Genomic DNA, 231,711 nt, shown 5'->3' with positions numbered 1-231,711 from the left:
TTTAGTGTAGCCTGAGAGCAGGAGAGTGTATTAGCCCATGTACTTAGCAGGGCAGAGGGGAATGGCAGGAAATAAAACAACAAGCATAATTACACTGACTTTGTTCTCAAGCAACAATGGAAAGGGACCAGTGAAAATGCACTTTAATTCTGAGTTGCTCGTGGGAGTGGGGAATAAAACAACTGCACAGCTGTTAAGGGAAGTTCCACTCATTTTCATGGTTATTTGGGGGACCTATAATGTTATCAGGCCAAGGCTTTGTGAAGACTTTGTAATCAGCAGTAATGTAACGTGAAGCCAAGCAGGTCAGCATTCCAGAGTTTATGGAAAGCACCACTCCAGGTGTCATATATAGCTCCTAACTGACCATACAACTGGGCTATTTATTTTCATTTCAATTTTTAAAAATGATCTGAGGGAGAATTAGAATGACAAGTTTATTTGAAGTCAATATGATTTATTTTAAAATTAAGGATTACAATGTGCCACTCATGTTAATTGGATTTCATAGGGCCTTAGTGTGGAACTGGGCCCTAAAGTCCGCAATATAATACTGTCACAGCTTTAACTTTGGCAGAACCAAGCAGCTATAAATCTATAATGGCCATTTTGCAACTGGCTGCATCTCCTTCTCTTCCAGGGGTAAGTGCTCCTTAGCTCCTGTTGTGTGTTTCTTTTCTTAATCCTAAGGAGATGGGACAATATCATAGTCATAAATTAATGCAAAAAACTATGTCAATGTGATATTACTTTTGCACACTTTGGCACCCAACATAAGAAAATACAGAGTGAAAGCTGAGCATCCAACTTTCCCTCTGCCCTTTCATATGTAGGCACTGCAACATGGGCTTTAAATACACAGTCATATGGTATTGTTCAAATAATACACTATATATCACTTCTTTTCTATTAAAAGTGAAAGATACTGAATGCTTAAACCAGAGCCACTGTTCTCAGACATCTAGCCCAGCACTGTGTGGTCTTCTTCACAGCCTATGCCCATGTCCGTAACCAGGAGAAAGGTTGTTTTAGCAGAATAAGTCAGGAACAAGTCTATAAAAATACACGGTGTCTCTATGTACACACTCTGTCATAAATATAAAGGGAAGGGTAAACCCCTTTGAAATCCCTCCTGGCCAGGGGAAAGCTCCTCTCACCTGTAAAGGGTTAAGAAGCTAAAGGTAACCTCGCTGGCACCTGACCAAAATGACCAATGAGGAGACAAGATACTTTCAAAAGCTGGGAGGAGGGAGAGAAACAAAGGGTCTGTGTCTGTCTGTAGTCGTCTTGGCCGGGGATAGACCAGGAATGGAGTCTTAGAACTTTTAGTAAGTAATCTAGCTAGGTATGTGTTAGATTATGATTTCTTTAAATGGCTGAGAAAAGAATTGTGCTGAATAGAATAACTATTTCTGTCTGTGCATCTTTTTTGTAACTTAAGGTTTTGCCTAGAGGGGTTCTCTATGTTTTTGAATCTAATTACCCTGTAAGATATCTACCATCCTGATTTTACAGGGGGGATTTCTTTATTTCTATTTACTTCTATTTTTTATTAAAAGTCTTCTTGTAAAAACTGAATGCTTTTTCATTGTTCTTAAGATCCAAGGGTCTGGGTCTGTAGTCACCTAGGCAAATTGGTGAGGCTTTTTACCAAACCTTGTCCAGGAAGTGGGGTGCAGGGTTTTGGGAAGTATTTTGGGGGGAAAGATGCGTCCAAACAGCTCTTCCCCAGTAACCAGTATTAGTTTGGTGGTGGTAGCGGCCAGTCCAAGGACAACGGGGGGAATATTTTGTACCTTGGGGAAGTTTTGACCTAAGCTGGTAAAGATAAGCTTAGGAGGTTTTTTCATGCAGGTCCCCACATCTGTACCCTAGAGTTCAGAGTGGGGGAGGAACCTTGACACACTCATACCAAGTCCTTTTTATCTCATAGAGTTTTAAAGTATATTCAGTGCAAGTGGAAGAGGAGGAGGTTTGGGACCACTGGTTTTGTTCAGTACCATCACTGTTTGTTTGGTTCTTTTTAGAATGGTGTCTAGGGCTAAATCTATGATGTTCTACATCTATATGCGGATTGATTCTTCAGTGGCACTGGGCAGAGGAGATGTAGCCGCATGCCGTTCATATACAGATTTGATTAACAAAACATATACAGATTTGGTTAACAAAATCCTCTTATGATTTTAATTTTTTTAGTTATTTCACTTTTTTTCATCTGAATTTTCATACAGGTTAGTATCCTACAGAAGTGGGATCAAAGTTGGGGAATACAAAATGAATCAATGCATGAAGTATTAATGTAAAAGTCTGAAGTAGTTAGCAAAGCCAGGAGACTAAAGTAATGCACTTGGATTGTCGTGTAATCAAATGACATATGTGTAGGGTCCTACCAAATTAATGTGCTGGTTTGGTCAATTTCATGGTCATAGGATTTTAATAATTGTAAATTTCATGATTTCAGCTATTTAAATCTGAAATGTCAGGGTGTTGTAGCTGTAGGGGTCCTGACCCAAAAAGGAGTTGTGGGAGGGTCGCAAGGTTATTGTAGGGGGGATTTGTGGTGTTGCCCCCTTACTTCTGTGCTGCTGCTGGCAGCGCTGCTGCCTTCAGAGCTGGGCAGCTGGAGCATGGCAGCTGCTGGCTGGAGCCCAGCTCTGAAGGCAGCGCCACAGTCAGCAGCAGCGCAGAAGTAAGGATGGCCTGGCCACCCTTATTTCTGCGCTGTTGCTGGCAGAGCTGGGCCCTCAGTCAGCAGCCACCACGCTCTGGCCGCCCAGCTCTGTAGGCAGCAGCACAGAAGCAAGAGTGGAATGGGATGGTATTGCCACGCTTACTTCTGTGCTGCTGCTGGCAGGGCGCTGCCTTCAGATCCGGGTGCCCGGCCAACAGCTGCCACTCTCTGGCCCCCCAGCTCTGAAGGCAGTGCAGAAGTAAGGCTGGCTATACCATGACACCCACCCTAAAATAACCTTGCGAACCCCTCGCAACTCCCTTTTGGGTCAGAACCCCCAGTCTGAGAAACACTGCTCTTCCCCATGAAATCTGTATAGTATAGAGTAAAAGCACACAAAAGTCCAGATTTCATGGTCCATGACATGTTTTTCATGGCCGTGAATTTGGTAAGGCCCTACATATGTGTGTTCAGATTGCTTGTGCTGGCTAAATCTTATCATAACCTGAAAACAATGTGCCACTCATGCTTGTTATTTGTTATAGAGATAGAAACTTGTATCAAATGTGTCCAGATGATACTTCAGAACAATGGTAGTTGTGCACATTTTTCTTTTCTTAAGATGACAAACTGCAATTAGCGTATATTACACCTAGCCCAAACCTTTGAAATATATGAAAAAAATGAAAGAAATAATATGCATTGTTTATTCTTTTAACTTTTGTGTTCAGGAGTTATGGCTTTGATGGTAGAATGGATGAAATGCAACCTCTGCTCAATGTATCTGTCAGAATTCTCAGTTTATTCCTTCAGTATATTAAGATGGTAACTTACGTGCTACCATTTGAGTTTGTGAAATAGGCGCACAATGTAATCTACATATAATGCACAGGAATTTTTACAACAAATATTTTGGGTACAGCTGGGCAAAAAATTTCGAAAGCACAAATTTTCTGTCAGAAAATACCGATCTGACTAAATTGAAACACTCCATGGGAATGTATTGGTTTTGTCAAAAATTTTCAACAGGAACTTATAAACGTTTTACATTATTGTTTCAATTATAATAATATTTATTATATTATTGAAATGATAAAGTCAAAACAAAACATTTTGATAAGGTTCAAACAAAATATTTTTGGAGCAGTTTATTTCACAGAAAATTTCAAAATCTTGGAATATCCTGTGGGATGGAAATTCCAGTTTTAGACCAGCTCTTATTTGGGGCTAGATTCTGTGTTAGGTCTCCTGAAAGATGCAGCACAGAAGTCACAGGCCAAAAGGAACAGACCCCCTATGTGTCTGTAAGCACCTTCTTTCACTTATGGCAGCCTCCCCATAGTTGTTTATGGGTTTAAGTGCTACAGCTATTCCCCCTCATACCTGTTACACACTGTCATGCCCCCTATACTGGGGGCTGTGAGGATGATCACCAAGCATACATTGGTCTTATGGAGCTACCGTAGTGGAGGAATTCTCCTCTGGCCTATTATAGACCCCATATACCAGTGGTGGGCCCATCAGGGTAATCTGCTGGCGGGCCACCAGACAGTTTGTTTACATTTCCACAGCCACCTGCAGCTCCCAGTGGCCGCGGTTTGTCATTCCCAGCCAATGGGAGCTGCAGAAAGCGGCAGCCAGCATGTCCCTGTGGCCCGCACCGCTTCCTGCAGCTCCCATTAGCCGGGAACAGCAAACTGCACCCACTGGGAGCTGCGGGTGACCGTGCAAATGTAAACAAACTGTTTGGCGGCCCACCAGCAGATTACCCTGATGGGCCGCAGGTTGCCCACCACTGCCATATTATGTGGGAGTGGCATAATGGGGCCACAGTGGTGACCAGAGTCTGGCTAACTATATAGTTTATTATTTTGTATTATGATAGCTCCTAAAGAACCTAATAATCAGCACTGGGGCCCCACTGTTCTAGGCAGTGCACAAATACATGGTAAGAGGCAGTCCCTTCCCTGAAGAGTTTACAATCTAATTGACAAGAAAGACACACCAAGATGCAAATAAAACAGTACAACAGTACAAAACCTGAATGGAAATATTTCTTAAGACTCACTCCTCTCCTCCCCCACCCACAGTCTATGTAATGGACACACACACACACACATATTTACATATATATATAAAAACTGGCTGATAAGGATATAAAAATGAGTTTATCATGCACCTTTGACCACCTCAACTGCCCACTTATCTATCTCCCTGAGACTAATTTGACCATTTCACACCGTGAGCAGATTCAAACAGCAGCCAATTTTTAAAAACAACCTGCCAGAAAACCTCCTTTTCCTCAAACTGTGGATTTCCATCCTCCACCCCTCAATATTACTCCTGGCTGAGGCCCAGGGTAGGCAAGATAAAGCCCTGGACCAGTGACAGCTTTTTCTACACACATTACAGCTTTAATGTTGAATAGCTTGTAGCGATCTAGTGCTAGGAACAGAAGTTTACAAAACTGGAAAAGGGCAATTCCCAGCTTCCCATTAGGAACTAGCATGTGCTTCTAACACTGGAAGGGCCTAAACTAATGGATTTTAAAGTCATGAGATTAGTAAATGTGGAAGAGCTATTTTATGTTGTTAGGGATGGGGTTACGGCTGCCTCTGAATCCTGTACAATTGGACTAGTGACAACTAAGGCCTCTGACTTTACAAGTTGAGGGATAAGGGAAAAGCCCCAATAAACTTTTTAAGACTCGCTAGAACATTTGTGAAAGAGATTTTCTGTTAAATACATGGTATATTACACACCAAAAACAACCTTATACAGGTTTCAGAGTAACAGCTGTGTTAGTCTGTATTCGCCAAAAGAAAAGGAGTACTTGTGGCACCTTAGAGACTAACCAATTTATTTGAGCATAAGCTTTCGTGAGCTACAGCTCACTTCATCGGATAAAGTGAGCTGTAGCTCACAAAAGCTTATGCTCAAATAAATTGGTTAGTCTCTAAAGTGCCACAAGTCCTCCTTTTCTTTTTACCTTATACAGAACATTATTAAGGTTGCAAAATCAAGCACTCAGACGCCTATGCAACCTTGATTTGCCCCTTTGTGTGTATACATTATGATATGGGCTGTAATTACACAATCACATGCTATATTTTCCACAGGACCCCTGCCTTGTTCATTGCACTGGATGAACAGTGCTCTACACTGCAGCTAGGAGGGAGCCTCCCCGATGGGTAGACAGACGCATACAGGCAAAGCACAGCTCCCATTGATTTCAATTGCAGCTGTGAGTGCTCAGCACTTTTGCAAATCAGCCACCTGGGTCTGAAGTCAGGCACCAGAAAATGAGGAACACACAATTAGCGTGAAAAGTTTGGTTAAAGTGACTCAACTAGCATCCCATAGGAACTCTGTAGAAGAGGCAGGGATGGACTCCAGTTCTCCAGGGCAGCATTCAACTGACTGAACTTTGAGAACATCATCTCTCTTCTTATAACCCGCTGCCTCATTCACATAAAAACATAAGAATGGCCATACTAGGTCAGACCAATGGTCCACCTTGCTCAGTATCCTGTCTCCGATGGTGGCTAGTGCTAGATGCTTCTTGCAGTGAGAGGCTTAAGGACAGTAAGAACATGGGGTTGTGTCCCTGACCATCTTGGCTAATAGCCATTGATGGACCTATCCTCTGTGAACTTATGTAATTCTCTTTTGAACCTATTTTTGGCTTTCATAGCATCCCATGGCAATGAGTTCCACAGGTTGACTATGTATTGAGTGAAGAAGTACTTCCTTTCATTTGTTTTAAACGTGCTGCCTATTAATGTCATCAGGTGACCCCTGGTTAGTGTCTTATGTGAAGGTGGTAAATAACGCTGCAGGGAGGGATAGCTTAGTGGTTTGAGCATTGGCCTGTTAAACCCAGGGTTGTGAGCTCAATCCTTGAAGGGGCCATTTAGGGATCTGGGCCAAAAATTGGGGATTGGTCCTGCTTTGAGCAGGGGGGTGGACTAGATGACCTCCTGCAGTCCCTTCCAACCCTATGATTCTATGAACACTTCCTTATTCACTTTCTCCACACCATTCATGATTTTATAGACCTCTATCAGATCCCCACTTAGTCATCTCTTTTCTAAGTTGATCAGTCCCAGTTTTTTAATCTCTCTTCATATAGAAGCTGTGCCATACCCCTAATCATTTTCTTCGCCCTTCTCTGCACCTTTTCCAATTCTAATATACCTTTTTCTGAGCTGGAGTGACTAGAACTACACTCAGTATTCAAGGCGTGGGCATGCCATGGATTATATCATGTCATTATATTTTCTGTTTTATTTTATATCCCTTTCCTAATAGTGCCTAGCATTCTGTTAGCCTTTTGTCTGCTGCTGCACATTGAGCAGATGTTTTCAGAGAACTATCTATGATGACTCTCTTTCTTGGGCGGTAACAGCTCATTTAGAATCCATTAGTTTATATGTGTAGTTGTGATTACTTTTTCCAATGTGCGTGACTTTGTACTTATCAACATTGAATTTCATCTGCCATTTTGTCACCCAGTTTAGTGAGATTCCTTTGTAACTCTTTGCACTTTCACACCCTCATTAACAACCCTGCTACATCCCCAAAGCAAGTGTATCCTGTACACTGAACGAGACTGGGGTGTTGGGTAAAAAGAAATATCTGATCTTGTCATGATAGACTTTATTACAATGCATACACACAAGGGAACTAAATTAAGATTGCACTGGCTTTTGAGTGTTTGACGCAACTTTAATAATGTACTTTTAACACAATTGTGTGTTTGTGTGTAATTTCATAGGTTTTTAAACAAACAAATTGAAATTGCATCATATTGACATGCACATGGTTCATCAGCAGGGTTGGGACCTTTAACACGACCACACAGACCTCTGTCGCTTGAGATTATGGAGTAACTGACAGCAATAGTAGGTTGCCATCCTCTATGAGGACCAGCACTAGAGGGGGATGAGGAAGACACTTTGTCAGTGGGTTTCACAGATATTTGCTGACAGCAGAGGAATGGTGAGACTCAGGAATCTTGGGGTCCATTACATACTCTAGAAGGGAGTTTGCTTTAGTGGGCATAGACTCTTCTACCCATTCTCCCCAAGCACAACCCCTTCTGCCCCTACACTCCAATCTGTCCCACTTGTGTGTCTGCCTCAGCCCTGGCTCCTCATTCCAGTATCAGTCTCCTCACCTACCCAGTCCCAGTCTCCAGTCCTCAGCTTCTCATCCTAGCTCCAGTCTTCTTGTCCATCAAGTTCTAGACTCAGCCCTCCCAAATCCCAGTCCCATTCTACTTCTCCAACCATTCCTAGTTCACTCCAAGCTCCTTGTCCCCTCGTCCTCTCCTCTTAGCTCCTCCTGTAACCTGCTTCTTTCCTCCACCCTGGCCTCCAGTGACCACCCATGTGCCTCATCCCCACTGGTTCCCAGTGTCAATCTCCCTCCCCCAGACTTACTGAATCTCAGAGAACCCTTCTGCCAGCTCCTTGTCCCAATCTTTTTGATGAGACAATCCCAGTTCCCTTCTTTCCCCACCCCAGACTGGTTCTAAGTCTCAGTCTCCTTGCCCAGACAGTCCCACTCACCCCCAACTCCCAGTTTCCCTCTCCCCACCCCCATCAACTTTGAGTCCCAGGTTCCCCTCCCTCCCCCAAGCTCCTTGTCGCAATCTATAGCCCTCCATACCTCCCCCTGACCTTGCTCTTGTGTCCTTTGAATTTGGATCAGAAAGCTTCTTGCTCCTCCATGCTGCTAGGCCCAGAAGGGGAAGAAGTATTGAGAGTACAGGAGAGACAGGAACCCTGATCTCATTTAAGGTACCCAAATACAGTCTCAACACCGTCTACAGCAGCCCAGAGCTGCAGGAAAAGTCCTGCTCAGCCTCAGACTGAAGCATGCTTGGTGTAGATACAATCTTCAGGGAATTTAGCTTCTAAAATTGGAGAAGTCTCCACTCAGCATACGCAAACTGCAATTTTTCAAAGGCTTGTAACTTGGCAAGGTTTGGGCATAGTTCTATGGGGATGGCAAAAGTCACATTCCTGACTCAAAGCCCTCTGCCAGGATTATGTTTAGGACATAGGTGGTGGGGCCTAATGGTCAGAGCCACGGAGGTGGCCAGGCCTGGAGGTTAGCACCAAGCCAAGCTGGAGTCAAGAATTAGGGCCGCGGGGCATAGCTGAGAGCAGAGCTGAGCGGGGCAGGCAGCAGGATCAAGCACAATTGTAGCATGGACCACGTTGAGCAGCCAGCAAGTTCTGGCTGCTGCTGGGTCAAGCAGTAGCTTAGCGCTGCACCCTCACCGATCAGACCGTGCAGTCAATCAGGCAGCCCCTGCCAGAGTCAGCTATGAGTATTGTGTTGCTAGGAGACTGACCCTGCTGCAACTGCAACTGATACTGCTCCCCCTCCTGCCAAATTTCAAGTCCTTGCTCTGAATCATGAGTAGCGGGAGGGTCAAAGAAAAAAAATGGCTGACTTTTTTAATTACAGGTAAAATAATGTATTTTTCCCTCGCCTCATTCTTGGAAATGTCTATTTTGGCAGAAATTTCCCCCTGAACAAGTCAGCCTGAGGCAGACACCCAGCATGGCAAATTTTAGCCCACTGGGGAAAATTGCTGTTAACCTTGCCATTGAACTTGACCCCATTTCACTCTGTGACAAGATCTATGCACTATATGCAGCATAGGCAAAAGCGGTAACGCAAAAGGCCTAGAGGCCTGCATCCTGTAAGACTTAGCTTAAGCTAAGAGCATTTGCGTATGCTGGGCCGTGGTATTTTGACCCAGATAACAAACTAGGCCAACCTCTAGCCTAGCTCAAGTCCCATTATATGCAACGCCCCCGCCCACCAACCTGCAAAAGCCCTTGACAAAACACTGCCACAAGCAAACCGCAGATTTTAATAATAACGCAGTGCATCAGCACAGTGCTAATTATAAAACTGTTTACTTTGGCTCCTTCTAAGGCTTTATTAACAATGCTTAAGTAATAATTTTTTTTTAAAAATGTATCATTTAACTTAAATGTAAAAAAATATATAAAACTGGTATTATAGGGGCAGGACAAAGAGAGACCAGGGTGGCACCTGTGTATGGCCATCTCTGCATCCTTCTCCCTGCATGCTTGTATTCAAATAAAAGGACCTCAGACTGTTTAAACCAAACAAATGGTGTGACTCGTTTTCCACAACAGTTTGGGGGCTCATCCAGGATTCACCATATACCATCCATAACTAAAGAACCACAGGCCGTTTCCCTCCAAACCCATGGCGCCATGTACAAGGCAAAAGACCTTTTAAATCTCTACATTGGGTTTTCGGTAAAAAAACTAACTGTAGGCTCTAAAACTGGGTAAGTTGCGTGTTAAATCTAAACTTTATGTTCAAACCGTTCTAACGCCTTCGGGTAGGCCAAAAAAGTCACAAAGGTGGTTGTCAGGAACTTAGTCTCTGTGTGTGTGTGTGTGTGTGTGTTTGTGAGTGTAAAAGTAAGGGTCACAGAAAGACACCCAGAGCCCTCTGCAAAGCTTTGCTTATAACCAAAGGTGTCTCTAAAGCAAGCTCTGTGGCCCCAACAAAAAAGGGCGGTAAAAGCCCTGGCCAAAATGGGCCGTTTCTGCATGGCTCAACCGGTAAAACAGACCCCGTCTAAGGCAAAAAAAAAAGCGTGCGTGTCCCTATGCTCCGTCTTTAAATGACCCTAATTCTTTGGCCATTAACTAATCCTACACCTCACCTAAAACAACGAAGTACACGGCTCTAGCCAACGCTCTTCATGAAAGGGGGCTGTGAAAAAGGGCACAGGCTAAAACCACTGACTGGTCTTACACCTCGCCTGATGCGACAGAGCATGTGGCACTAGCCGACGCTCTTTGCCAAAAGGGAGCTGTAAAAGGGTCGTAAACATCTTCTGTAAATTTTCCTTGTACAAGTGTGTTTCCTTCAACTTCTTTCCTCTGGTTTCCCCTTTATCGCCTAGAAAGGGGTCTAATAAGCCACTGACAGAGCCGATCACCTTGCCTAAAGCAACAAAGTATGTGGCGCTGTTCTCTCTAAAACTAGCCGACGCTCTTTGCTAAAAGGGGGCTGTAAAAAGGTCATAAATACCCTAAAAAAGTCCACCCTCTGAATAGGACCCAAAAGGAAAAAAAATGTGGGCCGGTGGGTCCAGACGGATAATCGTGTCGCCAAAAGGCCTAGTCCTTTCACTTGCAAGTTTCTAAAAAAAATAAAATTGGTATACCAAGAATAATTCAAAATTACGGTCTCCCCTGAAAAAAAGTTTTGCCCTTAACAAGATTGTGCACCTCAAATGCGCACTTCTGGCAAATGTTTAGTGCATATTTCAATTGGTATAAAAAAAGACAAAAAAAAACCGGTGCTGTAAATCTCAAAAAAGAAGTCTCAAAAACTGCCCCCCAAAAACTTAAAACACAATTAAAAAAAAACAAAAAAAAAATTGGGTTCTCCAAGCCCCTGCTGGCCAACAAATATCTCTCTACCCTTTAAGGCCTCTTCGGGGTACCCCCTCAGCTCCATCTAAAAATCCTATAAACTTATATTTAAACTGCAGTAGGGGTGGGCAGTATTCCTAATCCCCACCCCGTCTCTTTACCTCTAACCGTTTCTATCGGTCCTCTGTCTAACCATCATGCCTTCCTCCTCAGCCCTTGCTCACGGGTTAACCTTTTAAATAAAGGCTTACTATGTAAACTAAAATGTACATGAAAGCTCCAAGAGGGAGACCAACCCCAGCCCTTCCTCGTTGCAACAGAAACTGCTGGTTAAGGTTCCCCCCGCCCTTGTGGGCTAATCATGCTAACCAGGTTGGGTACATTGGGTCTGCCCAACAGGTTAAAATTCCACCTGAACCCAGCAAAACCTCTTCCTAAAATTCGCCTAAATCCTCTCTCAAAATAGGCCAAAAAAAATTTAACCAGTAATCACCTCCTTAATTCAGCAAAAAGTCATTATTCCTACGGTCAGTAAGCGTAACTCCCCATTTCACCGTGCTGTTAATGCTACTGTTCTCCCTACCTTTCACGTTGTCCCTAGCCCCCTGCTACTATCCTTTCCGGCAAAGCACCGGTGCTAAGGGGTTGTTACCGCCTCAAATAGAAAAAAGGTTGTATTAAGTCCAAACATACAAAATTAAGGTTATTGTTAAATAAAATGCATCTAAATATAAAAAATAAATGTGTGTGTGTATGTAAATAGGTATGTATAACTAAATAAAAGGGGGGTTAGTCAAAAAGCCCACCCTCCTTGCTAAATTGGTAGTAAAACCATACCTGTGCCTATAAAAAAAAAAGAATGTAACAAAAACCAAACCAAAACAAAACAAAAGGATCGGGCCCAGACAAGCAGGCAACCGCAGTAAAGGAAGTTAAAAGAAAAAAAGTGAAAGGTTAACTATGTAGTTACTGGAGGAAATTAAGCAGTAAAACTAAATAGTTCACCAAAACGTTTAAAAACTTAAACTACCTGGTATACCCCACCGATTTGTAGTCGGTGCTCCTAAAATAACGCCCACCCCTCCAATAATAAAGAACCACAAATGGGGGTGTGTGATTTTAAAGGTTTTATTGTAGTTATTTAGGATGAGTCATATCATTCAATCTGGCTTCAGTAATATACCCATCTAAAACTCATACGGATAAAACCTTGAAAAGTTGCAAAAGCCATGCACAGAGGGAATGCACATCTTTCCTTGGCTTACAAGCAGTAGCATAGAGGCTAAACTGAGTTTGCCCACTTCTCTCTGGCAAATACAAGCATTTAGTTTAGATTAATTTACTTCTATTTTTAACCACTGCTTACAAGCTGCTAGAATCCCCTGTACAACCACTGACTAACTTGCATGTTTGTTTCATGCAGAACGAAGGATGCAGAGTAAAGTTAGGCATTACAACCATTTTTATAAGTGCAGGATTCATTCCCACATTTGAAGATACTTTGCATACAAGTTTCTTTTCATGTGTGTGTTTCTCCATAGTGTCTTTCTACACCTTCTTTAGCCAATGATAGTAGTAGATATATGGGGCCTAAGCCCCTCATTGGCAGCTAATATTTAGGGCAGACTTTAAACTTTTTTCTCTCTTATGAACTGTTTTCCAAGTTTTTGGAAGAGGGGATCTTTCCAGACACTCTCCCTCTCCATTTTCATCTCCACCAATTAACTGTTTCAAGTAACAGTTTGAAATTTTGTCAGGTTTCTAACACGTTGCCAGTGTTTGGTCATTTTGGCCCAGTAGTTTGAAAGCCCATGTGCAATGCCCAAAGGGTGAAATTCATGCCTGTGCAGGGGGGTATACACCACAAAGTCCAACTTCCACTTTGGTCAGTGGAAAAATAGTACACAAATGACCAAACTATTGATCAACCTGTTCTCAAAGTATGTGCAATGGCCTGTTGTCGAGATGCCATTTAGTTCCGTCACAGAGCACTAGGGAAGCCTATCAGACATATTTTAGGTTGTAAAGGAAACAGCTGCATTGGAATCCCATGCTTCAGAAGCACTGTTCAATTACAGTGCATGTTTAAAACAAAATACATTTATGCAAGTCAAAAGGACATCTGGCTGTCCCCTTTATCTCTCTCCCTCTGGGTTGTTTTTCCTCTTTCTCTAGCCTTTGTTTCTCTTCTTTCCCTCTGTTTCTTCATCTAGGCCCTTGCTCTCTCCTCCACTTGCCATCCTCTATTCTCTGTCCTCCCCCTATAATTTCCTTTCTCTCGCCTCCCCGCTCCCTAGTGCGTGCCCCATGTGCATTCCTCCTCCCCCACTGGATGTCCCCTGCACTCTCCTCCCTTCCCCATTGCATGTCCTCTGCACTCTTTTCTCCATCTTTACAGAGTCTCCTAGGAGCTACTCCTACAGTTCCAGTGTGAATGCATAGTCCAATCTGACTGATCCACTGATTGTAAGCACTGTAGGTGTGTGTAGGTAGCAGTATATTTGCTTTCGCTGTTAGTAGTCACATATCTTTGCATTCAGAAGTGCCTAAACCTTCTCAAAGTAGTTCAGCCTAAATCTGCACTTCAGAGGCCTTTCTTTAAAAAGAAAAGGTCAAAAAGAAGAGAGAAAAAGTCAATCCTGTGTGACATCTAAACATGGCTGTAAGACAGACTGATAGGACAAGCTGTCTCTGCTTTACCCTAGAGACAAACACAACTGTTGAAAACTGTGCACACTGTACTGTCCTTGGAAGCTATGTGTCATCACCTACATTTAACAGTGGTATCAGCAAAGCAAGCTCGATAAAGCATGTGTTGAAGGCATGTGAAGGAATAACTTTTCAGCTGCTTTTCTTTATGCCAGATGATTCCATTGTTCAGATCATCTGTCCTGGTGATTTTGTAAACAAGGAGTCACATGGGAGAGAAGTCTCCTTCCCTTCCATCTATGCTGAGGAAAGACAAAGAGATGAGACTGTAGAGATGGGCCTGAGCCAAAATCTTCCTTCCCTTGAAAACTAGAATTAGAATCTGGATTTCACAACTGATCTCCATCTCTATGATAATCTGAACCAAAACCTCTGACTTGAATACCACAGACTTGAAAGGGCATGTTCCCCATCTATAACCATTAGTGAACTTTAGTACTGATAAATATGAAATGCAGAATACCCACAAACGCTAACCCTAGCCATCACCCTAATCTTAATCATTAACTCTAACCACCTCCATTACTCTAACACTAAGCTTAAATGCTAGCTTAGCCCTAAACCCTGCTTTTGCCTTAACTCTAAAGATCACCATATGACCTAAAGGTTACCTATAACTGAAAATCTAATTGTAGCCAAAACTCTAAACAAAGCTCAAGCCTAGCCCAAATGTAAGCCCTAAGACCAATCAAATTATGGTGCTTATTCCTTAAATGAAATAGGATGTGATGGAGTGTCTATCCTCCACTTACATGAAAAGGGTTAACTGGAACTGGAGAGCTCTATTAAAGTACCTGGCTGCACCTGGAGCATGGGCCAGCCCCAACTACTGATAAATCCCAGCCTGGGGAGGAGCTGGGAGGTAGAATAAAGAGGAAGTATGTAGTTGTACCAGAGGTGGTCACAGGGAGAGAAAAGGAGCTCTGCAGTCTCTCCCTAGGCATGGGAAGAGCCCTGCAAGGTGTTCAGTTGAGGATCAAGAGGGGGATAAAAGGTCAAGCCTGAAGAGGGCAAAGCGGGGTTTATGTTTCTACTTTTATGCTGGGATTTATTGGGGACTTCTACAGGAAGTAGAAGAGCGAATCCGAGCCACTGCAAGAAAGGCAAGCTTGGAGAGACTGTGGAGGGACCTGCTAATGGGCTCACATCAGAAGAAGCACAGAGGAGAGTGGGGGCTGAGGTTCCCCTACCAGCCAAGGATGTCATTTTTTATGGGGCAGGGTGGCAGTTGCGCCCCCTGCCCCAATTTCTCATAGGTCTATAGGCTCTATTTTTTTTTTTTTTTTGGCCACCCTCTCCCCGCCCCCTCCAACTTTGCAGGATATAATAGAATTACATGTTCTATATGTTGACACAACTTTGTTGTCCCCTGCCCCCAATTTTTCTGAAATGATGCCCCTGTTGCCAGCCACTGGGGAAGGTAGTGGGAAACTGCCCCTGAGAGAAGGAGATAAGAGATGACCAAACCCTGAGAGAAAAAGGTGAAGATCACAGGGCTCAAGGTCAGGGCCAACAATCCTGATGTAAAGACATTGGACTTTTTGTTGTATTGGATTTTCTCTCACCCCAGAAGGAGTGGACTTAAATGAGACCTGGCCAGAGGGCTGAGTCACGGGAAGAGACTGACCAATGTGGAACAGGAGCAGCTGTCAGCGGGGGCATTACACAGAACAGAACTGTTAGGCCATGCTTAGCCATGAGGAGGTGTTCCAGTGGTGAGTCCACTCTTCTACAGCATAGTATTACCGTTAAACTTGTTTTCTCACTGAAATTTAACATTGTGTGTCATACTGAAAGATACTTGTCTCCAAACCTGACAGTTTTAAACGGATGTGGACATTGGTGGTGTCCTAGAGCAAGGAACATTCATTGGTTATTTTCCAAAAGAGAGATAATGGGGACCAGGCTGCTTTGACCCAAATGAGAGGGTCTCCTCATGAAGAATTCTAGGTGAGCTTTCCCATTACAGAAGGATGCTATGTGGCATAGATAGGCTTCTGGAGATCTGGGTCCTGCAGTAAGAAGGGAAATGGTGCAGCATTGACTTCCACAGAGCAGCAGGTAACAGTGCATGAGGCCAGTCAGCTGGATGGCTGAGATTGATTGGGCTGCCTCTCTTGGCAAGAAGATGGAGAACTCATGAGTAGTAGAAACATGAGTCAGTTCTTTGGGGGAGCTGGCAAGAAGAGAGTGAGAATCTGTCTTGTCTGGGAGGGCTGCTCAGGGATGGGCACTGGGAGGAAAAGTTTTTTTTGGAGAAGGCAGAGGGGATCATGGAAAGTTTGGAGTGATCCAAGAACCAGTCCACCTTGATTCAGAGAAGCAAAGCTCATTGCTTGGTGCCCCCTTGCCTCAACTTCCAGTGACCCAGATACTGATGGTCTGTTTAATTATACAGCAAAGCCTGAGTCACAGGATACAGCAGACTTTCAGTACTGTCTGTTCATGAAACAGGCACTGTGCTAATAAAGTAAACCACCCCTTGTACTTCTACTTCGCCTGGCTGAATAAAAATAAAATGGAGAATCCAATAGAAGCAAACAAAAGTTAAGTGTACAAAGGTTTCTTCTCTACTCTTCTTTTCTCCCCATACAGTTAACACCTCCTTATCGCTCTGTGTTAGTAAAATAAGAATCATGTCCTGTAACGGGAGATGAGCCTGTTACGTTGGATAGCACAAACGATTTCTATCTGGCTTCTGCTCAAAGCAAGTACTTCTCCACATCTCTGCTGACCATACGCTTCCTCAATATCAGTTACTACCGTGCAAAAGAAAGATAAAATAGCGTACATGACGATGATGATCTTATTTTCATATAGCTCCTTTTATCCCTCAGGAGGGTTCTCAACATGCCTTACAGGCGTTACCAGTAGATTTATAAACTATATATAGAAACCACTTCACTCACTGCTGAAGTACAGCTACCCTTAGGGTGAAACACAGCAGCTGTTTTGAAACTGCACAGCTATACTGCACAACATTTTAGGATAGGAAGAGGAGAGTACAGTCTGTGTCCCACTGAAAATGCAAGAGGCAATATTTTAGGTAAATGGAACATAATTATTAAAAGCGCAACGCAAAGAGAACACTGTAATTAGCTCCTCCTTTCCTAATAAGTGCCACGGGATATCTAATCTCAGTGACTACGGCAAGCAAAACATACTCCTCTGGACGTCTGGAAAAATCTGATCATTTGAATGTTCAATTGAGAGCTGGTATTTATTAAATTATTATGTAATTACCAAAAAAAAAAAAAAAAAAAGAGGATTGGCTCAATCCTGTACTGAATTCTTCAGAGGTGGGTAAGCTACAGAAAAGTCAGCCACTATTCCCTGACCCTGGGGAAAGCTGTTGGCCTAACAGGCCATAGTTTACATTTCAGAGCACAAGGGTGCTCTATTTTCTATAGCAATAGCAGCACTACATCTGTATTATTGACCTGATACACCTATCATCTCCTTTGCTCACCCAGCGCCTAAGCGATTAAAACACACTGCGCTTTTGCTTTTAAGAATGACTAGAAAACAAATCTAAAAACACTTGTAAATGAAGATTGTAATACATGGGGACCTAACCAACTTCGGAGGGAGGGATAGCTCAGTGGTTTAAGCATTGGCCTGCTAAACCCAGGGTTATGAGCTCAAACCTTGAGGGGCCATTTAGGCATCTGGGGCAAAAATTGGGGATTGGTCCTGCTTTGAGCAGGGGGTTGGACTAGATGACCTCCTGAGGTCCCTTCCAACCCTGATATTCTATGAATAAATGTACAATGTAAGGGCAAAATTCTCCTCTCTGTTGCCTTGTCCTGTAAGTAGCGCTCATATTGATATTAATGGGAGTTCTGTCCACCATGGAATATGCTATGACATTCTCAGTGCAGACGAGAAAATAATTTTGCCCTTCGGCTGTATCATATTCAGGGGTTTTAGGTGAAAATATCAAAAAATTATGTATCAACTATGAAAGCAAAATGAATGCTTTGTACATGTCACTAAAGCTCCACTTTATACAACCAGCCTTAGGAGTAGTAACAGTTTGTGTATGTTTTATTATAACATATTATGATAACCATGAGAAAGATGCCTGCAGCACTATTCTTTCCCTGATTTATGTGCACAGCTTCCATTAATGCTAGTGAGATTTCTATGGCTATTTCGAAGGGAGAATGCCCCCAAGCCCCAGACAAACGCTTTAAAATATTTATTCAACAATTTTGGTTCACTTACTCGATGTACTTCTGTGACAAATGCAGGAATTTTGGCAACATTTTTATGAAGTTAATACATGCCTCGGTTTCCCTCTGCTTTTGGTATTGCTGTGCATGCAGTGTACAAAGCAGGAAACATGAGGTCTTTTGTCATGTAATTGTCCAGAAAAGGTTGTTAAGGACTGGCTGGGAACTAGCACATATCAGTGGAAGACACTAAAGACACAGTGGAAACCCTAAGGACTGAACACTTGACACCTGTCAGTGGGAGGCTCCCAGACTGGCTGGGTGGAGCACACATGAACTCAAGACGAAGGCAATGGGGGGAGGTGACAGGAGGTAATAAGAACTGGGCTCAGAGAAAGAGAGAGAGACCCAGGGTACAGATCTGTCTCTTGGAACTAAGGTTTAAAGGCTTTGTCTACACTGCCAATTGAATGACAAAGCTTTTGTCATTCACAGGTGCTTAAAAAAGCTTCCCCCTCTGGCCCCCCCAAAAGACAAAAGTTTTGTAAAGGCAAGTGGCAGTGTAAATGGCTCCTTGTTGGCAGGAGCGCTCTCCTGTTGACAATGCAAACCCCACTCGTAGGGGGTGGAAGTATTTTGTCTGCAAAAGTGCTGACAAACAGCGTTTACACTGCCCGACTTTGCTGTGTGTAGTGTAGACAAAGCCTAAGATAAAGGGACAGAGAGAGAGTAAGGAAACTCCCAAGATGGTTCCTACAGCAGCATTGTTCAAGGGTGCTCTGGCGTTGGCCAATATAGACTGTGTCTTAAGCTTTGCTTCTCTCTGCTAAGCTAAGGACTCCCTGATGTTGCACACCAGTTGATTAATAAACCCGACTGTGTTTTGAAAATCTGCCTGGTGTCATTGCAAAATACTTACTGAGATGCATTGATCCCTGAAGCAGGAATAGTCTCTGAACGGGCATCTAGCTCAGTTGGACTCGGTGGGCAGACCTCATGGGATGAAACAGGAGTGCTGGAGCCGGAGGCTGTCTCAGAGGCAGTGGAAGAGAAGGACCCTGTGGAGGTCTGATACACTCAAAGCATACCTCCCAACGACTGTTCATATGTCGGGGCATAGCACAGGTCATGTGGATCTGTGGCAACTTCTATTTGCTTTATCTACTATTTGTCCTGGTAAAGTAGTCTGGATTCTTTAAAAGAGCTTTCCGTGCAAGAGGAAAGAGAGAAATCATTTTTTATTTTTATTAATTATAGTGCAGAAAGTATGCTAGGTGCTTTCAAATATGTAAAATGACATGGTTCCTGACTCAATTAGTGCAGCCTAAAAAACTGCAGATGAGGAAAGGAAACAGGGAAGCAAGTGACGGAATCACTATGATTGGAACGTGTCTTGGTCAGGTCCACTTTTTCGGATACAATTTTCTTGAAAGGAAGTATTTTTAGGGTTCATGGAAGAAGTGTATGTGAAGGCGTGGCTTGGAAGAGATGGTGGAAGCATAGCAAGCAAGATCGGAGAGTTCCAGCTGTAGGGGGCTGCATGAAAGAAGGAGCAGAAATGAGAGAAGGAAACCAAAGGGGGTATAATAAAATGTACCGCATGGATGGAGTGATGGTGGAGAGAAAAGAGATGAGAGATCTTCTGTAATCAGTTGTAACATTGTCTTTACATCATCACATAGCAAACAAAAGACACCTGTAAAATCTATATTCCAGAAGATTTTTATTTGATTCCATATTATTGGACAACTATAATAAGGTCCAAAATAATTCCTGCAAATTGGCACACCCCAGCAATAGTTTGTGACCACATTCTGCCCTCCCACTCTTGTTGCCCAAGTAGATTGCTGCTGCTGCAATTGCTGTAATAATCTGAGCAAGGAAGGACAAATCTGAATGATGTGAACTAGAATATATGAATCATGTCCCCTAATTGTAAACTCCCACCCAGAGACCCCTTCACAGCTCAGCACAAGGGCCTGCAGTGTCAGGCCTCTAGGTTTCGGGGTAGCCAGTATCAGAGTGCAAGAGTTGCTCCCCCCTCATAAATATAACTATTCTGATCCACAACTCAGAGGTAGAATTTGGTCCTTTGAACCAAGCTGTGAATGAGACAATAACCAGGATCTCACCAATAACTAAAGGTGGCATCGAAAAGCAGAAGCTAAATGTATGGCTTCTTCTGGAGCTCATGTGCCTGATGCAGCTGTTTGTCTCACCTGGATAATGGGTCAGATTCTATGAGAAACAGAGACCTAATTATACAGAAATACTTCCTCATGTTGCCTTCCAACCCCCCCTCCCCCCATATCACTGATAAAAATGCCAGGCCTGGAGCATGCCTCAGTCAATATCAGTGCCGCTCAATGGGTGGGACACATGACATGGCACTGGGTTGTGATAAGTCACGCCCCATGGGATCCAGTGGAAGCTCAGACAGGGGATAAAGGAGCAGACTATTTGCTCTTTCCTCTTGCTACTGTGGTTGCTGCCTCCACCCCGTCCGAGATCAGCTGCTCCCCATCTCTCCACCAACACAGTATTCAGGTCCTCTGGCATGTGGTCTAGTGGAGAAGGCAGTCAGAAGACCTGGCTTCTATTTCTGGTTGTACCACTGGTCTGTTGTATGACCTCGGGCAAGTCACTTACTTCCTGTATTTCTCCCCCACTAGTTGTCTTGTCTATTTAGATTGTAAGCTCTTTGGACCAGGAACTCTGTCACTATGTGTTTGTACAGCGGCTAGCACAATGGGGTCACAATATAAGTTGAGGCCTGGGGCGGCTGAACTACAAAGAACAAATAATCACAAGGCAGGGGAATTGGTGTTTTAAAGGCCTAGCAGTATAACTACCCCAGAACTGTCAACTCTCATAATTTATCAGGAATTTCTTATTTGGTGTCTTAAATCTTCAGCTCCTGGAGAAAAAGTGATGACACAGACTCAGGTTTCTTTTCTACTAGGGCTGTCAAGCAATTAAAAAAATTAATTGTGCAATTAATCAAGATATTAAACAACAATAGAATGCCACTTTAAATATTTTTGGATGTTTACTACATTTTCAAATATATTAATTTCAATTGCAACACAGACTACAAAGTGTACAGTGTTCACTTTATATTTATTTTTATTGCAAATATTTGTACTGTAAAAAAAAAGTTGTATTTTTCAATTCACCTCATATAAGTACTGTAGTGCACTCTCCTTATCATGACAGGTTTCAGAGTAACAGCCGTGTTAGTCTGTATTCGCAAAAAGAAAAGGAGTACTTGTGGCACCTTAGCGACTAACCAATTTATTTGAGCAAAAGCTCATGCTCAAATAAATTGGTTAGTCTCTAAGGCGCCACAAGTACTCCTTTTCTTTCTCCTTATCATGAAAGTTGATCTTACAAATGTAGAATTATGTACAAAAACAACTGCATTCAAAAATAAAACAAGTCCATTCAGTTCTACTTCTTGTTCAGCCAATCGCTCAGACAAACAAGGTTGGTTACAACTTGCAGGAAATAATGCTGCCTGCTTCTTGTTTACAATGTCACCTGAAATCAGAACAGGCATTTGCATGGCACTGTTGTAGCTGGTGTTGCAAGATATTTACGTGCCAGATATGCTAAAGATTCATATGTCCCTTCATGCTTCAACCACCGTTCCAGAGGACATGCTTCCATGCTGATGAGGAGTTCTGCTTGATAATGATGCAAAGCAGTGCGGACTGACCCATGTTCATTTTCATCATCTGAGTCAGATGTCACCAGCAGAAGGTTGATTTTCTTTTTTGGTGGTTTGGGTTCTGTAGTTTCCGCATCAGCATGTTGCTCTTTTAAGAATTCTAAGAGCATGCTCCACACCTCGTCCCTCTCAGATTTTGGTCGGCACTTCAGATTCTTAAACCTTGGGTTGAGTGGTGTAGCTATTTTTAGAAATCTCACATTGGTACCCTCTTTGTGTTTGGTCAAATCTGCTGTGAAAGCGTTCTTAAAATGAATAACATTGCTGGGTGGGGGAGAGCAAGTGACAGAGGAAGGGGGGATAGAGTGAGTGGGGCAGGGCCTTGTAGAAGGGGCAGGACAGGGCAAGGGCATTTGGGTTTGTGTGATTAGACAGCTGGCAACTCTACCCCAAGCCCCCACCCCATCCCGCCTCTTCCCGCCCCAGCTCCTCCCCAGGCCCCGACTCCACCCCTTCTCCCAAGCCCCCACTCCTGCCCCACCTCTTCCTGCCCCTGCTCCACTGCTTCCCACCCAGTTCTGCCCCATCCCCGCTTCTCTCCCTCCCCCCCACCGCTCCTGTATGCCATGGAACAGCTGATCATAGTGAGCAGAAGGTGCTGGGAGGTAGGGTGAGGAGCCATTGAGAGGGAGGGAGGAACCTGGCTGCCAGTGGGTGCTAAAAATCCACTAATTTTTTTCCATGGGTGCTCCAGCCCTGGAGCACCCATGGAGTCAGTGCCTATGTCTCATGATTTTACATTTTATTTCAAGTTGTTCTGGGCCCTAACCCATGATTTTTGAGCATTTGGGGCAATACTACTGCCCCGGAGCAGAATGCCTTGCAAGTGGGGAAGAAGTGCTCCTGTTCCTTCCCTGCAGCACGAGGCTCTTCCACAAAATGGCTGAAAAATTATCCCATGCCCCAGACTGCATAATTCTTTGTGGCTCAAAGGACAGTAAGACATTGTGGAACACTGGATGATATTTCAACTGTTTTGTGGGGTCACGGGCCAAAATAGGTTGAGAACATCTGATTTAAACACTGTTAATGGAAGGCACAGGTTTTGCACAGGTTAAAAAATGACAAACAAGGAAATGCCAAGGGTAAGTTTTTTTTATAGTGGCAGTATCTTGTCTACATAGCACAGGTATTCTCTTTCTGTTTTCCTGTGAAATAATATGGCATGCTAGATGTCTGCTTTTGTAGTGAAATGTACACCAGAACATATTAACACTACAGTCATGCCAGCAACGTGCCCTGGAGAATATATTCAAAACACTAAAATCAGTGCTTTGTATTAGGCAAAATAAATCTATAGCGCAAGACTATAAATCAGACGGCCCACAGGCCTGAGTCATTCTACTTGATGTGTTTTTGACCACATGACATTCAGATTGTGCAGGATCTAAGTTTTATTTACAAGTTTCCCTCATGGTTGCAAAATGAACTTTCCAAAGGTGAAGAATGTAATGTAAACGGATGCAATCATATCTTATTGAGTCTGCAGACAGCCTGAAACAATGAAACTGAGAGATGTGAATTCTCCTGTCTTCCTTTAATCGCCTTGCATTGTTCTACTGCATAATACAATGAAAACACTTTAACACAAGTATATAAGTGATCATTTTAGCAGTTGGAATGGGATAGGAGAGAAGCCCATGGTTGCTGGGGATTGGGAGTGCAAGGCAGGAAACAAAGGGAGGAAATGAGAAGACACACACAGCAGGGCAGAGGAAGAACAGAAAAAGGAGGATGGGAAAGGAAGAGAAACAAAGGGCAGGAACTGTGGTGGTTCTAAAAGTGAGTCTGTTGCCTTGCTGATGCTGAGTGCCACAATATGGTACTGAGTAAATCATCAATGCTGATTATGAAGTATTGGCTATAGTCTACCCTTCATCTTCATGCAAACCTCTCATTGCCAACAGTGAGAGTTTCACTGAGGAGAGCATGAATTCCTAAATGTAAACCCTGGTCCATGGACCATAATTACAAGTGAATTTGGCTCTATGCCCAGAATGAATTTGAAACCTCTGATCTAAAGACTTGATTGTTTCCTTTGCTGGTTGAGGTATACTGAGATAAATATGTGGCTATGTGCATTCTTGTATCATGAGCTCCAGTTAAGTTATATTTGCAGTAGAGCTGTGCAGAGAAAGGTAATTCCACTTTGTGGAAGACTTTGATATTTTGAAATTTAGTTTTGTTCTGATATGGAACAAAACCCAAAAGTTTCAAAATTCTTGGCAAAAGGAAAAGCACCAGGGTCCCCAACACAGGAGCAGGCCACCTGCCTGTCTGCCCCATAGCTATGGACCTGGAAACAGTAGGGTTCTTTATCTGAGATAGTCCACCAGCTGGCTGTCCTAAAGCTGCGGTCCCTGGAAGCCCTAGGAATCATAGAATATCAGGGTTGGAAGGGACCTCAGGAGGTCATCTAGTCCAACCCCCTACTCAAAGCAGGACCAATCCCCAAGTAAATCATCCCAGCCAGGGCTTTGTCAAGCCTGACCTTAAAAACTTCTAAGGAAGGAGATTCTACCACCTCCCTAGGTAACGCATTCCAGTGTTTCACCACCCTCCTAGTGAAAAAGTTTTTCCTAATATCCAACCTAAACCTCCCCCGCTGCAACTTGAGACCATTACTCCTTGTCCTGTCCTCTTCTACCACTGAGAATAGTCTAGAACCATCCTCTCTGGAACCACCTCTCAGGTAGTTGAAAGCAGCTATCAAATCCCCCCTCATTCTTCTCTTCTGCAGACTAAACAATCCCAGTTCCCTCAGCCTCTCCTCATAAGTCATGTGTTCCAGACCCCTAATCATTTTTGTTGCCCTTCGCTGGACTCTCTCCAATTTATCCACATCCTTCTTGTAGTGTGGGGCCCAAAACTAGACACAGTAGTCCAGATGAGGCCTCACCAATGTCGAATAGAGGGGGGCGATCACGTCCCTCGATCTGCTCGCTATGCCCCTACTTATACATCCCAAAATGCCATTGGCCTTCTTGGCAACAAGGGCACACTGCTGACTCATATCCAGCTTCTCGTCCACTGTCACCCCTAGGTCCTTTTCCGCAGAACTGCTGCCTAGCCATTCGGTCCCTAGTCTGTAGCTGTGCATTGGGTTCTTCTGTCCTAAGTGCAGGACCCTGCACTTATCCTTATTGAACCTCATCAGATTTCTTTTGGCCCAATCCTCTAATTTGTCTAGGTCCCTCTGTATCCTATCCCTGCCCTCCAGTGTATCTACCACTCCTCCCAGTTTAGTATCATCCGCAAATTTGCTGAGAGTGCAATCCACACCATCCTCCAGATCATTTATGAAGATATTGAACAAAACCGGCCCGAGGACCGACCCCTGGGGCACTCCACTTGACACCAGCTGCCAACTACACATGGAGCCATTGATCACTACCCGTTGAGCCCGACAATCTAGCCAACTTTCTACCCACCTTATAGTGCATTCATCCAGCCCATACTTCTTTAACTTGCTGACAAGAATACTGTGGGAATCCAGGGTGCTAAGGCACCACGAGCCTGGGAACTTGGGAGTTGGTGCTCCCCGTGTTTCCACTTTCTCGGCTCCTTGTCAGCCAGGAGGGTCGGGACGTGTGACATTCCCCAGGGTACAAGACGGACTATAGAATAGAGGTGTTCCCTTAACTCTATAGCCTGGGGTGCTGCTTTGCTGCCAGAACAGCCGCACCTGGCCTGCTCACATACAGCCACTAGCATGTAAAATCACTCCCAGCCACATTACCATGCATGATCTCTCAACCATTCAAGAATTACACACAGGGAAACACCTGCATCTTCTTCAGTCCCAGCCTTGTTCCCTAGAGAAGAAGGAGGAGAGGTGATGTGGAAGTCACTGTCTCTTATTTTTATACCCTCCTCTTTTCTTTGAGAATTACCCCCCACCAGGGATTAGACAAACAGTCTGCTGTGTATGTGCCGTTTGAAACATTCATGCAATGTAATTTAAATTTCTTGTTTACACTGCCCCTCCCCCCCTGCTGGTGAATGGACAGTTAAGTAGGTAATGGCCTTTTAGCACCTCGCTGGCATGCTAGTGTACCTTTGTCTCTGAGGAAATGGTTTGTGCGCATTACACAGAACTACAACATATTTGAGTATCAATCATATATCAAAACCTCATAAGTTTACATGCAGTAATGTTACACACATTTCAATGGGATAATGACATTCAGCAAAGTATGAGTTTTTTCTAATGATACCTCACAAGGCATACTTCATACAAAATATACCATAACCTTATAAAAGTGGTGAACATGGGGTATAGAGTGTCATGGGGGGAACTAGGAGCCTGGAAGCCCTGGTTGAGCAAGGAGATTGGGACCTGGCACTTCCAGGCTCTCTTTCAGCTCTGCAGAGGAGCCTAGAAGTTTCGGAGCTTGGGTGCCAACAATTCATAGATTATAAAACCAGAAGGAACTACTGTGATTATCTAGTCTGACCTCCTACAGAACACAGGCCATAGAACTTCCCTGACTTCATTGCTGTTTGAACGACAGTACCTCTTTCAGAAAAAAAGTTCAACCTTATTTAAAAATTGTCAGTGTTGAAGAATCTACTATAATCCTTGGGAAGATGTTCCAATGGTTTTGTTATACTTGGACCCAGCAGAGAAGGATATAGCTAGAGGGAACTAATGGAAACACAGCTGTCTGCTGTGGAAAGATTATTGTTCTTCTGGCTGTAAAACTGAAACCAATATGACAATGAGGCTTTGTACTGAGGAAGGATGAGTGCTGAAACATTTAAAAGGATAGGACATCACATTCCTCCACCCTACTTTAAAAAAGCATTCCAAATACATATACATTGTCATTTACGTGGCTAACAAAAACTATATAACCTAACTAAAGTCGTGGGTGGTCTACTGCAGACTCTCAAGTTGCAAGGGATTATTCTGCCCTGGAATAGCAACTCACTAACTGAACAATGTATAAATTCAGGCACACAACTGGTTTTCTCACTCTCTTGGGATAACATGGTGATGGTGGTATGGCAGTTCCCTGAACAACAGGAACAACTGAGGTAAGAAATCAATTGGATCTGATTCCAAAGTTTCTTTCACCAAGTCATCAAAATTAGGAGTTCTAACAGAAGGAAGTTTGATCTGAGGAACAGAAAGTCCTACTGGAACATCCCTGGACTCTGGTACTTGTCAAGATTACAAGTGCTCCATATGTTATTTCCATAAAATACCATCAGATAGTTTTACCACGAACAAAAGAGGTCCTGTGCAAAAGAGGTCATTTTACAAGATCTCCAAGTACCCATTTCACTTCACAGTCATAATTGCGAATCTACTTTAAATATCCTACTTGAAAAGAGCAATGATGAGTCTCACATCATCAATCAATTTGTATAGCTTGGGATTTGGCTATATGTGAGACAACATCAGGATGGAGCAGGTCCCAACAGGTATGCAAAGCCTGCTTCAAGAATAGAGTTGCAGGTGACTCCTGGGTTGTAACATGTGTTGTGTTCCTGCAGAAAAGCAAAACAAATGTCTGTTTCTGTCCAGTTTCTGTTGATAACTCAAAATAGATTAGTAACTAGTTGGCTCTTAAGGCATGCTTAAGTGTTCTGCTAGTCCATTTGTAGCTGAGTGGTATGGAATGGAATGTTTATGCTGAATTTCATTTGAAGCAAGGAACCTCTGAAATTTTTCAGAACAGAAATGAGGTCCATTATTACTCACCAACTGTAACAGTAAACCAAATTAGCTAAACAAGATATGAATATGTCTAATGGTCTTGATAACGGTAGCAGAAGACATTCTGAAAATTTCTGGGCATTTCAAATAGGTGTTGACTACAACCAAAACCATATAACCTTCCAAAGGTCTGGCAAAGTCCACGTGAATACATATGTCTAAGGAGTCTGAGGCCACGACCAAGGGTGTAGATAAGCTGGGCCAGGATCATGTTGAATTTGTTGACACATAGTACAGAATTTTGTCTTTCTCTCAATATCTTTGTCAATCCCTGGCCACAGACATGACTCCGGGCTATGGCCTTCATCCACAGAATGCCAAAATGTTCTTTGTGAAGAACTTCCAAAACCTGAGATTGGAGTGATCTTGGAATGATCACTTGTATTCTTGAGTATATGCAACCATGATTCACAGACAATTCACACTGATGTAACATGAATTGTGTACACTGGGAATTTTTCTGATCCAACACTACCTTGTAGTACCATTTCCTTCATAAGAGAAGGCACATCATCCTTAGTGGTTTCTTTGTTGATGTCTGTGCTAATGATGGGTAACCTATCCATCAAATTGAGATAAAACACTTTGGCTGAAGTTTCTTTGGGTTGACGGCAGTGCAGGCATGGCATGGCAGTCATCACAGCCCATCAGCATTGCCATGCTGAGTTCCTTTACTGAATTGACAAGTATAAGAATGAGCTGAAAGTAGCAATGCCCATTGTTGCATATGAGCAGCAGCTAATGACAGAATTCCATTTTTCCATCCAAAAATGGAAAGTAACAGCCATTGATCCATCAGCAAGGTAAAAGGTCTATCATACAGATAGGTATGGAACTTCTGAATTCTAAAGATAATACTGAGAAATTCTCGCTCTATTTACACATATTTCTTCTCAGATGTAATGAGTTGTTTGTGAAGTGAAGGCAATTGGTTTCTCCATGCCATCAGGAAGAAAGTGGGAAAGAATTGCACCCACTTCATACTGTGAAACATCACAAGCCAGTAGCAATGGCAACAAAACTTCAAAGTCCATAAGAACTTTTGCTGACATCAACAATTTCTTTGCTTATTTAAATGCATGCTCACACTCTTCAGTCCATTTCCATTTTTTCTTTGCTTGTAACAGATCATGTAAGGCCAATATTGTTGCCAGATTAGTCAGAAATTTACCATAAGAGTTAAGGAGTCCTAAGAATGAATGTAACTGTGACACATTCTCTGGCAGGGGCGCTTGAAGAACTGCCTTCTCTTTCTCTGGCAATTTCCTTAAGCCTTTGACATCAATTACATGTCCAGGGTATCCAACTGAAGGTGTGAAAAACTCACAGTTGTCTCCATGTATTCTCAGTCCATGGTCTTCCAAACCTTAAAAGAGCATCCAAATTCTGATGATGATCCTCTCGATCCTTTCCTGTAACAAGGATGTCATCCAAATAGCACTTTGAACTCCATTCAGTCCCTTCACAATCTCATCCATGGCTTTCTGGAACAGGGCAGGTGCCGATGTGATTCCAAAAGGCAACCTGTTGTAACAAAATAAGCCTTTTTGCATGTTGATCGTGAGATATTTATGAGATATCAGATCAATCTCTTTTTGTATGTATGCACTGAGCAAATCCAATTGATTGAAACACTATCCACCACTAAGATTAGCAAACAAATCTTCAATACAAGGTAGTGGTCAAACTGGTCTGCACATAAAACTGAATTCAATGTTACTTTTAAATCGCCACAAATTCAGACTGAGCCATCCTTCTTGGTCATTGGCACAATGGGTGTAGCCCACTCACTGTGTGAAACTGGTGACAAGACTCCAGTGTTCACTAAACAGTCCAAATAAGTTTCTACCAGAGGCTTTTGAGCAAAAGGCACAACTCTGGGCTTGCAATATTTTGGGTGGCTGTCCGACTTAACAGTGAACTTCACTGACATGCACAATTGTTGCCAAAGAATACCAAAGTCATAGAAGGCTAAGCCATAATATCTTTCTCCTAAAGCTTTACAGTATGAATAAAAAGGATGATTGCTGTGTTTGACTTCTTTAGATCTAAATAAAAAAGAGAACTGTTTTATTATTTTTGGAGCACTTAACAGTAGGACCACGATTTAAAATGTACAATATTATATTTTCAAGCCAAATACATGAAAGGTGGTTTGAGTCAAGAGTTATCATACAAATGAAACAGGGAACATTTTTGTTTTCATCATACATCTAATTTCCATATATATGCTTTTTAAAATAAATCAGCATTTTAAACATGATCTCTTTTATCTTCTTCAAGAGAGAACCCACTAAGAAAACTCTGCTCGTAGTAGACATCAAAAACACTTTTTTACCAGGTTGAACTGTACATATTACTCACCTAAAATCCAATCCAGGAGGTTCTGGGTTGCACAATGACTATCATCTCCTTCTTCATGCTCTTAGAATATCAAGACACAATGTTAAGTAAAAACAGAAAAAAAACATTGAGTTTTACAGACCACATTTTTTTAAAAAAGGGTTCCCATAAAAGGCCTATTTACAGCAAATATCAAATGTTTTGAGTACATATAACAATACTACATAATTCTCAATCTAGCCAAAAAGTCTAAAGAATTAATGTACAAGTTTTAAATGACTGTTTTAAATTTAGGCTAAATTTAGCCCCTTTCCATAAAGATCATATTCTTTATATAGGATATAGTCCTTTAGAACTGGTGGAAGAGGAAGCTTCGCCATTGATGCTTGTCTCCATAGTCTCCTTAGTCCCATCAGTTTACGTATTTTGAGGCGGCACAAATGTTTTAATGGACGAGGATTCTCTGAAAAATAGTGAGGGAAACACATCAGGGGAAAAAAACAGGCGATTAATTTGGCAGTTGTGTCTCAGACTTAGAATCTCAAAACATGTGCTCTAATGAAATTCACTTCAGAAGTCTACCAGCTGAGGACTCTCCTGTTCCTGTTACTTTTAATAAAATACAGTTTTAATTTACTCCCAAATAAATGCACCACCAATAAAATTTAACTGGAGCAACAGTGACATCCAGTGGCCAGTTTTAGTGTACTTCTGTGTTATTTTCATATTGGATGCTCATTAAGTGTTTTTTCCCCCTGTTTTTAATTGACAAGCCTGTTTATGCTAGCTAAATTCTAAATGGTGATTTTATGTGCTACTAACATCTTATAATCGGCACTTTTCCTTTAAAATGATGGTAACACCATGGTCTCAATTTCTCAAATGTGGGCATCTGAATAGCATATCCAAACCCTTCATTTGGATGCTTAGATCAACACACCAATTAGCACAATAAATGGTGACTAAATACATGATCTGTGTACTCAATCCTGAAAGGTGCTAAGCACCTTCAATTCCCACTGACTCAGGGTATGTCTACACTGGAAACTTCAAAGCGCTGCCACGGGTACGCTCCCGCAGCAGCGCTTTGAAGTGCATGTGTGGTTGCACACCGCGTGCGCCTGGTAATCCACCTCCATGAGAGGATTAGCTCCGAGCGCTGGGCGTGCAGCTTCCAGCACTTTGAGCCTGTCTACATAGCGCTTTAAAGCGCTCAGACTTGCTGTGCTCGGGGGGGGGGGGGGGGTGATTTTTCAAAAATCCAAGAAAGTAATTATTTTGCTCACCAATATAAAATACAAAAGCAAAAATAAAGACAGCATCAGCTTTAGTTCTGAAAAAATTGCCCTTTATCCCTTGATATTACAATCTCCACATTATTCAGACAGAATTTTGTATTTATTACCCTAATAGAAAGAGAACTGCTTTGGTGAAGGTTTATAAAAGCATAAACATAGACAAACATATTTTCCATAGTTCAATAAATTAAAATGTATTAAACAGATCTTCATTTCAAACAATGCCAGTTTGTGTGGACATACATATAGATATATTTTTAAAATAAATGTAGATGTGCAATAGACTAAGAGCTCTACTGCAATATAGCATATAAATATATATTTAGGCATGGTACACATACCCTTAGGAAATTGTTATAAGACATCTTCCTATACATATCTAATGGAAACTTTTCAGAATTTAATTGCAGCTGCTTTAAAGTGGCACTGAGATAAATATAATAAATTAATTCCTTGCCTGTGTTACTAATAAACTAATGAAACTGCGCAATTTTTTAAAATGTAGGACTAAAATGTCCCTTACACATAAGCATATACCCTACATAGCCTATGTAAGGGACAGGAAACGTTGTGAATTCATAGTTATGAGGTGAAATCCTACGTACGTTTATGCTTCAGCTGGGAGGCGTGATTCCCAGCTCAGGCAGACAGACTTATGCTAGCTAGAGCACAGCTAGCACAAGTCTATCCCTGCTACCAGCTGCAATACAGACATACCCACTGAAGTCAATGACAAAACTCCCATTGACTTCAATAGGGCCAGGATGTCACTCATGGTGTTTCTGCCAGATCGATCTATCAGGAGGGTGGGATTTCCAAAGGGTCGGGGTTCCTTCCACCCAGAACTAGAAAGGGCTTCCTGAGGATTCTTTCCTAAGATCTTGGCAGATCTTGAATGATGGACCCAGAGCAATCTGCATGAAGTTCCAGTGCCCCCTCACTGCCTTTAGGCCCCTCCCAGTCTCCAGGATTCCCAAATTGCTGCTGCTCCTGAACCCTCTCGGTCCTGGGGTTAATATTGTGGTGGAATGTCCCATCTAGTTTGTAAGCCTTTTAAAACACAGATATACACAGCAACCTGTGAGAGGTTCAACTAAAATGCTAAAAATGACACCCCAATAATGCACATCGTGTAAATCAAATTTAGGACATTATGGCATACTAAAGGCCAATATTTTACAGTGGACGTGCTCCACACTCTTTCTCATGTTGCTCTCTGAAGAGCTGTTAGGTGAGGGAGGGAGTAGAACAATGAAAGCGTGGGCAAATGCCCCTCAGTAAAGGGTCAGCATGTCAGAGGATTGCACAGTGATGGGTGCGTTAGAAATACATATGTCAGTGTAGGGTGAGATTCTGCCACCACTACTTGCCTGGGGTACCTTACTCTCCAATTGAAATAAATGGGGCTTCCCACAGAACAAGTTACTACTCAGTGGAGCAGATCCTTAGCTAGTATAAATTATCTTACTGCAATTATGTCAATGGAACTCTGATGACTGATTCTACATGAGGATCTGCCCCAATCTGAGACAGGGTGTCAGGAACTGGCCCTTAGACCAGGTGATTCAAACAGAACATATCAGAATTAAATATAGTCTGGTAATTATAGTAATTTTTTACAAAACGTTAGTACCAGATCAAATAATTAAACAAATGTTAGACATTTACCTAATATCTGACGTACCTCTGGCCATTCTTCCTGTGCTTCTAGGACACACTTTAGTTTTGAGCACAAAGGCACATAATCCATATAGTCTATCAAAATGCGAATCACATGTCCAACTAAATGTTTCAACCAAGGAACTGTAAGAAAGGCACAGAACTGAAAGGAAAAACACAGATTACTTTTAAAATTCACCCAGGGAAATACCAAAATGATGCAATTTTAAAGAATTTATTTACAGAAATATGGTGTAAGAAATAGTCTTGTACTTAAACCCCATGGGGATATATTGGATCACCAAAAAGTTATCTCCAGCCATCGCTAACTTCTGATTCTTTGGTTGGTTGGTCTGATTCTTTGGTTGGTTGGTCTGATGGTTTGAACAGAAACCTGAAGGCCACTTTTCATTATGCCAAAGATGACAATATCTTGATAACTTCCTCTATTGTTTTATTCCACTTTGGTTTTAGGAATAGGGTTAAACAGCTTTCTCTAAAAAGTACAGTTTCATTACATGTATGCTGAGCATTATTGCTCAAACAATAATCTCAAACTCAGGGGAAAACCTGGAGAACAGTAACTCTTAGGCCTTTATCATTTTTATCTACTACTAATTCTACATTTTTTCATCTATACTTTGAACTAAAATTTGCTTGAATATATCCCTGAAAAATGAGTTTGGGGGGAGACTCAAAAGAGCCTATGAAATTACTGGCACCCTTCGAAATCTTTGATCGTAAAGCATCCAAAGTATAAAATCCTCAAACCGTATCTTGTGTTACCTGTGTTACTAATAACAACTTGTCAGTATCTTGTGCAGGCTAATTGTGTGGGAATGCCTGCTGCTAACAGAATGCTAAAAGGCATCCTGCTCCCATTGAAGAAAATGGGAGTTTCATCATTGACTTCAGTGGAAGAGGGATTGGAATCAAATACAATTATATTTTTTCTTTTAAACCCACCATTTTATACAAAAGATATACATTTTCCAAGAATTGTATCTCATAAGTACTGTGTTTAATTGTACAGACGCTCTCCGACGTATGCAATCGTTCCATTCCGGAACGCCTTGCTAACTCGAATTTTGCGTAAATCAGAAACGTATACCCGACCATTACACAACCCTCCCACCCCCAAAAACCCCTCCTATTTCTAGCTTACGGAACTTTTTCCATAAGTGCAGATTTCTGTAAGTTAGGTCTTGTGTAACCCGGGGAGCGTCTGTACTGACACTGCTTTATAGTAATGCTTTGCTCTTACATAACTACAGGAACTTTAATCTGAGGATTAAAAAGCACTATCCAAGCATTAATAAAGCCTCACAGCCCCCTTGTGACAGGCAGATATTATTATTCCCTCTATCTATAGGGGGAAACTGAAGTACAGACAGGTTAATTCCTAAATTTTGATTTTCCCCCCTAACTTTGTGTTCCTTAGTTATTGGGATACCCAGGTCCTGATTTTTAGAAGTGCTGAGCATCCACAGCTCTCATTTGATTTCAATCAAAGTTTGGGATTGTCACTGGCTCTGAACATCTGGACATCTCAAGCTGGGCACCAAAAATATGGACATTTCATAAATTTGGTCCAACATCTCAATCCTGCAAACACTTACACATACGTATAACTTTATTTGTCTGAGTAAATTTGTTGATTTAGATAGGTTTACCATACAAGTAGATATCACGTGCTTAAGAGTTTGCAGGATCATGTCCTAAGTGATTTAACCCAAAATGTATGGGCAAATAATTGGCTGAGTTGGGAATAGAACCCACTTTCCTGCCTTCCAGCTCCCTCCTTTAATTGCTAGTCAATATTTCCTTCCTACAACCTCTAACTCAGTTTCAGAATTAAAACTATTCTATATGTATCATTTTCTCTATCCCAGAATAAAACTGAACAAAGATTATTTGGTGAGGGGGTGTAAATAAGTATGTTGAGATCGAGAAATCTTAATTCTGCATTAAAATATGAAATAAATTTAAAGCAAGGTTACACTGAAGAGAAAAATGAAGAGACGAAAATGAGGAATATGCTTACTGGAGTATCTTTTACTACACAAGATGTCCATCCTGGTAACACCTCCTCTTCTGGAAGTGACCACACAAAAGAACTTCCAAAGATGTTGCCATGCATACAATCAAAACACCTCTCTGCATTATATCCATGATTCAGCAACAGCCTTAGCATTACCTCATCATTCAAAGCATACTGAATGGCACTGGGGAAATGGGTGTCATTCACGAGCATGAAGTAGCAATTGACATTTGCTCCATAGGATAGAAGCAACCGTACGATTTCATGGTTACCAGCTCTCACTGCTACCAGAAGACAATTTAGAGGATCCTCGTTTGGGTCTGCACCAGCTTTGAGTAACACTTCTGTGCAGAGAATGTCATTGTTAGAAACAGCAAAATAGAGTGCCGTTTTCCTTTCATCATCGTAGTTTTCAGAAATGTGTTCAGCCAGAAGAGTATTGACATCAAAATCGTTTTCAATTAGGAGTTCTAGACACTGCACATTCTGACCATCTGCTGCTGAGTGAATGGGGCTTAACCCACTTCTCTGGATTGCAATCTTGGATGTAACTGGAATTAGATATTTCAGTGACCTAAAAAGATAATGAAGAAAATTTTCATCTGGCTCAAATCCACCCAGGCATCAACTCCTTCCCCACCCTGCAGCTAAAATCCACCCGGGCATAAACCCCTTCCCCAACCTCATGAAAACACATCCAGTTGTGACTTTCTACTACCCAATTAAACATTTCACCCGAGAAGCCAGATTCTGCCCTCGTTTACTCTTGAACAACCCCAACAGATAAATTTCTGTCCTGACTTATACCACATGGAACCTTTTTGAATTAAATGGAGTTGTACAAAATGTAAATTAGCACCTAATGTCTCAATTACTTTCTTTTAGTTCTGCTAAGTTTTGTTTTTTGTTTTGTATTTCCTATAGTATATGCTGAAGCCACATTTAAGATTTAATTAAAACTAATTTAATGTACGTACTTGTCAAATATGAATGATCTTTAAATTTGGATTTTTCAGTTCAGTCCTTTAATGTGACATAATACTAGTTGCAGTATTATAAGGGAGAATTTGAAGCCTACAGTTATACTCACAGATAATGTCCTTCATAAGCAGCTTTGTGTATAGGGAGCTGTCCTGCCCTATTAGGCACGTTACCACTTCCTCCATATTCCAGAAGAAGAGCAATACAGTCTGGATTACCTCCTCCAGCTGCTTCAAACAGTACTGATGCACCATCATCGGCTAAAGCATGAACATCACCACCTGGTGGAAGGATATAAAGGTAATAGGTTTCAGAGTAACAGCCGTGTTAGTCTGTATTCGCTAAAAGAAAAGGAGTACTTGTGGCACCTTAGAGACTAACCAATTTATTTGAGCATAAGCTTTCGTGAGCCATAGCTCACTTCATCGGATGTATACTGTGGAAAGTTTAGAAGATCTTATTATATACACACAAAGCATGAAAAAAATACCTCCTCCCACCCCACTCTCCTGCTGGTAATAGCTTATCTAAAGTGATCACTCTCCTTACAATGTGTATGATAATCAAGTTGGGCCATTTCCAGCACAAATCCAGGTTTTCTCACACCCCCCCCCCCCCCCACCACACACACAAACTCACTCTCCTGCTGGTAATAGCTTATCTAAAGTGACCACTCTCCTTACAGTGTGTATGATAATCAAGGTGGGCCATTTACAACACAAATCCAGGTTTTCTCACACACACCCACCCCCCCGCCCCACAAACTCACTCTCCTGCTGTAATAGCTTATCCAAAGTGACCACTCTCCTTACATTGTGTATGTTAATCAAGGTGGGCCATTTCCAGCACAAATCCAGGGTTTAACAAGAACGTCTGGGGGGGGGTGGGGGTAGGAAAAAACAAGGGGAAATAGGCTACCTTGCATAATGACTAAGCCACTCCCAGTCTCTATTCAAGCCTAAGTTAATTGTATCCAATTTGCAAATGAATTCCAATTCAGCAGTTTCTCGCTGGAGTCTGGATTTGAAGTTTTTTTGTTGTAAAATAGTGACTTTCATGTCTGTAATCGCGTGACCAGAGAGATTGAAGTGTTCTCCGACTGGTTTATGAATGTTATAATTCTTGACATCTGATTTGTGTCCATTTACTCTTTTACGTAGAGACTGTCCAGTTTGACCAATGTACATGGCAGAGGGGCATTGCTGGCACATGATCGCATATATCACATTGGTGGATGTGCAGGTGAACGAGCCTCTGATAGTTTGGCCGATGTTGTTAGGCCCTGTGATGGTGTCCCCTGAATAGATATGTGGGCACAGTTGGCAACGGGCTTTGTTGCAAGGATAGGTTCCTGGGTTAGTGGTTCTGTTGTGTGGTATGTGGTTGCTGGTGAGTATTTGCTTCAGGTTGGGGGACTGTCTGTAGGCAAGGACTGGCCTGTCTCCCAAGATTTGTGAGAGTGTTGTGTCATCCTTCAGGATAGGTTGTAGAATTCCACCATGATTTCAACAATTTCTATCCCACCATCAACCTCAGCCTGGTCCAGTCCACACAAGAGATCCACTTCCTGGACGCTACAGTGCTAATAAACGATGGTCACATAAACACCACCCTATACCAGAAACCTACTGACCGCTATTCCTACCTACATGCCTCCAGCTTTCACCCTGACCACACCACACGATCCATCGTCTACAGCCAAGCTCTGCGATACAACCGCATTTGCTCCAACCCCTCAGACAGAGACAGACACCTACAAGATCTCTATCAAGCATTCTTACAACTACAATACCCACCTGCGGAAGTGAAGAAACAGATTGATAGAGCCAGAAGAGTTCCCAGAAGTCACCTACTACAGGACAGGCCTAACAAAGAAAATAATAGAACGCCACTAGCCGTCACTTTCAGCCCCCAACTAAAACCCCTCCAACACATTATTAAGGATCTACAACCTATCCTGAAGGATGACCCAACACTCTCACAAATCTTGGGAGACAGGCCAGTCCTTGCCTACAGACAGCCCCCCAACCTGAAGCAAATACTCACCAGCAACCACATACCACACAACAGAACCACTAACCCAGGAACCTATCCTTGCAACAAAGCCCGTTGCCAACTGTGCCCACATATCTATTCAGGGGACACCATCATAGGGCCTAATAACATCAGCCACACTATCAGAGGCTCGTTCACCTGCACATCCACCAATGTGATATATGCCATCATGTGCCAGCAATGCCCCTCTGCCATGTACATTGGTCAAACTGGACAGTCTCTACGTAAAAGAGTAAATGGACACAAATCAGATGTCAAGAATTATAACATTCATAAACCAGTCGGAGAACACTTCAATCTCTCTGGTCACGCGATTACAGACATGAAAGTCGCTATTTTACAACAAAAAACTTCAAATCCAGACTCCAGCGAGAAACTGCTGAATTGAAATTCATTTGCAAATTGGATACAATTAACTTAGGCTTGAATAGAGACTGGGAGTGGCTTAGTCATTATGCAAGGTAGCCTATTTCCCCTTGTTTTTTCCTACCCCCCCCCCCCCAGACGTTCTTGTTAAACCCTGGATTTGTGCTGGAAATGGCCCACCTTGATTATCATACACAATGTAAGGAGAGTGGTCACTTTGGATAAGCTATTACAGCAGGAGAGTGAGTTTGTGTGTGTGTGTGGGGAGGGGGGGGGTTGAGAAAACCTGGATTTGTGTTGGAAATGTCCCACCTTGATTATCATACACATTGTAAGGAGAGTGGTCACTTTAGATAAGCTATTACCAGCAGGAGAGTGGGGTGGGAGGAGGTATTTTTTTCATGCTTTGTGTGTATATAATAAGATCTTCTAAACTTTCCACAGTATACATCCGATGAAGTGAGCTGTAGCTCACGAAAGCTTATGCTCAAATAAATTGGTTAGTCTCTAAGGTGCCACAAGTACTCCTTTTCATAAAGGTAATAGTTAAGTCCAAAGGAACTTGGAAGATATATCTTGTCTTTAAAATATCCTGAATTTCTTTTCTCTTCATGTTCAGTTATTAAAATTGTACCTCTAAGAAAAGAACAGAAAAGTTTATAGTAACCAGTTTAAAAATTAAATGTAAAATTCAGCCATCATAGATACAAACAGATATATATTGGGAAAATGGAGAGAAATCACTTGAGTGACATTTGCTTTGAGTTGAGATTCTTAATTGAGGATTTGCAGTATTCTGAAATCCTTTCAAACATGCTTAATCTCAGATCTGCATGTTGCTACTTTAAAAAAAAATTGGTGTAGGAGGAGTAGTCCAATCTTGTCACTTCTAACATATATATATTACATCATTGTAAACCTTTTGTTTTCTTCCAGTGGAACAAAAACATTCCCATGTGACATTCCCTTCCTCCACAAAAAATCCAATCTTGGGAAAAAAACATGTTCAGTTACAGTAAAACCTCAGAGTTACAAACACCTTGCGAATGGAGGTTGTTTGTAACTCTGAAATGTTCGTAACGCTGAACAAAATGTTATAGTGGTTCTTTCAAAAGTTTACAGATGAACATTGACTTAATACAGCTTTGAAACTTTACTATGCAAAATGGTGTTTTCCCTTTATTTTTTTAGTGGTTTATGTTTAACACAGTACAGTACAGTGTGTTTGTTTTGTTTTGTTTTTGTCTCTGCTGTGCCTGATTGTGTGTTTCCAGTTCTAAATGAGGTGTGTGGTTGACTGGTCAGTTTGTAACTCGTAACTCTACGGTAAATATTGTAACTCTGAGGTTCTACAGTAAATATTCCCTTCTGAGACTTGGAAGCAGGGCCCAGCAAGGTAGCTGGAAATAATTTTTTTTTCTTTTTTGCAGTTACATCTTCTGAGGTAAAGATTTCAATGTTAACTTTAGCTTTTAAGAGTCTTATATGAATTGAGATAATCCCTAAAGTGCTTTGGTTCCATAAACCAAAGAGTGAGGGTCATGTTTTCCCATTCTCTGTCTGTTCAGTCATAAACCTTGTAATCTGAGTTAAAAGCTTGAGATTTGGCATAGTTATAGGCAGGCTACTTTGCAATATGGAACAATTGCGGCAGCGCATCCTAGTGGCTATGGATGGAATTAAAAATATAAGTATATACTACACAGTTTTCTCTTATTTGCTTATCCAGTATTAATCTACCTATTGAGTCACTGGTATAGGGTATTTGTGCTGGACCAAATAAACTAACTCTGATGGCTCTCATTCTACACTCGCTACATGTGTTCCTTACACACAGAATCCCCCCAGTGATGTATCAACTATTCTGCTTTGGAGTTTGTTGGACATTAGACAAAGCACACCAGCATGTTAATGCTTTGATTAATACAAATACAGTGGGATTCACTGAGAATCCTGGTGGTATTTAGGTGCTGGATATTTACAAGGCCTGAAATATGTCAAAAAAGACTCATTCAATAGTTTGAAAAGGCAACCTTCTGCACTAAGGGAAAAAGCACATTAATGTGAATAAGCAAAAAGTATGCAATTAATTTTCTTTTACAAAAGAAGGTCAGGCACTGGTATTTGCTTGAATATGTGGAAAGACATTTAAACAGGACAGTGATCGGCAATGGTAGTGTAGAAGGACTGAAGCACAGGGTCAGCAGTAAAGGAGGAAGGTTGTGGGTAAATATATTGATAGAACGCAACTTAAGACATGTACATCTGACATTTTCCTTACTTTCTGTTTGCCTAGTTTATTTAGTTTGTTAGTTTTACATGTCTATATATGTGTTTGTATAGCATTTCCCTCAATGGTGCTATACAAACATGTAGCAAAGATTATTTCAAAGCACACCTTACAGTACTAAAAAATGACTACATTATTCTCATACTTGTCCACAGCATACAACTCTTAGCTTAAAAAAATGAGAGCCTGCCATGGCTTTAACTGTCAGTTTGCTGAAATAAGAGAGCACAAAATCAGACCACCTTTAGTACTAAGAGTTCCAAAAGACAAAAGAACTGTATGATGCTGCCATAGTTTAAATTCTGTTGCCAGGATAAGCAAAGGCATTTCAAGATTTTAACATAATCTCAGGGCAGCTGGAGACAATGGAAAGGCTGTATGTTGTCTGAGATGTCTGTTGATCAAGTCTGCTGAAAAAAATTGCATGGGAGAAGAGATGCGAGCCTGTAATTGGCAATCTTCCTGGGAACAGGAAAGTCTACCAGGATGTAGATCAGAATAAAACAACTGTTTCTTCTAATAGAGCAGAGGAGCCAAGTGAAGAGTTGTGCTGTATATTTGGGGAACAGGTGCTTGGCTCACCAGGGGGAAGGGCACAAGCCACACATAGCAGTGCAGCCAGAGAACACTGATATGTAAATTGCTGCACACGATAAGCATGAAGATACCACTCAGCATGGCTTTCATGGAATCAAGGGGAGCACAACAGGCATGGATGATATGGATCTAACAACTAGAAAATATTCAAACAATGGAAATATGGTTGAATATTGGGAAATACTTTGGGTGGTCTGCAGTACATGAAATTGCAAATAATAATAATAATAACAATTAATAGTTAATAACAAGGTGCACTGACTACAAAGGCCTTACCCATTTTCTGTGCCTTTCCCATCTCGTTTTGGCTACAAGATGTAAGCAAATGGCATCGAAACATACATTCCCAATGGTAAGAGATGTATCTGCCGTGTTGGCCTCAACATCAGACTATATTCCTGATTGTCCGTGTCATGGGTCCTGGTAAACTGCCTTGCTAAGACCCTCTACCAGTCCCCTGAGTACACTCTTCTCAAGTGACAGGCCTGTGCCTCCACATCTCTTTTGGAAAAGTGCCTGTGGACCAACCGTTCCCTGACTGGGTCTCTGAGTTACATGTTGGGGGTGCAGCTGGCTCCCAGCCTGGTCACTAGGCAACCCAGCAAGCTCAGCTAGGCCCAAGGAGCCCCCTCCTAATGGTTGTGCGTCCTGATTGGGCAGGGGAGCCAGCAGCTTGCTACTTGAGCCTTGCAGCAGCACCAGTACAGCAGCTGTTCAATGTGAACCATGCCTGTAGCAGTGCTTACACTGAGCTCACTTTGGCTTCTTGCCCCAGCCCCAGCTTCCCTTCTCCATTCTGGTTTCTGACTCCTAGCTCCAACTCCTGGTGACGCCACTGCCTATGACTCTGGCTTACCCACTGGCTTAGACTTTGACTTCTGACTTCAGTTCTGACCTTCAGCTTGGCCCCTGATTCCTGCTTCACCCTGGATTCAGTGCCTGATCCCTGGATGCTTATCATTACTTGAACTGCCACCACAGCCACCAGGCCAGGTCCTGATCCACCCACGAGGTAGGCCTCCCAGACCCTGGGAGCTTATGTTACACCCGTCTGGTTACCAACCATATAACTTAGGAGGCCAAGTTGGCTTGGCACCTGCACAAGTTTCCCTCAGGGAGACTTCAGTCAGTGGCAGTGTGCAGTGACACATCAGGAGCTTCTCCAGAACAAATTTATTATTTATTTTATCCCTCTTCATAGCTATAAACCTGGCTATTGTGTTTGAGAGGAAGCTCCTTATCCTTATCCATTGTTTTATCCTTCCCACCTAGTTTTGTAACCAATCCCTTTTCATCTAACTCTGTGTATTCAGGGAGGGCAATATCACCCAGGTACACTGAAGGGCATATGATATTTATAGAAAATACAAATATTTCCTAGTTCTCCACAGTTTGTATGGCTCAATCCTTTAAAGACAAAGTTTAATTCCTTCTGACCAAAACAGCTGAAGTCTGTGAATGAACCCAAGCAACAGCCAATTTTGTAGAGCAGTGTGATTTAGTGGACTGATTTTAGGGATGGAAGCAAGCAGCTCCTGAGTTCTAATCTATATTCTGCTATTGTCTCACCCTTGTGTCTATTACCACACCTATAAAATGAGGTCATATTTACCTACTTACCTCACAGGCATGTGATAAGGATGTCTGTTCAGTGCTTCGATACTATAAAGCAGTGTTTCCCAACCCTTGAGACAAGTCACTGGTGGCCCAGGCTGGTTTGTTTACCTGCCACGTCTGCAGGTTCAGCCAATCGCGGCTCCCACTGACTGCGGTTCGCTGTGCCCGGTCAATGGGGGCTGCGGGAAATGGTGGCCAGTATGTCCCTCGGCCCGCGCCACTTCCTGCAGCCCCCCCATTGGCCGGGCACAGCGAACCGCAGCCAGTGGGAGCCATGATCGGCTGAACCTGCGGACACGGCAGGTAAACAAAGCGGCCCGGCCTGCCAGGGGCTTTCCCTGAACAAGCGGCATCCCAAGTTTGAGAAACACTGCTATAAAGCACTATATAAGTGTAAAATAAATAGTCAAGCACTTTGGAGAATAATTCCAATACTGCACTAATACACTACATTATGCATGCTGCCTGCCAAAGTGGACATATTTCAGGACCATATGGAAGGGTTGACACTACCCATTCAGATGATAGGGACTCTGAAAAGAGAGAGAAGAAGTCAGGATGAAAGGCACTGTGGAGTGCCAAGTTTGGGATATATTTGTACAGTGCTTTGAAAATATAAAGTGCTATATAATTTCTAAGTACAGCTAGGAATTAATGTGTGCTACAAATTGATACACTCTACGCATGAAACAGCTTGCAGAGAGCAGTGTAAATAACATAAAGCCAATGCTAAATGTACTGAACTGTAACTGAACTGTAAAGCCCTGATGGAAGCTGCTATGTAGATCAGTAATTTAATTGCATGCCAGAGCAATAACTGTAAAAGACTGTTCTTTAAGTCTGCAACTAACAAACTTCAATCATTGCTATAAACATGGAATTCTGACAATGATATGAACTCTAACAGAAACCTTAAACACATTACAACAGCACTCTGTTATGTTGGTATTGGGAAACTAGATAGTATGAAGCTTAAAATATTAAATATAGCTTAATATAAGTAATAAATGAACACCTGAGTATGCAAGTATATTGCTGCTGTGCACAGGTGAAAATTGCTCGGTGTTGGTAGAAAAGTACCTCTATAAAACACTCATGGATGTCATATAATTCTTTTTTGTTTCTGGGATACACTTTCAACTGTTATCTCTCCTAGCATTTACAGCATATTTATCTGTGATCGAACTATGCCTATGTGTAAAGGAGGATATATGTAGATGCGTTTGAATACTATATTCTAGACACTCCTAATATGCTCGGTTTTTTAAAAGAAAATAAGTGACATTAGAAATATACAAGTATAAAAAAGATGGATTTTAGACTGACATTATGGACAGTGAAGATTAGTTCCTTTTGTTGCCAGCAGGAACGTTCTATTAGGGATTTCCTATTGGAAAAGAGATCAGCATGTACCATTGTATTACCACATTACGTTTCATGCTTTTAACCCAAAGTCCAAGGGTGATTTGAAAAAGTCACTGATTTACACTGATTTACACATTTACATTTAAAGTCACTGATTTACAGCTCAATATAAAGGGATAGCGGAGGTGGAAATTGGGAAAAATTAGGTTATGTCTACACTTAAACCACTACAGTGGTGCAGCTACAGCATTATAGCGCTTCAGTGTAGAGCAGACACTCACTACAGTGACAGGAGTGGTTCTCCCTTTCCTGTAGTTAATTCACCTCCCCGAGAGGCAGAGGTGAAAGAATTCTTCCACTGACCTAATATCATTTACACTGGCTTACGTCAGTTTAATTACCTCACTCAGGATTTTTCATACCCCTGAGTAACGTTGCTGAATTGACCTCGCTCAGTGGTGCTCAACCTTATTACACAGGAGGGCCACTATAAACCTAAGCACAACCTCGTGTGGGCCAAGCAGATTCTACATGTTTTAATAAGATTTAATGTCACCTGTATTGATTTATATTTTAAGTTCAGCTTGTTCCACAGGTATTTAGATAGGTTGTTTCTATGTTCAGTATTGTCTATTTACACACGTGTAAACTAAAATGATGTCAACATGATGACAAAACGCTAACGAATTGGCCATTAGTATATTGTGTTGAAGCAGGCATCGGGCCTTATTAAATACTCTAGTAGGCCATGTACGGCCCGCGGGCCGTAGGTTCGGCACCCCTGACATAACATTTTAGTGTAGACCTGTCCTTTAGTCTTTCTTGTGTGTTAACTGGCCAGGTGACTGAACAGAAAACGTGACACATTTTTCAAACTATTCAAACAAAAATTGTGGAACTAACGATGTGCCTGTTCAATTTCATTGTACAAGCACACCTCTTTTAGTCACATCCCTGATCTTTCACTGGAAAGCTATCCATTTAGATTGTGAGTGCTTCAGGGTAAGTATGTTGTCTTCACACCTGTCTGTAAAACATTTCCCATACTATGGCACTAGAATACAAATTAACAATAGTGTTTAGCACTTTTATAGCACTTTCACCCATAGATCTTAAAGGAACATTGTCCCTGTTTAAAAGATAGGGAAACAAATACAGAGATCTTAAATGATGTGACAGAAAGAGGAGGGAGAGATTGCGGCTTCAGAAAGAGGGGCGAAGCAACACACTTGAAAGACTCACAGTTTACTGAGGCTAGAAATTAATGCTATCTACCCATTGAAATCCAGCATTCCTGACTTTCTATGGTGTCAAGCATTGGTTTCCACTCATGGAAAGTCATGGAATAGCTTTAAAATCATTTTCTGGTTATCAGTTGCCTCTTGGGGTATGTCTACACTGCAATAAGAAATCTGCAGCAGTGAGCCTCAGAGCCTGGGTCAACTGTCTTGGGCTTGCGCTCCAGGGCTAAAAATAGCAGTGTAGACATTTGGGCTCTGAGACCCTCGCCTTTTGCTGGGTTTCAGAGCTGGGCTCCAGCCCAAGCCCAAACATTTACACTGCTATTTTTAGCCCTGTAGTGTAAGCCCGAGTAAGATGACCCAGGCTCTGAGACTCGCTGCCGTGGGATTTTTATTGCAGTGTGGACATGCCCTTCCTGTCTCCCCCGTGATCACACAATAAATAACCCCAGCAATGAGTTATGCTTGGAACCAAGACGAAAAAAGAGAAAATCAAATGGAGCACCCCAAACAAGCTAAAATTAAAATAGATTATTTTAGACCAAAGTTGCTCTCTAGCTCACTGTGATCTTCAATATTTATTTATTTAAATACAGTGTAAGATCAGTGACACTTACCTTCCTTTTAATGTGATCAAATATATGTGATCTCATATATGCCCTGGTAACTAGACAATATGTATGCAGTTGCTGAAGCACAAATCTTTACCTGCCTACATACCTTTATGAATAAGATGCTCCAGCACATCACAGTGTCCATATTCAGCAGCAACTCCTAATGGTGTTACCCCATAACCATCTTTCAGGTGCACATTTCCTCCATTCTTCAGAAGCAGAGAAACAATCTCCTTGCAGCCTTGTTTTGCAGCTTCATGCATTGCTGACCAACGTTTTACACATGGCTGGTGGATACGACAGTTGTATTTAATCAGAGTCAATACCATTTCATAAGAGCCCTGTCTCACAGCTTGAAAATATGGAAACAGAAGAAAAAAAGACGCCAAAAGGGATCTCGTTACACATGCTGAAAGATGAATTGTGAGGCTTACATTTTTTTCAGTGTTTGGAGAAAATAAAGCAGGTCATCCATGTGGGCCAAATTCAGACCTCTGTCCTGGGAGTCTGTGGACCAAATACACTGGCAAGTAAAGGGTAGTATAAGTTACATGCTGGGTGTAAGCTGGTCAGGCAATCATTGTACTTGGATGCAAATGGTAAAATAGTGCAACCAGCACAGATTGACATTCAGTGTGTATGCAAAATTTATGTTCTGAGGCTACAGAAGCAGGAGTATTGCAAGAAAAGCAACAAACAAAAGGGTAAAAGCAAAAACAGAAGGGTACTACTTTATTTCACTCCATCCAGTTAGTTGCTGTTGCAGCCATACCACTTTTCCTTCCCTCTTGGCAAGTAAGGTACATTCTCAGGGCTTTGTTCTTCATGTGTGGCTCTCCCAAAGATTTCTATCAGTGTTCCACATATGCCAGGCTTGTAAGATTGGCCTTCCACTGAACACTATGTTGATATAAATTTGCTACTTAACATGAACACCCATTCTTATTTCCAACTTGGATCCAATGTATAACCTGCACCACCTTTTGTCATGAATACAGCCCTTTACTTTTCATGCTACAGCAAACTCTTCAATGTTCTCCCCGTGTTCCAGCTGTATCGCACTTATTAAGTCAGCTTCTAATTCTAATGCCTAAACTGATGTTCACTCGTTGTTGCTAGCCAAGATATCACTGACATATGTTACACTTAAAGGCCAAATTCTGCCCTTTTGAGGATCCAACTGTGAAATTTTCATGGATAACTATGCAGCTCAAGACTACAACAAGTTACCTGTCCAGGGGATAGTTTTCTGTTCATGAACATTTTTCTACCCAGATCAACCCAGGTCAGATTTTAACATTCAACGGTAATATTTCTACCTTTATTTTCATCTGGTTCTATAGTCTTTTGTGCCTTGTTTTGACTTACACATTCTGTATGAGTTTGGTAGTATATCTTTAACCTATAATGGCACTTCCATTGATTTCAATGAGATTTTTTCTTTCAATGGATAGCATGATCTGACCCAGAATTTTTGGACAAATATTCAATATTCTGTGAAACTTCAAGGCTTCAGCAGTAATAACCCATCATAAATGTTTGAATAAATATACAAGCTTCCCCCTCAAAAAACATTCTTTTTGATTACTTAGTTTCAGCTGATCTCTGTTGTGTGATAATGCTATTCATAGTTACTTTGACTTCAATGGAGTTTTATGTACCCAACTAAAGAGTCCTCTAATCTACAGCTCGCCTGTAGAGTTAATGCAGGAGTAATTAAGTTAAATTAAAAGCATTTGTCAATTGCAATTTATATTGAGTGGTATGTGCTTGATGATGCTCTCACTAATTTCAGTGTGACTAGGATTGAACTGTAAGGTGCAGAGCACCCTCCACTCCCACTGGCTCAATTCCAAATGACAACAGCCTCTTAGTAAGAAAACTACATGGGCAAAAAACTCGACTTATCAGGAAATCATAAACAGAAATATCCAGGAGAGAAAATTTAGTGGGGAAGAAAAAAAATCCTTTTCCTTCAATTCTAGTAGGAGTTTACTCTTCCTGGTATTCATCAGACAGCAATGGCTAATAATCTTATCTTAACAGTTCTATGGATTTGCAATTACTGGAAAGAACTGGAGAAATATAAAGCAATAAATCTAAAGAAACTTTTACAGATCCCTTTGTGGCTCAGGCCTTAAAATTTTAATACATTAATTGCTTCATTGGGTATTCTTTGTGATTAAAATTGATAAAAGTTAGTACCCATCAAAGGTAATGTTTTAATAAGTCTGATCATTGTATTTTGGTATGTATGATGTGGGAACTGTATTAATTTTACAGATTGATTTTCTTCCTAAGACCTTGAGTACTTTCATTTTCAACAAGAGCTGGAAGCTGGTGCATTTAAATTACTAATATAGGGTAAAGCTCATTTAAATATATCAGCAGAAAACTTTCCAAAAGAATAATCCTGCTTTGAACTGAGTTATTACTTAGTAATTTAGTTGCATGCCATTTTCCACAAATTCTTTCTGAAAGTGAAAATACCCAATTACTACTGACAAAGTCAGCCGGTAACAATAATAAAATTCCATTATCTATATATTCTCCAGTAGGCCACACACAGTCATAAACAATTATTTGTAAAACATCCAAGATTTCATTAAAAGTTGTGTAGCCTTTAGTTAAACCTTCACTTGAACTACTGACCATTACTTGTGCCTTGAGTGGTCACATGAGGCCAGATTTTTAAAGGTAATTAGGCACCTCTGATGGGGTATACTCCCCCATATTAGTTCTGAAGGGGTCAATTTAGGCCACATGGGCCAATTAACTTATAAGACTGCAAACTGGGGAATATTTAGGCAATATGAGAGGCAAGCCCTAATTAAGGGAAGTTCACCTGTGCAGGAACAGGTGGGGTTTCTATAAAACCAGGGAGCTGGTAGCAAAAAGAGGGCGGGGGGGGGGGGGGGGAGAGGGCTGCAGGCTCTCTCCTTGGGATAAGGGAGAGACACTGATTTAGACCCCCCAGAGGAAAGATTTGTCTAGTAGTCCCAGAGGAAAAGATTTGGCTAGAGGGGTGGAGAAGATGAGGTAGGAAGCCTTCCAAGTGACAGGACAATGTGGTTGTCTGGATCTTTGCTGCTGGAGATAGGGCCCTGGACTGGAATCCAGAGTAGAGGGTGGACCTAGGTTCCCCTCCCAGCTACTGAGTGAGTGGCACAATTTGGGCAGTGAACTTGGAGGCTTTCTGAGGCCACGTGTTTGATTCACTGAGTGAGTGGCCCATCCAGGGCAGTGGATTTAAGGATTGCCTGGGATGGTGAGCAAGGTATTGATATTCCAATATTCCTGGAAGGGGAAACACTATAGTGACCTGGCTGGAGGGCAGAGTCACAAAGAGGAAGCTGCTACTCCTGGAGCAAGAGAGGGTTTGCAGACTGAGAGAGACAAGGAGCTAAGGAACCGCAAGGACATTGGGCTGGAAGAGCTAATCCCCAGAGTGGCCACCAGGAGGCCTCACATGTGGTGAGCGGAGATCCCCATAATAGCATTTTAATGTGTAGATTGTCACACAGAATGACATCAGGTGCTTTTGAAAATCCCATTAGGTGCCTATCTGCATCTCTAGGCACCTAAATACCTTTAAAAATCTTGCTCCTGAGGCCTGATCTAAAGCCCAGTGAAGTCAATGGGAGTCTTTCCGTTGACTTCAAAGGACTTTGGGTAACTAAACACATACAGAAAATGAACTCTCTGCTTCCACCTACAGATGTTTGTCCCTCTGTTTCAGGGATAAGGCACATTGGCAAGGCAGTGTAGGAAAAAAAAACTTCAGCTGCTACTGCCTGTGCGGTGTCTAGTCTGTACATAAGGAGAGGAACTTAGTTTCCAGGAACATCAACCCTGCATCTTTCATATGCACTAAATTCCTATAAAAAATTTAAAAAGAAAAGTTCTATGTAATCACATGTAACAACAAAAATAAAACGTGGTTTAAAATATTTCTCCAGAAAAACAAAGCAGTAGAACTTCCAGGTGTAACTTTTTTTTAAATGTGGGACAACCTCTGTGTTCTGTTAAACAACATACTAGTTGCAGAAAGCAAATCCATCTTTTGGTCAAGTCCTTGCAATCAGTATAAGAATGTTCTCCTAGGTGCATTAGAATTTGTGATGTCTGCCCCAAATCTTCAAGGCAACTTGGGATGCACATTACAGAAATCATTTGATCAGAGTCTGATTGCATCTCAGATTCACTCTGGAGCTGTAAGCCAGCGAGCCCACCCAACTGAGTGTGTGTTGTGACTCATAGGTGGGAGTTTGGTGCTAGAATCAGTCTGACAAAATGCTCTGATTTGCTGAAGCAGTAGCAGGAGAGAAAGAGAAAAGATGGAATATTGGAATACCATCTATTCAAAGTTTGGGGTCCATACCTAGTTTTCTCTCAGGAGAATAGATGGAAAAACTATAAAGGTTACTTTTGTAATTCTTGTGAAACAAAGAATAGAAAATACTTTATGCAGGGAGACAAATGTTGCCTCTCTGAGATATAAATCTCTCATCTCTATTATAGAAAGGTGCTTTTAAAATGTTCAGCACAAACTCAGTGTTAGTAAATTTAACCCCTCAGTTGCTCATACAGCATGAGTAGAAATTCCCCAAGATGCCTTGGCAGTCTCTTGGTGAAAGGTAAGAATATATTTTTCATTTATTTTCACCTACCTTTTGTCTGATGTTTAACTCTAAGGACATAGGTTTCTTCCCACAGTAATTAATTTAACATGACCACTTCTGAAACATGCCCCTATAACATCATGCAGGGTCTCCTCCTGCACCCACTTCAGTCAACAGCAAAGCTCTCACAGATTTCAAGAGTGAGGGATCAGACTCCTATGTCTACACTGCAGGATTAGTAGAATTTGAGTTAGCAAATCCGGATTTGTTAACCTAAGGCTTGAGTGCCTGTAGTCATTTGTAATCCCAGGTTAGGAATTGAACCCTGGGTCCCAATCTGGGGCTTCAGTTTCTACACTACATTATGCAGGGCTAAATCCTACCATCCATACCCCAGACTTCCAAGCACCCTCTCAAAATGTGGCCCCTGTAACCCTTTGTTCGTGGTCCAAGCATGGGAAAACTTGACTGTTCATCAAACTTGTCTGTCTAGAGGACAAAGAAAGTTGGCTTGTGGGATTGTGAAATACTTTTTGCAGACTCCCAGAGCATGAATCCAGTGGGGCAACATCTACATTGCAAAGCAACAGGGAATCCCAGCTTGACTCAGGCTCAGACCCTCCACCCCTGTGGGGTCCTGGGACCCTGAGTCTGAGCCCTGTATTAGCACAATTTGTGTGTAGATGGAAGGGGCGTTAGACTTGAACTTGAGTTCAAATGCTGGGATTACACTGCAGTGTAGACATACCCATAGGGACCAGAAAGTCAACAATTAACCTGAAAACTTACTCAAGCAAAATTAACGTTATTTGGTGGCAGTATAATCCACTTTTATTTTCCTTCTAAAAACTGAACAGCAACTAAGAATTTTAGCCAATTGGGATAGTCAAGTGAGTAAGGACTAGTCACATGAACAAGCGTTTGCAGGAGCAGGCCCCAGATCCCCTTGTTATGGTTGGCTTTGGGGAATGCAGGAACTGGATAGAATAGTTTAGAACACTGAAAACTCTGCTATTCACGTTGGCTTAATTCATAGAAAGGAAGCAATTACCAATGAGAAGAGGAGTTTCTCCTTTATTGTTTGTGGTATTAGGCCAAACACCCTTTTCCAATAACGTTCTTACATTTTCCACAAAACCAGCTTTTGCTGCCAAAGTTAACGGTGTTTCTCCATCACATGTTTTGTATTCCCACATTGATTTATAAGATGCTAGAGGTCAGAAAGTAGAAAACAAAACACAAAATTAAAATGACAGGCATCTAGGACATAACATAAATGCCATGTTGATAAATATCTGCATGAAAATGAATTTACAACTATTTTCAACTTTGACTTACTAGTTAGTCCTGCCACAATGGTTGACTATTGTAGCCAGTGATTAGATCATGCAGCTCTTCTCTGAATAACTGTAGTTTTCTGAACAAAGTCATTCAAAACGGACCAACCTCTCTGCTGGTGTACATAGGTGGAGCTTCACTGAAGACAACAGAGCTGTGCCAATTTACACCAGCAGAGAATTTGGCACATGTGACTGACCAAGCCATGCAACAATGGAGGGTTTTCTCATACATTTTTGCAGTTATTGATTCTATTCTTGTGTTTGTCTATTTATTGCTCCTTGTCTTGTATCTTTCCAATCTCATAGCCCTGTGGGGTGTCTTGAGCTCACTCACCATCCAGAATGATTTCAAGTATTTGCTGAATTGGCTGAGCTGCAGCCTCATGAAGTGGGAACCAACCTCTTTCATCAGCTTCATCCAAAGCATATTTATGTTTCACATAGTTCTGAAGATCAAATACTTGGCCTGAAACAAAAAATAGTGCATATCTGAAAAAAATAGGACAAGCTCAGTGCTTTGCACAGTGAGTATTTCATTTCAATATTTGTACCTTCTCTTATGGCTGCTATAAGTTTCCTATTTTGATCACTGGGTGGTACAAATCTGTTGAAGGGATGACAAAAGATATCAAGTATACACAATATAGATACGTTACATTAAAGCACAATTTTTAGTGGTTTTAATCACCTGTTTCCACTGGCTTTCAACTTTACGTTTATATCACCTCAGTTACAAATTCTGATTCACTATGTGACCTGACAGAGTACTCAGGAATGTTAGATACAGGATAAGAATTTGAACAGATTCTGGACCCCAGGCTTCAGGCCAAAGATGACCTGGACCTGCCAATTGTAGAAGTGGGGGCAGCTGACTTCAGCAGTGTTACTGAGCCTGCCTAGTCCATGTGAGCATGCTCAGTACAAGTCAAGCAGCAAATCTGGGGGTGGCACATGGGCCTCTATATGACCCGCAACTCATTGCCTAGGCTCTGCCTCAGGCCAGTAATAGGTCTGTTTGGTTGTGTCTAGCTAGCCTTTTTTCTGAAGTTTCCCTCTGCAGCTAATATTATACAGTTCCAATGTATAAAGACAGTTGCAAATATTTTTAACAATGTCATTTAAACCTATTCAGAGCAGATCTGTGTGATACAGTGGTAAAAACGCCAGTGGCTGCCAGGACCCTGAGATAATATGACAACAGTATAATAGTAGGAATCAGCCAAATCATAGATGGAAATGGACAGTGGCACTGTTTGACAGGCTTCAGTGAAGAAATAGGCTCTGATCTTGCAATAGGAAATAGGAACCACATGTGGCCCCTTACTTTCTCAGGGTTCCATTGATCCCATTATAGGATCAAAGTCATAAATTGAATTGGGCGATTAACACTTATCTGCCTTTGCCTTTATTTTCAAATACTGTGCAGCATTTTATGAAAAGTCCTTCAATTTATAGTGATCAGAAACGTATGTTGCGGTTTTTGCCATACAACTCCCATTAAAGCCAAGTTTTGTTTCATCAATAGAGGTAGCTAAAAGGTAACATTTTCAAAAGCATCTTAGTGACTCAGAAAATGAAGACCAATTTTCAAAAGTGATGTACGTACTTAGAAACCAAAGTCTCATTGAAAGCCCATGGGACCTGTAGGCTCCTAAATCATTTAAGCGCTTTTGAAAATTTTATTCAACATTTACAACAGAAATGCTATCTACATGTCATATCTGAGGGCAGTTGACTCAAACAGAAAACAATCTATGCTAATATATATTAATGATTTTAAAAATACTAACCATATCTTTAATGCAAAACTCAATTATTTTGTTTTTCACAATTTAAAAACAAATAAAACTGTACTGCTAAAACTAAATATATATACTATATTCTGGACACTCCTAATATGCTGGGTTTTTTAAAAGAAAATAAGTGATATTGGAAATATACAAGTATAAAAAAGATGGATTTTAGATTGACATTACGGACAGTAAAGATTAGTTCCTTTTATTGCCAGCAGGAATGTTCTGTTGGGGATTTCCTATTGGAAAAGAGATCAGCATGTACCATTGTATTACCACATTACGTTTCATGCTTTTAACCCAAAGTCCAAGGGTTTCACTGATTTACAGCTCAGTATAAAGGGATAGCGGAGATGGAAATTGGGAAAAATTAGGTTATGTCTACACTTAAACCACTACAGTGGTGCAGCTACAGCATTATAGCGCTCCAGTGTAGAGTAGACACTCACTATAGTGACGGGAGGTTTTCTCCCTTTGCAACCAATAGTCCTTGCACAGAGCTCTTCCTTTTCTTCCTGCCAACACAGACACGTATTTTGCCTTGAGCTTCTTAGCTCTAGATTCCAAATGCACATTAAGGAGACAACCCTGAAATCAATGGGACTACTCACATCCATAAAGTTAATCATATGCATAAATCTGTGCTCCATCAAGACCTAAAGTTTCTTTTACAGAATATACATGTCAGTGTGGCTGCTACACCATTTTCTGCATGCTGGCCAGAATTCTCCCCAGAAAACCTTTTTAAATGTGGTTATAACTACAGAATACTTAGGGTATGTCTACATTGTAATGTAATCCCAGGGTTTGAACTCAGGCTCAAGCCTAAACCCCCTTCCATCTACACACACACACACTGCATTAATCCGGGCCCAGACCCAGGACCCCAGCGGGGTGGAAGGTCTGAGCCTCAGGCCTTGTCTACCGGAGTAAGTCGGTAGACAAGTTACGCTACTCCAAGTGACGTGAATAATGTAGCTGGAGTCGACATAGTTTAGGTCGACTTACAGCAGTGTCTACAGCGTGCTGCATCAACGGGAGATGCTCTCCCGTCAATTTACCTTACTCCTCTCGGTCCAGTGGAGTAGTGGAGTCAACTGGAGAGCGCTCTGTGGTTGATTTAGGGGGTCTTCACTAGACCCACTAAATTGAACCCTGCTGCATCGATCACAGATGCCTCAATCCCCGGTAAGTGTAGATATGGCCTGAGTCACCCAGGGTTCAAGACCTATTGTTTTGCAGTGTAGACTCAGCACTACGGGACTTGTGCTCTGGGAGTCCGCCACAAGTATTCCACAATCCCACGGCTGACTGACTTTGTCCTCTAGACAGACAAGTTTGGTGGACAGTACAGTTTTCCCATGCTTGCACCACAAACAAAGGGCTAGAGCAGTCACATTTTGAGAGGGCATTAGGAAGTCTGGGATATGGGTGGTCGGACTTGGACCTGCATAATGCAATGTAGATACTGGAGCCCCAGGTTGGGACCCACGGTTCAACAATTCCTAACCTGGTGCTTCAAATGAGTGTAGATGCTCAAGCACTAGGTTAACAAACTCAGGGTCTGTTAACTCAAGTTCTACTAACCCTGGGCTTACATTGCAGTGTAGACATACTGTGACCCTACACCACATATTCTTCATAGAAATATTGTTATAATATGATTATAGCATAACTATATGTTTTGTGCAAGATAAGGAAAGAGATCATTGGAAAGGTTATGATTTGCTGAATATGATTATCCTATTTGTATGCATGTATCATTTTTGTATCTAAAGTTAGGAATATTGACTATACATCTGTACTATAAAAGTATTTGCAACCAGGGAATGCCCACCAGACAGAATGCAATCAGTCTGGCTGGCTAGCTGGGGACAAGTCAATGGACCATTAGGGAGAAATACAGGTCTTTGAAGATGCTAATCTCCCACCTTCCTGAGATGCTACAAACGGCCTTTGAATCATGGCTGCTTCAACACTGCAGGGTCATGTGATCATCGTACTGGACTCCATGATAGAATACCAGTATTTTTCCACTGCAGGGTGGGGTGGAGGGAACCACACTGGAAAACAAAGGATTCCCGCCATATGTAAAACCTATTTAAGGCAAGGGACGGACATAATCAGTGTTCGTTCTTCACTGAATCCCTGCCCAGGATGACTACTGTGAACATCTAAGAAACAAAGACAAAGGGAGAGGCAGGGAGAAGGACTGAGCCCAGGCTGAGAAGGTGTCTGGCCTGTGAAAGAAATACCTGGAGTTTTAAGCTGCAAGCAAGAGCAGCTTGCCCGCAAGAACCTCTGCATTCTACCTAAAACAACATTTAGGGTGAGAAACTACTACTTGTAACCAGTTTTTTTAGTATCTTAAGCTTATATTGCATTTTTGTTTTATTTGCTGGGTAATCTGCTTGATCTGTTTGCTATCCCCTATAATCACTTAAAATCTATCCTTTGTAGTCAACAAACTTGTTTTTGTTGTCTCTAAAACCAGTTTGCGGAATTCACAACTGGGAATGGGGGGGGGGAGCTGTGCATATCTTCCTCCACATTGAGGGAGGGGGTGGATTTCATGAGCTTACGCTGTATTATCCTCTATGCAGCATAAGACAATACAATTTTGGAATTACAATTCAGTGGGGGTGTGCACTTGAGTACTGGGCAATTCCCTAGCTGATGCCTACCCATGCAGTGCTTATTTCAGTGTCTGTGTCTTTCTGCAGCTGGGTGTGTCCCTACCTCTGTGTGTGCTGCTTGAGGGCCTGACTCAGCAGCACAGTGTAAGGGAGCCCAGAATGGAACAGGAGGGATTAGTGGTACCCCAGAACATCAGGTGGCATCCCGGAGGGTGGGGGCAACCCGTCACACATACCCAGAGAGTACATCATCCATTTTCTTCAAAGAGAGGATTATTTACTAGCATGTAACTAATGAAGACAGTTATATTTTGGTTTGCTGTATTCAGTCATGTCTTCATAGAGTGCCTGGCTGTAAACACAAACACAAATAGCTAAACTAAAATTAAAATGCTAGGATAACATAAAAAAAAAAATTAATTTCAACTGTCCAGAACACTGAAAGAATTTGTTATATTCTCATCACATGTATGTGCTTTCTGACTTACTAAAGTACCTTTCATGGTAATGGGAAGATGTTGGTTGACTGGCTTCAATTGATTCTTGAATACTAAGCTGAATTGCATAAGCAGTGAGATGGTCTTCGACAGAGTCCTCATTTCCATCCATCATCTTATATGAAAGTTGAGCTGCTGTCAAGAAAAAAAAATCGAAAAATATACTGTTAGGGGCCAGATTCTGCCACTCTTATTCATGGTGAATGGTCCTTCACTCTGAGGGCTTTTATTCATGGCAAGTCACTATGTAGCAGTCCAGAATTTGAGTGCATCAGCTTGCAGCACAGTAACACCCTATGTAGACACTACTACATCATAGTTAAGCCCCTTTGTTTTCAGTTTAAATTAGGGCTGTCAATTAATTGCAGTTAACTCAAGCGATTAACTCAAAAAATTAACTGCAATTAATCACAGTGTTAATCGCATTCTTAAACAATAGAATACGAATTCAAATATATTAAATATTTGGATGTTTTTCTACATTTTCAAATATTGATTTCAATTACAACACAGAATACAAAGTGTATGCTGCTCACTTTATATTATTTTTATTACAAATATTTGCACTGTAAAAATGACACAAGAAACAGTATTTTTCAATTCACTTCATACAAGTACTGTAGTGTAATCTCTTTATCGTGAAAGTGCAGCTTACAAATGTAGATTTTTTTTTCTTTGGTAACTGCACTCAAACACAAAAAAATACAGAACTTCAGAGCCTACAAGACCACTCAGTACTACTTCTTGTTCAGCCAATCACTAAGACAAACAAGTTTGTTTACATTTACAGGAGATAATGCTGCCCACTTCTTATTTAAAATGTCACCAGAAAGTGAGAATAGGCATTTGCATGGACTTTTGTAGCCGGCATTGCAAGGTATTTACATACCAGATATGCTAAACATTCATATGCCCCTTCATGCTTTGGCTACCATTCCAGAGGACATGCTTCCATGCTGATGACACTCGTTTAAAAAAAAATGTGTTAATTAAATTTGTGACTGAACTGCTTGGGGGAAAATTGTATGTCTCCAGCTCTATTTCATTCACATTCTCCCATATATTTCATGTTACAGTAGTCTCAGATGATGAGTCAGCACATGTTGTTCATTTTAAGAACACTTTTGCTGCAGATCTGACAAAACTCAAAGAAGGTACCAATGTGACATTTCTAAAGATAGCTACAACACTCAACCCAAGGTTTAAGAATTGGAAGTGCCTTCTCAAATCTGAGAAGGATGAGGTGCAGAGCATGCTTTCAGAAGTCTTGAAAGAGCAACATTCCGATGCAGAAACTACAGAACCCAAACTACCAAAAAAGAAAATCAACCTTCTGCTGGTGGCATATGACTCAGATAATGAAAGTGAACATGCATCGGTCCGCACTGCTTTAAATTGTTATCGAGCAGAACCCATAATCAGCATGGATACATGTCCTCTGGAATGGTAGTTGAAGCATGAAGGGACGTAGGAATCTTTAGCACATCTGGCATGTAAATATCTTGCGATGCTGGCTACAACAGTGCAATGAGAATGCCTTTTCTCACTTACAGGTGACATTGTGAACAAGTAGGCAGCATTATCTCCTGCAAATGTAAACAAACTTCTTTGTCTGAGTGTTTGGCTGAACAAGAAATAGGACTGAGTGGAGTTATAGGCTCTAAAGTTGTACATTGTTTTATTTTTGAATTCAGTTATTTTTGTACATAATTCTACATTTGTAAATTCTGTGCACATTTTCAACTTCTGCATATTTTGTCAAAATAACACAATATAATCACACAAGTTTCAATGATTTTTGGTCATTTATTTCAAAATACCTGTCAGCAAATATGTCTGTTACAATACAGACAAAAAAGATTTAGGAATTTTTTTTGACAAGTAGATTCCTTACTAGGCATATTTATACAGAACTCTGAGTAATAATTCATTTAAACTACAAAATAGAACCATATTTCCCGCACCCCTCAGAAGAAGTGCGAAGGCTTGGGGCAGTCAGGGGTAATGGAGGACTGAGGGAGAGGGAAATTATAGCTGGGAAGGAACCTAAGTGTGAACTTGGATGGTTGTTGGGTATGGGTGGGAAAAGTATGGAACAGGTTTTCGGGCGGGGCTAGGAGAGATTACTTGGGAGCTTCCCCCATGCAGACCCTGGCTGACCCCTAGCCTCTCCCATTCAGTCAGGCACATCTGCCCCTATACCCACGTGTCCCTGCACTCCCATGTGTTCTTGCATCCACGTCCACATGTGTTATTCCACTCCCACTCAGACACCCACTCCTCCCTCCCCATGTGGTCTACACCCCCTCCCCATGTGTCTCTGTTCCCCACTCAGCCACCCTTCTGTCCCTGTGTGGCCCTGCACCCTCTTCCCCCATGTATCACTGTGCCCCCACTCAGCTATCTCCCTGTCCCTATGTGGCCCTGCACCCCTTCCCCCGTCCCCATGTGGCCCTGTGCCTCCACTCTCATTCATCCCCTGCCCCAGTCTGTCCTCCCACACTAGCCCTTATGAGCCACTGTCTGATCCCCCAGCAGCCCCACACTGTCTGTCTCCCCATATCCCCTGTCTCCTGACCTGGCCTGACAGGTGCGGTGAAGTAGGCAGGCTCTTTCTCTTCCCTAGCTGGCTGGGACCTGCTGCTCTGTTCTAGTGCCACAGTGCCCTCTGGAAGGCAAAAGGCAGAACTGCAGCAACCTACCGGCAGAAGGTTTTTTCTGTGCAAAAAATTAAAAATATGCGCAGCTCATTAATTATCCATGCACGCAGTGGTGCAGAATTCCCCCAGCAGTAACATGGGATTTTATTGTGCAGCAAGCTGGTGAGCTGTAGATTCGCACCTTGGCTAGTCATGTAGACAACCCCTAAGAGTAACTGCATTTAAATAAATGGGACTGCTTGTGGAGTAAAGTACTATTCTGTGTGAGCAAAGGTATCAGAATTTGGCCCTATGATTAGAGATGGGCAAATAAATCATATAAATATTTTGCGACTATTCTTGAGAATAAAAACTAGTGATCACAAGCACTTTTTTCTGATAATTCATGAAAATTTGGGTAAGTAATTTTTTATTTGCAAAAATGACGGAAAGAAAACCCTGCCAGCACTATCTGAAATGGGATGTCATTTGGAAAAGCTCTTTTTATTATTCATTCAATAGATTTGTCAGTTACAAATAAATATTCATGAAAATTTGTGAACAATAAAAAGAGACTCCTGTTTAGAAAGTTTAGGTCATCCAGTCAGGGAATGTGTGACTTATATGGCCAGTCCTACTGCATGAATAGTGAATAGCAAACACTCAGTGTGACCAAATCAGGAATATCTATAACCCAAAATTTGTTTTAATTAGCTATTCATGACAATTGCCAAAAACAAATAAAAATTGTAAAAGTAATGACCAATTTGTGAATAATTCACAAACACAAAAGGGATCTAAATTCATTCCAATAAATTATTCACAGTGAATAATTTGACATAATGATTCATGTAACAGTATTTGACTAAATTTAAGCACCAGTTTGTTTAGTCCTTGTGCATAAGATATAATATTTATGAACTATACAAGACCCTATTGTGCAGAAGAACATCAGAATGATCTTGTATCATTAATAGACACAAGATGCACTGGTCCCACAACATGCACAAGATGCACTGGGGAAAAAGAGGGGATGCTCCTTTCGGTCTCCACCACTCACAGTAGCGACTCCACTCCAGTCCCCACTCGTTCATCGCCCTTCCTCTTACAAGGTGCGTCTCCCTCAACTGGGAAGCCTTTCCTCTCTTTTACCCACATAGTGCACGAGTTGGTCCTGCAAGAGGTTAGCTCTTGGCGGACTCAGCTGCAATCTGCCGTACAGGAAAAGACTCCCTGTGTGCCAGGTGATGGCACCATTTGACTTGGCCACCCTTCCATCTGGACAGAGGGTTGGCCAGGCCACATTTCAGTGATGTTGTGACCCTGTGTGCCAGGCCACTATCCCACTCACTGAAATTTGGTGCAGCTGCCCCGTAAGGAGGGGCAGCTGGGGCAAATTTCAGTGAGTGGCATTGTAACCATGTGGCAGGAGTGACACTGTGGCAGCCACCAAACTGATTTAATATGGGACTACTGCTTAAAAGTGGTTGGGTCACACCTCCATTTCATGCTATGGAACTGTGAGCAAAACCATTGTGAGGGAGGGGAGGGTGACCACTTGTCTCAAATTGGGCAGGACACTCCCAAAATGCAGAGTACAAGTCCCAGCACCGGGCTGAATGACTCCAGGACGGCATTTGTCCCAGGTTCCTTGTGGCGCTGCTCTGCACCTGCCTCAGGCTCAGGGCCGGTGCCAGCCTCTTCCCAGTGGAAGGGGTGGGGAGGGGAGAGGTGGACCTTACCTGCCCCTTGCCATAAGGCCCCCACCCCCTGCTCCTCCTCTTCCTCCTGAGTCCCCCTTCCCAGGCCAGAAGCTGCCCAGGGAGCCCAGAGGGCAGGAACATGGGCCAGGGGCTGCTCTTGGGCACCCCAGCCCCCTGCCCAGGGCAGGTGGAAGATCTGGGGCTCCCCTTACTTTTGCAGTCCTGAGAGGGTCTAGACATTCACAATGCCTTTACACAAGTGAGTGCAGTGTTCAACACCTCTCAGGGTTAGGCTCTTAGTGACTGTTACCAAAGTGTGTGTGTTTGGGGGTGGTGCGGGGGGAAGTGGGCAGTCGGCTGTCTCCGTGGATGAATAATGGGATATACTGCACCTTTTAACTATAGTCACAAGTTTGAATTCACCCCACCTGGCTTTCCAGCTCAGCCCATTAGGGGCCCTCAGTAGGAATATTTTGGACCCTCCCCTCCCCCACAACACATACTAATTATTAATAGGGGTCCCCTTGAGATGCTTGGGCTTTTACGCAATTGCTTAGTCTGCTTCTGTCTAGTGCTGGCACTGCTCCAGCTCTCACTCTGATCCCTTAGCCTGCATTTTGCTAGTGATATCAAATCAAATAATAAATCTTGTCAGTAAATAACAATTGCAAAATTGTCCTTCTGCAGGGAGTCAGGTAAATTCACTTTTTACTATATTCTGCAGTTTTGCAAAGTTTAAAATGTGGCATTTTTATCTTAAAAGGAACAAAATGTAAATATTAAATACTTTGCAAAATAAAACTGTACCAAATAAATGTACCTACCTAACTCTCTGAAGGCCAGCTCTGTGTTCCATCAAGGTTTCTGTGACTGATGTGACATCAACAGCTTAGGGCACGTTTGGTCTTTGTATTAGTGGGACCTAGCTGAGAGGGAGCAGAAGTTGTGGAACTTAAACTACCACTCCTACCAATTAGCACTCTCACAGTGCCTTACTTTTGTCAGTGCTACACAAATATTAATCCATCGAATTAAATGAGCATTATGTTGACTACCTCTCCTAGAATGGCCATGGGGGACATCCAGCATATTGCTAATGCTGCTGGAATTTTGTCAGAATGATTTGTCGGTCACTTTTTAAAGCAGTTCTTCCCACATGAAGTGCTAACCTGACTTCTGTGAACCGGATGTTTTGCATTGTAGCACTTAGCTAAAAATTGATTTTAAAACATCATACACAAGTGGTACAATCCCATACCTAAATGCTTTACTATTTATCATATTGTGATAGACCCGAGAAAACAAAACCGGATCAATCATGGCACAGAGCCAAGATAACTCAGAAGCTAAAAGTATCATTGCAGGACTCCAATTTCAGGCTTTTGCAATACTATCAGGCTAGCACAGAGCATGAATTCACACCTCTCCCAATGCTCAGACCTAAGGCTCTTGGCCAGCGCCGTCACCCATGAGGGTGGGCTCTCGGAAGGCAAGTGAAAACACCACCACAGCCCCATTGCCTTTAAAGGTAAACATACACATCTTTTGCTTTGACTGCCAGCTCTGACAGCAATAACTTCCAAAAATAAAAAATAGCTTTTGTGGACACATAAATCTTTTTTTTTTCTGCTCAGCAGACTTTATGTAGCTCATAATAGACAGAAATATTCTAATGGCGTCTCCTCCCCCTGCTTTTGTGTCTCAGAGCCAGGCTTCAACATAGTTATTCAAAAAAAGATTTCACACACCAGCTGAATATCTGATGAACTGGTCATCAGGGTACAGAATCATGTTCCAAGACCCTTCACACCATTGCACAGGCTTAACCAGGAGCAAAAGGTACTGTTTGTAACATTTCTGTTCAAGCAGTCAAATCCTGAAGTCCTAGGCTCATTCCCTGTGCAAACAAGGATGACTGTAAAGATCGAGGATTTTGACCAAGATTCTTGGAAGGATCTAATGCAATATAAACACTTCCATACTGTTAATAACAGAAGAATTCCAGAGAAGTTGTGAAACTCCTCATAATGCAAAAAGGTTTATCAAAGCCTTTGGTGTTTGATCCTGCACAAAAGAAAAAGGTAGACAAATATTTTTTCTGACATTGTCCAGGCTTTGTTAGGCAAAAGAGGAAGAAATTCAATGTTGAACTTCAAAAGAGGATACTACAAAGGATTTTTCAATCCTTCAAAGTAAAGTGACTGACAGTGTATTTTCCAAATCTCTTCCCCAGGCTCTTATTAAGGAATCCATAAATATGTCAATATGTGGACGAGCACCTCAAGGTAAATGCATTATAGATTAAATCACATAAAAATTTTCAAATAGCATTAAAAGTTGGCAGCCTGACTTAAATCCACAAAAGCAAGAACATTCAAAGTTAAGACTAAACTTCTGCCTTTCATCCCATCCTGTTGGAAGTACACTTGGCTGGCATGTAAGAGAATCCTTGATTTGAAGTTCTCTCCTGGGTTTATTTTCCTCCTCATCTTTACATTTACTTCTATACTTTCAATGGCATCTACAAAAATCCCTTTTGCCTCATTGAAATGTGTTAACTAGATACAAAGAAACCAATAAATGTACACTGTGATGTAAAGAACAGCTATACCTTGCAAGCAGTGGGGGTAGGGACTCTTTAAAAGTAATGAACCAGTAATTTATAGAGTATATCCCAAAACACACAACTCTAACTTATCCCCACTACACACACAGCTAAAAAGTGAGAAGTTTTTAGAGCAAGTTCACTTGGAATTTTCACAATGAAGCCATGTAGTTATTTAGCACTGGTGTTTCTATAGCTTTAATATGAGAAAATGAATGGTGTTCATCAGTTCCGGCTTCCAGTGAGAACAGTTCAGTGGTGCTATATGTACACTAGGCTGCAATATAAAACGTTGTGCCTTCCTTCACACTTTTCCCTACACTTTGACTAGACTCCACCATGGATGGATAGGCTTCATGTATGTCAAGTGCCCTCCCTTCTCCTTCAGGAAACTTCTGAATATCCACCTGCCTATGAAGCAACCTAGCTATATCAAATCTGTATGAACAGGCTCTTATACCCACTACTCTGCCTAATTTGGAACAAGGACTTGGGTTTCCTACGCCCCAGGTGAGTGACCTTGGCTAATGGCTGTTCTTGTGGTGGTGATGCTGGTGGAGGGGGTCTCTTGATCTCTCTTCCTCCCCCCTTACACATACAGAAATTCCATCCTGGACCATCCAGTTTTGTCAAAACTGAAACATTACCTTGAAAAGTTTGTTTTGATTAATTGGCATTTTCTCACAAAAAACATTTGCTCAAAAAATTCCTGACCATTTCTATTCCCTTATACCTTTAGAGACTGAATCAAAGCCCACGGAAGTTAATGGAAAAACTACCATTGATGTCAGTGGGCTTTGGATCAGGCCCACAGATAGCAAGTGCCTTGAACAGGGCCCCATCAGTGGTTTGGTACAATTTACATAGGGTAGATGTTCATGTAGGGCTCAATCCCGCAAGGTACTGAATACTCTCAAGTCCCATTGACTCCAAAGGGAACTGAGACCATTCACTACCTGGCAGGATCAGGATCTTCACACATTGTAGAAATACAAATAATTTAATAAAACATACCATAAATTCCATTCACTTCAGAAAAATACGATGCATGCCCAACCCCACTTCAGCACTAAAAGAAAAGCTAAGCGGGCACTTAAAATTATTATAAAATTATAATTTTTTTCTTTCTAGACCCACAAGGTCAATACCTGCTTGGACAATAGACTCCTCTTCTGCTGTGATTTCTCAGAATTCACTAGGTCACAGTCACCACAGAACTCTGCTGGAGCACAGACTCAGCCGATGTGGGGTCAGGTAAGTGGTGGTTTTGGTATATATTTTCTCCAGAGTGTCTTTCTAAACATTACCACTTATCCTGTATGAGATTGCAATGATGATAATTAATAATAAAAGGGAAAAAGCTAATACAGTGGCTAAGAGCTGTGACATGGTAGAACAAGTACGATAAAGTAAATAACTCACCAAAGTGCATATGGTGGACATTGATGGAGGTTTATAAATGCTTTGGGTGCTTGACTTGCTATATCACTGCTGGTCCGATGCTGTGTTGAGGTAATGACGATCTGATGAAATGTGAACGTTTCACTAGGATCACAATGGAATATGCCAGAACACTGGTACATTAGGCCACACGAAAAGCATATTTTGTCTGATACACTTGTACATAAAGTAGCAAAGAGGCCGTTAAAAGATGCAGTGGCAAATTCCCTTTCCTTCACCCATGGAAAATTTGTTCTCCATTTTTCAGACCAAGCTCATTGCTAGATGAGACAGTTGCTTTTTCGAGAAAATTCTACTGTTCAGGCACGGACACAGTGGTCTCATAAGATCAAGAATATTTTCCAGATTTTTTTAATAGACCAAATTGTTTTGTTTTTATTTTATCCTGAAAAAACAAGTTCCCAAGAAACTACTGATTACTGTAGATTTTTAAATTTTTGAGCTTTTATGCATTCTAAACCGGAAGGATCATTTTTCATAGAAAAGAATTTGTTCCACTTTAAGCCACTCTCTTTCAGTCCAAAAGATTTGAAATACTCACAAATCATGGAAACTGAGTCTTTGCTTAGAAACAGATGTGTCAAGGATTTATTTCTATTAAGCATATCAGGCAGATGTTTAGTGCATGCGAATGAGACGTACTAATCTGATTTCACATTTTTGAAATAAACTAAGCAGTCCTAACTTTGTTCTCTATAACTGGAAGGCCTTTAGGTATCCCAGCCTGAAGAGGTTATTCACAGCAATACAGGAATTAATAGCAGTTTAAAACTGGATTCACTCAGTTACACATTATTCACAGTTTTAATCTACTTCACCATTAGGCTAATTGGCAAGATACAGATAAAACATATCATATTCTCACCTTTTCAATCCATCATCTTGTCATTGTTACTCTGGGGCCTGTATTTTGAACAGACAGGAATAGTACCCTGCACGGTGGTGTGTCTTGTGCTTTTTCTAAAATTAAATACGCAGTTGGGAGTTAAATTAAGGTCTGACCTCGTACAACTGTAACATAAGCAGACTCCACCCCACAGGAAAGTATTATGCACGACTTCTCTAGAATCTCATCAAAAGTAACATGAGGTCTGACTGGTATAATAAGATTATCTGTGCTTGATTGGTTCAAACAGCTCTTGTTAAGAAAATAAATGATCTGCCAATTTAGACGCACTAGCTGTATTAACAAAATTTACTAACATATATACATATAGTTAAAAAGAAATAAAACCAAGAAAGGTTTAGCTGTTGTACAAATATTTAGTCTTCTACAGTGACAGATCTTGTCACATCGCTATGTGCCACAAAATAGCTCCCAATCTCTCATTTATTCAAACTTTTGTAGACATGGTGAGCCTGATGTGATGCCAAGATTTACAGATTCCATGATAGCCAATCCTAGTCTTTTAATAATTTCCATTTTAAAACAGAAGCTGGAGACACAGCATCATAGTCAATGCTGACAAGTCTGACCAAGAAGCTCTGAGTAATGCCATCAAGGATATTAGTATCTAGCAAGTTAAACCACAGCCACAGGGTGAGTGGCAAACTGGATTTTTTCTCCACTTAATTTATTTACCTACAAAAACACAGCTCAGATGCAGATTGAGTTAAATCCTGGTTATTTTATTATCCATGTATCCAGCTATAGTTATTGAGGCACAAGTGACTAAACTAAATTCATCCCAGATTAGACCACAGGCTAAGGACCGTATCTCTGCCTTTCCTTTAACCACTCTAATCAAATGAATTTTATTAGATTGTAAAATGAGGGTGAGACAAATTGTCATAGCTCCATTGCCCCGTCTTCATATGTGTTTGTACGGTATAAAGAACAATGGGGTCCCCATTCTAAACAGGGACTCTGGGCACTACTGCAACATACATAAACTAATAATAATAAATTTTGTTCACAGTGACATACCTTGCCCATGTTACTTGACCAAGTGTGGTGAGGTTCCAGAGACACCATTCAGTATGATGGACAGGTCTAGTGCAGAGAACCTTCCCTACAGTGGGCTTAGAACAAGCTGATAGTAAGGGGAAAAAAATTCTCATTTGAGAACACAGACATGTTCTTATTGTTGCTGACCCCTGAATCCACTAATTCCCTTCTTGTCACATAACCATAACCCCATGACCAGCACTAGTACATATGCATAATACAAGGATAATGCAGACTTTTTTCTCTTTTAAATTGAAAAACTACATCCGGTTTTGCAGTTTATGTACACACCTGGGGTCTGAGTCTGATTTCACAATGGTTTAAATCAGCAGTAATTTCATTAAAGTTAATTTAATTTCATTGGATTTAATACCAGTATAAGTGAAATCAGAATCTCAGCCAGAGTCCTGCATTGGCAAATATGGATAAATTGAGATAGTTTGTAAGAATTTACATCTTGGGGTCAATTCACAACAGAAAGGCTATGCTCAGGCCTCCTTATGATGGTGTTAATTTATTGTGCATTGAGAATGTATAAGATAGTCAACACAGATAACTCATTATTGAGACAACAGATAAATTATAATCTAGAGGCTTTTTAAAGTACTGGTAGATGATTATTGCAAGTACTTTACTCACTTGCTAGACTTTATGTATTTACAGTCCTGTAATGTAAAAATCAATTTGTTCCGTTAATGCTGGATGACTATTGTGCAAAATGAGTCAGAAAGTCAGGAATGTGGCCGAACATATGAATTTCCACCTTACCTACAGTAGCATTATAGAGAAGTTCATAGAAGCAGCTAAAACATGAGACATTCCCAGTGTTTCCATGTTGAAGTTTCTTAAACAGCTCCCATGTAGAAGCTAGGCCAGCTTTCATGTAGTTGGGCAGCACTGCAAAATTATATTCAGATATACTATGAAAAATAGAGTGACGCATAATGAATGGATAAAGTGAGTAGTGAGTTAGTTAAGTGAGGAAGCAAAGTTAGCTGTTTTTCTCCGTCTGTCCTTAGTAAACAAATTTATAGTGGCATAGCTCAGTCCTGCACAAAAATACCCATATAGGATCGTTTTCAGATCTAGGGAGGCTGTTTTGGGCCCAGTATCAAGATATCTAATCCAGAAATAACTGATTTGAACTTGTTACCAACACTATTTACATCAAAATAATTGAAGCAGGGATCCCTGCAGTGTCATTCTGGACCCCAAATCTTAAACAATTCTTTTCCATGTTCTCAGCAGTGCATTTTGATGTATTCCAAATGTATGTAAATAATGCTTTGATTCATTAGCTAATATGATAACTATCAAACTGTAGGTATCACTAAGTGCTTCCAAAAAACATATAAAACACTTTTCAGAGACATAAAATGTTATTAATGTCCCATCTTGCACAGAGAATGCACCTGCCATAAACACACAACCCTATCACCCTCAAGGCCTTATCCAAGTAAAAGAAAACCACCCATTGGTTGCAAAGGCTTTTGGATCAGGTCCTAAGAGCTTGGCTCGGATCTCACAGAAGTCAGTGGAAAAACCCTCTTTGACTTTATTGGGACCAAGAACTGGCCCGACATATTCAGTCATCACAACAGAGAGAGCTTGGAATAGGGTGATCAGACAGCAAATGTGAAAAATTGGGACGGGAGGGGGGGTTAATAGGAGCCTACATAAGAAAAAGACCCCAAAATCAGGACTGTCCCTATAAAATTGGGACATATGGTTACCCTAGCTTGGAAGGCAGTTCTGGTGTTCACCAAAAATTATGTATTGCATTCGAGGGGGTTCCATAATTTTCCATGTTTGTTTCAGTGTTACAAAGGGTGAGTCTTGAAAATCACCCAAAGTGTGTTATATAAATTATGGACAGCCCCAGACTCCAGTGGCACACGTCAAGGAGCATCCCAAGGGAAGAGCCCTCCTTTGAGCGTCCGCCGCTGACAGCCCTGGAAACACAGTACTAGAAGCACTTCCGTAGGGCCCCAGTGACTGGTGGCAGGGACACAGCGGAGCGGCCGCTTACAGAACCACATCATCGCTTGTCTCTCGCTGGCACGGGGATTGTCAGTGTCACCGGCAGGCCGCTGGCGATGGGGCAAGTGGAGACCCCCTGCCCTGCAGGTTTCAGAGTAGCAGCCGTGTTAGTCTGTATTTGCGAAAAGAAAAGGAGTACTTGCGGCACCTTAGAGACTAACCAATTTATTTGAGCATAAGCTTTCGTGAGCTACAGCTCACTTCACCCCATGCATTCAGTGTGTTCACGGGGCTGTGGGCGTGTCCGTGGTGCTGGGGGCTGAGATCCCCATCACGCGGCGTGTCCAGGGGGCCGCGATTCCCCTGTCACACGGCGCGTCCAGGGCTGACACAAGCCGGCTCGCTCCAGAGCCCCCCCAGCAGGCCCCATTCTCGCTTCGTGACACCGAAATAGCGTCATTTCGCGTGCGGCCGGACAGCCCTCCTGCCGCTGTGACTCCCCCTCCATCCGCCAGAGGGCGCCAGACACAGGCGCAGCGCTGTACAGGCCACTCATGGCCTCGGCCGCTGAGCGCAGGTAGCGCAAGTTCATTTTGTTACTGACTCTTTGCGCCGAGAGCATGCGCATTCCCCATGCTCTCAGATCCTCCATTCGCAGGCCCGCCTCACTCAGAAACGGCGCATGCGATTACCGTGCCGCATACGCACGCGCACTCAGACGCAGAACTCCCACAGCCTCGGTCTCAGGCCCGGCCTTTTTGGCGCATGCGGCTTTCAGCTTCCACCGGCTTGTCCTCTAACCAACAGCCCAAAGACATCACGAGGCGCATGCGCGTTTTTGGTCCGTCCCGGGCGGTTGGCGTGAGGGGTGTACTGCTTGGCCGCAGCCATGGCCGGGGCGCTGAAGAAGGTGAGGGCCCGGGTCGTGGGCTTCTCCTGCACCGCCACGCCCGGGTCCCTGACGATTCCCTTCCCGTAGGGCTGGGCGCATGGCCGGTCCCCCGGGGCTGCTGCGGGGCGGCTTCTCCCCGCCCAAGCCTAGGGGCTGCGCCCATCTCCCGCGCGGCGGTGCCTGCCTGGGCAAGGTGGTGCCTGGGCTGATGGTGGTGGGCCTGGTGAAACTCTCCCCCCTCCGCTTCCGATCGGAGCCAAGGATCCTCGGGACGCGCCGAGCAGCCAGCGCTGGCAAGGGCCCTTCGCAGGGACAGTCCCCGACGCTGACAGCTCCGCGGGTGCTGGCTGCTCGTTTTGCTTTGGGAGCAAAACAGAGAAACAGCCAGTCTGAGAGCCGGGGAAGAAAGCGTTAATTCTACACACTGCTTAACGTGAGCTGCCCCCCCGCCCCCCTTCTCCGCGTGTTTGTACACAGTGCACCCGTCGCCGTGCTAGCCCGGGATCATTATGTTGCTAGGGGCGTGGATTTTGGGTGACATAGTTATACTGAACTAATCCCTTATGTAGACAGCGCTATGTTGGCAGGAGAGCGTCTCCCATCGACATCGCTACCACCTCTTGGGGTGGTGGATTAAGTATGCGGATGGGAGAAGTGCAGCTGCTGTGCTGTAAGTGAAGACAAGCCCTCAGCAAAGGGAGATGGAGCATCTTGGCCTGCAGCTCCCAGGATATGCATGGGTTTTTGTTTTTTTTTAATCCTTAACTCCACATTTTGTAATTCCCATGATGTGCTTCCGTTCAGCTGAAGTTATGAGTCAATAGTGTGTATTACAAAAAGACTTGAAATAAATGCATTCACTTACTAAATGTGTTCTGTTTGTGCAGACCACTGGGCTCGTGGGACTAGCTGTAGCTGAGACGCCTCACGAGGTATGTTTCAAGTATATCTAGTTGAAATGGACTGAAAATCAGAGTATTCACTTGTTTTGCTTGACTTATGTGTATATTTTAAGTATCTTATGATCCTACAGCGAGAACAGTTATTTGAAATCCAAAATTTGACCAGCTCCAAAACTTTGTTTGATGGAGAATATTGGCTATGGTCTGGAAAGGTTTTCTTTTACAAATAAAAAAGGCAGATCTTTTGCAGATGTTTTTTGTTCTATAAATATAAAAATTTAACTTGGTAGTTGCTTCTTGGAAACAATTAATTTCCAAAATCACCTTACGGTAAGGCCTTTTTCTGAGGAAACATGAAGTAGTAATATTTTTCTTTGTAGAGCCCTAAAATGGTGAAAAGAACTGTGTAACTTACCAGATGGAGTGCAACTATTTAGGTTTGGGGGATTGTAAATGTAATTATTATTCCACATACATAGATTTTCCCAGATCAAATAATAGATTCTGCAGCTCGATACTAATCTTACTGTAATATTTAATACCTGATCTACGGGGCAGGAGCGGTGTCTAGATTGTAAACTCTTTCGAGCAGGGACCCACATTTTGTTAGGTTTGTATAGTGCCCAGTGCAGTGGGGCCTTGGCTCAAGACTGTAGCTCGTAGGCATTACTGTAATACAAAGAATACATCTCTTGATAATTCTCACTGGCACTCCTAAGGAAGTAGCTTGCTAGTTCATCTAGGACAAAGGCCCCCACTGTGAGGGATAGGCCCCCCTGGGGCGGTGCTGAGGCCCACGCCATCTCCCATGAAGGGGGTGGGGAGAGAGCAACACTCAACTCTGCTTCTGGCCCCCAGCTGCCAGCTCTGCTCCTGGCCCTGCCCGGGACCCCCAGCCTGCCCCCGTGCCCTTGGCCTCCCCCAGCTGTGGCCTCAGCCTTGGCCCCCTTACCCGTCTGCGTTTCTCTTCCCCCCCCCCCCCCCCCCGAAGCAGCAGCTCCGCTCCTGGCTGCGGGCGGGGGACAGGCAGGGATAAGAGGGGGCACAAGGTAAAAGTTTGGGGGCCACTGACTTATGACATTTTTCCACTACCGAATTTGAAAGAACTCTTTGATTGTTTAATATCACAGCAATCCCATATCTTTCTCTGAAACATTGAAATTTTCAGACTACACAATAATCCCACTAGGGAGAGATCATGCCAGTGCCGCTGCTTGTGTTGCTTGGAGTATAAAACTAACAGGAGTATAAAACTAACTCTTACAGATAAAGAGCCATATCTACAGGGCTGTCTGACAACTTCTAGGAGCGTAAATTTATTTCAGATTTTAATTTATAACAATTTGAGTCATAAACTCATCAGGGCTTCAATTAACCCCTTGGTCTTAACACACTGTTTTCCTTCTCTTTTCCTGCTGTTGTCTGTATAATCCTGCTTCTGCTCCTTGCCCTTACCTCCAGTTTCCCACTCCTATTCCTTCCACTCAGAAATTACCCTGTTGGTTCCACTATCCACCTTCTACTACAGCCCAATCTCATCTGTTTCCCAACTGCTGCGAATTTTTTCCTAACCCGTGAAGTTTCTTAAAAACATGCTGAGAGTGTTTATCCAAATCCACAGACTTTTCTACTGATGAATGTAAATGAAATCATTCTACTCTTGGCAGGGGTAACAGGTGCCCTTTTTAGTGTACTCTGGGGGGAGGGGGGAAGTGGCTATATCTTTTGGCTTTGATGATTTGCCTTTTTTTTTTTCTTTAAGGCTTTGTGCCGATTAACATCTCTGAGATAGATTAAAGGCCAAATCTTGAGAACAAATTAAAACATTCACAGCACAGTTCATGAAGAAAGTCAAGAAGATTAGCAAGGTAGTTTTATACTCTACAGTTGAGTCCAAACTGGAACCCCGAATTGAAATGCATCCTGGCCCAAACCCAGGTCAGAATCCTGCACTCAAACCCAGCTACTTTATTGGTATAGCCAGTGTGAATTTGAATGCTGCAGTTCTCTATATTTTACTTTGTGGGCTTGTAAATTATTTAAATATTTCTGTTAACAGTCATTTACTATTTACACACTTGCACCTTTCTTCCAATCATTTCAGCACCTGAGGATACTGTATACAAAAATTCTCGCTGCTCTGCAGGACATCCCCAAAGATGCAGCATATAGGAAATACACTGAACAGATTGTAAATGAGCGGTTTAACATGGTAAAAACAGTAAGTATAGCACTACTTGTAAATATTTTATATGCAAAGTTTGTACAGCAAAGACTATAGTATTCTCAAAATCTCAGTTTATCTTCAAAGAACATATAGAAGTTATCTGTTTCAGGGAGATGATCACGGTCACATACTGTTTCTGATTACATAAACTACTACTTTTTTGTGTATTTAACTAGAAAATAGCAATGGTGTCTTATCACTGATTTCTGCTAAAAATAGAAATAGAAAGTAGTTATCTGAAGATTTGCAGAATAGCAGACTTCCAGGTATTTTATTTTATTTACACTCACTCACTCTTTTACCAAATGCACTATTTTAGCTCTTGCTGTTCAACATTTTTGGAACAACCACTTTTCCATTGGGTAGGGTCAAATAGCTCGTTCTAGTGTTGCAGTCTTGCTTTTGTTTGACTACAGTGACTTGTTGAAAGGATGAGTATCTTATTTCTCCAGAAAGCTATGATCCCACTTTCCGTCGACAATCTGCGGTACAACAGAATGCTATTTTTGCTTCTCTGTACATCTGAATTGCAGTAAAATAACTTTTGGGGGGTATTTGACTTTCTTTATATTGTCAATGAGACATTGCTTATAGCAGGAAATCATGTATTCCTGTAGTGTAAAATAGGTCACCTTGAAGCTAACTCATCTGAGTGGTTACATTTAGGAAGAATTGGATACTGTATGATCTATTTTAAGTTATGTCTTTAAGTTCTGCACTTGATATTTTAAATTACCTGAATTCACAGGAACCTAATGTGGAAAAACTAGAAGACAAAATGAAAAGTGGTCAGATAGAAGAAGTGATAATACAGGTAAAGTTGCATATTGTTTAAAAATGCCTTTGCTGAAAGGCAACAACTAGATATGAGTGCTTTCTTTGCTCTTCTGTGAAAAGAGAAATGACAAGCATTAACAGTATATTAAATATATAATAGCAGCATGCCTTTTCTAAACAGACATTATTTTCATCACAGAAGGAAGTGAATGTGCTTTGCCTGATCCATATGTGCATGGAAGTAGAAAGTACTTTTAGCTATTTAAGATTCAGTCCATGTACTGTATTAGCTCTTGTAACTGTGAGGATGGTCTCTACAAGAAGACTACATATGACTAACCACTGAAGGAAGCCACCAAAGAAAGTAATAGATTCTCCATCTTTTGATGTTTTCAGATCAAGGCTGGATGCCTTTCTGGGAAATAATCTTTAGCCAGACACAAACTATTGAGCACAGTTTGGGGATAACTGGGTGAATTAATAGGCTGTGTTATGCAGGAGGTCAGACTAGATCAGGGATCGGCAGCCTTTGGTACGTGGCCCGTCAAGGAAAGCCGCTGGCAGGCTTGGGCGGTTTGTTTACCTGCAGCATCTGCAGGTTCTGCCGATCGCAGGTCCCACTGGCTGCGGCTTGCCGCTCCAGGCCAATGAGGGCTACGGGAAGCGGCATGGGTCGAGGTATGTGCTGGCCACCACTTCCCGCAGCCCCCATTGGCCTGGAGCAATGAACCACGGCCAGTGGGAGCTGCGATCGGCCGAACCTGCAGACACTGCAGGTAAACAAACCATCCTGGTCTGCCAGCAGCTTTCCCTGATGGGCTGCGTGCCAAAGGTTGCCAATCCCTGCACTAGATGATTTAGTGGTCCTTCTAGCCTTAAACTCTCTGAATAAAAATGACACTTTCTACCAGCCTTTGGTTCAAGCAAGGTCAAGAAAACTAAAAGAAGGAACTTTTTTTTCTTCAAGATATGGCAAAATCAGATCCTAATATTTAACATCAGATATTAAGTACTGAATAGTAAAGATGACTGATTTTTACCCTAAGGCAGAAATGATGCAACTAAAAGGAAAAACTAGTAAACTTCCCTGATCCCACATTAACATACTGTTCCTCCATGAACTCTTTCAGTTACTTTCTCTAATAACGATCCTTTGCACGGCAACTTATTTGACAAACCTTACATTAGTGAAGGTCAGAGTCCTTTATCTTATGGGAAGTATGCGCTAATGGTTGAATTTTGCTCTCAGATTTGCAGACGGAACTCCTAATGATTGGAGTTGTGTACTTAGGACTAAATATTGCTTTCAAGTGTGGGAAATCCTACTATAGAATAGCAGTTTCTGAGATCAAAATTGCTGACAGCTTGTGTTATATGGGAACTGAAAAGTACATTGATTTCAATCATAAATGTGACTAGAAACTATATATTTTTAAAAAATTAACTCGTTGCGGGGTTGTGCTGAATGTCTAAACAGTGAATGAGAAGACTGTTTAGCAACAGTGTACTGTAAAACTCTCCTCACCTTCTGGTCCTCTGAAGCTGCAGATAACCAGTTCTTGCTTAATGACATTATGGCATATGTTGTTCGGGAGGTTTTCAGTCAAGAAAGTTGTGAGGTTTTTGAACTGTGGAACACAGTTAAACAAATTACTTTTTGTCCCAAAGTGTTATCCTCTTGATGGCATATATTTTTTAATAGTGGGCAATACAGTAATAAAAAATAAGTGCTTAATTAACCACCCTCAACCCCAATTATTCAGTTAGGTTGGCTCTGTTCTCCAGCAGATTCTATGGTGGTTGTGACATTATCAGCATAATATATGCCAGGAGTAGTTTCCAACCTTAGTGAGTTGAAGTTGCTCAACTGTGGAGGGCCTACCTACTTTTTCTATTCTCACATGTCTTTTTGTCTAGTCTTACTTCAGTCCTCTTTATATTTTTGAGGATTTCCATCCCCCTGTACTAACTTTCTCTGCCACTTCCCTTCAGTCTGTTTCCTACATCTTTCTTCCTTTATTCTTGTGGATTTTTTTTCCCCTCCCCTCTTCTCCTCCCCTCTTCATATTTCTTCTGTCTACTCCTGGGGAAATTCTGCACCTAAAAATTCTGCACACAAATTCTACATATTTTGTCAAAATAACACTATATAATCAGGACAGTTTCAAGTATTTTGGTAATTTATTTCAAAATACCTGTCAGCAACTGTTTGTAAGAATACAGACACCCAAAAAATTCCTCCAGGAGTACAGAGTTAAAGAAGATCCTGTTTGTTTCTCTGCCCCCCCCCTCCAATCCCTTAGAGCCCAGCAGGGGGCCGGAGACGCCCCCCATCCCCCAGAGCCCAGCCATGGTTCTCCCCCCAGCCCAGACACTCGTGTCCCCTCCTTCCCCAGAGCCTTTCTGTGGGGTGCCCCCGCAACCCAGAAACCCCCACCCCCTAGAGCCCAGCTGCAGAGCACATCCCACCCAGACACTCGTACACATCCCCCAGAGCCCCGCTATGGGCCCCCACCAGTCCAGACACCCGCACACCCTAATCCCCAGAGCCTGGGAAGCCAGAGGGAGAAACAGCCTGATGCTGGGTCCTGGGCTAGTGTGTCACCCCCTTCTTTCAGGGCATGCTGGGAACTGCAGCTGCCAGGAACTGTCCAGCTCCTCCTTCCTTCCTCCCCACCCCGGCAGTATCTTCTACTTGCAACAGTTCTGCAGCCCATTTCTGTGGCGGAGAAAAGGGAAATTCAACACTCTCAATGTACAAATTCTGCATGCACAGTGGCACAGAATTCCCCCAGGAGTATCTGTCCTACCCACATATGAACCCTAAGAGGGATCCATGCTTGGCTTAGAGGAACAATATTAGTGCTCAAGTACTCCTGTGGGCCAAAGAGGAGAAGTGTAGTGCTTGAGCAACTTTTCCTGCTTATGTTCTCTGACTGCATGATCATGATGGAGGAGGGAGGGAAGACAGGAAGGTGGGTGGTTTAAAAAGAGGTGTTGGTCATTCTTTGCTCTTCAGTTAGGAAGCACTTTTGCAGTGGGGTTGGGAGTATGGAATCTTTGCTGACTCCTTCTCTTTTGGGTGCCAGTCAGACAGGAAAGGTGACGGAGCAGCCCTTGGAGCCTGGAGTTTCTCTGTGAATTGTTTCCCCCCACAGATGTGGGTTGAGTTGCTCTGGTGATTACATGGAGCTAAGACCATTTCTGCCCTTGGAATGGTCTTGAACTCCTTTTAGGCGACCTGACCCACAGTTTGGGAAACAATTTGCTGCAGTGTCACTTGGAGTGGGTGTTGAGTAGTCTGATCTTGGGTTGCCAGGGTAAAGGTATGTTTGTAATGAATTATCTTATTCATGCTATTTGGGGTTATATAATATAATTCTACAATTTGTTTTAATTTAGTTGTAAATTGGCCTTAATTCAACAGCTGATTAATCTCCTTTTACAAATGGACTGTAAATTCTTCAAGACAGAGGAATCTTTTTGTTATGTTTGTATAGCACCTACCTTGGAGCCCCCTAGGAATTACTGCAATACAAATAAGCATTTATGTTTTCTGCTTGCCTTTAAGAGCAGTTGGGTTGCTGCTATTCTGTTTTTATTCAGTTTTTTTCTCACTCGTGTTCAACTAATCAAATTATTAATCTGCAAACATCTAGATATTTAAAGTAGAGGTTCTGTCCCAAATAGAGAACTCTTGTTATGTCATGAGCAGTATATTCGTACAATAGCTATAGTTAGGGCCCTACAAAATTCACCATGAAAAACGCATCACAAACCATGAAATCTGGTCTTTCCCCGTGAAATCTGGTCTTTGTGTGCTTTTTCCTTCTACTACACAGATTGACGAGGAGACCAGCATTTCTCAAATTGGGGTCCTGACCCAAAAAGAGGTTGGGGGGGGGGGGGGGTTCGCAAGATTATTTTGGGAGAGTTGCGGTATTGCCACCCTTACTTCTATACTGCCTTCAGAGCTGGGCAGCCAGAGGGCAGTGGCTCTTGGCTGGGCACCCAGCTCTGAAGACAGTGCCCCGCCAGTAACAGTGCAGTAGTAAGGGTGGCAATACTGTCCTTACTTCTGCACTGCTAGTGGCAGCAGCTCTGCCTTCAGAGCTGGGTGCCCGGCCAGCAGGCGCTGCTCTCTGGCCACCCAGCCCTGAAGGCAGTGCCGCCACCAGCAGCAGTGCAGTAGTAAGGGTAGCAGTACTGCAACCCCTCTACAATAACCTGGAGACTCCCCCCACAATTCTTTTTTTTGGTCAGGACCCCTAGAATTGCAACACGGTGAAATCTGAGATTTAAATATTTAAAATAATGAAATTTACAATTTTTAAAATCCTATGATTGAAATTGACCATGAATTTGGTATGGCCTTAGGTATAGGGTAGGTAGAAATGCAAATTTCTGCATTTTCTTAATTTACCTGCAGTGCCATTCTACTTACTCCTGTAAATTTGAACTCTATCATAATTACAGTGAGCTTCATTGACTGTTCAGATATGAGAATAGAATTTATGGCTTTGCTTTGTGATCCATTGGCCCAATGGCTGAATTGCTTGCAAAGCATTCTAGATGGAACTTTGTTATTCGAACAGCTTGTAAATTCATAAAATATGTTCTCCAATTATAGATTAATCAGACTTAGATCAATATCTCAGAATATAATTAAAATTAAGAATCTCTTGTATATTTTTATCGACAGGCTGAAAGTGAGCTCTCTCTGGCAAGAAAAATGGTACAGTGGAAACCATGGGAGCCTTTAGTTGAAGAACCTCCTACTGACCAATGGCGATGGCCAATATAATAGTCAGCGTTATGTCTGTAACTATTTGAGAATCGAAAAAAACACTTAATTAAATATTATATCATGTTACTGAAAATTGTTTGTCTTTAACTTAAAGAAAATAGCTTTTTTTATATGATTTGTTTTGCCTCAATATCTATTTACATTTAGCAGGATGTAAAGGTCCTGTCTGACTTTCTTACAAAAATGCTTTACTAAAACTTTGTTAAGCTATTGGGCAATATGATTATTTTCTTTCCTAGTTTGCTGATTAAAAATATATTTAAGTAGAAACAGAAACTTTCTTCTGTGTAATTACCCTTCTTTTCTTGTCTGATCCACTTCTTGACATTTTATCACCATGGAAGCCAATTTTCATGTCTCAGACTCTGGATTGTGGCTACACTGAACTGGCTAAGGCAAGAAGAGGAAGGGGTGAACTGGATTTTACATAAATGCTTAATGATCAGCCGTGGTGAGATAAATACAGATAAAACTCTGTGTCCGTTTGATACTTTTGATTAAATTGGAAATTTGTAAAGTTTTGGAAGTCACTCTGGGGAAAAGGCAAATAATAAAAAACAAGTCTGCAACCAAAGTTATATAACTAATGGAGGCAAAAAGTACTAAGCTTAAAGTTCCACTACCCTTCCACACATGTGAATTTTGTTTGATAGTGTGCTGTTAATTTTTAAGGATTTAGAGACTTGGAGAATCACTGGGGATAATCCTAGAGTATACAAATGCATCTATAACTCAGCTAATGCTGTGTTGATTGTAAACTGACATATAGCCTTCAGATACAAGACCTTGACGTTCATAATTGAGAGTTTGGGCCGGATTGTTTTTCCTGTTGACTTAAATGGGAATAGAGTAAGCCCATTTGTGAAGAAAAGATTTCAATGTGCGTAATAAACCTGTAGAGTTCAACATTGAAAATGCCCTGTATAACAGTTAGAAATCACAACGATCAAAGCTGAGGCTATTTTTATTCATTCTATTTTATTCAGTATCATGATCCAAGTAATGCTTTCAAGTTTGCACGTGACCTATAGCCTCTGAGGAACAGTATGTGAGCTAACAATGCAGTTTTATACAGAAGAAGTCACAGTGAGCATCAAAGATTTAGATTAATAGACTGCCAGTACAGTCATATGTAAAACAGCTAGTTTCGGAGAGGCTATTTCCTTAACTAAATACTGTTGTATTTAGGGACTTGAATAATGTTGCAGGAGAACTCTGATCTGCAGTTCATTGTGCAGATACCATGAAGTTAGCAAGCAGGATGCACTGTGCAATTAAGTACATAAAAAATTGTTCTTACTGCTACGTGAACATTGGTGAATACTTACTTGAAATCTGTGCCCAGTTCTGATCCACAGGCTTTCTAAAATGTGAATGTTGAAGGGATAGGAGTGGCATACAGGAAAACCAGGGGACCAACTGAAACTTTTCAAATTTTGGATAACAGTTCTTCACATAAGCAAAGACTACAACTAAGATCCGAAAACATTGGGTAGTTATGTGGAACTTATTTCACCTTAATGGTATATACTAAGGCAGTTGACCTCTTGCGGGGGATAATTAACAAGCCCAAAGAAAAAGTCAGTGATAGAGGCATTTTCAGCGTGGCTTAGGATATGGTGAAGCTAGAACTCTGTACACAGTATGCATGTTTCACTTGCTAAGCCACTTGATTAAACTGTTCTTCCCAATGCACCCCCCACCCTTGTTTTGCAAAAGCTATTTGTTTTATTCCCATTTTAAAAAAATACATAAACTGAGAAGTTTTAGCACTGCTGTTTAGAAGAGCATTATTACAAAGGGTTGGAATCCCTGCTGTGGCAATTGATTACGAATAAATGCTATTAGACTTGAAAGCTAAAGTAATGGATTGTCTACATGGCTAGCTTGTGCACTGTATTATTTTCAGTATAAGTATTTTCAGGTAAGGAGTAGCAACTGCATATGTGAAATATTTCATGTACTATTTTAAGCAAATTATCAGATTACACCAGTAAACTGACATTGACTGGGACCCTGCTTTGAGTTGATATTCCTACAAAAATAAGAGCTCCAGAATGCTGAGGATTCCAGGAGGCTGTGGGTTATGAAGTAACAGTTCATTTGGTGTTGCCCAATACTTTTTACATGCATTTTCAACATGAGATGTAAAACATCTTTTCCATACAAAATTTCAACAACTTTTAAATGAAAATCATACAATATAAGAGTCTAAATCTGATTATCTTTTTGTGACTAAAGAATAGCTGTTCACCCTTTAGGCAGGATTTGATTTGAATCAAACCTGTGTAAATATAGCATAAGCGTTTTGACCTGTAAACCTGTGGGGAAACAAAGAAAGGAAAATGGGGCTTCAGCTACTGAGTGGTATTTTCAGTGACAAAATTGTACAACTGTTCCATACTGTAATTGGATTTGATATTCAAGAGGTAAATATAAATATATATTTTGGATATTCAGAATGTATTAATGGTTGGATATGGACTTGACTTTTAGGAGTTTAATGTCATGCATCATTCATAGTGGTGGACTTTTCCTTATGAATTTTCATATGTTATAAGTACTTGGATTTAACCTATGCTGCTTTTTTTTTTTTGTTATGAGGAACTAATGATATCCAAATACCTAATATACAGGCAAGAGCAAGCTTAAAGTTGTATACGTTTAGGATACTGGAGAAATGGTAAGGAGAAGATGGTTGGGGAGAGTATACTGGCAAAGATACTACTACAAGTCTAGTTAGTTTCATCCCACTATGTTTTGCTTGTATATTTTTAAATGTTTGACATATCTGTTTAGAGTGCATATTCCTGGGGGTGGGGAAAGTATTCCTACTTTCCCAGCACCAAGTATGTGTTTGGGAAACTACTGTAATACACAACAAAATATATATTTTATTAATTTACTAAATTTTTAGAATTTCTAAATATTTCTAAAATTATATTTATGCTGAATTGAATGGAAAGAGCTGTTACAGTAGTTGACCAATTGATGTTTTCAGGACAAAATTGCTAGTTTATATTTTGTAAATATCTGAATGTTTACATTTTGAGTAATGAAGTTCTAAAATTTTCATTTTAAAAGATTATCGCCAAGTTAAAGTATCTTTTGCTTATGTGAATGAGAGGTTTTTAATAGACTCCCTCAAATTTTTAATGGGTTCCAGAGCTTCGCTGGATTTGTTTATTTGCAGTATTGCTACTGATCCACAATAAGGTTTTGGTTTTGTTTTTTTTTAAATGGTAAGTGCTGGTATCTTCCAAGATAAAGCCACTAGATGGCATTCCACATGAGGACTGCAGTTAGGTAAACAAATGCTATTGTATCAGATGCCAAATGATTATATGCTGAATGAGGGTGAGCAATGTCAGATGATGAAAAAGGAATTAAAATAAACGGTTTTAGATAATGGGTACTGAGCTGATGTGAGATGAAGCAAGATGAAAATATGCACATGGGTATGAATTTTCATATTGCATTGAGTAGTTTTCCCATACACATAAGAAAAAAACACTTTGCTCTTATCACGTCTCCAAAGTGCAGTAGCAACTGAAACACGAAGAAAAAAATCTTGCGCCAACTCTGCTGAAAATAAAAAAGGGATGTCGTAGTGAAGTAGAAGTATACGTTGTAGCCTTCAGAACCATCTTCCAGTCCTTTCTCCAACCTTCACTCACGCAAGGTATGTCTGCAGTAGGGTTTTTGACTTGAGTGAATTGGCAAATTACCTCAAGGTGGCTAACACATTTTGTAAAGTTAGCTGTGTTAGTCCTAGGACATGACACAAGGCAGGTGAGGTAATATCAGTTATTGGACAAATTTCTGTTGGTGGAAGAGACAAGCTTTTGAACTTCATAGAGCTTCTGAAGAAGCTTGAAAGCTTGTCTCTTCCACATACAGAAGTTGGTCCAATAAAAGATTACCTCACCCACATTCGTAAAGATTAATCTGTACACTCACTAATTGTTCCAGGTTGCAATAATTTCTAGTTTTTGATTAAAATGGTATACTTTTAAAGTTTTTGAAGTCATTCTGGAACAAACAATTGGAGTATCTAGACTAGCCTGTACAAATGTGTTAACTACCTGGAGATAGCTAGTGGGTTTTGTTTTTAAAAAAACACTTTAGTGAAGACAAACCCTACAATTTGCTAATACAGGTTTTCCTGCTTTCTAAGTTGAGAAACAGTTATGGCTTACTCCTATATTAAACCCTGATAATTAAACCCACTTGCAATGATTTTCATTATCTCAGGCTCTATCTACGCTATGGTGATTGTGCTAGCTGTACAGTAGACATTAACTCCTTCCATCGGTGCACGTTTTCCATTGGTGTAGGAATGCCACCTCCCTGAATGAAGTTAGGTATGTTGATGGAAGCTTGCAGATGCAGCTAGGTTGGCATAGTTATGTCGGTTGGGTGTGGATTTCCCCATCCTACACTCTGACTGATGTGGTTATGTTGGTAGACCAAGCCCCAGAAAACAGTAAGTAAATCATATGTGCTCTGCATGATAAAATTGCAGATTTAACTGATTTTATGTTGTGGAATCAACATTAAATACCAATTGCTGGTAAAAAAGTGGGAACAAGTAATGAATTAGAGCTCTGATGCATTAGTGTGTGCTATTTTTTAAAATAGTGCCCATTTTCATTTCACTCTTTATCCTAGCCAGCAAAAGACGCATCCTTGCAGAAGAGGGAAGTGTAGCAATTTTTTACTTTACACACAAACTCACTAAAATAAATGTATATATTTGGAATTTAAATCCAAATCACTGCAGCAACCAGCAAAGTACACATACATTTTACAGAGAGGGTTAATTTGTCAGATTTAATTTTATATAAGATGTACAATATTACAAGTAATTCATTCTAAGACAAATGTGCTACCAGAGCATATTTTAAAGAGACTAATTATTTTGGCAATCTGTTACCACTTGATTGTCCTCTATTAATCATTCTGGAAATATGTGATAAAAGAAAATGTTACAATTATCTGATGTAGTACAGCAAGGCAACTCAGAGCAAATTTTAAAGTTAAGAAACCTCACCTCTTTAAAACACTGAGATTTTTCTGATGAAAGTCAATAGGTAAATACAAAGTATTGTGTAGGATGGGGCTGAATGCAAGAGTTCAGAGCTTATTAGACCACACAATGTACATATTGCCATGTAACGGCAACTGAGAGTTATGTAATGGCAACTGTGAGTGAGGTCTCCATTGCTATCACCTGATCTGTTCAGAGTAGTTATGCTCTGAATGGGACCTAAGTTTTTTTTGTTGTTGGCTGCAGGAGCTCTCCAGGGTTTGCCCATTTAAAAAAGGGGTGGGGCGGGGGCATAATTGAGTGCTAATGTATACAAAACATACTGTGTGTTTATTTATATACAAGTGAAAGACTGTTTCCCTGTCCCAAAGCGCTTGCAGCCAAAGCTAAAACATATAAAACACTCTGGGGGAGGTGGAGGAGGAGAAACAGTGGACAAGAGTGGGAGAAGGAAATAAAAGGTTTGTTAAGACAGTCATGTAGACAGTAGGGAGCCAAACAAGATGAGACCGATGGGAACTAAGTTTTTGTAGGGTTTTGAAGATGAGAACTATGGGACTGAATTTGATGCTGAAGGTGAGAAGAAGCCTATAAAGGAATTCAGAGGCACTAGCTATGGTCCTTGTGGTAGGAAAGTGGATGATTTTTCATAGCTGAGTATAAGGTTGAGAGGTCAAGGAGAGAGTCACTAGACTAGAGAGAATGAGTTTGCACCCATCCACTGTCGATATCCTGATCTTCTCCAGTCAGGTTTCAGGCCAGGTCTTGGAATGGAGACAGCATGGCAATGCTGTTGGGATATTTCTACTGATGAGAAGGCCCATATTCATACCTGTAAATCTCTCTGTGGTATATGATACCATACAGCTATGGCATACTATCTGCCTCAGCAATGTTATCAGGATTAACAGGAAAGCATCAAAATGGCTCGCTCCATGTTTCTTTCAGGATCCTCCCAGAGTGGTGATAGGTAGCTGTTCCTCCACCTCCATATGCTCAGCTGTGAATTTTCTCCTCAATGCATTTTAATACCTAGATGAGTTATTGTGGAAATTGAGTTAATCTGTCATAACAGGAATAGCCAGCTTCATCTCATCTTAATTCTAGTACAAATATCACAATTTCAGCACTTGGATGAATGACAGGTGTTTAAAGTTGGGTAAAGGTAAAAAGAAGGAAACATTTCAAAGGGCTAACTCTCTCCTTTCATTGTATTGTATCGAAAGTTAGCCCCAGATTGTGAAAACATTGCATGACCGTGAGGCCTTTTGGGATTTCTGAATGCAGTTGGATGCTTAAATAGCTATAGCTGCAAAAACACACCCTCCTATTGTTTTACATTTCAAAACATCTGCATGAAATTAGCAAAAAGGCTATACCCTCTCCCCTTGGATTATTTCATGAGCCATGTCCTCTTGATCTTCAGGTTGGATTAGTGCAATTCATTTTTCCTTATTATGAATATGCAGAATTTAAAAACAAACCCTTTATACCGGAATGCAGCAGCGTGCCTGCTCACCAACACCAGCCACTGATAGCACATCACCTCAGTGCTCAAATCACTGTTCCTTTCAGAATAAACAATCGGTTTCAGTCTGTCCCATTTTGCAAGGCCCTCCATAAAAAAGTGGCCCTGAGTGTCTCAGAGACTTTCTGTGACTGACCTCTCAGCTTCATTACTCCAGACCTATGAAATTGTCATCCTCAAGGGTAAAATTCAGGATGTTCTCGGAAAGGGCCAAGGCTTTGGAACACATGGCTGGAGGAAATTAGAATGACCTTTGGAAGGAAGTGTGAAATTCATACCTCAGTTTAGTGTTGCGCAACTAATAGTAGCAAGAAAGAATGAATAAATAGAGGCGAAGGCAAGGAGGACAGTGTGAGAGAGGGTAGGAGAGAAAACTAATGTATGAGGATGATGGGGAAGAATAGCCCAGGCTGGTATAGGGGAAATGGAGAGAAAATTAGAGCTGAACTATTTTGAAAATGGTTATTCACTCTTTGGGAAGCACTGAGATACTGTTTTAATAACCTAGATAGATAAATGAGGTGTGAAATGATAAAAGGGTTTAGTGATGGAAATGGAGAGGAGAAAAATATGATTTGGTGTCTCAGTTTGAGAAGAAAAAAGTGATAGTACTTGATCTTGTGGGTCAGGAACAATAAGATTGCTGAAAATAACAAACAGGAAAGGAATGATGGAAATAGATTTGGAAGAAAGATGACTTCATTTTTCCACTATTGCCTTCAACTTTCTGACATCCAGGAGAGGACAGAGCTATGAACAGGCAGGCATGACTGCTCCACCAGAAGCTCAGTGGGAAAACCTGATCTGTCATGAAACCAGAAGGCTCTAAATTCTTGCACTAGACCTCAATGACTACTCTTTAGAGTAGTGGTTCTCAACCTATTTACTATTGTAGGCTGCGTCCAATACTACCTGTATGGCCCTGAAGACGTCTCATGGGCCGTAGCTGTGTGCTGACTGGACCACAAGTTGAGAACCAGTGCTTCAGAGGCAAGTGAATGTTTGCACAGCACTTTGAACATGTAGAGTGCTATGGGTGGTAATAGTAGTAGTAAGACACAGCAGAAAGTCAAATGGTGGTTATGTTGGTGGTGAAGGTTTGTGATGAATGAGGGGTATCTCCATTCCTTTAAAAAGTGTTAATTGAAAAGGCTTCATATTAATAGATTAAAATAGTCACCTTATAATGTCAACAAGTCTGTCTTTGCAGTGTAATTTGCATACTGTAGTCAAAATAATCAGAATACTCACTCAGGATATTGTTAGTGACAAGTGGAAGTTCATTAAGGGTCAGTTCTGTATGCGCTGTAAAATGTTTAAACTGCAACACTGCCAACAGGTCAACTACCACTACCTTGTGGTATCTGAATACTGTGTGCACATATGTATTAATCTCTTTAATATAATATATAGGTGTCCTTTAGGGTACATACACTATTTGTGGGATCATTCCTGTTGCCGGCACCCAGTGCCGAGAGGCTGAACAACAGCTTGAGTGGTTCGTTACCCGGTGTGCTACACCCAATAATCACAACAGGGTGGAGAAGCAGAAAAGTTTATTTGCAGCTGCAAAAAGGTACAGGGAGAATAAAATCTCAAATCCTGCACAACAGAGCAGGAAGGTACACAGGCTTTTATACATCCTTTTTCCCAAATGCATTTACTTGTTTGATAAGCGTCTGAGCAGGTTCTGTGTATAAGCGATGAAGGGTCGCATTTTCTAAAATGTGCATGGACTACTATGGATTTTGCACGCAGGGATGATTACGTCTCACACAGATGAGGTGCGCACTTGCATCTGTCAGTGTTCTTCAAAGGCAGGCCCGCCACTCGAATCTAAACTGCGTAACTAATCATGAATGCTCACACAGCACCCCCCGGGCTTACGGTTCAGTGCAGGTGACCACCCCTGTATTTAGCGAGAGAGTCGCTGGGCTGCAGGAGCGAGCCCCACGGTTTCGCAGGCCCGTGTTCTCCCCATTGTGTCAGTGACGAGGTGCTTAAGCAACGGCGGTGCTGGCGCAGAGCCTGGACTGGAGCGACCACACCAGCTACAGGCCTTTGTCTCCGACGCAGCACCTCCCTGAGCAGCGCGAGCTGGCGTCAAACCACATCCAGCCCGGAGAGCCGGCTCTGCTCCGCAGTGCCCGCTCTCGCCTGCACCCACTCCCCTCCCCCCCCCCCCCCCGCCTGTCATTTCCTTCCCCTCCGCCCTAGATCTCGCGAGACCGTGTGAAATTCGAGGTTGTCATGGCTACAACGACAACCGACCGGCGCTCAAGACTGCTCGGGGCGAGAAGCGATTTGTCCGGGAAGCGGCCCTGAAGCTTTGGGGCTGAGGTAAAGGGGCCTCGACCCGGGGTATAAACCAGTCCCCGGTGAGGGAATCACGCGGCGCAGGTAGCCGGCGTAGAGGCGGGGAGCCGCAGCGGCAAGCGGTACTCGTACAAAAGCGGGAGGCTGGCGCCTACGGCTCCCAGCATGCCGTGCGGCGTTCCCGCGGCGGGGGCTAAGGTGGCGGAGCGGCGCAGTGCATGCTGGGAGCTAGAGTCTAACGGCTGTACCTGTATTTGTAGAGTGGGCTTCGGGGCCTGCGGTGCATTCTGGGAGCTGGAGGCCCTTTGGTGCATTGGCGGGGGGGGCTGTACTTCATCAGCTACTGACCTAGGACAGTGTAATGGGGTCACGACCCACAGTCCCAATGCCCAAATAAAACCATGTGAGGGGCTTGGTGAGGCAATCTCAGCTGCATGATGGCAAGGGAGAGGGGGAAGAGGCAACAGGGTGGTGCATTGGCATCCTGTTTCATGACAGTACAGTGACTGCCCATCCAGCCTCAAGGTACCATGACACTGTATCAAAATGTCATCAGGTTCCACAGTAGGAGCCCGGCACACCCCTACAGATCCACTGAGGCTGATAGTAAGGCTAGAGCAGTGCCCGTGGGAAAGTCAATTTGCGCTCCTTCCTGTGCTGTGCTTGTAACAGACGCAGACGAGATGTTCCTTTGCCTTCGGCCCACTAGCAAGGTCTCCCTGACTGAACACTCTTCAAAAGGGTGATTCCAGCTTGCATTAGTTCCATTGTCTCTCTTACCATAGCATGTTTTCTACCTATTTTGCTATGAAAATAGATTGGATTCAGGTTCACTTGGCCCACATCGTGGGTTGAGTAGCAGAGAAGGAAATTATAAGCAGCTACCATTTCTAGTGAAATTTGCTCAGTGAGGTCTTAATTGCATGGGGGGGAAATTTTTACCAACTAATGGCTAGGCTACGCTCTATCCCACACTAATTAGGCCTCAGTTGAAGCATTGTGTCCAGTTCTGGGTGCCACGTTTCAGGAAGGATGTGGACAAATTGGAGAAAGTCCTGAGAAGATGATTAATGGTCTAGAAAACATGGCCTGTGAGGGAAGATTGAAAAAATTGGGGTTGTTTAGTCTGGAAAAGAGAAGACTGAGAGGGGACATTATAACAGTTTTCAAGTACATTAAAGGTTGTTACAGGGAGGAAAGAGAAGAATTGTTCTTAATCTCTGAGGATCGGACAAGAAGCAATGGGCTTAAATTGCAGCAAGGGAGGTTTAGGTTGGACATTAGGAAAAACTTTCTAACTGTCAGGGTGGTTAAGCACTAGAATAAATTGCCTAGGAAGGTTGTGGAATCTCCATCTTAGGAGATTTTTAATAGCAGGTTAGACAAACACCTGTCAAGAATGGTCTAGATCGGGGTGGACAAACTACGGCCTGCCAGCCGTTTTAAGACAGCCCTCGAGCTCCCGCTGGGCCAGTACTCCTGAGCCAGTACTAGCCACGGCAGAAGTCACGGAGGTCACAGAAAGTCACGGAATCCGTGACCTCCATGACAGACTCGCGGCCTTACCTACAGTTAGTGAAAATAATTGGGAAGGTCTTGAGCCCACCGTTGCAAGGATTGGTAATGCTTTTCTTTATGAACCAAAGATCCAAGCCACTATTAAATAGGCAGTATAGTGATAGATATGGTTAAGTGTGTTTGGTAATTTAAAGTACCCATATGCTTGGGGATAGGCACCACTATGCAATTCTAAAATAAACAAAAAAGTTTGTGAATTATTATGCTTATTCATGCAGCAATCGTAAAAATAGGTAATCTTAAATTTCAGGAAAATGGCTGATCCAAAGGAGGTGGTGGATAGCTACAGTGAAGTAGATAGAACTGAAGCATCAGACACTGAAAAGCAAATGATAGAGCACACACAAATAAAGCCACAAGCAGAAGACGATACAGAGACTGATCACATTAGCACTGCAGAGACATTGGTTCTTCTGAAAGCAAGGACAGCTGCATCACAATCAAATGAGGATGGACTACAAAAGGAGCAGGAACCCGCTCCAGAGGCTCGCGGGCAGGAACTGGAGCTGGAACCCGCCCCAGAGGCTCGCGGGCAGGAACTGGAGCTGGAACCCGCCCCAGAGGCTCGTGGACAGGAACCGGAGCAGGAACCCGCTCCAGAGGTTCGCGGGCAGGAACCAGCTCTTGAAGAACAAGAGCAGACAAGTGTAGAAGGGCAGGAACTGGCTCTTGAACAGGAAAATGATCTTGCTGTGGGTAATCAAGAAGAATTGCTTGGAAAAGGTGAACAGGGTGTATCTGAGCCAACTGCTCCATTAACTGAAGAAATTTCTCAAATTACTACAGAAACATTTGCTAAGTTGTTAGCAGCTGAAATATACAACTTAGGTAGGAAGCAACGGGAGGCTTTGGAATCTGAGATATCATTGGCAGAAGTGATGACAAATGCAACAGCAACAGGTATAAAATTTGCCGCACATAAAAATTGGCTGTTACTGACATCTTTTTACAAAAGCTATGTTACCATATTTATTCACAACTTGCCAATGGATTGATTCTTGGCTTTTTCTCATCACCTTATTGAGGCAACATGGACTCCAGCCAATATTTGGTATTTTGGATGTAAAAATCAACTTCAAACCATATTATATTAATAAAAATTGTGTTCCACCGTATCCACCTGCTGGAACACCAAACAAACAGATTAAAGTAATATTTTACTACTAACCTGGGAGCGAAGTGTAGAATAAACTAAAAGTGTTTTATATATTGATCCCTATTTCTCTGTTTAGAATGTTCTCTTCATTGAGAACCACAAATAAGCTGAGCAGTTCTGTCATATTGGCATGCAAATTCACACAGTAGTGCTGCCATTGGTATGTTTTACATTCTGATTTGTTTACATTTCATAATTTTGGTGTAAATTTTAAATATAATATTTATAATATAAATGTATTTCTTATATATAGATATAAAATGTACACTATTATGCACAGGAAGCATATTTGGATGGAGGAAAGAAAAATGCCTTATGCATATTGCAAGAGCTGAGATTCAGTTTTTCAATCTAAATAAAAGGATATTTATAATCCTTTCAATTAATGTAACAGGAATTGGCATCTCTGTTTATTTTCCTCAGTTAAAATCATGTTGGTTCCTGAGATCCAGATGATCACAATGGCTTTTAACATTGGTCAAACTGTAAGGAAGCTCAAGCAATGCTTTGCATTACAGCTAAAAGTACCACCAGATGTCTTACAGGTCGTATTTCAAGGTATGTATCAAGGATATATTAAAAACTTCCTTTGTTCTTCAGCCCTATTAAAAATAATAAATGGTTAGGCCCCAATCCTGCAATTGGATCATCAAAGGCAGAGTTCTGTGGGGCTCCACATGTTGGATCACATTAAAGAAGTTCTGTATTAAAATCACAAATGAGTTTGATTCCTCATAGTTTAAATTCCAGGGTAGTACTAATTAAGAGGTCTCTTGGTTTTTGATACTGTTTCTCTCCCTCTATGTGTGAAACTTGCAAGCTGCTAATTGCGTTAGTACATTCTAAGACAGAGTCTGTTCTCAAAGCAATTCACACAGAGAGAGACTCAAAACAATACTCTGTAACAACAGAAACAGCGCCCAGAGACTCCCTGCCCTTTTGTTGTATTAACAATTGTGGTTAAAATAGAGATAGAGGATGGATGCTTGGTGTGGATAATAACTGAATGATCAGGGAGGTGCCAGCCTGAGAATCCAGTGTCCATCGGCTGAAGAAGGCGTTAAGTGGACATAACCAGAGGACCCCCGGAGGGCAGACTGGAATCCACCCAACAGCCTCAAGAATGGGAGAACCAAAGAACAAGATAACATCTAGCAGCACGGAGCTATCAGGAATGTGCTATCTGCTGATTGATTCAGCAACAGCATGATGAAGCAATTCCCATAGACTGGCATAGGAAGAAATTCCTGTAAAAATGGACTCTAGAAAGTGAGAACTTTGGGGTCTGATTCTGCAAACCAACTTCCAGGAGCATCAGATGTGCATCTGACAAGGCCCTGCTCCCTCCTCGTGTCCAGGCCACCTGGGCAGTGGCTTGGCATGAGCAACTCTAAGGCTGGTAACTGTGATAACAACCTTGCAGAACCTGTGTGTGTGTGTGTGTGAGAATGAATGTGTGAATAAATATGAGATTGAATGGAATGTTATAGCTATAACTAACTGCTTACTATGATTCTTTCTGTATTCACAATAGTATTTTGTGTATTTTAGTATTCACAATGGTATTTTGCCTTTTCCCCTTTAATAAGATGCTGCTGGTTTTTATTTTATTGGTATAACATACATAAGTAAAGTAGTCTGATCATGCAGGATCAAGACCTTATTTAGTGTTCTTAGTAGAAACATATTTCTGGCATATACCATATAGTAAAATTTAAGAGGCCTGGTGTCAGATCATTGACATCAGTGGAATTACCCCAAGAATGATTTTACCCCTGAAGGAATAGGATCCAGCTGAACTCACTTAGGTGTTTTGTCTCTGCATGACAAAAAGCTGTAAACATGTCTTTCAGTCAGTAGATATATCTCCTAATACACACAGGGAGCAGTTCCATTGAATAAGAAGTTGTATTTTTACATCAACTCCTCACAGGAGAACCACACTTCAAAAGTTTTTTGTTGGTGAACCAAACAAAACCTTAATATTTTTCTAATGATGAAAACATGTTTTTTATTATTATACTCCAGTTATTTTCCTTAAACATTTCACAAAAGTATTCTCTCCGGGCTGACACCAAACTTGAAAAGTTCCATACCCTTTTTTTTTCTACTTCAGAAAACTTAGAGTAAGTGAAATCTTAGAGCATATCTGATTTAGTAGCAGAGTGCTAGGTAGGACTGGAAAGGAAACAGTTGGTGTTTTCGCAAAAAGAAAAGGAGTACTTGTGGCACCTTAGAGACTAACCAATTTATTAGAGCATAAGCTTTCGTGAGCTACAGCTCACTTCCTCAGATGCATATCGTGGAAACTGCAGCAGGCTTTATATATACACAGAGAATATGGAATTAGAAAATGAGTAAGATCCAAGTGGTAGAGGCTGCTCTGGAAAATTACTATCCTTAATTTTTTCCTTTGGGGAAATGACACAGAGTAGGTGGTTTTCCTGGCATCTGTTTCTCAAAACTTTCTGCTTGAGTCAGTTTTCTTTCTTCCTTTTTTTTTTTTTTCCCTTTTCTTTTTTCTTGGAGGATCTGCAGGAGCAGAGGTGACCAAAAAGTGGCACAGAGTTGCTCCATGCTGGGCGACAATGGAATCGGCAGGCTAGGCTTTTCAAACCTGTTACAGTGGCATTAAAACACCTTGTCAAAACCAATGGAAATCCTCTAACAGACCCAGGGCTCAACTTCATGTATTTTAGTAACATCTTTCCATTAAAGAAATATTTATTTGAAATGTTTCATTAAAGTTAATGGCAGATTGTATTAATCTGAGTTGGTGTTTAAACCAGAGGTCTGCAGCAGAATATCCAGTGTATTTCAGCTTTCTGGCCAGTTTGTTTATGTGCACACAGCAGTTCTGCACACACATTAGCAAGTTTGTAAATAGAACTATTAAATAAAAAAAAATATGTCAAAGATTTTCAAAAGCGACTAGTTAGTTTGTGTGTCCCAGTTGTTGGCTTCCCAACTGGGGACACCTTTCAGAAAGTGCTGAGCACATACCCTGGAAAGTGTCTTAAGAAACGTGAAAATTTATTGCTTATGGGTAAAATATTCAAAAGTGCTTAAGTCCCAAAAGTGCTTAAGTCCATCTGCTTTTGGAGTGGTAGCCATGTTAGTCTGTGTCAGCAAAAGGAACAAGGAGCACCTGTGGCACCTTAGAGACTAACAAATTTATTTGAGCATAAGCTTTCGTGGACTAAAACCCACTTCATCAGATGCATGCAGTGGAAAATACAGTAGGAAGATACATCTGATTTTACCTTTTCAACTGGTGAATCTAGCCACCAAATTTTAATTATCAGGGGACTGGAGCTGAGGGCATTCTCTGTATGTTTTAGAATAGAGGTGCTGTCATGTTTGTCTATCTGTGTAACCCAAACATTTTATTTTTAGTTTTCATATTAAAACTAAAATGTATTAATACCATTCAGCTGAGTTTTTACTAATACATTAAATCCTCAAGGAGGGCAAAGAGTAACTAAATGTAAAAGCTAGAATTTTATATGTATTTAATGTTAACAAATAAGATAAGTAAATACTTTAATTGCTGTGCCTTTTTTTCTAGAAAGTGAATATAAATGATTTTTTTCTCTTTGCGTGATGGTGACAATCTACATGGGACATATTTTGGGGCAGAAGTACCACAGTCTTTCCCTAAATTCAGCGGCAAACTGTCTCAAAACACCATGATTATTCTTTTATATGTTTCACTAACATCATCTGTAGTTTTTATTTCTTCCTGAGGAAAATTCTTTACTGTATCCTCATTTATTACAGAAGAACACCTTACATGGTTAATTTTTTTTTTTTTTTTTAGGGAGGCTAATTGAGGATAGTGAAACTCTCATGGATATTGGAGTTAGGCCTCATGGAACTATCCAAATTGAGATGTTCTCTCTTGATCCAGAACAGTACCCAATCAAAGCAATTAAATTGCAGCAGGACTATAACATGCCTGATGTCATAACTGTGAGAGTGCAAACAGGTCAATGTTTTTCAGATATGCATTAATATTAATATTTGTGTCAAATAATAATCAGATTACTTACAGAATAGTATACAATTGTATCTAATGATTGTAATATCTGAACAGATTCTGACACATTCCAAGATGTAGCAGTAGAGATTGAAAGGCCTACCTATCGTAAACCATTTCTGGGTGGATTTAAGCATAGTGTAACAGGTGTGGAATTTCATAATGCAGGATCACAAACGATACCCAAAAAACGACGTGACAAAGGAATTAAACTATTTTGCAGAGAGACACAGGTAATCTTTTAACAGTCTTTCATTTAGAACATTTTCTGCTAAGCAGAATAGAATATTGACATTGTTGCCAGAAATTAAGCTGATTGGAGAAATAATTGAGCATAAATTAGAAATAAATATCAAAATAAGCAGTTTAACTTAAAAACAAATAGTTAATAAGATTAACTTGCATGATTTTAAGTAGCTGACTTTTATTTTAATTGGAAAAGATACAAAAATCCTCAGTATAGGTTTTTATAATGTCATATTTTAATATAAATTATATTTTTGTTCCAGACCGTTGTGGAGAAAAATAAGCGCCAACAGACTAGAAATACAACCTCCACACAGATGACTAAAATTGGCCTCTATGTGTCAAACATGACTGACAAGCTAATAGAACCAAGAACGTATTTTACAGCAGAAGAATATCATAAACATAGACTTGATGCAGTAAGTTCTTATCCATTTATATGTAAAGCAACACATTATAGATATGATGGGATTAGTGTTTAAAGATGAATGGCAAAAATGCCTTTTAATCTTTAAATTTTGTTTTTATGATTGTCAGTGGGGTAGGGAAAAAGCATGTATCCGCTAATTTAGAGTGTTATCAGCGTTGTATTTTAACAACAGTGAGATCATCATTAGTTACTGCACATCTTAAGAAATTTCATTTGAAGACTCAGAATGAGTGACATCCCAACTGCTATGTATAGAAGTTTGTCTAAAAATGTTTTAATTTCCTCATAGGTTTCTCATAAAATTTCTTTAGTTAGGCAAATTGTAGGCATAAGTATACATGACTCCACAAGTTGATCCATGGAGGCACCATGGTCTAAAAAGAAGGAGCACTGGAAAAACACAGAACAAAAAGTCCCTGCCTTAAAGCTTACAATCTATGTATAAGACAACAGAGCGATACAGACGCAGGGGGGAGTACAAGGAACAATGAGACAGTATTGGTTAGTATAATAGGCAGTTGTTTCAGCATACCAGTGGCCTAATCCTTAGCAAGTTTTGTGTAGGCATCATGGCAAAGGAGAGTTTTGAGGAGGAATTTGAGGTAAGACCATGAGGTAGCCATATTTTATAATCACCAGGTCAGGCATACATTTGATAACTTGAAGCCAGATAGTCAGTGGTACACTTAGGCCCAATTGTGCTCTCACTGAAGTCAATAACAGAACTACCATCTACCTTGGTAGGAGTACAGTGAAGGTCATGATTTAGTTTTTGTACATTTTAAACAAAATTGTAATTTCTAACATATTTCTCTTCTACTTAAAACAAAATTTCTGGCATTGTACTTTAAATGGATAATTATTCATCTGTTTTATACTCTATTTAGGTAATAGTAATACAGACATATTTCCGACGATGGCATGCCATAAATGTTGTACAGAAATTAAGAGAAGAAAAAAGGTTGCACTTAGAATGGGAGGCACAAGAAGAGTTAAGGAAAAAAAGAGAGAAGGAAGAAAGATTGAGAAGGGAGCATGAGCGAAGATTGAATCCTAAAACAAAGGAAGACTTTGAACTACTTTACCATGCTTTAGAATGTAAGTTTTTCTTAGAGGCATTTTCAAATTGTCTCAGGCCTCAAATGTAGGTTTTGTTGAAAACAAACTTTTACAGAGCCCTGATGTCAGTGGAAATGTTTCCATTATGTTTTTTCAGTTTGCAATGGAAGTACTTTAAAAATGAAGTACTTTTAAAAGTAAATTACTATCTAGCAGCCAAATATTTTCTGTTTCATATTAGGAAGTAATCAGGTTACCAAATACAGCTGATAATTGTTTTATCTGATAGATTTACTGTTATCTTCATCCATTTCTGTTGCTGACTTCAGTTGGAGGAACTGGAATGTTTTTTGTTTGTTTGCTTGAAATGCAATAAGATTAACATAACTGTGATGCACTTAAATAGCTGAAAATAAATCCATACAAAATGCAGATTTAATGTCCATAGTTCAGAATTTTAACCATCTAAACTGCCACAGAGGTTTGTAATATTTTAGCCAAAACTCAAAGGACAACATACACATGTCCTTAATCCCTTCTCATCCTCTGATGTCCTTTTAATCTTAATTTTCTTCTTCTCTCCTCTTTTATTTCCCTCTGACCATTTACTGAACTTGTTAATGTCCTGCATGTGAGTCTTCTGAGTCTTATTGTGACGGGTTGGATCACAGAAACCCCTTTGGGACTGCCACCTAATGTACCTAGACTACCTCTGAGCTTGTTTTCCCTGCCAGCTTGGGACTTCAGTACCTTGCCTTGTTTGAGCCAGACATGCTTGCCTGCTGCAAACACAGATCCAAGTCTGAACCACCTCCCCCACAAGCTGAAGGCTTAACTGAAAACAGCTTAAGAAGTGCTCCTGTCTCCGGCACTCAGATACTCAACTCTCCGTGGGGTCCAAACCCTAAATAAATTATGAGTTTACCCTGTATAAAGCTTATACAGGGTAAACTCATAAATTGTTCACCCTCTATAACACTGATAGAGAGATATGCACAGCTGTTTCCCCCCTTCCCCCCCCCGCAGGTATTAATACATACTCTGGGTTAATTAATACATACAAAGTGATTTTATTAAATACAAAAAGTAGGATTTAAGTGGTTCCAAGTAATAACAGACAGAACAAAGTGAATTACCACGCAAAATAAAATAAAACATGCAAATCTGTGCCTAATACAGTAGGAAACTAAATGCAGGTAAATCTCACCCTCAGAGATGTTCCAATAAGCTTCTTTGACAGACTAGCCTCCTTCTAGTCTGGGTCCAGCAATCACTCACACCCCTGTAGTTAATGTCTTTTGTTTCAGTTTCTTTCAGGCATCTCCTTGGGGTGGAGAGGCTATCTCTTGAGCCAGCTGAAGACCAAATGAAGGGGTTTTCCCAGGAGCATATATAGTCTCTCTCTTGTGGGTGGAAACCCCTGTCTCCCCCTGTGTAGAATCCAGCTACAAAATGGAGTTTTGGAGTCACATGGGCAAGTCACATGTTCATGCATGACTCAGTTTTCTACAGGATGTTCCCAGGAAAGCTCAGATGTGGATTGACATCTATTAAGGTCCATTGTTAACCAAGTATTCTCAATTACTTGAATAACCCCTTCACACTATGTTGACCAAATCTGCCCTAGGTGGTTTCTACAGCAAACACTTTAAATACAACATATAGCCAACGCTCATAACTTCAGAAATAAAAATGATACATGCATATGAATAGGATGAATACATGCAGAAGAACATAACCTTTGCAAAGATATGTTACATGGCATATCTAGCATAAAACATATTCCAGTTATGTCATATTTACACTCATAAGCATATTTCTATAAAGCATTATGGGGTGCAACGTCACACTTATCCCTCACTGAAATGAATCGTGTCTTCTAGTATAGCAAGACCTTTATAACTTTCCCTTGCAATAACACGAAGGAGGTGCTGCAAAGGGATACCTGCTATAACAGCAACAGGAGAATGACCTGAACATACAAATATTACACAGAGAATATCAGAGCATACCTTTCTGAAGAAAAACAATATCTTAAAAACTGGCCTTGTGCAAATGTTGTCATAAAATGAAACTACAGGAATTCCTCTAAAATTTCTCACATTGAATAAGACTGTTGTGATCTGTTGGTAGCCTCTGATAACATTACTTCTGTGGCTCAAGTGGTGATGGGGACAGCATTGTCTAGTGAACTGAATTCAAGATAGGGAGCTAAAAACTCTTGAGTTCTACTTGCATCTGTTCTGATTCTGCCAAACTTCAAGCGTCTAAAAGGCTAAACTGCTGTTCAACTGCTAAGTAGTATTGATGTTATTGGCCACAATTTTCAAAAATGACTAGTGGTTGTAGGTGTTTTTGGGCACCCGATATGAGACACGTTCAAGTGGCCTGATTTTCAGAGTGTGAGTGTGCAGCACTTTCTTAAATCAGGCTCCTGAAAGATGTGTGACAGGTTGGGTACCCAAAAATTGAGGACTCCAAAATCACAAGTCATTTTGAAAAGCTTGGTCATTTACTGTTAGTGCTTATGTTTGGAATCTGGAGCCCCATAGCATTTATTTTAAAACCTGTTTCGTAATTAACAATGTGACCCAGTCCACTTGGTTTTCTTTGAAGAGGCTTATTTGAGATAGAACCAGCAAAGATGGACTTGAAATCCCGAATTAGTCTTTCTATTTTTTTATTTGAAACTTGTGGTTATATAAGTGTTTCTTTTGTTTAGTTAAAATACCATCTGGTTCATAAATAAAATCCTGAGCTGTGCAAGTTGAGGAATTTAGTATCTAGGAAACACAAGAAGTTTGTGCCAGTACAAACAATGTAAAAGAAAATTTCATTACAGATGTTGGAAAAAAATCAGTCATTATATAAATGACTGTTTGCTTTTGTTGTTTGTTTGTTTGTTTGTTTAACTAGGTGCTTCTCTGTACAGTGACCTGCAATCACCTCATTAAAACAGAGCTTAGTGATTCTAGGAACCACTTTTTTTTCTACCTGCAGCTAGAAGTACTTTCACATTCTTACAGTGTCAACAGACTATGCAAGCTAAATCACTGTGACAGTAATAGAATGAGATTATTGGCCTCTAAAGATCTGTGAAGGGCATTGCCAGGGATCACAACAGGGGTGGTTTGTGACAGGGTCAGCCAGAACTGGCTAGAATTGTTGTCAGTCTCATTTTTCTTTTTCTCTTTTTTTAGCATGAATAGTAAACAAGCTCTAGTTTATATAATATATATAATATTTTAGTAAGGCAATTTTATTATTAAAATGTAAAATGGGTACATGGGAATAGTTAAAGACTGGAGATTTCTCAATACCTGTAAAGCAGTTGCACTATAAGGTGCATTTTTAAACTGGTTGCCTGAATTCAATAAGTGAATCTAGACAATTCCAATAGCTGTATCTAAACACCTTTTAGTCTCTTAAACACAACCTTGCTTACTATATTTATTAGTTTTGTCTTTTAAATTCCTGCCTCCTTGTGGTATATGAAGCTTTGGGCTATGCAATGCTATTGTTGACTAAAATGATTGCTCTTAGAAGTACCTTGGGATACTGTGAATTTGTCAGGCAGCCTAGCATTAAAACCATAGCAAAAGGAGCCTTAAGGAAATGAGTTAAAATATTCTAAAATGAAAAAGCATAAGGTGCTGGAGATAAGAAGTGAATAAACCTTTTCTTTGTGCAGCTTTTTTCTGGGATAGGGTATTATGTTAGATTTCCTGCCCTCCCCCCATTAAGTATACATTATATACTGTTTTCTTGACATGTATGCTTTGTTGTGTGACTGTTTTGGAATAATATTTTAAGAAAGGTTTTATGTATGCAGATAATTCTTAACTTTCCAAAAAAATAAAAAATCTCACAAAGAAAATTCCAGGTTGATTATATAATACATAAAGAAAAATCACTATCTCATTTTAAAACATTTTGATATTGTTAGGAACAGAAAGAAGTTCATAAGTGTATGTGCATATATCTATCAGCATTTATACACTGTGGTAATGGGCAGTACAAAACAAGCCAAAATAGATGTGTGTGTGCATATTACACCTAGCATGGGACATACAAGACAATAAGAAGAGGTTCTATAAATATATTAGGAGCAACAAAAAGGCAAAGGAAAGTGTAGGCCCACTACTTAGCAGGAAAGGAGAGCTAATAATGGATAACATCAAGAAGTTTGAGGTTATTAATGCCTATTTTGCTTCAGTCTTCACTAAAAAGTTTAACTATGACCACATATTTAACACAATTAATACTAACAACAAGGGGTAAGGAACACAAGCCAGAATAGGGAAAGAACAGGTTAAAGAATATTTAGGGCCTGATGAAATTCATCCTAAACTACTTTAAGAAACTATCTGAAGCAGTCTTGGAACCATAAGCAATTATCTTTGAGAGCTCTTGGAGAACAGTTGAGATCCCAGAGAAGAGGAGAAGGGCAAACTTAGTATCTGTGTTTAAAAAGAGGAACCAAAAGGACCCAGGGAATATACACCAGCCTGCCTAACTTCAATATTGGGAAAGATACTGGAACAAATTATTAAACCATCAATTTGTAAGGACCTAGAGGATAATAGGGTTATAAGCAATAGCCATCCTGCATTTATCAAGAACAAATCATGCCAAAGCAACCTAATTTCCTTCTTTGACAGGGTTAGTGGCTTAGTGGATGCAGGGAAACTGTAAACTTGATATATCTTAATTTTAGTAAGGCTTTTGGCACAGACACACATGACAGTATAAGTTTTAAACAAACAATTTAATACTGTACACAGCGATGATGACTGTGAAGCTTGGTTGAGGTGGTGAAGGCAGAGGGTGGGATATTTCTCAGGGAATGCCTTATTGCTAAATGATGAACTAGCACTCGGCTGAGCCCACAAGGGTTAACACATTGTTGTTAATGTAGCCTCACACTCTACAAGGCAGCACAAATGGAGGGAGGGGAGACAGCATGGCAGACGGAGACACACACACCCTGTGTGTGTGTGTGTGTGAGAGAGAGAGAGATGTGCATTGCCCCTTTAAGTACACTGACCCCACTCTAAGTACACTGCCTTTTTAAGTAAATCAGCAAGTTGAGACAGCAGCTGCTGCTAGTTGTGTTCCCCCCCACCCCCGCCCCACTCTATGGAGATGGGGATAAGCGGGAGGCAGGAGCAGAGGGGAGGGGGACACCCTGACATTATCACCCCTCTCTTCCATCACCATCTCTGCACAGCAAGCAGGAGGCTCCCGGGAGCAACTCCAAGGCAGAGGGCAGGAGCAGCACATGGCAGTGGGGGGGATGGACAGCTGAATTGCCGGCAATTGATAGCCTGCTGAGCAGCTGCCGCACAGGGAACTTAGGGGAGCGGGGAGCTGATGGGGGGGCTGCCAGTCCACCCTGGTTCCAAGCCCCCACCAGCTAGCTCCAACAGGCTGCTCTTTCTGCAAGCAGTGGACAAAGCAGGCGGCTGCCAAACAATGTTAAAAGGGAGCATTGTGCAACTTTAAACAAGCATGTACTCTATTTGATCAGCAATGTAACAAGGAAACAACGTTAACCGGAACGACTTTAAGTGAAGAGTTACTTTACTTCGGAGGTCAGGGTTAGAATTCAACTCAACCTTGAAAAATTAGAGAAGTGGTCTGAAATCAACAAGATGGAATTCAGTAAATACAGGTGCAAAGTACTTCACTTAGGAAAGAAAACTCAAATGCGGAAATGCAAAATTGGGAATAATTGGATAGGTGGTAGTACTGCTGAAAAGGATCTGGGAGTTACAGTGGATCACAAATGGAATGTGAGTCAACAATATGATGTAGTTTTAAAAAAGGCTAATATCAATCTGGGGTATATTAACAGCTATGTTGTGTGAAAGACAGAACAGGTAATTGTCCCACTTTACTTGGCACTGGTGAGGCTGGAGCAGGAGTGTTGTGTCCAGTTCTGGGTGCCACACTAGGAATAATGTGGACAAATTGAAGAGAGTTCATAGAAAACCAACAAAAAATGATAAAACCTTTAGAAAACCTGACCTATGAGAAAAGATTAGAAAAAACCAACAACCCTGAGCATCTTTAATCTTGAGAGAAGACGACTTGAGGGGGAATCTGATAACAATCTTCGTATATGTTAAAGGCTGTTATAAAGAGATTAAGGATTGATTGTTTTCCATGTCCACTGGGTATATGCTGCTTAATCTGCATCAAGGAAGATTTAGGTTAGATATTAGGAAAAACCTTATAATTATAAGGATAATTAAGCACTGGAATTAATTAAGACTTTCAAGGGAGATTGAGGAATCCCCATCATTAGAGGTTTTTAAGAACAGGTTTGACTGTCAGGGTTGATCTAACCTTACTTGGTCCTGCCTCGGTGCCAAGCACTGGACTAGATGCCCTCTTGAGGTCACATCCAGCCCAATATTTCTATGATTCTATGATCTATATATGTATGTAATAGTTATTTAAACAAGTTAGTACAGTTGCCTGGCTTGTATATTCGAGTGCTGCAGTTGCTCTAACGATTTTCTCCCTGGCTTTCCACTGTTAGTTTTTTTGATAATGTGGTTCTAGGAGTCAGAAGGCCAGATTCTCAGCTGTGTGATATGATTTACGTACTGTAATTGCTTTTATCTCATGATTTTGGTGCACAATATCTATGTTCAGGGATCAAACTATTGGGGGGAGGGGAGAAGGAGGAAGTATTGGTATTTTACCTAGGTTTGCCCACAAATGGAACTCTGCTCACTATACAGTATATTCTGTAAATGTTCAAAACAGGACCATGAGTCCGCAGCTGAGCTCCATTGGTGGACTTCTTGGGCTTGGCTTCCTCTCAAAAGGATTCCAATAAATGCATGGACTCTGCTGGACTGTTTGGGCTTGATTCCACCTCACTGCGGATTTGATGTCCCTAGGTTCTTTGGGCTTGACTTTTTGATTGGACAGAAATGTTAGGACTCTAAGCATCAACCACTAAAGGTGCCAAAATGAGATATCACTTCTAGTAACTTGGGCAGATGTTCATAATATAAATTTTTTGATTTCTTATATGCTTTGATCAGCAATGAAAGAGTTAATATAGGTTTTTAAACTGTCATTGGACGTCTGAGTTAATACCTCATTGAAATGAACTGGAACTGTTCACACTTTTTAGAACTATTGTTTCAGGCTCTCTGCAAACTCAGGGAGAATTCATTTTTTCAGTTACACTTGATTCATGTTTTGAAGATTTTCTTTACAACGGTAAGGCCTAGGGATCTTTTCTCAATAACATTTTAGATTGTGGAGCACAGGATGGCAGCTCTGGGGAGATGAATGTACATAGCATATCTATATCCTAATTTGATCCATCTCTGTGCTGTCTAATTTGTATGAAAAATATGCATAACAAACTTAAAAATGTACAAGTCATTTGTTAGGAAACTGAAAGTTTGGCATTAAACATTGAAAAATAAATACATATTGACAGAATGTGAAAGCAAAAATGTCCAGCTGGTAAACTTTTAGAAGTTTTTAAAATCCATTTTTTTTAATGAATATAGCATGGAGGCAGGAGGAGATTGAGCGCATTAACAGCACTCTCGCTGGAGCAGAAAGAAAGGCAGCCCTCTGTGCACTTCTAGAACAAGAGACACAACTGATTGCTTCCATTGGGAGACACAAACTAAATGCAGATGAAAAGAACCAGCAAAAAGCAGTACTGTTGTTTTTGGATAAGGTTGGTGACATAATTCAGTCTGAACATGAATGTACCCAAAATTCAAAAACCTAATATCATGTACAAACCAGCAGACAAAAGTAAACCACTGTAATTAGCTTGACCAGTTATGCATAGTGCAGACATTCACATGTTTGTCAGAGAATAGAATTGCCTCATTAGTTATAGTTTTTAGGTCTTTATTCATGTTGATACAATTTAATGAACACTTCATTTTTCCCAAGCACAGAGTTCAAGCTGCCACTTACTTTATAACTTATCTAATTATTTGAAAAGATATGAGAACAATGCATCATGTAACCTACCATCTGTGTTTCACTCTAGGCACAGCACAGCAAGGCACAGCAAGATATAAGTATATTATAATAATGACATTAACACTGAGTTGATTAATTTTGACTTATAAGAATATTCTGCATGAAGGACCTAACTGTGCTCTCAGACTTTAGTGATACAAGGTCAGACCCTAACAGAATGCATATCATTCTAGAGCTGTGTGACACAGTGTGTCAGGACAATGTGTGCTATTTTAGTTTTTGCACAGTACAGTATACGTTATTATCATGTAGGAACCCACACATGAAAAGTAGTTACTTTAAATGCATGATCTTTTTTTGAAACTTTAAATAATTCTGTCAATTAATTGCTCTCTCCAAAATACCCAGTGTCACTAATCAAAACTAATGAATAAACACTTGATCCTGCCCTCTGATATGCTGTATGTGCTACTGTGTATCTTGAAAAATCAGTTACTGCATTTTGTCAAAACATGCCTTAGGTACCTGTAAAATTTCATTTTGTTTGTTGGGTAGGGGTGTGTGTGTGTGTGTGTAAGCATAAGACAAAGAACAAAGGTTGCCAGGTGTCCGGTTTTCGGCCGGGAAGTCCAGTCAAAAGGGGACGTGCTGTAGTGCCCTGTTTTCAGAAAATAGAAAGTTGACAACCCTACAAAGAACTGGCCAAACCAATTTAAATGAAATGTTGGGTGGGGAAGGGAGGAAATAACAAAAATGTATTTGGAGTGGGGCCCTGAATGGCAAATTTCAGCATCAAGCAAATTAAAATGACAAAGTTATAAATGCCTCAAAAACAAAGTTGATAGTGGAATTCAAAACTCCAAAGTGAACTATACACTTTTTTTCAGAAATGGCTATGGATGCATTTATATTATATTGTATTATATAGAGATGTCTCCTTTTTCTCTTCACTTAAGTTCCCATCATGTTGGTTAACTAAATAAAAAACAAAATTCCTTCATATAAGATACTTGGTTCTGAGCTGTTCACAGCATCTGTAAGATTTCTTGTAGTAACTAATAACTTTTTAAAAAGAAAAGGAGGACTTGCGGCACCTTAGAGACTAACAAATTTATTTGAGCATAAGCTTTCGTGAACTACAGCTCACTTCATCGGATGCATTCAGTGGAAAATACAGTGGGGAGATTTATATACACAGAGAACATGAAACAATGGGTGTTACCACACACACTGTAAGGAGAATGATCCGGTAAGGTGAGCTATTACCAGCAGGAGAGTGTGTGTGGGGGGGACCTTTTGTAGTGATAATCAAGGTGGGCCATTTCCAGCAGTTGACAAGAACATGTGAGGAACGGGGGGGGGGGGGGAATAAACATGGGGAAATAGTTTTAGTTTGTGTAATGACCCATCCACTCCCAGTCTTTATTCAAGCCTAAGTTAATTGTATCCAGTTTGCAAATTAATTCCAATACAGCAGTCTCTCTTTGGGATTCTGTTTTTGAAGTTTTTTTGTTGAAGAATTGCCACTTTTAGGTCTGTAATCGAGTGACCAAAGAGATTGAAGTGTTCTCCGACTGGTTTTTGAATGTTATAATTCTTGACGTCTGATTTGTGTCCATTAATTCTTTTATGTAGAGACTGTCCAGTTTGACCAATGTACATGGCAGAGGTGCATTGCTGGCACATGATGGCATATATCACATTGGTAGATGTGCAGTGAATGAGCCTCTGCTATTGTGGCTGATGTGATTAGGCCCTATGAGGGTGTCCCCTGAATAGATATGTGGACACAGTTGGCAACGGGCTTTGTTGCAAGGACAGGTTCCTGGGTTAGTGGTTCTGTTGTGTGGTGTGTGGTTGCTGGTGAGTATTTGCTTCAGGTTGGGGGGCTGTCTGTAAGCAAGGACTGGCCTGTCTCCTAAGATCTGTGAGAGTGATGGGTCGTCCTTCAGGATAGGTTGTAGATCCTTGATGATGCGTTGGAGAGGTTTTAGTTGGGGGCTGAAGGTGGTGGCTAGTGGCGTTCTGTTATTTTCTTTGTTGGGCCTGTCCTGTAGTAGGTAACTTCTGGGTACTCTTCTGGCTCTGTCAATCTGTTTCTTCACTTCAGCAGGTGGGTATTGTAGTTGTAAGAACGCTTGATAGAGATCTTGTAGGTGTTTGTCTCTGTCTGAGGGGTTGGAGCAAATGCGGTTGTTTCGTAGAGCTTGGCTGTAGACAATGGATCATGTGGTGTGGTCTGGATGAAAGCTGGAGGCATGCAGGTAGGCATAGCGATTAGTAGGTTTCCGGTATAGGGTGGTGTTTATGTGATCATCGCTTATTAGCACCATAGTGTCCAAGAAGTGGATCTCTTGTGTGGACTGGTCCAGGCTGAGGTTGATGTTGGGATGGAAATTGTTGAAATCATGGTGGAATTCCTCAAGGGCTTCTTTTCCATGGGTCCAGATGATGAAGATGTCATCCGTGTAGCGCAAGTAGAGTAGGGGCATTAGGGGACAAGAGCTGAGGAAGTGTTGTTCTAAGTCAGCCATAAAATTGTTGGCTACTATGGGGCCATGCGGGTACCCATAGCAGTGCCGCTGATTTGAAGGTATAAATTGTCCCCAAATGTGAAGTAATTACTCTTTGTAACCACAGATTACCTAGGAGTTTTGGCTCAGGAGAAGAATGACTTGTTAGCTGCTCTTCGCTCTAAACATTTTATTAAGCAGGAGCCAGACATAGCAGTGATTCACAATGCAGCACAGGCTGCAGCTGCCAGCTCTTAGTTGGAAGGAAGGATTTACTTATGGTTCAATGCACAGGACAGAAAGTCAGGAGACCTTGGTGACATCTTGGCCTCATTGAACTCGGTGTCAAAACTCTCACTGACTTTAGTGGGGGCAGGATTTCATCCCTGGATTTTATTCCTGTCTGATTTTAGGAAGGTAACTTAACTGTTCTGTGCCTCAGTTTTCTCATTTATAAAATGGGGATACTTACCTAACAGAGATGACATAAAGGTACGTTAATGTTAAAGCTCAGCATGAAGCTTTTAGAAATCTTCATTACTCTTAGCTAAGAGATGTAGTAATATTCTGTTCCTTTCCTTAAACAGCTGTGAAGGATTGAGAAGTACTAAGGTAGTAGTGTGACAACCATAATACTGCATGAAGTTGGCAGACACTCTTCATGTTTTTCTGACCCTGTCAATTTGGGATGAGTGGAGAAGAGATTCTTTGGGATGACCTCAGCCCTGTTATGGGAACAGGAGAGAATGTTTGAGCCAAGTGAAGACCTTTTGAAACTTAGTAGAGGTTACCTAATGAGTGGATGTGGTAAGGAGAGAAAATATGAAAAGGAGGAGAAGCATCCAGCTGGTAATATCAAGCATTCTCCCAGAGCAGAAACTAAAGCTGCAGGGTCCCTGGGTCAAGAGATTTTTCAGTGTAGCCATTCTGTGGGCACTCTCTTCAACCCCCTAAAGAAACATCTACACCACACACTCAGCCCAGGTCTGTGGTACCTGGGCTTGGGAACTCGGTGTTTCCAAGCCCATGTTTGAGCATCCACACTGCATTGCAAAGCTGGGTTTACAATTGCTGGACCCGGGGGTCTTCCAGTTGTGCTAACACATCCATATTGCGCTACGAAGATCTTTGGGTCTGTAGCTGACCTGTGTCCACACTGCAAGATGACAGGGCTTGGATGCAAGTCATAGCAGAAGTGGAGGTCTGACCCACCCCCCTAGCAGGGTCCTAGGACTTGAATGCTTGCTGGCACGAGTCAGATCGATTTGTGTATGGATGGAAGAGGAGTTGGGGCTCAAACCTGAATCAAAGCCCAAGCTTAGTGTACAGCATAAACACACCTTAAAAAAACTCAAGGAATTATTCTTCCAGGAAATCCTGTGCTTTGGCTGATCTGAACAATATCTGTGAGGACACCAATATCAATGTTGACAAAAGATCAGATAACTCGGTCATGAAATTCCCTATTAAATATGATGTGGCCCACACACCAGCAGAACCATCAACTTTTGTCTTGCATCATGGACATAAGAGAAGATAAGAGATGACCAGATGTTCAAATAACCTACTGCAGATACCAGTTTATCTCATGTATTTCTACAGTTATGCTGCACCATGAGGTTGGTGAAGCATTCAATATCCACCTGGAACCAGCCATGCCAAACTGGATCTCTGCATCATCATCCAACCAGATTTTAGTGATCCACACCAATGTCTGGATAACACTCCACACAACGATCAAGAAGTAAAGTGAGGTTATTCAAAACAGATCTAACATTATCCATTCAAAAACTCATGCAGGAAGAGCCTATGCTACCTGTTTCACTCTGGCCACATGAATTCTTCACAGTGTGAGTCAAAGTTATTTACTAAAGAAACCTAAAACCAGGAAACTTTTGCCATCCTTGAGAATCACCCGCTAACTCTCTCACCAATGTCATTTTCCCCACAAGGAACCACCTTTCATCTACCCCAACACTAAAAACACAAAAGGCAGGAATTCTCTCTCTCATTAGCTCAGTGTCTGATAGATGTATACATCACAAGGGAAATAACGATGAAGAAAACTCATACCCCCAAACATTCCAAACAAAAGAAAAACCACAAAAAATAAAACAAAAGTGGGGGAAAACTCACTAATTCTTCATTTAAAACATCAAAAGCCAAAGAAGACTTTGCCACAGACTCTCAATATAGAAATTAAAACAAAAAAATTATTCATAAACTCAATCACACATAAAGATGCTCCAGAAACATAACCATTTGCGGGGGGAGGGATAGCTCAGTGGTTTGAGCATTGGCCTGCTAAACCCAGGGTTGTGAGTTCAATCCTTGAGGGGACCATTTAGGGGTCTGGGGCAAAAACTGGGGATTGGTCCCGCTTTGAGCAGGGGGTTGGACTAGATGACCTCCTGAGGTCCCTTCCAACCATAACCTTCTATGATTTGGGGGGAAGAGGAAGAAAGGAACAAACAGGTAATGGGAAATAAAATGCATTTGCTGACCTCAGCACCCCACTCCCCGCCACAAATCAGGGTACTCTGAAGGAACAGCTTTTTTCTTTGCTCTCCTGAGTTAACTATGGAGCTCCTGAGTGTACAGGTTGAAATTAAAATACAGAAGATGATATTTGGGAACAATCTTCTTACACTTAAAAAAAGAGGGGTCTGCAAGGGGGAGAATATAATGGGTTTAGATTGAAAGCCTATGTTCCAAGTTGGCTGTAAACTCTGCTGGGGAAGAAACAGTGTAATATTTCATTAGAGAGCCACTGTCTGAGCACTAAATAGACTTAACATTAAAAAGCAGAAGTAATATAGATCACTCATTTTTTAGCAGTATTAATGCTCAGAGAGGAGACTGAAAGGGTAAAAACTCATGCTTTTGATACCAATTCCATGATTTTACTTAGCAAGTATCCTGATTTTTGTACTCTTGAAAAAGAGCAATATCGGGTGAGCCTATAGCATACATCAATGTAACAGAGTTATAGACCCACCTACTAATTCCCATCAATTCCTTCTTTGTTGGGCTGTCACTTGGGCTTCTCCATCATTTTTGCTTATTCCCAATTCAGTAGCACCATTAACTACAGTGTTTATATGATACTGTTATGTGGGGTTTTTTTACATTTGTCTGCCTCTCTCGGACTAGGCCTGACTGCATTATAGGCCTGGTACTTGAACCTTGTACGGACATGTAACTGCAGTCACATCCCACTTGCCATTTAAAGATCACACCATCATATTTGAAGTCTACAGGCAATTGCACTTTTGCTGCAATACTCTCATGGTGTGAAACTTGCTCCCCTGCAAAATATTTCTCATTTCATCCCTTCCTGCTTCTAAATTTTAATTGTTATGGTGCTTTTAATGTATTTTTAGAATGACCTCTCTTGGCCCTCTATTTATTCCCTTCCCTTCCAAATCCTTTCTTTCTCTTTTTAAATTGGACTTCCTCATTTGTTGTATGTGTATGTGTTTTAAAAGGGTAATATCTTACAGCAATAAAAATCATAATATAGCCATGAGAGTGCTTCAGGGAGGAGCTATATGACTACTGTTATTTACTGCTGCCAGGGCCAGCTTGAGGCACCAGCAAAACAAGCAGGTGCTTGGGGCGGCACATTTCTAGGGGCGGCATTCCGGCGCCAGCCATGCCGCCCCTAGAAATGTGCCCCAGCTCACCTCCGCTCCGCCTCCGCCTGCTCCCCTGAGTGCGCTGCCGCCGCTCCGTTTCTTCCCCCATCCCTCCCAGACTTGCAGCGTGCGAAACAGCTGTTTCACGCTGCAAGCCTGGGAGGGAGGGAGGAGAAGCCGTGTGGCAGCACACTGGGGGAGGCGGCGGTGGTGGAGCGGAGGTGAGCTGGAGCGGGGAGCGGTTCCACTCCCCCCCCCCCGGTTACTTCCTACGCTCCCCCCCACCCTTGCTCACCTCCGCTCCGCCTGCTCCCCTGAATGCATTGCCTCTCCCTTGCCTGAGAGGGAGGGGGAGAAGCGGAGCGGCGGCGTGTTCAGGGGAGCAGGCAGAGCGGAGGTGAGCTAGGGCAGAGGGTTGCGGGGGATTGCGGGGGGGGGGGAGCTGCAGGAAGCAATGGGGGGGAAATGCGGCACGCCCAGGGGAGGAGGCAGGGCCGGGGTTTTGGGGAAGGGGTTGGGAAGGGGCATAGTTGGGGGGTGGGGTGGGGAGACAAAAAAGCAGGGGCAGCCAAAAAATTTTCTGCTTGGGGCCGCAAAAATCCTAGAACTGGCCCTGACTCTTGCTCATGGTGTTCATAGTTTTCATGCTTTGTACTGTTTCTCAGCTGCCTTTTCTGTGCCCATTCTATGTTGTCTCCCTTTTCTTTTCTCTGTTCTCTCTCTTCATGCTTGTGTTCTTGTATTGCTCTCCTCTGATGCTCTGCTTTGCTTTTATGTGCTGGCAGCAGAGTGCAATTACAGTAGTCCTGCTCCCTGAAGCAATTCAGATAACAGGATTATTGCAAATTCCACATTGCTGCCAGCAAACTAAAAGGCAGGAGAGAGCTGTAAAAAAAATCAGGAAGTTTTAAATTTCTTGCGTCAATCGTGAGTACGTGAAAATAAGCCTGAAATCAGAGAGCTTGAGATTCATTCTCAAGCATTGACAAACTTGCTTTTCATACTGATGACATTACTATTTCTTCAAAGAGGAGCTTCATGTTACATTTAGGTGCATCATTTCATTTTTATAGTACCACTTTACAATATCATCAGAAATTCCAAAATGACAGATTATACCAAGATTTTCATACTTTCTAACCCTGCTGTTGTAGATTTGGTGACCCAATTTTAGAGACCTTCTGCACTGTATAATACTGCTAGATCACTTAAGTGTTTTGCAAAAGAAAAGGAGTACTTGTGGCACCTTAGAGACTAACAAATTTATTTGAGCATAAGCTTTCGTGAGCTACAGCTCACTTCGTCAGATGCATTTTGTAAATTTGTCTCAACTAGCTGTAATCAGCATGTCCTAAAGAGAACCTTGCACTTTAATACTTCCTGACACAACAAGTCTCAAACTAGGAGAGCCAAAGGTCAAGTTTTTAATTGGCGGGGGTGGCCAAAAATTGAATTCATATACCCACTGGAAAATCATATCAGAAGAATTTAACTGTCTTAGTGTAAAGTTAGAGAACTGACTACTTTGTTGGCATTGGACTCTAATGATGCAGGCTAATGTAACCCTTACAACATTTTTAAAGGATTTGTCTTACTATGTATGCATGACAAAACAAAAGTAATAAACTTCTGTCATGGTAGAGTAAAAATTGCTTGTTTCCAGTTTTGCAAGAGTTTAACAGCTCTAATTCTGAGATTTAGGATTTCATTATAGGGTCTGTCCTGTTTCCTTTCAGATTTCTTAATCAATTTTGGCTCCAGACTATCAGTTCCAGTTAGCAGTACTTCATTTAATTATAGCCCTACACAGTACCTCATTTAATTATAGTTCCATACCTAGTGATGATATAGTTAAGAATCGGTCAAATTTGCAATTGCAAAGTCCTATTTTCAATTTTTTCTGCTTTTTTGTGCCTACATAACTTGAAAATTAAACTGTTTCTTAAAATAAAGCTTTGCAGGCTTTTAGTTCCTAATATGCACTATTCACATTTTATATGGCCCCCATTGCCATAATATCAGAGCACCTTACAAATGTCATGAATTTATCCTCCTAGCACCCCTGTGCAGTAGGCAGTAAGAAGTGTTTACTGGTTTACCTATTTAAAATGCTGTCTAAACACTAATTAAATCGTAGAACCCTGTTCTACAGATAGGAAAGTATTAATATCCTTATTTAACAGAGAGAGAAACTGAGTCACAGAGAGGCTAAGTGATTTGCTCAACACTTCACAGCAGTTAGTGGTAGAGCTGGGATTAAAGCTCACAGGTTCGTGACTTTCACTGTGATGATGAACCCCCAAACCACATACAAATTCATTTTTCCTCATGTTCCTCATGTCATTGTGATTTGTATTGCATGGCATCAGGACTACCCCTCTCCCAAACACTGCCCCTCCAATGAGCCAATTGTTCCCCCCCAAAAAACACATTCATACAAGTACTATTCCCCTTCTTCCACTGGGCCATGCAAGTCCATAATGTGAGCACACAACACATCCCTTAGTTCTGCTGCCCAGGTACAACCAGCTCCCACAGTGATAGCTACCTTTTCTGGCTGAGGGTACCAGTTCAGCATCCCCTTGCTGTCATAGGTCCATTCAGGGGGAAATGGCACACCTCTGGCTTCACAAAGGCTGTGAAGAGCACAGCAAGCCAGAGTAATTTGGACAGCATTGTGGCATTCCCCAGGGTACAATCTGGACTGTTGAACAACTGTGTGCCCTTAATTATCTAGCCTATGGTGCCTTTTACACTGCTTTGCTGTCAGAACATCCACTACTGGCCTGCTTACAGCCTTTAGCATGTAAAACACAGTTAAACATAAACACTCTGACCAATCACTCATGAATTACATACAGAGTGACACCCACATGTTCTTAGCCCCAGTCTTGACACCAGAAATGTGAATCTTGTACTGCACAGTACCCTCCTGAACAATGCAAACTCATGGTAAATCTGTCATTTCAGCAAAGGAAAATGATATATGCACCAGCCTTGTTATCACAGATGGAGTTTCCCACACAGTCTAATCCAAACTCAGTGGTTAAGATAAAGCAATAAGATAAGTATACCTACAGAAAGATAGATTTTAAGTGATTACAAGTGATAATGCTTAAAAGTCAGGGTTGGTTACTAAAGAAAATAAAAGAGTAATACAGAAACTAATATCTAACTTAATAAGCTAAGTGAATTTAGAAGCAAAGGTTTGGTCTCATCATACACTGTTATAAATTTCACAGCCTGCATCTCCTTTCAGCCTGGGACCACTTCCTCTTTATTTCAGTTGTTTGAGAATCATTGATGTCATGAGCAGAGATATGGGAGGAGGAGAGGTGAGGTGGAGGCCATTGTCTCTCATTCTTATACCCTCTCTCCTCTTTGAGGATTACCCCCCACTGAGGTGCAGACAAACAGTGTCTTGTTATCTGAGGTTTGAACAGTCTCTGAGATTAAATGTAAATTTCTTGTTTACACCTTTCCAGTGCTGAAGAATGGCTGCTTAAGCCGATGATTGCTCTTTAACACCTGGCTGTGGTGCCAGTTAGTCTTTGTCTCTGAAAAATTGGTTTGGACCTGCTTGTCTGGCCCTTCGAGCATGTTAACAATGATATATGTAGAATATTATAACTTCCTATACAATGTCGATATGCACATTTTACAAGGACAATAAACGATTATGACTTTTCAAATGATACTTCACAAGACATACTTTGTACAAAATTTATCATAGTCTTATAAAAGTGGTGACCATAATAGTATAGACTGTCACAAGCATTAATTGCACTGGCATCCAAAATGGGTTTTGGTAAATACCTCCAATGGTAAACACCTCCAATGTGATATTAATGTGCCAAAAGCACATACAACAACCATTCTGCACTTGCTGAGAGTGTAATTAAGCCTTTTTTTCACCAGGGCCTCTGAAATCAGGGTACAGTTTCGGAAGCCAAGGCAAAAGAGGGTACACGGGGTCCACCAAAATAACAGTGGTAACAGTAACATTGTTTATGTCAGTGTCATTTGGTGGCACTGGTATCCCAGTCTGTCCATGAATGTAGATTCCTGAGTGATGAAAAAGTCTGGCATTGTGAACTTTTCCTGTTCAGCCCACATTGACACTCATAAATCTGCCTCTGTGGTCCACTAGTGCTTGCATAACAATGGAGTAGTACCCTTTGTGGTTTATGTACTTATGTGCTCCTTGAGGAGGGCAAACTATGGGCACATGAATCCCATCAATACCACTACCAAAGTTAGCAAACCCCATTCTTTCAAAGCCAGCAATTACCTCTGGAATATCTTTAATGCCCACCACCTTGGGGTAAACCACACACCTGATTGCTTCAGTTATCTCTGCCACCACTTTATCGATAACCGACTTTCCAACCCCAAACTGGTTGGCAATGGACCTGTAGCAGGCTAGCCAGCTTCCAGACAGTTATAGAAACCTACTTCTGTACTGGCCAGGCTGACCTCATGTGAGTCTCTTTTGGAGGGTGGAGGCAAGCTGTTCGCAAAGCTACAGAAATGTAGCTTTCTTCATGCGAAAGTTCTGGTCCCACTGCTGGTCATCCCAGGTCTGCATGACAATGTGGTCTCACCTGTCTGTGCTTGTGGCCCTGCACCAGAAGCAGCAGTCTACATAGGGGGTATCAGCAGCTTTGCCAATTATACTGAGCAGCATCTGCCAGTGAGTCTACAATACCAGGATTCTCCTCTGCCACTGTCTCCTCCTACAGATCCATCAGGTACCTTTGGTGAGACAGAAAATGCCACTGAAATGTCCACCAGCACCTTGCAGATGCTTTGCCAGTTTCCTGACACAGAAGGAAAAGCACAAGCAAGAGCAGTTCATCAAAAGGCACCTCCTCCACATTGCTGGCTCTGGTAGCTGGCAGAGCACAGAACACAAGGATTGCTTGGCAGGTTGTGTTGGCAGGCAGTTCAAATTTCCTGTAACATGCAGAGTGGGCAGTGGAGTTTTTCCCTAGTGCACCACCTTCCTAGAGCTAGAGCAGTGACATTGGTAGGGGCCAGGGTGCTAGGCCGTGTGGGATACAGTTACTTTGACTCAGGTCTGTGCACTGCAGCGTGGATAGCAGAGCCTTAGGTTTCAGCATGGGTCAGAAAATTCTTAACCTACTGTTAAAATGCAATGTAGATGCTCAAGCCCAGGGTTCCTTGACACAGATCAGCTGACTCAAGTCCCACTATCCCTAGGCTTACGTTGCTGTGTAGACGTACCCATACTCTTATTCTCTTGAAATGTGAAAGTGGCACTAACACACTTGGTTCTGGGAGACAGAGAACTTTAGGTTCAGCAATAGGAACCCCTATTAGAGGGCTTGATCTTCCCCAAATTTATGAATGGAAAGAAAAATGCCAAGAACTACCATTATCAGAATTATAAATACTTGACTGATTGACTGAGGGAAGATTGCTTGGACCCAATATATATGTAAACTGGCCATTTTTACAACCCAGTCATAACAATATTTCATCTTAAATAACGTCTCCCAGAAAATATTCCACAGCACAATAGGCTTTAAGGGCTTAAGCCTGCAGTCCTTACAGGCAATTCTCCCGTTAACTCTAGTGGCAGTTTTGCCTGATTAATGACTGCAGGATCAGATCTTGAGCATGTATTCCAGTACCACTTTCAGTCAGTTCATTTTAAACCAACAGAGCATTTCTCTGTGGGAGAATGTCCTTTATTTTTAGTATGTTGTAAGTCTGAATTATTATGGCCTGTTTTTTTTTTTTACAAGTCATATAATATTGAAACTTTACTCTAGGGTACAATATATATTGTGGAAATATTGGTAGTAGAAAGAGCCTTCTGTATTAGATAAGTATTAAAGCTGACTCCTTGTTTATTATGGTAAGACTTTTTGTAATACAATGTACTTTTTTGGCTGTTGATCAAATTAAAATAACTCTGATTGATACAAATTGTTTCTCAAGTGTGCAGAGCCAAAGAGATGGAAAGCATATGATGGAAAAATAACTGAAATGGATACACGGTTTACACTACGTGCTAGAGAACTGCTTGAGATCTACCGCAGCATTAGTATGAAAGACCTCCCAAAAGATGAGAGGCTGGATGTGCTGTTAACACTCAAACATACAGTGAAGGTACATTTTGGTCTTCCCCTTAAGTTTAACTTTTGGTTATACGTTCCATACCTAGAGCCATAGTCATTTAATTGGTGCGGACACATCAGCAAGGTTTCTCTTGGCAAACAGTTGTGAGGATGTGGTGGAATGAACGAAAGCCTGGTGTGCTAACCAATGCTATTTGTTAAATTAGGAAAGGTCAATTTAATATACATTCAAGTTTCACTATCACTTTGTATGATAAGTATTCATTTCTTAAGGTAATTTTAAAGTTATAACCCTCCACTGTGATGTTAAATTTGTGTTAAATTTTAATACAGTTTTCGTATGAAGTTTAATAATTACAGTAATTGGATAAAACTGGGAGAGATACATTTAATGTCATTTATTTTCATTCTTTTTTATGCTGCAGTATTCAAAATACCTTTTCAGAAATTTGGTTATGAAATGTCTCTTAGTTTGGATTGTAATTTTTCTGTCTCACAAACTGATTTCCTCTCCCTTTTTAGTGGAGAAAAAATTAACAGGAATTTTTTTTTTAAATTTCCTTGTTTGAACATCATGAAGGCACTCAGGTACCTTGGTGATGGTACTTGCACCTAAATAGAATAGAAGAGCCTGATCCTGATCTTATCGAAGCCAAAGTGAGGATTTTGCCTTGGCTTTGATGGAATCAGAATTGGGTCCAAAGTCAGAACAGCTCTAGAAATAGTGCTCTTAATCAACTGCAGGAGCTTATAGTTTTTGGTTTTTGTTGTTTTCACAATAATAATGATCCAGATCAAATCCTGCATTCTGGGAAAACTGGAATTGCTGTAGAATCAGGATTTTTATTGGAGGAAAGAAGGCTGAATTTAAGCGGCATCATTCACCTGTTACCATCCATCTCCCTTTCTGTGTTTTTGAGATAGTGGTAGAGGAAGGTCGATAGCATCAGAAGAGAATATTTTTCTACTGTATAATTCTCTGTCAAACCTGCAGGGATTTCAGCACAGAATATTATGCTGATTTTGTTGGTGTTATATATAACACACACACATAGCTATATATGTATATATATATTTATCAGCAACGTCCGTTGTAACTTTATTTTGTTTGTGTAGGAACACGAGTGTAAACTCACCCATGAAATAGTGGAATTAATTGACAGAGAGGCTGATCTTATGATGCGAGGTGTGAAAGAATGCAATCTAGAAGGACTCAGAAAAAGAATATGCACATTATTTCTTCAGTATATTAAAACTCCATTCTTTAACCCTGAGGTTACTAGAGTGCTTAAGGTATTTCTCCTTTCTATTATGATTCTGATATTTGTCTATGGTAGAGCTCACTATATGCTCAGTGTTTACAGGCAGAGAAGCAAAAATAGTCTTTCTACCAAGGAACTTGCAGTTTTAAGGATGGGCCGTCAGGCACAAGGTAACGGGAGAGTGGAAATGGGAAACATTATATGCTTTTTTCTTTTTATTAATATAAGATTGGCCATAGGTAGAACTGCAGGAGTGGGTTTTCAAGAGGAACTAAAATGTGGAAATGGTAGAAGCCTCACAGATGAGCTCAGGAAGGTATACTGCATATATGGAAGATGACATGGAGGTGGGGTTTTTTTGAGACTCTAACCAATGGGTGCTCCGTGTGGGAGCACTGGCAGAGCACAAGAGCTGTAGGGAGTGAAGTAAGATAAGCTTAGGTAAGTAGGAAGCAGCAGAATTATGTAGAACTTTGAAGGTGGTGACAAGACACTTACAATTGATGCAATATCAAATGGGGAACTAGTAGAGAGATTCAGAGAGAGAGACTTGATCAAAATGTTTAGCAGGAAGATGACTTTCACTGCAGCATTTTGTTTGGACTGGAGGGGGAAAATGAGAGTTTTAGGGAGGCCAAAGAAGGAAAAGACTGCAGTAGTCAACGTGGGATATAATGAAAGCCTGACCAAGAGACTTAGTTATTGTGTGCTTCTATAATAGTATTCTCAAAAACTGTATATTGTACAAAATTAAAGATGTTTGATAAGGCTTATGACCACATAAATATATGTACAAATTACTATACTTACCATGCCATTAGAGTCAGTACTGATTCAGTGAAACAACTGATTCATTAAACAACAAGATGTAGTCTAAGATCCTTATCTTCCGAGCTCCTTAGTAAATAGGATGTAGTGGAGCAATGTTGCAGAAATACCATAGTTGGATGCACAAATGGGGAAAGTGCCTATACTGGATAGTTTCAACACAACAAAGCCACATCCACTCCCTCTTAAAACTGTATGACCTATGATTCTCTCATGAAAAGGGGCCACAGCTATGGAGTGGTGAAGAAGCTAGTGAACAATCAATCTAAGCAACCTGGTCCACTTCCCACTTAGACTAAAGTCTGGATAAAAAGCTTCAACCGTTTGACACAGATGCTTTGCTGAGCTTGGCTTCTCCTCAGTGGGTCCTGGATGGCCCCAGGCTTCATTACGCTCAGTTTGCCTTGAGGGGGGTATGATGCTTCACTGGGCCTGGCGTGCTCACCTTCCCCTGCGTGGGGATCAGGTTGCTGCCTACACAGTTGCTCCTCCTGTGCTTCTAGGGTTTTATTGCTGCTGCTTCTGCTCTTTACATCTACCTTCTGCCTTCTTGCAGGCATATAGGCAGACTTCTTTTACTCAGAAACCAACAAGAGCTAGTTGAGTCCCACATCCCTTGGGGATTTGTTGGCATCCAGGGTAGGGGGACCCAGTAAGCTGTGACTGGGTATCAGTAACCAGCATGTAGAGGCTATGCAGCAGCAGGTAGTAGGGACAGGGGATCTGGAGGCAGTAACTTTGTGGTAGTCAGGGCAGACGGCAGCTCAGTCATAGCCAAGGTTTGTGGGGGTGAGATCTGTCTCTTCTGAGGAATCAGGTTATCTGCAGGTGGGTTAAACATTACAGATGTAGTTATGTTTGTATTTGGTGCCACAGGCCTTCTAATTGGCCTGTGCTACAGACAACATCACAAACAAGATGGCTGCTAAATGGCATCCAGGCGGAGGAGACAAGCAGAGGAGCACATTCAAAATGACAACTGGCGAAACATGGGGACTGACTTACCAAGCTGATGAAAGTAGCCCAATTAGAGATCTGGGCCTGGCCCCTGTCCACACCATTTCCCCACTGGTCCTGCAGAACATGGTGAGAGTGAAGAAGCACATATGACATCTTTATTTTCTTCTTCGAGTGCTTGCTCATGTCGATTCCATTCTAGGTGTGTGCGTGTCCACGTGCACAGTCTGAGATTTTTGCCATAGCAGTATCTGTAGGGTTGGCAGTGGTGCCCTCTGAAGTGCTGCGCTCATGCGTCAGTATATTAGGCGCTGCCGGCCCTACGCCCTCTCAGTTCCTTCTTACCATCTGTGACGGTTGGTTGGAGTGCCTTATCTTATATAGAACGTTAGTAGTTCTTAACAGCCCATTGTCTATCTTCTTTGTATATAGTGCTTAGGTATGTAGTTAGTCATTTAGTTAAGTGTTAGTTGTTAGTTTAGAATCCCAGCATGCCTGGGCTTCAAAGCATGTTTGTCATGCAACAGGCCGATGCCTGTTAGTGATCCCCACAGCAGCTGTGTGACGTGCTTGGGGGAATCCCATATAAAGAACAAGTGCAGAATTTGCAAGAACTTTTGTCCCTGAACCCAAAAGGAGTGGGATATCCGCTTGAAGGCCCTCCTTTTGGAGGCTGCACTTCACCCGGCATCGAAGCTCCTGATCAGACTCCGCTCCTAGCACCCCATATCAGTGCAGAGCCCCCCACCAGCAACGGGCTCTGCCTGGTACTGTTCTTCCTCGCCAGTGCCCAAAAAGGGGCAAAAGAAAAGAGGCTCCCCAGCACCATCAAAGGAGGGCACAGGGGCTCTTGGCAAAGGACCTAGTTCAGGCCGCACACTCACCCCGGAGCTATAGGGGTACCACTACAGTCAGACACCCTAGCCCAACCAGGGATCTGCCTGTGACGCCTGGGAGCGACAGGGGACCCCAGCTGCCACTGGAACCTTCAATGCCCGAAGCTGTCCAGGTGGCCAAAGACCTCATGGGCCTGCCAGTACCGCAGACTCCGCTCCAAGAGCTGGATGTGGCTAAGGCCCTGCAATGTAATCCAAGGGCAAGGCAGCCATGGGACCTCCCCCAAAAGAGTGGTGGATCACCGTCGATCCCTGGATTGTAGGCATACATCCCTGTCCCCACAACCTAGGACTCTGGTCCTGCAACCTCTGTCTCTGGCCAGAAGACCCAGGTCTCCAGCACCACGCTCTCCTTCCACGAGGCATGGAACACAAGAATTGAGGCACTGGTCGCTGTACTCTTGGTACTGGCCAACCTCTTGCCAGAGATTTCCCAGGCGCAGGTCTCTATCGCCTAGACGATCTCCCAGGCATCAGTCCCCACCAGCGCGGGACCACTCGCTGTCGCAGCACTGGTCTCCGCCGCCCCAGTACCGCTCGACAGACAGATGCCGATCGCCACCTTCTAGGCATCAGTCTCTGCCAAGAGTCAGAGGGCAGACACAAGCTTCCACAGACCCATCTTGGTCACCAGAAGGGGAATGGTCCAAGTTGGAACTGGAGTTCAGCCCCTGGCCAAGAAGGCATGGATCCCCATCAACCCTGGAAACTGGCACAACATCAGTGGCAGCAGCATGGCAGCAGGGCCAATGGTCTGCTTAATGGCCTTGTTGGAACCCTTGGGGCATGCCGATGATGCCAGTTGCATATTCCCACCACTCCTTCCTGGCATCCTCAGACAAACCATCCCTGGCACCACTGACACCAGGTTCGAAGCACAGTGCAGAGCCTGAAACGAGGGCAACCCAGCAGGATGCCTAGACAGCCCTCCCCAGAAGGGGAAGGGGAATCCACCCATCCCTCTGCGATGCCCTCGTTGTCTTCCTCACCGGACAAAGCGGTGGCAGCCTTTCCCAGACTGATAATCTGACCGACTATTTTAAAGAGCACCTGGCTCTCCTTAAAAGGGTGGCTGCCAACCTAAACCTGGAAATTGAGGAGTTGGAGGAGCCTCTTCAACATCATCTCTTCCACTACCCTGGCCCGCATCACGCTACCAGTTCACCCAGGGGTCCTCAAGATTGCTAAGGCAGTATGTCAGACCCCCTCTTCCACTCCGCCCACTTCCAAAGAGGCGAAAAAGATGTATTATGTCCCCACAAAGGGGTTTGAATACCTCTATACGCACCCACCAGCTGGGTCACTGGTTGTGTCCGCAGTTAATGAGAGGGACAGGCAGGGTCAGACGAGCGGCACGCCAAAGAAAAAAGACGCCAAGAGACTGGATCTTTTTGATAGAAAGATTTATTCGACGGCCAGCCTGCAATTTTGGGTATCTAATCATCAGGCCCTGTTGGGCAGGTACAATTTTAAGACTATGAGGCTCCCTTGGCAAGTTCAAGGAGGCCCTGCAATAGGACCACACACAGGAGTTTGTCACGATAGTGGAGGAGGATAAAGCAGTTGCAAGAGGCCTCCAGGATGGTCTGGGATGCTACAGACTCGGTGGCCAGGGTTGTGGCCTCTGCAGTGGTGATGAGGTGCAACTCTTGGCTGCACTCCTCAGGTTTATCCCAGAAGAGGCAGTCTGCTATTCAGGACCTCCCATTTGAGGGAGCAGGGCTCTTCTTTGAGCTCATAGATGCAAGGCTGCACAGCCTTAAAGAGTCCTGTCCCACCCAACGCTTTCTGGGCCTCCACACTCCACAGCAGGCTAGAAAGCAGTTCGAGCCTCCTTCACCTCCACCTTCTCTTTCTCTTCCTCCTCCTCCTCCTCCGTCCTGGTGGCCTTCATGACATGGCACCTATAGGAAAAAGGACAGAGACAAGGGGTTTAAGCGACGCTGCCCCTCGTCCTCCCATTTGCCTCTCAACTGGACCCTTTGAGACACCAGAGAGGCCAGACACAGTCATTCTGAGGGCGCGCTTAAGAACAGCACCCCAGTCAGATTCCAGGATCCACCCTCCTATTTTTTCCTTAATCACCTGCACCCCTTCTGGTGATCTTGTTCACAAGTAACCTTGGACCATTAGGTGCTCGACATAATATCTTTGGGCTACACCCTACAGTTCCTGGCCGCCCCTCCCTCCGTCCCTCTTCTCATGAGCAACTCCTATGTCTGGGGGCAGTAGAAGAGGACCCTCGGGAAATGAGGGGGAAAGGGTTCTATTCCCAGTATTTCCTAGTCCTGAAAGCGAAAGGGGGGCTGCAACCTACCCTAGATCAGCGACGCCTCAATAAGCATCTCAGAAAGTTGAAGTTCTGCATGGTCTCCCTGGCCTCCATAATTCCCTCTCTGGATCCAGGAGATTGGTACGCCACCATCAACTTGAAGGATGCTTATTTCCATATCTCCATTTTTCAATTACACAGGCTGTTCTTCCATTTTGCACTTGGCCAGTGCCATTTCCAATTCACGGCACTGCCCTTTGGTCTCTCATCAGCCCAAGACTGTTTACAAAGTGCATGGCGCCAATGGCCGCTTACTTGAGGCGTTGGGATGTCCAGTTTTATCTGTACCTTGACAAATGGCTCATAGAATCATAGAATCATAGAATATCAGGGTTGGAAGGGACCCCTGAAGGTCATCTAGTCCAACCCCCTGCTCGAAGCAGGACCAATTCCCAGTTAAATCATCCCAGCCAGGGCTTTGTCAAGCCTGACCTTAAAAACCTCTAAGGACGGAGATTCTACCACCTCCCTAGGTAACGCATTCCAGTGTTTCACCACCCTCTTAGTGAAAAAGTTTTTCCTAATATCCAATCTAAACCTCCCCCACTGCAACTTGAGACCATTACTCCTCGTTCTGTCATCTGCTACCATTGAGAACAGTCTAGAGCCATCCTCTTTGGAACCCCCTTTCAGGTAGTTGAAAGCAGCTATCAAATCCCCCCTCATTCTTCTCTTCTGCAGACTAAACAATCCCAGTTCCCTCAGCCTCTCCTCATAAGTCATGTGTTCTAGACCCCTAATCATTTTTGTTGCCCTTCGCTGGACTCTCTCCAATTTATCCACATCCTTCTTGTAGTGTGGGGCCCAAAACTGGACACAGTACTCCAGATGAGGCCTCACCAATGTCGAATAGAGGGGAATGATCATGTCCCTCGATCTGCTGGCTATGCCCCTACTTATACATCCCAAAATGCCATTGGCCTTCTTGGCAACAAGGGCACACTGCTGACTCATATCCAGCTTCTCGTCCACTGTCACCCCTAGGTCCTTTTCCGCAGAACTGCTGCCTAGCCATTCGGTCCCTAGTCTGTAGCGGTGCATTGGATTCTTCCATCCTAAGTGCAGGACCCTGCACTTATCCTTATTGAACCTCATCAGATTTCTTTTGGCCCAATCCTCCAATTTGTCTAGGTCCTTCTGTATCCTATCCCTCCCCTCCAGCGTATCTACCACTCCTCCCAGTTTACTATCATCCGCAAATTTGCTGAGAGTGCAATCCACACCATCCTCCAGATCATTTATGAAGATATTGAACAAAACCAGCCCCAGGACCGACCCTTGGGGCACTCCACTTGATACCGGCTGCCAACTAGACATGGAGCCATTGATCACTACCCGTTGAGCCCGACAATCTAGCCAGCTTTCTACCCACCTTATAGTGCATTCATCCAGCCCATACTTCCTTAACTTGCTGACAAGAATACTGTGGGAGACCGTGTCAAAAGCTTTGCTAAAGTCAAGAAACAATACATCCACTGCTTTCCCTTCATCCACAGAACCAGTAATCTCATCATAAAAGGCGATTAGATTAGTCAGGCATGACCTTCCCTTGGTGAATCCATGCTGGCTGTTCCTGATCACTTTCCTCTCATGCAAGTGCTTCAGGATTGATTCTTTGAGGACCTGCTCCATGATTTTTCCAGGGACTGTGGTGAGGCTGACTGGCCTGTAGTTCCCAGGATCCTCCTTCTTCCCTTTTTTAAAGATTGGCACTACATTAGCCTTTTTCCAGTCATCCGGGACTTCCCTGGTTCGCCACGAGTTTTCAAAGATAATGGCCAATGGCTCTACAATCACAGCTGCCAATTTCTTCAGCACTCTCGGATGCAACTCGTCCGGCCCCATGTACTTGTGCACGTCCAGCTTTTCTAAATAGTCCCTAACCACCTCTATCTCCACAGAGGGCTGGCCATCTCTTCCCCATTTTGTAATGCCCAGCGCAGCAGTCTGGGAGCTGATCTTGTTAGTGAAAACAAAGGCAAAAAAAGCATTGAGTAAATTAGCTTTTTCCACATCCTCTGTCACTAGGTTGCCTCCCTCATTCAGTAAGGGGCCCACACTTTCCTTGGCTTTCTTCTTGTTGCCAACATACCTGAAAAAACCCTTCTTGTTACTCTTGACATCTCTCGCTAGCTGCAGCTCCAGGTGTGATTTGGCCCTCCTGATTTCATTCCTACATGCCCGAGCAATATTTTTATACTCTTCCCTGGTCATATGTCCAACCTTCCACTTCTTGTAAGCTTCTTTTTTATGTTTAAGATCCGCTAGGATTTCACCATTAAGCCAAGCTGGTCGCCTGCCATATTTACTATTCTTTCGACTCATCGGGATGGTTTGTCCCTGTAACCTCAACAGGGATTCCTTGAAATACAGCCAGCTCTCCTGGACTCCTTTCCCCTTCAAGTTAGTCCCCCAGGGGATCCTGGCCATCAGTTCCCTGAGGGAGTCGAAGTCTGCTTTCCTGAAGTCCAGGGTCCGTATCCTGCTGCTTACCTTTCTTCCCTGCGTCAGGATCCTGAACTCAACCAACTCATGGTCACTGCCTCCCAGATTTCCATCCACTTTTGCTTCCCCCACTAATTCTACCCGGGTTGTGAGCAGCAGGTCAAGAAAAGCGCCCCCCCTAGTTGGCTCCTCTAGCACTTGCGCCAGGAAATTGTCCCCTACGCTTTCCAAAAACTTCCTGGATTGTCTATGCACTGCTGTATTGCTCTCCCAGCAGATATCAGGAAAATTAAAGTCACCCATGAGAATCAGGGCATGCGATCTAGTAGCTTCCGTGAGCTGCCGGAAGAAAGCCTTATCTACCTCATCCCCCTGGTTCGGTGGTCTATAGCAGACTCCCACCACTACATCACTCTTGTTGCACACACTTCTAAACTTAATCCAGAGACACTCAGGTTTAATCTTAATCCAGAGACCCTCTCATCAAGGGCTGTTCCCGGGATGAGATGCGATGTCATCTCAGTGTAGTTCACTCCACCTGTCATAATCTAGGTCTGTTAATAAACGAGGAAAAATCAACTTTAATTCCGGTGCAGCGCAATAGAGTTCATTGGGGCAATCCTCAACTCCACTCAGGCCAGAGCCTTCCTCTCCAAGGCCTGATTCTGAGCCATGACAGACTTAATCTCTTACATGTGAGCCCACCCTCTCACCACCAGGTTGTTGGGCTACATGGCAGCCGGCATGCTTGGCTTCATCTTTGACCTCTACAGACCTGGCTGGCATCGATTTACATCCCCAACAGACACAACATAGACTGCGTACTCAGGGAACTGGACCTGCATCCTGTTGTCCCTCACATGGTGGCTGCATCCTGTGTCGGTGTTGGAGGGAGTCCCCTTTGCGGCCCCATCTCCGTCGGTGACCTTGGTCTCTGATGCCTCGGACTTGGGGTGAGGGGCCCATCTGGGTGATCTCAGTATGCAAGAACGTTGGTCGAGTCATGATCGCCCCCTCCACATACACATCAGAGAGCTCAGAACAGTTGTCTTGGCCTGCTAGGCTTTCCTGCCTCATTGAACGGCAGGGTGGTTCAGATCCTGACAGACATAGAATCATAGAATATCAGGGTTGGAAGGGACCTCAGGAGGTCATCTAGTCCAACCCCCTGCTCAAAGCAGGACCAATCCCCAATTAAATCATCCCAGCCAGGGCTTTGTCAAGCCTGACCTTAAAAACTTCTAAGGAAGGAGATTCTACCACCTCCTTAGGTAACGCATTCCAGTGTTTCACCACCCTCCTAGTGAAAAAGTTTTTCCTAATATCCAACCTAAACCTCCCCCACATCACCGCCTCACTGTTCTATATCAACAAACAAGGCAGAGCCCGCTCATCAGCCCTTTGCCAAGAAGCTCTCTAGCTATTGGACTTCTGTGTTCACGTCATTCATCTCATAGCTGCACACCTCCCTGGGGCCAGAAACATGCTAGCAGATCACCTCAGCAGGACCTTCTCATCTCCCCACAAATGGTCTCTATGAGAAGTTCCCCCCAGGGACCTGGAACTGGAGTATCACTGAATCCGCCGACCCACTAGCCTGGGCTCCCACTTACCCTGTAATGCTGTGACAAGCTACAGACACACTCCCAGTCTCACACTTTCACCAGCTAGCCACAAGTTATGATTTCCACACACTGGTTTTAGACAAAACAAAAACAAGTTTATTAACTGCAAAAGATAGATTTTAAGTGATTACAAGGCATAGCAAATAGACCAAAGCAGATTACCTAGCAAGTAAACAAAAATGCAATCTAAGCTTAATCTACTGAAGAGACTGGATATGAGTAGCAAACGCTCACCCTAATAGTTGTTTTAGGCAGTTTGCAAAGATTCTTGAGGGGCCAGCTGCACTTGCTTGTAGCTTAAAAACCCCAGGTATTCCTTTCACAGGCTAAAAATTCCTCTAGCCTGGGTCCAACCCTTCTCCCCTAGTCCAGTCCTTGTACCCCAGGTGTTTCCAAGAATCGATTTGGGTGGGGAGTCAGTGAAGAACCATAATGATGTCACTCCCCTGGCTTAAATAGCTTTTGCATATGGTGGGAATTCTTTGTCTCCAAGCTTGGTTCTCATGTCCGGTCAGTGGAAAAACAGTTGTATTTCAAGATGGAGTCCAGTACCAGGTGACTTGGTCACATGTCCCTGTAGGGTTACAGCAGCCATGACTCGGAGGCTATTTGCAGCAGCCTCAGGAAGGCTCCCCAGGAAGGCTTCCTGGTGGGAGGTTAGCTTCTTCTAAGACCTATTGTTCTTCCTAGTGGCCCTTCCCAGCCAGCCATTTAGACTGATTGCATTCTGCCCAGTGGACATTCCACAGGTGTAAACACGTTTGTAATAGATGCATAGCCAGTATTCCTAACTTCAGATACCAAAATGATACATGCATACAAATAGGATAATCATATTCAGTAAATTATAATCTTTTCAATCATATCTCACATGACCTATGTTGCATAAAGTACATCATAGTTATTCCATAACCGTATCACAATAATATCTCTGTGAAGAATATGGGGCGTAGTGTCACAATCTCTTTTTCCGGAGATGGTCAGCATCATCTTCCAGAGGTGGGGGACTCCTCATGTGGACTTGCTTATGTCCAGGCAGAACAGAAAGTGCCATGTTGATTTGGGGGATCAACAGAGGTTCCCTGTCGGATGCCTTTCTGCTCCTGTGGTCGGGGGCCCTCATGTATGCCTTCCCTCCAGTATCATTAATCCACTGAGTCCTCATGAAAATCAAGAGGACAGGACAAAGGTTATCCTCATAGTGCCAGCATAGCCATGCCAGCACTGGTTCTGCATGCTGCTGGACATCTTGGTGGCCGCCATGTTACAGCTGCCACTCTGGCAGGACCTGCTGTCCCAAAACCATGGCAGTCTTCTGCATCCAAACATGGCAGTGTTACATCTGATGGGTTGGCTGATGCATGGGTTGAAATGTGGGGGAACATGAATGTTTGGCCCATGTCCAAGAAGTCCCGTTGGGCAGCAGAAAGCTCTCTACCAGGGTGACCCACATGGCCAAATGGAAGCGGTTTACATGCTGGACCTCAGACCAAGGTGTTCAGCACAAGCAGGCCTTGCTGCAGTTGATCCTGGATTATCTTCTGCATCTCAAGCTCCGGGGTCTGTCTCTTTCATCTATTAAGGTCCACTTGGCTGCCATTTCAGCCTTCCATCCTCCACTCCAGGGCAGGTCAGTTTTCACTCAGGACATAACAGTCAGGTTTCTAAAGGGCCTGGAGTGACTTTACTCCCAAGTCCAGGACCCTGTTACTCCTTGTGACCTGAATCTTGTGGAGTCGCAGCTCATGGGTCCCCCTTTCGAGCCTCTAGCTTCCTGCTCCCTTCTTCCCTGCTCCTGGAAGGTTTCATTCCTGGTCGCAATAACATCTGCCCGCAGGGTTTCTGAGATTACTCTTACCTCTGAGCCATCCTATACGGCATTCTACAAGGACAAAATTCAGTTGTGTCTGCACCCAGCTTTCCTGCTTAAGGTGGTTTCACCGTTTCATATGGGCCAGGACATATATTTACCTTTCTTCTTTCCAAAACCTCATAAGTCGGAGGAGGAGCACAGATTGCACTCTCTGGACGTCAGGAGGGTGCTAGCCTTCTACATAGAAAGGACCAAGCCGTTTCGTAAATCAAGGCAGGTGCCAATCCAGGATATCTGCAGGGCCACTTCCTGGTCTTCCGTCCACACGTTTACGTCTCATTGCACATTTACGCAGCAGGCCTGAGATGATGCTGGCTTCAGTATAACAATATTGCAAGCCGAATGATCATGAACTCCAAGCCCACCTCTGGAGATACTGCTTGTGAGTCATCTAGAATAGAATCGACATGAGCAAGCACTTGAAGAAAAGAAAACGGTTACCTACCTTTCGTAATTGTTGTTCTTCGAGACGTGTTGCTTATGTCCATTCCATTATCCGCCCTCCTACCCCTCTGTCGGAGTTGCCTGCAAGAAGGAACTGAGAGGGCGTAGGGCTAGCAGTGCCTAATATACTAACACATGAGCACAGCACTCCAGAGGGTGCCACTGCTGACCCCATAGATACTGCCAAGGCAAAAATCTCCAACGATTGTGCACGTGGACTTGCACACATCTAGAATGGAATGGACATGAGCAACACATCTCAAAGAACAACAGTTACGAGACGTAGGTAACTGTTTTTTCTTCCCCTCTGCATGCTTTTATAAAAAGGGGAATATTTAGCCTTTATGATTTAATCTTCACATGCCAAAATACTAAGGGGCCCATAATCTTAGCTTTTATCTTTTGAATGTGACACATTGCATTTGATAGGTTACATGGTGATTTACAGCCGTCCTGTTTTGCTGTTTTTCCCCATTCAGTTGTATTTCTACAGTTGCTTAGTATCTGTTTGCATACAATTAGTAGTAATTGTTTTGGACCAAGGAGGGCAAACTACAGCCCACAGGCCAGATCTGGCCCGTCAGGGCTTTCAATCCAGCTCACAGGATTGCCAGCCCCATGGCGCAGCGGGGCCAAGGCAGGATCCCTGCCTGCCCTGGCCCTGCTCCACTCCCAGAGGCGGCCAGCACCACATTCCTGCAGCCCCTGGGAGCCGGGGGGAGGGGGTGGGGGGCAGAGAGCTCCATGCGCTGCCTTCGGCTGCAGGCACCACCCCCCGCAGCTCCCATTGGCCAGGAACGGGAAACCGGGCCAATGGGAGCTTCAGGGGTGGTACCCGCCTGCCCCAACCCACCCCCAGGAGCCACTGCTGGACATGCTGGCCACTTCTGGGAGCAGCACAGGGCCAGGGCAGGCAGGGAGCCTGCCTTAGCCCCGCTGTGTGCCGCTGCCATCCAGGAGCCACTCGAGGTAAGCAGCGTCAGCCTGGCGCCCGCACCCTGAACCCCTCATGCACCCCGCACCTCAACCCCCTGACCTGAGCCCCCTAACCCTCTGCCTTGAACCCCCTGACGCACCCATTCTTCACCCCAGCTGCCTGCCCTGAGTCCCCTCCTGCACCCTGCACCCCCTGCACCCCAATCTCTTGCCCATAGCCCCTTCCTGCATACCACACCCCAACCCCCTGCCCTGAGCCCCCTCCTGCACCCTGCACCCCCCTGCACCCCAACCCCTTGCCCATAGCCCCTTCCTGCACACCACACCCCAACTCCCTGCCCTGAGCCCCCTAATCCCCTGCCTTGAGCCCCCTGCCACACCCCTTCTACACCCCAACTCCCTATCCTCAGCCCCCTACTGCACTCCACACCCCCTCCTACACCCCAACCCCCTGCTCTGAGCTCCCTGCCGCACCCTGCACTCCCTCTCACACCCCAACCCCCTGCCCCAGCCCTATATTCATGGCCCTGCATACAATTTCCCCACCCAGATGTGGCCCTGAGGCCAAAAAGTTTGCCCACCCCTGCTTTGGATCATAATAGCTGAGGTCTTAATCTATTCCTACAAAATCAGTTGTTTTATTCTTTAAATATTTTTAATAAATACAATAAGAGCAAAAGATGTTTAAATATAGCTAAACTGATTTTTTTTAAATTTCAGATAAGTATTGGTTTCAGAGTAACAGCCGTGTTAGTCTGTATTCGCAAAAAGAAAAGGAGGACTTGTGGCACCTTAGAGACTAACCAATTTATTAGAGCATAAGCTTTCGTGAGCTACAGCTCACTTCCTCAGATGCATATCGTGGAAACTGCAGCAGGCTTTATATATACACAGAGAATATGAAACAATACCTATTCCCACCCCACTGTCCTGCTGGTAATAGCTTATCTAAAGTGATTTCCAGCACAAATCCAGGTTTTCTCACCCTCCACCCCCCCCACACAAATTCACTCTCCTGCTGGTGATAGTATTGCTGACTATTAAACTTAAAGGCATGTTTAATATTAATGTTGCACACTTAGTCGCTTGTGTGGGCCGAGCTTATTGCAAACTCCAAAGGCTCCTTGCATTCCTCCATTCCACCCAACAAGCTCCCTTGTGCCACTCTCCCATCTCCATCTATTTTGGGGACTCCGTGCAACTTCACCTTTTCATGCCTGGAGCTCTATGTGCTCTTCATTCTGTCCTCTGCCACATGCCAGGATTCCCCAGTCTGTCCCCCATCAAGGGTTCTGTGTCTTCCCTTTCCCTCCACTCTTCTATACCAGGGTTACCCTTTCTCTCCATCCCCCACTCCCCATGTCATGTGTACACATGCATTCTCCAGTGCCCCCTATTGTTCTCTTCCTCTTATTAATCTTTTTGTCTATGAGATAAGTCATTCAAGGTGTCAATACTTTAAACCATTGGGAGGATAGGCAGAAATGAGATAGAGATGTTGCTGGAAGGTGTTAATGGGTGGCATCAATCAGTTTTTTTATCTATAGACAATTAAGCTATGACTGGGCTAATCAGGTGGCAGGTCTCCATGTGTCCCCCGTTTTTTCATTTAGATTTTCTGATTCTCCCCCGTATCAATAGGATATTGGCCAGTGATGTCTAGAACATTCCCTGAGGCTTGGGAATTGATCAGATGCGGCATTCAAAAGTTATTACACTATGTACAGACAGAGGAATGCCATCAAGTTCCGTGTAAACCCTTAGCAAAATTAGCCAATAGGTGTATTGTGTACTGTAAGGCATTATATGTTCTTGGTAATGTTAAAACCTCACTCATTTAATAAGAAGACATTCAGTCATATATCTATCTATCTATCTATATAGATATATATATAAGAGCATCTTTCTTGTCATCCTTCTGCAGGTTCCACCAGATCCATTAAAGCTTTATAAAAACATTTACTTCTGTCATGGTTGCAAGTGCTACTTGCCCTCTACTGAATTCTCTGTGCCTGCTAATTCACGTACTGTTGGCAGGTGTCACCGTTGTTGCAAGCTCGATAATGAGGCCCGGCGTCGAGAAGCCTTTTTGAAATACAAGCTTATGCTAAAAAATCTCAGAAAATCTGAAGCTGATTACCAGGATGATGCTAAAATTGCTTATATAGTTCAGGTACTGTGTGAAAGGATAGTGCTGATAGTGAATATTAATGTGTTTGTGTTGAACACCATTTTTTCCTGTTTTTATGTATATATCACTGATGCTAATGGCAACTGGTCTAAGTTGTCACATAGGGTGGTAGTTCTAATTTTAGACAGTGATAACCAAAAACTACATACATTTCTTCCTATGATATGGAACAAATGGTTCTCTCTCGAATAGATGAACACGAAGAAACAGAGTTGCTCTTAGTATCTTAAAGTATGGTTAGACTTTCAAAAGTGAATGTAAAATAATAAAAACAGGAAAGAGGAAGGAGGGTCTAAGAACAGGACCAGGAGTCAGGAGATCTGAATTTATTCTTAGTTCTGCAACAGACTGCCTCTGTGATGCCAAGAAAGTCACTTAACCTTACTGTGCCACTGTATTGTTTATAAAATAAGGATAATTTATAATGGTGTTCTGAGAATTAATATTTGTTAAGCACTTTGAGATCCTTGGATGGAAGATATGATAGAAATACAAAGTATTATTTATTTTATTAAAATTACTAAAGTCTTGCATTGAGTTTTTGAGGAAGGAAAAAGCAGAGAAGTCCAGTTTTGAGCCTTCAATCTTACAGTTAGTAGATTTGTATTTAGAGGTTTCTGGATTTTATTTTTATTTTGCAAATATTTGTTAGAATTAAGATTTACTAAAGTTAGTTCAATTTTTCTAAACTGTTTAGTATCTTCTATAATTCTTGGCAATTATGTGATTTATCAGTGAACATGTTAACATTTGGAACAACCTCCTCATTCACACACACTTAACCTTTTTTAAAAAAAAAATCTTAGTTTTTAGTTAAATTATTATTATTTCAGTTCAGTTAAATTATTAGGTACTCTCAAAGCACAGTTTATCTAAAGTAATCTAAAAGCCCAAGATTAGCAGAACTTTCTCATGGGATTAGCACTAAGAAACTACAGTATCAACAATAGAAGTACACTTTTTGACTATTTTCAGTATGTAAAACATATTTCATATATTGTTGTAGTGCTTTACCAAAAAAACTATAATAGAAGAGGATTAGGCTTCTACTATTATCCATGCCTACGTTAAGAAATATTATACAAGTAAATAGATTATACAGATTCTGTTTGTTCTTATTAAGTACTTTTCCTGTTTAAGAATACTAGAAAGAGATTGTTTTTATTCTTTGTATTGGCACTAAATTACTGCTTGCCTTAAAATTTGGCTGTTCTCCAAAGCTCTATGACAAATTCTCACTCTTGGATCTCTGCTTCATGCATGTGACTAGTGGAATTTGCCCAGCTAAAGTCTTAGGCTGACAAGCAATAGCAGGCAGGTCCATGCCTACCTCTGCCTGGAACACTGGTGGCCACTAAATGCCCCCACTTATTACTTCCTTTTTAATGACTGACAGCAAGGAGCTCACCTCAGCTGGTGATGGCAGCCCGGCCTTGGGAACTTCACAGTGGCATCTGTGTATATGGAGTCTGTGCTTCCTCTAGTACTACTTATGCAGCTGCCACCCAGGTTCATTTAGTATTCTGAACATGCATCAAGGAGATGGTGAGGATAACAATGAGTCTACTAGAGGAAGCACAGACTCCATATACACAGATGCCACTGTGAAGTTCCCAAGGCTGGGCTGCCATCACCAGCTGAGGTGAACTCCTTGCTGTCAGTCATTAAAAAGGAAGTAATGAGTGGGGGCATTTAGTGGCCACCAGTGTTCCAGGCAGAGGTAGGCATGGACCTGCCTGTTATTGCTTGTCAGCCTAAGACTTTAGCTGAGGAAATTCCACTAGTCACATGCATGAAGCAGAGCTCCAAGAGTGATCAGATTTCTTTTGAGACTGGATTTCTGTACATTGTTGGTTCTGAAGCTTAATGCTAAACCAGTGGAAAGAATGATAGCTGATACAAAATGTGGCTGTCCACTTCCCTTGGTTTCGGCCACCATGAACACATCAAAATTCTTCCAATGTGAACAATAATTCTGGTTATGGTTCAGTCAACTTCCACTGCCAGTTTAAGATCTTGATCTTAATCTTCAAAGCAATTAATGGGTTAGGTCCTAGCTACTTTCAAGATTGAATTTCCATCTGTGAGCCACCAAGGCAGTTGCACTTCTTTGGGACAATGAAAATCACAAAGCATTTCAGAGGAGAGGTCAAAGCAATCTTTTGAGGGAATACAGCTGTGGAATGGACTTCTAGAGAAGATATAGATTAATCCATAGTCTGACCACCTTTAGGAAATACAGCAAAACCATCCTGTCAGATCAAACTTTTCCACCATAACCAGAATGATTTTTCTTCAACATCAAATACCCCTCTTTTGAAGGGAAGAACTTATTTGTAGCAAAATTTCTTTAATCCAGTAAGATAGAAGAGCTAGGCACTATTGCCAGTCTAAATTACTTGCAAGGATTTCATATAAATATGGTGAAAGGTGGTACTAAGATGACAACAAGTTCAGGAAGCTTTTGTGGTGTGCAATGTGGCATCAAAAGAAGCTACTGTTTGGAATGGATGCTTGCTGATATGTCTTGTTGCAAGTGTCTGAATTTCAACAGAAAGTACAACAATAACTCAAGGACTTGCTATGAAATGGAGGGAACATATTTTGAGAGTGAAGGTGGACCAACCTTAGGAAGGCTAAAGAAAGTGAGGCTTGTGGGACCAACTTTAACGAGGTTCAGTAGTGTGCGAACTCTAGGGTACACAGCCTTAGCACAATAGAGACAAAAAGCCTTCTAAGCCCAACATGTTCCAAGAATCGTTTTGTTTTTCCCCAAGTCAAAAGTCTCAGTGGGAGCAGGACCAGGTTCTGGATTTGAAAGCAAGATGCATGAGAGTATAGGATATGACATTTTGCAAGAGTATTGGCTTGGAGTGATTCCAATCGTCCACTGTGAGGAATCTGATTTGTTAAAATGTAAATGCCATTATTTAATTAAAGTCAAGTGATTTCTTTTTGGGAGAAGGGGAAAAGGACCTACTTCAAGTGCTTGGTATGGAAGAAACCTTAGCTCAGTCTGTTGGCCTAGTAAAGAATCCTTTTGACTAAATCCTTCCTTCATTTTTCCATTATTCCAATGCAGAGAAAACTTGGTGATGGATTTGTGACACTCTGTACCTCGGGGGAACACCCAGTGCCCCCATGTTAGGATAATAGAATATTAGGATTGGAGGAGACCTCAGGAGGTCATTTATTCCAATCCCCTGCTCAAAGTAGGACCAACACCAACTAAATCATCCCAGCCAGGGTTTTGTGAAGCCAGGCTTTAAAAGCCTCTAAGGATGAAGATTCTACCACCTCACCTGATAACCCATTCCAGTGCTTCACCACCCTCCTGGTGAAATAGTGTTTCCTAATATCCAACCTAGACCTCCCCCACTGCAACTTGAGACCATTGCTTCTTGTTCTGTCATCTGCCACCACTGAGAATAACCTAGCTCCATCCTCTTTGGAAGCCCCTTTCAGGTAGTTGAAGGCTGCTATCAAATCCCCCCTCATTCTTCTCTTCTGCAGACTAAATAAGCCTAATTCCCTCAGCCTCTCCTCGTAAGTCATGTGCCACAGCCCCCTAATCATTTTCGTTGCCCTCAGCTGGACTCTCCAATTTGTCCACATCCCTTCTATAGTGGGGGGACCAAAACTGGACACAATACTCCAGATGTGGCCTCACCAGTGCCGAATAGAAGGGAATAATCACTTCCCTTGATCTGCTGGCAGTGCTCCTATTAATACAGCCCAATGTGCCGTTGGCCTTCTTGGCAACAAGGGCACACTGCTGACTCATATCCAGCTTCTCATCCACTGTAATCCCCAGTCCTTTTCTGCAGAACTGCTGCTTAGCCAGTTGGTCCCCAGCCTGTAGCGGTGCATATGATTTTTCCTTCCAAAGTGCAGGACTCTGCACTTGTCCTTGTTGAACCTCATCAGATTTCTTTTGGCCCAATCATCCAATTTGTCTAGGGCACTCTGGACCCTATCCCTACCCTCCAGCATATCTACCTCTCCCCTCAGCTTAGTGTCATGTGCGAACTTGCTGAGGGTGCAATTCATCCCATCATCCAGATCATTAATAAAGATGTTGAACAAAACCAGCCCCAGGACTGACCCCTGGGGCACTCCGCTTGATACTGGCTGCCAACTAGACATCGAGCCATTGATCACTACCTGTTGAGCCCGATAATCTAGCCAGCTTTCTATCAACCTTATAGTCTATTCATCCAATCCCTACTTTTTTAACTTGCTGGCAAGAATACTGTGGGAGACCGTATCAAAAGCTTTGCTAAAGTCAAGATATATCACATCCACCGCTTTCTCCATATCGACAGAGCCAGTTGTAAAATGATTGTGTGGTATCCAATGCAATGGATGTCATGTTGCGTGTCTTCAGATGGCTCATGATGCACTAAGCATTGTTGTTACAGTAACGTATAGTAATGTTATAGGTTATAATTTCATGTATGTAGTTATGAGCCTGAAAATGTATCCTCATAGCTTAAAATAAACCCAGGCAAAAACTCTGCAAGAGCAGAAAGGCAGTTCACACCTCATCAGTACAGCTATGGGACAAACCCAGCCCAGACTCTCAGGAACAAAGGATGCTGGTGTAGGTAGCACTAAAAGGATCTGTTGGACTCTCGAGTGAATCATCCCCCTCCTTTGGCCTGTTTGGGACTGCGATGAGGTAATGCTCACCTGACTCTGAAGGAGGGGCAGGAAGGGAGCAAAGCCAAGAGGGAAGAAAGGACATGATAAAAAGGAGAAATTGCCATGCTCTTCCTCTCTCTTCCACCTGCATTCATGTGGTTTGGGAAGGTTTGGAGAGTGTTTTGACTGTGCTCCTTAGTCGACCTGCTCCTTAGTAATGAATTTTTTCCATGTAGCTCAGGTTAGAGTATTTGCCTGCAGCAGGAGAGGGTGTTATGGTGGGACCCGCAAGGGAAAGGGTAAGGTCTCAGGAACTGCTGAGAGAATGGGAGAGAGTCTCCTTGATTCTTCTGCAGCTGGGAGAAGCCACATGCTTCCAGGTGGGAGGGTGGTGGAGACCAACTCCTGCACTGCAGCTGGAGGCAGCACCACATCAGAAAGGGATGGGGATGTTATGCTTGCTAGGGAGAGAACTGCCCAGGTTGTTAGCTGCCAGCAGGTCACAGCTGAACCAGAGGCCCCTCTTGGGATAACAAGCCTGGTACATATCAATTTCTTTGTTAAACTGATGAACTCATATAAGCTTGCTGTGTCCAGAAGGCATAACTGGTTGCAAGACAGAGGTTCCTAGGGTTGTGTCTGGGACCGGAGATATTGGCTAGTGTCATTCAGTTGCACAATCCAAGGAGCATCTTACATGCTGGAGACTGTGCATGAACAGCTCAGGATTGGGGGTTCTCACAGCAGAGCAGGGTAACACTGGCTCTCAGAGTCAAGGATTGGAGTGACCTAGCAGATCACCTGTCCAGATAACACCAGAGGGGAACGTCACAGGCGCATTATAGAAAAGCTTGCCAAAGTTCAACTTTAACTATGGCCCCAAACCATTTTTTGCTTCACAGACTATTTTTAAAAACTTAGTGATTTCAGATGACTAGTAATAAATGAAACAAAGTGAGATCAGTATGGGTGAATCATAACTTTAGAGGGGGAAAATATCAGATTTAAGGCCTGTATATACAGAACTTACAGTACAAACTGGCCAACCACTAGCTATTTTTAAATCCTGCAGCACCACCACAGGATGCCACAATCCCATGAGGGAGAATGAGTAACAATATCACTACACAATAATTAACTCTTTGTAGGATAGAAGAAGAGGATACGAAGGGAGAAGTGAAAAGCCTGTCATGCTTATCCTGGGGATAAGCCTCTTGATATTGTGCATTCTGGGTTACTTGTGTTTTGCCCCCTCCCAATCCTTCAACCCAGGTTATTCTGACTGCATGCTGAATTTGACTTCAGTAACATAGCACGGTACCATAACTTACTTATTAAATTTTAAACTAATTATGAACTCAAAAATACAAAATATAAAGGACAAGCATCAGTTATATTTATTAATGAGCAGGGACCAAACAAGTAGGGATGAGCATACAAAGGAGCAGAGAAAATGTAGATTAAATATAAGCAAATTAATAATTTAAAATAAGAAATTAAGCAACCTGTCAACACAAAGTATAGAATTGCTATCAGCAGAAATAATCCACAGTAAAATAGAATCTCATTTTTAGGGATGATCTAAGAAGAATTAAATCAACCCTGCTACACGACACTGTAGTAGGGTAAGCTAGATGACTCAAATGTTCACTATTCTCTACCCAAAATTATTCTGTGGCACGTACACAAAATAATTCTAATTCAAAGCATTTCCTAAGTGGTGGATAGGTAAGGTGACTTTGCTGGTAGAATTAAGCATGCTTTATTCTTCTCAACCTGCTTTCAATTACAGCAAAAAGATCTACAGTACATGGTGGAGAACATTTGGGGTTGTCAGTCAGCTCTTAGTGCCTGGGATGATCTCTATGATTTGGTTATGGTCAGATGGGATAAGCACTGTGAATGGTCTCCATGGAACACGGTCCTTCTCACTAAAGATGAGGCAAAAGCACATCTTAAGCTGCATAACCTTCAAGAGGTAAAATGGAACTAATGCAATTTTTCTTTTTATTATATTTTTCATTTTATTAGAATCTTGTGACTAAAATTTTGCACTTAGACCCTCTGCATCTTAATTGGCCCATTATAACTGCTTCATAAAAATAGTCCTGTAAATAATGACTACCCTTTTGTTGAGATCTTAGTAAGCTTGTCCACATCTGCTTTTTCAGAAGGATGACATTTAAGTGTCACTGGCACTTATTTGATTGATGATCACCTGCAATTAGACTATAAAAGCTTATGTGCTGCTCTGAGTTGATGATGTCACAAAATCTGCTATTCTTTGTTGTTAAAGATAAATTAAATTAAAAGAATTTAAGGAAATCCTTGAAACTACTGCCTTGAAACGGTTACATATTTTGTCAAAAGAAAAGTCTTCTATCTAAAGATGCAGTAGCCTGGCAGAGGTCCCACTCTGAGGAACCTGGACTTAATACAGTGGAATATTTAGTATTCCAAAACTCAAGAGATTACTTAAGAACTAGATGTATCAGGTAAAATGGGCTACAGTATTTCTTCTCTAGGCTACTGGTTTATGTTGGTAGTGACCTAAGGTCATTGCCATGTAGTGGCTGTTTGGTGGCCAGTTCAGTTCTCAGTGGCACATGACCATATCATGAAGCACCATCTCAGCACCAGTTGGCATCCTTCTTGGAAGTCACACCAGAGAACAGGAGGATTAAATGGGCATAGAAAATGAACTATCCTCTCATCCCTAGAAATTAGCCTTTTTTTAGAGAAGCAAATTGGTGGAAAGTGTTGTGGAAACTTGTGCTGCCAGCACCCATGATATACTTTTTTCTGTGCACACCCAGCTTGGGTTTCACTCTGACACCTTTTTGTGAGCATTACTTTTTAAAAGATAAAAATACATTTCAAACTGGAATCTATGAGTTCCTTCCTTGAGTCCTCACTCCTGCATTAAATCAACAAGGCTCCTCAGGCAACTGGGATCTCAGTTACTCCTTTGTGCATATTGGTGTTTATATAACTGACATTATCCCTCTTGCCCTCTGTTTGGTAGGCAAAGGTTTTGATTGTGTGGCTATCTGGCCTGACTGTACCAATCTTGACATCATTAGACAAGGGAACATTCTCCACCAGCTGAGGCCCTAAATTTGTTTGTGTTTAAAATGAAAATTAACCTCACCCAAAATATTTTCATGATCTTTTACTTAATTTCAATTTTAAAAATTTAAACATTTCCCTTCTAATAGCTATCCATGCTACTAGTGATGAAAGTAGGGAGACCAAGAGACTAACATTGCATTTAATATCAGTTAATTTGTTTATGATTGTGTGGATTGCTAATCACCAGAAATGTAGTAAAATCTGTGAAAGTGATTTGATTAACAACACTCCTGGATTGAACTGCAATCTGAAATTCCAGTCCTTCTTCAATTAACCCACAACACCCTTGGTGTATTTAATCTAATTATTCTAGTATCAAATTAAATATAATACTGTATTTTGCAGACATTTCTACCTTGCAGAATGTTGGGTAATTGATTGAACTTCTAGAAATAGAACACTGGATCAAAACCAAGGCTGCATAAAATGCTACAAAATGGTTTTAAATGGTATGCTCTGATGAGCATTTATAAAAGCTTTAGTCTGTACCAATTAAGGTACAGTTCCCTTACATATTAGCTTAGAAACACACAAGTTTAAGCATTGCCAGTCTCCTCTTGATTTTCAAAATTTTAAAATAATAAAAAAATAAATTCACATTACGCAAAAGATAATAAGGAAATGGAGAGAGACCTAGTCTGGGGAGATGCTGAATGATTTAATAGGAGTTTAAGGCAGTCATCACTTCACAGGAGGCCTTAAAAGACTGCTATACAGGACTACGTTCTGCTGTATCTTACTACATTAAGTAACATGTCTGGATTTGAATGTTATGATTTCGTTTGTTAAACAGTCTGTAGTTCACTAGTGCAGTGTTTATACTGTACTGGATATACAGCAACATATAGATAAGAGATTTTGATTGCATTTAATAAAATTTGGATTTTCTTATCTTTCAGGCATATGAAATGGTATTTATTCACAGGATAAAGCACAAACATATCCTGTCAAAGAATTATTTTTCTCAGATTCCAGAGATGGCATCATTTTTGCATAAAGGTGATGATTTGGCTCACACAAATGAACTGTTAATAACTAAGCCTATCCCCACTGGTTCAAAAGCATAACTCTTCAGACATAAAGCTGTAAATCTGAATTATTGTTTAACATGACTAACTTAATTGGAGTAAAGAATTGTCCCGTTTCATCTATAGATTAATTGTACTCGGGGGACATGTATCAAGATAAACTTCCAAAGATCCAATACTCTGATCCTGACCACTTATTGTAATAATTGCATTTATTGTTCTGTGACTGCAAGTGTGTTAAGTTTCTAAATATAGAATAAAACCTTTTTAGAATACAGTTTGTAAAATTTATCATAATCATTCCATGAGCTCTTCAAACCTGAGGTTGTCTTGTATCCTTAAGTGCATACTGCTACTGCAATATAAATATTGAGGCGATTTAGAGAATTTCCTTTATACACAATTTCTATTTTAAAGAATATACTACTAATAAACCTTTTTATAATATTTTAATTCATTTCTTCTGTATTTTAAACAAGTGAGGCATTTTGGTAAAAAAAAAATACATAATCCACATTCATCTACAGATTTCATTACCTGTCCAAATATAGGCCCTTTATCTTGCAAACATTTGTGCATAGGAATAACTTAACACATGTGGGAGTAGTCCCAGTGAGCTTAATGGAACTACTCATGTCAGTGTTTGTAAAATTGTGGCTGTATTTTGTAATACCAAAAATAGATTGTTTGGAACATGTTAATCTCTTGGTTAACTCATCTGAAGTTACAGCAGGAGTCAATTTTCTCCCTTAAATATGTTTACTTATGTCATTTTTCCCTTTGTATTTCTATTACATATAATTCAATAAAAAGTTACATAAAATTGTTCAAAAGTTCTTTCAGTTGTTTCAAACTACTATATTAGCCATTTCTTTGGCCCCAGTCCCCAAGGACTTACTGCTTTGACTAGTATAATTGCCTATGGTGAAGTAGAGGCACTTAAAAGTTGAAATAAGTAAATACATATTTAGCAGCAAACAATATTAGAATGCACTGTGCATTCACCAGGGACTTAAGACCAGATCTAATCATTCCTATGGTTAAGTCAACAAAAGTATTTCCATTTGCTTTAATAGGATTTGGCCTCTAGGCTGCAATCCAGCAAAACACTTAAACACAATTTTAAACACATGAGTAGTCCAGTTGACTTAAGTTCTTTGCTGGATTTGGGCCTTAATACAGGACTGGATGCCAGGAACGGGCATCTAGGAGCCAGAAAACAGGCTCTTTAAAAAAAAAAAAAAAGTTGAGGGCTAAAAGGTCCAGTGTCCTTCAGCAGCAGCTGTGGGAAGTACAAGTTGTGGACTACAAGCTGCGACATCTTGGCAAGAACCAGGAAGTTCTCCCAACAAGTACCATTGCTCTCGAAGCAGGAAGTTTCAACACAGACTGAAGCTGTGAGAACGAAGCAAACCAGCAGAGAGGACGCTGCTGGACTGTTATCCTGTTCTGCGTTTCTTTACAGGTAGGACCAAAAAGGCTTAAAAAGAGTACCCTGAGAGGAGTTTAAATGACAGAAAATTAGAACATTGGCTTGTTTGTGTTGGGGTTTAGTTATTGTGGGAATTCGAACATATTTGTAAGAGGGTTGAGTTAGACAAAGTCTCCTCTGTTCTTCCAGCAGGAAGTTTCAACACTGACTGAGCACAAGGCAAGCAGGCAGAGAGGAGGATGTTGGACTGTAATCCTGTTCTATGTTTCTTTTCAGAATAAAACTTTATTCTGAGTAGGTCTGGTCTGAGGTGATACACATGGATACATAACACAGGCCGAGTTTCCTAAAGTTGCGTAAAAGCCACAAGGCAGACTTACCCTATCTTGAACAACTTCATACTGGGTCAGTGTACAGGAGAAGCGAAAGCATGAATCCTGTAGATACGATTCCATCCTTTGATAAATGAATATATTATTTTTCTTAAAAAGTAGCTATTAAAAAAATAACCCTCATATCTGGTCCCCAAGGAGCATGAGGGAATTAGTTCAGGCAAATCTGGACTCAGCTATTGGTCTCATAATTTGTGTGTGCCATCTACATTTGAAGATTATAGAATTCACAAGAAAACAAGTGTTTTGGTCCAGTGGAAGAAAGCTCATTTGTGCAAATGCTTTGCCTCCTGGTCTTTTGTATACCTCTGATTCTTTAACAATGTTTTCTGTAGAATCTGTTTAGTCATGCTGTATAGGCTTCCCATGTTTGTAAATTGCTGCTAAATTCTGTTGAAACTGAACTGAATTGGATACTTCACTGTTATCTGGGACATTGGCTGGCTGATGGACTCATTGAGAATGAAATTTCTAGCCTTTCAGCTCACAAAGGCTAGGAGACTGCATTTGTACAAGGTCAAAGCTTCGGTCTTTCACTGCAGTCGAGTTAAAGAATGGCTGTTGAGAGCCACTGTGGGCTCTAGAGGGTTGAATTTTGGAGGACATGAGACACCAATACAGAAATTAATGAAAAAAATCTGACAAATGTGCTGGTAATTTGAAATCCCAATTAAATCACATCATTAGGATGGAACAAAATATAGCCATCATAAATCTGAAATAGAACAACATGTGCTAGTGTCATTTAAGCACTCAGGTAGGACTGCACTAAGCATGGAATACAAACCTAGTTAGATGTGGCCTGTTATTGTTCTTTTAGAGCAAATTGTTTTAGCTTGTCTTTATTGCTGCTTTCATTGTCTTCTACATTTTAAAATGTTTTCCCATACAATTACTGGAATTACCATAGTAAGAAGAATGCTTTTCACCTTTTTATGTCTTATAACATTGTTTACAATTATATGTATGTTATAAAAAAGATTTTTACTTTAGGATTTTTCTCTAATCTAGTTAGCTGTTTGTTTGTATGATTTCTGGCTGTTAATGTAAGTTAATTCACAGATGCCATCAAAATCAGACAAACACCAACCTGCTGATCAAGTATTAAGGAAAAAGAGCTTTTGCATATCCAATAGCAGCAGGGGAAGGTAAAGCTGACTGAAAGGGGTATGAGCCAGGTTCGAGTTATTGTGCTCTCCGAGAGAGAGATCACTGCTCTTTTTATATCTTATTTGGTTCCACATAAATGCATAATCTAGATCCATTTTAACACAACATTTAGTAATTCATTGAATGGCCTCTGCGTATTCTCAAGTTGCAGTGGGGGAGGTTTAGATTGGATATTAGGAAAAACTTTTTCACTAAGAGGGTGGTGAAACACTGGAATGCGTTACCTAGGGAGGTGGTAGAATCTCCTTCCTTAGAGGTTTTTACGGTCAGGCTTGACAAAGCCCTGGCTGGGATGATTTAACTGGGAACTGGTCCTGCTTCGAGCAGGGGGTTGGACTAGATGACCTTCTGGGGTCCCTTCCAACCCTGATATTCTATGATTCTATGATTCCCACTCTTGAATGCTCCAACAGGCATAGCTAATATAGAGCTTGTCTACATGGGGACACAGGAAAATTAATCCTAATTAACTAAAGGTGTGAATTTAAGGTGGGTTAGTTAAACTGCATTAACCCCCTGTGCAGACACAGTCATTCAGAACTGAAATGGCTTTAATTCCATTTAGTTTAATTATCTTTGGATTTGAAAGTCCTATGTGTAAGTGCACCAGCAGAGTCTACATGGCCCAAGTAATGCATACTACATTAGTATGTTTTAGAAATCACACCTGGATAATGTACATTACCTCACCATATAGAAGCCCTAAATTTAATTCAAGATTGTGATTAAGAAGGAGGTGGGGGTATAAATTGAGGATCTGTATCTGCATTTCAAACCAGGAAGTCATTTCAAGTAGGTTTTAGAAATAATGGATGTTCCTTTTATAGTTTGTCACCTTAAACTGTTTAGGTCAAAGACCTGCAGCACGGTTGTTTGAAATATAACAATATTTGTAACATTTATTTATATATTGTCTTGAATATACAAAATTTAACTTGTTAGCTAATTAATTCTCACAACACTTTACCAAAGAGGAAACTGAGGCAGAGGTACAGAGACTCTCAAGGACACACAGCAAGTCAATGATCCAACTGGGATTATCTCTCAGGATTTCTTGCCTTTCAATCCTCCCTGAATATTAACTCCTTTTTGCCTCATCTCCTTTTACTCCCTTCTCCCCAGACCTCTCTTGCTCAATGAAGTTCCTTGTTTCGGTACCCTGTGTCCTTTTTTCCAAACCCATCCCCACGTCTTTCTTTCATGTCTCCCTGAAGGCTGAGAAATCCTTCCCTGACCTCAAATGCCATGCCTCTTTCTTACCCTTCTCTAAATTCACTTCAGAGAGGTTTATGCTCTGAATAATTACTGTTTTCAAAATTTATTTAACAAACCTTTGTTACTTTCAAGACATGTGCTCTAGTCTGCCATGTGAGTGCATAATCATAGTCCTCTTCCTTGCCCTTTCACTGTCCTACCTCTTCTTATATTACCTGTTCTTTCTATTTATTCTCTGCCCAGTTGGTAAGATGCTCAGGGTAGGGAATTTTACCCATTTTGTAAAGGGTTTTCCACACTTCTGACGTTACTTAAGTAATTAATGATAGCCCTGTGCTTATTACTTCTGATTATAGAGATGGAATAACACAAGCCTGATAACCATGAAAAATCACCCTTCCCATGTGGCAAGGTCAGCCGGCTTGGCAGTGGCATTATCAACACTTCCTCCAGAGAGGGTTGTCTGTAGGTTCAGGAATCCACATGTGAGGAGAAGATGTGGATTACATGAGCAGGCTGAAGTTGGAGGGGATGTATATCAATCCCCCCCACACACTGCACCTAGATCTCCAGGGCGGTCCTTTGGGACATTATCAGCTTGAATTTCAACCTTAAAAGAGTTGGTAAACAAGGAAGAAAAGTGTGCTCTTCCTGAGGTCATCACAGCATCAGACAGTTGATGCTCGTATTTCCCTGAGCTGGTCCCAAGGAAAGTGGAGACAAACACACCACAGACCAGCCAGTTGACTAGAGGACAATGCCCACCAGTGTGATGGTACCTCAGCTGAAAAATGTGTAGTTCACCAAACTGCAATCCCTGACTGACTCTAAAGCTCTACAGACCCAGCAAGGAGAAGAGCAGTTCCTTTTTCTTTTCCTGAATAACTTTTCTTTGTTGGGTTTCTTTAACAGAACACCTGGGCACAGATGCCTATCAGGAGAGACTTGTCCTAGCTTTGTGGGGCCAAAAATAGCACATGCGTATAAGCCCATAATACACGTTATGATTGGGCATCAATTAACCAAGGTTCCAAGCAAATTTTACCACAGATCACTAAAAGTTCTCCTAGATATGTAAAAATTCCAGCCTTAACTGGAATTCCAGCCATTCTTTCTACAAGGAAAAGCATAAACTGATAATAATTCTATTACTATGCAGCTTACTTAAATAAACTATTCAGTAATTTGTATTTAGTAGTTTTGTGATTGTGCTCATGTAATAATTTGATCAATCGTGGATCTCAAATGTTTGTTAATCAATTTTAATTCATACTATTAACTCCTTGAATTGATTAATTTGGTTTACATTGTAAGTTCAATTGGATTCTTATATTATTTAGTACTTTAGGGAAGTAATTGCTTTTAGTTGTTTATGCTCTTAAAAGCCATAAAAACACACAATTGTTTTTTCTCAAATCAAATAATGATGAGGTAAAAATAACCTTAATTAAAGGGACTTTGATTAAACATTAACAAATCATTTCACTCAGATCTTGGAAACCCAAGATGCCTGTGTTAGTCACTTGAAGAGAAATTTTTTAAAGGTGTGCAGGTGTGTTTTAGAATAGACATGTTTTTGACCCATCTCTCTAAAATAGAAAGGTTCATAAAGAATTAACAAGCTGAAAGAGGGAAAAGGAAGTTCCCTTCTGATCACTGTGCTCCCAGGCTGACAGTGAGTAGTGAAGTTTCCTGTTGAAAGAATAGAAAAGTGCAGTCAGGCATACTATTTAAATAAGCTAGACACAGAAGTGTGGAGTAGAGGATTCACTAGGAGTTTTGGTAAAGCTACAAGATAAAAAGCTTTACACTTTCAGTTTTGCCTTCATCTGAAACAAAGCTTTCATGGGTTACAGAGAGGCCAAACTATCTTCCCCTTTTCAGTGAGGAAAATCTGCTTCCTGCACATGGAAGAAAACTGCTAGTCACCACATCTGGAAATATCAAATAGTGAGTGTTAAGTTTCTTTAATTTATACTTCTACTTAGGGTTTTCACCCACATTGTGACAGGGTTTATTAACTCCTGTCCCTAACCATGAGGCAGCCAACTCATTTGAAACATTGAGCAGATATAACTTACTTCCTTTACAGGCCATTTAGAATCATAGGACTGGAAGAGACCTCAAGAGGTCATCTAGTCCAGTCCCCTGCACTCATGGCAGAACTAAGTATTATCTAGAACATCCCTGACATGTGTTTATCTAACCTGCTCTTAAAAATCTCCAATGATGGAGATTCCACAATCTCCCTAGGCAATTTATTCCAGTGCTTAACCACCCTAAAGGTTAGGAAATTTTTCCTAGCTGTCCAACCTAAACCACCCATGCTGCAATTTAAGCCCATTGCTTCTTGTCCTATCCTCAGAGGTTACGGAAAACAATTTTTCTTCCTCATCCTTGTAACAACCTTTTATGTACTTGGAAACTGTTATGTCTATTCTCAGTCTTCTCTTCGCCAAACTAAACAAATTCATTTTTTTCAATTTTTCCTCACAGGTCATGTTTCTAGACTTTTAATAATTTTGGTTGTCCTTCTCTGCATTTTCACCCATTTGTCTACATCTTTCCTGAAATGTGGCACCCAGAACTGGACACAATACTCCAGTTGAGGCCAAATCAGCATGGAGTAGAGCAGAAGAGTTACTTCTCGTGTCTTGCTTACAACATTCCTGCTAATACATCCCAGAATGATGTTTCCTTTTTTTTTTTTTTTTGCACAATACTGTTACACTGTTGACTCATATCCAACTTGTGATCCACTATCACTTCCAGATCTCTTTCTGCAATACTCCTTCCTAGGCAGTCATTTCCCATTTTGTATGTGTGCAACTGATTGTTCCTTCCTAAGTGGAGTACTTTGCATTTGTCCTTATTGACTTTTATCTTATTTACTTTAGACCATTTCTCCAGATCATTTTGAATTTCAGTCCTATCCTCCAAAGCACTTGGAGTCCTATCCTCCACCTCTCCCAGCTTGGTATCATGTGCAAACTTTATAAATGAACTCTGTGTCATTATCTAAATCACTGATAAAGATATTGAACAGAATCGGACCCAGAACTAATCCCAACCAGACCCCCACTTGATGTGCCCTTCCAGCTTGACTGTGAACCACTATGACTACTCTCTGGGAACGCTTTTCCAACCAGTTACGCACCCACCTTATAGTAGCTCCATCTAAGTTTTATTGCCCTAATTTGTTTATGAGAAGATCATGCGAGACAGTATCGAAAGCTTTACTAAGATCAAGATATACCATGTCTACCTCTTCCCCTGTATACACGGGGCTTGTTACCCTGTCAAAGAAAGCTATTAAGTTGGTTTGACACAATTTTTTCTTGACAAATCTATGCTGACTGTTACTTATCACCTTTTTATCTTCCAAGTGTTGGCATATTGATTCCTTAGTTATTTGCTCCACTATCTTTGCCATCTAAATTGCCATCTATCTAGACAGACAGTCGTTTGATCAATCAAAATGGGAAAGACAAGATGTCAATCAGTTGAAAGAGACCCTCAGCCAGCTCAGTGAGGACCTGGTGGCAGGCACAATATTGCAAGAAGATGCTTCCTCGTATATTGCCTGTGATTCCATCCTGGAAAGAGATGATAAACTTTGAAAGGGAAAAAGTTAAAGGTTTGTGTGGTGGGGTAGAGGGACACCACCCACTGCGGGATGAGGGCACTCCCTCCCTCAAGCCACCCTCTGCCTTTAGGAAGTGAGGCCTAAAGGCTTAAGTCCATCAAGTGGCTTTTAGCTGTGCAGCCTAGTGGCCAGATTCAATAGCATACCCTGGCTCTTAGGGCAGTGAGGCCTAACAGCCAGAAAAGGGGTGGGCTACCACCTGGGGATGGCATGGTGGCCAGAGTAGGGGTACCTAGGCCCTCCCTAATCCACTGGGTCCCACCCCAGGGCTCTGGCAGCAGCGAGTGAGGTTGTCAGTGGGGATCCGACCACAACACGCCAACTATTCTGGGACTATGGCTAGTCCCTCCCCTGGGCTGGACTCCTGCATTCATGGAATGAGTGACTTTGGGGCTCCTGGGTTCCTCTGCCTGGGCTGGTCCCCCTGGCTCTGAAGTCCCTGGGGTACTCGCAGGCAGTGGGGCATCTGCCAGGGTCTCAGGGTCTCTAGGTTCTGCTTTCAGGGGCTGCTGCAGCTCCAAGGCAGGTGCCTGTAAGAGACATCCTTCCTCTTCAGTGGCTAGCCTGGATTGAGCTGGGCTGCTTTCTTTTATACTGGTGCTACACCTCGAGCATGCCCAGTAGGGATGTGGGGGCATGATTTCCTCAGCCCAGAGTGAGGAGTTAACACTTCCCTGTCCAGTGCAGAGTGAGTGCACCCCATCACGGTTTGGAGCAAGACTTAGACAGATGATGGCTAGAAATTGATAAAGTGGCTGAGGATTTCAGAGGGATAGAAAAATTGCAGAATAGAAGGGTGAAGGAAGAGAATGAGTTGTTGGTAGAGAAGGATACTCTTAAATGGAGGTTAAAAGGAGCTCTGGCAGCTCCAGGAGTCCAAGATGCCCAAGATGTTTGTGAGATGAATGTAACCCTTACATTGGATGCGTACACCTTACCTCAGAGCCCAGATAAAAAAGAAATGTTCAAGAAAGCAAAACAGATTGATAAATTTGTCTCCCACGAGAAAAGATATAGGTTTAACACACATATGGTCAAAACTTCCCTATCTGCTTTAGAAGGAGTTTCCGAAAATAAGATGAGGTTTCTAAGGAGGACTTTAACCATGAACCCCAGGGTCTGCCGCAATTGCTTCCAGCCCACAGGTGTTTATTTTGACATGGGAAGGGGCTCAGAGTCTGGATGGCATGTGGGGGCCTTTGTTCCCCTTCCTCCCTCCCTCCCACCAGAGGCCCTCCACAAGAGCGGGTCAGTCCTCTTCAGCACCTGGGGCTCAGCAAGGTGGACCTTTCTCTCCAGACAGGGCTTCTTTGGTAGTAATACCCCTCACCGCACCACCAAGCACCACAGCTCAATCCACTTCCAAAGGGAAAAGCTCAAATTTTCCTCCCACATGGTTAAGTGGGTGATCAGTTAACTTGGCAAGGAGTCTATGCTTTCTGACTCTCCCTCTTTGCAACAGAAGGCTGTGTGCTCTTACAGAGATTTACCTCTTCATTACCCTCCAATTACATCTCAGAGGATGAGGAACAAAGAGTCTCCAAGTAACCTTTTTCCCTGCCTCCCACAGGCTCAGTACCAATTAAGGAAACACGCATTCCCAGCTTGTGCCAAAAGGTAGTTGTAAATACAATGATAAAATAGAAATACAGATTAAATAGTTGATGGTAGCAAAGTTATTGGTAACCAACATTTGGTACCCAGCAGACACTTTCTTCAAAGGGAAATACAGTAACAGCTGGGATAAGAATTGCAATCTCTTACTCATTTTTTAAAAACAAAGCCCAGAATAAACACATCTGCTTTCATTATCCCAGGTTGCTGATGGATCTCTTAATATGCAGTGCCACCATTGATATGTCAGCTTCTGAATCTCTTTCTTGGGTCACATTCACACATAATTGATGACTGTCTTTTTTTCCCTGTCTATAGACATTCCGTTCACAAATGTTAGCTTATCATACCCATAAATTGTCCTTCTTTACAAAAGACATCCCTCTCTTCCTAACGTAGGGTCCTAAATTTAACTTCAACCCACACAAATCTGGCATTCACACTTTTTCTGTTCAGAATTATTTACATCAGGAATGGAGAATTATAAAATAGATGGTTTTTTTTTTAAAAGAAGGATTTAGATGCAAAAGAAATTAAGCCCACATGACTTCAGTCTACCTTGATTACTATTTTTGTTGTGTCCTCCATTTGAGCTTAGGTTGAGACAGGTGGGTTGAGATAGGTGGGTTACAGACTCTGCACAGGATTGAAAAAGAAAACGTATAAATCTGGGGAAATGGGTGGGGGTGGATCCATGAGTAGAAATTAAATATGGTCTTGGGAAATGAGCCTTTATATTCTTTTCAAGTAATAAACTAATTGTAGCTAGAGAGCTGACGAGGGTAACATTTTGTCCTCTTTCTTCATTATATAAAACTGTAATAACACTTAAAAACAGATTAGTCTGAGTCACAAAATTTGGAATTCGTGCTGAATTTCAAACACCCCAATGTTCAGAGGTGTCTAAATATGGGGTTTAGTTTATATGCAAATCAGGAAGTATCCAGGGAAAATATAGCTGTAAAATATACATTTTCTTATTAGATAGCATCAATCTAGACATTTAGGCTCCTATCTGTGCACCTTATAGCCAGATAAGTGAACCAATGAGCAATCCTCACATTCTAGTTCAGTCTTAGTAAGTCATCTTTTGTGCAAACTCTCTCGCCCCAGTTTCTGTTGGGGAAATCCCCTATGATTCCCTCCATTGTACTAGTTTCTCCTTTCCTTTTATGACCCACCCAGATCAGAAATGTTTTAGGCAGCAAGCCTAAGTGCCTTTACACCTTATCTCAGTGATTTCTTCTCTCTCTTCTGTTTGGCGTAAGGACTCATCACAGAAACTGCACAGAAACTGTGACTTGTAGGTTAAGATGGGAATTCAACCCATTATTTGTTTACATTTATTATTGTTCTGCCTCGCTTGCAAAAGTTCAGCCCTTTTCAGATTGCAGAGTGCTGCTCTGATGTGGAGCTAGCTTTTGATACACAGATAAAAAGGGGTCTAGGTACATGACATTTTCTTTTATTTTTTTTCCTGTTATGCAGTTTTGCAAAGAGTTTGTTGCCTACACAGTGAAAACCAATGGTGTCACATCTGAACATGAGCTCCCAATCCAAGAAGGAATGGGTGTGATAGAATCCAAGAAGCTTCAATGTAATAATATGCTGACTGTTCCTCCTGGACTGACCTCTCAGGACATTCTGCACGTATTGCTAAAATTGAAAGAATTCTGCCTATTCTTCTTGCATTTCACCTGCAACAATAAAGGACTCTAAGTAGGTCCCAAAGATAACATCCTGAACTCTTACCAATAACATTTTGTACCCTTAACATCACTCCATCATGTATTCTCTGATTATAAGTCTTTCTGCCTTTCTTCTTGTGCTCTAGCTGCAGAATAGGTGTAATCTAGGCCATTTTTTTTAGATTCCAGTAACTTTTTGAGCAGTAGGCACATGCATGCACAATCCAGGAACATTCTAGACCTGCCGTGGGCAAATCAAAGTCATAGCTATGTAGGCCAATGAAGAGTGCTTGAGAGCTGAGTGGTTTGTTTGTTTGTTTGTTTGTTTGTTTGTCTGAAAAATAGTGTTTTAATTAAAAAAAAGCATTTTTCAGGTCCCTAATCCTATTAATCAAATTCATGTTGAATGAGGCAAAAGGTTTCAGTTGGGGAGGAGAGGGGGAAATCTTTTAAAAAAATCAAAACATTTCATTGCAACAGTTTTGTTCATAAAAAGTCACAATATTTTGTTTCAACTTTTAGAATAGCATTTCAAGTTGACATCTGGCTAATTAAAAAAAGAGTGAAAAACATTCAAAATGTCCGAATCAATACAAAAAGTTAAAAAAATTGTTTTCAGTTGACTCAAAACATTGAATTGCCTTGAAAGGAGATTTTTTCAAGTTTTTGTTTCAAGAAAAATAGATTGTGGTTCAAATCAAACTGGAATATTTTCAGATATTTCAGTTTGGCCCAATGAACCGAAAAATACATTATTTGCTCAGCCTAGTCATAACCAGCAAGAGGTTGTCCATTCCTAGAGACGACTGAGTACTTCGCTTGCTCTGACTCAGCTTCTTGAGCTTGTACTAAATTCTTCTCTGGAGGCTCCAGTTCTTCCCTCTCTCCCATTTAGTCTTGCATTGGCTCACTTGCTCTGTCTTACACTGACCTGCACTGTTCTGTTGTTATAATTCACAGCCAACCCAGCACGTCAGGAAATGGAAGGTGGTAAAAGCTGCCTGGGCCCGGGATGGGGGTGGGGGCTGATAAAGGCATAAAAGACCAAAGTAAGAGGGTGTAAAGTGTAAGAAAAGAGGAAGATTGCTGTTTTTTTAAATGTAGCTTTCCTCTTGTATCACAGCTGAGTTTACATTAGCATATGAACAAATTGCCTTACATTATACATAAACTGTGCAACAATAAACAGTACACTAAATTGAGTGAGTCACATGAATTCAAGACACCGGGGCTTACCTTTAGAGCTCTGTACAACTTCAGCTCACATTCTGACTGACCTTTATTCACTTCACTTCACTCAAGCTTCCCTTCCTCTTCCCAATAGTTTGCCCCAGAATCACTCTCCCACCTTCTTTGTGCTGTTTCTTATGCTTGGGGCCTATTACTCCTCCTGCTTCTCTCTCCCTCCAACCTGCCATTCAACCCTCTTCTTCTTGGAAGCCTTTCATCAATAATCCACCAAATCCAGAATTTCAAATTGTTAAAGTGAATATTAAATGAATGTTTAAACCACCAAAATAACCCAGAATGAGCTTTCACAATTACTCAGCCCCATGATCTGCTCTGCATGGCAAAAATTGCCCTCCTCCCTCCTTCTTGCATTTACCGATAACTTGTCCCCTGCCCTTTCCCCATTGCTGCTCTCCATGGTCTGTTGTCTTTTTCTGTTGGGTCCTTGACATAATTGCATTCATAACCTGCTAAAGGCTGGGACTACATCTTTTATTCTGATTGGAAAGTCCCATGCATGCCTATAGTGCACATGATACTACCTTACAAGGTGACTCTCAAATGCAGAAGCATGACTTGGCTGCAGCTCTGTCACTGAAGGGGGCAGGGCAGCATTTAAAAAAGAAAGAAACCAGAGGCTTGTGATGATGGGTAAAAGAAATTCCTATAACCATTCTAATCTTCTATTTGGTTTTTAAGGTATTTAAGTCACACCAGGTTTGAGAACATTGTAATTTCGTTTGACTTTTGCGATTCTTGATTTATGGGTCAGCATCTTCCCCAGTAAAGGATAATTAAACAATTCCACATTTTAGTTAAGTTCCAATCTCATCACTTTCTTACTCTCTTTTTCCTTGCTGGTAGCTGCAATGTCCACATATACTGCAGCTTTCAAACCTGCCAACACCCATGTGTGACACCAACTTCTACAATCAGTGTAAAGCTTTCGGACATGGTAATAAATAGTAGAGGGAAAACAATGGAAATATATGGGATTCTTTTTCTTCAACATGAACGTTTTCTATAAACTCCATTTCACAGTTTAATAATTCAGTTGTCAATAAATTACAGTAATAGTGAGTGAGAAGTCAGTGTGGTCTGGAATAAATTTGAGCCTCATGAGCACTGTACTGGGGAACGATCGGTTAAGAGGTCTGTGTATGAATTCAAGGTATATACACTTCATGGGCCTTTTGCACTGCCTCACTGAAAGTTATTCAAAAATTCTAGCACTGTTGTTTGACTTAATGAAATGGATGTTTTGAATGTTTATATTGTTGACATAAAACAGCCCCAACCAGTTTCCTAGTTGTATCCAGATACTGCAGATTAAACTGGGAAATCCAGCTTCCTTCATCTTATGTTCAGTTTTTTACTTTGCAGTTAGTCAGTCATATACTAACCCAAGTGGGATCATGGCCCTAGTCTGGCTGTTCTACTCCCTCGCTGTGCTGCTCCAATTGGCTCTGTCTGTGGACCATGTACCTATGCTGCTCTGGTCAACTCACAGGTGAGAAATTAAAACATCTAGCAGTCTTTATGCAGTTGCTGTACCAGAACAAATTGTGTGTGTGTGTGATCATATGATCATGTCTGCTCTGCCTTTCCTGAGACCTTGATCCAATCTACAATATATGAGACACTATGGTCTATAATACTTAGTCCTGTGTTGAGTGCAGAGGACTGGACTAGAAGACATCTTGAGGTTCCCTCCAGTCCTATGATTCTATATAATTAAAGTAGGGCATGGATCAGCATTCACGTTGCACTCCCTATCAGTACCCGGCCTGAACCAAGAAAGCTAATGATCCAACCAGTGGACCAAATTCAGTGATAAATCCTGGTCATGTGCCAACAGAGGCATGTTTTGCATATGCTAAGAAGATATAATTATAAGACTATATCATAATGCATATACACAAGGAGGTTGAATTAAGGTTATACCGGCAATCGTAATTCTGGTATTTCCTAACTTTTGAGTGCCTGATTTTGCACCTTAATGTTGTTTTTAATGTAGCTTTTTTTGCATGTAAAAGAACATATGTTACAGTGTGTATTATGTCAGATGGTTAGTAGAACTTGTGGCATCATATTGGTTTGGTTTTGAAAGTGCAGGGGAGATGCTTGAATGTGAAGGATTTGAATGTACTTAGAAGGTCACAAGACTTTTGAATCTAACATGTGAGACACTTCAAAGAAAGAATCTAAAAGGACTTGCAAGGTCACAGGCCACTTTTTAACCAGATCTAAGCAAGCATGAAGGAGGCTATTCTGGAGGACAAAGGTAACAATAGACCTGCTGTACCCTAGACAGACTTGCTGTCTTACCTTAGACCTGTATAAATCACTTAATCTCTTTGCTTTACTTCCTTTGTCTTGACTATTTAGATTGTAAATCCTGTGGGGGCAGAGACTTTTATTCTATGTACATATGTATGTATGATGCCTAGCAAAACAGGGCCCCTGAACTCCGTTGTGGCCTCTAGTCACTGTGATGTAAATAACAATAACCATCCATCTGACCATGCTTGAAATGTAATAAAGTTCATCCAAGTTATTTTCAAACTATTTCCTAATGACTCTCTTTGCCTTGCACTTATTAGCTTCATGACATCGCTGATCTATGTAGTTGTCAGTGGTAGGGTCTGGAATCCTTGCAAGCAATTCAGTCCCCTTTTTTACAGCTGTGAGTTCTTAAAGTTAAACTCCTCTTGGAGATGGAGCAGGCCTTCCCCTGAGTACATTTCACCATCTTTGTGGTCTGTGAGAGAGTACCGGGCTGACTCAAGATGTGACAGCTTGAATAAGGGTCCTTTGCGGAAAGGTGTCTTGATTTTATTTGCATTTGCCTCTTAATTTACTTTCATTGTGAGAAAGGAGTAAGTTTATGCAGAAATAGTATACTATGTAAATTGCTTTTCAGTACAATGAATATGTAAAATGTGTAAAATGCCATTTCAAAATAGAGTTCTTTGATGCCCTTTCATTCTGTTAAATGTGATACTGTGGTGATGAAGCAGAGGGAGTACATTTGAACACAAATGTGAGTGTGTGAAATATGTGCTATGTCTCTCTCAAATGTGTTTTGGTCATTGTGTCTTTTATAACATCACTGATTATCACCACACTTGACAGTGCTATGCTAAGGCATCTGTGGAAATTACACCTTTGGTCCCTGGGGAGTTACATCTGCATTTTCCCTGTAGGAAAAATGCAGATGTAACTACAGAGAACGAAATTAAATTAGTTAGCTTTGTGTTTCTTTTCTGAAGGAAAGTAAGAGACAAATCTTTAATTTCAGGAGCTTGTACTACATTGGAGGTAGTAGAAGTTGACTAATTTATGAATCTTTAAAATAGACACCTGGAAGAGATCTAAAATTGTGTACTGAAAAGAAAAGTAGATTTGGGCAATAGTTTCATTTTTTAAGACAAAAATGTTCCTAAATGACTGAATCCATGTCTTCTTTGTCCTGCTTTTTATTTCTTGTAAATACTGCATCTGTTGTTAATATAAACAAAGTTGTGCTGCTGTTGTGTTTAAACAAAAGTTATTGCAAGGTAGGGCGTGGTCAGAAAGCAAGAGTTCATAGTAGTAATGAAAAGAAACTTTTCACGAGCAAGCCATTAGCAACTTGTTCCATACAGTTTATTCAGGATCAACAGCAAGAAAATCAGACAGGCAATGTGGTGAAATCAGCTTCATGTTTATATGCCTACAACTTTTTCAGGAGGAAGTGTACCTATATCCATGACCTTTTGCATTTTGAAAATGCAGTGTTTGGTGTGGGAGAAATTATTTTTTGGTGAATGCAAATGAAGTAAATAAAAGATGTATATTAGTTTAAAAATAAAGCAGAAGCAGCAGTAACTTTGGTTTGGTATACACTTGGCTCCAAATTCTACATGCAGTATTTTAAAAGAGGAACTTTCTAATAACGAAAGCTTTCCTGGATACCTCTGTCCATAATTCTGGTTTTAAACACTGCAGTTATAGCTCTTCTGCACAGCTTTGTTTGAAACTTAAACCAAGAGTAACAGGTTTTTTATTACTCTAAGGCCAAAGATATTAAAACTAAACCAAGGAAAGGGGCGCTCATTAACTGAATAAGAACCTACTGGTATATGACATGGTTTATAACATTTGGGACTGAACATATTTCAGTGTCCCTTTAAAATCAAATCTGTTCCAATTAACACAAATTATGCAATAGGTTTTATAATTAGTTCTATAGAATCTTGGGGGTTTCATCCTTTAGTTTCTGCAGGATTTTTCCATAAATTTTTGACCATGACAGGTCTATGAACACAATCCTGAAGAGATAAAAAAAGCAGATGTTTGGAATGTTAAATAAAACCCTTTCAATCTTCACTTGGTGTAAAAAAAAATCACATTTTAGGGAAGGAATGGTGGGCACAGAGCTGCTGGCTGTAAACATGGAGATGTAAAAAGCCATGCTAGTCATTTTCTGCTGTCTTGACACCTCTCCCTCCACCTCTAGAGTGAGTGAATATTCCATGTTAGGAAGTGGACTCATTCACAACCACTCTGCCAATTACAAGTTTGGAAAGAGTAATTAGGAATTTATCCTGGCTCCATATACTCTTTTATATGGTGAACTGACCTGCAGTAGCCAACTTTAAAATTGAATTTCTTTGTGTGTTACCTCTCTAGACTGTTCTTCTCTTCTGTGATAATCTTCCTTTGCAGCTCATTAGCTTTAAGTTTTGGCAGTGGGTAATTCTTTTTTTTTTGGGGGGGGGGGGGTTAGTTTAATTTTAATTGTTCCTAAATTTTATCACCCAAAGTGCTCACTGGAAGTCTAGGGGATTTACCCCGCCTCTGCCACTGAGTAAACTCTGTTGAGGGCATGAGCCCTTAAAATGAGTGAGAACCAAGTTCTGCCCTGGGGCTAAACTTACAAAAATCAAATTATCTTCAATAGGAGCTGTACACAGCTATCTGAGAGTGGAATCTGACCCAAGTAAAAACTGCTATTTATAATAGTGATGGCCATATTCTGCTCTCACTTACACCAGTGTAACTGACAGAATTTGGTCTGTGTCCTTAACCAGCACACATTGGGAGGTAGAGATTAAGAGTTCAAATATTTTTTTTAAACTGGTAACTAACCATACTGATGCATCCAACTATTTCCAAATAAAAACATTAAAACAAATAAAATCTTAAAGAGAGTGTAGACAGTAGTTGAGTGAGTATGTTGAGTTGTGATCAGCATCCCTTCAAGTACCATTTGATAAGATCTACATTTAAAAGCATACTAGAGTTTAGTAGTGTGAAGTAAGCAAGATTAGGAGGCAGCAATGGCTGAGCTGTAAATTCATCACTGACACTGAATCTTTCTGTGCTCTTGAGGAAGTCACTTCTCTTTGTCTCAGTTTTCTTATCTGTAAAATGATGTCAGTGGGTCCATTTCTTACCCTCATTGAAATCAATGGCAAAATTATCCTTGCCCTCAACTGGAGCAGGATTGAGCCTAATAAAATTTATATGACTTGTTTCACATAGGTGTTATGAAAAATAGTTAATGTTTGTAAAGCACTAACGAGGTAAATGATAAATTATAAATAATTAGTAACACATTTCAAAATCTCTCTCATATTACATGGAAGCCTTTTAATGAAAGCTATTCTAATGTCAGGCACTATACACCGATCTGAGAAACCTGAAATTCCAAATGTACACAGCATGCAAAGTATAAAATGGATTTAACACCAATCCTTACTGTACTTCAATACACTAAAAATGGTCTCTTCTATAATGCATATAAACAATTTGACAACATCCTAGTATTTCTAACAGCAACCTTAAAGAAAGATGAGGTAGGAATAGCTTAGATGCTGCAGTGACATGGTTTTCACTAGAGAGTCCCAAAATTGTAAAGCCAAGTGCCTCTCTTCATAGGAATGTTCTTTGCTTACAATCAGTGAAAACATTTCACATTTTCCAATAACCACCCAGCATTATGCCAAGACCGGAGATGGCTCTTTGTACAGTGAATGCAGGTTATAATTGACTTTGAGCAAGAGTTAAGCCCAAGCACTAAAATAATATTTTTTCTTATAGTTGTGAGAAGTTTAAAGGGAAACCTACTCTGACTTATAGGCATAGGGAAGTGATACCGTGAATACAAAGAAGTTGAGAAATCCCTTAGCTTCCTTGGGGATGTTTTTTCTCAGAAGAATCAAATATGCTCCACTGTAAGATGACATTTTGTATCAGGCCATTGTTGGGTTGCCACTCCAAATGTATTATTTCATCTATAAATGTATCCAGCTGCCATGGTGATATCGTACAATAAGATGCTTCAGTACCTTTTTTAAGTTCTGGTCCATTAGTCATTAATTTTCATTCTGCCTCTACCACTAGCACTGGTGACATGTAAACTTGATATCTAATGGTTGTATTTACAGGTTCCTAGTGAAATTTTATTAACTAGCTATGGTCTTGCTTAGTCCTGATCCACAGGGCAAAAGTATCATTGCTTGCCTAAATCTCCTGCTGATTGAAAAAGACAAATTAAAAATGATTTTATCTGTAAGTTACAAAGAGTATATAGGATCATAAGTCAGAGATGTAAAAGCCTTATTAAATCATAGTCTATCCTCCTCCCAGACCAAGATACAGGGTTTATTGAAATCTTTGCTTCCATTAAAAACACTGTCAGAATTTGAGCTGGCCCTAGAGAAAAGACAGATCAGATAATATCCTTGTATACCTCACTGTCCCACCACAGAACCAAACTGTACATTCAGGCTGTTCAGGATGTCTGTGGAGATAGTGGGAGGGCAAGCAAATTGCAGGCTTAGCACTCCTTCCTGTACCCATCCCCTGCAGGCTTGTGCTACACCTAGGGTGACCAGATGTCCCGATTTTATAGGGACAGTCCCAATTTTTGGATCTTTTTCTTATATAGGCTCCTATTACCCCCCCACCCTCATCCTGATTTTTCACATTTGCTGTCTGGTCACCCTAGCTACACCCTGGTGGTGGAAGCAGGGCATCTGAGTCTTATTCCCCACCTCTTCTTTAACCAGACAGTAAAATATGTAAACACACAGCTAACTGCAATTAAGAGATTTAAAATAAACAGGCAAATGATATGGTTAATGTGAATATTAAACAAATGTTCACATTAAGGTATGAATTAATATTACTCATTCAGCACCTGAAGTTGATGGCAGTCTCTCTGGTGGCTTCAGCGTGCCCTTAAACAGCTTTTAGTCTACTGGTGAAGTTTCCAGGGCCACCGTTTTTAAAGTCTCTATTTTTGTGGCAGTCCATGTACTCACAAACACACAATAAGTGAAAATACATGTAATAAAATGAAGTAACAAGAGAGATAAGAACCAACCTATGTAGATTGTATTTCTGGCAATGATGCTGGCATTATTGAAGTACACTGTTCAGAATCTAAATCACCTTAGAAAAGGTGCCCCACCCACTCAAAAAGCCATCAAAGGATGAGTGCTTAAGAATGGTGAGCCTTTCCAAGACTCCCATATTTTAAAATGGGCTTATTAACGTCCCAACATCTTTGTATTGTTCCTATGTTGAGCTAAATAAACCCACAAATTTTTACCATACTGATTTAGAATCTAATTTAATTTAACAGACTCCAAGGAGAAACTGCAGAACTGGAATTAATTTGCAAACTGGACACCATCAAATTAGGCCTGAATAAAGACTGGGAATGGATGGGTCACTACAAAAATTAAATTTCCCCCTGCTGATAGTCACACCTTCTTGTCAACTGTTTGAACTGAGCCACCTTGTTTACACTGGCCTCATTAGCACTACAAAAGTGATTTCCACCCCTTTTTGTCAACTGTTGAGAATAGCCCACTTCCACCTTAATTGAATTGGCTTGTTAGCACTGCCTCCGCAACTCCCATCTTTTTATATGCTGTTTATTTGTACCTCCCTACTGTATGTTCCACTCCATGCATCTGATAAAGTGGGTTTTAGCCCACAAAAGCTTATGCCCAAATAAATTTGTTAGTCTCTAAGGTGCCACAAAGACTCCCCATTAATATAATTCTGTTTTATGTATTTTTCCAATTAATTGCAGATGTAAAAGCTCTGGAATAATCATGTGAATATTTATTTTGTACAATTTTGCCAATGCTGTTTGGGAAACTGATTTTAAACTACTGTTTGATTTGCTGTCAGATAATTGTTAAAACTTTTTGCTGTCCTTTCTCCCTGCCCTCAGACGTGCCATTTACTAATTTTGCATAAATTAATCTGTAATCAGTTTCCTTACTATTTTAATGCTGTATCTTGCTGATATAAATGTAAAAAAGTCAGAGGTTCAGTATTGAGCTGAGGCACTAAAACTCTATATGAATAATAATTGTGAATCCTTGGGGCTTTCCCTGCGGTTTTAAAAGTTTATATTTAAGGCTGATGCTGAGATCATGGGGTTTGCCGTCTCTCAAAATTCCAAGCATACCTCTGAAGCAATTTCTAAGCTCTTGGGCTTTCTGCATATTCATCAGTATGAATTTCAAAGCACAAATGAAGAGGTTTAACATGCTTATGAAAATATCAAATGGTAAGAGCTCCCAAATAATAATAAGAAATTTACTGCCGCCACTGCAGGGTTTACCCCTAAGGTTTAAAAAGTGGCTCCACTAGGCTTTAATTTTAAGATCCTTGAAGCCTTTTCCTGAAAGTGTCCCCAGCACCTACCACTTGCTGTAAGATTGAAAATCTACGGTAAACTAGATATTTTATCTTTCCAAACAGCTTTCATGTCAACTCAGGGTGCAAACTGAGACCCTGAGTTGACTCCTCACAAAACTCTGGGAAGCCTTGCAGAGAAATAGAGTTTGCTTTCGACTGGCAATCAACAGTGAAATATATTCTCAGCAGACTACTATTTTTCCTGACTGCCAGTATCACAGCTGGTATCACATCTCCATTCTGCCCGAACACCCAAAGTATTTTCACCCATGAAAGGCTGTGACTCTGAAAGGATTCTCCTTGCAACAGTTCCTGATTAAAAAATCATGCTCTCATATTCACTTGTGGCTCAGATTACAATCAATAATAGCAGGCTGAATACGAAATTGTGCATCTGTTGTCCATTACAATAGAACTCATTTGATTCAAGCTAAGAACACTGACTTATCATGGTTTAGTGTTAAAGCACGTGACCAGAAGATGCAAGACTGAGGTTCTACTCCTGTTTTTCCAGAAAAAAAGAAAAGGAGTACTTGTGGCACCATAGAGACAAACAAATTTATTTGAGCGTAAGCTTGATGAAGTGAGCTGTAGCTCATGAAAGCTTATGCTCAAATAAATGTGTTTGTCTTTAAGGTGCCACAAGTACTCCTTTTCTTTTTGCGGATACAGACTAACACGGCTGCTACTCTGAAACCTGTTTTTCCAGAGTTGCAGTATTACCTTAGACAAGTCATTTAGGGCCAGATTTTCCATAGAGTTTTGCACCCAAGTGGAACAATGTGAAGTGTTGGACTATTAAAAGAGCAAGGTGTCATCATTACTTCTGTATTGAAAATATACTTTTGTAATATGTATAATATTTTACCAAATAGCTGCCTAAGTACCTACCTATGATACTTCTATAAAACAAATGGTTTCACTAAATATTATGATCTGGAGATAGGCAAATCTAGGATAATTTATCCAAACCCCCAGATCTTTGATAAAATATGAAAGTTCTAAGTTGTTCCTGGTTTTAGTTTTGCAATACCAGGTGACAATGTTTTAAAATATAGGCAGTCACCTATTTCTCTCTCTGCTATTAGAGCTGTGCAAATGTATTGTAAATGCTTTAATAGAGCGTTGCATGAAAACTTTTACCATTTTTATTCTGGATGATTTCATACTTCTGAAAAAGTAATTTTTTTCCTCCAAGAAGTTTCTGCAAAAGTGGTTGTTTCAATATTGAAGAACCTATGAGAAAACATATTTATGCATTATTGCAAATCCACCTTCACTTTAAAAGATCTTATCTCATAAGTGTTCATGTGATGCCAAAATATTAGTAACTTAGCATGAATTCTATCCACTGTATAACACCAGGCTGTCTGGCTGCATTATGCAAGTAGTTTAGTGGGAATTCGATAGTGGAAATTCCAGCTGAAAATTTTCAACACATTCTTACTGATTCCCGTTGGCAACCAAGTTTTGGCACAAAACTATCGAGTCTATTTGTCTGATGGTTCTTTGGTGTTACGGGTCCTCCAGTAGAAAACCACAGAGACCAGATGAAAGATTCCAATAGAGGGAATCTACTACAGGGAAATTGGACTTTCAATGGCAGCCTTTTAGCCTTAGCCACAATGGAACAACGAGTCAACTTACTGCTTCACCTCCTGGCCACAAATCTGTTTTCAGCCTTTCCTCATCAGCTTCCCCGTATTCGTGCTCCTCCTCGCATCCCTTCAGTAATGAGTTCTGCGTCTCCATGAAGTGCTACAGGTAGTGGTGTTGGTGATTGCAACACAGTTTCTGAATTCTCCTCTCTAAAAGTGCCACCACCACAGCACCCTCCGTGTGGATCTGCACCTCTCTCTTTGGCTCTGCTTACTCTTTGTTCCCAGGGAAGTATGTTAAATTCAAGAAGAAATCTGGCACCAGAGAACAGTAGTTTTAGTTTTGCACACAAATCAGATATAGCAGCTTGCTTCCCAAGTCGAGTCGTAGCCATTTGAGTCACCAGCTCCATTGTTCCCTGCCAAATTATTCATTTTGCTAAGGCCATTTTTGAACAGCTGTGATGGCTAATCTATTTCCATTTAAAACATAGGACAGCTTGTACCCATGTCTCTCTAGAGGATGAAAGGACCATTACAAGGATCCAGAGCAAGCAGATGGAAATTTTCTCTTGTATTCTAAACAACAATATGACTTCCTTCCAACCTTTAAAATCTATTTTATAAAAGAAAGGTACTATGTACCACCAACTTTCTTTTCAAAAATATCCTGTCTATTACAATAATATGCCTATATGGATGCTTAAATCCATCCCTGTTCAGCAAACCACTTAAACATGTACTTAAGTCCTATTGAGGTCTAGTTAAGCATAGGCGTTGCTGAACACTGATGGTTTGCTGAATTGGATCCACAGTGTTTATTACCATTGGCAGTGTCATTGACTTCTGAGGAATCGTCCACAGTGGAAAGCACTTCGTTTATTAGTATGTGTTTGCAGGATTGGGCATGGAGAATGTAAATTCTACATGTGAGGGTCCCCATTTTACACATGTCAATAAAGCATCTAGCATACTGTTGGCACTCCACAAATCATGATAAATACTAATGGCAAGTGGCAGTAGTAATAAATAATAGTCACCCATGCCCCAGTTCATCCTTAGTGTAACTCAACGGACTTGATATGAACTACACTAGAATAATTTGTCCATTTGAATTCATTTCTAGAATAGACTGTCAGATATTACACCTGATCTTTATCAAAAGACTATGATATCATTACCAGCATTTGTATATTTAAGTGAAACAAAATGTCAACCTTTGCAACGAGTAAAAAGGAAAATATTTAACTTTAATTTTAGCTCACTGTGGAACTCTGAAGCTACTTTACATGAGGGACACATTATCTCAAAGCAGGAGCTGCATATGCTACTGCAGCCTGTGTTTACCCAGGATTCCAAGAACCTTGTCTTGTTCCTTCAAGATACGGTATGTACTGGTAATTTGTTTCATCTTGTCAATGCAGAGTACAGCTTGTGTGTAATGAGCTGAGATGACACCGTGTGACCTGCACTATTTTTCTGCTTTTCAGCTTAGCATCGATGACTTCATGCATTGCAGTGAATCTTATGAAAATGAGAAGCCATTTCACAATGTTCAGGCAAGTCTTTCTATTCCATATGTTATCTCCCAGTGGTATTTGAAAAAAAAAATACAAAAACAAAAATGGATGTTAGACAGACACGACAGAAAATTGTTAACAGAATGATACTCAAATGAAGCAGTTTGATAGCTAAACTTAAGAAGGTTTTTCAATTTTTACAGCGGAACTGCAGAAAAGCAATTGCAGAAAAGCAAAAAGTAATATCTTTCGTAGCAATTTTCTTTCGGAAAGTCAAATTCTGCTCATTGATCATCATCTGTAAAAATTATTTCTAAAAACATTATTATATTGGTCAGTATAAAACAAGAAACTCCCAGAGTGATACTCCTCCAAAGTTACATAGTGAAGCACACTTACAAAATTGCTGAACAAAGTGAAACAGCTATAGGAATAGGTTCACTGCTCCTGATTTTCAAAGTGGCCTCCTATTTTGTTTCCATAGTTATGCAATCACAAATAATTGTGAGGGTGTTTTTTAGCATGTAGACATCTAACTGTTTAATTTTTGAGTGCAATAATGTGATTAGACATCTCAATATTTTAAATGTTGGCCTACAGAGTTGTGCTACTGTTATTTATTGGAGCAAAAATGCAGACTTAACATTGAAAATGGAGTTGTCCTCAGCACTTTCTGACCTCCCACTCTAGTTCTTCTCATTAAGAATGTTTACAAAATGCTCAGGCAGCATTAGGGTGTCCCGATTTTATAGGGACAGTCCCGATGGGGCTTTGTCTTATATAAGTACCTATTACCCCTCACCCCCTGTCCCGATTTTTCACCCATGCTATCTGGTCACCCTAGGCAGCATGCTCAGTACACACTGTCCATCCTGACAGAAGCACACACCCCCAACTCGATGTACCCACTGTTCTCAGGTACTATTGGTTAGTGTGAAGGAGTGTTCACAGATGGCAGTCATAGATGCATTGTGGGAGACAGTGCTGGAAGAACAGAGTCTTCAAAATGCAGGACCTGCTGCTAGTGTCTCTAGCTCATATTAGAGCAGAGGGGGGAAGTATAAATCTGTTTAAGTCTCGTACAGCAAACCATATATATTCTCAAAGAGCCTGTGGCTTTTAGATGTTGTAAACTCTCCTCCTCACCCTTTTCCTGCATCAGTAACACTCCTGGACTCTTCAACTTGTCACCTGCACAGCAGATCATAATGTTTTTATGCCAACATGACTAACACCAAATTCAAATAACTATACGGCGCATGCAAAAGTGCATTTGGGAATGAGTAAGTTATGGAAGTTACAGTAAAATGTAACTGAAGAGCCAAGGGCTGCATCCTTAAAAGGCTGCAGTAATACTTCAGAATGTGACTCATCTCCTGTGCTTTTAAAATCGAAGCAGGGTTGTGCCTGCTTCATTAAGGAGCAATTCTTGCCCCTGCTTCCAGGGCCACAGAGGCTCCTTTGGCAGCAGAACAGGTACACGTCGACTGTTCAAGAGAGGGAAATATTTCAGGGAGCTGTGCAGGACGTACAGATACCTGCACGTTGCAAGACACCTGTGCGGGGATAGTCTTACATGACAGACCTGGGTGTTCTGGGGGAGGGCAGAGAGATTGACAACTGTGCAGATCCTCCCATTCTTTGCCCTATAGTTGGGCTATGTAAGAGTTTGCAGAACCATACGCACTCCATAACCTTGGAGGTAGGATTCCTCCTTGTGTCCACTTAAACCTCCACTCCGCATACAGAGAAGCTACTTATGCTGGACACTGGACTCTGGGTTTGCCCCACTCTTTTCAAGCACTTGAAGGAGAGGAAGGTGATCAGGAACAGTCAACATGGATTCACCAAGGCCAAGTCATGCCCGACCAACCTGATTGACTTCTATGATGAGATAACCGTCTCTGTGGATATGGGGAAAGTGATATACATGATATACCTTGACTTTAGCAAAGTTTTTAATGTGGTCTCCCACAGTATTCTTGCCAGCACGTTAAAGAAGTGTGGATTGGATGAATGGACTATAAGGTGGATAAAAAGCTGGACTAGATCATCTGGCTCAACAGGTAGTGATCAATGGCTTGATGTCTAGCTGGCAGCCGGTATCAAGCAGAGTGCCCCAGGGGGTGGTCCTGGGGCCGGTTTTGTTCAATATCTTCATTAATGATCTGGATGATAGGATGGAATGCACCCTCAGCAAGTTTGCGGATGACACTAAACTGCGGGGAGTGGTAGATACACTGGAGGGTAGGGATAGGGTCCAGAATGCCCTAGACAAATTGGAGGGTTGGGCCAAAAGAAATCTGATGAGGTTCAACAAGGACAAGTGCAGAGTCCTGCACTTAGGACGGAAGAATCCCATGCACTGCTACAGGCTGGGGACCGACTGGCTAAGCGGCAGTTCTGTAGAAAAGGACCTGGGGATTATGGTGGATGAGAAGCTGAATATGAGTCAATACTGTGCCCTTGTTGCCAAGAAGGCTAACAGCATATTGGGCTGCATTAGTAGGAGCATTGCCAGCAGATCAAGAGAAGTGATTATGCCCCTCTGTTCGGCACTATTGAGGTTACAACTGGAGTATTGCGTCCAGTTTTGAGGCCCCCACTACAGAAAGGATGTGGACACATTGGAGAGAGTCCAGCAGAAAGCAATGAAAATGATTTGGGGGCTGGGGCACATGACTTATGAGGAAAGGCTGAGGGAACTGGCTTATTTAGTCTGTAGAAGAGACGAGTGACGGGGAGATTTGAAAGCAGCCTTCAACTCCCTGAAGGAGGGTTCCAAAGAAGATGGAGCTAGGCTGTTCTCAGTGGTGGCAGATGACAGAACAAGGAGGAATGGTCTCAAGTTGCAGTGGGGGTGGTTTAGGTTGGATATTTGGAAAAACTATTTCACTAGTAGTGTGGTGAAGCACTGGAATGGGTTACCTAGGGAGGTGGTGGAATCTCCTTCCTTAGAGGTTTTTAAGGCCTGGCTTGACAAAGCCCTCAATCTTCTCTTCCGCAGACTAAACATCCCAGTTCCCTCAGCCTCTCCTCATAAGTCATGTGTTCCAGTCCCCTAATCCTTTTTGTTGCCCTCCGCTGGACTCTTTCTAATTTTTCCACATCCTTCCTGTAGTGTGGGGCCCAAAACTGGACACAGTACTCCAGATGAGGCCTCACCAATGTCGAATAGAGGGGAACGATCATGTCCCTCGATCTGCTGGCAATGCCCCTACTTATACATCCCAAAGTTGCCCTTGTTGCCAAGAAGGCCAAGGGCACACTGTTGACTCATATCCAGCTTCTCGTCCACTGTAACCCCTAGGTCCTTTTCTGTAGAACTGCTGCCTAGCCATTTGGTCCCTAGTCTGTAGCGGTGCATGGGATTCTTCCGTCCTAAGTGCAGGACCCTGCACTTGTCCTTGTTGAACCTCATCAGATTTCTTTTGGCCCAATCCTCCAATTTGTCTCGGGCCCTCTGTATCCTATCCCTAACCTCCAACGTATCTACCTCTCCTCCCAGTTTAGTGTCATCTGCAAACTTGCTGAGGGTGCAATCCACACCATCCTCCAGATCATTTATGAAGATATTGAACAAAACCGGCCCTAGGAGCGACCCTTGGGGCACTCCACTTGATACCGGCTGCCAACTAGACATGGAGCCATTGATCACTGCCCGTTGAGCCCGACAATCTAGCCAACTTTCTATCCACCTTATAGTGCATTCATCCAGCCCATACTTCTTTAACTTGCTGGCAAGAATACTGTGGGATACAGTGTCAAAAGCTTTCCTAAAGTCAAGGAACAACACATCCACTGCTTTCCCCTCATCCACAGAGCCAGTTATCTCGCCATAGAAGGCAATTAGATTAGTCAGGCATGATTTGCCCTTGATGAATCCATGCTGACTGTTCCTGATCACTTTCCTCTCCTCTAAGTGCTTCAGAATTGATTCCTTGAGGACCTGCTCCATGATTTTTCCAGGGACTGAGGTGAGGCTGACTGGCCTGTGGTTCCCAGGATCCTCCTTCTTCCCTTTTTTAAAGATGGGTACTACATTAGCCTTTTTCCAGTCGTCCGGGACTTCCCCGGATCACCATGAGTTTTCAAAGATAATGGCCAATGGCTCTGCAATCACATCCGCCAACTCCTTTAGCACTCTTGGATGCAGTGCATCCGGCCCCATGGACTTGTGCTCGTCCAGCTTTTCTAAATAGTCCCGAACCACTTCTTTCTCCACAGAGGGCTGGTCACCTCCTCCCCATGCTGTGCTGCCCAGTGCAGCAGTCTGGGAGCTGACCTTGTTTGTGAAGACAGAGGCAAAAGAAGCATTGAGTACATTAACTTTTTCCACATCCTCTGTCACTAGGTTGCCTCCCTCATTCAGTAAGGGGCCCACACTTTCCTTGACTTTCTTCTTGTTGCTAACATACCTGAAGAAACCCTTCATGTTACTCGTAACATCTCTTGCTAGCTGCAACTCCAGGTGTGATTTGGCCTTCCTGATTTCACTCCTGCATCCCCGAGCAATATTTTTATACTCTTCCCTGGTCATTTGTCCAGTCTTCCATTTCTTGTAAGCTTCTTTTTTGTGTTCGAGATCAGCAAGGATTTCACTGTTAAGCCAAGCTGGTCGCCTGCCATATTTACTATTCTTTCTACACATCGGGATGGTTTATCCCTGTAACCTCAATAAGGATTATTTAAAATACAGCCAGCTCTCCTGGACTCCTTTCCCTCTCATGTTATTCTCCCAGGGGATCCTGCCCATCAGTTCCCTGAGGGAATTAAAGTCTGCTTTTCTGAAGTCCAGGGTCCGTATTCTGCTGCTCTCCTTTCTTCCGTGTGTCAGGATCCTGAACTCGACCATCTTATGGTCACTGCCTCCCAGGTTCCCATCCACTTTTGCTTCCCCTACTAATTCTTCCCGGTTTGTGAGCAGGAGGTCAAGAAGAGCTGTGCCCCTAGTTGGTTCCTCCAGCACTTGCACCAGGAAATTGTCCCCTACCCCTTCCAAAAACTTCCTGGATTGTCTGTGCACTGCTGTATTGCTCTCCCAGCAGATATCAGGGTGATTGAAGTCTCCCATGAGAACCAGGGCCTGCGATCTAGTAACTTCCGTGAGTTGCCGGAAGAAAGCCTCGTCCACCTCATCCCCCTGGTCCGGTGGTCTATAGCAGACTCCCATCACGACATCACCTTTGTTGCTCACACTTGTAAACTTAATCCAGAAACACTCAGGTTTTTCTACAGTTTCATACTTGAGCTCTGAGCATCATACTGCTCCCTTACATACAGTGCAACTCCCCCACCTTTTCTGCCCTGCCTGTCCTTCCTGAACAGTTTATATCCATCCATGACAGTACTCCAGTCATGTAAGTTATGCCACCAAGTCTCTGTTATTCCAATCACATCACAATTCCTTGACTGTGCCAGGACTTCCAGTTCTCCCTGCTTGTTTCCCAGGCTTCTTGCATTTGTGTATAGGCCCTTGATATAGCTTGCTGATCGTCCCTCTTTCTCAGTATGAGGCAGGACCCCTGCCGTCTGACGCGCTCCTGCTCGTGCTTCCTCCTGGTATCCCACTTCTCCACTTACCTCAGGGCTTTGGTGTCCTTCCCCCAGTGAACCTAGTTTAAAGCCCTCCTCACTAGGTTAGCCAGCCTGCTTGCGAAGATGCTCTTCCCTCTCTTTGTTAGGTGGAGCCCGTCTCTGCCTAGCACTCCTCCTTCTTGGAACACCATCCCATGGTCAAAGAATCCAAAGCCTTCTCTCTGACACCACCTGTGTAGCCATTAGTTGACTTCCACGATTCGACGGTCCCTACCCAGGCCTTTTCCTTCCACAGGCAGGATGCTGAGCAGCCTCATCTCACCCTGATTTCAGAGGGAGTTGAACGCTTTGCAGGATCTGACCCATAATGACCACTTCTTGCCAAGCAAAGGGACATATGATGCAGTACATATGATAGAGTACATCATATGTAGGGGGCGGGTTGTATTGCCTATTAATGTTGCCTGACATTTCCCATTATAGGACACTGGTTTAGTTCACTTATAACTTTTCCAGTCATAACTGTCTGGGCTGAAAGTTTCCATGCTGGCTGGCTACCTCAGTCTGAATTGTTTTGGAAAATTTCAGCCAAGACGATTCAGCCATTTCTGAGAATGAGACTAAGGAAAAATGCATTGTTTTGCCCAAGACAAAAAATTCCGGTAATTTATCATTTGAAAATCGCTAGCACCCAGGTGCTTTGGAGAAAGGACTTGGTAGGGCAGTGTCATGTATGTCAGGGATATGCCTTTTGCTGTTCCCATGGAAATCCATCCAAAATTGGCCAAGTTATAAGCCCTTGAAAAAATTCACATGCTTAGTAAAGACTTACCGGATTTAACAGCTTTTCCCAAAGATTCCTTCTACAATGGGCATGCTCCAGCCCAGGGCTGAGTTGGACTTTCCCTGTAGTTGTAGCTGTGGACTTCTGTGGGGTGTGCTGGGACTAGATCCAGATCTGGGCATGTCAAGGTTCCTCCCCCACTCTGAACTCTAGGGTGCAGATGTGGGGACCTGCATGAAAAACCTCCTAAGCTTATCTTTACCAGCTTAGGTCAAAACTTCCCCAAGGTACAAAATATTCCACCCTTTGTCCTTGGATTGGCCACTACCACCACCAAACAAATACTGGTTACTGGGGAAGAGCTGTTTGGAAATGTCTTTCCCCCCAAAATACTTCCCAAAACCTTGCACCCCACTTCCTGGACAAGGTTTGGTAAAAAGCCTCACCAATTTGCCTAGGTGACTACAGACCCAGGCCCTTGGATCTTAAGAACAATAAACAATCCTCCCAACACTTGCACCCCCCCTTTCCTGGGAAATGTTGGATAAAAAGCCTCACTAATTTGCATAGGTGACCACAGACCCAAACCCTTGGATCTGAGAACAATGAAAAAAACATTCAGTTTTCTTACAAGACGACTTTTAATAGAAATAGAAGTAAATAGAAGTAAAGAAATCACCTCTGTAAAATCAGGATAGTAGATAGCTTACAGGATAATTAGATTCAAAACACAGAGAACCCCTCTAGGCAAAACCTTAAGTTACAAAAAAGATACACAGACAGAAATAGTTATTCTATTAAGCACAATTCTTTTCTCAGCCATTTAAAGAAATCATAATCTAACACATACCTAGCTAGATTACTTACTAAAAGTTCTAAGACTCTATTCCTGGTCTATCCCCAGCAAAAACAGCATAAAGATAGACAGAGACCCTTTGTTTCTCTCCCTCCTCCCAGCTTTTGAAAGTATCTTGTCTCCTCATTGGTCATTTTGGTCAGGTGCCAGCGAGGTTACCTTTAGCTTCTTAACCCTTTACAGGTGAGAGGAGTTTTCCCCTGGCCAGGAGGGATTTCAAAGGGGTTTACCCTTCCCTTTATATTTGTGACAGGGCACTAGAACTGAGAGCAGGGAAGCTGTCTCTTCTGCTCTCTTAGTGCCTCTCCTGTTGGGCCCAGGCAGCATGAAGAAGGAAGCTGTCTGACTTGACTGCAGAGGGGACAAGAGATGGACCTAGGAGGGCACAGAGATTGTTACTGGGAGCCAGGAAGGGAAACTGGGGCAGGGGGGGATAGGGACTTAGGAGCCAGTAGGTGCAGGGGGAGACTGAGATTTGTTGAGGAGCTCATGGAGGGAGATTGGGACTGGGATTGAGTGCAGGGGCACATGGGGGTGTGTGTGTGAAAATGGTGACCAGAGTGGAGGAGAGAGACCAGATCAGAGGAGCCAGGTGAAGTGGGGACTGGGACTGGCTGGACAAGGAGCTGTTGGGAGGGGACTGAGTGGACAAGGAAACTGGGTGTGGCGGGAGACTGGGACAGAAAGTCTGGAGGTATTAAAGTAGGACATGGTGGCCAAGGAGACTGTAAATTGCATTTTTCTATATTGCTCCATCAATAGGATTGTAAATATGTTACATTAAATTATATATTGTTTAAGCAAAACATTTTTCTTTCACTTAGGTGCACATATGTATTACTTTAGCAATAGTTGAGCATCTGTGAACAAAGTCATAGATTTGAAGTCCAGGAAAGGTCATTGAGCCTGACCTTCTGTAGAACAGAGGCCACAAAAATTCACCCAGTTGTCTCCGAATCAAGCTCATAACTTCCAGTTGAGTGAAAGCATATCTTTTAGAAAGAAATCCAGTCCTGATTCTTTGATGAAAGGCCCTATCATAATATATACACAATAGGGGACAAAGGGAAAATCAGCCATGAATTTCTTCACCTTAGGCAAATTCAGATCTTTAGTGTTGCATGATCACAAATTTTTACATCTCAATATACAAACTTTGTTGTATCAGTGATTAAGAAATAATAGCTATGCCATGTCACCTGAGCATTCTCCTCTTGAACTTCAGAGATGCAAATTTATTCACAGACTTAAACTAGAGATCTCATTTAGTATGGATGTGTGCATGTAACAGCATGTGTAATACAAGGAAAAAATTTAACTTGCAAAGAGAGTTATAGGGTTATAAGCTGCAGAGACATTTGCAGCTATTAGATTTGTTCAGCTACATCATTAACAGCTGTTTTGAGCTTTTGGGATCAATGAGTATGTGTGCAATTAGAGGCTTCCATTTCCAGTTAATACAGAAAACGATGTTACAAGTACACCATTTGTCCTAAAGGTTCAAGCAATTTTTTTTATTAAATAATAAAATGCAAAGATTAGCATTCTGGGAGAATGTCTGTCAAGCAAATTATATCCCACAAACTGTTTCCCCAAGTATTAGCTGTGGCTGTTCCTCCACTGATACTTAACTTTATGGAATTACAATGTAAAATAAAGCAATCTAATTAGCTGCCAGCTGTGCAGTTGTGTAATTACTATTGTAAGTCAGAACTTTTTGCTAGATATTGTATGTGTGTAAATGTACATATGCACAGCTACACGACTTATTATTATAGACACTCCTTGATAGCCAAATATAATCTAATTGGCCAAAACAAACGTATGTATGTAACTGAAAATAATTGCCATCATTATCGGCACTAAAAACTGTTGATCATTTTACCAACTGGCTGAACAGGGACATATAATCCTATCTCAACATGATTGCTTAACAGGTATAAACTATATTGCTATAAGCATCTTTATATCTGCATAACTGCACACACGGTACGAGTTGCACCATTTTAACTGTTGGTTTCTAAACCAATGTAATTGTAGCAGTACAGAACTGTGTAGACCAGTCCTCAGTCACCCATGTCCCCTCCTTTCTGTTTAAAGAGGCTGAAATATTATTCCCTACCCTACCAGGAAACCTATTGCTATTTACCCTTGTACTGACTTCAACTAAATTGATACAAGATAGTCTTAAACCAATTTAAGAGTCTCCACACAAGAGGATTACACCAATTTAACCAGATTCAGTTTCTAACCCAATTTAATTAAATTGGTACAATTGCCTGGGATAGAGAAGGCCTTAGAATCTTTAAAACTTTGTTTTTGTTTACACTTATTTAACTTCAGTGACTACCTAACCTTTTAGATAAAGGTTGTCTTTGTTAAAGATTCAAACCTTCCCCTTCAGCTGTGGTGTGAAGACACACGGTAAACATGCTCTAAGACACTACTTCCTACTATTAAGAGGTTTTCAAGCACAAGTAGGGATGACCTGACTTGGCATTCCTGATAGTTACAAGGTTTTTTCAAAAAAGTAGAAAATAAAAACAAATGAATAAAATCAGGCCCTCTTTATACATCACAAAGAAGCAAAATAAGTACATAAATAAAGAACAAGCAATGCACCCATTTTTAAAAGAACAATTTGAAATTAACCTGTAATGGAAGGGCAGGAACAAATTTAATAAATGAGATATGCAATAACAACAGTCACAACATTAGGAAATGCAATGGAATGAAAAGCTTCTTATTCACAAATACTTTCAGTAGTTGAAATAACTATTATCTGCTAAAGTATATTGCATCAATTTTCCCTAGAACTATAATGCATAATTTCATGTATGCGTCCTGAAACTTGTGGTAAAGTATATTTTATTAATCTAAAAATATAAAATACATTATGTAAGATGAAAACTTCAAAAATAGTGACAACACTAATTTTCCATGTGATTGTCATTGATTTTCAAAAGACTGTTACCTGAGTAGAAACAGATGGTTCTTCCAACTCTCTTTGCTTTGCATATGTGACACTAATTGATCAGTGTGGTAGAAAATAAACCCACAACTTTGATATTTTAAATGGCATTTTTGCAGATTAAAGACTTCAAGGATCTCTCATTTATATGAAGAAACATGCCTACTTCTGGCTTGTTTTTGCCCTGGAAAAGTCTGGGAACATAAGAATCTTCTCCCCAAAATACGTTTTGTTACAAAATTGACAGAAAAGTATCTAAACACAATCTGTATCTAAGAGCAAATGAGAACAATTAACAATCTTTCTGGAAACAAATGAAATAAATTAAAAAGGTTCCTGTAATGTTTGATCTAAAAGAGGAGTAGGTGACTTGTAAAAAGACAAAATTCATTCCGATGATGATTCGACATAGCCAGCAGAATTTCCTTTTACAAATATTTTACACTCCAGCTTCTTTCTATGCAGGGGTTCCACTGTCACTCTGTGTGCTTAGGGAGAACACTTCTCTCCCTTTCCCCTGCAGATCTTCCCAATATCCAGCTTGATTACTCAGAACTGGATTTGCCCCTTAGTGCCTGATCCTTCATTGGAATGCAAAATCAGGCTCATCTGGGTAGCTCTATGCATTCTCAATCCCATTTAAAGGGTGCAGGATTCTGATGAGCTGAAGATATATGCTAGTCTGAATATATGCTAGACAGCTAAAGCGTCATAGAATCATAGAATATCAGGGTTGGAAGGGACCCCAGAAGGTCATCTAGTCCAACCCCCTGTCATGTGGGTTCTTTAATGACAGGTATGCAATACTCATATAGGTTTTTCAATATCCCTCTTCATAATTTTTATAAATCAAGACACTGATCACTAAAAATGTTTCTTTAACAAAAAAGTTTAAAAAATGCTTAATACTCTTGTTGGAACAATTCCTGCTGCTGGAAGCAAGGGGTTCAGAGATTATGAGGCTGGAAGGGATCACTGTGATCATCTAGTTTGGCTCTCTACATAATACAGGCCATAGACTTCCCTGAATTAAAGTAGCAAAACTATTGGCATTAAATATAGCATCAGGATTTTCTCATGCAATATGTCAACTATCTTCAGGTTCATTAACCAAAACAAGCAATACAGGATATGACATCATTTTCCTGTAAAAGGAGCTGAGAAGCCTTCTCAGAGGCCTGTGAACCAAGGCAGGCTGGCCCTGTTTTCATTCCTGTAGTTATTTTTCTACCATCCTGGCTAATTGGACAATACAACCGAGGTATCTTTGATTTGCAGCTAGACAAACTGTGAAAATGTCTAACCTTAGCCTGGAGTTCTCTCCTTTAAAATCAATACTATCAGGAAACATAAGCAACAGCAAAACATCTGAGCAATCAGAAAAACAGAAAAGGGTCATGAAAGTGTTAGGGAACAGAAAGAATGAGTTGGAAGAGAAAAGCTTTAGCAACACCATAACACTAGCACTAGTTAAGAGAGAGTCTGTAACAAGTTTAATATCAGAACACTAGATATAGTAGCAATTATCCCTAAGTTTAGAAATGCAAAAGAGAAGATACTGTGAACTAGGTGTCATAGTCACCAGGCAGCCTGTTTTAGACTCTATTAGTCTTTCTCAAGTGCACATTTGTGGATCAGCCTTGCTACTATCACACTTCTCTAGAAAGAACCACGTGGTTCAGCCATTCTGGATCTGGATTTCTGCATGGCAGCCGCCCCCGGTTCCCAACCATGTTAAGGCAACAGGCCCAACTGGCCTTAGCACCTGTCAGCGTCTCAATTCGGGAGCCTGTGATAGTGTAGGTTTGCAGTGACACAGAAACAGCATCTTCAGAACATTAGCGTTATTTATTCATTCTTGCAGAAAGAGGTTTTTTTGTTTTGTTTTTTAATTCAATTTCCATGAGAGTTTGGCTCAGAAGCCTGAATAAAGGAGTCATGCTCACCTGATCAAATAACAGATATACCGTTTGATCAATCCCAACTGAGTCAGCTCAGTCCGAGTTTTGTGATTCAGGTTTTGAGTAGCAAGCCAAGAAGTAATTGAAATTTATGAAAATACTAATAAAAAATTAAATAGCAATAGCATGAGATTTCATAGCTGTAGCTCACGAAAGCTCATGCTCAAATAAATTGGTTAGTCTCTAAGGTGCCACAAGTACTCCTTTTCTTTTAGCATGAGATTCTGTGACCCCAAAATAGGCAAGATTTATCAAATTATTTGTTACAAATTAGTCACTCATAGCACTTATCAAGAATGGGTATTTAAGATGCAAAGTGTGTAGACATGGTAGTGTGGCTGTCTGGTACTGAATTGTACTGTTCTAACTTGTGCTTACCTATATTGATTAGTTTCAATTACAACGGCATTAATTTCCTGTTTGACAGCTGTTTGATATCCTCTATGTATTAGACTGATAGTATAAATACACTTCCTCGTGGTGTAGTAGCCATGGAGATGGAATTACTGTGTCACATTGAGACACACTGGTGTAGAAGTGTGAGGAAACTAGCACTGTATGTGTTCTGGGGCATGCAGGCCAGGAGCTGTCAATCTAGCCCCTTTCAGTATCATGCTTACAAGCCTTCATGTGGAATATGTGCTAAATAAAATGTGCTATCAATTTAAAGAGATATAAAACCTGTTGGCAAAAATGTTAATACATTACTGGTTGAAAAATACAGGATTATCTTTGTGAAAATATTCAAACAAATTTTACAAAAAAAATTCATCAACATTTTGAATTTTCAGACATTTCAAAACCTATAAACTGGTGAAAAAATAGAAAAAAAATTAAGCTTTGCAAAGTTTTAATAATTTTGAAAAAATTTCAACCATCTCTACCAGTGCTCATTACTTGCCATTTTTTTAAATTGCCATGTTGGATTTGTGCGCAGATTTGAATATCATAATCAAGAATATAAAAAAGCAATCTGCCTGTGTCTTAACTATGAAGCAGATGACTAAATTCTCCACATACTTATTACAGAAACTCCTTGAGTCTTCATCATCCTCTTTAGTTTTATCGGCTGTTGACTGTCAGGCTACCAGTTACCTTTTGGATTATTTTCAAGAATCAATGGATTGGAAGCTAACAGACATAGACGAGTTTGAGGTATCTAAGCTGGAAGTAGACACATCCAAGCCCAACATATTTGTGGTAAAGCTACAGCCAGTCAGCAGGTATGGAGCTTGTTGCAATAAAGATTGGAATGGACATTTCTGTTTTCAGGATTTTCAAGCCTTCTTGAACATGCCATGTGTATTAACCATCTATATAAGCCACTAAAGCCCAGATTTGTAAAAGTTATTGAGGCATTGCTATGCTCAGTGTTGCAACACCTGACTGATTTGGGATCTTATTTTCAAAAGGAATTTAGGCACTTAGGAGCCTGAATCACATTGACAGTGAAGTGGCTGAGGGCCTAAATCCCTTTTGAAAATTGGATTTAGGATCCTAAATTAGTTAGGCGTTGTAATGCTGAGCACAGCAACACTTAAAAACCTTTAAAAATCTGTGCCTAAAACAATAGTGTTACAGGATTAAGAAAGTTATCAAATATTTTGCTCTAAATACACACTCTGTATTATTTCACATTGCCTGTTAAGTTTACCAAGGGCAATATTTGAATGATGTAGAGAAGGTCAATCATATTTTACCTCTGTCATTATCCTAGAAACATTGAGCACCGAATGGAATTAAATGGCAACACATTTATAACTGATAAAGGGAATTATTTTATGCAACACATAATGAACCTGTGGAATTCACTGCCATAAGGTATTCCAGAGTTTAAGAACCTAGCAGGATTATAAAAAGGATTGGATGTTTATATCAATATTGAGATCTTAGCCACATTAGACAGGATGAAATTATAAATATTAAATTATAAATGGTAAAATTTTAAAGGAAATTATAAAATCCTTCATGTTTCTGGGACTAAGCCATCTTCTCTCTGATGGGGTTAGGGAGAAAGTTCCTTCATAGGCATGTTATTGCATGATTGTTAATTATGGGGCTTTTACACCTCTTTCTGGAGTGTCTGGTATGGAGCACGGTTGGAGATAGGATACTGAACTATAGGGACCATTCTCCTGACCTGGAGATTTCTGTGTTTCTGTTTCAACAAAAAGCTACGAAGTTTATAGGCAGTCCTATCAGGCGCTGTCAGAATTCCCGTTAGGTACTTTATCTCAATATAGTCATACAAATTATTGAGTTTGACAGGACTTTGATTATTTTATTTAATCTGATAATAACTTGTTCTGTTGTCAATTTCACCATTGCTTGGCATATTTCTAGCCAGTCTTTCTATTCTCTTCCAAGTGACAGCAGTGATAAATTACTGTAAACATTTCTGTCACTGATGTCATGAGAGGAAAGAGCACATGGAGATGCTTTTAAACATAAAAGTAAATTGTACATGTGAAAAATCTAAAGTTACATTGAAATTTATTTTGCCTCTGTGCTCATTGGAATTTACCCTGTAACACCCTCAAGTCTTTGAATGCTAGCTTTTACATTTGTAGCTCTCAGTACAATTCAGTACAATCAAGCAACTAGTTTACTTTGAAGTTGATGCTAAAAATTTGCAGACCACACTGCAAGATGTTGAGAGCAACTTTTAAAATATTAGCTTCCTATTTACAATGTTGAGTTTTGCTTATTGCTGTGCCCTGAAGGCCAACTTATGCCTGCCCCATGCCAAAGGGGGAGGCAGATACTGGGCAGTCCCTTCTTGCCCTAGTGGACCTGCACAGGAGGCAGCTATAATTTGGTTTGCTGTGCTGAGGAGCACTGCCAGCAGCATTAGGAACCCTAGAAGAAGCATGTATGGGCACAGTGAATGTGGGACCTGTCCTGCTTGCAACACTAACCCCACCAAGCATCAACGTAAGAGTGTTGGGGAGAGAAGGGCTGGCTACACAGTTTGCAATGGTGTCACAAGTCCCTCTGCTCAGTTCATTCCCCTGATACCTCCATACATGCACCGTTGCTTGAACGGTGGAGCTCCTCCCTCGCTCTAGTATAACTCTAACTCTATCAAAGACATAACTGAACCCTAAGATAGCATAACGTTATATAGCATGTCACAGTACAGATACAGGCAAGAGCTCTGTCCTAAGGGGCTTACAAGCTAATATCAGACAACATGACATAATGAGAGGGGACAGAACTTAATGAGAGGGAGTCTGGGGAGGGAAGGACCAGGTTAATACCAATAACGTGGGTTCTTGTTCTGGGGAATTCAACAGCTTGATGGAGCAAAGAAGTTTGAGTTTTTCAGGAATAAAATAAATACTTCTTAGTTGACTAGTTTCTTGTGGGCTTTGCAGAAGAAAGAAATGGACTTTAAGGATTGAATAAGAAGGGAGTAGTGGCTTTGCAGATCAGCATAGGAAGGGCATGCCAAAAGTGGCCTTTAACGCCAGACATTTCTTGAGAATATTATTTTGGTCTATACAATATTTTAATTATCTTTCTTTTTTTGTATAGATTAAATGATATTTCTACAAAGGCTTTTGCTGCAAATGGTAAGCAATGTGGCTGCTGTATCCAGTGTTTCATGATTTGGTCCTATTTTCCTGAGGCTGCATGCTATACCTTCTAGTGATTCCCAACAATTGGTATGATACTATTATTAATTCTTTAGGATTCTTTTAATCTATCTGCACCTATATTACTTGTCTATAGCCAATCACCATAGCATTTAGGTACTGACAGCCTGATCCAAAGTCCACCGGAATCAATGGAAGTCTCCCAGTTGACTTTACTGGATCAGGCCCTAAATATGACTGGTCTTTTTGTGATTGATACTATGAATTCCATCCTTGCTTCAGTGTTAAGCCTCTGCTCACTGTGTCTCCTATTTACTTCTGTAAATTTTAGCCCACCCACCCATATGTTTGTACATTATAGTGCACACAACTAAATAGGAGGTGTCAGCTCAAGAGGGCAAGATTGAGGTCTTAGTCTAGTAAAATGGTACACATGATTGAAAAGATTGGGAAATGCTTCTCCTGCCTCTGTAAAATGATAATGGGGCCCTTCAAAGAGTGTTTGATTTTAAGTTTAATTTGTTGTTGGTTTTGTAGGTACCACACAATGCTTTTTAAGGGGGCATCAGTGCACACATTTCTGTATTAAAAACCTTTTCCCCCCTAGGGTATGTAAGCTAGCTGTAAAACAATTACTATATGCAAATAGACAGCCCTAGTTTTCACAGGGCTTTAACTTGGGCTCCAAATTAGAACTCCTATTATGAGGCTTGCAAATAACTGTAGGGGCAATTCTCAGGGGTACCAATGATTGCACACACAATCAATTCATTACTGTAGGTGGCTAAGTGGCTATACAATGTGCCTATAATTATGTGCGTCCCCAAAACTGCAGATCTAAAATCAGAGGCAGCTGTTGGAAATCAGGAAGAACTTCTTAGTTCTGAAGTTAATGGTGCTTTATTTTTGAGTAGGACAAAGTGAATTTGATTTTTAAGTAGAAAGTATTAGCTGGTCTCTTTCTCTGAATCACTGAGGCACTATGGTAGCATCACTAGCCAAAAAAAGCACAAACCCCTGGAGAACTAGAGGCTGAGAACTGCCCTAAACTCCACCAGCTGATAGCAGTCCCCAAGGGACATTCCGACAGATGGGGACTGCCAGAGTGTAGCATTTTCTGGCCACACCCCTGAGATCTCTCCTATTCTGGAACTGCAGAGGTGGTGGGATAATGTAGGAATTGGCTATATCCACTCTGTGTATGGGGGACTCACTGCTCCAGCAAAGAAATGGCCAGTTTCTGCTTCCTTTGCACACCTGAGCAGCAAAAGCTAGGCCCTGGCCTGCATTTCAATTGTGTCATCAGCTATATAAAAGTAGAAATGCGTGCTGGCTCCACAATTCATGTTCAGTCCTTTTGGTTCTTTTGCCAACCATGGTGATACCAAAGCACTACCCAATAACTCCTGAAAATATCAGTGACAGTGAATTTAAACTTAAAAAATGAAAAGTTACTGAACTGCTGATTTAGGTCAATGGTCTATGGAATTGATGGGACAAAATCATATAGGAATCTCACTGTTCTGTTCCAAAAACTGCATTATATAAAAGGTTCGCATTACAGCTTTCCGAATCATGCATTCCATGTTCCAGCAAATCTGTTTATTATTAGCCACACAACGCAATCCATTTGCCAAATGTTACTGCTATCAGGAGACCTCTTGAGGTCACAATTCCTTGCAAGGTCATTAATTATTTGTATTTATTATTTACTGATGACTGATAGCTACTATTGGTGTTTGGACCAGTAACAACAAATGCCATTTGTCACATCCCTGTAACATGACAAGAATGCCGTAAACCAATAAATATTGTGTATTGTTTCTGACAATGCCAACAGTAAAATCAAGAGAAATACTGCACTCCTGTAACAGTGAATAGCAACTCAAAAATACTTGTATGCATCTCACAGTGAATTCTTTACTTTCTTCCCAGAGGCACGCACAGGAATAAAAATTTTCCCGTTTTTGAGGGGCACTTTCTGTGCACCCCATGGCTGGAGGAGCTCTCTCTCTCTGAGCAGCCAGAGGAGCTGGTTTTCCCCGCTGTGGCCCCAGGACCAGTGGAGATGGCTCTCGTCCCCTCCTCCCAGCAGCTGGAGAAGCTGGATCTCCCCCACACCCTGGCCCCAGAGCAGGAGGACCTGTCATCTCCCACCCTGGCCTGGTGCCAGAGGAGCTTGCTCTTACCGTCCTGGCTCTGGAGGAGTTCTGTGCCTCCACTGGTTGGGGGGTGGGGTGTGCCCCAGCTTCCCCCCCCCCACAGCATGCCCCTGTTTCCTCCCCACTGCACATAGTTTTAAAATATGACACAACAAAACTCCAGAAGACTCTTGTGCAGTTTTATTTACTAGAGATATCATGTTTTGTTTAAGATAAGCTAGAAGTCAGATCTGGATTTCAAACACCCCAAAGTCTGACTTGAAGTGATAAGATGATGTAGGTGGTGGTCAGCATGTTATAGAAATGAGACCAGCTGGGAAATTTAGATTAGGGTTCAGATTCCAAACTTCCCCAAAATTCCATGTATCCAGACTTATGGTCTTGGTTAAGATTTCATTTTCTGTGTGTGTATGTAATAATTGTGAAAAGATTACCTTGGGCTACGTCTCTCATTTTTTAAAGATCATTTTTTTCTCTCTTAGGCCATTATTCTTTCACCTCTTCAGGATACTGGGGGGGGAGGGGTTTCGTGATTTTTACCTTTGTCTTGTTCCTTCTGTTTCCTTTCAGTATTTTCCGTTTCCCTCTTGTTTGAGGCAGAGTATATGACATTCACTTAGGATTTTCTCTATTTTCCCTTCTGCTAAGATCCTTCCCTTCTCAGTAGACCCTTTCCTCTATACCAGCTGTCTGCTAGATTCTTCTCCATTAAGTGCTTGTTCCTGCACCCATTGCAGTCAATGGCAAAACTCCCATTGACTTTAATGATCTGGGATAAGGCCCTTAATTGCTTCCTCATTTATTCCTCCTTCCCTTCTTCTCAGTCTGTTCCTCCTAACCCCTATTTCTTACCCATTACTTTTCTCCATTATTTCTCTTTCTCCTTCCTTCGCTTTCCTATTCTCCTCTCTTGCTATTTTTTTGCTGCCCCTTCTCTTTCTTTCGATTTCTCTCCTTCCATTCCCTTTCCTCTCCCTCAGTTCTTCTCTTCCTTCCTCCCCACGCCCATGGTGTAAAAGTTCAGTGAGGACATCAAGATTGATTAGGAAGTAACATACGATAGTCCTGGTGCTCATCCTGCAGTTCTTATTTAAATCAAGTGCTCACTGAAATTAATGGGAGCTTCAGTAGAGACTGCAGGTTCTGGACCTTCCAGAAGGGAATAGGGGAATTATTTTCTGTTATCAGTTTTGGTGGAGGTTCTTAATTTAGATAACAAATATATAGAAGTTGGGTACTAAATATATGGCTGCAGGATTCTAGTTGTACTGCTACTGGCTTTTTTGTGTTTTAACTTTTAAACATTATTATTTTAATTTCATAAATAGTAAATAGGGGTTGTATTGTGCTGGGTGCTGTATAAACACAGAGCTACACACTACTTGCCTTGAAGCGTTTATAATCTAAGAAACATTCTTAAAGATACTTTCAAATAAATGGATAGTGTGTGTGTCATGGGGTTTTGGTATTTTTTGGTAACAGGTGAATTGTAGTCTTTATCAAACATACTGTCCTGAGGGTATTCCCATGACAACTCCTCTGAATAAATAGATTGCTTCTAGACCTTCCTGAAAGCAAAAAGTCATTGATATTCTTGGTAGCTATAGCTACGCTTGTCTCCTTTTTTCAGTGAAATGCTAAATAATGTATTATTACCACAGAAGTTCTTTGGTTATCTTAAATGAGACACAAACACATTTTATATTATATTATACCTGCGGCAAACAGCGACTCAAGCTGTTGGGTTTTTTAAAGTGACACTGTACATAAATCTGCAGGATGTAATTTCTCAGAGCTCCTAGATCAAAGATATAAAATGTAAATGTCATTTGTGTTGCTGGGGAAAGTCTATGTGCGGGATTTTTTATAGGAGATACATTTTGTTTATCATTTAAAAAAAACACCTTTAGATAACTGCCTCTCTTGAGTGAAATTGTTATTGTCTTAACTGTGCAAACTTGGCAAAATCCTGCTGAAAAATAGTTATGTAAATTTTCACCAAAGCTGCCTAAGCGTGAGAGCACAATTTCACTAAATAGGAGAGGTTAAAAGGGTAATGAAATGAGAGCAGATACTGATAAATGAAAATTAAACTCAGTTACTGTAGCTTGTCCACTTAGAATCTGTATAAGAAGCCTGTTTTGGCTGGGTTGTGAAATACCCATTCATCGGACAGGTTTGCTTAGTAGACAAGAAGCAGTAACAGGAAATATTAGCCCACTGACTGACTTCTCCATCAATCACACTGAAAAAGCTAACGTTTCTTGACATTCACCATGTGTGTTCTTGATCTTATGTAGTTTTTTCCTAGTGTTTTCAGTTGCAGTTGGCAAACTTGAGATAAGCTGTAAATTGTCATAATTATATATGATTTTATGAATGATGAATGTTCCATAAGAATATTCTTTGGACTCCCTTACTGAAAACTTCTGCAAAACTATGGCAAGACACTGAGTTTGGAAAACCTGGTACTTTGTAATGATTCCTCCATGTATAGTCATAGAATCATAGAATATTAGGGTTGGAAGAGACCGCAGGAGGTCATCTAGTCCAATCCCCTGCGCAAAGCAGGACCAACACCAACACCATATAGTTATGCCACCATCTTCATGACAACTTACCTTATTTTTCTCAGAAATGTTAACAGCAGGGCTAATGAATTATCTGTTTCTGCTCCTATTGAAGTCAATAGCAAAGTTTCCATTGACTTCAGAGTTAGTAAGGTCAGACCCAAAATTCACAATGTCAAGTAGAATTATTACTCTCAGTATAGTACATATTGTGCACATATCTTAGGTACACTAACCCTTTGAGCTTTGTTTGGTGGTAAGTTTCCAATAATCATATGCTCTGAACATTCTGGGGTACATGGTATAATTTCTCCCCTTATAAACACAGTTTACTAATTCTTCAGCTTTATTTTTAATTAGCTGGTAATTTAACTAGCAGTCATAGATATCCTTTTATCATTTGCTGGATGATCTTCTCTTCTGTCACTTTCCTAAAACCCACTCTCGCAGGTATCCTTCCTACTGTACTTTCTTCACAACTTCAGAACCCCTTCTTTATCTGAATTGTTGTCTTGTCTAATGTGGACTGTAACTTCCTTAGGGCAGTGAATGTCTCTTACTCCCTTTTTGTAAATCCAGCCTCAGCTGGAGTACAGTGTCCAATTCGGGGCACCACACTTTAGGAAAGATGTGGACAATTCAGAGAGAATCCAAGGAAGAGAAACAAAAATGGTAAAAGTTTTAGAAAACCTGACCTACGAGGAAAGGTTGTAAAAACAGAGCATCTTTAGAACTGAGCAGAAAGACTGACGGGGTGGGGATCTAAAAAATCTTCAAATATGTCAATGGCTATTATAAAGAGGGCAGGGATCAATTGTTCTCAATGTCCACTGAAGGTAGGACAAGAAGTAATGGGCTTAATCTGCAGCAAGGTACATTTAGGTTAGACATTAGGAAAAACTTGCTACCTATAAGGATAATTAAGCTCTGGAATAGGCTTCCAAAGGAGGTTGTGGAATCCCCATCACTGGAGGTTTTAAAGAACAGGTTCAACAAACAGCTGTCAGGGGTGGTCTAGGTTTACTTAGTCTTGCCTCAGCACAAGGGGCTGGACTTGGTGACCTCTCGAGGTCCCTACTCACCCTACATTTCTGTGATTGTAAATTATCATACAACTTGTGGTGTCATATAAATTATTTCAAATAATAATCCTAGTAAGTTTAAATACCTATCTATGCTGTTACTTGTATTATGATCATAGATTTTTAGTTCTCAACTTAGAGTTTGGTAAACTATACAAATGTGTATTTACAGACAAAATAATTGGAAGACTGCAAGAAAATCTGCAAGAACAAGGAATTCAGTTTTCAGTAATTTACACTGCAGTGAGACCTTCACGGGTGAGTAGTCTTCCGTGTCTAGAGCTGTCAATTTTTTGTAGTATAACAATACTTGCTAATGAATGTTGTACGTGACTTTCAGGATTACACAAGTAAACAGTCAGTCCTGTACAAGACTTTGCACAGAAAGGATTGCCTGGATTTTCAATTACAGACCTGTATTTTTAATAGGCTTGTGAATTTGCCATGTTTTTAGTGGTCTTTATAACTCGTAATTTTTTAAAAGCATAATGTTTAGATTTTTTTCCATTTAATTCCTGTCTTTTGCATAAAAAGGACCTTAAGGAAGAACATATTGGCTCAGGATTATCACGTCTTTCATCTCTAGAGGGTTCAAATCTAGATCAGGTCATTATTAGCCAGAAGTTGTTAATTAGCTGATGGATGTTAATTGTCCAGAGAACTGAGTTGGTGATCTAAATCTAGTTCCAGATAGATGAGGTTCAGCCAGAACTGACTGCGCTTTTTGATGGTAGTCTGAGGTAGTAATCAAATAGATACAGATACTGGACTATTTGCAGATGACACACAGATTAGTAGTGAGGTAAATAATGATGGGGACAGGTCACTTTTCTCCGTGTGACCTGTTTCTCTTGGCAAGCTGGTTGAAAACAAACAACATAAATTTTAATACAGCCAAATGCAAGGAATTCTAGGAACAAAGAACATAGGCCATACTAAAAGGAATGTGGACTGTACCCTAAAAAGCAGGGACTTTGAGAAGGACCTCAGTGTTATAGGGTACATCTACATAGGGATAAAAACCCATGGCTGTCCTAGGTCAGCTGACTTGGGCTTGCAGGTCTTGGGTCCCAGATTCAGATACAGTGGTGGATCAATATGAAGACACTTGCACTGCTGTTGTCTCTGCTGTCCATGTCCTGTGGATAAAGAGTGGACTTCAGTCTCTAGGGCTTTCAGTCAGGTTCTTTCAAAAGTAGTAAATTCTGTATTTTAAAGAAGGTCCACGATAATAATTACAATGAGTTGTCACAGTTCTTTCCAGTATGAAATGGAAGGAAGTAGTCACTCGCAAATTGCAGATATGCATTTGGTAGATTTCGAAAGAAAAAAATTGGGGTTGGTTACAGGAATGTGAGGAATGTTGAAAGTAATATTGAAATCTGTAATGATTTTAAAGTGATTCATTTCAGAGTAGCAGCTATGTTAGTCTGTATCCGCAAAAAGAAAAGGAGGACTTGGGGCACCTTAGAGACTAACAAATTTATTTGAGCATAAGCTTTCGTGAGCTAGCTGTAGCTGATGAAAGCTTATGCTCAAATAAATTTGTTAGTCTCTAAGGTGCCACAAGTCCTCCTTTTCTTTTTAAAGTGATTCAGTTCAGCCAACTGGAGCTTTATTCAATAATTAAAGTAATGCAGTCATTTTTAATTCTTCTACATTCCACAAACTGAGCCCTCTTAAACTCTTCTACATTCTAAATTCAAGCCCATGTAAAAACACTTCAAATTATTTGCATAGTAAAAGTGATATTAAATTACTGCAGTACTTTCAAGATTTATCAGCTGCCGTAGAGGGCTGTGGTAGGCAGCCAGTAAAGCACCTACTGGAGAGTCATCTATCCATACTTCTGTGTGTAACCCAGTGCTCAATATGTGTTATGCTTCTCTGTCTGTGCTTGGTCCAATGAAGATATGAATGTATTTAACTGTCAGCCAAAGCCAAATTTATTCCTTCACTTCATGCTGTAGAGGTTTATGCTCTACATAGAGGTTACAGGTTCAATCCCCAGTGACAACCAAAGTGTTGGTTATATGAAAAGGAATATTACATTATTCTTTACTTCTGAAGAATGTCACCAGCATCTAGCTTTAAATAAAACTCTTTATACCCAGCATAATGTTTTTGGCATTCACTCCTATTTATAAACTAATGTCTCAGGGTACTTTTCCTTGAATGTTCTAGTTATGTGGAGCATTTATCCATTAATCTGCTCATTTGATATTATTTTGTTGGAAAGGAATTGGGAAGTGCTTCCATTCCTAATTACTATTCGGTATGAGAGATTTGCCTTCACCAGGTTGGTCTTCTCCATTGATAAAGGAAAGTGACTTCAATCATAATACTCTTCTTATAAAAAGATTGGTATTGTATATGTAAATTCACTTTCTGCAAAGGAGATCCCCACTCCAGAGCTGAACAGTTGTTCCTCTTGGCTCCCTTGCAGGTAATTCTGCCTCCTAGCTGTTGCTAAGCAATTCAGAACTAGTGGTAATACCTCCTTGCTGCAGCCCTTTCTCTCGAGTGGAAGTGCCTGGGAAGTGCCATAGCCTGTGGGAAGTGCCATAGCCTCAAGCACTACTAAACCAATGATGAGAAATGCTTATCAACAATAAAACATGGGCAGGATTCCAGACTAGAGTCTCTCCCCGAGAAAGTGCATTAACATGATAGAAGTCAAAATCCTCCTATGATTAGTCTTTTTTCTCTATTGATTGGGAAAACCAGTTTAGTGAGTGCAGCCAGAGAGCTCTCTTGCGGGTGAGAGGAGGTTGGTGAGCAGGTGAGAGGAGGCCAGGATGACCACAGCTGAGGAAGCAACATATGGAAAATCCATCAGGAGGTAGAGATTTACCCAGGCTTTCTCTATCTGCTTGTTTCTGCCATAGCTTCTGGGTCACGAGCCTGGAGCTAGATGGCTAATACCTTAGAACAGCAGGTCTATGCTGAACTAGTTTAACTAGTTTTGGTAACCAGTTCAAGATTCCTCTGGATATTAGATTCTGTCACATGGGTAATGTGAAGGGTTGTCATCGCTGGGGTGCAGCCTGGGAGCTGTGGGAACCGCTGTGCCCCTCTAAGACACACAACTGGGTTGGCTCTATATTCACACATCTTGGTTGGAGACACAGCCAGCCTCACCTGGACCTGTTAACACCCAACACAACAGCAGATGGTGCCACTCACCCAAATGGAGCCGCCTGAGTGCAAACAGCAGACACTAGCCAATTCCCCAACTCCCCAGGCATACCCACCCTCCTGCCGCTGGAGGATGAACCCAAAATTATACGGTCTGGCACTGCACAGAGCTCTGTACAATGTAAGCTCATAAATAGTTCACTCTCCTCTCGATGTGGGAAAGATATGCAACAAGCCTGTGTTAACCAAGCTGAGATTTTTCCCCAGGCACTTCACTCAAAGACACCCTGGTTTAGATAAAACAAAAAACAGATTTTAAGTGATTATAAGTAATAGCAAACAGATCAAAGTAGATTACCTAGTAAATAAACAAAACCACAAACTAAACCTAAAAAGAAAAGGAGTGCTTGTGGCACCTTAGAGACTAACAAATTTATTTGAGCATAAGCTTTCGTGAGCTACAGCTCACTTCATCGGATGCATTCAGTGGAAAATACAGTGGGCAGATTTATATACACAGAGAACATGAAACAATGGGTGTTACCACACACACTGTAAGGAGAATGATCAGGTAAGGTGAGCTATTACCAGCAGGAGAGTGTGTGTGTGGGGGACCTTTTGTAGTGATAATCAAGGTGGGCCATTTCCATCAGTTGACAAGAACGTCTGAGGAACAGTGGTGGTGGTGGGGCGGCGGAAATAAACGTGGGGAAATAGTTTTAGTTTGTGTAATGACCCATCCACTCCCAGTCTTTATTCAAGCCTAAGTTAATTGTATCCAGTTTGCAAATTAATTCCAATTCAGCAGTCTCTCGTTGGGAGTCTGTTTTTGAAGTTTTTTTGTTGAAGAATTGCCACTTTTAGGTCTGTAATCAAGTGACCAAAGAGATTGAAGTGTTCTCCGACTGGTTTTTGAATGTTATAATTCTTGACTTTTGATTTGTGTTCATTAATTCTTTTACGTAGAGACTGTCCAGTTTGACCAATGTACATGGCAGAGGGGCATTGCTGGCACATGATGGCATATATCACATTGGTAGATGTGCAGGTGAATGAGACTCTGATAGTGTGGCTGATGTGATTAGGCCCTATGATGGTGTCCCCTGAATAGATATGTGGACACAGTTGGCAATGGGCTTTGTTGCAAGGATAGGTTCCTGGGTTAGTGGTTCTGTTGTGTGGTGTGTGGTTGCTGGTGAGTATTTGCTTCAGGTTGGGGGGCTGTCTGTAAGCAAGGACTGGCCAGTCTCCCAAGATCTGTGAGAGTGATGGGTCGTCCTTCAGGATAGGTTGTAGATCCTTGATGATGCGTTGGAGAGGTTCTAGTTGGGTGCTGAAGGTGATGGCTAGTGGCGTTCTGTTATTTTCTTCGTTGGGCATGTCTTGTAGTAGGTGACTTCTGGGTACTCTTCTGGCTCTGTTAATCTGTTTCTTCACTTCAGCAGGTGGATATTGTAGTCATAAGAATGCTTGATAGAGATCTTGTAGGTGCTTGATCTGTCTGAGGGGTTGGAGCAAATGTGGTTGTATCATAGAGCCTGGCTGTAGACAATGGATTGTGTGGTGTGGTCTTGAGGAAAGCTGGAGGCATGTAGGTAGGCATAGCGGTCAATAGGTGTTCGGTATAGGGTGGTGTTTATGTGACCATCGCTTATTAGCGCCATAGTGTCCAGGAACTAAACCTAAAATACTAGAAAGATTGGATATGAATTAGCAATTTCTCACCCTGGCTCATGATACAAGCAGTCCACCAGGTTTCCATACACAGGCTAAAAATCCTTTTAGCCTGGGACCAACACTTCCCCCAGTTCAGTCTTTGTGCCTCAGATGTTTCCAGGAGTGTCCTTGTGTGGTGAGTGAGGCCCCTAGATGATGTCACACCCCACCTTATGTAGCTTTAACATATGGCGGGAATCCTTTGTTCCAAAAACAGTTCCCAGCCCAGTTTGTGGATAAATACAGGTACTTAAAATGGAGTTCAGTATCATGTGGTTTGCTCACATGCCCTTGCTGAGTCATAGCAGCTATTACTTACAGGCCATCTGAAACATTTACAGGAAGCCTAAGCTTTTCCATAGCCCATTGTCTTTGTTGATGAACCATTAGCACTGTCTAGCTTCATCACTGTGGTACCTGAAAGGCTAGCTCTGCATTTTTTCCAGAGTAATCACATTTGAAATACAGATCCATAGTCAATATTCATAACTTCAGATACAAAAATGATACATGCATGCAAATAGGATAATATTAATCAAATCATAACTTTTCCAATGACACCTTACATGACACATCTTGTACAAAATGCATCATAATTATGCCATAATCATATCATAATAATATCATTATGACTCAGGGAACTAATGGGCAGGATCTCCTTGGAGGCTAATATGAGGGGGAAAGAAGTCCAGGAGAGCTGGCTATATTTTAAAGAAGCCTTTTTGAGGTCACAGGAATAAACCATCCCCAGGTGCAGAAAGAATAGCAAATTTGGCAGATGACCAGCTTGGCTTAACAGAAAAATCTTTCATGAGCTTAAACATGAAAAGGGAGCTTAGAAGAAGTGGAAACTTGGACAGATGACTAGGGAGGAGTATAAAAATATTGCTTGAGTATGCAGGGATGTAATCAAGAAGGCCAAAGCAAATTGAAATTGTAGATAGCAAGGGATATGAAGAGTAACAAGAAGGGTTTCTACAGGTATGTAAGCAACAACAAGAAGACCAGGGAAAGTGTGGGACCCTTACTGAATGGGGGAGGCAACCTAGTGACAGATGATGTGGAAAAAGCTGAAGTACTCAATGCTTTTTCCCCCCTTGGTCTTCAGACAAGGTCAGCTCCCAGACTGCTGCACTGGACAGCACAGTATGGGGAGGAAGTGAGCAGCCCTCAGTGGTGAAATAACAGGTTAAGTATGATTTAGAAAAGCTGGCCATGCACAAGTTCATGGGGCCAAATGAAAAGCATCCAAGGGTGCAGAGGGAGTTGGCTGATGTGATTGCAGAGCCATTGGCCATTATCTTTGAAAACTTCTGGCGATTGGGGGAGGCCCCAGACGATTGGAAAAAGGCAAATATAGTGCCTATCTTTAAAAAAGGGAAGAAGGAGAATCTGGGGAACTACAGATCGGTCAGCCTCACCTCAGTCCCTGGAAAATCATGGAGCAGGGTCCTCAAGGAATCCATTTTGAAGCACTTGGAGAGGAAGGTGATCAGGAACAGTCAACATGGATTCACCAAGGGCATGTTATGCCTGACCTACCTCATTGCCTTCTATGAAGAGATAACTGGCTCGGTGGACACGGGGAAGGCAGTGAATGTGATATACCTTGACTTAGCAAAGCTTTTGATATGGTCTCCCACAGTATTCTTGCCAGCAAGTTAAAGAAGTATGGATTGGATTAATGGACTATAAGGTGGATAGAAAGCTGGCTAGATCGCTGGACTCAACAGGTAGTGATCAACAGCTTGATGTCTAGTTGGCAGCCAGTATCAAGCAGAGTGCCCCAAGGGTTGGTTCTGGGGCCTATTTTGTTCAACATCTTCATTAATGATCTGGACGATGGGATGGATTGCACCCTCAGCAAGTTCGTGGATGATACTAAGCTGGGGGTGGGGAGGTAGATAAGCTGGAGGGTAGGGATAGGGTCCAGAGTGACCTAGACAAATTGGAGGATTGGGCCAAAAGAAATCTGATGAGGTTCAACAAGGACAAGTGCAGAGTCCTGCACTTAGGACGGAAGAATCCCATGCACTGGTACAGGCTGGGGACCGACTGGCTAAGTGGCAATTCTGCAGAAAAGGACCTGGGTATTACAGTGGACGAGAAGCAGAATATGAGTCAATAGTGTGCCCTTGTTGCCAAGAAGGCTAACAGCATATTGGGCTGCATTAGTAGGAGCACTGCCAGCAGATTGAGGGAAGTGATTATTCCCCTCTATTTGGCACTGGTGCAGCCACATCTGGAGTATTGCGTCCAGTTTTGGGCCCCACAATACAGAAAGGATGTGGACAAATTGGAGAGAGTCCAGCAGAGGTAAATGAAAATGATTAAGGCACTGGGGCACATGATTTACGAGGAGAGGCTGAGGTAACTGGGCTTATTTAATCTGCAGAAGAGAAGACTGAGCAGGGATTTGATAGCAGCTTTCAACTACCTGAAGGGGGTTCCAAAGAGGATGGAGCTAGGCTGTTCTCAGTGGTTGCAGATGACAGAACAAGGAGCAATAGTCTTAAGTTGCAGTGAGGGAGGTGTAGTTTGGCTATTAGGAAACATTATTTCACAAGGAGGGTGGTGAAGAACTGGAATGGGTTACCTAGGGAGGTGGTGGAATCTCCAGCCTTAGAGGTTTTCAGGGCCTGGCTTGTCAAAACCCTGGCTGGGATGATTTAGTTGGGGATTGGTCCTGATTTGAGCAGGGGGTTGGACTAGATGACCTCCTGAGGTCTCTTCCAACCCAAATCTTCTACGATTCTATGACAAATATGGCGTGAAGTGTCACAAGTAACATCCATCAGAAGAGCTGACATCAACCAACAAAGTAACTTGCAAGTACCATGGTGTGCATTTGAGAAGCCAGTGGACACTATTGTCTTAGATGGAGCTGGTTGGACAGTAAGATTGTTTCTGGATTCCCTGTCTATTTCTTCATATCTAGGCAGAAGCCCCATCTGTTTCATATTCCACACGGATTTTGAAGAGTCTCTTCATAGAAAGTCTCTTTCTTCTTGTGGGAGTCTGTGATGGTTTCCCCCCAGGGTGCCACCTGGAACCAGGGTACCACGGAGCCCTCTGACTCATTAGCCTGTGCTCCCTCTCACACGGTGCTGCTGTGACAAGCTGCAGGCCAGCTCCAGGTCCTACACTTCCACCAGCATTCACACAGTTAGGAACACACCCAGCTGCAGTCACATGCAGATTCTGGCCAGCCACTGCATGAACCAGCAATAGAGAGGCTACAACCAAAATAACCATCAGCTTCCCAGCCTAGAACCCCAGAGCTGTACCATCCTGCCCTGGTCAAAACCCTGTCATCTATGAATTTATTATCCAGTTCACCTCCCCCTCAATGTGGAGAGAGGAAATGCAACAGCCCCTGCCCCTTGAGCTAAGATTCCCAAGCACTTCACTCCAAAACAAAAACAAAACTTTGTTTTATTGTTTTGTTTTTTGTTTTGTTTAAACTTACTGGTTTAGATTAAAACATGAAGTAAGTTTATTAACTACAAAAAGATAGATTTTAATGTGTCATAAGTGATAGCAAACAGATCAAAGCAGATTACCTAGTAAATAAACAAAACCACAAACTATTAGAAGGATAGGATTTGAATTAACAATCTCTCACCCTGACTGATGATACAAGCAGGCTCACAGATTCTCAAGGCACAAGCTGCACTTGCTTTGCAGCTTGGGATCCCCAGGTTTTCATGTACAGACTAGAGATCGCTTTAGCTTGGGTCCAGCACTTCCCCCAGTTCAGTCTTTGTTCTTCAGGTGTTTCCAGGAGTCTTCTTGTCACTCCCTGCCTTATATAGCTTTAGTATATGGCAGGAACCCTTTGTTTTAAACTTGGTTACCAGACCAATTTGTGGAAAAATACAGACGTCCCAAAATGGAGTCCAGAGTCATGTGGCCTGCTCACATGCCCTTGTATACCTTGCTGAGTCATAGCAGCCATTACTTATAGGCTGTCTGGAGAACTCTCGGGAAGGCTTACCAGGTGGGGGATAAGCTTCTCATAAGGCCTATTGTTTTTTCTAATGGCCCATTATCTTGAATAGGCCCTTCACAGCTAGCTATCTAGACTGGAAGCATTTTGCCTAGTGGGTGTGGCCCAGGTGTAACTACATTTGAAAGACAGATACATAGTCAATATTCCTAACATCAGATACAAAAATGATACATGCATACAAACAGGATAATCATATTCAGCAAATCATTACTTTTCTAATGATATCTCACATGAGATACAAAATGCATCATAATTATGCCATAATCATATCATAATAATATAACTGTGATGAATATGGAGTGCAGTGTCACAGAGTCATCCTTCAGTCACTGCATATACAAGGGAGTCAGTCCTCAGCAGCAAACAAGGTGGTTTATTTCTGTATCAGGAAAGGGAATCCCAGTCTCTCCTGTGTGTTTCTACCTGGGTCCTGATATCTCCCATATTCGAGGCCTGTATGTGCCTAATAGGGGGAGGGCAGCTGTGTCTTTTTGGAGTCACCCCATCCTCTCAGGTGAAGGTCCCAAGAAGTTGGGGGGGGTCAGAAAGGCCTAGCCACACTTGGCACCAAGCCCACTCTATGGGTGCTACAGCACCTAGTTCATCTCTTGGAGGCACTGCTGTTGCCATTTCAGTTGTCTGCTTCAAGAACTCCTTGGCAGGCCACAAGGTGACTAGAGAGAGGGGACTGCAATAGATACATATTGCCTAACAACAGCTAGAGGCTGGAGCTTCCTGAAGTAGAGTTGAGGAGCAGCTTCTTTACAGAAAGTTAGTATTTGCAGTAATTTGAGAGTTTCAATCCGAGCTATACAAATTGTTTTCTATTAAAACAGGTGAACTTTTTCTGATGGAGCTACACTTCCCCACCTTTGTGTCCCACATGAAAATCAGAACCACACAACAATTCTTGTGAGTTGTACTGAGGAAAATTTCAAGAAGCTTGTTGTTCAGATTTTCTGGTTCTGTATGTTGCCCTGATCCTAGTAGTTGTTCTGCACACAAAATTTCCGCTGGTGTCAATAGGTATTTGGCATGTGTGTAAGCAGAGTCAGGATGAGCTCCACCCTGACATCTGGTGGTGAGGTGTGGCAAGTTGTGGAAAAGAACTTTAGGGGCTGATCTCATTTGCATAGGCACACCCACCCCGCCTAGAATGAGGCCATAGCTGCCCAAATGGTCACTTTGGCTGATGTGGGAACCCCAGTGTCTCTGTTATTGGGGCAGGAAGAATAAGTTGTTATTACTCTGATTATGGGAATCAAGGACAGTGGAACTGTACGTGGCCTTTTGTTATAATGGAGGGACTCGCCATCAACTAAGTAGCACTCGCTAGGCAAGGGACATGGGTTCTAAAACTCTGTGAATGGAGAGAGGCTGGGAACAGGTATTAATACTTAGTGGCATGGGCTCCCTGGTGAGGGCCTTATATGCTAATTGCACTTCCTCCTCTCTCCACTGTGGAATATCAGAGCTAATTTTGATTCCATTAGGAGACAGGCTGCTGAGCTGAATTCACTTTGGGCTAATGGTGCACCAGCACTGAGGCTCCCCTACTACAAGCTGAAATCACCAAAGAGCTGAACTGACTAAGAGCTGAAATCACCGAGTGTTGTGTTAAGTAGTGGGGGAGCCTGAAGATATATTGTGGAGCAGTTTGCGGGACAGCGATCAGAGCAGCTGGTGGAGCAGAGCAGTTTGTGGGACGGCGAGCAGAGCGGAGTGGCTGGTGGAGCAGAGCAGTTTGTTGGATGCCTAGAGCAGCCCATGGGGCGGCTGGCAGAGCGGAGCCCCATGGAGAGGTGGGGCCATCAGCTTTGGACCACGTAAGGTGCCCCTTAACTCCCCCCCATCTCCACTCAGGTTGGGAGGTAAAACTCTGCAGATAAACTTTTGAACTCTGGGGCTGCCCTGACCAGGGACAGAGACTTTTGGGTCGTTGGACTTTTGGGACTTTGGGTGATTTTGGGTTGCTGGACTCAAGAACTAAAGGGAAAGGACATGCCCCGATTTGCTTGGGGTGGGTTTTTGCTCATGGGTTGTGTTATGAATCCTGTTGGTGGTGTTTCCCCAACATAATGCCACATTGTTTCTCTCTGTTATTAAAAGGCTTTTTGCTACACTCAGACTATGTGCTTGCGAGAGGGGAAGTATTGCCTCTTGGAGGCGCCCAGCGGGGGGGGGGGGGGGGGAGGTATATATATTTGTCCCAGGTCACTGGGTGGGGGCTCGAGCCGGTTTTGCATTGTGTTATTGGAATGGAACCCCTAGATACTGAACCCGGCCCTTGTTGCTGCTGACTCTGACGGGCAGAAGGGTTACATGTGCAAGGACTGTAGGTTCAAGATGCAATTCCTCACTGACCTTTGTGGAATATGAGGCATTCCGCATAAATGTGTTACTCTTGGCTATGAAAATATACCAAAAGTGGAGGATGTGCCTCTCAACTGAGCACAGTGACAGTTGCTTATTTGCCTATAGAATAGTTGTATCATCTGCGGCCAGTGACAGGGTTGGAAAATTCCATTTGTACAGTGACGTTTTTTTAATTGATTGAACATGCTTTACAGCTGCTGCCTCCTCCAGTTGCAGTTGGCACACTCACCTCTTCTCACTCTGATTAAAGTGATAGTATCTGCTATCGAACTTAATCATCTCTGACATCACAATAATGGGAGTCTTGCTGGGGACCAAGGACAATAAGTGTCAGGAGAATGGCCCAAATGCCATTTCCTGGATTGAGATGGACGTGTGTGTGTGTGTGTGTGTGTGTGTGTGGATTCACTTACTCATTTACTCTTCAAACCTGGGGGGAGGATATATAGGCCATATTGGGACCTATTGCTGCTAGCTACAAGAAGGAAGAAATAGTTGGGTTTTCCTATCCCTTCCCCCCAGCTTTGAGCACTCCTTTACATTTAAAAAAATAAACTTTAACTTGTGGATGTAGAAAGTATACTTAATTATTGCCCAGCTAACTCAGCCAGATTTTTCCACATTCTATTCAAAGTGTTGTTTAAAATAATTACCAAAGAACTGCTTCAAGCTGGCTGAAGCTAGCTGAATGTTACTGCAGGGAAAAAAATCACCTGGTTATTTTGGAATCAGAATGGAAGAGGGAGAAAAAAATATTTCTTAGCAATATCCCATGATTTGTTTGATGTTCTGTTATGCTATCCACGTAAATAACTGCAAGTCAATATTTTAACCTTTAACCCTAGATGCTGTAGTGCTGCTTTTCTCAGCAAAGACACTAACGTATGCAGTGCTTTATCAGTTCATGTGTTTTCTACCCTCTCTGAAGTTCATCTTTTGTTTAATAATTGTATTCCTATTGATTTCAGTAGGAAATGCAGAAATGAACCTCCTCTTATCTGGTGAGGACAGTCACTTACCTTTAATTATTTACATCTTCAGTATCTTAGGCCCAGGACATTGGCATATTTATAGAATATCTCTCTGAGCCAAGAACTTGAATGAGTAATGTGTAACAGTATTCACAAAGGGCCAAAGGCAGAATACTCCACAAAGGAAAGTTCATAGAATTCTGCCCACATTGTTGAATTTGGGAAGGGGTTTTCCCTTCTCCCCACAGAGTGAGATAATTCCAGTAGCAAACTTATGGATTCTTCAGGGTCATAGAATCATAGAATATCAGGGTTGGAAGGGACCTCAGGAGGTCATCTAGTCCAATCCCCTGCTCAAAGCAGGACCGATCCCCGACTAAATTATCCCAGCCAGGGCTTTGTCAAGCCTGACCTTAAAAACTTCTAGGGAAGGAGATTCCACCACCTCCCGAGGTAACGCATTCCAGTGTTTCACCACCCTCCTAGTGAAAAAGTTTTTCCTAATATCCAACCTAAACCTCCCCCACTTAAGACCATTACTCCTTGTTCTGTCATCTGCTACCACTGAGAACAGTCTAGATCCATCCTCTTTGGAACCCCCTTTCAGGTAGTTGAAAGCAGCTATCAAATCCCCCCCTCATTCTTCTCTTCTGAAGACTAAGCATCCCCAGTTCCCTCAGCCTCTCCTCATAAGTCATGTGTTCCAGTCCCCTAATAATTTTTGTTGCCCTCCGCTGGACTCTTTCCAATTTTTCCACATCCTTCTTGTAGTGTGGGGCCCAAAACTGGACACAGTACTCCAGATGAGGCCTCACCAATGTCGAATAGAGGGGAACGATCACGTCCCTCGATCTGCTGACAATGCCCCTACTTATACATCCCAAAATGCCATTGGTCTTCTTGGCAACAAGGGCACACTATTGACTCATATCCAACTTCTCGTCCACTGTAACCCCTAGGTCCTTTTCTGCAGAACTGCCGCCGAGCCATTCGGTCCCTAGTCTGTAGCAGTGCATTGGATTCTTCCGTCCTAAGTGCAGGACTCTGCACTTGTCCTTGTTGAACCTCATCAGCTTTCTTTTGGCCCAATCCTCCAATTTGTCTAGGGCCCTCTGTATCCTATCCCTACCCTCCAGCATATCTACCACTCCTGCCAGTTTAGTGTCATCTGCAAACTTGCTGAGGGTGCAATCCACACCATCCTCCAGATCATTTATGAAGATATTGAACAAAACTGGCTCCAGGACCAACCCCTGGGGCGCTCCACTTGACACCAGCTGCCAACTAGACATGGAGCCATTGATCACTACCCGTTGAGCCCAACAATCTAGGCAGCTTTCTATCCACCTTATAGTCCATTCATCCAGCCCATGCTTCTTTAACTTGCTGGCAAGAATACTGTGGGAGACCGTGTCATAAGCTTTGCTAAAGTCAAGGAACAAGGGTCACTGCAGACCAGGGAAATCAACATGGAGTCTCTCAACCAGCTCTGAATCTCCCTCCTAACTCGCAGCCTGCAGTTTCAGGGCCTCCCCTGGCTACATACCCTTATGGGACTGCACACTTTTAAAAGGAGTGGGAGAGGGGAATGGGAGATAGGAGACCCTCTTGCTCACCTAGAGGAAAACAGCATGCTTCATTTCCCCAGGTTACTCCTATGGCTGAAGCGGAAGCGGGTCTGTGCTGTGGAACTAAAAATTGTGGGTTCAGTTCTGCTATGTGAAAAAGGAAATATATAGGTATGAAAGTAAATATAAGGACACTAGAGTAATTAGTAGAAAGGCTTTACATTGCAAAAATGTATTTAGAAGTGAATTAGACTTTTGAATTAATATTCATTTTATTATATTTTTATTGTGTATACTCTGAATAATGGAAGTTGAGAACAGGTTGAGGCATTTCATTGAAGAGCATGTTTGAATCCAGCCCAGTTCATTAAGAATGGTTTCCATCTTAATGGATGTTTGGTGGTCCTCACATGAAATGAGTTTGATGGGTTTCAGCTCCTGTGTCACAAACCCATCACCATTCTTTGAACTGAATTGTGAGCTCTTGAGAGCAGGGACTGTCTCTTTACTACATGCAGCATCTAGCTTGCCCTTAAGGGCTGGAAGGCTAGGACTAGCCAACTCTGATTAAGATCTTAGATTGGGTCAGGTGTTTCTACTAAAGAAGCATGAGGAAACTAAAGAAGCAGGAGTGATGACCAGAGGCAGAAGGCCTGGTGGTAAGAGACCCCTGAGGACAGAACTCAAGACTAGCAGGGTAGTTGTTGTTTTCAGTTTTGGATTGTTGTATTGGGGAAATGAAAAAGGGTAAAAGCCTGGTCCAAAGGGCCTGTGAGATGGTGTTTGGTGTGAATGGAACAGGAGAGCCCTGAAGAAGGAGGAATTATTAACGGGGCACAGCAGAGGCACCCCTAGCCATGAGAGGTGGCAGACCCAGCTATATGCCCTCTACCACTAGCTCTGGCAGCAGGGGCCGTAATCACATCACTTGAATATATTAACAAGAATTGGTAATGCTGTAATTGTCACACACACACTGGGAGCATCAAGGTGTTGCAAGGGAGCCTCAAGCGGAGGGTCTGGCTTTTGTAAAACAGAGCCATAGGTGCTTCTGTCTCTGGAGGGTTAAACAAAAGTTTTATGTATACTTCCTCAAGCTGGGATAAAACATGCACAAATGTTCCAACTGTAGAACCCTGAAGTCAAAACTTAAGTTTCCCAGCAGGGGTATTCAGCCTGCTGTCCTCAAAGGGTTCGTCCCACCACATGAAGCTTGGCTATTCCCACCCCTAGCTTTTGGGTTCAGGAAGCCTGCCATGTTTTAACTGTCCATGCTCAAACTCAGGAACTGGGTTTCTCTGGATCCTCTCCTTTCTGACTGGCCCCAGAACCTGCTTTCTTCCACAAGTCTCACCTGGTACATCATGATTAGGTCAGGGCAATTATCCCTGGCCTTTTCTGCTGAGTTGTTGTTAAAACAACCCAACTGATTCCCAAGTGGCAGTGTTCTCTGGTGCTCACTAGAAAGAAAAGAACGTGGGAAATGAACAGAAACAGGAAAAGACTATATTTCATACTCCATTTGTATCACATTCACTCATTTAATGAGACCATATGCAACATAAGAATTTTATAAACTACAGAAACCTGCTGTAATGTATCCAGCTTCACAAAGCACTAGACTACCCTGTCACACAGGGGTATTTAAAAAAATTTACAAAGAGAGACCCCCTTCAAATGATCTAATCTTTTGACCAAAAATCATGAGATTTTTTAAATCTCATGAGTGTGAGAGTCTAACTCAAGGCTTTTGGGATTTGCAGTGTTGTTCTGAAGAAGTGAATGGTTGGGTGAGAGAGAGCTGAGCGTAGCAAGAAAGGGCTACTGGGCTCCATTCAAGTGCCCAGATACTGCTGCATAGGAGGGATAGCTATTCCAACTGCTAGGCTGAAACAGCTCACACATGTTGACAGAACAGTGCCCAGCCTTGCCTAAGCAGCCACCTGCAGTACTTTGTCTTTCTATTGTCTCAACACTAGAATGAGTTTTGGAAGGCAATTTTGCAATGGAAAAACCTCTCATTTTTTAATTTTTTTCACTAAAACGTTGATGTAATCAATTTTCTTTTTTTTTTTTTGCCTTTTCTAAAATATTTGACCAATTTTTATCAAAAGTATCATAAAAATGTTATCAAAACAGCCTTTGACATTTTTCATTTACTGGGAATTGGGTTTTTTTTTAATTTAAAATATTTTGATAACTGTTCTTGAAAAATCAGGAACATTTTTTTAAAAGACAGAAAGTGATTCATATTTGAACACTTTGAATAAAAACACTCTGAAAGTTCAGAATTTTGTTCGAGAATAATTCTTCATTTTTCAGCCAGCTCTGTTCAACACTATTGTTCACTTTCATTTATACTTAGTCATTTGCCTGAAGCTGTTGCTGTTTCCATTGGTGGCTCACAGACTGTCTGTCTGTCTGGGCACAATCTAAGCACTAAATAAATGTAGCTATTTTAGCTCAACTAGTTAGATACCAGATTTCTCTTTACATCCTCAGTGTCTTTCTCCCATTATCTACACCCCACAGAGTGACAATAGTGCTCAAGAGTAGGTTTCTATTTCCTTATTCCAGCTGTCCATGATCATCCCTGCCTCTGATGGTTTATCATTATAAACCACTACCAATCAGTAGCATACTCAGCCTTCAAACGTGCCAATGTAGCAACACAAGCAATCAAAATATGTGACAAACCTGTGTTTTGTAGCACTTTGTGTCATCCTTTTTAATGTTTAACTATAAAACAAGGTCTAAAGGAAGCTTTCTCACTCTGTGTATTAAATAAACCAGTTGCTTTAAAAAAAATTCCATCCTGTGCAACCATGATGACTAGGGCTCTACCAAATTCACAGTCCATTGTGGTCAATTTCATGGTCGTAGGATTTTTAAAATTGCAAATTTCATTATTTCAGCTATTAAAAATCTGAAATTTCACAATGTTGTAATTTTAGGAGTCCTGACCCAAAAAGGAGTTGTGGGGAGTCACAAGGTTATTGGAGGGGGATTGCAGTACTGCTACCCTTGCTTCCGTGTTGCTGCTGGTGGTGACAATGCCTTCACAGCTGGGCCGCTGGAGAGCAGCAGCTACTGGTCAGGATCCCATCTCTGAAGGCAGAGCCACCCCCAGCAGCAATTCAGAAGTAAGAATGGCAGGTACGGTATTATCACCCTTTCTTCTGCGCTGCTGTCTTCAGAGCTGGATGCCCGGCCAACAGCTACAGCTCTCCAGCAGCCCAGCTCTGAAGGCAGCGCAGAAGTAAAGGGTGGCAATATCACAACTCCCCCTAAAATAACCTTGTGACCCCCCCCTTCAACTCCCTTTTTGTCAGGACCTCCAATCTGAGAAACTTTGGTCTCCCCTGTGAAATCTGTATAGGGTAAAAGCACACAAAAGGCCAGATTTCATGGGGGGAGATCAGATTACACAAGCTGTGACATGTTTTTCATGGGCGTGAATTTGGTAGGGCCCTAATGATGACACTCTCCTTCCCTCATGGGTTGGTAGTAGGGTTTGAACACTGGATTGTCAGATCCCCAGCATAGACCTCTAGCACTTGAGCTAAAGAAGTGACTGCTATCCCTTATTTTGACCAACCAATGGAGAGGACACACTTTGCCAGTGGGTTACAATTTCCCAGACATCAGTAGACTGTGGGGAATGAGGATTCCTGGGTTCTTTTCCTGGATGTGTGGGGGGTGGAGGGGAGTGTGTGATCTGGTGGTTAGAGACAGGCTAGCCAAACACACAGATTTGGCATGTTCATTCTGAAACATATTGTGACTCATTAGATAAGGCTTTATTTTTACTTTACTATTATGTTTAGTAATTTTATTTTTATATTTTAATTTATCTTAGAAAAGAATTACAATATAAAAATAACAAAGTGCTTCTTTTAAATATTTAAAACAAAATTTCATTAAAATTGACACATTCCCACAGAATTTTGACAAACTGGCATTTTCCAATGGAAAAACACTTAGTCAAGAAAAGGTATCACTTGGGAACGCTATCAACTAACATTATCTACTCGTTACTCACTATATAAAATAAACTAGGCTAAGACTAAATGCAAGGTTGTGAGACTACAACCATGCAGAGCTCTGACTCTAGCCACTGGTGATGAGAAGGAACTGAGGGAAGTCAGGACAGCACCACCTCATATAGCCGGGAAGGGCACAGCCACGGGATGCAAACACCGCCCCTCCAAGAGTACCATTAGCCAAAACGCTGCGGCGCACTGGGCATGCACTCACCTAAGTGGAATACACATCTGCATCTATGCGAAGAACTGGACTGCTTCAGAGACTTTCAGCCAAGCCCACTGGGAAGGTCATGGAATGGAATAAGGAGCATTTCTTGTCTCAGAGTTGGGCTGGATTTTTGGGAGTTGTATTCAGACTCAACCTTCACCTCCTTACTGCTGGAAATGCTTCTCTTCTCCCAATCTATGCTTTTCTTACGATCATCTTCTCTTTGCGACTGTTCCTGACCTTTCTGTAAGGCTGAGAACCAGCATGTTGGGATGTCCATGCCAGAGTCCAGGCTTGGAGCTATCCAGAATGGGAAGGCTGGACTGGGTACAAGAGTGAGAAGAACAGTAGACATAAGATTTTTTGGTATAGTAAAGGTGTGATGCACAGGTGTGCTGGCAAGAAACTAGTCTTTATTTTCTGGCCCTGGTCACCTCTCATCAATTAGATTTCCAAAATTTAATGCTGCTGTTACAAGACAGGGATCAGTAGCCATAAACTCCAGCAGACTACAGTTATGGTCAGCTTATTACTAAGGGGAGCATGCTTTGATGCTAAATTGTGGGGAACAGGAAACAGAGGCCTCAGAAGGTGGGAGGAGACTCATTTGATTGAGGTAATGGCTCAGGGGCTGGCAGGAAAGTGAGATAAGTACTCTGTTGAGACAGGAGATGAGTTTGGTCTTCTGTTGCTGAAAGGGTTAACTGAACTTCAGTGCACTTGTGGCCATCATGTGAGAAATGTGGGGTGGGGAAAGTATATCAAGTAGAAAGAAATTCTGAATAGTCTCCTTCCAAAGGGCAAATCTGTTAGTTATAAGATTAGCTTTGCCAAACGTGCTGTGCTGTGGTCTCTTGTGTGTGGGGTTGGTTTTTTGCTTACACTCTAACTTATATAATTGTACTATATTGTCAGTAAACTCAGCTGTGCTACAGAGCATAAGAAAACAGAACAGAAGGCAAGCACCTTTCTATTTACATTCTTCTGTGGAAAAATACATGCTTTAATTAAGTTCCCTTGAAAGACCTTGTCACACAAGTTCTGTTTACTAATATTATTGTCCTTTGCCCTATGATTCATTAGTGCTGCAAAGGACAGAAGCTCAGATTCTCCTTACGGTTACACTGATGTAAATTCAGAGAACCTCAGAATTTACTACAGTGGATTTGCTCCAGATTTACACCAGTGTTACTGAAAGCAAAATCTGGGCCAAACGAATATTTCTGTCTTTGGTAACAATGATGGGACCACACTGAACATAATGTAACTTATGGGCAGAATTTGACCCAGAGAATGTGAATAACCTAATAGCATCTTGTCAGTCTACCATTTATGATTACAGACGGTCCCCAAGGAATGGGAAGATGGTGGTCTATGATTTATAGAGGTTTCAAATTACATTCCATAAAAAGGATTAATTTTTAAAATAAAAAGTGAAATACACAGTATTGCCAACCCCCCACATTTGAAAAAATGATGAGACTGGCCTAAAAGATCATAAAATAAGAAGGATTAAAGAGTGTTTTTGGTCTGTCTGCTGATTTTTGAACTTTCCCTGCTCATAAAATGTGTCTTTGACATTTTGTGGTAGCAACTCTCACAGGTGTATAGTGAGTGATGCAATTTGGTCCTTGCACACCTACATCAATTAATTATGCAACTCCCAGTGACATGCTGCAATCAATTCCGCATCCTTCCAGCTGCAAATCTACCTCTTTCCCTGGTACATTTCTGCTCCTCCAGTAATTGTGGAAGCTCTTCACTCTCTACCTGAACTGGGAAGGGGCAGCTCTAGGTGCGCTTCACCCACTTTTCCAGGCCTGGGGTAGGAGTGGCCTTCTACACCTTCCCAGGCCTGGTGATGTGGCATTAGGGTATGTCTTCACTACAGAATTAGCCTGGGTGATTGGCACCTGGTCTGAGCACCTGGTTTAGTCTACCTGGGATGTGAACATCCACACTGTAAAGCCGTACCCAGGACTGTATCCTTCTCTACACTGCATTGAGTGGATTCTTTCCCAGTGAATTGTGGAAGAAAGTCTGTCCTGCCGGGCATAGAAAGGGAATAGTGGGAAGACAATGGATATGATTTAGCTTGCATTTTCATTGCAAAGTGAGTGGGTTATTCACCTAGGTTCTGCTTTCACTCTGGCTTTAACACATAGATGGATTTATGTCAGCTATTTTCCTGGGTTGGAAGCACCACCAAACTCTGCTGAGAGGTGTTTTTTTTGTGTGTGAATGGAGTGAGGACAAGGGCAGTACCTGTGCAGGAGCCCGCACATACTCTGTAGTGAAGATAAACCTTCCTGGAGGAGAAGGGAAGGTGGGAAGAGGAGAGAGGAGTGGACTGTACAGGAGTGGAGAGGTGGGAGTAGGGCTCCCCTGATCTGCAATGCTTCTTCTGCCCCCTCTTCCCTGGGAAAATAGTATTGGTAATTGCCTCCCACTCTGTCCCTATTAAAAATAAAAAACTTCTCTCAGTTCCAAAGGGGAAGGAGATTACTCTCTGCCTGCCTCCTGCAGCATTTCTGATTGGCTGCTCTTGCTCAGGAGGCGAGGAAGTAGGGAAGGCAGCCAGTCAGAGCATGTTTCCCTCTGGGAATTCTGAAAATGGTATGAAGGTTGCAGCTTCTCTCATTGTCATGGGAAAATTACCTGGAGTGGGGGTCAAAATCCCATTACTTGTGATAGAATTGGGGCAGGATTCATAGATTCCAAAGCTATTGTGATACAGTCTGACCTCCTGCATAACACAGGCCATAGAACTTCTCCAAAGTAATTCTTAGAACACAGCTTTTAGAAAAACATCCAATCTTCATTTAAAAATGGTCAGTGATGGAGAATCCACCATGACCCTTGGTAAATTGTTCCAATGGTTAATTACTCTCACTGTTTAAAAAGTGGCAACAATGGACACCCACCGGCCAATATCTATTGTTTAAATACTCCTTTCAACAGCATTTGGGTTTTCCAGTGCAACGTCTTAAACGATTAAATCCCTTAATATTTTTAAAAATCTGATTTGACTAAAAGGACATACATGAGTTTTAAAAATCTGGTAGAAAACCAAAACGCTATCTGTTTTGAGTGGAATAGTTTATATTGGTTTGTTCTGTTTGTCCCAAATGTAATTTAAGTTGGGAAATGTAGGAAAAAATAACCTCCTCACAAAATACATCCTTAACATTATTCAGTTCCTCAAAGCAAGCTTTTTTTTTTTTTTTTTTTTTTTGAGACGGTCCAATCCTGGTTCCATTAAAGTCAGTTGCAAAACTCTGATGTAATCAACTTATGGCTAAACTGTACAGGATGACTGAGATTTAAGCCTTCAGTTTCTTTGCAAAACTGAATATTGTAGGGAGAAAATAACAGGAAATTTCAGAATTTTTCTTGAAAAAATTGAGGGGAGTTCTGCAATTCATTGCAAGCCACTGTAAAGAAATTTCATAGGCCCCATTCTGCAAAAAGATCTGCTGAGGTGAACCTTTGCACCCCATAAGTTTCTGTGATGTGCACACCAATCTGTAGAAAAGTGGACTGACACTCCAAACTCATTTCATACAGGCCACTAAACAGCCACCATATCGTTACTTGCATTTTTCCATCTGAAGATCTCAAAGTGCTTTACAGCCATTGCCTCATATCCTGTATTGTTCCACCCATTTCTGGTTGCTGAAATTTAGATGTTAAAATCAAAATTCTAGCTTTAATAATGTGAGGATTCTAGGAGCGTGGGAGCAGAATAGATGCTGAGCAAAGGTCCCTGAGCCATTTTGTTCATTCATGGGAGTGTATATGTTTGGGGTCGGTATGGGGACTGGAAGTATGGTAATGTCAGCAGGTGATCTGCCCATGTCTTTTTGGAGCACTGAAGCAAGCATTAGCCAGGCCTCTTGACTAGTGATTAAGGGAATACTAGGTTCACATTCTTCCCTGCTTCTTTGCAGGTGTATGCACACACTTCCCCCCCTTCCCCGCCCCCCCCATCCAGGATACCTGCTTAAGAAGACCAATTTTTTTGCCCTGAGTGACTTGTCTAAACATATATAGGAAGAACAGGGGATAGAGTGTGATGAGAGTGGTAGGTAAGGATGAGGAAAGAGAGAGAACTGCCTCATCCTGAGAGTCTGCCAGGCAAAGTGACATGAATTCATTGCAACTGTAGTTATTACAGCTGCTTTACACAGATATGAAATAAAGTATGTATGATCCACTTCACAATGCTAGCAAGTAACCTTCTAATGATTTATTACCAACTGTGCTTAAAGCAGCTATGAATGTGAAGAGTGCGCTCTGAGAAGCAGTACATTTTCTGAACATTTCATTTCATCTGTATGAGGAGCTAAAGTGAAATTCCAATTTGAGCAAGTGAAACTAAATCCTATTTTGAAAATACATTTCCTGCTGTGCACTTGTAAATAGGATTGCTGCCTCAATTCTCTCTCCTTCTTCTGGTAAATGCACTCAATTCTACTGCCCTACAATGTACAACTGGGTCACAGATCCACACAGATTGCTGAGTGAAGCATGAGTGAAGCATTCTTTGGTACAAATTTTCCTCTTTTGAGGATCCTTGCACTCACTGAAGTGCCATGTGTCAGTGAATTCCTACACACCACTGTATTCTGGTGACTGTGTGTGTGTGTATCATTACAGATGGAATTTCCAAGTGCACATTTGTGCTAAGTATTGTCAGTATTTAAACTATACAGTACATGAGTCATGCAGAGGATCTAATTATGTGGGGTTTTAACCAGGTACTTCCTTCTGGTTGTCTAATTCAGAACTTGGATCTCTAGTTATTACTTCACTGGACACAGAAAACATCAGTACAATATAATTTGGAGGGGGGGGTTGTATTCCTCACACAATGGTAATTAGGGCTAAAAATTGCGGTCTTCACTCAGGCAAAGCACCCATTGAAGTCATTGCAAGTGTTGCCTGAGTAAAGACAAGGATTTGGCCCCAGAGTAGAAACAGCTTAGTCAAATTGTGCAATACACTTTCACCTTGATTTTCTAAAGCGTGAATTTCTAAAGTGACCTAAATCCACACACAATACATGTTTCTCCCTAGCCTGCATTCCCGTAAAATAGCATTTTGGTTACTCCTAGTCCTGCCTACATTCCAGAGGGTCAATTCAGAAGGAAAACAGAATACTTCTGCCCCTATTTGAAGAGACTGGATTCTGGTATCAACGATGGGTCTGATAACACTCGGGAGTGCAGATCATTTAGGATGCGATTAGTCTCAGATCCACAATGCCTCCTTTTTATAACCCGCACAAACTAGAAGATCTCAGGTTGAGATTTTCAAGCTGACTCTGGGATTTAACCATGCAAGTTCTATTAATTTCCGTGGGAACTCTATAGGGCTAAATCCCCCTCTTTAGTTTTGAGAAATCTCAACCTTAAGTTATGGCTCTTATAGACTATTACAATTAAATACTTTCCTGGATGCCAAAAGGTTAAATAAATTAATGAATAAATACAATATTGTAGTGTGTACTGCTGGGAGAGGGAGCAGGGACTACATTTCCCACTGGAATTCTGGTCAGCCCTTGTGCAGAAGTTCCGGGGGTATGGCAGGACAACTTAGTCAGAGGGGTGGCCAAGAATCTAGTCCAGACGATGAACAGTGAAAGGACCAGTCCATTGCTAACTTTCACTTTATAAGCCATTTCTTCATTTGTGTCATACTCATTCCGGTGCCACCAGGACCTTTACTCATTGCCATTGTTATGTGGGCCATAAAACAGCCAAAGAAAAAAGAATACGGAGAAACTTATGTTTGGGGAAGAAAAAGTAGCATCGCCTTTTGGACAAATACCCAGAGAACCCCCATCCTTCGATACAATGGAGAATTTTTATCCTGTTACAATTGTTTATTGTACTAGTAGCTGAAAGCCTGTGCTGTTGCTTGGGCATTCCAGCTGAGCCAAGTAATCCTTGATCTGTGCAGTCTCCCTCAGATAACCAAATGAAACGGCTGCATGGAAATTAGCTGTTGAGTAAGGGTAGTAATTGGTTATCTCTGAGATCATAATGGGCTAGGACCCTTGGCATGGTATTAGATATGACTAACTGCAGATGTAAACTGCACAGGTGTAATTTGGAAAGTCAAATGGCTGAGAATTTAAAAACTGGATAGTAACAGCCTGCAAATCCCAGTGATGATTCAATCTGCTGATATTCTGAACCAAAAGAGCCCTCCACCATGCTTGTAGCTGTTTCCATTGCTCCTCACTGACTCAGACATTTTGGGCTTCAAAAAGTGACACATACAGTGACAATCCTTGAATCTTCTTGTATAACTATTTCCCCACTATTTTTGTACTTCTTCTTTACATTTATTATAAGTAGTTTCCATTCTGTTGTATTCTCTTGTACGTATACAATAAGTGTAAAATAATCATTTTGGCCCAAAATCTCTGTTTTGACTATTTATTTGTAGCACCACAGTGCCTAGGAGCCCTAATCATAGATCAGGATCCCATTGCCCTAGCTCTATGAACCACACTCTTTTGGAAGAGCCACGAGAAAAATACCAGTTATGTGGATCTGAGGATCTGCTCCATTCTGAAGGAGAGAGGAATGTCAGTGGGTCAAATGTTCTCTTTGGAGGCTCTTTCTTCCTTTTAAAAAAAGCACAGATTATTCTGAATTAGGAGTCAAACAATGCAGATCAAAGGGAAGAATTGGGTCCTTTCTTACTTTCAGTCCACACTCAGTTCTACCAGGTCAGCCCAATTTTAATCTATGACGATGCAAAGTGCATCCCTTTCATTATACGCCTTGTTCAGTCAGCTACAGTGATTGTTCACTGTGCATGTGAGATCAGAATTGTTATTGATAAGCCCAACAGAAAGATAAAGGGTAAGAAAAATAATAATATCCTTTAAAGATTTAGAACATGGAGACTAAATTTCATTTAAGAGAATACAATATAATCTTAACCAATTTTCCAAGTAAGGATTTTGTTGTTTGTAGTTATCATTAAATGTATAGTTTGGTAGGATGGTTCTAACCAGAGAAACTCATGTTCGTTGCAGCAGGGGATACATCATAAAATTAAAAAACAAAGGAACAATAAATGCATGTTTGAAATAGAAATAGGTAGTGATTTTCTGGAGGGGCCCTTTGTTTAAAATTCCAGCATCATCTTGAAGGAAAGGTTGGGTTGATTTTCTTGCCTCTGAAGGAATGAATTCCCTCTTTCGGTCCTGCTAAATCATTCCTGTCACAGATGACTTATCCCTGGGGCTCATAAACATATTACATAAGAATAGGTATTTTTGAGTCTTTCCCAAGACAGGGCACCTCCAGGTTTCCCTACAGGTTATTTGTTCTGCCCTCCTTTAAATAGCACAAACACTTGAATGCTGTGCTATACTATCAATATATTGTCTCTATTTTCAAAAACAAAGTGTAAGCATTCTGGCAAAGTGCATTTAAAATATGTTTGTTTGCCAAGTGGTGTTGTCTCTTTTCTTGGGCATGATATAGGGAAACAAACTGATAGATTCTGCAGGCAAATGCACCTTTGATATGTGGGCTTTTTCAGAGGATAAAGGGGAAAATCTCTGCAATCCCCTGGTTAAAGTATTGGCAGTACACCAGTGGAAATAAAGCTTTAGTCTGCTGGAAATGCATCCTTTATATTTTTTCCAAACATACTCAACTAATCCCCATCGCTTAGTCATTGTCTCCTACGGTCTTGTTTTCAGTTATTAGCAAGTGGTTTTAAAAACCCTCTTTAGGTGATATGCTGGGCCCATTCTCCCATAATGTGCAGTCAATTGTTAGACAAAATACAATTTAGTCTTCAGATTTTTTTTCTCAATACAAAAATAAAATAATTACATTTTGGGGGGAGGAGCCTAGGGACAGATTTAAAGTTTTATATTAAAACTGAATATTTTCCTCTTCTTTAGGAGAGAGATATTTCTTCATTTAAAATGTGGGTTAATACTGTACATTATTATGAGCTGGGTGAAATGTTATGGGGTGAGATAAAACCTCATTCAAACTGATGTATTAATGCACCCTTCACTTAAGATAGTTTTAAGAAACATTTAAGGGGCTGCACCTAAAACAAGGCCTAATAGTGTCTGTCTAGAAGCTATCGCCATGCGGGCAGGGTGGGAGGTTCCACTGAGCATGTGACCAGGTATGTGTGTCTGAGAGAGAGAGAGAGAGGGCAGAAAACACAGAAACAGAGATGGAGAGGCAAAAAGCAAGAACGCCAAGCAGTAACAGGTAAAAACAATGTGATGCTGGAAAAAGCTAGTCAGTGAACTTTTGGGTCTGTTGGCTAACAAGGCGTGGGGTTGTAAACTAAGTAACTGCTCTTTTTGTTCTTGGGTCCTCCTGCATTCAGAGGAGCAAGAGTGTGTACATTCCTTGTAAATAAACAAGGAATAAACAATACATCAAAGAATACCAGACTCCTGCAATTTCTACTTCCATCTGGAACATCCCCATGGCCCTGAACTAGCTGCTCTGATCAAAAAGGATCAGTGTTATATTTTAAAAGCCAGTACTCTGTATTATTCTGACAACAAAAATACAACAGGACCCCAGGAGGGGAGACTGAAGCCTGAGCCCGCCTAAGCTCTGACCCCTGGGGGGAAGAGGGGAGGGGCAAAGCCCCACTGCCCCCAGCTGGGGGGCCAAAGCTAAAACCCAAGGGCTTCAACCTGAAATCTTAGCCCTGCCGCCCAGGGCTGAAGCTCTCTGGCTTGGGCTTTGACTCTGGACCTCATTGAATCTAAGCCAGCCTTGGCGACCCCATTAAAATTGGGTCGTGACCCATTTTGGGGTCTCAACCCACAGTTTGAGAAATGCTGATGTAGAGTATTGTCTGAGTGCCTAAAAAGAAGGAATGAAATCATAGCCCCATTGAAGTCAATGGAAGCTTTGCCACTGACTTCAGCGGGGCCAGGATTTCACCCAGGATGCCTATGGCACACTTCTTAGAATATATTATCTATCAAATGGAATCCTGGGAAGCCTCTTGCTAAGGAGCTAGTGCAGTGCATGTGCAGTGAACATATATACTATCAAACCTCAACATCTTGCCCCCCTGGACATTTTAAAAATTATTTTTCCAGAAAACATTAGAGGAGCCTAATCCGCATTGATTTACTAGCCCGCTTTTAAAACAAAAAATATAAAATTTAAGCAATTTTTAAACTAATGGCATGCCAAAAAAAAAAAAAAACCCAGAAAAACCCATGTCTTCAGCCTGGCTAACTGAAATTTGTTTGCCATTCTATAAGAGAAAAAAATGAATTTATATCAACATTTTAAAAAAATCAATTCATTCTCCCAGGTAATCCCCCTAAGGACACTACTATTCCAAGGCTGGTGGAGACCATAGAATGTAGCCATTCTTCTTTTTTCACTATGCTGGGTTGTGGGTTTCTTTGCACCCCTTCATCAGTTGATGCTTATCATTATTTTAAAAGTTTTCAGCAGTGTGAACTGGGATTCATGAAACATTCTCAATCAGCAGTGCCTGAGAGTGGAGTTCTCTCTTTACGCACATCAGGTATAGCAATGGGCAGTGACAGCACAAACTTCCCCACAATGCCCAGCCACTGTGCTGGAAACTCAACACTGACCTGGAAAAGCCGCCTGGAGAGGTGAAAGGATAGAGTAGGCTCCATGTCCATGTAGTCTTCTGTTGCTAAAACTGTCACAAGGTTGCCAAGCTAGGGTTAGTGGGACTGGTTTTGTGATGTGGATACTGGCCCACTGGAAACTGGTCTTAAAACCAGTGATCTGTCTATATGAAATGAGGTTGGTGAACAGCCATAAGATATTAATAACTGTTGGTGATTGCAATCCTGAGCGGAATTCAAACTGACAATATAGTGCTGAAAAGTTCTGTGTTCTAGTCCCGATTTTCTTTTTGTTTAGTAATTTAATTGTAATGTGCTGTTATCCCAGATTCCCAGAAGACCCGATGTAGTGTTGGAATCAAGACGGCGACTCATGGCCACTGAAGCACAAGTGACAGATGAATACTATCCACTGAATGTGACCAATGGAACTAACACATGCATCCTCTTTTATGCCAGTAATTTCAGCCTCACAGCCAACAAATCAGTTCATGTGGATTTGACAAATTTAACATTTGTGTCCCGTAAGGTGGACTTCAGTTCATCTGTTTGTTCAGCCACCAATGCAACGTAAGTGGGACAAAGATCCATATCATAAAATGATGTGATTCTAATAGCTAATCAGAAGTAGTGAAATTTCAAAAGGCTAATGCTAATTTAATAAACCGCCTTGGATAAATACCCCAAGTTTCATTGTCTTGTAGGAAAATGACAGAGGCAACACCACAGGAATCATTTAATCTTGGTTTCTGTTTTTTATGACTGTTTTTCCTTGTTTGCTTATGAGAGTAGAGTTAAAATGAGTTTTGGCTAGAATAGTTATCTTTACTTTCCTCAGCGCCTCTGAGCTGCTGTATCTCATCTTCTGTTAGTACCTTGTCTCTCTTCTACAATCATTGAAACCTCCAGTAGCATTAGTGAGACAGCAATTTCATTGTAAGATTTCCCAACGGTGAAGCCGTGCCAATACGTGGTATTAATCCAGCTGTGAGTATGTTCATAGAACAAGGTCTCTTGTCATTGCATTCTCTGTTTTCCATTCCTTTAAAGCACCCGCTGGAGGGAGATGAAGCATTTCTGTTTGAAATGTTTGTCATATTTGTCCAGTTTACTTTATCTTTTTGCTGTGTAATTTCTTTGTAGTTATCTATTGGTTTGGAAAATTGAGTTTGATTTTAAGAAGTTGCAATGCCCTAATTTAAACTGACACACTGTAACATTTAAAATATTTCTTTATTTGCAGGTTGTCGTTGAACTATACTGGGTTAGTGGATGGAATCAACAACCTAAGAATAAGGTATCTTTATGGTTTATTCATAAAATCTTTCTACTTGAGGAACATCTGTAAATTGGTACATAAACAGAAGAGGATCAAGTGCAAATACCATTTTTTTAATTCACTATTTCTGTTCTGAAATAAGGTTATAATGGGTCATAGAGTTATGTTGATAACCAGTTTTTGTTTCTCTGTGCTGACTCTTTTTACAATGCATGGAAGAATCATGAACCAATAGGATAGACCCTTATATATAGTGTAGGATGCACATGTAACTTTAAAGATCCATAAGCCTTTTTGATGTCCACAGATAAGGTCTTCTCTTAATTTAAAAAAAAAAGTGTAGCAAAACAATTATGTTCATAGGACATTGGCACATGAAGTCTCCTATTGCTAGCAGTGTCAAAAGTGTACCCATTTCCCATGCTGATCTTGGGTTTATGAATCATTTACTTTATCATATCCATTGTAGGACCATTCCACAAGCCAGAAGAAATATAGTGATGTGTAAGTAAGTCTAACATCTAAACAGTAGTTCCATCCATCGCTGTGCTTGCTTATTATTCAGTGAGCACTATCGGTGTATTCAGTGTTTCGCAAAATGAAACAAAAAGTCAGTAACGGAATTTACAGTCTAATGGCCCAGTGCTGCAAGGTGCTGAACGTCTTCTGTGAGTGGGTGACTGCTGTTGCATATTTAAATGTAATAATTATTCATGATGTCAAATAACTGGCTCAGTTGAAATTATTTTAACAGATTATTAGTCAAAAATTAATTCAGCTCTATACAGAATACAGAAAGAAAGTATATTTTACCACCTTTTATGAATGATGAAAAGGTGGCACCCCATTCTCTTCTTCTGTAAGAAGTGGAATGCTGGCAGTTTGCTCATTCCCAGTCTAACTCCTCAAACCTCTCACCTTTTATAGGATGTGAGACAAAGAAGTTTCTTTGTGGGGAGAGAAAAGTTACTTTCCCACAACTGATTTCACTATGTTTTGTTTTTAATATCTCATTTTACCTAATTACTTATGAAATTTCTTCTTTGGTACCTTAATTTATCTGACTGATCAACTTAAAGGGATTTCTAACCCAGTTGTTATCTGTAAGAACACCTGTTTGAACAAGCCTTTCTAATGAGTTAAAAACATATTTCAATGGGTCATTATTTCATAAATCACAGAAAACATCTATGATAACAAATGTTGCTTATCAAGCACAGAACATAATAGAATTATAATATTCCCATATCAATTACCTAGTCTTATTTATTGTAACATACTTTTGTGATGATAGACATCCTTATTAGTTTACAGGAATCCCCTTCCTGAACATCAGTACTGGTAGAAAATTGTACACATTCTTTCATTTGATCACACACTAGCTCAGTTTCAGAATGAACACTATGAAGTCTTAAAATTCAGATACACTTTTGGCTAATACAGTGATGATTCCAGGAATGTAGTCAGAATGCAAAGAATTATAAGAGTTTAACATACAAAAATAATAAAAGGTTAATATTTACTAACACTGCCTTCAAACTAAGCAAACTAGAAAAATGTGGCTTAGATGAAACCATTACAAAGTGTAGTAGTAGAGAGACGATACTCAAAGGGTAGTTGTCAATGATTCACAGTTGAGCTGGGAGGATGTATCTAGAGGGGTCACACAGGGATACCATCTGCCCTGGATCCGGGACTATTCCATTTTTATTAATGACTAGGATAATGGACTGGACAGTATGCTTATAAAGTTTGCAGAAGACACCAAGATGAGGGGTTGCAAGCATTTGGAGGACTAGATTAGAATTCAAAATGACCTTGATATATTGGAGAATTGGTCTGAAATCAAGATGAAATTCAATACAGACAAGAGCAAAGTACAACACTTTGGAAAGAAGAAAATCAAATGCACTGATATAAAACGGGGAATAACTGGCAAGGCAGAAATACTGCAAAAAGGGATCCAGGGGTTGTAGTGGATCACAAATTGAATATGGGTCAACAACGTGTTGCAGTTATGCAAAAGGCTAACATCATTCTGCAGTGTATTAAAAAGAGTGTCATATGTAACAAATGGAAGGTAATTATTCTGCTCTGCTCAGCACTGGTGAGTCCTCAGCTGGAGCACAGTGTCCAGTTGTGGCTACCACATTTTAAGAAAGATGTGGGGAAAATTGGAGAGACTCAAGAGGAGAATGACAAAAATGATAAAACAGTGGACCCTAAACTGTGGGGCATGCCACCCTAGAGAGCGCAGAAGAATGTCCGGGAGGGGGGGCATGGCAGGCTGTCGGCTCCCACTCTCAGCCCCTCCCTTCTGGCCATGGCTCCTGGTTCCTGGCTGCAGCCCCCAGCCCAGCCACAACTCCGCTCCCAGCCCTGCGGGGGACCCATGGACGCTTTCCATTACTGGTAAAGCGGGGTGCCAGACTAAAAGTTTGGGCACCACTGTAATAAAAAGTTTAGATAATGTGACCTATAAGGGAAACTGGGTGAGTTTAGTCTTGAGAGGAGAAGATCAAGAGAGGATCCGATAAGTCTTCAAATATGTTACAGGCTGTTACAAAGAGGATGGTGATCAGTCATGGCAACAGAAGGTAGGACAAGAAATTATCAACTTAATCTGATGCAAGGTTAGCTATTAGAACATTTTTCCTAACTATAAGGATATTTAGAGATATTGTGGAATCCCCATTATGGGAGGTTAAGAATAGGTTAGACAAACACCTGTCAAGGATGGTCTTGGTATATGTGGTCCTGCCTCAGAATGGGGGGGATGAACTAGATGACCTCTTGAGGGCCCTTTGAACCCAAATTTCTATGATTCTCTAACTCCCATGGAGTTCTGTAGCTTGGGGGTGCGAAAAGAGATAAGAGCAGAGGAGTATGCAGGAGCTAGATTGTACAGTGCCTTTACATACAAGGTGCTTAAATTGAATGTAAATTTGAAAGTGGCTGGAGCAGCAGACAAGACAGGTGATTTTTGCAGATGTGTTTTGGATGGGTTGAAGAGGGAAAGACAGAGGAAGACTAGGAAGAGGTTAGGGAAGCCAAAGAGAAGAAACTTGCTATAGTTAAGGTCGGAGAGTATCAGGGTTTGAACAATGTTTTTGTAAGTGGGAATAGAGAAGAAAATGGCAGCAAATTCTGAACCTGGGTGAATTGGGGTTTTGCCGAGGGTTACAGAGAAGGGAAAAAGTGGAGACGTTTTGGAAGGTAAATTGAGTTCCATTTTTGACACGTTAAATTCAGGTTGGCAGAGACACATCCAGAAGGAGATGTGTCATAGAGGCAGTCAGAGATGTGAGTTTAAAAGGAAGGGGAAATGTCCGGGATATAGAGAGGAATGTGCAGTCATCGTGATAGTTGATAGCAATCATTATAGGTGATAGTTCATAGCAATAATATAACATGTTTTGTTTTAAAAAAAGATGTTTGTAAGGGGGAATATAGCACAGGAGAGATTATTTTAGTTAAAATTGTTCCCATTTTGACCCAACTGATTACCCAGTATATGGGGTCTTGCAGGTTGTTTCTGTTAGGAGGAGAAATTAATGATGGAATCAGGTATTTCTTTGATTCAATCCTGCTTATTTACAAGGAATGTACAAAGGGCTGTTTCCCCAAACACACTGAAAAGCAAACAACAGGAGACAAAAAGAAAAGGAGTACTTGTGGCACCTTAGAGACTAACCAATCTATTTGAGCATAAGCTTTCGTGAGCTACAGCTCACTTCATTGGATGCATACTGTGGAAAGTATAGAAGATCTTTTTATACACACAAAGCATGAAAAAATGGGTGTTTACCACTACAAAAGGTTTTCTCTCCCCCCACCCCACTCTCCTGCTGGTAATAGCTTATCTAAAGTGATCACTCTCCTTACAATGTGTATGATAATCAAGTTGGGGCATTTCCAGCACAAATCCAGGTTTTCTCACCCCCCCCCCCCACAGACCCACTCTCCTGTTGGCAATAGCTTATCTGAAGTGATCACTCTCCTTACAATGTGTATGATAATCAAGGTGGGCCATTTCCAGCACAAACCCAGCACAAATTAACAAGAACGTCTGGGAGGAGAGGGGGTAGGAAAAAACAAGGGGAAATAGGTTACCTTGCATAATGACTTAGCCACTCCCAGTCTCAGGAGACAGTTTCTTTGCTCTCAGTTCCAAACCACTTTCAAGCCAGAACTTTACCCAAAACCTCTCTCTTGGCTTTTTCTCAGGTTCATGCTACAAACACTTCTTTGGCTGTTTCTGGTGTTTCTCTTCTCTGTGCGCTTCTGTGCCGTTTCTGCCACTTCTGTCTGCCTATTCTTTGGCAGCTTGTTGCATGTACATGTGCGCACACCCTCTCTGTAGCCCTCTCACACACACACACACACACACACACACACACACCCTCCACCCAAAACAATGCCCAGCCCCCTGCATTTGCATTTAGCTTTCACCCACAAAGTTCAGTTTCTGACTAGCCTTGTATGTGGCCTGTATTTTAGGTGGTGGTTCCTATTGTTTCAGCTATCCTATTCTATATAGGCACCTAACTGCTTCTTACAGTTATCCTGAATGAAGGGCAAGAGTCAAACCCATCAACTTCAACAAGGTTTCATTCAACCCCGAGCATAACCATATGTTTCCTAGAATATATAGGGGGTAAAGATTCCTACAAAATACTATAAATCTTAAAGCATTTAAAAGACGTACCTGGACTGATATTATGTCAGCAACACAGAAAATTAATTGAACTGAAGAGAATTAAAGTTTTAAAAGACTGTTTGTCGGGGGAGAGGCAGTTTTGTTAGACCTCACAACAGTTAATCCAAACCCAGGAGAATGCTAATATAGAAACAGAAGACTCTGGAATGTGAAAAGTTAATGTCAGATTTCAATGGAGTTGGATAAGAAGATGAAATGTGACATTAATACATGCATATGGACTTAATGAGGATTATTCAGACCTATGTGTAGTCATCTGTTTGCTAAAATCCGTCCTTTTTATTAATTATTTGGAGATAACTTTAATATGACCATGAATCCCAGATTCATCTAGAGAAGAAGAAATGTAAAGCAACTTGGAAAGATTTTAGTGTAAATTAACGCTGTCTGGAGAACACCCAGTATAAGAGCATGTTTTCTCTCTCAGTCTAGAATATGTTTTTGTGTTCTTGGAGCCTGCCATAAAGGAGGCAGACATGCTCTCAGTGGTTCTCTTAGATCATGCTCCTATTTAATCAGATAGCTAAACTGCAAATGTAAACCCTTCCTAACAAGTATGGGAACACTTAACTATACGTAATGTACTTACCATCTGTTGTCTTCAAATACTTTACTAACATTAACTAAGCACTTCTCAGAACATGCTGTGAGGTAATTATCATCATTCCTTTTCACTGATAGGGAAGGTTAGAAAGAAAGGTTAAATTACTTCCCCAAGGTGACAGAATAAGTGTCTAACTGAGGATTAGAACTCAGGTCTTGTCTACATGGCAAGTTAGTTCGCGGCAAGCCAGGACATGGATCTACAGTGCACTAGCTTGCTGCATACCAACTGGTTGTGTGGACTCTACTACCATGCACTAGATCCCCTGAATTTGTAGTGCACAGTAACAGGGTCCAGGTGGCCAGTTAGTACATGGCAAGCTAGTGTACTGTAGATTCACATCCTGGATTGCCACGCACTAACTCACTGTGTAGACAAGCCCTAAGGCTTCCTTGTTCTTTACTTATACTACATGTTCACAGCCCTGTATGAGACAACCACTTTATTGAACCTATGGAAGAGGAGAAAGCCCACAGGATACCCTAAAGGGATCACTTAACAGAATTTCCTCAATGTCTCCCTCCAAGGGCTTCCTTTCTGAGTCACTGAGCAGAAGGGGGTTGTGACATGCAAACCCCACAGATCTTAAGCATCCATGGGTACAACAAAGTGCAGCTACATGAATCCAGACCTATCCCCTATGGCAGCACAGCTTCCTAGGAGGTTAATTGGCTGCACACCCATTGTCTTACACAAAAACCCAACTTTAAATGTTCAAAATGGTGAATCGGGAAGGTGTATTGACAATGGCTTCTCCCCAGTTATGCTTACCCCATACTGTTGAGATCCAAACACTGGGAGTTCCAGCAGAGGAGCCCCACAAGCTGCCAGGAATGGATGAGCCACTGTCCTCCACCCAAGTTCCACCTTCCTTAGATCTCCTCTTTGGCACTATCTTGGGTCTGCCTGTGCTTGAAAGGTTACTATGAAACCTACAGCTGAATCCTATCTTGGAGGCTTGTGGATAACTGCCAGTGAAGTGGAAGTTGCGTGCACGTGTCTGAGCACAGAATTTGGCTTTAACAATTCTATGATATAAATAAGGACATAGCTCACCTGAAATTAGTTTGGGATACATTTTAGGAGATGGCCTAAGGAGATGAAATCTAAGGGAAGAAAATAATTGGATAGAGTAAATAATTGAAAGCAGAACTGAAATTATTGGCTGGCAGCATGAAAACAAAGTAGCAAGCCCCATCTAAGGTACATGAAAATAGGATAGAATTAGAAAGGGTATTAAACTACAAAGCTTACATTCTCTTCCACTGTGGCTCTAAGATCTATTAATACAGTGAGAAAAGGACTCATAGAAACATGCAACAATATAATAAAACATTGATGCCCTCTATCTGAACAGCCTCAGGTAGAACAATAAGTGAAAGAGGGGTGACCACCACAGAATTTAGAGAATTTCAGAAGGTCTTTTAAACTTCAGCATACAGCTAATACGACGGGATTATCTAGGGCATGTTTATTTAGGCATTGTTAAAATGAAGTTTTTTGCTCTTCCAAGCAATAAGAGAGAGACTGTAGTCTCATAAGAAGAAATTGAGACAGACAATAAAAAAGGGACGGGACATCCACTAAAGAGAATGGTTTCTCCTGATAATTTTATTTACAGTTCAAAGTGTGGTTTTTCTCTGAAAAGCCACAAAGTAAAATGGCACGTGCTACCTCAACAATTCTTAAGGTCTGTGTATATTCAAAATCATATCTGCTCACTTCACTGACAAAAAGAGAATTATTTCATTTTACTCCTCTGAGCCCCACAGAGGCTAACTGCTAGTCCTGAAAACTCAATCTAGGATATGAGTGTCAAACTTGTTCTGTTCCTTCTTGTAGATCATAAATAGACTTATTTACTAAATTCCAACTTGTTCAAAGACACTTAGGGCTGAAGGAGGTTAATGTGGAGACATAATTTGGCCAGCAGAATTGTTTATTAAAGGTGATGGATGCATGGAAAAAAGTACTCAGCTTAACACTCAGATCCTGGATTGAGTTTTCAAGACTCGCAGTTAAGAAAACCTTACGCTGAGAAAATCTGATCTGAAATCTGAGGGACAAAACAGGTGGTTGACTACTTTCCCAATAGAACTATATTTTAATGATTATTAGAACCCCATGTTAACTGAATCCTTGAATCAAGTATTAAAGTGTCTCTGTCTTCCACTATGAACAGTTTCATTGTGTACCACCAAAAGGTAAGACGTTAATTCCTCACTGAGTTTTCTGCTGCCCATGTTTAAAGGGATGGGATAGTGAGCCAAGAATCCTCAGTCAGAATTTGGTGGCCTACTCCATGGAGCTTTGTAAAGAAAGGCTTCTGGTAACCTAAGAGAGGACAGAATTTAGAACTGGGAAACTAATCTGGGAGCTTGAGAGATGGTCATCCTCCAAGCTATAAGTAAGACTGGTTTATTTTAAGTGCAACTAAACATTTTTTTGGTTTATACAAAAACCTTGATATTTCAAAGCTGATTATCTTGATGCTTCCTGTCTGTCTCTTAAAATGTGTCTGAACAGTCCCAATCTTTTATCAGGCCTCTCAGCACTATTGCAATACAAATAATAGTGCATGTTTACAAGAATCAGAAGTTGTTGTGGACTATCTTCCATGACTTGGGAATACGTTCCATTTGTTCACCTTGTTTATTCCAACAATGCTATTTTCTAAGCACTGCATCAAAAGCCATATAAATATCTATAAAACATCCCCCCCTTCCTCTCCATTCTGTATCACTTTGGTTCATTTGGTTGTTGAGTTATGACTCCTAAAGGAGAGCTACATTCTGCCAAGCCTTAGGTGGGAGCAAACAGTAGCAGAGGGATAAGAAACTTGTTCCATTTTATGCACAGCCTGTGCAAAGGCTGGACAGAATTGCAATACCTGTACCCATAGGAGTGCAGGGACTGCTTCCTTGCTATTCCTGTAGGGATACACATTACCCAAAGGAGGTGTGGTAAGGAGGAGCAGTGAGTAGGCAGAGTCGTGACTGCAACCTCACTCATGCGCAGGCCAGCAGAACTGGCTGGCCATTCGGGGGTGGGAGAGGATGTTGCATACATTGAAGGACCACGTCCAAGTGGTCAAGTTGATCCATTAGCCTTTACCCATTTACAAATATTACTTAGTTATTGCTGGTGTTGGTATTGGTCATGTAGAATTAACAATTCAAGTACTGTGTGTTCATTAACTGATAGTGTGTTTTGTTGAAAGGTGTGGCCCTGTTTGGTCTTTTGGGGCTTCTTATTGGACAGTTGCTCTATTAATAGTGATTACAGCCCTGAGATAAGTGACTTACATAGTTCAGGATAATCTGTGCTTGCACAGCACCTAGCACAATGGGGTCCTGGTGTGTGACCGGGACCCCTAGGTGCTACTGTAATACAAACAACAAATAATAAAAATGTTGTGAAGGGATTCAATTCCTGTTCATGACGTGAATCTACTATAATAAGGTGTTTCCTGCTCACAATAAGGACTATTTTTGGCTCTCACATAGATACTTCAGCCATATCATCTTTGTTAGTCAGACAATTGATATGTGGTGTCCATTTTACTTGCTACCTATTTATCTACTACAAAAATTACGACCTACACATATTTTATTTTGAATGTGCTTTTTGTTTTTGTCTTTTTGGTAACTTGTATTTACAGATTTGTTTGGCACCTATTGCAGCAGCACCTAAACACCACCTAAAATTTTCAAAGTCCACATCTAATATTCATGGTGGGCAGACAGCTTAGAATACGCAAATTTATAGCCACCCTCAGCGGAGAGCCCCAAGGACTCTGTGATTGCAAGTTACTGGAAACAACATTAATTTAAACTAGGTAGAATTAAAATACTGAGCATGGTAAAATAAGGAGAAAAGTGTGAAATCTCCAATAGTAACACAATTGACTCAGAGTATATATTTAATATGAGAGAACTGGACTACCTGAATGCAACATGGTACAAATTTGCAGGTCCACCAAAGGAGGGAAATGTCCATACTAGCTCAATATTTTTCTATTTTAAAATACTTTGAAGGTGGTCATATTTTAGTGATGGGGGTTATAAACATACCTAGAGTGAAAGAATTGTGCCTTCATGTATAAATTCAGGTATAAATTCAGGCTGCCATGTCTAGTTGGCATCCGGTATCAAGTGGAGTGCCCCAAGGGTCGGTGCTGGGGCTGGTTTTGTTCAATATCTTCATTAATGATCTGGAAGATGGCGTGGATTGCACCCTCAGCAAGTTTGCAGATGACACTAAACTGGCAGGAATGGTAGATACGCTGGAGGGTAGGGATAGGATACAGAGGGACCTAGATAAATTAGAGGATTGGGTGAAATGAAATCTGATGAGGTTCAACAAGGACAGGTGCAGAGTCTTGCACTTAGGAAGGAAGAATCCCATGCACTGCTACAGAGTAGGGACTGAGTGGCTAGGCAGCAGTTCTGCAGAAAAGGACCTAGGGATTATGGTGGACAAGAAGCTGGATATGAGTCAACAGTGTGCCCTTGTTGCCAAGAAGGCTAACGGCAATTTGCACTGTATAAGTAGGAGCATTGCCAGCAGATCGAGGGACATGATCATTCCCCTCTATTCGGCATTGGTGAGGCCTCATCTGGAGTACTGTGTCCAGTTTTGGGCCCCACACTATAAGAAGGATGTGGAAAAATTGGAAAGAGTCCAGCGAAGGGCAACAAAAATGATTAGGGGGCTGGAGCACGACTTAGGAGGAGAGGCTGAAGGAACTGGGCTTATTTAGTCTGCAGAAGAGAAGAGTGAGGGGGGATTTGATAGCAGCCTTCAACTACCTGAAGGGGGTTCCAAAGAGGATGGAGCTAGGCTGTTCTCAGTGGTGGCAGAAGACAGAACAAGGAGTAATGGTCTCAAGTTGCAGTGGGGGAGGTCAAGGTTGGATATCAGGAAACACTATTTCACTAGGAGGGTGGTGAAGAACTGGAATGTGTTACCTAGTGAGGTGGTGGAATCTCCTTCCTTTGAGATTTTTAAGGTCAGGCTTGACAAAGCCCTGGCTGGGATGATTTAGTTGGGGATTAGGTCCTGCTCTCAGCAGGGGGTTGGACTAGATGACCTCCTGAGGTGCCTTCCAACCCTGATATTCTAAGATTCTATTTGAACATGCAAATGGCCATTTAGTCATCTGAACCAAGAAACAGTTTCCTATGATAAATCAAAGTGGTTTTCATGTCTGTACCCTTCATAAAAATACTTTTATTTAAAAAATCCCATAAAAATATTTATTGCAAAATAATGCAGTTCTGCTGACAATCTTTCAGCTTCTGCATCAGTGATTATAAACTGCCAGTAATTTATGAAATACGGCACTATAGCAGTCCGTTGCAGAATGAAACAATAAATGCTCATTCAAATTACGAAAACATTGCTTATTATACAAAACTGTAACAAGCGGTAAAACAAGATTCACAAAGTCACTTCACTCATGACAAGTCCTCCTGTAGGAGGAGATACTAACTGCAGTCTCATAGGCAAAGAGCTAGTGATGATTAATCTCGTCTGCCATCTGTTCTTCTTCAAGTGATGGTCCCTGTTGGATTCTACTGTGGGTTAAGCATGCACACCAATGAATATTATAACTTTTTCTATGTCAGTTTGACTCTATTTATTCTGTTTTTCTTCTCTCTAGATTTCTAATGACCAACAAGTTCTATGCAGGCTCTGCTCGAAAATGGTTTACTTTAGATTCTGTTGAGATTGCACATGACAACCAAGTGGTCGCTAGATTTAATGTCTCCATCATTTCTGCTCCTGCGGAGTATTCATTTCATTGTCAGCTGGTGGGGACCAGCAGTCGCTGTGGTGCAAAGCTGATTCCAGCCAACAGTGGAGCAAAGAGCTGGGAGGTTTACCTTTCAGAGTTCCAAGTGAGTGCACTGCCATTTCAGAGGCAATTCCAGGGACGATTACTTGCTAGAGTATGTGTTGAACAGCATATTTTCATAACACCTGTACTTTTAGTTCAACTCTAAAAAAACATTAAGAGAAAGCTATTTGCCCACTATGGGTGCTATTCAACAGGGGAAAGAGGGAGCAGGCAGCTTCTGAACAATAACATGAGAACAACTGGAAAAAAAACAAATCACTATAAAGTCATCCACAGAAAGGAAAAAAACCAAAACAATAGACAGTACTCAATCAGGGTAATGGGGATAGGAGAAGATATATTGTAAAATGGGACCCTATCCTAACCTATGTTATCTCGATGGGACAAGAAGCAACCGCTCTCTCACTGCCCCCAGCTTTACCCAGGGGTACAGGTGAATGTAGTTCCCCACCTGTGGGAAAGAGTGGGACATGAGTAATTCCAGGAGACTTCCTTCACCCTGGTCTATCTAGCAAGGCTATACCAGCACCCCCTTGTCTTCTGGGTCCCCAGAACACTCTGGGATTGGCTTTAAGGCTGCAACCCAATTACCCTCCCTCTTGAGGGATGTCACATATGCTAGTGAGACCCCGGGACTGAGCCTGAACACTGGAAACTATGCAAGGGAGCTTCCAAATTGCCTCACCCTCTTGTCACAGTACCTCCTCCCTAGTTGCTGCTCTTACCCATGTCAGATCCATCTGTGAGGTTGAGTACTCCCACCCAGTTACCAGAGGGACTCCTAATAAGTAACATACCCCTAACTGGGGTAGTAGCTTTATCTTGACCTAAACTGTTTCAAAGGGCACACACACAAAAAAACAAATCAAACAAAATAGCTGTATCTGTCTCAGAAACAGCTAAAAGTGGGAGAGAACTTGTGGTAGCAGGTTTCAAAATATACTGAAGAGTTGAAAGGTTTTAAAATATATTAAAGCAATCATTATGCTATTTCCTATACCCAGGTGAAAAGACATACTGACCTATGTACTCTAGATGAATACACATACACAAAACCCCACTTTAAATGGCAACAGTCTCTTCTATGATGTGGTAAAACTTGACTCTCGGTTTGATAGCCCCAGCAGGGGTGTGTGATGAGGTTAATGCCCCACCACTGGGTTATGACTTCACTCAGAGTTCCACACAAATTATCACAGCAATGTCCAGGCCCCTCTTTCTTCTCCTTTTGTGCAAGCCCCAAATCTTCCCCTACAACAGAGCGTCTGGTTCAGAAGGTCACTAGATGCTTTAGATGGGGGTTGGACTATATGACCTTCTGGGGTCCCTTCCAACCCTGATATTCTATGATTCTATGCTGTTTCCCAGTAGGCTGTAGTGAATGAAGAAGACCCAACTCCCAAGCAGGTGAATGCGCCGTACTCTTTGCAGTTTTCTCAGCTTGTGGTTTCTAGGCGAGTCGTTCCCAAACAATTTGGGCAACTGTTTGACTTGTCTGGAACAACCAGTGCCCCTCCATCCTCTCGCTGTATTCTCTCTGATATCCAGTGAAGCTCTGACAATTCCAGTATAGATCTTTTCAGAAGATTAGGGTTCAGAGTGCTCAAGCACCACTAAAAGCACAGTTCTTAGGGAGGTGAGCAATGACTGCAGTCCAGAGTCCAGCACAGAATCTGGTCATTACTCTGTACCAGTCACAGATGGCTGAAATACCAGCACCAGTGTATAGATCAATGGTGGGAATGACTGTTCTAGAATTTTGAGGTTCCTTTTACCAAATGCTTCCTCCTTTCCCTTTAATGCTGTCTGTATAATCTACTAAATGAAAGCTCTTTGTTGTTTCTAAAGCTGCATCCAGGCTTTTCATATTTCTTCAGTGTCTGTCAGACTTGCTAGTAGCCCCTTTTGCTCAGGGCAAATGCCCAAGACACTGAAGCCAGGAATTTTAGGATTTTCAAGGCTAAACTATTTCAAACCTCAGCTTTTATATGTTGCCCTTGAGGATACCCCACACAATCTACATAACAAACCTACGTTAAGGTTTTGTTAAAGGTCAAACGATTAGGAAACTCCATTCAAAATGTACAATACACTGCACAAAATACAATTTCATTTTAAAAATAAAAACTAGTAAATACAGAACAAGCAAACCTATAACAATGATACTAACTGAAACACTAGAATTTAAACATACAGTAGGCTGGAATCCTTATCAAAAGATTTATATAAAAATTAACTAGGATTATGTATCTATGTATTTTTAATTCCTACACAGGTGGCAAATCTGCAGGGAGCTGCATCTTTATTTGCCAGCTGGGATCCAACAGCATGCCCATAGTAGTGATCAAATATCAGAAAAGCAATAAGAGAACATGAAATAAACAACAGTTATTTCCTAAAAGTAAACATAGCATTTCAAGAATGTATAATTAAAGCTCCCACCTAAAGGTTTGCTAGGCATAATCCTGCTTGAATAAGGAATACTACTACCACATACAATAAAATTCAGTCTTCCTGGCTGTAGCACCAACAAATTTAATTGCTCTAGTAAAAATGGATCCATCCCTCTGTTAAGTACCTTAGAATGTCCTGGAAGAATGGTAACAAGCATGTATTGTTTCACAGAAGTTCAGTCCTTTGAGAACCAAAATGACATGAAGCATCATCTGCTTTTTTTCAGTCAATCTTTCAAACCATATTATGTGACTCCCATTCAGCTTTGGTGTGATGTCTAAACAGTGGCTTAACGATGAAATGCCCTGGCAAACGCATCACTTACTAAAGCTGTGTACAAACTCAGCCTCCCAACCCAAATGTTTATTTTCCATAATCCTGCTTGAGTCAGAAACATACAATTGGATATAGTGCAAAGCAGTCAGTATTAACAAGTTAACTGCTATGGTAACAATGGGAACAGTCTTTAATTGTTGAAAGAGGTCCGAGTATGCTGGTACCTCCAGTATTGTCTTTACCTCTACAGGGCTCTAGTTTTGCAGATCATGCAGAATTGCACTAACCATCATTTTGGCAAGCCACTGTAGTAACTGAATGAGAGACAAGGCATGCACATTTCCAAACACTACAGATAATTTGGGTTGCAAAGGTTTGCAACTCAATCTGCCTCCTAGAGCTGTGAAATATTTTTTTATTTATTTTTCACTAAGCAATTATTTTATAAATGTGTTCACATTCATTAAAAATTATTAAATACAGCCCTGGGAAAAATAAAACAAAAACGGCTTCTCTGGGGGATGCTCCACCCTCACCATCCCTTGATGAATTGGGGACACGAAAGGCATATGGACCAAAGGGACAAAGACTTCATTCTTACTAGCTAGAAATCCAAATCACTCTTTCATATGGAAACCTAAGCATTTCTAGTACAAACACCATATTACTACTACAAAATCACACCGTAGTTCATGGCAGGTCAATGAATGGTAGTGATGTGTCCCCCTGTATGTCCATTTTGCTGTTTCTATGGCAAGTTTGTACTTCTGAATTACATACATAGAGATAATTATATACAGAGCAAAATATATTAGCTATCTTTGGAATTCTGCTTTCTTGTTTATATCTGCATGGTGGGGAAAGATGATTCAAACAACTAACTTTCACAAAAATATACAGTATTGCCAACTCTTGTGATTTTTATCAAAAGTCTTATGATATTTGATGTTTTTCTTAAAGCCCCATCTCCCAAAGTCATGTGAATCTGTGAGAATCTCAGTTCTTTCTTGTTTTTTCCCTCCCTTACTCCTCAAGTAAGTTTCTAGCTTTCAGAGTTGTGGAAAAAAGCTTAAAAACACACCCTAATGCTCAAACACCGAAATAAAATAAAATAAACAGAACCCCAAATGTATTATTTTTTTTTAAATGTCATGATTTTTAAGCCAATCTCATGATTTTGGGAGCCCGACTCTTGATTTTTGAATGTTTAGGTTGGCAAATCTGAAACAGTTATTAAGTTACATTGGTCTCATGCCTCCCTTGGAATTTTACCTTTAAAATATTCCCAAGTCTCTGAAGTTTGGAAGCACAACTTCCTTTTTGTAAAACAAATAACTGTCATGCATCTGAAATTTCCTGGAAGAGAGAAATTGAAAAATTATGCTGAAAAGGAGTTGGTGCTCACGCCTCTTCAATAGGAATTGAGGGCACACAGTATTTTGCAGGCCTAGATTTTGTAGTGAATATACAGATCATAAAAGTAGGTTTTGTTGTGTAAATTCATTTGGGCTCACCTATTTTTTTTCTTGTTCTCAGATTCAGGGCTTCAATATTCATAATAACCGGTTTTCCTACGCAAGCGACTGTACATCTTTCTTCTCCCCTGGAATCTGGATGGGCTTGGTGACGTCAATAGTTTTATTATGGATCCTGACCTATGGAATCCACATGATCATGCAGCTCACAACAAACAGTAGATTTGATGATCCCAAAGGCCAAGCTCTGTCAGTTCCTCAAACAGAGTAGCAATGGATTGTTTTGACATTGCTTAAACGTTTCTTATTAGTAAGATTACGTTTTTGTCATGGTTATTTTTAGTAAAAATCAGGGACAGGTCACGGGCAATAAACAAATATTCACACAAGCCTATGATCTGTTGGTGACTTTTACTGAAAATAAGGGGTGGGGGCTGACTGCTGGGGTGGGGGGAGGACAGACAGCCCAAGCCCACCATCACAGGAGGAGGGGGACTGAAGCTGGAGAAGTCAGAGAGGTTTGTTAAAATCATGGAATCCGTGACCTCCATGAGTAAATTATATCCTTACTTATTAGTGATGTACGATTTTTATGTTCTTTCCACTTTATAGTGAATGTACCCTAAGCAGTTAGTGTAACAGAAAGGTTTAGTAAAATTCCAA

The 231,711-nt window shown here is 41.5% G+C and overlaps 4 protein-coding genes across 7 annotated transcripts; 3 read left to right on the top strand and 1 right to left on the bottom strand.

Moving 5' to 3' along the window:
- Positions 1-30,087: 30,087 nt before the first annotated feature.
- On the bottom strand, positions 30,088-65,188 carry ASB15 (ankyrin repeat and SOCS box containing 15). Its single transcript, XM_073331705.1, has 10 exons — positions 65,179-65,188; positions 56,809-56,944; positions 52,435-52,487; positions 52,218-52,349; positions 51,595-51,753; positions 46,028-46,273; positions 35,886-36,057; positions 34,799-35,369; positions 32,764-32,917; positions 30,088-30,260 (listed from the first exon to the last, which is right to left on the bottom strand). The coding sequence occupies exons 1-10, from the start codon at positions 65,186-65,188 to the stop codon at positions 30,088-30,090; spliced, it is 1,806 nt and encodes a 601-aa protein (XP_073187806.1).
- Positions 65,189-69,908: 4,720 nt separating this feature from the next.
- Positions 69,909-79,026, top strand: NDUFA5 (NADH:ubiquinone oxidoreductase subunit A5). 2 transcript variants are annotated; one of them, XM_073328238.2, is made up of 5 exons: positions 69,932-70,055; positions 70,925-70,969; positions 73,044-73,160; positions 73,915-73,980; positions 78,646-79,026. In XM_073328238.2, exons 1-5 carry the CDS (start codon positions 70,035-70,037, stop codon positions 78,745-78,747), a joined length of 351 nt encoding a protein of 116 aa, XP_073184339.1. In that variant the 5' UTR covers positions 69,932-70,034; the 3' UTR covers positions 78,748-79,026. The 2 variants fall into 2 exon arrangements, with proteins under 2 accessions (XP_073184340.1, XP_073184339.1); XM_073328239.2 differs by lacking the exon at positions 73,915-73,980 and having other exon boundaries at positions 69,909-70,055.
- Positions 79,027-79,132: 106 nt separating this feature from the next.
- On the top strand, positions 79,133-141,775 carry IQUB (IQ motif and ubiquitin domain containing). Of its 3 annotated transcripts, none has more exons than XM_073328230.2 (13): positions 79,133-79,201; positions 89,473-90,122; positions 90,802-90,936; positions 94,199-94,366; positions 94,475-94,650; positions 94,927-95,082; positions 95,981-96,191; positions 103,694-103,869; positions 116,245-116,415; positions 117,501-117,677; positions 131,907-132,155; positions 138,610-138,795; positions 140,849-141,775. In XM_073328230.2, the coding sequence occupies exons 1-13, from the start codon at positions 79,182-79,184 to the stop codon at positions 141,014-141,016; spliced, it is 2,643 nt and encodes an 880-aa protein (XP_073184331.2). In that variant the 5' UTR covers positions 79,133-79,181; the 3' UTR covers positions 141,017-141,775. The 3 variants fall into 3 exon arrangements, with proteins under 3 accessions (XP_073184331.2, XP_073184332.2, XP_073184333.2); XM_073328231.2 differs by lacking the exon at positions 79,133-79,201 and adding an exon at positions 87,517-87,668; XM_073328232.2 differs by lacking the exon at positions 79,133-79,201 and adding an exon at positions 87,517-87,728.
- A 604-nt stretch (positions 141,776-142,379) lies between these two features.
- LOC140905264 (V-type proton ATPase subunit S1) lies at positions 142,380-231,462 on the top strand. The gene is made up of 11 exons (XM_078851147.1): positions 142,380-142,442; positions 154,748-154,874; positions 164,932-165,058; positions 165,162-165,230; positions 178,331-178,524; positions 180,839-180,876; positions 186,887-186,972; positions 214,706-214,947; positions 215,621-215,674; positions 226,646-226,883; positions 231,110-231,462. The coding sequence occupies exons 2-11, from the start codon at positions 154,780-154,782 to the stop codon at positions 231,317-231,319; spliced, it is 1,353 nt and encodes a 450-aa protein (XP_078707273.1). The 5' UTR covers positions 142,380-142,442; positions 154,748-154,779; the 3' UTR covers positions 231,320-231,462.
- Positions 231,463-231,711: the final 249 nt, after the last annotated feature.

The sequence above is a fragment of the Lepidochelys kempii genome, chromosome 1, assembly GCF_965140285.1.
Source record: "Lepidochelys kempii isolate rLepKem1 chromosome 1, rLepKem1.hap1, whole genome shotgun sequence".
In the NCBI taxonomy this organism is placed as follows: domain Eukaryota; kingdom Metazoa; phylum Chordata; order Testudines; family Cheloniidae; genus Lepidochelys; species Lepidochelys kempii.
The sequence above is the reverse complement of the archived record's forward strand: the minus strand, read 5'-3'. Positions and strand labels throughout refer to the sequence as shown.

What these genes read in the sequence shown, in the direction of transcription:
- ASB15 (XM_073331705.1), bottom strand. An exon ending in AGAAACTCCTCTTCTCATTG is followed by an intron (nt 46,274 to 51,594) that starts GTAATTGCTTCC and finishes CATATTTTCAAG; the next exon opens with CTGTGAGACAGGGCTCTTAT. An exon ending in AGAGGTACGTCAGATATTAG is followed by an intron (nt 30,261 to 32,763) that starts GTAAATGTCTAA and finishes ACTATTTTTCAG; the next exon opens with AGAATCCTCGTCCATTAAAA.
- IQUB (XM_073328230.2), top strand. Translation starts at nt 79,182, where the DNA reads ATGCTTAATGATCAGCCGTG. An exon ending in CTTACAGGTCGTATTTCAAG is followed by an intron (nt 90,937 to 94,198) that starts GTATGTATCAAG and finishes TTTTTTTTTTAG; the next exon opens with GGAGGCTAATTGAGGATAGT. An exon ending in ATAAACATAGACTTGATGCA is followed by an intron (nt 95,083 to 95,980) that starts GTAAGTTCTTAT and finishes TACTCTATTTAG; the next exon opens with GTAATAGTAATACAGACATA.
- LOC140905264 (XM_078851147.1), top strand. Translation starts at nt 154,780, where the DNA reads ATGGCCCTAGTCTGGCTGTTCTACTCCCTCGCTGTGCTGCTCCAATTG. An exon ending in AAAGGCTTTTGCTGCAAATG is followed by an intron (nt 180,877 to 186,886) that starts GTAAGCAATGTG and finishes GTGTATTTACAG; the next exon opens with ACAAAATAATTGGAAGACTG. An exon ending in CTGCAGTGAGACCTTCACGG is followed by an intron (nt 186,973 to 214,705) that starts GTGAGTAGTCTT and finishes CTGTTATCCCAG; the next exon opens with ATTCCCAGAAGACCCGATGT.
- NDUFA5 (XM_073328238.2), top strand. Translation starts at nt 70,035, where the DNA reads ATGGCCGGGGCGCTGAAGAAG. An exon ending in TAGCTGAGACGCCTCACGAG is followed by an intron (nt 70,970 to 73,043) that starts GTATGTTTCAAG and finishes CAATCATTTCAG; the next exon opens with CACCTGAGGATACTGTATAC. An exon ending in TAGAAGAAGTGATAATACAG is followed by an intron (nt 73,981 to 78,645) that starts GTAAAGTTGCAT and finishes TTTTATCGACAG; the next exon opens with GCTGAAAGTGAGCTCTCTCT.